The following is a 257073-nucleotide window of genomic DNA, read 5'->3' on the forward strand; positions in this document are numbered from 1 at the left end:
GAGGGGGTTCTGTGTGCCTGTGTCATTTCATGGGGTGGGCCTGCCTGGGGCGAATCCCCCATAGCAGGAGGAGGGGGGGTCTATGGCTTTGTTTTGCCCAGACGTCTTCTGCCCTGGGCTGATGGGCCGTTTGCTCCACGCCCCCCGTCTCTTCAGCTCAGCTTCACCCCACGCCTGCTCCTGGGACCCTCTCCTTCCCTGCCCCCCCCAAATAACTGGGGCACTGCCCCTCCCCCAGCCCACGCTGCTGCTGGGGTCGACCCTTGCCCCCTGCGTCTGTCAGCTCTCGGGCAGCGCCGCGATCGGCCCGATGACTGCGGATCAGAGGTGCTGGGGCCCTGACCGGCCTTGCCCAGGGAAGCTGGCGCGCCATCTCCAGCCGGCGTGACGCGCCCCAGGGCGCCCAGATAGCGGCATTAACGTCTGGCACACCTTGTGGTTCCCACGCCCCCCCCCACTCGCAGAGCCCGTGGTGGTGAGAGGCTCCCAGCCCCTGGAGAATGGGGGGAGGCTCAGCCGTCCCTCCCCGAGAGCTGGAGGAGGGGCACAGCACCTGGAGGGTGACGTGATGGCTGCTACCTTGGCCAGTGCCCAGGGCATTGAACCAGGGGCCTCGGGAACTAAAAGCAGCAGCTGCTGTAGAGCCAGGCCCTGCTGGGCCGCGTCACTCACCCAGACCGGCAGGGTGCAAGGGGGCACGCTCAGCCCAGCCTTGCTGTGCCGCGGCTGGAGAGGAGAAGGCTAGATGAGGGGCCTTGCCTCCCCAGGGGCTTTGCCCTGGCTCTCGCCGTTGCTGTCCAGCCCCCCAGTGGAGCTGCCCCAGTGCGACCCATTGGTGTTAACAGGGAGAGCAGCAGACAGCCCCGATTCGCCCCAGAGCCGCTTGGCACCCAAGGGCAGCTGCGCTCGGAGCCACTCTGGTGCTGCCCCCACGACCGGGGGGCCCGGCCAGGCCCAGGCATTTTCACGCCACCCCCCAGTCGGGAAGGGGCCTGGCGCTGGGGGTGGGTTGGTCCATAGGGCGTGGTGGCAGGCGGAACCACCAGGGGGCAGCGGGCCCAAGTCAGTCTGCCCCTCCCCAGAGCCAAGCAATAACCCCCTCCCCCCCCAAGGTTCAATGTGCAACCTCTGCCCCCACCTGCCCCAAGCGCCAGGCCAGCTGGGGGCAGGAGCTCAGTCCTAGCGGGAGGACGATGGGCGTGTCCCCAACAGGGGGACGTGGCGTGTCACAGATGGGGAGGGGGGGAATTAACGAGGTGCCACAGCCCCCTCCCATCACCCCACTGCTTCCAGGACACGTCCCCAGGCTCTGCTCCCCCCCCAGCCCAGGCAGGGCTGAGCAATGCCCCTTGCTCCCTGCCCCTCTGGAGGAAGGAGGAGGCGATGGCATGGAGAGGCCCCCAGCCTGCTCACGATGGCTGGCTGCAAAACGCCGCAGCTGGGGAGCAGAGGGCAGGCAGCTCCGCGGTGCCGGGGGCTCCCTGGTCAGTGGCAGCCCTGTGCCTGCCGATCTCTGCCTCATCTCGAGCCGCCATCCCCAGAACAGCCCCTGGCTTCCCCAGACATGCCAGGGTCTCTTTGTGGCCCCCCCAGCACCCCATGGCTCAGCCTAGAGGAGGGCGCAGCGTCCCCCAGGATTCAGCTGTCATGAATCCGCAGGGTTCTCGGGCTCTCAGCACTGCACGGGGTCTCTCCAAGTCCTGGCCTGGCCCCCACATTCCCAGAAGGGCCTGGGGACGGCATCACGGAGGGCCCCTTGCCACGGGCCATTTCCTGCCGTGTGGCTGTCGTCAGGCTCCGTGATTGGAGCTGGGCGGATGACAGCAAACCAAAAATCAGAGCAAATATTCGGTTCAGGTCTGAAGAGGTTCAGAATGCGTCAGCAAATGGGAAAAGTCTGTTTCGGGCCAGCAAAGCGCGTGTGTCCGCGCACTCCTGTAGCCGGGTGGATTTGAATCCACGGCTGCTCCCCCCGGGTGCACACCTTGTTCACCAGCTGCACTGAGTGGAACAGCTTCCACAGGGGAGTTTGGGCTCTGCTGGCGGGCGGGAGGTGCGGGGGGGGGGACGTGGGGGGCACTCTCAATTCAAGCCCTAGTGGGGATTCAGACGGGAATCTCCAGCATCCCAGGCAAGTGCCGTCCCCACGGGGCTAGAAGGACGAGCCCTGCCCAGTCTGTTGGCCTGGACAAACTGGTCCCCGACGGGAACGGATCGTGTCAAATTCGCCCCTTGTTTCAGGCTGGCTGAACTGGCCTCCTTCCGTCCCGAAACTATTCGTCCGGGAAATCTCGCCCAGCTCTCTCCGCAAGGCCTCGGCCGGGAATCTGGGATCCCCCCCCCCCTCCCTCAGCTGCCTCCCGCCGGCTGCAAAGGGTTAAAGGAATCCGGTTGCCACGGTGCCTTTAAAACAAGAGTTGGCATTTGCCCTTTTGAGCACAATAAACCGACTGGCTGGCGTCCCTGAGCAATCAGAAGAGTCGTTGGACGCGCCAGGCGCTGCTTATCGGGAGAGACGCTAGCCTTTGAGTTCAGGTTCGGCCGCACACTCCCTGGGCCGCCCCTGGGCCGGGAGAGCCCCCAGCGCCCGGGACGACAGGCAGCCGCCCAGCGAGCCAGGCATCATGTCTCGTCTCCGCGCCGTGCTGCTCTCACTGATCTTCATCGCCTCCTCGCAGGCCCAAGGTGGTAGGGACGGCACCCCCGCCCTGTGTGAGACCATGGTTGGGGGGTGGGAGAGCATGGGGTCTAAACAACGCCCGTCCCTGCCTCTGCGGGCCCCGTGCACGGGCTCCCTGGCCTCGTCTCTGAGCTCTGGGGGCAGCTTTGGGGAGCCGGGGGGCCTGAGGGTCCGGCCCTGCCCGTGCTGCCGGCGTGCTGGAGATGGCCCAGGTCCGAGGCCCCTGGGCGGAGCTGGAGGCTGAAGCAGCCCCTGGAGCCTCCTCGGGCGCCAGTTTCCCCAGCGCTGTGTGGGTGGAAGGGTCCCGGCGCCTTGCGGGATCAGGCCGTCTCCGGAACAAACCCTTTCCTTGGGCTTGGCAGGCGCCGTGCAGGGCACCACGTCGGGCTCCCAGATGTTGCAGCCCTGGCTGGTGGGGCTGACGGCCGTCGTGGTCTTCCTCTTCATCGTCTTCGTGCTGATGATCATCAACAGAGTGTGGTGCTACAAGAAGCGCAGGTGGGCTCTCGCTCTGCCCCCCAGCTGGGGCTGCCTGACGGGGCGTACCCTCCCCTCGGCCTAATCCTGCCCTCCGCTGACACTCCTCTCCCCGTGCACCTCTGGCCCCCTCCCTCACCTGCTCTCCGCCACCGACGGAGCTGGTCTGAGACCACAAAGTCTGTTGTGGGGGTGGGGCTGGGAGTCAGGACTCCTGGGTTCTCCCGCCAGCTCTGGGAGGGGAGTGGGATCTAGTGGTTGAAGCAGGGCGGCTTGGCAGTCAGGGTCCCTCGGTTCCATTCCCAGCTGTGCTAGTGACGTGCCTTGGGCAAATTACTTAACTTGCTGTGTGCCGTGGGCAAATGCCTTTCCCGCTCTGTGCCTCAGTTTCCTTCTCTGTGTGAAGGGCATAATAGAGCTTCTTGCCCCCCAGTGGCTGTTGGGGGGCTGGGTGAATGGGTGCTCTAGTCAATGTCCACGGAGCACCCGAAGGCATATGCGATCGCTAACCATATTTGTGACGCACTTTTGAGATCCTTGAACAAAAGGTGCTGTCAAAGGGCACAATACAGCAGCTCTGTGCAATCCTGGGGACAGAGCCCGTCACCTGGGGAAAGTCATCCTCTCCTCTGGTGTCTCCAGCGTTGATATGGAATCAGCAGTTTGTCGCTCGTTCTACTTATCGGGACACACCTGAGCTCTGCTTTCTGCTAGTCCTGCTTGCGTCAGGGTGCACGGGGCACATATAAAGTACCACACTCCTGCTGTGTCAGGCTGTCATAGGCGACATGGGCAGGGCCACCTGCCGCTAAGGTGGTCTAATCTTTTTCATTAGCAGCCCCTGTTTTCAGCGGCTCCTAACTTTGCCAACATTTAACCATTTGGGCTGACATTTTCCAGCTGGGTCTGAATACAGTCCAGCCTATCCCAGAACAAGGCTGGGGAAATGAGGTAGTTTTGCCAGGGTCCTTCCCAGCCGTTACTGTGAAGAGCTCTAGCGCCCCCCGCTGCCCTGGAGCAAAAATGTAAACATTTGGCAGGGGTACGAGACTCGGTTCAGGAGGCACCTTTTGCTGTGTCCATGAAAACTCATCTGGATTTGGCAGGGTTATAAACGTGTGAAAACTGCCATTTGCATATGCTTGGAAATGCTCGTGGGACGCTTGCTGCTAAAGTCTCTGATCATTCCAGCTGCACTGAATGGGCTCCAGGTTCACAGAGCCTGAGCTCTGGACAAGCAGCAGCAGCAGCGTTGGTCTATGGGGAAGGCGTGCTGGGCTGGGAGCCAGCAGGACACGGTGAATTCTGGTCCCGTTTGTCCCCCAGACTCACGTTAATAATTCTGTGCCCGTCACAGCTCTACTAGTCAGCCAGGCTACCCAGCCCATCCTCAGGATGCAGGCGAGTACCAGGCCCTGCCTCTGTTTTGTTGAGAGGTAACATGAGGCAGAGGTGGGAACAGGCCCATCTCTAAGAGAGTCAGCCCCACAGCGACCGGCCTTTCTGAGCGAACGTGTTAAATCAAAGTGCTTGGCTGTGGCGTCTGTACACGCCAGGCCAATGGTTCTCAGCTGTTTTGGATTAAGGACCCATTTGTAAATGTTTATGGCCTGTTGTGATCCAGTAAATAGTCTGGGGGAGGGGAAGGCCCTGGGGTGGTTTCGGCAGGGTCCTGCCCCCCAAGGGAGTTGGGTCCTGCCCGGCACTCACCCCACAGTGGAAGCGCTTGCAGCTCCTGTGCTGTGGGGCTGCCTGGGCTTGTGTCTTTGCTCTGGGTGTTGCAACCTCCGGGGTAGCAGTGCTATTCAGGTTTGCCCCGCCCTCCAGTTTTGGCCCCGCCCCCTGACTTTACTAGATGGGTGTGAGCGGAGTGGTGACCCAGCTCATCAGGCTGCAGGGCAGGACAGGAGCTGCCACGCTGTCCTTTGAAACCTTCTGGTGACTCAGTTTTGGGTCCCGACTGGTGGGCTGAGAAGCCCTGGTCTAGATGATGTTCCTTTGGAGAGCCAGGAGCAGCACCCTCAGTTCCAGCTGGCCAGCGTTCCTCGTCTGTCTCCCAAATAATTGTGTAAACCATGAGCAGAAGCCCTCAAGTGGTCCAGATGCAGAATAGCAACCTGCTATCTCCCCTGGCTTCCCCCCATCCCTTCAGTTTAAGTAGCAGAGGGCTGTGCTGTAGATCTAAAGGGCCTGGGTGCCAGCCCTGTGCGTGGCTCTCCGGCGGGCGGTTGAGATGATCACGCAGCATGATGCAGTTCCTGCTTTTGTTTTAATTCGTCCCTCTTGAGCGTTCACACCCGGAGTACGGCTGGGCATGGACAAGAATTTCAGCTGGCAAAAAACAGCAAGGTGCCGAAAGTTGTTTTCGTTCCACATCAAACAAGACTTTCCCAAAAATTTTCGCCCAAAAAACTGCACAAGCGAGCGGCCCCGCCCAGACGAATCCACTGCTCAGGGCACGTGCCTGGGATGCGAGAATCCCAGCTGTACAGCCCTGTTCTGCCTGATGTGGAGCAGGGACTTGACCCTGGTCTCGTCCATCACAGATCAGCCCCCCACCCGCTAGGTGCCAGCTGCTCTCTGACTAGACATTGCATGTGGGACCCAAGACACTTGCCCAATGAACGTTTTGTCCAAACTGACACATCTGGGTGAAAAGTTTTGGTTTTGACGACTCGGCCATTTCTAACCTCCCTTCCCCCATTTTGTTGAAAAATACCCAGCCAGCTCTAATGATAACACAGCCTTTCCCGACGTACTGTATGCCCTACAGGACTCCTGCCTCGTTCAGTGCCCAGGACAGACAGAGAAGGAGGCAGGGACGTGAAAGAGAATGGCTCTTTTTGTGTGTGTAAGGCACTGGACAGAGACCCGGCTCCTGGCCTTGACTCTCTGTGCCATTAGCAAAGGGGCTGAATTAAGGTGGCCGGGCCCGACCAGCCGGAGCGCTGCCATCTCCTCACTCCTGAGCAGGGCGTCCTGGGAAACGGAAATACCTTCCTGGGAAAAACGTTTGTATTTTTAGAAGAACAAAACGTGACCCAGCTCTGGAGCGGGAGAGGCGGAGAGCTCTGAGCGAAGGCCGAGCAGCTGGGGTCCTGGCCCCCTGGGGAAGCGTTTGTCCGTTTCGTGGGCAGAGAGTGAAACCGTCCAGCGGGCGGCCAGGCACCGGCACGGCCGCTTTCCCGACGGGAAACCAAAAACCTTCGGCAAAACGGAACTTTTCTCATGGAAAATCGATCCGGCAAAAAGGGTTTCACCAGCTGCACTTGGGCGCGCTGGACTTGGCATCCCTACGTGTGTTTCGTGTGGCCGGCAGCCCCAGAGCTGGCCACGGGCCCTGCAGCACTGGGACAGCGGCACCCGCCCAAGTGGGGGGGGGGGAAGGCTCCTGCAGACACGGGCTGGGGCTCCTCCGGTGCACGGCGCCCACTGACTCCCTGCCCCTCTTGCTCTTTTCACAGGGACGAGGAGGAGCCTCTGGGAGAACTTGCCACCTCCAGGTAGAGCTTCTGCCTCTCTGGCTGCGGCCCTCACGCCGCGATGTTTTGGGGCTTCTCTGGGTTCTGTGACCCTCCATCTCCGTTGGCTGCCGCGACCCCCCGGCGGCAGGGCAGGGCTTTGCCACCCCCCTCCCCGGGGGCTCATTTCAGCCAGTGAGGGGAGAAGGTAGCGAGGGCTGGTGGCCAAGCGAGCATCCTGCGTGGTCAGCATTTCCAGCTCTGCTCTGCGGCCTCGGGCAAGTCCCTGGCCCTCCCTGCACGGACGGATGGCGATCCTGCGCCTCCTTGGTGCCGTGCTTGGAGATGGAGGGGGCGGAGAGGCAGGGCCCATGGTCGTTGGACTTTGTATTAAGGTGACAGAGGTCCTAGTGCCTGGCTCACATGGGTACAGCCCTGCCATGCCAGCCATGCCCTGCCTGCTCCAGGGAAGGCCCCACCCTGCCATGGGTCCCCCCTCCCGCGTCGCAGCCCGGAGAGGTGCATCTGGGGTTGAGGGGAAGGCTGGTTTGGGGGAGCAGGTGCCGGCCTGGCAGTCAGGCGACCTGCCTTCGGGCGTTGTTAAGATTTTAATTCCCAGCTCTGTGCAGGCGCCCTCGGGCCAGACACTCAGGTCTTGGCCACACGAGCGCGCGTGCCGGCAAAACTTTTGTCGCTCAGCGGTGTGGAAACCCGAGGGACAGAAGTTGTGCCGGCACAAGCGCTTGTGTGGCCGGCGTTATGTCGGCGGGCGTGGTACCGCTGCGGCCTGAGGTGGTTTTATGATGTCAGCGGCAGAGCTCTCGCCCGACCCCCAACGCGGCCACACAAGCGCTTGGCTGGCTGGACCGACACAGCCGTGCTGCTGTCATTTTACATGTCGACGAGCTCTCGGGCTCGCTGGGCCTCAGTTCCCCTCTGGCCAGTGGGGAAAATGGCCCTGCCCTGCCCCACAGGGTGTCGGGAGGGTCAGTATGTTGGAGATTGTGGGGTGCCCAGGACCTATCGCAGCGTGGCCCATCCCCGATTCTCGGTGGGAACAGTGAAAAGCAGACGCCTTCTCCCGTGGGGTGGATCCCAGCACAGCCTGACTCGGCAGCTGGAGGGAATCGGGGCTGCTCAGCTGTGTGTCATATGCCCTATACAGCTAATAGCTAGTGAGGCGCCTCCTGCTGCTCAGGGGCTGAGCCTTATGGAGCAGGAGGTTCTGGGTTCCTGCTCCACGGCTGCCCTCAGAGCCCAGGTGGCTGTGGCCACAGTGCAGCCCCAGGTGGCCCCTGGCTCGCTAGGAGGGGAGCAGACAGGCAGCATCCTCAGCCAGGGCCGTGGGGCTGAATCCACCTGCTCCCGGTGCTGCGGTGCTGGCCCCACTCCCGTTTACACCTGCGCAGTTATTAACGGCTCCCCTTCCGGCTGCACCTCGCTGGCCCCACGGCACGCAGGGCCCCGTTCAGCAGGGCGCTGCGCAGCCAGACCCTGTCCGGCCCTGACCAACTCCCAGCCAAAGGCCGTGTGCACAAGGGTGATTTTAACTCACCCGTGTTAAAGTGCCAATGTAGACAAGGCACGCTGTGCTTTGAACCCACGCGAGCTGGGCCGGGGCGCCAGGGGAGCCAGCCAGCGCCTGTTACGCCTATAGAGCGACTATACTCAGCTTGGAGCCAGTTAATTAACACGTGTTCCCCGGTCGTCCGAGGGAGCCGCCCGCTAGCGCCACCCAGCGAGCCCAGCCCTGGACGCCGCATTTCCTCGCTGTCTCTCTCTCCTCCGCAGAAGTGTCGCAAACACCTACGACAACCTGACGCTGGACGAGGACAAGGAGGAGGCGAAGGAGAAGGCGGAGGTGATGAAGGAGACCCAGCCAAATAAAACCACCTCCCTGTGAGGCGCCGTTGAGCCTCGCGGGGTGGGGAGACCGTGGAACTGCTGCTGCCGCGGCCATCGGCCCCCGCTGGACTGCCCTGCACCCAAATCAATTCGCTTCTTCCCGGCGTCTCTGCCCAGCTCCACCGAGTTACTTCCAGGCCCCAGAAGTGCCCGGCTGCACCGTTCACTGGCAGGCCTGAGCCGCCCAGCAGCCTTCCCCGAGCCATGCAGGCCGCCCTCACACCGGATAGCAGCTTGATCCTGGAGCCCAGCCCGGCTCGCCCCAGCCAGCTCCAGACACTCCTGGGCTTCGGGGCCGCGTGGGCCTGGCGCTGATAGAAGCGCCTGGGGCTGCGGGGATGGAAGGGAGAGACCCTGATTGGTGCCACCTGCCAGCAAGACCGTGCCATCCCAGCCCGCAGGGGACGCGGCGAGTCAGTCCCGGCTGAAGAGGCGAGCGGGAGAAGCGCGGTTAGCAGGGCCCCCTGTGTGCTGAGGCGGCAGAATTCCCCCTCCCACCCCGACACTGGCCCAACGGGGCTCCAGGCCCGGCGCGTGTATTAACGAACCAATAACACTAATAAATGGGTTTGGCCCGTGTGGGTGTGAAGGGCAGGATGCGGCAAGTGTAACCAGCACACTGATGTCTGCCTGAGTCTGCAGAGAGCCTGACCCCGCCAGGCCACGGCTGGCCAGCTCGCACGTGTGAAAAATGCGGGCGCTTTTTGTCTTGTGCGGGGCGGGGGCTAGTTGTGGCTATAAGACAAAGCCCCTAACATCGGGACGTCTGTCACCCCAGCCGGTGCAGCTCCAGGGGGTTGAATGAAGAGCTGAGGCCCGGCTCTGTGCTGCCGAAAGGGGCTGGGAACAGGCCGAGCTTTGCCCACTGCTGGCAGCCACCTAGGGAACCCCGGGCAGAGGCTGCGCTGACCCTGCCCGTCCTAGCCATGCCCCCTCCCTGCCCCCACTCCGGGCTGGGCAAGCAGCTGGGTTGCCAACGCTGTGTTTGAAAAATACAGGACAGACCTTAGGTGTCCCCAGTCTGGACTTGGAGCTGGGGGGCAGGGGGCAAATCCCTCCCCTCCTGCCAGGCTTTCGCTCCCTCCAGTATTGGAGCACCCAGGGCCTCGAGTGCTGGCCCAGCAGGTCCTGCCACGCCTGGTCGGGCTCTGCCCAGGCGCTGGGAGCTGCGTGGGAGGCTGCAGCTGCTGGGCTTTGCCTGACGCAGCGCTGGGCACCCTCCTGGGGCCACTGGCAGAGACTCTGCGAGCCGGGAAACTGCACACCAGGAGCATTGACCCCCCCGCCAGACAGAGCCCCTTCCTGCCCCCAGCCCCTCCGGGCAGCACCCAGCCCCATCCACTGGCTCTGCCAGACAGAGCCTGTGCAGGGCACGCCGAGGGGCTGGAGTCAGCGAAGGGCCCTGTCCAATGTGGGGCCAGGATCCACAGGTACAGCGTTCCGCCCCGGCCCTTGAGCGCAGGCCTGTCTGCTCTTCCAGTGCAGCACTGACGCGGGGGCAGAGGGGAGATGCACCCGGGAGTGCTGGACCGCAGGCTGGGAGAACAGGTGCGGCACTGATTTAGGCTGCTGGTAAACCTGTGACTCACCTCACCCCCACCCCGCTGCCCCTGTTGGGCTCCCTGCCTTCCCCACCCCCAGAGGTTGATCCATGGGGGGCAGCGTGGGGTGGGGGGAGCCCTCTGGGCCCAGGCCAGGACGAGCTGTGATGAGAGAGGACGTGTACGGCTCTGCTGGAACCAGCGTCCCCGAGCCCCAGGACTGAAATCCAGCCCCGCAGCCAGGCCCGGGGTTCGAGGCGAGGTGGCAGGGGCTGGCCAGGGCTGGGGCGAGGGGGGGGGGGTTCCAGGCAGGCACAGCCTGGCACACACCAGATCTCACTAACAGCAATGCCAGGAGGAGATGCCAGTGATGGGTGGGGGGGAGGCCCCACATGCTGTCCCAGCACAGGCAGGACTCGGAGCCGCGGCCATGAGGTCCCAACGCCCCCCCCATGACCCTGCCAGGCTCTGCCCCACGGTGCGGCAAAGGGCCCAGGAAAGGGCATCGCTGGCGCTTAGGTTTTGTAGCAGCCGATTTTTTTTTAAAAACACCATTTTATGAGGGTCACACGGTGTCACCCACACGCTGAGTCTCGGGGGGGCGGGAGGGGGGGGGAGAGGGCCTGGACCGTCATTGCTTCACCAGGGAGGCCCCCCTGCCTGATACACATGCGATCCTGCCCTGCCCTCTTGTCCCTCTGGGGCCCTGTCTGCTCCCCCCCCCCCCAATTCCTGCTCTCCGTTCTCGCTCGCTCGCTCAGCCGCGGCACAGCCCCGCACGGCGAGATGCGCCGGCCCAGCTGGGGCCGCCCCAGTGACAAGGAGGGACCAGGCTAGCCCTGACGGCGGAGCTGGGCCGGGGCTGACCTGGCAGCCCAGCTTACCGGTGTCCGTGCCTGACCAGCCTCGCTGGAGCCTGAGAACGTGGAGAAAAGCCGCAGTCCCCGGCTCCGCCTCACCTTTCTTCTCGCCCTGCTGGCTGTTCTGCCGAAAGCAGCGCGTGACTCTGCGTCCCGAGTCAGACATTGCCCTTTCCCCACACCAGGCCCAAGCATACTTTTTCAGGCCCAGTACAAACATTTAACACAGGCCCCTTCTCCCCCCCCCCCAGCACAGGATCCAGGGGGGCTGTCACCGGCTGGATCGGAGCAGAGTCAGGCGCTCGCTGGCTGCAGGCATCAGCTGGGGTCAGGCCAGGACACAGCCCAGGGAGAGGCAGGGGGTCCAGTGACACCATCACCCCCAGCCCCATTGGCCTGGTCCCGGCAGTGCTTGCAGAGCCCCTGGGCCGGGCAGTGCCAGCCTGCTGCCAAAGTGGGCCACTGGGAGAGCACGTGTCTGGGTGGTGGGTTATCTCCTGCCAGCACCAGTAATCCCCGCTGAGCCACTCGTGCCGAACCTGGCCTGGCCAGGCAGAAGGAGCGAGGGGCTCGGTCCCCCCGGGCCGCAGCGCTGCAAATTGCGGTTAATAACTCGCTGCTGCATGCACACCTTGTCGGGCTGCCCCAGGCACCTGCCCGCCGGGGGCATGGGCACCCCAAATCCAGCCCTGGGGAGCAACCCACTGTGTCTGGGCCTGCCTGGATCACACGGTTCTGGCACAGTGAGAGTGGAAGGTAGGACGCCTGGGTTCCTAGATGTGCTGCTGACTCATGTCAGGTCACGTCCCCTGCGGCCCTGGAAAGCATCAAAGCACTGGCTTAAAGCCCCACTGGAGTCAATGGGACACCCACAGCCGTGCATTCCCAAAGCTGGACCTCCGTGCCTCAGTTTCTCCAACTGCAAACAGGCATGATTATTTGAGCAGAGGCAAAAACATACAGACCTGAGGATACTATAAGGCCAGGTCAGGAACGGGACCATCTCCCTGGGCCCACCCTACAGATGGGGAAACTGAGGCAGATTGCGGCTGTTGGTCACCTCTCGCTGCCAGGCCAGCCTGTGAAGTGCTGTTGCCCAGTGGGATTATGCACAGGACCCCTAGCTTCACTTCCCAGCTCCGCTGTGTGTCCCTGGCTAAAACCACCGACCCGTTCTGTGCCTCAGTTTCCCCAGCTGCTACCCAAGACTGATGACACCGATCCACATCGCTGGGCTGGCGGGCCCGGCGCCCCCGGCGGCCGGAATGAGACCCAGACGCGGCGGTAGAGTTGAAGAATAGCTTGTTTAATTTTTATACATTTTTTTTCTTCTTTTTTTTTTTTCTTTTCTTTTTTTTTTTTTTTTTTAAACTTTTTTTTTTCCGTTTTTGTTTTTGCATAGGGGGGGAAAAACCCATAGTCGCGTTCAGTAACGTGTACGTAGGCAGGAGCGTCTGCTAAACAATAACAGCTGCACACAACGTTATAATCCAATATTGGGAGGCACCAGAGAAGCGACCAAAGGAGCTATTCAGCCATGGGGGGGAAGGGGGCTGGGACGGGGGGGGGGCTCCACATGCAGGTGGGAGGGCCGGGAGGGCCGACGGAGGAGAGGGTGGTTTTGATCAGAGAGCTTTTGCCAACCAGGCACTGTCTAAGAAGCCGCCCATGCGATATATGCCCCGCGGCTCGGCCTTCCCTGGTGCCACGTGTGTGTGTGTTGTGTAATGTGGCGCAGCAAGCAAGAAGCGAGAAACAGAATAACTATGACTGTAATGGCTGTAAAATATAAATGAAAAGGAAGGAAACAAAATATCTTCCAAACGAAGTTAAAAAAAAACAAACAAACCCGAAAAGCAAGAACTTTCCGCTCGGTCCCAGCTAGCTCTGAGAAATCTCTTCTCCCCGGCGCCAGCCTCATCGTCCTCAGCACGGAGGAAGCACAACGGAGAAGGGCGCGCCGGAAAGGCGGCCGGGAAACGCTGCCCTGCGCGGGAAGGCTGGGGCCATGCTGTCAGGAGAGCGATGTCCCATCGCTTGCCCGCGGCAGGGGCAGGATCGGCTTAAAAGGCGGCATTTTTGAGCCTGGCGACCCGGGGCAGGAGTCAAACGCCCGCTCCCAGAAGGGGCAAGCCAGGCTTCGTGGGCCTGCACCAAGGCCCAGCTGTGCCAACGGAAAACTCGCCGCCGCCCACTGACTTTGGCAGACTCTGGTTCAGACTCCAGAATGCCAGGTCCACCTTTATGTAAAGGACCCTGGCCCCTGCCCTCCCCACCCCCAATTTTCCCCCATAAGGAAGCCCTAGATTTCTTTCTGGAGCCTTATCCAGAAAAGTTCTCGAGGCTTCCTGAAAAAAAGTCTCTGCCCCCCCTCTGCTAAAGCTGGGTGGGTGTGGCTAAAATATTGACCCCACCCTCTTTCTCCACCCTGACAGTATGGCTAAAGGAAGAAGCTGGGCATTCCCTTGGATAGAGGAAACATACGAGATGGTCTTGTAAGCAAAATCCGCACCCCAGCTGCCCGCCCGCACCCCAAAATCCTGGGCAGGGCGGGGCGAACCTGGGGGGGAAAAAAAAAGAAAGTCCAGCCAGCAGTAAAGTAAGAGGCACTACTTCGTCAGAATTTTTGGTATTGATGTATTTCAGATTCCTGCCGGCGGCTTCTTTTTTTTTTTGTTTGTTTGTTTGTTTTTTGTTGTTGTGTGTGTAAAAGGATCGGCGTCGTTAGCAATCGGAACGAGCAGGACGCTGGAGTGTGCAGAACCTCAGGGGATTTCCAAAAGGAATCGGGCCAACCCCAAGCGAACCCCAGCTGCGATGGCGTCAGGGGCTGACCCATGGGGGGAGGATCCTGTGATAACTTGGATATTCGCGACAGGAATTCCAGTCTGGCTAATATAGAAAGGTCTGGATTTGCCCAATGCAGGGGCCTTTAATGTAATAAGTTCTACTGCTACCCTGCCACCTTAGGGGGTATGAAGGCGGGGGGGAGAATAGGGGCTAGATGCCTCAGTAGGATAAATCAGCATAGCTCTATCATGGTCTTAATGGAGCGCCAGGGATTGAACACCGGCTCTTGCAAAGATTTAGGCACGTGCTTAACACAAAGCACGTGGGAGATCCCACTCACTTCAGTGAGACCCCCTCCAGCCCCCCGGCTCCGATCCAGCAGCCACCTTTATTCAGCGCAGTGTTTCCATCTCGCCGGCACACTGTGCAGAATACAGATGGGCTCCAGCACGTGCTGTAAAGTTTCATTGGACGGGGGTGCCCAAGTTCCTCTGCAATAGGATCGGGGCCTTAAATCAGCTGAGGATCTTGCCCAACCCCCTCCCCTTCAGCCTCCAGTATTTCAGCTAAATTTGGAAAGAAATGGCAGCCCAGCCCCAAACCCCAAGATCTAGGTGCAAGTTGAGGGGGCAAAAAGCAGCAGTTTCAACATGATATTACAACAACAACAACAAAAAAGAGACCCTATTTTGTGGCTTAAAGTACCTTGACTGCTTGGGGGGCCACGGGGCTGGGGCGAAGGATTGTCTGCTCCCAGGTTTGCATGCACAGGTCCTGTGCACTGCCCCCAGCCTCCTTCCCTAGGCGAAACAAATGCAGTTAAAACCAGAACAGCTGTGGTTTCATCTTCTCAAGAGAGGCTGAAGGTGGGTAGTGAGAGCGACATTTGCCATTGTGCCCAGGTCCCCAAGACTCTGAGATTCAGCCCCCATAGCACCATATATATAGGTTATATATAGATGTACAATTTTTTTCTATGTATAGGTCACGAGAACTTTTTCTGTCGGTTTTTTTTTTTTTTTTAAAGAAGTTGACAACAACAACAATGAAGAAAAAAATCCAGACCCCTCTAGAGAAAGTGTAGTGCATGAACGAACTCAGCCAGCGCCGTGCTGCGCCGGGCTGTGCGTGGAGGGCGACAGCGGGTGAGGAGGGCTGAGCGTACGGTTCAGAGGCTGGAGGGAAGACGGGTTCCCCCCTCTCCCCGTCTTAGGGTGCGTTATGGGATTGTCTCTCTGTGGAAGTCGGGGCTGGTCAGAACCCCTGGAGCTGGCCGGTCTGGGGTTCACGCCGCTACCCCGTCTGCCCTCCATGTAAGCAAAGGCGACACGGGCCGCTCCCCAACCTGATTGTCTAGAGATTCTTGAAGAGCTAAAAGTTCCAGGAGTTTGTCTCGAGGAACACGGTGTATTTCTCTACAGCCACCGCTCGCGGCCTCCCTCCCCTGCCGGCCTGGCCTACCCTGCCCGTGCCTGGCAGTATAACCTTCTCCCAACCCAGCAGTGGCGAATTCTTTCTCTCTCCCCCTTCCCTGCCCGCCAGAGCCTAGCCTTCCCAAGATATTTCATTGTGATCGTCTACCTGTCTATTTCAACAGCTGGCCTATGAGATTGTAGGAATACAGCTGAGAAAGGAAAAAACAAAACAACCAAACCCAAGGTCCCAGGTGAAGTATGGACTGCCGTCAGTGACCTCTGCTCCCCAGCTCTTTCCTGCTGCCTTGCTTTGAGTTAAAAAGTCACAGACAAAAAAAACAACAAACCCCAAATCAAACCAAACTACACCCCCCCCCCCCCTCCGAAGGACACAACAGACAATGGAGATGGAGATACTGATGGAATTTGCATATTCCCTTCAGGGGAGGGCTCAGACTAGGGAACTGGTTACCCAGCCGCTCGGGAAGGGAGGCCAGTGGACCGAATTCTGCCCTCGCAGGGTAAATCCACTGGGGTCAATGGCGTTATGCTGCTGTCGGAGCACTGCAGGGACAGCAGGAGGCCTTGTTGCTCTCTAGCCAGGAGCCACTGCAAACAGCCCTGAGACTCCGGAAGCCAACTCCCTCCCTGGCTCTTCCTTCGCTCCTGGGCCGAACCAAAATGCTGGCTCCAGCCAGCCCTGGCCGTCGGTAAATGGGGATCTGGGTCTGAACTCTTGTGCCCGGTCTCAGGCTGTCTGATCACACGTTTGAGACCTGAAAGACCTCTTAGGCTGTGCCTAGTCCATCCCCTTCTCCCCCGCGCAGGCCGGTGCCTTGTACCGGCTGGGGCCCTCCCACAGCCCCTGGGGCTGGGGTAACTAAGAAATGGCAAAGAAAAGCGTGGTAAGTGGAACAGTGCAAATTTTCCCAGGGGTTGAGGAGGGGGCGGTGTGTGCTTTCCTTTCATTGGTGGACATCATCTCAGCAATGGCCAATGAGAAAGAACCCAATCAACCAGCCAATCCTTGCTTAGCGCCCGTCTGGATTGGTCGGGGCGTTTGTTAAGGTGCATGTCTTCGTGGGGGATTTTTGTTGCCGTCTTTGAACCAAACCAACAAAAATTAAGTGCTTTCTCTAGACAATGATGGGGATTGGATGGGTAGCCAATGACGTGGCCCAGAGACCTCGCTGTCATGTGCAGAGATGCCTGAACCAGAAGGCTCTGAATGGAAAAGTGGAGTCCGGCAGACAGGTGGAGGATTTTGGGTGGGACGGAAAACGTCAGCGGAGCTTTGCCCCTCCCGCCACAGGTCTAGCCTAGGGTGTGCATGCGGGTTTCTCGGCGCGAATGTGTGCACGGCTCAGCCGTAGGCCAAACGCCAGCTCAGCTCCATGGGCCTTGCGCCTGCGTGAGTGATTGGGCGTGATTAGGGGTTAACGTCCAGTGCAGACGCTTGGGCTGAGATTCACCTCGTCAGGAGGCGCATTCTCATCATCTGTGCCCCATCCACCAAGAAAGCATCCAGTGCCCCCTGCCTCTACCCCTTCTTTCCCTTGGTAAGAACACAAAGCCAGTCGCTGTGTCAGGAGTTTGTGGTCGAGGTTACTTCCCAGCCCAGCCTGCCCCGGCGCCCACGGGGTCGGTCACAGCGGGTGTGTGACTTGCAAACGCTTTCATTTGTCGGTTAGGTTGTGGGAGACTTTTTTTGTGGGTTTTTTTTTGTTTGTTTGTTTCTTTTAAACTGAATTGTTTTTTAACACATTTTTATCTGCTTTTTTTTTTTTTTTTTGTGGATTTTTTTTTCTTTTAAAATAAACTACCCGCATTGCATTGTCCTTGCGGAAAACAATACTGCACATTGCATAAAAAGGATCCTTCAAGGACTTCCCATGCATGCGTCCCTTGCTTCAAATCCCTCCCTGTTCGTCCCACGGCACGGAGAACGTAACAACAACAAAAAAAGACGTGAGGGAGGAAACCAAACCCATGAAGAGTTTTCTACAATTCTAGCATTGCTCAGTCCCGCTCGCTCTCCCAGTCCTACCCACCGCAAAACCATCATCTATCACTTTTGACACAAAAACATTTCTTCATCCAACAAAGCACTGTTTGGCTTCCACATACGTTGGCTCTGGCTGATTGTTCATGGAGTGTGAGTGTGTGTGTGTGTGGAATTGCCAGTGTCGGTGAGCTGGCCAGTGCTGCGTGAGAATCTCTCCGTCTTTCCAAGGCGTCCCTGGCTTGGAAGGGGCGACTATTTTGCAGTGGCAAACGCATCGGGAACGAATGATGGAGGGTGCTAACTGCCTGCCGCAATGCTACATCCAGTGCCGCCGAGGGGTTGCTCTACTGGGATGAAATTAACCCCTCTGCAGAGGGCCAGCACGAGATGACTCAAGTCCCCCATTGCTTATGTCTCATTTAAGGGCTGATGTGGCATCTCAGTGGACCGTAGGCCTAGTGCAAGACCTTAGCCCAGGGTGTTTTCAAAGCAGCTAGTCCATTTGCCCCCTCCTGGTGTAGGGCACGGCCCATCCCTAAGCTCACGTGCACTGGTGTAAATCAGGCGTAACACAGCTGGAGCCACCTGAGTGGCCAGCGAGACCCCGGGGCTCTGTGTTAGCAGCAAAAATCTGCCCAGAGCTGACAAGTCCAGCGGGGACTTTAGGAGCCACTCCCAGCATTTCACAGCTTTGCCAGCACTGGCCAGCCTTGTTTTCTTTCAAACCCCCAGCTCCCGGAGGCGGAGGGTTAGGAGAGAATCTCAGCTTTTCTTTAAAATAAAAGGAAGGTTTTTGCCTTCCTGGCTGGGAGAGAAGCTATACATCCTCTTACGGATCAAGCACCAGGAGGCAAAGAAAAAGGACCCGCTTCATAATCATTAAATCTCATGATTTTTAAGCCAATCTTGCCAGCAAGTTAAAGAAGTATGGGTTGAATGAATGGACTATAAGGTGGATAGACAGCTGGCTGGAGCATTGGGCTCAACGAGTAGTGATCAATGGCTCCATGTCTAGCTGGCAGCCAGTCACAAGCAGATTGCCCCAGGGGTCGGTGCTGGGGCCGGTTTTGTTCAACATCTTCATTAATGATCTGGAGAATGGGGTAGATTGCACCCTCAGCAAGTTTGCAGATGACACCAAGCTAGGGGGAGTGGTAGATACCCTGCAAGGTAGGGATAGGATACAGAGTGATCTAGACAAATTGGAGGATTGGGCCAAAAGAAATCTGATGAGGTTCAACAAGGACAAGTGCAGAGTCCTGCACCTAGGACGGAAGAATCTCATGCACAGCTACAGACTGGGGACCAATGAGCTAGGCAGCAGTTCTGCAGAAAAGCACCTGGGGGTTACAGTGGATAAGAAGCTGGATATGAGTCAGCAGTGTGCCCTGGTTGCCAAGAAGGCTAATAGCATATTGGGCTGCATTAGTAGGAGCATTGCCAGCAGATCAAGGGAAGTGATTATTCCCCTCTATTCGGCATTGGTGAGGCCACATTTGGAGTATTGTGTCTAGTTTTGGGCCCCCCACTACAAAAAGGATGTGGACAAGTTGGAGAGAGTCCAGCGGAGGACAGCAAAAATGGTTGGGGGACTGGAGCACAAGACTTATGAGGAGAGGCTGAGGGAACTAGGCTTGTTTAGACTGCAGAAGAGAAGAGTGAGGGGAGATTTGATAGCAGCCTTTAACTACCTGAAAGGGGGTTCCAGAGAGGATGGAGCTAGGCTGTTCTCAGTGGTGGCAGATGACAGAACAAGGAGCAACGGTCTCAAGTTGCAGTGGGGGAGATCTAGGTTGGATATTAGGAAAAAGCTTTTTCCCTAGGAGGGTGGTGAAGCACTGGATTGGGTTACCTAGGGAGGTGGTGGAATCTCCCTCCTTAGAGGTTTTTAAAGCTCGGCTTGACAAAGTTGGGGTTGGCCCTGTTTTGAGCAGGGGTGGGACTAGATACTTCCCGAGGTCCCTTCCAACCCTCATCTTCTATGATTCTATGATTTCCAGGAGGCCTCCTGATTCTTGACCGGTTGGGGCTGGCAAAGCTGTGTATGTGGGGGATGAGGGCAGGGACTGACTAAGATGTTGGATCTGAGCCTCCCCCACATCAGGGGTGACTGACTTGGTCCCAGGGCGCTTGTGGAAAGCCAAGGAATAAGCAATCTCCTGGGGAAAGGAACCGGTAATGAAAGAAGAACAACCAGCAAATTAAACTGAGGTGGATGTCCTCACTGCGATCTGTGGCACCATTTTTGTAGGGTTTTTTTTCTATATAATTGTACAGAAAAAAAGTTACTTTAATTCTTCCTGCCCTGCAAACGGAGCTGAGGCACTGCAATGCCCACGCCTGCAGAGGGCACCTGGCTCACGGCTATCTGTGCTCACAGCAAGCGCAAGGGCCGAGGGGAGACCGGGCTGGAGGACGTGTGACGCTCAGATCTCTCAACCGCCCCTTTGTTGCCTCAGCCCCCACGTGGCTGGGCCCTGAGCAGGCCCTGGGGGATTCTCTGACAGAGGATTTATGGATCTACATTAAGACGCGGGGGATGTACGGGTGGCAGTACCCGGGGAGGGAATCTTGCCTGTCTGGGGTGGGTGTCTTTGATCTGGGCTCAGTGAGTTGAGAGAGGCAAGCAGATGGCTCTACAGAAGAAGCCATCACAGAGACACGTGGTGGGGGAGAGAGATGCTCCCAATGGCCTGCATGCAGGATGCCCGGTGGCCTGGCCAGCCACGGACACAGCCCCAGCAAAGTCTGGAGGAGCAACAGCCCTTGGGTTCATCTGTAGAGAGCTGGAGGGGAACAGCACACTCAGCGCTGACACATGCTTTGTCTCCCATCTGGATGCCCTCACCCCTTGCTTCCTCACTGCTGCCTGCTTCAACCGCGCCGTCAAGCCCCCTGGAAACACACCGCCCTCCTGCCAGCCCAGGTCATCACAGACCCGCCATCCCCTTCAGAACCCCCCTCCGCTCCCATCAGACTGTGACCTACGTGGGCCGGGGTCTCCTGAGAGCCAGGCCATGCCCTTCCCTAGGAAACAGCTCAAGGGACTGACTTGATCGCACCAGTGACCCAGCATCCCGTGAGCCAGGGAGCCCAGCTCGGCTGCCGATCTCTCTGGGCGCACAGAAGGAGGCTCAGCACAGCAGGAAGCCAATGGATTTCCCCTCCCCAAGAGGTAAATCAATTTGATTTAAAAATAAAATCACCAGAAAGATAGAGACGATCCCCAGCTGCCCTTGATTCTGAGGACAGGGGGCCAAACTGGAAAGTGTGTGGGCCTGGCCCTGGCTTCACAGGATAGGATTCCAGCCCCCTGCCCCTTCAGAAACTTCTGCCCTTCTCAAAGGAAACACGTTGCTAATAACTGTGACAAATCCTACCACCACAACAGAACGTACGTCTCCCCCCAGAAAACTTGCTATGGAGGGAGGGAGATCCTGCCGTGCCGCCTGACTACGGCTGGGCTCACTAACTTTGGTCAGTTCAAAAAAAGAAAAAGGAAAACCACACAAAATCCCTGCCCCACGCCAGAAAATCCAGACTAACCCTCCCACCCGTCCCCAAGCTGCCCCGCCGGTGTTTGATCGGTCACTGAGAATCTTAGCTAGAAGATCTATCAATACAGACAAAACAGGTATTGCATATTTTTTTCATACAGGATGCAGTTTGTATTAACAGCTGGAAGACGTAGATGAGGAAGGGGGAAGCTGTTAATAAATGGAGAGAAAAGGGACAGCCTGGCAACTCGGTGTCCAGTGCAAGAGAAAAGAAACCATGCGCATGGCTAACACGTGGAGAGCTACTTCCTAGTCTGGCCTGGACAAGCTGGGAGAGAGAAGGGCAAAATACAGATATACCCTGGGCTGGTTGCAAAGACAATCTTCCTGATGGGAGCAGGTGAGACAAGGAGCTTATTCTTCACCCCTCGGCTAGGCTTCCCTCTCGGATCTGTCTCAATCAGCCAAACAACTCCAGGCCCGGGGCACTGTTTGTTTCAAACTCCCCTTGTGAATTTCGGTTGCTTCCCTTTCTGAAACCCAGTAAGGTCCCCCCGTTATTTATTTCTGTATCCTTTCAGCCAGTATGGAGATGTCTGAATATAACGCCTGATGACGTACAGTCTGGAGGCAGATTGTCCTCTCAGTTATGCTGGTGTGAAACTGGAGTAACTCCCTGGAAAGCCAACGGCGTTACAAGGGCCAAAACTTAGGGCTAAGCAAGATCAGAAGGGGCGGGGGTGCCCTGGATTTCTGCCAGCGTAGCTCAGCCTAGAATCCAGCCCTCTGCAACGACACCCCAGCAGTGCTGAGCGGCGCAGAGCCTCCCTTACGACGGCGGAACCGAGACACACTGAAAAAAGAAAATCAACAAACCAACAGCCCCCAACTGAACTCGGAAGGGTTTGACGAATGGCGATAGGTCCCACCCCCCCCCCGTAATTTTACTACAAGAACCAGTGCATGCAGCTATTCCTGTGCAGTGATATCATTGACGTTAATACTTAGTCTTCGAAGGCAAGGCACATCATGTGGTATAAAATTTCGTGCAAATTAGGAAACATGGATTTTTTAACTTGTTTTTCCTTTTATACATAATGTTTTAAGGGGGGGGACGGTAGAGCCAGTTATACAGTCTGCCATGCACATAATCAGCCAGTAGCTGATTGGTTGAGCTAGGTCACATGAGTTCCTGTTAAAGCACCATGCAGTTTATTTCTATTTTTTTGTATTTTTATTTTTTTTCCCCCTCTCCATCAATTGCTTTTTTGTTTTTTGGACTTCCTGTGTCAGCCCCTTTTGCAAGAGGGCACCAGAAATGGGGTCTCTCCTCCCCCCGGCCATATAAGATCCCACCTTGGAGATGGACCTGGTATGCAAGGTTTGGCCCTCCCCATGGACCTGACTATGAAAACAGCCCCTTGGAACCAGCCCGTCTAGCCCCAAAACCCCAATGCTGAGAACGGAGTGCCTAATCCAGAGCTCTCCCCTGAAAAATGCAGGTGCTGGGATCCACTCAGGCCCTGATCCAGCTCTGCTTTGGCTTTGGTTGGTCCGTCGGGCCGTGGGGCAAGTCCTGGGAGCTTTGTGAATCACCCCAGGACTGTGGCAGGCTAATTCGCCACGAGCTCTGGGGAAGCAGGGCGTGTAACAGGGTCAGGAGCAAGGGCGCGTCCCTCTTCCTTTCTGTGTGTGACCTGCTATCCCATTGAAAGCCACTCACAAGGCCCTGGCCTCCTGCTGGAGAGGAGAAACAGGAATCTCTGTGCCGGCATGCCAGAAAAGAGGGAGAAAGGGAAGCGGGTGGAGGGCACAATGAGGGGGAAGAGACAGTGGGAGAGCACCCCCCAAAACTGTACAAAGCCATGGGGGGGGCGGGGCAAAGAGTTTGATTCAAAGGAAAGCGCCTCCAATTTTCACTGGAACCAATGCCAAGATGCTCCTGGGGACTGTAGATAGATAGAGGGAGGCGGGCACGAGGATTTAGAAATGATTGTCATGGGATCGGCACCTGCCACGGCCTGGAATCTTGTCTGGTCGGTCCCGGCGGGAGCAGCGGAGCAGGATCTGTCTGTGTACACCTGGGAAGGACCCAGGGAGCAGCCTCCTGGGCTGGATCCTTTGCCTCCCGTAATTAACTCGGGGCAGAGTGGGCACAGGAGGGGAGCCTGGCCTGGTGGTCCCAGCGGTCAGGACTCTAGGCCCCAGGTGGATTTTCCTGCCTCTCTGGAGTGGGCTCAGTCTTGTGCCTGAATGGTTTACAGGCGCCAGGTGTTTCCCTGCAGGAAAGAGCGCGCCAGTTCCCTTGCTCCTTGGTGCCCAGCGGCCCATTCACAGCCTTCCTCTGCAGTCACCGCTCCTCCATCATCCTCGTCCTCCTTTCTGGCTGGTTCTCGCTGCTGCCTCGCCGTCTGGAGTCCGAGAACGCAGGGCCACCAGCTCCGTCCAGCGCTGGGCCCCTCGCTGGAGGGAGCAGAGCCTGGGGCCAGGGCTGGCTAGCAGAAAGGCACAGGGGGGCAAACTGCCGCTCTCGCTGTGCCCAGGAGGAGGCCATCGGTGTGAGGACAGCTCTAGACAGGGTCCCAGGCTGGTGGCAGGGAGATCCCAGGTGTCCCGGGGGATGGCCAAAGGCATAGGGGCAGGTGAGGCCTGCTCTCTGGGAGTTGGGCACCTCACTCCCCTTGTCTGATGAAGTCCAGGACTCCCACCTGCCCTGCGGCTGGGGAAGAGTGGCGCTGGGCTCCAGGGGTGCCGCCGGGCGCTGGGCTAGGTCAACAGGTGCTGGCGGTTGGGTGGCTCTTCCTCTTGCTTGGATTCCCGCCACTTTGCTGTGTGGCCCTTGGGATCCTCCCTCACCCGACACAGCTGTCCTGCCGCTAACTCCCCTCCCTCCCCCCCGGCGTATCTATGGGCTGGATGGAAGCGGGGGGTTTCTCCCCCACAGCCAGCCAGCAGCCTGCATAAAGCGGAGGGGACAGCAGGCAGGGGCGCCAAAGGGCCCAGCCGTGCTGGAGTCAGGCAGGAGCCACGCGCTCTCGCCGCTGATCTAAGGCACTAACCGGCAGTGCTGACTGGGGAGGGACGCAGCTGGGTCTCCTCCTGCCAGGCCCCACCCCAGTTCCACATCTGGCTGCATCTCCGTCCCGCCTGCTCTGCTCCACGCTTAGACGGCCAGGGCAGGGGTCAGGGCCCGCCTCCCCTCCAACCCCGGCCCCAGGAGATTGCCAGGGCCAGCCTGTGAGTGCGGTCGCCCTGCTGGAGAGGGTGACGCCGGGTTTGTACCCATGCAATTGAGGAGGTTCTGGCCTCGGCCACGCCCCTGCCCTGGATCACCCCATCAGCGGATGCCGGGGTCCATCCTTGACATCTTCTCTAGGGGAGCAGGGCAGCTGCCTAGCCACCTTCCTCCACCCTGCAGCAGCAACGATCCCAGCCAGCAGCGGGCCCAGGAAGAGGGAGGGAAAGCTCCTGTCAACCCAGGCGTCTCCAGCCACCTGGTGTCTCTCGGTGGGACGGACAGGACCTGGTGAGGAAGCGTCTTCAGCTGTTTGACATTTCGACGGCTCTCCTAGGAGCCCGGGCCCAGCTCCGAGGGGCTGCCTGGGCGGGCATGAAATGGGCAGGGGACGGAGGGCAGTGCTGGTGGGGGGGATTCGCACGTCCCTCTGCCGGGAACTGAACGAACAGAGGTGGCGATAATGTGCCGCTGTCTTCGACCCTGGGCACCAGTGCCCCGGCAGGCAGGCAGGCAGGCTGTCCCAGGGAGCAGAATTCTCCCATCCCTTAGTCATGCTTTCAACCGCCAAACAGCACAGCCACCTGCCCCGGGTTGTCTGCTGTTGCGGAGTCTGTGGCACCCGTGAAAAAGGGTTCCTTTGTAAGAGGCAGCCCTCCAACAATTGCCTGGCAATGCCCAGGCTCGCTGATTGGCCTGTGGGAGTCTGTCCTGATGACGTATGGCTTGTGACTCAGTACCCGGGATCGGTGGGTGGAGTCCCATCACACCCAGTCCGTACTGGTTTCTCCCACTTCGAGCCCAGCCCAGCTTTCCGGCTCGTGTTGGTGAATTTAGCTTCCCAGTGAAGCGGTTGATTCCCGAAGTAACTCCAGAGCGGGTGTGGCGCTCTCCCGCCCAGACCAGGCAGGAACCCAGGCGAATGGCGATGCAGTTTGCCGTCTTGCTTCTCTGCACGCGGACCTGCCGAAGATCTCTCTGTGACTCGAAAGTTTGTCTCTCACCAACGCAAGCCGGTCCAGTAGAAGATATTCCCTCACCTCCCTTGTCTTGCTAATATCCTGGGACCCGCACGGCTCTGCCAGCCCTGCAGACGGCAACGGAAGGAGCTACGTTCGCAACGGAGGGGGAGACAGAGGAAAGCTGAAATGCAGCCGGGTCCTTGCCACGCTCAGAGCTTGCCGACACGCAGGGGGCTGCAGTATAAAATTCAGGCACTTGACCCAGTCAGGAGCTGCGCTCTACTTCCAAGCTGGGTTTGCTGATGGGGCCGTGTCCTCCAGATGGCTGGGGCTGAGGAGGGACCGACCAGGGAGAAGGAAAAGGGGGGAAGGGGTTCTGAGCTGGGTGGGGCCTGGTGGTGTCACTGCCCCCCCCCTTTTGAATTTAGGGCACCTTGCTTACCCAAGCCATGGATCCAAGGCCTATTTCATCCCCACAAACGGGGCATCCCTTCTGCAGTGCATCCGATCAGGAAGCAAATTGTCTCTCTTTAAAAGAAAACCCAAAACCACCCAGCAAGCCAGTGCCAGGGGCTCCCATCACCTCCTGCTGCTCTTTTTTCTTTTTTTTTTTTTTTATCATTCCCTCTTAAAAGTGCATTTCCTACAAAATGTGCAATACAATAGCAACCATCTCGCCACTAGTCTACATGGTACCTGTCCACAGGTGTGCATAGCTCTTTGTACACAGGGGCGCGGGGAAATCTCGCTCCGACCTTCCCTCCCCTTGGCCCGCCTGTCCCATCCTGACTTCCCAGAGCCACGCGAGAAGAAGACGCGGTCCTCACGGATCCCATTTCAAACCCAACAGCAGGCCCTGCCCTGGCAGCACGCCGTCCAGCCCCGCCTCGCCCCCCGCACCAGGAGAAACGCGGCGGTTTAAAACAGGAGCCGCAAAAGCAGACGCAACAACCCACCTTCGCCAGGAGCTACGAGGCACAGGCTCCAGCATGGAGAGGTTGTCGGCGCGGCATGCTACGTCAGCAAAGCCACGCGCCGGGATGACTCCGACGGGCAGGATGCCCCCATCAGGGCGGAACAGCGCCCCCCCACGGACATCAGCGGAGTCATGCCGCACCGAGCCGGGAGCAGGAAGCCGGCCTCGAGCTTCGTGTCTTTCACAGCCTTTGGAGCTCTGGCGGGCCGGGCTCGGCCGCAGGGAGGGCAGCTGGGTAACGGCAGAACAGAACCGCGCCCAGGAGAGAGATTTGGCGTTTTGGATTCAGGTGTTTCAGCCGATCTGTAATTAAGACATTTCCGCCCCCTCGATTGCCAAACAGAGCTCGAGGGCTCTTCCCCAGCGCCCTTTCGTGCCAGTCTGAACAGCAGCTGCCGTTCGTACATTCCCTGCCCACTGCAGCGGGAGCGGGCCTGTCGGTCAGTCTCATGCCATCCACGCCCGTCTCCTCCCTGCTGGGTTGGCTCATGCCAAGTCTCCACGCTGTGGAAAAGACACTGCTCCAAGCCGGCGCCCTGCTCCCCGGCTGGGCTGCTGATTCCCTCGGATGGAAACGGGGGGTCTGCATACAGAGATCGCACTGCCAGCTGCACGGCCTAGGGCTACGGCCAAGGGACACCAGTAGTCAAGTTACCCCCTTCCCCTTCTGCAGCCTGTAGTGAACAAAGGCAATCTGAGAAAGGGAAAGATTAAAGGGGCCACGACCCAGGTATCCCCGCCACTCCCACTTCCCCACAATGCCGCTCCTCTAATGCACCACGAAGCGGTGCCGGGAGGGCTCCGTTCCCCACCCTAAAGAAGAGCATTTAATGGCATAGAGTATTTAAGAAAAAACAAAGAAAAGGCGAACACGCCGTCCGAACTCCGGGACAGCAGGTGGCTGCGGTGGGACGGGGAGCAACAATACTAACGACAGCTCGCCCGCCCCACCCAGCGCCTCTGGGTTCAGAAACAACCCAACGCCTTGGCTTTTCGTCCCCTCACCCAGCCCCAACCCCCTCCTAGAAAGTAAAACGTTTGCTGAGGGAGGGTGGGCCGGGGTGGGGTGGGGGAGCCTGGGAAATTTGTTCTTTTCTACTCACAAGAGGCGAGAACGAAAGAGTAAATCAGAAAGACACAATTTTGCATATACAACCCTTTGGAGAGCTGCCGGCGAGACTCCGGCGGCGCTGCTGCTGCTGCTGCTGCTGGAAGAGACCTGTGTAACGAGCTGTGTCCGTTCTCTTCCCAAGAGGTCAGCCGACAGAGCAAATAGTGTTTCTGGCAAATGGGACTCTGCGTCGTCGCGTGCGTGGATTGCTGTTTTGTCTGTAGGGTTTTTGTTTGTTTGTTTTTACTTTTTAAAAAAGTTTGAACCTTTTCCTTCTTTCTTTCCTTCCTTCCTTGTAACGTCTTGTGTGTGGGGTTGTTTTGTTTTTTGTCGTCGTCGTCATCATCATCGTGAATTCGCTCTCTCCATCTTCACCAAAAGGCTGGGCCTGGTGCTGAATTACCTTTTTTTCCTCTCGGGATGCCCAAAGCAGAGGAGAAGGGAGGCGACGGGACGGGCAGTTGTGATTATCCCAGGTACCAGGACTGCGCAGGGAAGGAAGGGAAAGAAAAGACAAATGCCAACGTTACCGGTTTGCTTGCGAGCCCCTCCCCACACCCCCAGCAAAGGCCGGTGGGAGCTCGTGATCCTCAGCTTCCGTTTTATTAGAAGCAAAGGGGCCCGACGCCCATGCTGGCCGTCAGCGGTGTTGTGTCGCAGGTGTTAGCGGTGCTTGGTTACCCGTGCCTGCCACCTCGCAGCTCGCCAGCACGGCAGGGCTGCTGGTGCCCCTAGCCCGCCCTCTCCGAGCTGGTTCAGTGCGGAGGGCATTGGCTGGCACTGAGGCAACATGGAGCTGTTCCTATGCTCTCTATGCCTCGGTCTCCCCATCTGGAGATGTTCATTCAGGTCCCTCCTCAACCACCGACTCGATCTCTGGGTAGCGAAACCTGGCTCCATTGAAATGAAGAGGAGTTTTGCCCTTGATTCCAATGGGGCCAGGGCTTCCCCCGTCCCTGTGCGTCAGTGCCCCATCTGTGCATTGAGAGGACAGCACTGCCCTGCCTCCCAGGGCGCTAGGAGGCTAAGGACTGCCAGGTGCCCAGGTGCTGCAGTGGTGGGAGCCAGATAAGAACCTAAGACAGACTCCTCGGGGAGCAGCAGGAGGCTGGGGCTGTCTCGGAGATGAGAGATGGGAGCTTTCTCAGCCCACAAGGGGCTGGAGTGTTTAATCTTTTAACAAAGAGAGTTTTTCTCCCAAGGGTTTTTCGAGTGTTTGAGTCAAACGGGCACTGGACAAACCCAGCGCAGTTCAGCACACTCAGTACAAGCTCTCCCCTCTCCGTGGATCTGGAATTATTCCCGCCTACTCTCCAGGGAGAATCCCTGGAGCACAAGACCGGACTCTCCAAGGTGCATCCTCCCACCCACTTCCTGGGACAGGGAAAAGCAACCCTGCTGGGTCTGCTTCCCACACCGCAAAGGAGCAGCTCAGGGCCCTCGCCTCACCAGTGAGTTCTCGGGGCAGGGTCCCCTTTATGGACCATGCACTTTGGGGGGCCTCTGGCCTGGAAGCCCACAGCCCCTGCCACCGTTCTGCCGCGGCTCCACCGTGGTCTCCTGTGGTAGCCATGGAGGAGAGGAACTGAAGGGATGGAAAAGCCTCCATTAGCGCCACGGCTGCCTCCTCTGATCCTGAGAGCAGGGGCCTGTCATTTGCCAGCTTCCTCTATAATCACAGAGTTTGCCTCCTCGTTAGCTGGAACTGGGTGGGCACCAGTGGTGCAGGCTGCCCCTCTAATCCCCAGCCCCAGGGGAAGATGGTGTCTGCCTGCTGAAGAGAAGCCAGAGCTGTGGTGTGGTTTAGGCCAGGGAAGACCGTTTACAGGGCAGAGGGTGCTGCAGGGCAGAGGGCAGCAGAGCCAGGCCTTTCTTGCCAGCCCTGCGTGCGCAGCCGGGGTCCCTCCTCCCTTCCCAACAGCTCCGCTTCATTGCCATTTACGCTCCTCGCCGCTTTCCCCCCAGGCGTTCAGTTCTTCATCCCAGCCCCCGTGGCTAAGTGCAGCGAGGGAGCAGGGAGAGAGGAGCAGCGCCCCAAAAGCGAAGCACCTCCCGCCCCAGGCGCCGCATGGCAATGTTCCCATCGGGGTTACACACACACCTACCTTCGCCTCAGTGTCCCCAGCTAGCCCATAGCCACCCACGTGCCTGCTGGCTCCCAGGATTGGTTTTCTCCCACTCACCACGACTGTTATTTACACTGCGGTGGCATCCAGAGGACGCCCTCAGAGACCAGTGCGCTAGGGGCTGTACACACAGATAACAAACCGGCGGGGAAATAAGAGCGTGGACGTGACTGGCCCACGGTGAGTGACAGAGGCAGTGACAGAGCTGGGAACAGAAGCCAGGTCTCTTGCATGCCCATCCAGTGCTCTGCCCACTAGACAAGACTTCCTCCCCATGGAGAGCCCCTTGAACTGCCTTGTGGGGAACCAAAAGCCCGATGAGCTGGGTAAGCAGCAGCTGAAACACAACGTGCCGGGCGAGTCAGAACCCCCAGGCCAGGTGTGTTCCCTTGGTGTAAACTGAATTTCAAGAGAGGGCTGCCGATTTACACCAGCTGAGGATCTGGCCCTGAACAGGGGTTCAGGCTTCCAGCCTCCTTGGCATGCTTCCCCCTCGCTGTGTGTTGAAACGCAGGGGATTAGCTAGCGCGGCCCTGAGCCAATCCCCTCCTGGGCACCAGCCACCCACCCCGATGAGACAAGACAGGGACGGAGTCTCAGCTCTTGCACTGCCACCAGCGTGGGAAGGCACCCCCAAACCCTGCCCCCACCTCCAGTAGGGGGCAGCACTCCTGGGTCCAGGAACGGGGCAGAACCACGCACAGTCTGGGCCCCTGCAGGGACTTCTCCAGCGTACGAGGGCCAGGTCACGGCCTGGAACCCCCTCGTGCTGAGTGCCGCGGGCCAGCCCTGCACCGTTGAGCCACAGGTGTTAATGCTGGAAGGGGCAATGAGATCAGCCAGTCTGAAAGGCCAGTAAATCCCACCCAGTTACCCCTGCGCTGGGCCCAGGAACCCCAAGAGATGGAGGATCCGCCACAACCCGTGGGAGCCCGTCCCAGGGGCTAGTCACCCTCCCTGTTGAACATCCGTGCCTGGCTCCCCAGCAGAACGTCAGCCCTCTCTGCCGAGAATCCCTCCATCCCATCCCGCGGGTGTGCCCGGCATTCCTGGTTCCCTGATGCAGAGCTGGGCATTTGGCTCTGTTAAAACACGTTGTGTGAACGGGCCCAGCTTCCCAAGAGATCCAGATTGCTCTGTCCTCGGCGTTATTTACCCCGGAGCCAATCCTTGGGTCACCCCCACATGCTATCAGCCGTGATTTCACAGTCACTTCCAGTCCCGGGTAAAGGTACTGAACTGCACCAGGCTCAGACCTGATCTCAGCGGCGCCCCACTCGAAACCCCGCTGTTTGACGCTGACCCAGAATTACTTCCTGAGATCTGTCTGTCTCCCAGCTCTTAATCCAATTTCGGTGTGCTTGGCTGCTATTGCACAAGGGACTGGGGGGTGAGGGGGTGTGTGAGCTGATGCTGCTCCGGCATGGCTATCTTGGCCTGCATTTCTGGCCAGGGTTTGCACTGTGGGGTAGAACTGGCTCCCCTGGACACTCGAGCACTGCGCCTGGCTGGTGGACGCTAGGGCATGTCCTCAGACTCCTCCGCCTTCACTCCCTTTACAGGGCCCCAGACCAGGGACGTCCCCGCCAGCTCCCTGGGTCCCCCCATATCACTGGCTCCTTCCCTGTGCCTGCAGGGAAGTGCCGGAAGTCCGGGGCCAGGGCAGCTGGGGGGCTGATCTGCTGTTGTAGGGCTGGGGCTGAGGCAGGCTAGTGGGGCTGGGGCAGGCAATCCCAGAGGGCTCTGCCCCCACGGCAAATGGCCCAGCGCTGGCCTGAGGCGGCCCCGAGAGAATCGCTGCCGCCATCGACTGGCCTCCTCTATTGTTTTGCTCCCTAAGTCCCCTGAGTTCAAGTTCATTCCGCGATTACCTCATGTCTGGTTTCCGTTGGCAACCAGACGGCTCTGGGCGGGACCCTCCTGCTGCAGGCAGCCGGCTCTGGCTCTCCCGGCCTGGATTCCCTGTCCTGGTCCTTCCACCTCTCCCATGCCAGCCCTCGGGTTCCCTTTTAACCCTTCAGATGAACAACACTATGACTGCCTAGTGGTTAGAGCACGCAGGAATCAGCATTCCTAGGGGCCAGATCTGCAGCTGGCCCGTACTTGTCACTGCTGCTGACGTCTGCAGGAGCCGTTCCCTGCCGAATTGGGCCCCTGGGTTCTGTTCCTCACCGAGCCCCTGTGTGACCTTCAACACATCACTTCCCTGCTCTGAGCCTCAGTTTCCCTTCCCCAACCCATGTCACTTAGCCTTGCGAGTGCTTCAGGTCAGGGATGGCCCTTGCCCGGTGCAACGGGGCCCTGATCTGCACTGGTGCTGCTGTGATACAAATCAGTGCAAACAAAAGTAATGAACATCACTACCCCCACCCCGTGCCTCAGTTTCTGGATCTGTAAAACAGGAATCATAGTAATACCCATCTGTCTGTCGTGGAGTTGACTTCATTCATGTTATAATAGTATATTGAAATCCTTGGATGAAAGATCTATCTGTCTATCCATCCATCCATCCATCTATCTATCTAATCTATTTTGTGAGGGAGCATGAGAGGTAAATACACCCAATAAACGTTCTCTAAACTAAGGCCAATAACCCACCCACACACCCAAAACACCCAGAACAAAACCACACACACAAAGAACAAACAAACACAACCCCCCCCTTGCAAAAGTCAAAAGAATGCAAGCAGATGCCTAGCAGCAGAGTGGGGGCTAACCAGTTTATTGCACTGAATGCAGCACCTGGGCAGGTGGGGCAGGTGTGCATTCGGTGCAAGCAACTCGTGGCCCTCAGAGACGGAGTAGGGCACCTGGAGACCAGAGTAGCTGAACTGCAGGAGGCAAGGGAGACAGACAGGGACACAGACCAGACAGACAGGGACATAGCAAAGCCCCAGCCTGACAACCTCTGGGAAGGAGACCATCAAGCTGGAGAGGAGGGAAATAATCCCATCGTTGGGACCCTCCTTCCAGAGGATGTTGTGGTGTCCTCTCGTACTGAGGATACCCCTCCAGGGGAGGGGACTGCTATTAGGGAAGAGACAGGTAATAGTAATGGGGGATTTAATTATCAGCTATATAGATAGTTGGGTTGTGGTGACTGGGAGAACCACAAATGGGTGAATTGCCTGCTTGGTACAAAGGCTGCAGATCTCTTGAGATATCTAGATATACTTATGGGAGAAGCTGGTGGTCGTGGTACATGGCAGTACCAATGACATAGGAAGGAGAGGAGACAGGTCCTGGAGTCCAAATTCGGGCTGCTAGGTAAGAGATTACAGTCTAGGATCTCTATGGGAGCATTCTCTGAAACGCTTCCAGTTCCATGTGCAAGGCCAGTTAAGCAGGCAGAACTGCAGGGTCTCAATGCGTAGATGAGACAATGGCGTAGGGAGAAGGGATTTAGGTTTACTAGGAACTGGGGAACCTTTTGGGAACGGGGGAGCCTGGACAGGAAAGATGGGCTCCACCTGTAACCAGATTGCTGGCATGTAAAATTAAGAAATTCATGGAAGAGTTTTTAAACTCTGACAGGTGCAGAGGAGCACACGGTTCAGACAGAGACATCCCTTAGGGGAAGATTTTAAGTGTATACGCTACATCCTAGTAAAGAGGAGAGGATAGAGGTTGATAAAGTGCAGGCAGGAACTGGAAAGAAATAGTCAAATGAAAAAGAGTCCCATTCAGTTACATCCCATGAAGGCAGACAACTAAAATACCGACACATTTTATAAGTGCTTGTACACAGATGCAAGAAGTCTAAATACTAAAATGGGTGAACCTGAGTGCCTGGGATTAAATGAGGATATTGATATAACAAGTATCACAGAAATTTAGTGGAGCGATGATAATCAATGGGACAGAGTAATACCAGGGTACAGAACATGTAGACAGGACAGAGCAGGTCGCGCTAGTGGGGGAGCGGCACTGTATGTGCAAGAAAGCAGAGTCAAATATAGTGAAAATCTTAAATGAATCAAACTGTGCCATAGAATCTCTCTGGATAGAAATTCCATGCTTGAATAATAAGAGTGTAGCACTAGGAATATACTACCCACTGTCTGACCGCGATGGTGATGGTAATTGTAAAATGCTCTGGGAGATTAGAGAGACTACAAAAGCAGAAAACCCAATAATAATGGGGGATTTCAACTGTCCCCATATTGACTGGGCACATGTCACCTCAGGAAAGGAGGCAGAGACAAAATTTCTAGACACCATTAATGATGCATCTTGGAGCAGCTAGTCCTGGAACTCACAAGGGGAGAGACAATTCTTGATCTACTCCTAAGTGGAGCACAGGGTCTGGTCCAAGAGATGACAAGAGCCAAACTGCTCAGTAATACTGAGCATAACGTAATTACATTTAACACCCTTGGGGTAAGGGGAGGAAATATCAGAGAACCCCAGCGCAGAAGCATTTACCTTCAAAAAGGGGAGCTACACAAAAATGAGAAGACTAGTTAAGCAGGAATTAAAAGGAACAGTCACAAGAGTGAAATGCCTGCAAGCTGCAAGGAAACTATTTTAAACCACCACAATGAGGCTCAAATGAAATGTATACCCCAAAGTGAAAAAATAAAATAAAATAAGCAGACCAAAAAAATGCCACCATACTTAAACAACAGAGTAAAAGAGGTGGTTTGGGACAAAAAGTCATCTTTTGAAAACTGAATGTCAAATCCTACTGAGGAAAACAGAAAGGAACATAAACTCTGACAAGTCAAGTGCAAAAGTATAAGTAAGCAGGGCAAAAAAGAATTTGAAGAGCAACCAGCAAAAGACACAAAAACTAACAGCAAAATATATTTTAAGTACATCAGAGGCAGGAAGCCTGCCACACAGTCAGTGGGGCTGCTGGGCCATCGAGGTGATAAAGAAACACTCAAGAAAGACAAGACCATTGAAGAAGCTAAATGAATTCTTTGCATTAGTCTTCATTGCAGAGGATGTGAGGGAGATTCCCACACCTGAGCTGTTCTCTTGAGGTGACAAATCTGAAGAACTCTCTCAGATTAAGGTGTCGATAGAGGAGGTTTTAGGACAAATTGATAAATTAAACAGCAATAAGTCACCAGGACCCAATGGCATTCACTCAAGAGTTCTGAAAGAATTCAGATATGACATTGCAGAACTACTAACTGTGGTATGTAACTTATCACTTAAATCAGCCTCTGCACCAGATGACTGGAGGACAGCTGAGGTGATGCCGATTTTTTAAAAAAGCTCCAGAGGCGATCCTGGCAATTACAGGCTGGTAAACGGAACTTCAGTACCAGGGAAATTGACTGAAACTATACAGAACAGAATTATCAGACACACAGATGAGCACGATTTGTTGTGGAGGAGTCAACATGGCTTTTGTAAAGGGAGATCATGCCTCACCAATCTACTAGAATTCTTTGACAAACATGTGGACAAGGGGGATCCAGTGGATGTAGTGTATTGGGACTTTTAGGAAGCCTTTGACAAGATCCCTCACCAAAGGATCTTTAAGAAAGCAAGCAGTCATGGGATAAGAAGGAAGGTCCTCTCATAGATCATTAACTGGTTAAAAGACAGGAAATAAAGGGTCATTTTCACAGTGGAGAGGTAAATAGTGGTGTCCCCCAGTGGTCTGTACAGGGGCCAGGGCTGTTCAACACATTCCTAAATGATCCGGAAAAAGGGGTAAAGAGTGAGGTGGCAAAGTTTGAAGATGATACAAAATTACTCAAGATAGTTAAGTCTAAAGCTGACTGGGAAGAGTTACAAAGGGATCTCACAAACCTGAGTGACTGAGCAACAAAATGGCAGATGAAATTCAGTGTTGACAAGTGCAAAGTAATGCAGCTTGGAAAATATAATCCCAGCCATACAAAATGATGGGGTCTAAACTAGCTGTTACCACTCAAGAAAGATCTTGGACTCTTTGTGGCTAGTTCTCTGAAAACATCCCCTCAGCGTGCAGCAGCTATCAAAAAAGTTAACAGAACATTAAAACTCATTAGCAAAGGGATAGATAATGAGACAGAAAATATCCTAATGCCACTGTATAAATCCATGGTATGGCCACACCTTGAATATTGCCTGCAGTTCTGGTCGCCCCATCTCAACAAAGATATATTAGATATGGCAAAAGTATAGAGAAGGGCAACAAAAATGAGCAGGGGATGGAATAGCTTCGGCGAGAAGGAATTACAGACTGGGACTTTTCAGCTTGGAAAAGAGACAACTAAGGAGGGATGTGATAGAGGTCTGTAAAATCATGCCTGGTGTGGAGAAAGTGAATAAGGAAGCGTTATTTAACCCTACACATAACACAAGAACTAGGGGCCAGCCAATGAAATTACGAGGTAGCAGGTTTAAGACAAACAAAAGGAAGGACTTCTTCACACAACACACAGTCAACCTGTGTAGCTCCCTGCCCGGGGATGTTGTGAAGGCCATAATTATAACTGGGTTCAAAAAAGAATTAGGTAAATTCCTGGAGAATTGGTCCATCAATGGCTATTAGCCAAGATAGCCAGGGACACAGCCCCAGGCTTGGGATGTTCCTAAATCTCTGATGGTCAGAAACGGGGACTGACGACAGGGGCTGGATCACTCGATAATTGCCCTGTTCTGGTCCTTCCCTCTGAAGCACCTGGCATTGGCCACTGTCAGAAGACAGGATACTGGGCTAGATGGACCATTGGTCTGACCCAGCATGGCTTTATCTATCTATCACCATAAACGTCATTATCTGTGCCAGGGGATCAGTTTTGGCTGCTGCCAGAGTTGTGAGGTTTATGGAAATCCCTAAGACTAGGAGAACTTTTATTCACAGAAGTTTTGCAAAATTTACAACCTTGTGCCTGTGTCTTTAATAGCACAGCAGGGCCCCACCCCCCGCCTCCGATCCGATTCAGCTCCATTTGGTCAAGACTTCTCATTGGGCTCAGGAAAATACATCATACGATTCCTCTCTGCAATCCCCCAGCGCTCAGATACCTGCTGGAAACCCTAACCCTGGGCTGCGGAGTGGTACAAAAAGGAGGAGGCAGGGGAGGTAACAAGACCAGCAGCAGCCTGAATATGCAATGAACACGTCAACTTGCACCCATGGAGCTGGATTCTGCTCAAGATTATACACAGGAAGCCAACAGGACCCCAAGTAACCCTGCTCTAGCCACTAGACCCGCCTCCCTTCCCACAGATGGTATGGAACCCAGGAGTCCTGACTCCCAGCCCCCTGCTCTAGCCACTAGACCCTGCTCCCCTCTCATAGATGGTATAGAACCCAGGAGTTCTGACTCCCAGATTCACCTCAGATCTAAAGGCCCCGCTGCCTCTAGAACTGGGGCTGGAGGGAGTGAATTCCTGCAGTGGCTCTCCTGGTGCGAACAGCCATAGAGGAACCACTGGAAGGGGAGAACATGCTGCCACGGGAACAAAGCCACTCACCCGACTAACTCAGGCTGGAACTGTTAAAGGAGCTTGGGAAACGAGGCACCACAACCCCAGTGGCAAGTCGGACACCTAAGGGCTCGTCTACACTTGCCAGCTAATTCAGATTCCGGTAGGGTATGAACATGAAGCACAACAGCTATTCTGGAGCAGCTCCACGCGCAGACAAACCTTCCCCCCCATACCCTGCTGGGAGAATCCCGCCTGAGTGCAGAATTTGCCCCCGGATGATGGCTGAAAGTTGCTAGCAGCTCCCTAGGGAGGTGCAGGGGAGGGTGTTTTTTCTTTATGGAGAAGCCAGAGGGGAACCGCTAGGAAAAACCTGAGCCGTCTGGACAAGGAGGCTTCCCCTGCAATCACACCTCAACCCCCCCTGCACGGGGTGCGCGCATGACACGCAGCAGGACGATTGTGCTAGTCACACAGGGAAAAGCACAATTAGCGTCTGGGGCTCAAGAGAGGATTAGCTTCAGGCTGCTCTGATAATCCAGCGCATTATTAGCCGCCTGGATAATGGTCCCACAAATATCTATCCCCACCTGGACTGTAACCCTCCTACCCAGGGCTCTTTCTTGAGCTGCACCCAGGCAGAAGGAGGCTCACAGACGCCGGGAACAGACGGGTCTGGGGCTCAGTACTGCAGTCGCTACAACTGGGGCAGGACCTAAGAACGGCCAGACTGGGTCAGACCAATGGTCCATCTAGCCCAGTGTCCTGTCTGCCGACAGTGGCCAGGACTGGAGAGAGGTGAGGGCAATGGGGTGAAGGTGGCTGGAAGCCGTCTTTGGACTACGCCAGCCTGGTTCTCCACTGCCCTGCACCTCGTGTCTCTGGCACAAAGCCAATGCTGAGCGTTGCCATCCGCACTTGGGGGTATTTTACACCCACTCTGCACTGGTGGGAATGAGGACACAAGGCGCTGGGCATTGAAGAACCAGCCCTCCCCCCCCAGCCCCACGCTGCGGGGGCAGGAAGAAGGATGCACCAGCGGTTAGAGCGATGGTCTAGGACTTGGGAATCTGGATTCAATTCCTGTGTGACCTCGGGCATGTCACCTGGCCTCTCTGTGCCTCAGTTTCCCCATCTGTATAGCTCTGCTCTGCCCTGCTGCACAGGGAGATGCTCAGACACTGCAGCAGTGAGGCTCAGCAAGCCGTGGCTGTGGGTTGTCTGGGGTTGGCCTGGCCCTGGGGTAAGTTAGAGCAGCCTCAGGAGTTGGGGGCAGATTGCTGTACCTGCGCTGTGGCTGATCGTGGGCTTGTCTTCCTGGCCCTCCTGCAAGCACACAGCGATGCTCTCCTGCTCTCCGCTGGCCAGCGTGGCGCGTGTGCAGGCAGTTCAGAACGGGCACCAACTGATTTCCCCACGGTCTTCCCTTGCCTCCGTGCAGCCGGGGCTCTCGCTGCCTGCGGTTCGGGTTTCTACTCTAAGCAGGTCCCGTGGGAGCCTCCTGCGACTCTGCTATTCCCCCAGCGTGGATTTGCTCTCTGCTGGGCGCTGGCAGGGCATAGGCGGCTGGAGGAAAGGCAGACAGGCCAGTTCTCCACGTGGGCCCATGCAAAACTCATCAGCTTGCTCCAGGCAGCGGCAGCAGAAACCAGCCTGTGTGTCCTGCGCTGACGGACCACTCCAGGACTCCCGACCTGGAGCTGTCTGCGTCTTGGACTATATTCGCTTTGGCTTGGTTGAGTCCCCGGCACTTCTCCTTCCACAGAGGCTTTGAATCAAGATCCCATCTCCCTCCGGCGGGGCCTTAGCACCCCAGGATGGGGCAGCAGCATTTGGATCCCTGGGTTCTTCTGGTATCTCCATGGCTGAGCAGATGCCATTTCCCAAGGCCTGCAGCAGGGCTGGGTCTCAGACACTGGTGCAGGCCCCAGTGGCCGAGCAAGCATCTGGAATAGGCTTTGAATGTGAGCTCCCCCAGAGCCGGGGGGACAGTGCCAGGGCCAGCGTTTTGGCCTGGACCTCGTGGGAGGAAAGCCTGGGCGGTGCTTGGATGAGAGATCTTGACAGAAAATCCATAGTGTGGCAGGGAGCAGGGGAGATCCATAGGGGGCGCTCCCCCCTCGCAGCCAGTACTGATATTATCAGCTGCTGCGCCTCACCCCAGAGGTGGCTGCACTGTAACAGTGGGTCATGTGATCCATAGCCCTGTAGATGCAGATGGCCGGAGGATTCTCTTCTTTTGGCGTGTGGCAGAGCTCCGTCCTGGCCCCTGCTGTCCTGCTGGGGGGCATGGGCAGCCCGGGGCGAGTTCACAGCCTGGCACGGAAAGCCTGGCCTGTTGGCTTCGGTTGTTGGGGCAGTTAGGAGATTCCCAGCCTCTCACTGCAGAGGCCGCAGGCACCAGGTGCTGTCTGTGCTGAGGGGATGAGCGCCCGGCTCTCCTGTCCCTGCTTTGGGATCTTGGCCCCCCTGCTGCAGGGGATTAGGGCAGCCCTCTTCAGAGACTCCCCACTGGGCCCCCTTTGGGCTGCCCGTGACAATGGGGATCCTGGGGACCCAGTTTCCCTGTCGCCCCCTGTACCCGGCTCAGTCCTGCCCAATAGCGTCACAGGGGTCCCAGCTCCCCCAGGCCCTGCTCAGATGTTACAGAAGGTCCCTCTTTCCTCTTTCCAGCCTGAGACAGGCAGCACAAGCACAAGCCAGGCCCAGTTAGGCAGTGTTGTCTAGCGGGTAGAGCACTGGCCTAGGTCTCAGGAAATCTGGGTGCAATTTTTGACTGCCACTGAGCTTCTGGGTAACCTCAGGCAAGTCTCTTCCCCTCCCACCCTTTGTCTGCCTGGAGGGGCGGTATCTCAGTGAGTGTGTACAGCGCCTAGCACACCAGGGTCCTTGGTGGTGGCCAGCGCTACTCCCCTAATAACGCCGAGAGGGGAAATGATTTGCCCGAGTGCAGGGCAAGCCAATGGCAGAGCCTGGACGAGAACCCAGGAGTCCTGAGCCTCGCAGATGGGACTTGGGAACTGAACCCCTCTCTCATTCCCAGGCAGAGATGAGACCCCAGGAAAACAGGCCCGGCTTCTTGCCAGGAGTTCCGGCCGCGCTCGATGAGCCGGGCCACGCACAGCGCCCCCGCCTGCCTGGCTCAGCCTGCGGGGTCCTGCTGCACTTTCCCCTGCTGCTACGTGCACCAGAGGGGGATGGGCCGAGCTCCTCTTCAAAGTCCTGGCTGCCTGCTGGGGGCGAGGGGGGAGAGCCACCTCTCTGAGCCGCCTTCCTGCTGGAGAGCGCCACGAAGTATCTGCAGCTCCCTGGGGCTCCAGGCAGCCCAGCTCCGAGCCTGGACTGGCTTATTTATCCGAATCCGGCCGTGCGAGGCCAGAGAACGGAAAGTTACAGAGGAAACCACGTCCTGCTGTCTGGGCTGAGAGGTGGGGATCCTGGCAGCCCGGCTGGAACATGCCGTGAGCGTCTCCGCAGGGGGACGGCCCGTAGCGGATGCACTACAAGGAGTGGAGAGCTCGTGTGTCAGAGGCCATGGCTCAGCATGGGGGGAATCGATCCAGCCTGCCTGCTCCTTGACTGCTGAAGATAAGAGCAGGGTGATCCGCCTCCTGCCCTGCTTCTGTGGCCAGGAGACCAGCCCCAGGTCAGCCCCCTGGAGAACTGCAAAGGGCTTTGTTCACAAACTGGGGTGGTGTCTCTTTTGGGGGTAAAGAAGGATCTGCAAAAGATCCACTCCCGGCAGGGCACGGCAGACAGCCCCACCGACTGCCCGACGCGCCTGTTACAAGACCCTGTTTTCGGGATGAAACTTTCCACATCAGGTCTCCACGTTGGGCTGGATTTTTAGTAAGAAACCAGCCAAAACAGTTCAGCCGAACGAGGCTGGGGAAACACGGTATTTGGTCCATGTTAAAAAATTCTTATAACTGTTTAGCTGAGGAGCTCTGGCACCCCGGTGCTTTGGAGCAGGGACTTGAAGCTGGCAGGTTCGGGGCACCCTGGTGGCAGGAAGCTGCCTTCTGCCATTCCTGTGAAAATCTGCCCAAATTTTGAGCTTCCTGAAATCTCAGCTTGCACGTGCTCTGTGGAGACCTGTCGCAGTTGTCATAGTCTGGCAGCTAAATGCTCTGGAGGGTTCCCCCTGCTCTGAGCACGCTCCACCCCAGACTTCCTGAGCAATTGCTCCTCCTGGGTGCCAAAGCCAGAGAGGGGTCAGGCAGTGAAGCCAAGGGCAGGGAGGCTGTCTGTCCTGTGTGCTCAATGACCCCTGGCAGCACGGAGGAGAAGGAGGACACAGCTTAGTGGGAATGCAGCGAGGCGAGGAGCAGAGTAACTGGGGGCACTGTGAGATCTCATCTTCCCTGGTTTTCCTGTGGAGGGGGTTCCAGGTGTGGGTCAGGTGATCTCGTGCCCCTTAACCGAAGGGGGAGATGGTGAAAGTCTCAAAGATTTCCTGTCTCCCAAGAGATCATCAGGCACTGGAGTTAAATAACAAAAAGCCATGATGTTTGACAGCAGTCTGACTCCAGTTTTGTCCACACTAGAAAAGCGGCCCTGATTTCACAGAAGCCACTTAAACCCCATCTCTGTGAAGCAGCATTAACCCCTTTGTGTAGACGCATTCAAACTGGTGTAACCCTGACCTCAAGTTTAGCTTAAGCCTGTAATTTGCCAGCAAAGTGAACTGGTTTAGGCCAGTGTTAAATGTTTGAAATGTGTCTAGATGAAAGGTTTGGAACTGGATCGATTTACATCGGCGCAACTTCCCTAGTGTAGACAAGATCTAAAATTCCCTTCCGCCCCCTTCACTCGGGATTCAGGCTCTTGGGGCGTCACAGTCCCCCCAGCTCGCCAGCGGCCCACAGAGTCTTTCTGGGTAGACAGGGCCAGAATTCCCGGGTGGGGGGCAGGGCAATGAACAGGCCCAGCCACGCTTTCCAAACAATGTCCAGGCCAGAGAGAATTAGAAAACCCAGGACACAAACCCAGCCCTGCCTTGGCAGCCCGCCTGCAGCGGCCACGTGGCTGTGTCCCCACGGACGGTCACTGCTGCACGGCCTGGGGGGGAGATGCCTGTGCGCTGAGTGTCCCTAAGAGGTGAGCGCTGCAGTTCTGCATTTCCCCAGCAGGTGGCAGCACAAGCCCCCCCCACCTGCACCCTATGCGCCTTCTGTGAAATCCCAATGGCCGGTCCAAGCCCGTACCCCTCCGCCCACTCCCTCTGGGGGCCGACCGGCGAGACCTGCTCGCTAAGAGCTGAACTGAGGCCCCCTGATTCGCTGAGTTCCTGCCTCCACCCCTGATGCAGAGAAACTGAGGCAGAGAGAGTGGCTGGGGGAGCGGGCACCAAAAGCGGGGAGACAAGGCGCGTTTGTTCCCTGAGGCAGAGCAGAGACAGTGGCCACGGCACAGAGAGGCTGCTGCTGGCGGCTGGAGCTGTGGAAATGTGCCCACCTCTGGGATTTCCTGGGATCTGGCTGGCCCAGTGGGGAGAGGCCGGAAGAAGGGGAAAGCCGGGGAGCTCTGGGCGTTCGGGTGGCACTGGGAATGTTGCTATGGCCCGGCGGGGCTCCGGGATCGTCCATCGCTGCCTCGCTCTGGCGTGGGGGGAGGAGGGGGAAGCCAGGCTCAGAGGGGAGAGACACCCCAAGGATCGCTAGCACGGCTCCCTGCAGCACTCGGAGGGCAGAGCGCCCCCAGAAAGGCGCAGCACCGGGGCTCAGAGGGGAGAGCACCTCCTACCAAGTCACCCCCCTCCTTGCTCAACAGCAGCCCTGCTGCCACCCGCAGCACTAACCTGGAGGGCAAAGCAGCCCCACTGAGACACCCACCCAGCACCCCCCAGTGCCACCCCTGCAGCACCGCAGCTCACCACTGCTGCAGTGGTGACTCAGCTGGAAGAATCCGCCCCCCGCCAGTGAATTACAGACACCCTGGCTTGTTCCTGGCCTGCCACCACGTGCTAGCCCAGCGCGACCCTGAGGAGCCAGCCGGGCAGTGGATGTGAATGGCAGCCCGGATCCCATATGCACGGTACAGCAACCACCCTGGCAGGTAGGTCCCTGCGGCTCCCCAGCTGTCCCTCTGCTGCGCCGCACAGCCACGCAGGAGCCCGCAGGAAAAGGATTCTGTGAGCGCAGGCCCTACCACGGGCGCAAACCCTGCCACCAGCCCTACAGGAACGATGACACACGGTTGAGCACTCCTGAAGCCAGCCAGCAGGGGTCGCATGTACACACGCAGCCGCGCACGCCCGCGCTACCACACTGCGTCACTGCGGGCAGGGGAAAGCAACAGCGGGATCAGCAGAGCGTCACGGTGGGGACGGGGTTTGACTTTGGCTAAGGACGGGCCCTTGGGTCTAGCCGGCTCCGCGCTGGATCAGCAGCTGCGTCTGAGCTGCAGTTTACATTAGCCAGTGCTGTGCAGACCGCAGGGCGCAGGCCGCCAGCAGCGTGATGCACCTGGGCTCTCAGCAAATACCTTTGTTCCCTGGGGGTTCGAACACAATGAATGAGCTCAGTGTTCACCTGAACTCCGCCCCGCCTCCGACCATCAGAGATGCCAGACAAACAGCCCTGTGTTTCCAGCCCTCGCTCGCGTTCATTCTGCCAACACGTGGACAAACGGGGACGGGGAAAGCGGAGGGGGAGCGGGTTCCCAGCAGCTCACTGGGCTGCCAACTGTCCGTCACACAAACTGCGCCAGAACAATTGGCGCCGGAACAATTGGTTGGCAGCCTTTGCTGGCTGGGCCCGCCGGCCCCTGGCGGTGCCCTGGGCAGTGCAGGGGGTGCCCTCCCCGGTGCCCAGGCTGTGGCTGAACAGAGAGCAGCAGGGGCTGCCGAGCCTGCGCCCCTGGGAGAGCTGAGGCTGCCTGACTTGTGTCAGATGTGACTGTGCTGCGGGGTCAGAGGTGGGGCTTCCCGCGAGTGCCCGTCATTAGCGCTCCAGCTTAGCATACGTACGCTAAGCGGGGCTCACCCCCCGCTCCTCGCACACAGACCCGCCAAGGCCCGTGATGGAGGGGAGGGATACGCAGGGATCACTGCACCTGCTGCTGAAGTGCAGCCCTCTCTGGGGTGGAGCACGGCGTTTAACAGCAACCGCTCAGGGCGGGATGCGACGAAGACTCCTGTGCCCGGTGGAAATCTCGGGAGCAAGTCCCTGCATTGGACCCCAGCCAGGACCTTGTCCTCACACCCTTATGGGACCCCACCGGCTCTTTAGTAGCCCCCCAGTGCTGGCTGGCACGTGTCCCCTTGCCTCCCTGTCACCTTGGACTCTCCCTGTCGGCGCCATCCCCTGCCACACTCTGACTCTAAGCTCCAGGGCGGGGATGGCCTCTCTGTCCTGTGCGCGTACAGCACCTAGCACAGTGGGGTCTGTGACAGGGGCCGGCGGGGGACAACTTTGCGCAGACGACAAGCAGCGACAGCCGCCTGAAGCCCGCCGGGACCCCGAGGAGCAGCGTGGCCAGGGAGCAGGGACCTGGAGGGACGCGCGCCACCTAGTGGCACACAGCACTGTGGCCGGTGCAGGTGAGGTGGACCCGGGACCCCCGCAGCAGTTCGCACTCAGCGCCGTGCAAACGCCGGCTCGTGGATGACGGGTGTTAAATAATAAGCCATGCAAAGCTGCACCCACACGCCAGCTCTGGACAGCCTTGGGGGCCAGCGGGCGGGAGGAAGGAGCTGCGTGTGCGTCCTGGGCAGGGGCCTGGCTTCCAGCAGCCCCCAGCGGCAGGGTCGGTCCCCGAGCCAGGTGCTGGGCGCGAGGCAAAGTCTGATGGGGTCGGGAGGGTCATTTTCAGTCTCTGTCTCTTTAAGAGCCAAGAGTTGCCCCTTCCGGACGCAGCTCATGTGGGGGTTCCGGGGGGGGGGGGCAGGCGACAGCTCCTCGCTGCACCGCCAGCCCCGCCCCGCCCCGCCCCGCGCTTCTGCCAGGTGCCCACACCGCCCGGCGGAGGAGGAATCCCATTGGCTGACGGCCATCACGCTAGGGAGCCAGCCAATCAGATGCCAAGTGGCGGCTGTGCCAAGCGGGCATGAGGGGGGGCAGCGGGTGTGTGAGGGGGGCGGGCGCAGGCTCAACAGCCACGCGGCGCCCGCTGCCAACTTCTTCTTCTTTTTTTTTTTTTTACTGGCATGTTTGCATGGAGGCTGCGACCGGCGGGTCGGTGCCAAGGGGGAGCTGGGCTCCAGGCAGCTGCAGAGCCTGAGCGGGAGGCCGGAAAAGCGAGGGAGGCAGGAGCAGAGCCAAGACACGGAGAGCAGAGTCCAGGACAGGCTCCGGAGTGAATTCAGAACTGGCTGGGCCGGGCGACCCACCTCCCTCCCCCTTGATGCCTGATCCAAAGCCAGCCAGAGTCTTTCCCTCGGCGACACGTGGGGCCCGTCCCCCCCAGCACAGGGGTAACATGAACAGCAGCAGGGCAGCTCCCGCCCGCCTCCACCCAGCAGAGACCTTCTCTGTGTGGCGCACAGATCCCACGACCCCGAGACCCCGCAGCGGGGCTCCCCGCACCCATTGCACAGAAAATAAGGCAGGACCATCCCCCCCGGGCTGGGTTTGAACCAGTGACCTAGCGTCAAAGGCTGCTCGAGCCACCCAGCAGCCGGGGAGCCTGTCTGCACCCGCTTCCTCTGCCCCACAGGGTGCTGGGCTGGGTTTTTCTGTAAGGAGGCTTTTGTTGTTGGGGATTTGGCCCGGGGAGCCTGGTTCTCTCCCCGGGGCACCTGGCCGTGCTTTAGCGTTTATGTGGAACCAGGCAGGCAAGGCCCGTTCCCTGCACGTCCGTCCGTACAGCGCCTGGCATGCCAGGGCTCAGGTCCCACTGTCACACCCCAACAGCGGCACCCGGAGTCACGGGCTGGGCCTGCACACATGTGGCTGGGGCAGGGCTAGTTCCTGCCAGAGGCCCCGGTTCGGCAGCCGCTCCTTGCTCCCTGCTCTCTGCACTAGCAGTCCCACGTGATGCCACTCCGCGCGCACATCCTTGGGCGCTTCGCCCCGCTGAGGGCTACTGTCTGCTGCCAGCGCCGGGGCAGGCTTGCACCGTGGCTGGCCCAGGCCTCTGTATGGCCTCGGATATAGAAAGAGCCGAGGTGGCTTAAAGCCGCTCACATGGCCAGGGCCAGCCTGCTCCCAAGCCGCGGCCACAGGGACCTGAGTGCCAGGGAAAGCGAGGCACTGACGCAGAGGCTGAGGCACCAGGCTGGCTGCTTCCCTCCCCAAGCCCTGGTCGTGGCTAGCACCTCCCCAGCACGGCCTGCTAGTGCTTCTCTGCCGTGACAAACAGCGCCTGTGCGGGGCACTTCTGTGCTGCCCCGAAGGCGTGAGGCCAGCGCACCCTCGCCATGGCATACAGCTCTTACCTGTGCCTGATAAATACTCCCAGGGTCCCTTGGTCCTAATCCCACGAAGGAACGATTCGCAGGGGGCGTGCCTGGTGCAGAGTAGGCTGGAGACAGAAACAAGAGCTTGTTAGCCCAGCGAACAGCAAGCGCTTCCAACGCGCTGATCAGTCACCCTGTCCCCGCACCGGCCTCCACACACGACAGGCAAGGCAGAGAGAGGTGAAGGGACTTGGCCAAGGTCATCCCGGGAACACAGCTGGGATCAGAACCCAGGAGTCCCTGGTGCAGGCCTGTGCTCCATCCGCTAGGCCACGCAGCCTCGTCACAGGCATGCTACCCATGAGCCTGCTCTGTCTGTCTATCCCAACCGTTTTTGCTTCCTCTGTGTTGATAACCAGGGCGGGCTGTGGGCAGAGCCCGGGGACAGGTCTGCAGCCATTTCCCAGAGGGAGCTGCTCAAATACATTGGCTCTGAATGGTTAGTGATGGTGAAAAGTGCCAGAGTGACACCCCAAGAATATAGAATCCTGGTTACCCACAAGCTGGGCAGCAGCAGGGCGAAACCAGCAGTAGAGGGGCTAAGACACATGGTTCTAGTCCCATCCTCCAGAGAGCAGAATCACACACACACTAGCACTTCCCGTGCCTGGATCTCAGAGCTTCTCAAAGCCCTTTGCCCTGAGGCCCAGTGCTATCAGCCGGTGGAGAAACCAAGAGGTGATGCAACTTGCCCAAAGTCACACGGCAAATCAGTGGCAGACCTAGGACTCCCAGTGGCTCCCAGTTCCCCTGCTCTGGCCACTGGGTCACACAGCCTCCACTAACCCCGTCTCCCCCACTTTAATCATAAGCCTCAGATGAGGGGGCGGAGCTTGTTGCAGCACGGCATGCTGGGAGTTGTAGTTCTCAGAGCTTTGGGGATCCAGGAATGCCCCAAAGGCCATGTATCTCCTCGGAGCTGTGCGTGGAACTGCGCTGACGTGGCCCAGCCGCCAGCCCGGCCCAGCCCTGTGGGAAGGGTTAATACAAGGGAGAGATGGGGGGGATGAAAGGGAGCAGGAGTCAGAGGGGTTGAGGGCGGCTGCCCTGGCAAGCCACGGCTGTGGTCTAGCACTGGGGAGCCCCATGTGGTGACAATGGACAAGGCGGGCAGCAGCCAGAGACCCACCATGGGGCCTCCACACAGCCCCACTGGGCCTGTGCCCCACGCTGACACGGGACGGCTCCCTGGCCCCCTAGAGCGGATGGGCTGCGTAGAGAGATTTAGGAGCCGGATAATGCGCCGGCCTATTCGCTCTGTTAGAGCCAGAGGCCTGGGGCTCAATGGGGGGCGTGGGTACATCCCCCCATGGCCGGGCCCTGCCGTCTCTCCGTCCCGGGGGGCACCGCGGATGCACTGTGCAGCCTGCGGATGGATCTGTAGAGCCGCCTGCTCTCCCATCACTCTCCAACCCCGGGGATGCCGGGACCGTTCCCCTGGGCTTGGGAGGGGCCCGCGGCTCTGGCCGGTTATTTAGCAGACCAGAGGGAGTGTATGAAAAATTCCTAATTCGTAAATGCCGATGAAATATCCGAGGCAGCCCCTCCCGGTGCCAGCTGGTTCCAAACTCGCCTCCTCCGTTCCGGCTGGAAGGCGGCTCCCTCCTGCCTACGTGAAGTTGCCCCATCCATAATTGACGAGCTTTTACTCATTCCTTCCCATCAGCTAGCTCTGGGTTTTCATTTCTGCTAGTACGTTTTGCTGGCAGCTGAATTGTTTACTCCCAACCAGGCTCGGGGCAGTCGGGCTCCGCGCAGTGCCAGGTGCCGCTTCCTTCTCCCTGGGGTGCGGCTAGCAGCTGGGCTTCCAGGGGCCACGTGGCCTGTGGGGGTGTTCTGCAGAGCGTGCAAATGCTCAGCGTCAACGGCCCTATAGGGCCTGGTCCGAAGCCAGCGGCAATCGATGGACAGACTCAGCCCAGCTCCACCGTTTGGGACGGGGAGACGGCTCTGGCTGGGGAATCGGTTGAAGAGGGGCAGGCCGGACAGAGTGGGGTGGGAAGGGACGGACTAGATGTGACATCAGGCTGGGGGGAGGCAGGATCCCTTCGGTGATCCCAGCCTGTCCTGAACGCCATGGCAAAACACCGCTCCTCCGACCTGCCGCTACTGGGCGGTGCTGCTCCCAGGACAGCCTGCCCCAAGGATGCTCCAGCTCTGATGGTCGCAGGCTTTAGGGGTGAAGCCATCAAAGAGCCCCTGACTTCTATGGGGCTCTGGTTGGACACACAGACATGTTCACTGCATGACGTGGCTTAAATATCCTCATCGGCTGGAAGCTGATGGGGGAAACAGCCGCTGATGGCCGCTGCTAACGAGGGCATGGCCCCTTGCTCGTTAGACTGATCACGGATGCTCTTCCTTTAAAGTTTCCAGTGCGTTGCAGCTTTCCTCTGGTGCTGGTCCGTTTCGTGTACACAGCGACTGGGAGGGGTGGGGAGTGTGAAACCCTCTCTGGGGCAAGCTTCCGATAATTTAAAATAATCACAGTAACCTGGGAGAGAAATCCCCGGGAGCGTCTCCTTTGCAGACACAGAAGCCAGGCTGCCATCCCCAATCCACAGTGCATCCCAGAATGCTCCTGCAATTCGGGGAACCACGCATGCAGATGGATGCATGGATTTAATCCTCCAGCCATCAGTCGTATGTCGTCCTTCTCTAACACCTTCCATGTGAGGAGCAAATGGAACTCCTCGCTAGCCTATGGGACAGGCATTAGCTCCACCCCACAGCGATTGTCCACAGGGGGAAACTGAGGCACAGAGCGATGAAGCAACTTGCCCAAGGGCTGCCAGGAAGCGTGGGGCCGAGCCAGGACAGAGCCCAGGAATCCAGCTTCCTCGCCCATCCTGGGTTTGAAATCCCTGGCACTTTCAGTGTGAAACCGACCTGGAAACATGCCCCGTGGAAAGGCTAGTGAAGGAGGTGGGTTTGCCAGGCCGAGCGGAGAATCAGCACGGAGCGAAGGTTCCCGGCAGCGCCAGCTCTGCCCTGCCTCCCCAGCAACGTCCCCTGGCAAAGGTCAGAGCGACCAGCAGCAGAGATCCACGTCCTGCACAGCAGCGCGGGCGGCACAGAGCCAGCTCCCGGCTGGAGCACTTTGCCCTCCTCCCGGGCTGTGGAGCAGGTCTTAGGCTCAGTGTCTGTGACCCAGGCAGTGCCCTGAGAATGTCCCATGGGGCCAATCAGGGGATGTGACTTGAAGACCTGCCCACTAAGAAGCTGACTGAGACCCAGCAAACTCATTCCACGCAGGCTGTCAGATGCCACCCGATTTTGCTCACTGCTGGGCAGGGGGACCCTGGCTCCTGAACGACTGCACACGCCTGTCCCTTGAGCCCCTTGCCCCAGGGATGTGGCTGCAGACAACGCCCGGCGCTCCCCACCGCTGGCGTGGCAGCTGGGTGAGATGGGACGGATGCAGGGCCAGAGGGCGGGAGGTAGTGTTTCTCATGGGCAAGGCGGGGAGGGGGGGCCCGACTCAGAGGATGGCACCGGGGCCAGGCTGGCCCCTCGTGAGGCCAGGTGACGCCGCAGGCTGCTTACTGGGTGACGTTGGTGAGGTCGTCCCGCCCTCGGAAGTTGTCGTGGTGGATTTGGTGTCCGGAGAGAGAGCCAACCGGGGTATGCCGGGGGGAGGTGGCGGCGCCAGCATCTGGGTGGAAATGTAGTGGCTGGGCACTTTGACTTGACCACTTCCATTTAACTGGGGACACAACACAGACAAAAACAAACAGCAAAGCCATTAGGCAGCAACAGCAGCAGAGCCCGGGCCCCGCACCCCGCAGCCGGCCCTCCCGGGCGCGTCGCTGGTGGTGCCGCTGGGGCGCTGGGCGGGGAGCTGCGGCAGCCGCAGGACCGAGATGGGGAGATGCGACCCAGCCGGCCTGAGCACTGGGGCCTCTGGGTCCAGATGGAGGCCTCAGGGGACCCCGGGGCTGCTCGAGGGGGGCTTGCGAGGGGGGGGGGGGCTTTCAGCACCGGCTGGGGCAGCTGATGGAAAAGAGCAGACGCAAAGCCAGGGCCACGCTCGGAGGCAGCCGGGAGGGTCGGCTCTGGTACCAGCCCTGCACAGGCCCGCCCGGTGCCCGTCTCATCGCACAGGACGTGCCCTGGCACATGGGGGGGGGGCGGGGGCCAAGCACCCTCAAACTGGCTGACAGTGAACGAGTCCCACAGGATGCAGCGCAAGTAGCTGGCCAGCTACAGGAGTGCAGGGGGTCCCAGATGAGCCCCTAGGTCGCAAAACGGTCACGCGGCTGGGCTTGTGACGCGAGCTGCAGGAACAGGCGGTCAAGATGGAGAGGCAGTGGTACAGCTCCGTCAGCAACACGGGAATGGGGCAGCAGGGGCTGCGGGGCAGGATTGAGGGGCACCGGCAGAGCTGAGAGGTGGGGGGGGCCGAGCACTGGGACAGCAGGGGGCCGCGGGGCGGGATTGAGGGGCACCGGCCAAGCCCTGGGGAGTCACAGTTTCTGCTCCCTAACATTGACCAAATGCACCTGGGAATCCGGAGTGGGGCGACCCGACGAGAAGCGGAGGCGAGTGACTTCTGAGGTCAGGGCCCTGCTGGGCAGCACCCCGCCAGCCCCTGTGAGGAGGGGACGCCCAGAGCCAGCTGGGAAGCAATCACCACGGCTACATCAAAACCTGGGGCCTGGGGGCCTGTGCGTGCATGGAGGAGCCCAGCCGAAAGACTTCAAAGGCTGCGAAGCTGGCTTCTCCCGCCCCCGCCGCTCCTGCCCCCCCTGTGGCTTTCAAAGGCTCCTTCACAGTGTCCTCTACCTGCCCCGGCGGGGGGGGGGGGGGGGGGGGCTCTGCCTCACCCCGTGAGCTGCCTCCTCCAGCCGCCCTGACCCTGGGGGCCACTTCCTTGCACTTCAAAGGAGGCCGAGGCAGCCGCTGAGCCAGGCCCCAGCCAGCAGTGGGAGACAGCCGGCCGTGCGGGCCTCGAGGGCCAGGGGGGGGATGCTGGCTGTGCCCCTCGCTCTCGTCCTGGACTGTGATGGGGAGCAGACCCCATGCTGGAGCAGGAGGCTGCTGAATGGAGCCCCTCACGGCTGTGGCAGTGATCCGGTTGCTGGGTAGTGGCCGGTCCCAGGGATGATAACAGCCTACTACTGGTGCCTAGCTAGGGGAGCCGGAGCTATGGCTTGCAGCAGAGAAGGGCCCAGGATCTAATCCTGCTGCCGACTGGTGTCTGTATGTCACCAGCCACGGTCCGTCAGCCCCCCTCTGGATGCAACGTATGAGTGGGGGAGTGCAGCTGAGGGGGCTGGGCCAGGATGCTGGGGGGCTGCAGAGGACAGAGTCTGCTGGCAGAGCCCTTCCCCGATGAATGTGAAATTAACCTGCAGCCACCAGGGGACTGGGAAGGGGGGATCCTCCACCCAGGGATGTGCTGACTTGAGGAGAGCCTGAATTGAGCACAGCAGGAAAGAATGTCTCCCCCAGGCCAAAGGCCAGCTGGGGGGCAAGGAGGTGGGGCCACTGCTGGAGTGACAACCAAGAGCTAGAGCCGGGAGGGAGAACCCAAGGCAGGTCTGTAGAGAGGATCTGGAGGCCCAAGGCAGGGGTGTGCACGGGTGGGAGAGGATACGGGTCCTACTACTAGCGCCAGCGAGGTTAGCGCTCCCTCCGTGTGCGAGCGGCAGGACAGGGTTCTAGTCCTGGCTGGGGGGCTGGCCGTGGACTGGCCCCTGCGCCGGGAGAACTGTCCAGGGTACTGCAGTGGGGCAGGGAGGGCGGCCAGAGCAGAAGCTGCGGAGGAGGTTTCACAGCAGAAGGCGACACAGAGAGAACACAGAATCTCCCCCCTCTGCCCCTGCTCCCCCGTAACACCCGGCAGGACTGATAGGTCCTGGGGAAGGAGAAACAGCACATCAGCATGCCCCAGGCTCCTGGCATGGAATGAGTTGGGGGGTAACAAGTGCGCAGCAATCCTCATGCTGCAGGGGGCCAGGGAGGACCCTACATGCCCCTGTGAGCAGGGCCGCCTGGGTAAAGTGTGGGGGATTTGCCATCCTCAGAAGCTCTGGGGGACAGACACTGGCCTGGACAATCGGTGGGTCTGTGGGGCTCTCGCAATGGACCTGAGGCTTAGCTTTCGAAAATCTTTTTTTTACGCTCCAAAGGACACGCTCGAGACAAACTGTCCCTCCCTCCAGCCGTCCTTTCCCATGTGCTGTCGCTGATGCCTTCCAGCATCAAAGATTGAAACAGTTTGACATGATCTAATTTGCTTTCTGCCGTCAGTTTGTTTACCCAGTCCTCAGCCTGGCTGCAGTGGGCCAGTTTCAGTTTCTGTTTATTGTCAGTTTCACTTCCTGGTTCTCAGTCCTGGCTGGGTGCCATGGCCCAGGGGGCTTTCCCCCGCAGCAGGGGACTGTCTGAATCCAGCAACCCCCCTTCCCCGGCCTTCTCTTCAGTCCAATTAAAGAGGAAAATACCCTAATTGGTATTTAAAAAAATAATCAAACCCCCGTTCTCGGGGGTTTGATCTCCTGGGCTAGAAAATCAAACCCTCTGCTTGCCGAGAACGTCTCGGTGAAAGGAAAAGTGGAGCTGCTCCTACCTCCGGATTTGCTGCACCCAGGGTGGGATCTTCTCCCAGGGCAAAAGTGTCAGCGTCTCCGCGCTTTGGAGGAGCCAGCACAAGCCAGCGCGCCGGCGAAGTAGCACACTGGGTGTGAGCCGTGCACAGGTGTGTGCAGGGCGATTTCACCCCGAGGGAGCCCAGAGAAACCCCGTCTAGCTAACCTACGATCTACCTACAATGCCGCTTACTGCAGTATCCGAGCTCTGAATGCCCTGGGCTGCCGGCAGCAAAGAGAGCTGGGGCACGCAGGGGTAAGGGGCATCTATGGGGCAAGCTGCCCCCGGCTTACAGGGGAGGGGCGTGCCAGGCCGGTCTGGCAGGAGCCCGGTTGCATCGGCCCTGTCTGGAACTCTCCCCCACACAGGCCCCCAGGACGGGGGAGCGGTGGTGGTGGGGGGGAGGGAAAGGGACGAGGAGCCAGCTCCTTACCGGTCCGGGCTGCTGATTGGACGGGTCGCAGGCCAGTGAGACGAGATCTTTCAGTGGGTCCTGCGGGTTGAGATGAGGCGGGTACCGTATGGCCGTGTGGGGGAAGTAGGTGGAGGCCGCCTGGGGGAGGATGGAGGTGGTGGGGAAATGCAGAGTAGATGAAGGGTGTGGGCTTCGAGCGATACCTGGAGGGGGAGACAGACAAAGAGAGGACCGGGCGGCCTTCATTCGGAGCCCCAGGCCAGACAGCACCCCAGCACCCCCGTCTGCCCCACGGGCAGATGTGCCCCATTCTGTGTATCCCATAATGGATGTGCCCCATTAATGGCGGGTCGGATGGCAGCCCCCCATGGCCCAGCTGCCTTGCACCTACATCGTCGTATCACACTGCGCTCGGGGCGTCAAGGCGGGGCAGTGGGGTCTGGGAGCCAGGGATTCCCGAGCACTCGCCCTGCCTTTGACACCGAGTCCCCTCTCTGGCCTTGGGCAAGTCACTGAACCTCTCCCTGTGCCTCAATTTCCCCTTCTGTCGAGAGGGCCACGGATCCTTACCTGTCTCTCGGCCCGGGGGCGAAGTGCGTGGAGGAATCAGCTGGCACCGGAGAAGCGTTTGTGACTTGTAATCCAGCCCCGCTCTGGGAAACCACCCTGATTAAACTCCCTTCCCCAGCCCAAGGAATGGTCTATTAACCGCTGAGCCCGGAGTGGGCTGGCTTCTTTCTGCTCCTCGCCCCCCCACTGGTAGCGCATTCCTACCACCAGAACGTAGCTGGTGCAATGCAGAGCAGAGGCTCTTTCGGGCTGGCCCTTTGCCCTCCTACCTGTCTGCAGGGAGCTGGAGAAATGATACCAGCCACGCTTGCGTCGATGCAGCCCCCCCCCCCCCCCCCCCCCCCCCCCGACAACCCCTTCCCAGACAGTGAATTACAAAGGAACCGTCCCATCATGCTTTGGGAAGGTCTGGCACCCCCCCCCCCTCCCACCCCCAGCGGTGCCCCCCCCAGAGACAGCAAACTCACCACTGTGCACAGCGATGACCGGACGGTGGTGCTGGGTGAAACTGGTCAGCCTCGGGGAGGAGTCCTGTGGCGACGGGCTGTTGAAGGGTGATTTGTCGATCTCCGTCTTTTTCACGGGGGAGATTCCTAGTGACCAAGCAGAAAAGCAGAAGCAGCACCATTAGGGGGTTAGCTCCCACTCACTGGCCCACGCTCAGGTAATGACAGTGCCAAGAGTCGGCTTTTAAAGGGCCCACAAATAACATCCACAGCTGAGTCAATCAGAAGCCCAATTCAGGGTCAGGCTTCAAGGCAGAGCCTGATCACCACAGGGGTCAGGAAGGGCATTTCCCCCCTATGAGGCACATGGTTTTATTGACTCCCCCCGGAGTGCTACTGCCAGAGGAGATGGGCCAATGAACGGATTCGCTATGGTACCGACCCAAGGTGCCGACGGCTGAGTGAAATCACACCTCCCGCCAGAGAGGCCCAGGGAATTGGGGGAGTGAGTGGAGTGAACTGCCCGGTGACCGAGCCTAGCTGAGCTTCCCTCCCAGACCCTGGGGGAGCAGACACTGGGGAATGAGCTACCCTTAGTGCCCCGGTGGGGGCGGGCAGGCATGCAGTGCAGCACAGAGCTTAGAGGGCTCCGTGTGGGGCAGGGGCGGGCTCCGGCATGCCTGGAGTTCAACAGGGGGCAGATGCCATCCTGGCAGCGAGCAGCCACATGCCAGGCCCCAGTACAGAGGGGCTCACGTGCTGGCTGGAGGGAGCAGGGGGCCGGCCGTGCTGGGCGTCGCTGGCAGAGAGGTGGCTGGAAGACCGTGGCCAGGGCAGCTCCGCTCGGGAAGCAGTGCTAGGTTATTGCTGCGCAGAGCCCAGAGATTGCAGCCCTGCCCCTGCTAGCCCACTGGGCGCCCCAAGCAGGAACAGTTTGGGGGCTTCCCCCCTCCCCCCACGAAAACAGACAAGTTCTTATAATAAAAAGCAAAGAGGGGGAGGCCTTGAGCTGTTCGGGGCCCTGAGCAATAGCTTAGTCTGCTCAGACCTAGCACCGGCTCCAGGCCCTGTCACAGCCGCTCGTTTGCTTTTGTTAATTAGGTAGCGACAGAGGGACGGGCGGGAGCTTATGAAGTGGGTCACATTCCCTGGCTCGCCTCCGCGGCTGCCTGGCTTGCGGGGCGTCTAAATGACAAGCTGACTGCCCACATGTGCGTGCAGATGTGTGTGCGCGCATGTGCACGAGTGCATATTTGCACACATGGGTATGCAGTGGGGCGGGTGTGTGCGTGCGCATGGGCTTGCGTGTGTCTGTGGCTGGACCCATGGGTGTGCAGGGGTGTGCATGTGTGTGTTGCACATGTGTACGCAAAGGTGTGTGTATGTGCACACACATGGATGTGTGTGTGTGTACACACATGGGTACACATGGGTAGATGTTTGCACGTGTGTGTACGTGCGTGTGTGTGTACACATCGGTGGGGGGGGGATGTGCTGGCAGGCGTGTCTGTAACCATGTGCACAGGTGTCTGTCTCCCCCCCGCACTGCATGTAACTCCAGTTCTGTGTTTCAGACCCGCTTCCCCAGCTCAGGGCGAATGGCCCCGGAGGGCCTGACCTGGGTGAGCTGGGCAGGGAGAGGGGCGCACTGCAGGCGAGCTCTGCGCACGGCCACCCCCCAACCCAGACATTGTCCTGCTCCTGCCGGGCCCCAGCACCAAAACCCAGCACTGCCGCACCAGCCTCTTCTGCTGGGCTTTGCACGTCCTCCCCTCCATGCCCTGACTGGCCCTGCCCCACCCTGCCTGTCCCGTCCCTGCCCTGCCCACCCCGTCCCCGCCCGCCCCTGCCATGCCTGTCCTAACCCTGCCCTCCTGCCATGCAGGGCCCGGGCTGCCAGCGGGGAACCTCATGCTCTGCAGGGCTCACGCTGAGCACCGTGCCGAGGCTCTGCCCACAGGAACAGCTGAGGCCATAGTTCCACATCCAGGAACAGAGACATATGGGCCCAGCCTAGGCAGGGGCAGGGAAATACAGGCCAGGCAGGCAAGGAGAGGGTAACAAAAGCGGGATGTCTGGGATGATCCTGAGCCCATCGACTGGCGAGCAGGCAGGGTGCATTGTGCACCTTGACCGATGTCCTGGGACAGTGGTCTGGGAAAACCTGGAGAGGTGGCAAACCTAGGCAGGGACCCTGCACGCTAAATCCCGTCCCAGGGCAGGCCAGGGACAGGGTAAATCTAGGCCAGGGACAGGGTATATCCAGGCCCAGGGTAAATCTAGCCCCAGGGCAGGCTGGGTCAGGGAATCCAGGCCAGGGCAGGCTGGGGCAGGGGAAATCTAGGCCCAGGGCAGGGCCGTACAGGCCCGGGAGGGTAAATCGAGGTGGGGTTTTACGATGGTGACTGAGCTGAGAACGTGGCCCTAGAGCGCGGGGCAGTTTGGCACCCAGGAAATCCTGAGCCATGTAAAGGCCTTCCTGATTCTGCGTGCGACGCTGGCCCCATGCTCCCGGCCCAGCCAGCACCCTGCCCTGCCTTTGCTTTCCCCCGGGGCAGGCTGGCAGGGCAGCGGGGCGTGTGCCTGAGCAGGGTGGGAACCAGCCACGGAGACGCTCTTCATCCCTCTGCCAGCGAGTGTCACCCGAAGGACAGAACCCCTCTGGCTCCAGATCCTGAGTCACTGGCATCCCTGGGGACAGGAGACCCCCACCCCCAGCCCCAGCCCTGCCCCGTTATGGGCCCCAGCCGGGATAGTTGGCTGTTGATTTATGAGGAAAGATTAGGAGAGCTAAAAATACGTCTGGCTTTGCAGAGCGCTGAGCCGGGGGATTTGAGACCTGAGCAGAAGGAGCCAAAAGGCACAAACTCCACAGGGGGGAGGGGAGCTGAGCAGGGGAAACGTCCCGGCCATGAGATCATTTCCCCAAGGGCAGCATAGGGCTGGTGCAGGCAGGCCGGCCCCCTCGCCCCCAGACCTGGGGAGATCGGCGTATGGGGTGGGGGGCAGGAGGAGGAGCGGCTGGCGTGCTTCGTGCGCTCGCTGTTTTGGGCTGCAGTGGTCCACACACGGCGAGTGAGGCTGCGGTAAGGCAGAGCAGCCCCAGTGCTGATCTAACACGCCAGGGGCAATCCCAGCCCCGGCCAGCCCAGAATTCGGGAGGCTCAAAGGTGGGATAAAGCCCCCTGTGCCCGCTAGCTCCCAGGCTGCATCCCTGCGCGGCACTGCCCCGTCCGACCCTGCACTCCACGCGCAGGCACACAGCTGCTGTCGATCTGCAGCGGCACCGATCCTCCGGCCCCGTCTCTGCACAGCTTGCCGGGTCACGGCTCTACCACAGAAGGGCTGGAACTGACCGGGCAGCGCAGGGGCTCCTAACCCAACCTCCGATCCAAACCGACTCGCAAAGAGCTCTGCTCAGCTGTACCGCTGGCCTCTTGGCTGAAATCGCCCTGGGCCCAGCCCCCCTTGCCAGCACAGCGGCGGGGGTCAGGGTCTCTGTCCGGGACCTGGTCAAACACGGCGATCGTTACTGCTGTCCCAGCCTGAGCCTCTTTGGTCTGGGAATGCAGGGCAGGAATCGCCTCCCAGCAGAGCCCCTGGCTGGCCTCCAGCACGGCTGGCTGGCTGCAGTTGCTGGGAGAACGGTGCCCAGTGGTATTTTGCCATGCCGGTGACAAGGGGAAGCGCTGGGCCAAGTGCTTTGACCCACAGGAAAGGCTTTGGCTCAGCAGGAGTTGGGTCAGTTTTTAAAAGAGGCCCGGACGCCTGGGTTCTCCAGGGCTGGGCACAACAATCCCAACGCTGCACTTTTATCCTCCCACTGAGCGGAGGTGGCAGACGTGCTCCTCGAGGGGATAGCACCCAGGTCTCCTGGCTCCCAGGCCCATGATCCTTCATAGCTGCATTTCCCCCGGCAGCCCGCAGCACCCATTGGAATGGAACAGCTGCCCCGGGTTCAGCTCCTCCCACCAGGCCCCCCTAGTGTTCTCTAGCGTGCACTGCACCCGCTCCGCCTTGCTCTATTCCCGCCCTTGGTTCTCTGCTCTCCCCTGGACTGCATGGGGTGTGAGCAGGAGCACCTGGCTTCCTAAAAGCACATGACAAAGGCAGCCCCTGTCCAGGGCAGCGCCGACAGGAGACGTGGGGCGAATGAACTGCTGCTCCCTCTGACCCAGCCCCTCCACTCACCCACTGCAAGTCACCTCCGTGCCCCTTGGCCCCCCCCTTCCACTGCTCCCCCATTTCCCCTGCCGCGCCTACCCAATTCACCCCGTGCCCTCCGCTCTGCTGCCCCCTGCATTCAACCCCTCCACTGCTTCCCCCCCACGCCGCAGCTTCCCCTGCATCCCCCTCTCGCTCTGCGCCCCTTCGGCCCGTCTGCTTTGGGAGGACTCTGGGCATCCCCCTAGAGAGGGCATCTGGCCCATCTGCCCTTCCCCCCATCGTACACAGGGCCCCAGCGTGCAGGCTCCCCCCTGCCTGAAGCGGGAAGCCCCCAGAGGGAGTTAATCCTGCCATCACAATGACACCGAGGCTTTATCTCCAGCCATTTGGCCCAGCCGGCGTTAATGGGTTTAGCCCTTTCTCAGACGTTCATTTAGGAGGATTTCACGGAACATCCAGTACGGGATTGAAATAAACCCCCTCCGACGCGCCGGCTAAGCACATCCCTTCTCCGATGGCTTACTCCCCCCGCCGGGTCGCGGGGCACTGCCGGGCCGCCAGGCACAGAGGGAGGGACACACGCACACAGAGCTGAGGTTCTCCCTGAATCCCAACAGCTGACGGAGCTAGTGAGCCGAGGCCCCACCACAGGGAAGGAAAAGAAAGCTGCAGCCCTGGGGGGCCAAGTGGTTCGAGCAGGGAGCGTGGGACCCAGGACTCCTGGGTAAGCCAGGACAAGTCACTTCAAAGCACTGACCTCTGTCAGATGAGGATAAGCCTGGCCGCGCTATCCCCTCCCTCTGGAACATGCCCCCTCGGGCAGCAGCACACAGCACGCGCGGGAGGACGTGTGAACAGGGGCACGGGGGGGTGAAACGTGTCTAAACAAATATTTGTGCTTTTATCCCATGCCTGAGCGCAGCGCCGCCTTCCTTGCCCCATGCCGCCAACATCCTGACAGCGGGACCACACTGCCTTTCATACCGCCCTGTTATCCCTGACCTTACACGTGCGGTGTGCTTTGGGCTGGCTATTCTGGGCTGGAAGCGGCTGAGTAAGGAAGAGCAACCCCAGGGCTATTCTAACTTGCCAGAGGCAATCTGGGCCCCACGGCGGGTCAGAACCAGCCAGCGCACGCAGCACGGAGACAGAGAGCGCGTCTTTGTTCTGTGCACACCGGGGACCTGGGCCGTGAGTAAGTCGCTAGGGGCTACCACAGTGCAAAGAATGAATAAATAATATACAACGAAACCCACCCCAAGCAAACATCTAAGGGGCCAGCAAAAACTGGGAGGTCCTTAACTACACATTGAATAACGTGCCCTAGAGGCTGTGAAGGGGATCTTTATCGCAATTCTCACATTCATCATCATCAATAGAGCTAGCTGGGAAATGGCATTTCCCAGGAAAAACTTGGAAAACAAAAAAGTGTAGGCTTTTTTTACCTAGTAACCTGCCTCCTTTGTTTCTCATAAAAAAAAAAGACTCCCCAAAATTTCTAAAGAAACATTTTTTTTCATTGAAAATATTAAAAGGCCCCTTTTCATCAAAACCCAGCTTTGAACAAAAAATGGCAGCTGGCTCTGGTATTTTCCAATCCCCAGGGCAAAACCCACCATGAATCTCAAAGCGTTTTCTAGCTGCTAACTCAGGAAGCTGCCCGGCCACTTCCCCCCCGGGGGGTGGGGGTGAGGACCATTCTCCCCAACGCGGGGAAACTGAGGCACAGAGAACAGAAGGGACAGCCCAAGGTGCTGAGTCTGTGTCCCCAGCACGGATACCCTGTGCCTGGTTCTGATCTCAGGTGGGTGTAAATCAGGAGGAAACCCAGTGAGGTCAAAGGGCCAGACTCTGTGCTGAGCCTCTTGGGGTGCTCTGAGCCCAGAACTGCTGGAGATCAGAGCTTTCCGCCCTTCCTCGGCTCCTTCACTGGAGAAGAGGGTGCTGTGTACACTGGACCAAGGCACCCCCGGACCGGGGGATTTCATTCACCATCATCCCCCTCCATTCAGACTCTGGCTCAATGGTGCAAAACCCAGAGCAGGTGCCCAGCTTGTGATATGGTGCTTCCGGCTGCCGTCCGGACAGCCTCCCCGTCCCACAGCAGGGCAGAGCGAGGATCGTGCTGCGATTCTGTCCTAGCTCCATGCAGGCTCCAGTGACTGAAAGTGGATCAGGATCTGGGCTTGGAGTCAGAACCACCCCCCAGCCCACGCTTGCACACACCCGTATGCACGAATACGTGTGCACGCACACACAGTTTGGGGTGGTGGGACCGGGGGCCAGGCCTGAGGATCCATCCCAGCAGATCCCCCCCGGGTTCCTCCCCCCGCCCCCTTTCCTGGGTGCAGGCTGCAGTTTCAAGGGGAGGGGAGGGAAATGGCAAGATGACAAAGATAAATAAATACAAGATACGCTGCAGAGCAGCCCACCACCACCCTGTGCTGGCAGGGAGAAATCTAGCAGCGGGGGCCCTCGGGCCCCGGCCATCTGAAAAAGGGGCTGTGTCACTTTAATTAGCCCAGCCGACCCCACTCCCCCTTTTTGGCTAGCCAAAGCAAGCAAAGGAGGAAGAAATCCCTCCCCAGTGACATCGGGCATCTGGGGGGCTGGGGAGCCGGAGGCGGGGGCAGGGTTGGAGCCTGGCAGCAAATAAAGGGGTGGCCAAGGGGGTGACCCTGGCACGGGTTCCTCCCAAACTCAGTCCCAGTTGTTTGGCTCTTAGCCCCTGGGCCACAGCAGGCCCCGTGCTCCTGTGCGAAAGGCGAGGGATGCCCCCGTGTGGAAGGGCAGGGTACCACAGCGCAGGGGGCGGGCGGGGAGCCATGTGGGCCGGGCAGAGCAGCTGCTAGGGAATCCCAGCCCCACCCCAGAGATCCTGTGCTGGGGCTGAGCCAGTTTGCCCAAAGGAATTCCCTGCGCAGCCATCAGCCATCGAGGGAAACCCGCCTGCACTACTAGAAGGATCCCAGAGGCGGAGATACCAAAGCACCCAGCAGCGGGCTCCGACAGCCAGCTCGTCTGCCCGGCAGAGCGGCCCTAGGGATGTCCCACCACTGCTGGTCTCACCCTGGCAGGAGAGTTGGCCGCAGGCTCACTGCCCAGCCATGCCATCACATACAGCAGACTCAAAACCAGATCAGCAAGAACGCCCCCAGGGTGCAGATGGTGGGCCCCGTTCCCCGCTCTGCCTCTGAGCTCTGCTCACCCAGGGACATCCTCTGAGCCAGGAATTAGCTCGTAAGCCACAGTGACACAAACCCCGAAAGGAAAGGACACCGGGAAGGGGGTCCGCGGCGGGATACCTACCCCCTTCCATGTCTTCTGTCCAGTTGCGGCTGCTGCTCGTGGGCGAGCTAGGCGAGGTGTAGTATTCTCCCCCCGGACTCGTGTCTATGTCGTCCTCCATGGAGCCAGACTTGTGTCGTTTACTCCTGGGAAAGGGGGAGTGAGGATTTGTCAGCCCACGGAGCGCTGTCCCCTGCCCCAGAGCCGAGGGGCAGGAGTCAGGGCTGGGGGCTCAACCCCTAGCTCTGGTGTGGTGTGCAGTCTAGTGATGAGAGCCAAGGATTAGCGCCTGGACGCCTGGGTTCTGCTCCCAGCTCCGGGAGGGAAGTGTCGTCTAATGGTTAGAGCGAGGGTCCAGGACTCTGCCACTCAATGGCTAGTTGACCTCAGGCAAGTCCCCGGCCCAGCCTTATTGCCCTGTTCGCTGAAGTCAGTGACCCACCAACTCCCACGGGTCAGGGCTGCAGGGACGTGACATTTTCCACCTGACAGGGCAGCCGGGCAGATTCCACCCTGGAGCTGAGCATCCCCCGGTGTCCCCACTGACTTAATGTGCCTTGTGATTCTTGGACCACGCTGATGCGGCTGGGGCACAGCGAGGCTGTCGCCTGGTGGAGGAGCTGCACAGAAGGGGCGCCAGTGGTGCGTGGTTAGCAGGAAACCCCGGGGTCGGCGCCAAGAAGAAATGAAGCCATTGGGCCAAATTCTCTCGGTGACACCTACGCGACCCCAGCGGGCTCCGAGAGGAAGGGGTGGCCACTGGATCCCAGCCTGGGAAGCAATTCGGGAAACAGGCTCCAATTCAACCAATCGTCGCCCGTTAGCTCTCAGCAGGTGTCTAAGTGCTGGGAAAGGGGCTCTGAGGTCTTGTCTGCCCTGCCAAACCAGAGAGGCGAGGTTGGCAGGATCCCCCTGCCCGGGGCCGGCCTCACCTCGCCCAGCTCACCTGGCGGCAAATCTGAAGTTCTGACCTCGGGGCAACTGGCACGTTAGTGACCCCGAGGGAAGAAATGAACCTTTCCAGCAGCGAAGACAAGCCCTGTGGCAGGAGAGACGTGTTCTCACCCTGGGCTACACCAGAGGCCAGGCTCGATGCGGCCGTGTAGAAACTCTCAGCACTGTGCAATCCATCTCGGCCTTTTGGCGGAGACAGTGCAGCACCAGTTCATTCCCTGGCAGGGGAAAAGGGCTCTGTGGGCCAAATTCTGCTCTCTAGCAACCTGGCAGCACCCATGAGAGCCGAATTCTGCCCAGAGATCTAAGCAGTCAGCTTCCACCTCGGCTCCCGCCCTCCTGTGACCTTGGATTAGTTTATAGGCTGAAAGCACAGGCCACATGCCTGCAGCCAGCGAATAACATCATCCTCACCAGCTAGATCTGCACTGGCGTCACTTTGGCAGCTGCCTCTGGGGTGGAACACGGAGCAGTGTAACAGCCACACAACAGTCTTGGACAGGAAGTGGCACAGCCCATGCTCACCGGGAGGCACAAGTGGGGTTTGCAGGGAAGCAGAAGGGAGCCTGGACACGGCACACTGCTGCTAATACTTCTCATTCCCAAATTTCCACAGGCCTCCGTCCATTAGCCTGATCCAAATGCAACAGCCTCCAGGAGCACCGTTCTCCGAGCTGCAGGCTGGGGCATTTGGCCAGGCCCGTGTCAGAGGGGAAAAGCCCCCGGCACTGGGGAGCTCCCAACATTTTCTGCTGAGCCACAGGACTCCTCATGTTGCCTCCCACCAAACTACTGCACAGCCTTGGCACTGCTCCGCTAACAGGCCCGGCAGCCCCACGCCACCAGGGCGCTACCGCTGCCAAGCTCAGGGCTGCTTAAAGTTGGCCCTGGAAGCCACCAAGCCAAAAACGTAGCTTAACTGTGTCCCTGCTGGATCTGTTCCCTGCAGGGCCCTGCTCTGCACCCGCTCCCTGGAACGCCAGCAGCACGGCTGGGGTTAAATAACACGTCCGCCCCACTCCCCACCGGAGCAGGCTCGCAAGCGAGAGGCTGGTGAGCAGGGCTCCGGCCAGGGCGGGCGGGTGGGCGGAAGGCATTCACCTAGGACTCAGGCGTGGAGGCAGGGAGAGGACTAGGAATGAGGAGGAGAGAAGCCCAGTTAAGACTGTTCTGCTCACCTGCGCTGGACGCTGGCTACAGCCTCGCAAAGGGGAAAACCTGCCCTGGATTTTTAGTGATGGACCAAGTGAAGCCGGCCCTGGGGCCACGCAGGAGGAGTTTTACATTGCTCCCCGTGCGTGTGTCCACAGGCAACCCCCTGCGTGCTCACATCTCTGCACGGGTGGCTCTGCTGGGGTGTGTGACCGGGTCCCCAGGCATGTCTCGGGGGGCAGATCTGGCACGGCGCGTGCCACTGCGTCTCCAGGCCTGTCCCCGGGCGTGCGGACCTCGCTGCACACACGTGTATCTGGGAGTCTGCGTGTGCCCAGGCAGGCACTCGCATACGCATGACCGGGCGTGCCGCAGGCTGTGTCTGGAGGAAGCAGGACCGAACCTGCCTCGCCCTTCCCACGCTGGGATGCAGAGGAGTCCTAGGAAAGGCCCGGCCCAGGCCCTGCTGGCCCCCGAGCCCGTGCTAACGCTGGTACCTACCCACTGGAGGAGGTGCTGGGGAGTGTCCTTCTCATGCCAGCACTCGAGGGGTTCAGGTCGTAGGCCAGATGACCTTGTAATTCACCCAAAGAGAAATTTGGGCCTGTGCCTGTCACCACCGGCGCTGTGGAGCACAACACAGAGAGACGCGCGTCAGAGGGGCAAGGGGGTCATCAGAACGGCCAGCCTGGGGCGGGCACAGGGCTCCCCTGGGTCTGTTTCAGGGGGAAAGCATTTGCTACCCGCTCGGAGGGAAAATTCATCCCTGCCGTTATGTCTCCCAAGGGGCTCGGTAACACAGCCATTGGCACGAGGCTGCCAGGCTGTGTCCGGACCTGTTCCCCAGGCCCAGCGCCGAAATCCACCTCGTCTGCTTCCCCTGGAGGGGCTGCGGGGGCGGAAGGGAAAGTTTCTGGCTCGGCTGGGCTCTGCCCCGCCCTGGAATGGCAGGTGTGTCAGCGCTCGGGAGAGTTCTGCCGTGACCGCCGCGCACAGGCGCCCCCCCCGGCCGGCGGCGTGGTACTCACTTCGGGAGACCTGGATGAGTTCTGTGACGCTGAACACCCCCGACGTGACGAAGCTTTCCTGGAAGTCTGTCGTATCTGCCACGGGGAGAGAGAGATTGAGAAGAGCCGGGAGACACGGCACCCGCTGACGCCAAAGACACCCCCAGCCGCCATTCCCTCCCTGCAGCCTCTGCCCCTGCCTTTCGCCTGCAACTTATCCCCTTGGATTGCACTTGCTCATCTGCCTATCACACGTGGCGCCTTGTCCGGCCCCGGGGACTGGCGTCGCGCGGTGGCGCGTCACGCCGACCTGCCGTGCTGCCTGAGAAGCGCACGCATGGCGCCGTTCGCAGGGCAGGCATCTCGGCGGCCAGGTTTCTGTGCGGGAGGCTGGTTGGCTTGCTAGTCCCTGTCTAGCTCCTGGGAGCTGAGGCAGGGGCCTGCCGGCGCTCTGGGGCGCCCCTCGGGCTACGCGAGAGCCCATGCACTCAGGTCTGCTGAGCCCGCCCGTTCCGGGCCCAGAGCAGCACGTCGCTGAGCGAACTGGCCAGCGCTTAGCCGAGTTAAAAACCGCCAGAGCCCAGGAGAGCGTTTGGACTGGGACAGGGGAGCCTTGTGTTCCTCTCTCCCTGATTCCCAGGCCAGCCTAGGGGCCTGGGCACAGGAAGCCATTGCTCTGCGGGAACCTAGCGCTCTCTTGCGCCCAGCTGACCATATGGTAGAGAGGGCACCACAGCTACTGGCTGCATCACTGCTGCTAGTCCCAGCAGAGAGGCCGGGACAGGCAGGGCCACGGTGACAGCGCTCCCCCCTGCCTCTGGCCGCCGGGCCTGCGGTACCCAGAGGGCACCACTTCCCGGAGCTGTCCAGTGCACTGGCGCCATGGCAATGAAGAGAGGCTGTAGCTGCCCCGGAGATGTTCCCGGGCTGCCTCCATGGCCAGCTTGGGGCAGTGGCTGGAGCAGCCAGTCCGGCAACCCGGAGTCTCCCCCACTGCATCCCTTAAAGCCGCAATCTGTAGTTTCACACAGCAGCTGCAGCCCCGTGGGAAGATCCAGACCCCCTTAGCTAATGGGTACCAAAGCAGCGCTGGCATCACCCAACCTGGCTCTGCCCCACCCTTTTCACCCCTTGAATGCTGCCCGCCCCTGCCGTCTGGGCTCTGCGTGGGGCTCGGAGTGCGCGAGGGATCCCCAGCCCAGGGCCCCAGGCGCTGGGCTTGGCTGTGAAATCTGATTTCCTATCTGCGTGACTCACGCTGGCTCCCGCCTATTGCACCTGTGTGTCAGGAATCCAGCTACTGCCGTACATGTCAGGCTGACCTGCCCTCATCTCACACACACCCGGTTCAAACCCAGCCGCACAGGGGCTGGGTCACGAGCGCTCAGGGCGGCTGGAACTTGGCTTGAAATTCTTGTCTAGAACGTTGCTTTATCAGAGATACAACAGGGCCAGCACAGGACTTGCCGGATTAGATCAGGGCCCATCTAGCCTGGTATCCTGGCTCTACAGTACACAGCACCAGGTGCAAGAAGCCCACAGTGACGGGATAACCTGCCCCGGGCACAGGGCCCTCCGGACCCCTGTGGTTAGAGGTCAGCTCATGCCCTAAAGCAGGAGGGTTTATTTCTCTTCCAAGCTCTTTTCTTTAAAATATTTACGCTGGATATTCTTGTTATCCACAGAAATGACTGAATGGAGCGGGCACAGGACAGCAGGGAGTCCTGGCTGGGCCTTAATTTACTGTATGACTCAAGTCACTTAACTTCTTCCTAGATTATACAGCCAGAAGGGCCCATTGTGATCATCTTGTCTGACCTCCTGCATAGCATAGGCCAGAGGACGTCCCTGAATTAATTCCCATGGAACAAGAGCAGATCTTGTAGGACAACATCCAGTCCTGATTTAAAGTGATGGAGATCCCCCTGCAACCCTTGGCAAATTGTTCCAACCGTGAATCACCCTCACTTAAAACATTGCGCCTTATTTTTCATCTGAGTTTGTCTAGCTTCAACTTCCAGCCATTGGATTTGCTTAGCTCTTGCTCTGCTGGACTGAGGAGCCTCTATCATTAAATATCTGCACCCCAGGCAGGTACTTCTCAAGTCATCTCTCAGCCTTCTCCTTGCTAAACAGAGGGAGTTCCTTGAGTCCATCACTACAAGCAGGGTTTCCAATCCATCAGCCATTCCTGTAGCTCTTCTCTGGCCCCTCGCCAATTATCCACATCCTTCTCAAACTGCGGGCACCAGAACTGAACACACACTTCCAGCAGCGGTCGCACCAGGGCCAAATCCAGGGGTGATAGAACCTCCCAGCTACTCGAGATTCCCCTGTTTATACAGCCAAGGACGGCAGTAACCCATCGCGAGTTCACCTGATTCTCCACCGTGACCCCAAAGTCCTGTTCAGAGTCACTGCTCCCCAGGAGGCCCCCGTCCCAGAAGGGTGGCCTGCGTTCTGTGTTCCTAGATGTGTTTGAAATGCAGCTGGGCTGGTTGTGCCCCGCTCACCAGGCAGATTCACCCGGCCGGTATCAGTGATCTGTCAGCCTCATTATTTACCAATCTTTGTGTCTGTTGCAATGATTTTATGTTCTTTTCAGGGTTGTTGATAAAAATATTAAATGCCCTAGGGCCAAGAACTGATCCCTGAGGTCACGTTGATGAAAATTCCCCATTTACAGTTACATTTTGAGACCTAGCATTTCCCCAGTGTGGCCCATGGTACGTGTGCCATGTTGCTCTTGCATTGTTCTAGTTTTTTAATCAAACTATCATGCAGTACCAGGCCAAAATGCCTTATTTCAACACTATTACCTTTGCCAAACAAACTTGGAATCTCTTCAAAGAAAGCAATCAGGTTAGGGAGACAAGACTGAAGCCTCAGTTTCCCCATCTTTGAAATGGGGCTAGCGACGCCGGGCTGTGTTTGTATTTGGGGACTGACAAGTGTTGTATCACAGCCAGCGCCTGCCGTTCTGAATATGGGAGTCGTACATGCATCAGGGCAGGCTGCCTGACTTCCGGCAGCAGTCACTTTTTTTAACAGCAAACCAGCAAAAAGGAAGGACGGTCGTGTGGTAAGGCTGCCGGACGGGGTCTCAGAAGAACACAGGTCTGACCCCAGCCTTGCCGCAGTTCCCCTGTGTGACCTTCGGCTCTCTGGGCCTCAGCTTCCTGTCTCTAAAACGGAGATTAAAACTCCTTTTGTCCGTCTAGACTGTAAACTCTTCATGGCATGGACTGAGTCAATTGTGTTTGTGCAGCACCCGGCACAACCGTCTCAGGCTGGCACGGAGCCCAGCAGGGCTGGCCACCAGGTGCCACTGTTCAATAATAACCGGTGGCTCAACGGTCCTGGAGATTTCCATCCCCCAATTTGCAGCTAAGCTCCTGCCTGCATGCCCCAGGGCTGGCACGCTGGCAAAGCTGAGTGGAGGGGCCTCCGGCACGTGGCGGATGACTCAGAAAACCGAAGCCAGCCCCGGGAGTGACTCAGTGGAAAGCAGCCGTGGGTGGGACGGGAAAGCCTTGCGCTCACAGCAAAATCAGGGAATGGGGCAAACTGCAAACTCGCCAGCATGGGATTCAGCCCCCGTTCTGGGCGCCCGATCCTGTCGCCCGTCTCCAGTCACCCTGCACCTGGAACTCTGCGGAGGCGGCCGGCAAGGAGCTCGAGAACGGCTGTTGTGTTGGGGAACTGGGCTGAGGCCCTGCCAAACTCATTCCACGTCCCACAGACAACTCCTGGCCAGCCAGGGCTGCATCTTCCCAGCTTGTTGCCCAGCCTGGTCCCCTTAGAGGGAGACTATACAGCATCTGCCTAGAGCCGCGAGAGCCACGAGGCCTATCTGGCGTGCGTATGTCATCCCACGCTGCAGCCTGGGTTTGCAGAGTCAGCACTTCCTCTGCAAGGAAGGGGCGAGCGCACGGGGCTGGGCGGCAGCAGCAGACGGGGTCAGTTTGGGTCTCAGCGTCACCAGAGGCTGAGAGCTGCTGGCAGAAGCCAGGGGTGGATGAGAAACCCCTGGCTCAGCAGTTTCCTCCGTGGCATTTTCCCATCTAGCAAAATCCAATCGCTTCCTCGTTTCCGTTCCACCTCGGCACCTGACCTTTCACCTCAGCCCTTCCGAGCCGAGGCTCTGGGGATGCCCTGGGCCAGCGGCAGCCAGGAATTTGGCCAGCCCAGGCTGGCCGGGAGCCCTCTCTCGCCCTTCCCTTCATCTTGCTGCTCTGTCAGCTGGATGCAACCGACCAAAATGTGCTTTTGTAGGTAAGGTGGGGAGCTGCTGCCTCCAAAACCGTGCAGCCTCGGGGACGGGGTCCAGGGCTCAAGACACCTGGGTTCTCTTCCTGGATCTACCGCTGACCTACTGCCGAGCATCTGAGACCGCCTTGCCCCCTTGGAGTGCGAGGCTGCCTCTCTAGGGGTCTGGGCAGCCCAGCCCAGTGGGGCCCTGATCATCCTTGGGCCCCCAGGGTGCTACTGTCCCACAAATAACAAATACCAGTGAAACTGCAGGGGCCAAATACGTGTAAACTGTGAAACCAGGGGTCTTGCTGTAGCCACCCCGCCCCGTGTGCTACTAACGGACGAACCCCTCAGCGCTACCTCATCTGAAGACCCCAACCCCCCCGGAGAGGGGCTTCCCTGGAGCGAAGGGTTAAACACTCCTGACCGAGGAGGACGAGGTTCTGCTCTCCTCTATTTGGGCTAACCTGAACCTCTCTCCAGCATCGCCCAGCGCAGCTGATCCTCCGGGCCCAGCCCCACCTCCCCGCAGTAACCGCCTGCGTTTGCAAATCATCGTGCTGAGTGAGCTCGGAGCCCGCTCTATGCCAAGGGCCGTTTGTTCTGACTCTGTGCCCGGGAGCTGGGCCTGGCTCCAGTCTGGGCACCCTCAGCAACTTCCTCATTTACTGTTGGCGAGAGGGAACTGGGTGCTCTTGAAGGGCACCAGCAGCTCGCAGGGGGAACCAGAAACATGGCCCCTCGGGAGCAGCTGGGCTTAGCCCTGCCGTGGGCTATCTGATCTCTGGGACAGCAGGCGCAGCACGGACCCCCTGAAGGAGCAGGTGTCTCTGTGCCACTGGCCGCTTCCATGCAAAACTCGGCTAAAACCTTACAGCTCCCACAGGTCCATATTGGACTCGGGCTCTCCGGCGCCCCCTGCAGCCGGAGTGAGAACCCGCCTGTGGCGCTGTATCGGCCCAGTGCTCTCCGGCGCCCCCTGCGGCCGGAGTGAGAACCCGCCTGTGGCGCTGTATCAGCCCAGTGCTCTCCGGCGCCCCCTGCGGCCGGAGTGAGGTTGTTCAGCCATTCCCCTTGTGAGAAGCACTGTGGCGACCGCTCTCTGTGCCCCACAGGACCCCACACGCCCACTCTGCCTGCTGGTGACTTGACAAGAGAGTCAGGCACAGCATGCGGGGTGCTGTTCGACCTGCCCAGGCCCAGCTCTGCCACTGCCCCACATCCCTGCTTTGCAGCCCTTCCACAGTTCTGGTCCTGGGTCCCCATCCCTCCCCCACCCTGCCAGCTCTGCAATGCCCCTAAATTCCCATCGCCCCCTGCTACTCCAGTCCAGGGCTCCCCGCAACAGCTCTGCTGCTGCCCCTCAGTCCCACCCCACGGCCCCTCTGCTATCCCAGCCCTGGGCCCCTTCTGCCTCCCCCAAAGCGTTCCAAATGGGGCAGGCCCCCAAGGATCCTGGGATGTAATAAATAACGGGGAGGAGGGGGGTTTCCTTTGTCCTTTGCCGTCAAGCTGCAGACGCTTCTCGTCCTCCAGCTTTTCCCTGCAGTCACGAGGGTGAGAGACTTCCCGTTGTTATTGCTTAAACACAAGCTGGGATTCTCCCATAATCCCCTGACCCCAGGAGCTGGGGCTTTAAGAACCTCCCCATCCCCGTTCTCAGGCCTCGCTGTGCAGAGATTTTCCACCAGGAGGCGCCAGGCTGTGAGAGCCCCAAATTCACGGCTCTTGTGGCCAGCTAGAGGCTTGGCTCCTGGGTTTGCAGAGGATGACCTGGGGGGGATTAACCTTTCTGCTCCCAGCCCAGCACCTGCCTGGATTCCTTCTCTGAACTGTAGGGGTTCCTGAGAGGGAGTTTTAAATGGCGCCTGCGTGCGAGATCCTCCCCTCATGCAAGCTGGCATGGGAGAGGGGTATTGGATGGAAAAGGGGGATGAATTTTCAGATCACACGAACTCTACAGACCCGCCCCCCCTCCCAGCTCAGCCCTGACTTACCCAATGTGATCGGTTTGCTGTCCTCCTGATCCGAGCCGATCCCTGTCCTCGGACTGCTGCTTTGCTCTGAATCTGAAAGGAAAAGCCAGGCGTGAGACTCTCAGCACAGCACCATCTCGCCGGCCCCTTCTCCCCTCCAGCCCCGTCTTCCTGACCCCGCACCTGGTACCTACGCAGCACCCCCTGCTGGCAGCGATCAGCCCACCGCCCCCAGCCCGTCTGCCTTGGCCACAGGATGCTCGCGTCCCACGCAGGGCAGAAGAGCCGAGGCGGGGCTGCCCCATGCGGAAAGGGGATGCTGTGCCGAGGCTGCTGGATGCACAGACTCTGCGTTTCTGCCTGTCTCCCAGCCTGATGCTAGCGCACAGGGTCACCCCGAATCCTGGCCTGGGCAAAGCAGCCACAGGAGGAGCTGGGGGCTGTACTAGCTTGGGGAGAGTTGGCATTCGGTCGAGCCTGCCCTAGGGGGCTCAAGAGCCCCCCAGTTAATTGCATCAGCACTTGGCGCTTCCAGTGCACGGTGCGTCCCAAAGGGCATATCAAAGAGTGCTGGAAACTGGTGTTTACCCGCCCTGCCACCCAGCCCCGCTTCTTAAATGCTCCCAGGCTGATGGTGACATAGCTACCAGCACCTCTGATTCACCGGTGTGGAAAGGGAGGCAGGGCGTGGGAGATGGCTTACCCAAGTTAGGGGTAGGGGCTCGGAGCGGCTGGGCTCCAGACTCACTCACGCTCTCCACCTTTGTCAGTGGCTGGACCCTGCCTTAGTGACCCCCTCTCATCCTCCTGGAAACTGGAAACTGACGCTAGCATTTCCTCACAGCTCTGTTTCCCCTAGTCTAGCATCCCTTTGATAGTGAAAGGAAAACCTTCTCCTGCTAATAAAATAGATAGAGTCACTGCAGCCACCTCTGGGGTGGAACTCAGCAGCCATGCAAAGGGTTCACACGCCGGCAGAGCCACAAAATGCAGCCCCCATTGGGCCGGAACACAGCAAGCATTGAATACTGGACAACAACCTGCCCCTGGCTCGCTCAAACAGTGCTGAAATGCAGCCCCCTCTGGGGCGGAACATGGCAGCCATTTAACATTGCACAGGAACGCCGTGCAAGAAGTGAGGTCAGGAAGTGGAGAAGAATGCTGCCTCCAAATGAAATTGTGGGACGGGATGGAAAGACAGACGGACAGACAGACGGACAGACAGCCCCCCTCCCCTCAGATCGTTAAGCAGTGACTAGTGACCAGGGAGAGGCAAGGCCCCGGTTCCCCTGGCAACAGACAAACACTAATGGCTGCTTTATGTAATGTCATTTGCTGCCGTAATGGCTCCTGCGTGGTCTGCGCTCGCTAAGCAGAACTCACTTTGCTGCCCCTCTCCGACGGTTAATGAGCTGCTGCACCCCCGGAGCCTCCTGCCCTCCCCGCTGCCTGCCTGCCGCTGCCCGCCCGCCGCCAGTAATGGAGGAAGCTCCCGACCTCAGAACCGATGGCGCCACGGAACAGCCCCAGGTTCCTCTGCTGCGGCTGCAGCCCCGGCACTGGGCGCCCCCGAGCGCTGGCACAAAGCACGGCCCAGCTGCTTGCCACGCGGGCTTTGCCAGCCTGCCCCGGCGCGGTCCCACAGCTTCACATGCTGGGGCAGTGGGTGCCCTGAGGGGCTCAGAGCACCCCCCAACCTGCCCTCACCAGCAAGCTAGCCACTGCCATGGGAGGGCCAGCGGTGGCCACCAGCCTCAGGGGTTTTAGGGGAGCCGTCCCGGAGCTCCCAGACCTTGTTCAAGGCAATGGGAACCGCTTGCTACGGTGGCACAGGGGCTGTGACGCTGGGCATGGAGGGCCACCCGCCACGTGGGGCGAGCCTGGCGCCAGGGGGTTTGCTCCCAGAGCATCTGAGTCCTGGCTGAGGGACCTGAGATGGGGCTGGCCAGGCCTGAGCAGGGCGTGAAGCCCAGATATGCTGGTGGGCAGAAGCGGGAGCAGCGGGGAAGGGAAATGGAGACACCCCAGGCCTGCCCTCGGTGCTCCTCTCCCCTCCTGCTTTCCCGGCTCTCTGCCCTGCTGCCTGGCTGAGGAATGCTGCCTGGGCATGTGGCCCTGCGCAGCTCTCCGCCGGGCGAGAAGGGCAGTAGCCAGGGCGTTGTTCAGGGCTGTAATGCGCTGAGCACCCTGCGTGCGCCAGACGCCACCACCCGCCTCCAAGACGGGCTTTGTTAAACACTAGGAGCGTGATGATGAACTGAACTCCTCCTCTGGGGCCCAGGCCTTCCTAGGGGCCTGTGACCCCAGACCTTTCTCCAGGGCCCTGTGACCCCAGACCTCTCCCTACGGCCCTGTGACCCCAGACCTTTCCCTAGGGGCATGTGACCCCCAGACCTTTACCTACGCAGGACAGCAGGATTTGGCCCTGTGCGGTGACATCTGGATGGAGCAGGGGCCAGATCCTGGCTTCAGTGACACTGGTGTAAATCCAGAGTAACTCCACTGAATTCCAGGGGGACACGGTGGATCAGCACCACTCACGCCCCAGCCAGCCCCTCCCAAAGGAAAGGCAGTTAAAAAACTTAGTTATAATGAAAGGATCACAGCCGGGATTACATCAGGAAGTGCTTGCTGCAATCTCCCCTCCCCTCCCCGCCTCATCAGACACACAAGCGGGCTGGGCAGCCTGCATCCAGCACTCCCTGTCCCTGCTCCATCTTATCTAAAAATAATCAGACTCCTCCAGCAGGCTTGCAGACGCTGAGCTCAGCACTCTTGGTTTCTTGAGCATCGTGGATTCGATTCAGAGGCTGTTTCCCTCCTGCCCCCGCCAATCGGACAGGCAGGCTCGGTCGTCCCCCTGGCATGCTGCAGGGATGGCCACAAACAAAGCAGAAGGGCTGGATCCGGCATTGCTAGGTGCAGGGGAACGGTACGTGCCGTGCTGGCAGGGCCGGGGGTTGGATTCAGGGGTGCAGAGCCAACGCTATCCCAAGGGCTGCAGGAGCAGTGCAGCCAGGCTGAGCTCTGGACCTTCATGCAAAAGGGCCTGTGGGGACTCCACCGCCCAGCATGCACCATGGACCCGAGGGGAAGGCCTCTCTGATGGTACTGATGGGCGCTTTCATCAGCGCTCCAGAAGGGTCCAGGGGTTAGAGACGTAACTGGGGTCTGTGAGACTAGGGTTCGAGGCTTAGCTGCTAGAACTGGGGGCGCCGCTGCACTCCTTGGCTTGAAGCGGTTTGCATCACACACAGGGTTTACCGTTTGGCTCACTGGCTCTCAGCACCCCCCACACACACGTTGTCTCACCACCCATGGTTCAAGTCCCTGCTCTGCCGCTGATCTCCTGTGCACCCTGTGGCCAATCACTTTGTCCCTCAGTTCCCCACCTGTACACGGGGATAACAGCCCTGTCCTGCCCCATGGGGGGGCTCAAATATGATAACGGGATGGATAAATACCTACGGCAGGTAAATGTACCCAAGCAGGGGCACCTGCTGGTGGGCAGCCAGGGTGTAACACCTCCATCGCAGTCTCTGTCTTCACGCCAGTCTCTCTCTAAGCTGGGGATGGAGGCTCAGCCCTGCTTTGCCTGCCAAGTCTGGCAGGATACTGGCTTCAAAGCCCTTCGGGTTTTAACGTCCTGGTGCCGTGGGAGCAGTAGGGCCCTGATCTGAATTCTGCAGTCCGCCGGCGTGTGTAGAGCCGCTTGGCTTAGGAGGTTTGGCCGCGCCGGGGCAGCGAGGAAGGTGGCTAGGTTATAACGTGACCTGGGAGAAGGGGCAGACTCGCTGACTCTCCCGCATGAGCTGCAGAGAGCAAGAAGAGCCAGCCGCCCCCCGTCCCGCTGTGGCCCTTGCAATAACTACAGGCCTGGCCAGCACCGTGCATCCCCAGGGCAGAGTCTTTGCTGCTGGTGGGGACTCAGCCCTGCCAGGGGCTGCCTTTACTCCCCGGGGAGCGGGGCCAACATGCAAAGTTGGGATCTGGGGATTTGGACCCAAGGTTTCACTTCAGTGACAGGACAAAGAGGCAGCCGGGACACTGGAGTTTGGCTCAGGCCCCTGCTCCGTGCTCCGTCAGCAAACCAGCTCCAAGTGCTCTGCGCTGGGGTCTGGCACCGCCTGGCCCGGCTCTGTGCAGACAGTCACTGGCTCCCACGCCGGAACCCAGGGGAGTTCTGGCATCCGCCATGCTCACTTCTGCAGCTCCCCGCTTCCCCTCTTTGCAGCTGCGCAGAGGCAGCCCCGTCCCAGGGAAGCCCCTGGCGGCCGTTTCTCCACCCACGCGTGGTGGGGCCCGAGAGCGGGCTGCATTAATCCCAGTCACGGGCTGGTTATATGTACACACGTCCTCAGCTCGGCATTAAATCTACACCCACCGCTCCCGTCCAGGAGACCCCAGCATAGGGCTGCAGCCTGGGAATTGCTGCCTGCTGGGTCTGGATATCCGGCAGGCAGGGAAAGGAGCCTTTGCCAAAGCTGCAGAAGAACCACCGCGTATTGCATGCATCTGGGGCTGGGTGGGATCTCAGGATGCATCGCCTGCACTCCATTCACGGGAGAGGGGGCAGTCTAGTGTTGGAGCAGAAGACAGGGAGCCAGGACTCCTGGGTTCTGCTGTTGTTCCCACCGCCAGGGCATGGTCTAGTAGTTAGAGCAGGAGACCGGGAGCCGAGACTCCAGAGGGCAACTGGTTTAACCTGGCCCAGCTCCAGGGGGCTCTGCCCCCTGGTTTCCATTGCCAGCCCTGGGGCTGTTTGGCCTAGTGCCAGGCATGTGCAGGTCAGGGCTCCAGGGTTCCACATCTGGGTCTGTTGCTGTTTCCCGCTGCAGTTCTGCATGAGCCACGTCCTGTGTCAGTGCCTCAGTTTCCCGCAGTGCAATGGGGTGATAATGCGCCCCTGGTTCCCGGGTTGGGAGCCTGGCAATGGATGCCTTTGCCGTGCTTTGGAGATGCCTGATGAAACGCATGTTCAGCAAAGAGCCCAGGTGATGCGGCCAGCGCACAGTCCTTGCTTAAGTGAAGAGTTAAGGCTGCTGGAGCCACTAATATAACAACAACAACAAAGAACTGGGGGGCAGAGGGTGCGGCCCGGCCGAGCCTCTGATCCAGGCTTGCTCTGCCCCACGGCCAGGGCCCAAGCATCATTTTTTCAGGCCCAGTATAAACTTGTAACAAGGGCCCCCTCCCACACACACACCCATGGGGGTTGCAGCCTGGGCCGTGCCCCCCAGGGCCTCCTGGCGCCAGTAACGTGTACCCTTCCCCCCGCCATGTGGGGGCCCTGCCCACGGTGCCATCCACAGGGATTTTGGACTACATAACATCCTCCACCAGCTGCTGAGCTCTTCCCCTGGAGTCTGGACCGTGCTTTCCAGCAACCCCTGTCGCTTGGCTCTGGGAGCTGGTGAGATGCCAGGCTGGCTTCAAAGCGGCTCCAAAACTCTCCTCCTCCCCCCCCCCCCCCACCACCCCTTTTTCTTTCCTCTCTCTCGCTTTCTCCATCCTTCTCCTCCTCCCACCTGTTTGGCCTTCGGCGTTTTTCTCTCACAGCTTTGGCTGATGCCGGGAAAAGGCTGAGGCCGCGCAAGCAACGCAGTCAAAACACAGCAGCCCGGCCTCGCCAACCTGCCCGACGGCTTCTCGCTCCCTCGCTTTCCCTTTCAGGCGCTTTCCCGAGACCTTTTACGGAAGCGCGGCTCCTGGAGCCGGGCCTGCTCTTTTTGGCCTGGGGAGGCAAGGAAAGCGGCCTTGGAATTTGCTTTTCTGGCCCAAAAGCCCGGCAAAGGGCACGGCCGTTGCTGCAACCTGTGGCACAGATTTTCGGTGGGCAGGGATGAAAAAAGAGAAAGAGAAAGCGGGCCCCCGGGGAAGGCTTTAACCGCAGTGCATCCTGCCGCCGAGGGCAGCCATTTTGTTCCGCACCCCTCCCCACTTTTCCACGTTACTCCCCCATGCTGGCCCGGCAGCCATTTTGTGCTCCCATTAGAGCCACAGTGCCTGGAGCAGTGGGAAAGGCCCCCCACCAGGGGCATCGCTCCCCCAGGGGCCCGCTCGTGGCTCCTGCCCGCAGAGAGTTAAGCTGTGTCCTGCCACGCGGGGGCTCTTCCTCACTCCCTGATTTTATCGTCACTCCTCAAATCCCGGCCAACACAAACAGAAAGCGAGCGAGGTTCAGAAGAAGGGTCCCGGAATAAAGCGTGTAAATGGGAGGGGGGGGGGGGAATATGAATGAGAAAGAATCTGGGGAAAGAAAACTCCTGTTCTCGTGGGTCTAATGCTTGGCTTTGCTTCCTCCCCACACGGCGTCTGACCCCTCCAAGCCCGCCGCCTCCCTTTTAGCTGGCAGCCATTTCAGAAGCACGAGGGAAGAGAAACCCAACACACACACACACACTCGTTCACGCGCCCTTCACACACACACACACACACACACAAAGTTTCCTCTTGGCAGCCATTTTAGGGAGCGTGAATTCCTCCGGCAGTCCAGGAAAAGGAGCCATGGCAGCCGCGTAGAGGGAGGGAGGGTCGGTGCCAGGGCCACGGGAGGGGAGAGCGGCTGGGAGGTGGTGGGGGGGGGGGGAACTTTCTTCACTCTTTTCCCTTTCCTTTTTCTGTAGAAACACGTCACTCTCCCGGGCAGGGAGGGAGGTGACAACGGGCCAGACAGCAAGTCCTGCCAGCACAGAAAGAGGAAAGGAAAGAAAAGGCTCCCTGCTAGCATCGGCTGGAGTAGAGAGAGAGCGAGGGAGAGGATCGCAGTGTTAACCCTCACACACACACACACGTACACACGTGCGCACACACGCTCCCCTGGGCAGAACACAGCCTCCTCCTTCCTCCCCTGTTTCAAGCCAAACTCTTGCAGCGTCTCTGGAAGTCGTTAGCGAGGGAGGCCTGCCACAGCCGGACGCCCCGGGGCTGGCGTTGTCCAGTGGGCAGCGCTAACGGCAGTGCAGATCAGGGATCCTAGCCCCAGGTCTGCGAAGGGAGCTCGTGTGGGTGGCACAAGGCAGGCAGGCCTGAGGGCCGGGCGCTGGGGTCCTGTTCTCAGCTCTGCCATGGTGTAACCATGAGGAGTCACGGCCTACTCTGTGCCTCAGTTTCCCCCTCTCTAAAATGAGGATAATACCTACATCACCGAAAGTCACGCTGGGGAGACAGCAGGGGCGGCGGGGGGGAGTTGGTGAAAAGGGCTTTGAGATCCTCAGGCGGAAAGAGCTGGGGGAAAGCAAAGCCGTCAGGCTGCCCTCGCGCTGTCTGCCCCCGTTGCTGCCCTTGACGTCAGCGGGAGCCACGACCGAGCATCCGGGCCGAGAGCGAAGGACAACGGCTGCCCAGCAGTGCCCCTCTGCATTAGACCCTGATGATCAGACTCAAGGGGCTCATCCAGGCTGGGGACGTGCGGTTCAACTCCCGCTGACCTGCAGCTCCTCTGACAGCCCCACTGCAGCCTCCCCACCGGCCGTTTCCTAGCGCCACAGCCCCGGAGACTCGCCACCAGGGAGCTGGCGCTCAGGGGAGGGAGAACGGCGCACGTCCCACCCCCTCGCTGTCAGCCCATGCGGCTCCAGCGTCTGCGGTCGCAGGGGGCAACCCTGTGGCTAGCGGGTTAGGCGTTGGCTTGGGAGCCTGAGCCGGGCCGTTCCGCCTGGGGGTGGGAGCTGAGGTGAGTCACGGCCCCATTTCTAAACGGCGGGTGAGGAGAGCTCAGGCTGGGGTTTTCAAAGCAGCCTAAGGGATTTAGGTGGCTCCATCGGGCCCCCCCCCAGTCTGAGGCTAACTACTGGACCGTCCTTCCCCTCCACGAGCCCTCTGGCAGTCAGCCGGCTCCAGCAATGCAAACCAGCCACGCTCCCAGTTTACCCAGCTTCGTGCTGCGGGAAAGAGCTGGAGCATCTGTCCCAGCATTTGCACAGTGCTATAGACACACCCATTGTAACTAATGCCACGTGAACAGAACTGCCCCGCCCCCCTAGCCCCATATTTACTCCACCAGGCCCCACAGCATTTAGAAAAGCCTCCCTTCAGAAGCTGCTCCAAAATGTGCCCATCTTTTTGCCCCACAACATCTGAGTTGCCTCAAATTTCCCAGCTGATGAGCCATTCCGGGGTCAGGATTCTCCTGAAAACATCCCTGCATCTGACAACACTCACATGGCATCGCAGGAAGACTTTCTCCACGGCGCCGGGCGGCCCGGGATGTGTTTCCACGCCTCCCACGGACGGCAGCTCAGCCCTGAGGAGCACAGGAAGTGCTCCGGCGCTCAGAAGAGCCGGTTCGGAGCAAGGCTCAACTTGTCAGAGCGTGTGGGCTTTGCTGTCAATAGCAAAATGCAAGGAGAAAAGAGCCGGCCACAGACGCAGAGGGACAGTGGCAGGCATGACACGTGACCCAGAGTCACAGAGATCAGAAGAGCGGGTCCAGGGCTCAGAACCCACCCCCCAGCTTTTCCAAAGAGTTCAGCAGCCATTGAGGCACCTGCCTAAGGGCAGATACTCAGCTGCTGGGAACTGCAACGGCTTGTTTCATGAATGGCAAACCCGTTCCCGGCTCTCTCATTAACAGATATCAGGCCAAATTGTGTCCTGATGGCATGTGAGTGCCCCTAGCCAGAGCTGTAACAGTGAACGGTGACGCCCAGCTGGGACGGGATATTGAACCTCGCACTTCAGGGCTTAAGCCAGTCTCCAGCAATCAGGATAAGCTCTAATGCAACGGTTCCCAACCTAGGGGGGTGGGATCCCTGGGGGGGGGGCAAAGATTACAGGGGGTCTGTGAGGCTTCACTACTATTGAGGTCATTTAGCCCCCCAAGCGCCGTGCCAGCCAGAGCGGAGGAGCAGCCCCCCTAACCCCGCACTGGCCAGGCGCCTGGCTGGAGAGCAGCAGCCCCACACTGGTGGGGGCCTGGAGCCAGGGCCTGCTTCCATTACCCTCAGTCTATGGGACCACACAGGGCGTGCGGTGGCGGCTGCGCCAGGGAAGGGTGATGTATTACTATTATGTAATTTAGTGTTGTTATTATTATCAGTATGTGTGTTTATGGCGGGTGAGGGTGGGGTAAAGGGGACGTGTTTGATCTAGTGTTAACTAGTGGGGCTTTCACTCAGAAAGGTTGGGAACCACTGCAGATTATCCCATCTGATATTGTCCACGGTCAGAGTCAGGACATCTGGCAAGACCAGCGTCGGGGCTGAAACGCCTGTGTTCCTGTGCAAAGCATCGCAGAAAGAATCACTTTCTTCCGACACTGAACAAGGAACTTTATTAGAAGATATGAAGGACTATCCCTGCTCTGTTCCTCTTCCCCTGCCTAGAATCCACCCCAGCCTGGCTTCCAGCGCCAGGTTTAAAGACACACCACACAGATCCTTCTGAGATCACAGGCTGGTTTGCGCAAGTGGCAGCGTGGGTTGAATGTTGCCATCTCTTCCTTAGCGAGGGCAGCTTTCCTACAGAGCTGTCCCTTGGTGTTCTACGTGGCACTGAGCGCATACATGAATTTCAGCACGGTCATTTTCTTTGTAGCTACTGTGCAAGAGGGGACAGATTCTCACCTCAGTTACACCAGTCACACCAGTCCAAAATGACTCCACTGATTTCATGGGTTTGCTCCAGATTTGCACCAGAGTAACTGAAATCAGAGTGTGGCCCTAGATGTGTCTGTGCTAAACATCTCGATGGTGGTTTCCCATCATTTGAATGCACCGGCTAGTCCGCATTCGACTGATGGAGCTGATGGATCTGACATGACAGATGTTCCATGTACTCATTACGGCTCTTTCATCTTTAACTGTCTGCAGTTTTGTTGCAGGGATGCTGCTTTCCAAGCCCCCCGCCCCGTGTTCTGGGCCATATGGATTTTAAATCTCTCATTCTGCGTTTCTCTTTGTTTTAGGGCCAGGTTAACCCGGTTCCCAGAGAAGAGGGACCAGCCCAGAACCTCTGGCCCAGATGGGACCCAGGTTGGTTCTTCAGGCTCAAAAAGCGTGGGACAGACGATCCTATTTGAATACAAATGTGGGGTGATGATCACTGCTCCCTCTGCACCTGCCGGGTGACTGGGAGTGACCAAGATGGCACCTGCAGAGGCCGGTGGCTGATGGGTAACTGGAACCTTGCTGGAAGCATCATTAGCGATGGATCCACGGGTTGGGGGCCAAGATTTTGGTTTGTCTTTGCAGACTCCCTCCCCCACTCCAAGTCGGGGCGCATCTGCTCTGGGGCTTGGTCTGGGCTCTGCTCTTTGCTTGTGTTGCTGAGCATTGGTCGGTCTGACAACGCCTGCTCGGAGCCCTCGAGGGACCCCAGCCCCCTTACTCTGCGTCTGTCCCGCTGGTGTCCGCGGAGTAACTCCGACGTGCCCCAGCACGTGAGGGAGCTGCCCTGGGGGAGGCCTGAGCCCTCTGGAAATCTGCGCCTCAGGCTGCTGTCAGGGGGGCCGCCAGCCCGGCTCCTGCTCGTTTGTTTTTGCTGCAGCATTACCATCTGTACGGCTGCTGCTACCTAATGGTAGCTTCCTCCGTCTCCAAGGAGCACAGGAGCCAGAGCACTGCAGTGATCCCTCCCCGGGGGCAGCAGCAGGGTGTGGGGCACGGGCCAGAGAGAAAGACTCATCCTCTGGCATCGGGAACAGCCCCCGTCCCAGAGCCCACACCGTCTGGGCTGGGCTGTCCTGTGCTCCTGGGTAGCCGGTTCTTCTGTGTCCTGCAGCGGCACCGAGGAACCCGGCTGTGCCAGGGACCGCGTGGGAGAGTCCCAGGGAGCCCGCAGGCCAGGTGCCGGGGAGATGGATGACACAGACAGAAGGGCTGGGCAGGCGAGGTAACAAACCAGTGACCTGTTCACTGCAGGCCTCAGCAATGCCCGGCACGGCCTAACCCTCTGCCTCCCTTTGTGCCTGCAGGGCCCCATCGCCACAGAATCTGGGCCCCTCGCAGCCATCAGCAGATCTCAGCCCCGCAGGGCAGGGAAGCAACACTCCCACCTTTCACACGGGAACGGAGGCACAGGGAAGACATCGTGACTAGTCCACGCCCCAGGGGAGTCTGTGGCAGAGTCGACAACTGCCCCTCCCACCTCCTGAGTCCTAAGCGGGTACCCTAGCCACTAGGCTCTCCTCCCTGGCCTTTGGCTCCAGGCCCGACGGTCGCCGGGTCCACTAGCTGGAAGCAGACAGTCTGAACCCACCTGGAATCGGAGCGGTCGGCCCAGCTAGTTCTACCTGCGGGAGACCTGGGCCGCTGAGGCACTGCTCAGCAGGCAGCCCTGAGGAAACAGTCTGACAGCCTCAGGGGCCCGTCACTGGACTCAGGCTGGGAAAACGAGCAGAGGATTAACCAGCTTCCTTCCCGGTATCCTCCTCTCTGCCCAGCCCTCAGGTCCACACACATCACTGCCGCCAGAGCCCTGACCCGGCAGACGCTGCCCGGCCTGCTGCCACTGACAGGTGTTCCCACGTAGCTGGCAACATTTCGCTTCATCTCCCAACCTGGGCCATGCTACCTCAGAGCGAGCGGTGGCGTCTTCCCCATCCCAACACAGTCCACACCCTGACCTCCTTGCTAAGGCATGTGTCAGGCCCTGCCCCAGCACACAGCATCCTGAGACCGGCTTACATGAGAACTGGAAGTTCACATGACTCCAGGAGCTGGGGCTCCATACAAAACACCACTCAGCGACAGTGCAGGTCTCCCACTGGGAGAGGGTGGAGACAGCACTCCTGGCTCATGCTGAATCAGGGATCAGCCTCGACCCAGGAGAGCCCAGGCAGGTGACACAGGACATCGAAATGGGGGGGTGACAACCCTGACATGGGACCCACAAGAAATACAGCCAAGCAGGAGAGGGCTGGGGGAGCCAGGGGGTGTGAGATCAGGGGGCTGGGCTGGGGGAGCCGAGGGGGGAATTGTTTCTTATCCATATTTGACATTATTAACTATTAACTTGGTTAAGACAGGCCTGGAATGGGTGCGGAGAAGCCACGAGCCAGGGAACCCCGGGCTGGCTGGGGGGGGTCGGCCTGGAGCAGCAGCACTGGGCTGCCCCCTCCACCCGCCCTGCAGAACAGCCCGCTGGGAACGGCCGGGAGAGCCTTGGTCCCTGGCTAGCTGCCCGAGCAGTTACAGGAAGAAGGGCACGGAGGTTACCAGCAGCAGCCGCCCGCCACAGCACAGCCAGGGAGGAGGCTGGGGAAAGGATGGAGCCAAGGCGGTCTTGGGGCTCAATCTCTGCTCTCAAGGTGGGGCCGGCTGGCTAGGAACGTGGAACCAGACAGCAGATTCTGCGGCTTGAACATAAAGGACCGAACATCCCCCCCCCTCGGATTCACAGAGCGGCACAGGGGGGGTTGGGGACCTGGCGGTGGAGACTTCTCTGCTTCACACAGGCAGGCGAGGGGCCTTCACCCACATGGTGCCCCCGCCCCAGATATTGACAGCCACCTTGGCAAGGGCAGCCGCTCAGTCTGGGTGCCTGTTGGAAGGCCCCTGAGGGCTGATTCTCAGCAAGTGCCAAAAGCCCTCGTCTCCTGGGGCGTCAGCTGGGGGCACCCGTCCCGTCTGGGACCCAGGCTGGCAGTATCCCAGCCCCAGATCACTGGCCTTTGGGATCACGATCGTCGGCTTTGTCTGTGGGCGCAGAACATGGTCCAGCCCTGCACCACGAGACACCCCGTGCCTACTGCCAATCCCGGCTGCGTCCAGCCCGGCCCCGGGGGGTCAGGCTGCACGTGGTCTGGTGCTGCGGGTCCCTACGGCAGTGGGCAGCATGAAATAAAAGCCTATTTGATGCTCCGTGGCTGAGCTTTTGTGGGCTGCTGGCAGGCTCGGGGAGCAATGGGGACCGTCCCACTCCAGTCCCCCGGGGGCCTAGAACTGGGCGACACCGAGGCTTTGGGCTGATTAATCCCCACCTCATTCAATTGCTCCTGTTTTGACTTGTGTAAATAATAAACCCAGCCCTTTGAAATTCACACAGACCCACAACCGTCCGTCTCTGCTCTGCAAAGCCGCGTGGCATCCCGCAGGGTCCCCACTCCAGGGCGGCTGGCAGCATGGGCTGGGAGCCAGGACACCGGGGTTCTTTGGCTGACCTGCTGAGCGACCCTGGGCACGGCCCTTTCCCTCTGTTTGCTCGTCCCCTGCCCACCGCTGGTCGGTTTGGGTAGCAAGCTCCTTGGGGCAGGGACCGTCTCTCACTCTGCCTCTGTGCAGCCTCTAGCTGCCACTGCAAGACCCCAGGGCGGCAGGACGGCTCCGCTGAAATGAGCCGTGGGAACAGTCAGACAGATAGTTTCCCCATCATTAGGACCCAGAGTTAACAGCCTGTTGCGATGAACGTCAGGGCCCAAGGGGGACTAGCTCCCAGGTACAGAAGGAGCCAGGAGCCAGGCATATGGCTCAGCCCCGTCCACCTCGGCCCCCATCAGCCGCAGGAGCGGCCTGGCAGCAAAGGCCTCACGGGCTGCAGAGCTGACTGGCCGTCTAGGGGCAGGAGGCCGAGGTGGGTCAAATCCCCGTGGGGGGGTTACAGGCAGGGCTGGAGCACGGGCCTGATTTCCCAGGCACTGGCTGAACCCCTCGTCTCCCGTTGCTCTCCATTTCCCTCCTGGCCCCCATTCCTGGCTCTCTTCCGCTGCCGGGGCCCCCACTCGCTCGTGAGCATTTGAACGGCTCCCCCGGCCGTGCCCTCACACACACGGGGCCCGGGAGGCTGGAACAGCACAGCACGTGTAACCGCCTCGTGCATCACGCCCGGCGAAACGCCCTGTTCCTTTGTAAGCCCTGGCTGGCTGGCGGGACGACGGGTCTGCGCGGGGGTGCATGGGGGGGGTCGCTGGATAGGGCTGCTTAACCTGGAGCTGGGCGTGCTGAGCAGAACCTCCTAGACTTTAAGGCCAGAAGGGACCATCGTGATCATCTAGTCTGCCCCTCGGGTCAGCTGCTTCAGCAGCGCGGCCAAGGCCCAGGGATAAAGCCTGGTGCCAGGGGAGACTTCCTACGGGGTGCTGGGCCAGGGACCCTCTGCACCTTTGGGGATCAAACAGCAAGCGGCTGCACCCGTGTGGTCCCCGCCCCAGAGACCAGCTCCACAGCCGTCCTCGGGGAGAAGAGGACGGGCTGCACATCCCACTCCCTAGCTGGCAAGACGGGGCTCACGGAGGGGTCAGGCTGCACGTGGCCAGGGTGGGTGGCCGCAACGGGGGTGGGAGGGTCTGAAGGGAGCTGGGCAGAGTCCTCCATCAGTGGCCCTGCCTGACCCTGACCCTGAGCCCAGAGCAGAGCGCCCCAAGAAGCACATCTCTGTAATGGGTTGGGCCCCCCACACCCTCTGTGCAGCCGGCCCAGCCTGTCTGTGTGGTACACCAGCCTCTCCCAGCCCAGGGCACCAGGATCACCCTATAGGTTAGGGGCCCTAGCTGCGGACTTGGGAGATCTGGGTTCAATTCCTGCCTCTGCCACAGACTCACTTTCGGTGCCTCAGTTTCCCCATCTTGACACCGAGGGTAACAGCTCTGCCCTGCCCCCCAGGGGCCCTGCGGGGATAAACACATGAAAGGCTGTGAAGCAGTTTGGCGTCTATTGTTACTTGTGCCGGACCAACACCACTCCACATCTCAGGCACCATGGGGACGGGCAGAGAATAAGAACCTACAGGGCCAGACTGGAGTGACTCCAACCTGGCTTCTCTGCGGCTGCTCCCTCCTCACCTCCTGCACTAGTACCTCCTCCCACGCCTCCACACCACCCGTACAAAAGCTGCCTTCTCTGCATCTGCCTTGCTGGGCAGCTCTGCGCGAGTGACGCGCCCATCGATCGCCCAGCTCTTTGCACCGCTACCCTCTGTAATTTATGCCTCGTGCTGACGTGTGCTGTTTAGCTCTGGAAAGTGCTTTGGGCTGCGGCGTGGAGGGGGAAGCGCGCTGCATGTACAAAGCTGGGCGCGAGCGCTGATCCAGGGGAGAGCTCCCCCTCCCTGACCCCAGCTGTTCTCCAGCTGGGACTGCAGCAAAGCGGCTTCCATCGTCAGAGGTACCCACTGGCTGAGCAGCGGAGCCAACGCGCCAAGGATACGCCCCAGGCCCCCATGTCACAGCGCCCAGCCCCGCCTGTTTGATTTCGGTGGCAGGCACTCAATATGGCAAAGAAACAGACAGACAGCTGTGCCCAGGCCTGTCAGCTCATTTCATTAAGAGCTGTCCAAAGGATGGCCCGGAAATCCCTGGAGATCGACTGCTATTAACCAGCGCAGTGCCAGGCTCTCCCCTCCCCCCAGGGGGCTTTGGACGCTAGGCAGATGGAGTAACAGACGCAGCGACCCTCTGAAAATGCCTCATCACTGAAGCCGGTTCTCCATCTCCTATATGCAGACGCAAGCCTGCTGCTCTCCACCAGGCCCTGGGTAAATCCAGGGCCCCGCTGGGAGTTAGTTAGTTGTCTCCTACAGGAGACAGCTGGGTCCCAAATTCCGGCTGTGCAGAGAAAGGGGAGGCAGCGAGCTGGCTGCTGTTAGAGGATCATGGGCGAAATCATGAGTTTCCTGAGGAAAGGGACGAGCCAGCCAGTGCTGATCCACCAGGAGCCCCCTGACCCTCAGCCCCAGATCAAACCCCAAACCCCAAACCTTCCTGGGGTTCAAAGACACCCCCTCACGGGCACTGGGTTCACGCTTTGCAACAACCGGAGGTTTGGTCCCCACCTGCCCTGGCTGGGATCAGTGCAGAAACCATGAAATACCTGGAGTACAGAGACCATCCCAGACCTGAGTTCACACCTGCGGCGGGTCAGAGAAACACACACATTTCTGGATGCTAATCCAGCCTGAGCCTGAATAGGAAAATTACATGGACACAGCCCTGACCCCCCATCATCTATCCCCAAACACACCCCTCTCTCCTGACCTCGGGTCCCAGCTCTCCAGAAAGGTCTAAAGATTTCTAACCAAGGTGAAGCTTTTTCCAACTCGACCCTCCCCACCCCCACTTTCCAACTGGGCCCCAGCTCTGCCAAGTCGTGGCCCCTCTGACTCTGCCAACAGCCTGCTCCTCCCAGCCCCGCCAATGCCCACAAAACGCTGTGCACCCATTGCCGGCCCTGCTCATGGCCGCAGCCCCAGCTCTCATTGCTGCCAAGGGGCTTGGGGAGTTAGAATGGTCACTGCACTTTGAACTGGGCTGCCCTGCTCTCATCCCCCGTTGTCCCAGCTGGCACGGGGAGGGCACTGCTGGGGGGAAGCTCACAGCGGAGGAGTCCTGGCACCGCAGCTTTCGGTGCTGGCTCTGCTGGCTCACTCTGATCAGTGCTAGCGCTCACACACTGCACAGAAGCTGGAGCCCCAGTCAGCATTTGCACGGCACTGCTGAGAGGAAGATCACAACGTCAGTGCCTCAGTTGGCTCTGGCCCCACGGTGAGGGGCCCTGCAGGAGCCTGTTCCTTGGCATGGGGGCAGAATTCTCTGTCCCGACTGAGACTCAAGCTACAAGGCAGAGACCAACCCCAGCCCGAGGCTCCTGGGGGGAGTGAAGCCAGACCCGCGCCCCAATGCAACCTCCCTGATCTCGGCAGGGACAGGCCTGTGCTAACTGGGGGTTGCCCCACGCCTCGACGTGGGCAGAGTCACCCTGCCCTGGTGCCGGCCTAGCTGGGGTGTGGGTCAGGCCTGCCAGGAGCCTGGCGACGCGAGCGGACGGCGTGGCCAGCCGGCCACGTGGGGCTGCCAGCCGGGGGGACGAGGCCCTGTTGTGTGACGGGGAAGGCGGGTGGCTGCTGAGCTGGGAGCTGCTGGAGCTGTCCTCAGCCGACCCCCAGCCGGCACGGCAAGATGGCAGCAGCTTTGCAATAGGGGAACGCTCCCCACGGAGCCCTGCGTGCTGCGGGCGGGCGGCTGGCCGGCGTTCCTGCCCCAGGGCCGCACCCGGCTGCAGGCAACGCAGAGAGGGAGGAGTGGGGGAAATCTTCCCTGCCGGGCAGCCTCTGGCGGGTTCTGTGCTGGGGAGCCCTGGTGGCACAGACAGCAGCCCCTTCCCCGGGCGTGTGGAGCTGAGTGGGGCGCGCCAGCCCCCTGCGGGCCCAGGGACAGCAAGAGAGGCTGGGTTCCCCGGCCCAGGCGCCGCAGGAGGGAGCCTGGCCTCTCCCCAGGTGTCCAGCCCAAGGGGTTGGGGGTGGGGGGCTCATCTGAGCCTTCTTGGCGGGACTTCTGTGGGTCTGACTCAAGCCAAGCGCCCCAGACCCCTCAATCCCGGGGCTAGAGTTTGAGCTGCGGCCTGTGCCCCGTCCTGTGGCTGAGGAGGGCTGGGCGCGGGCACTGCCCACACCGCAGGCTGCGTATTTGCTCAAGGGCCCAGGTGCAGCCCTGCCTCCACCCTTGCAGCCGGGGAGGGACTCTCGCTTTAGGGGGTCACACCTGGCTGCCTTCTCGTCTTCCGCTGTCCCGGGATCCCCTCCCGCCCAGAGCATCTGCAGAGGTGGCCCCGTGATGGGAAGCCGCCGAGCGCCAGCAGGAGGGGTGATGCTGGCTAGCCACGGCCTGTCGTGGGATGCCTCAGCTCCGCACGTGGCTGACCCCCCGCCCCCCGTCCTCCAACAGGCCCCTCCAACAGGCCATCCTGGGCCAGAGATTGGTTCTTCCTGCCCGAGGACCATTGCGGCTCTGGGCAGCCGGGCCTCCTTTCATTACACACATAACGCCATGCCCGGTTCCTGGCAGATGTGCCCACGGGGGGGTTGGTCTCTGCCACGTTATCCTGTGACACGGGCACGTGGTTGGTTGGGAGGCGAGGCGGGATTTGGGGGGCAGCATTCGCACAAGGGTGCTGGGAGAGAGAAAGAACCAAAGGTGAACTGAAAGAGAAATTGAGAGCGAAGGAGTGTGAGCCATGGAAAGGGAGAAAGGGACAGAGAGTGAGGTGGGGGGAAAGACCAGGCAAGGCAGGGGAGGGAGGCAGTGATCCTGGCAGGGGATGTGCCCCAGACCCGCAGAGGGGAGCAGCAGAAAGCGGTAACGGGGAGGAACGGGCCAGCACCCTCGGCGCGTTTCCTAGGAATTTCCATGGGTCTCTCTCCCCGGCTGGAGCGTGTTACACGCCGGGCAGCGAGCGGTGCCGAGAGCTGGCGGCAGCGGAGGGGGCGTCATGTGCCAGGGTGGGGAGACATCTGCCAGCCTGTTAAAAGCCCCCGTCTGCATGGCTGAGAAAACCACTAGGCTCCCCCGTGGGGCCAGGATCTTGGGCGCCCGCCACCTGCTGCCATCTGCCTGGGACTGGCACTGCCAGCTGCTCCGTCCTGTCATCACGACGCCTTGAGCAGCAGACAGGCAGCTGCTGTCGGCCTGACCTGGGCGTGAGGCGGTGCCAAGGCTGGCGGGGAGCTGAGGGGGCTCCCAGGCTCCATGTGGCAGCTGCCCATTGGCGGTGGATGGCAGGGGAGTCCTGAGCTGCTGCTCCTTCCCTTAGGGAAGAACGCGGACTCGGGGTGAAGGGAGCAGGGTTTTTGCCTGCATGGAGGGCAGAAGAGGCAACAGCCCATGGCCCAGCAATGGTTAATCTGTGCTCCCCTTTGCCTCACAGGAACAGCCATAACAGATGCCCACAGCCCCTTCAGAGATCTCAAAGCACACACCCCTCCACCATACACACACAGATCAAGTCACCCGGTGCTGAAATGCAGCTGCCTCTGGGGTGGAACGCTGCAGCAGCTGAACAGCGCACAGCGATGCTACAGTTCAGGACAGGAAGTGAAGAACAACGGTATCCCACTGAAACTGCAGGGGCAACGCCGGCCTGGCACAATGCACGTGGCCAGGACAGTTCTGGGCTAAGTCTATTCTTAGGGAAAAGGCCGTGGGATATTTGATGGCCAAAGCCTCACCCAAGAAGCAGCAGCTTGGAGCTCCCTGTGCATGGGCTGAGAGTAGCCCCAGACGGGCACCAGCACCACCCTGCATTAACCTCCGTGGTCTCCCAAGAGCCAGCTGCACCTGACCCTGCCCAGGATACAATCCTTGCACCAGTACAGGCCTCAGTACAGACCAGTCCAGTCCAGTCCAGTTCCCGGCGCTGGCACCATGCAGGTGCATGGAAAGCCTGGAAGGCAGCAGGATGCTCAGGGCTGATGTGCCCTCGCTCTCCTCCCCAACAAGTCCTGCCCTGCAGCCTCCTGGCATATCGATCCCGGCTTTAACGTGGAGGAGGTGGTTGAAAAGATCCCCAGCCTGGGCCAGAAACCCACAACAATCCCCTTGCTCGTGTCTTGAGTCAGTGGGGCGAGCCGCTGGGGGGGTCCGGGAGCCGTACATTGCTCCCTTGTGCCTGGGGCTGCCCAGCCCCGGACCCCCCTGTGCTAAATGTAAGTTCCCAGCTCTGTGACTGAGCCCACTGGCTGCCACAGAATCCAGCAGCGTCCCCATCGGCCACCACCCGCCCTGCCAGGAGAACTGCCCCGGCCCAGGCTGGAGAAAGAGGGAACGAGGGAAGAAAACAACCCCGCCCTCCTTCTGTCCGCACCGATGCAAGCCCAGTGCATGGCAGATTGGCCGGGAGTCTGGGACCGCGTGCTCCTCATCGCAGCATTGCACCGGAGTCTTGTTTACCAGCTGTTCATCGCATCCAGATGCAAGAGGGTGGCTTAATCACTGCTAATTGCTTGGGAGAATCCCGTGCATCTCGCCCTGTGGAGACATGCACACAGCCTCCATCCTGCCCTCCCGGCTCTGCAGAGAGCCAGCTGGGCCGCGCCTTCCTCCTGGCATCCTCTCGGTGCCACCGGCTGGCACGGGAGCTCCCTGCTGCCCCTCGCAGATTACCCTCCCTCCGTGGGACGCCGCGGCTCATTAGACTAGCAGCGGGAACGCGGTGCAGGTGGCTGCGTCTCTGCTCCCGGCGGGGCAATAATTCAGCCGGGTCTGCCAGTTCTTGGGGGCAGGGACGGGCTCCCTGTTCGTGCTGCGCGTGGCAAGAACTCCCCCACCCCCACTGACGTGTGGTCCCCAAGCCCGGTTTGGTCCCTGGCCTCTCCTGAGTCGGCCCAGAGCAGAACCCACCACGGCGGCCACGTATCCAGGCAGGCAGCGATGTGCCAGCCGGGCCCGGGCAGCTTGGTTGCCACAGTAACTCGCCGTGTGGTGTGTGGGCACAAAGCAGGCGTAGAACCACCCATCCCAGGAACTGGCTGCGGCCCCAGATACCCATGGGCGGGTGCCGGCCTGGATTCCGGCAGGAGCTGGACTGTCTCAGCTGCTCTGCGAATCAGGCCAGCTGGGCAGACACACCTTCGTCTCCCACCCCACGCTCACCCTCCCGGCTCGCCCAGGTCTGCGCCTGAGTTCCCACTCCCGCGGGGCTCTCCCGCCTCACCCCGTCTGCACTGCCGCCCCCGATCCACCCCAATGCCGCCGCCCGGCGCAGCCGGCACCAGAGAGGCCGCGATTTCCACCCCATGGACTTCACCACGGGGCTTCCAAGTCAGCAAAGTACAAATTAGCAAACGGCAGCGGGACAGCAACACGGACAGACAGATACTGAATCCTTTCTGCCGCACGTATCACCCGCAAGAACAGTTTTGCAGCTGGAGTTGAACTGAAATTTCCTGGGCAATTTAGCTGCAATATCTGAGGCTGACCAGAGTCCGGCTGGCTGCTTCCCTCGCTGTATCGGCCCTGCAGGACGAAGGGGAGTGAACGGAGCCTGGTACTGTCCGAGGAGTGACTCCCAGGCACGCAGGGAGCGGCCCAGTGGGCTGTGACAAGGGCCGTGTTTGCCAGCTCTGACCAGACCGGCGTTTTGCTACCAATGACCCTTCCCGACGCCCAGTGATTTCCAACACTGCACCGGCCGTGACTCTTTCTGGGCCTGCGCACGGCCCGGCACGCCAAGCGGCACAACCGCCTTTCCCTAGCGTCGCTGCGTGCTTTGACAAGCATGAAACTCCTCAGCTCCCCGGCACTGTTAGGCCTTGGCCCCACCCCCACGTGGCAGTGAGGGAAACCGAGGCACAGAGCGTGGGCCTGACTTGCCCGAGACCATGCACGGAGCTAGCGGCAGAAGCAGGAAGAGAACACCTGAGTGCAAACCCCACGCCTCGACCACAAGACGCCTGCAGCTAGATCGCATCCTTTCCTTGGTGCCGAAGGAGAATCCGGAGGCAGCTGAGCTGTGCCAGCGGCAGCTGAGTTTTCCCTGCCTCTGGGCTGCGGCTGACGGCTAATGACTCTGGAGGAGCTGATGTATCGATTCACGGCTGGGGGGGCAAATGGGTGGCTGGTGATAGGAACGAAAGAGCAAGCCCTAGGGGCGAAGATTGGCCCCTGGGGGGGTGAGTCGGGGCCCAGCAGGTTGCTCCGGCGTCAGCAGGGATGGAGGTTTGCTCATAGCCGGCCTGCCACGCTTCGTTTCACACCTGACGGATGATTTCAAGAAGGCCCGTGACCTTGATTTCAGCCCCAGGCCAGAACTCAAGTGGTTCCTGGCTCGGAACCATCCCTACAAACCCCAAACCCGTTTGCCGTGATGGTGCTAGCCCAGCCCCTTTGCTCTCCTTCCCTGCAGACTTTGGGGGCTTCGGTACAGCCTCTGCTTTTGGCACAACCCACTTCCTTTGGCCCGGAGAAAAACAGAACAAAATCTAGAGACTCTAAGCCGGGCCACCCGGACCTGGGTGACAACTCAAATGTAATTTGGGTCGGAACCAGCCTGGCAAAATCCAGATCCAAAGGGATGAGGTTTTGTGAGGCTAGAACCAGAATGAGCTGCCTCGGTCTAACCCTGCCGGTCCTGCTACATGCCGGGGGTCTGACCCTCGGGATCTCTGGCGAGGGGGTCGCCTGGGAGCGCTTCAGCCCCTGGCTAGGAAACCTCGGCTCCCTGCAGCCCCGGAGACCACTGGGCTGTCAGAGGCTGCGCTGCCGTTTGCTCAGCTGGGAATGAACGTGCTGCGCCCGGGCAACTCCCGCGAGATGCGGACGAGCCGCTGGGAAGGCGTGTGCCCCTCTGCCGTGGCCAGTGCCCCAGTGCCGGCCTCTGGTATTTTAGCTCTAACGGACGCCTCCTGCGTCTGTCCCTGGCTGGGCGGGGGGGAGGGGGGGATGCCGAGGAAGGGGGAGGAGAGGAAAAGCATCCGCATCTGTGGGCCCAGCTGCCCCGCTCTCCCCGCGGGAGCACTGAGCAAGCGTGGGCTGCCTGCCAGCATGGCAACTGCAACGCCATTAGCGGGCACCGCGCCTGCCAAAGAGTGCGAAGCGGAGCGGCCGCGTGGGGGGAGGGGGCAGGTACAAGCCAGACAAATCCCCGCTCATCTCTAATTCATCAGCCCCCCCAACGCTGCCAGAAGAGACTTCTCCTCCCCCCCCCCGCCCGCCCCGCCCTGCGTGGGCATGCCTGGCATGTCCTGGATGCACCACAGCCGGGGTGTGAACATGGGGCCAGCTGGACTCACCATGGCCCTCACTCTGGGGGGGGTCTCCTGCACCAGTTCCTGCGTCCCCACAGCTTTCAGTGTGTGCACCCCTTCCCCGGGGGGGGGGCAGATCCCCTGTCTGCCTTCTGTGTCTCTGTGTGGGTCCCCCCTCCCCCCCAGCTCAGCACTGCAATCCTTGCACCCTATTCCCAGGCAAGTGCAGCCACTCCTGCCCTCCCTGTCCCGCACGGGCTGGGGGGTGGGATGCCCGTCTAGGGGGCAGATCAGGGTTTCCTTTGAATGAACTGTTCAGCCCCCTCATTGCCGAGGCCACATCGGCGCCTCCTAACGGCCAGGTGTCAGCCCTACGGCAGGAGCGAGATGGTCAGACAGCAGACCCCCCAGGAAGGAGAGAAAGAAGGGAGGGGGCAAGGGGATAAGGAGGGAACAGAAGAGGACAGGATCTGGAAGGGAAAGTGTGTGAGAGAAGGGAAAGGGGGAGTGAAAAAGTGAGGGGGACGAGTGAAGCAAGCGGACGGGGGAGGGCAGGAGGCAGCAGAGCAGAAGCCAGCAGCCAAACGCAGCCTTGGATCCTCCTGGCATATGCCAGCCTCTCGCCCCTCAGGGCCTGTCTGGAACCGAACCCCTCAAGGGCGGCGCGTTGTGTCCTCAACCCTGCCCCTGCTCCCCGCACCAGAGCCAGGGGCCTAACGCTGCTGGACACGCCAGCTGAGAACTGCGAGGGGTGGGGAGTGGTAGGCCACTTTTCCGGTAGGTCCTACACAAAAACAAAGTCATGCGCACGCTGAGAGGGGGGCTCAGGCACCTCCAGCATTTAGCATTTATATGCCCGGAAGCCTGGTGAAATGACTCTATACAGGTAGAGCACAGCCAGCCCCAGTGAATACACACACACGTGTGCACGTGCACACACACACAGCTCTGATGACACCCCAAAGCAGTCTGACCCACAGCAACGGCTATCCCAGCCCTCGGATCCCAGCTCCTCTGACAGCTGTCAATGACCGGCAGCTCCCCACGACACCACGCCTTGCCTCCCTCCCAGCGCTGCTGATGCCCCCGCACCGCAGGGAAGAGTGGCGAGCTGGATCTCATGGGAGACGCACACAAACACGCCGTTGCACGAGGGCTGGCGCCACGCGAGCAGCTCGCGCTGACCAGCTGGAGCCAAGCACGGAGCTTGCAAACGTCCACCCAGCAGCTTTGCCTCCACACCCCCATTGGCCCCTCTGGGCAGAGACAAGCAGGGGTCAAGCCGTTTTCCTCCCACGGCTCTGCCGGTTCCCCTCGGCACCTCTCACGGCCCTGGGCCCCTCTCCCGGGCAGAGCAGAGGAGCAATCCCCAAGCGGAGCCCGGCGCGCTTGTCCTGTGTGACAGCACGCCTGGCCGCGACTCAGGGAAGCCAGCTCCCCAGAGACCAACGGAGCAGCCCCGCACGCACACACTCCCTGACCTGGCCTGGCGTGCGGCCAGCCGGGGTGGCTCTGTGCTTTTCCCGGGCGGGAGGCTACCACTTGGCCTAGGACCCGGTGTGAGCGCGGAGCCAGCTGCTGGCGAACTTCTCCCGTCCCAGCCTCCTCCACGCCGCAGGCTCTCCCACACAGAGCCTCACACGCAGGGAAGCCCCGGCCCCGCCGAGGTCACTGGCAAAGGAAGCTTCCAATCCTCCCAACGGCGTCGCGCGCCCGGGCCGAGCAGAGGGAAGGAAAAGGGAAACCAGGAAGCGCTGGGGGCTTAGCGGGGACGCCGCACCCCTGGCAAAGGGCCAGGCCCAGGGCACCCCCTGGCCCCTCGGGACAAGGGCCGGAGAGGTCACTGTGGCAGGAGTGTTGCTGTGGAGCATCTGCTGGCTGAGATGTGGAGGGGACAGGCTCTGGGGCCCGCCTGGCGTGGACCCAAGGGGCAGGGTGGAGGCGAGTGTGGAATAGTGATGGGCATGCGCTAACAGCTCCCATCACACTGACGGTTCTACCAATGCACAGCGTGTGGGAGACGGCCCCGGGCGAGAGGAGCCTGCCGGCGAGGGGCAGCAATGTCCCAGGAGGCCACGCGGTTATTACAGAGCTGGGGCCATACCGCAACAGGGAGCCACCTGCCCCAGGGGGTAGGGGCAGCCTGGCTCAAGAACTTGGCCTGAAATCATCACTCAGGCCTTATCGCTAAATGGCTCTGTCCTAGACACCCCCTCTGGCTAGCTACGGGATCTCCGTAGTGCCCATCACTGAAGTATCTCACTGGTCAGAATGGGCCGAACCGAACTCTAGAGCCAAACATCTGCAAGCTTTGGAGAAGGTTGGGACCAGCCCAGTGCTGTGTGACGTGGCCCCAGCCCTACAGCAGGCCGGATCAGAACTCCAACCCCAGCCCCGTCTCCATCTTCGGCTCCCTGGGGATTCGCATTCAGCCCCAGAGGCCAGTTTGGCAGCATGGATTCCTGCCGGGTTGTTGAGGCGGGTGTGCGAGCCAACGCTCGGTGATGTCTGGGGCGGAGCAGCGGAGGGGAGCAGCCTGAAATGCCGGCAGGGCGCCGTGCGATCGCTGTCTGTTGTGGGGACACCGGGCAGCGCGTGGCGATGAGCAGACAATGAGCTCGGCCGTAACAAACGCTGGGTGTAACAAAGCGTGCCTGACACGCCGACTGCAAGCATGCCTCCATCCTAATTGGCCGCAGCACACGGGGGCTGGAAGGGGTGTTTGGACCTGGGGCCTTACACCGGTTTGGCCTGCTAGAAAGAAGGGGCCAGCTGCTAAAACCTGCCCCCGTTGTGGGGTACAGCTCCCTCTCTGATAGCCAGCGACAGCCGTGGCATGTGTGTGCAGGGCCAGCTCCATCACAGCAACACATGAGGCAGGGGGGTCAATTAGTGAGGCGAGCTGTGAGATCTCAGCACTGCAGCGCGTGAAGGGACTGCAGAGAGCTGGGGGACAGCGGGGCCCTGGCTCCCTTGTCCTGAAGGCTGCGGTGAACAGCTGCTCCGGGGGCGGGGGAGGAGACAATGTGGGGAGAGGGGGGCATCCTCCTCTGAGGACAGTACTACGTGCACGGGTCCGACCCGCTACGGCAATGCCTCTGCTCCTCTGGCGGGACGGGACAGCCGGGTCTCCCTGCACTCAGCCCTGGTGCGCGCTGAGACGGCGAGGCTTCAGGGCTAGGCAGATAGCCTAGGGCTTGTGTGACCGGGCTCCTCTGCCACTGACTTGCTGTGAGATCTTGGGCAAGTTGCTTCTTGCATGTGCTTCCCTCCCTGCCTGTTGTCTAGCGGCTCCTGACGCAGGGACAATGTGTTCCCGAGCATTACAGGCCAGGAGAGCATCTAGTCTGAGCCCCACCTATCACGGGAGACTGGTTCTCTGCATCGAGCCCAAAGACTTTAGGTAGACCAAAACAATCCAATCCCCTGGAAACTAAACCCTTGCGATCCACAGGCAGAGCCTGGGAGGGGCACCAGAGACATGCCCAGATGAGCCCAGCAGGCGATCCACACCCACGCTGCAGAGAGAGGCAACTCCCCAGCCCCAAGGGTCCTGCCAGTCTGATCCGGGGGGAAATTCCCTCCCAACCCCAATCTGGCCGTCAGCATGACCCTGAGCCTGCGTGAGCGAGCCGGGCACCCACCTAGAACGGACCCTGTGTGTGATGGAGCCGCTGCATGCTCTTGGCATGCCAACAACACCACGCCGCTCCATGCCAGACGCGCGCCACAGAGTTAGGACGTCCTCTTACGCTCTTCTGAACAGATGCTGGTGAGAGTGAATGAGATGCAGCACAGCTGGCAGCCGATGCGTCTCACCGCACGGCCCGTTGTTTTTCACGGGTGAAATCTTGGCCCCTTTGAGGTCAACAGCAAAACTGGGGCCAGAATTTCACTCCCGAGCCTTCCAGACAGACAAGGGTGTCTCCTGTTCCTTCCTTGCTTCTTTATATGCAACGGGCTTTTAATCACAGACTCCAAGGTCTGAAGGCACCATCATGATCATCTTGTCTGACCTCCTGCATGTCACAGGCCACAGAGCCACTCCTGTAACAGGCCCCGAACCTCCGGCTGAGTCACCAGAGTCCTCAAATCATGGTTTAAAGACTCCAAATGACAGAGGCTCCACCAGTGACATTAATTTAAACCTGCAAGTGACATGGGCTCCACGCTCATCTGATTTGCATTTCTGCCAACGATCCTCTGGCAAATACTCTTTTCCCATGCAGGAAAAGTAGTGTATTTTCCTTCTAAATGTCATCGAGAGATAGACGGGTCGGGGATCCGTATACGCCGCAGAGACGGGCCGGGTATCCGTACACGCTGCAGAGAGACGGGCCGGGGATCCGTACACGCCGCAGAGAGACGGGCCGGGGATCCGTATACGCCACAGAGAGACGGGCCGGGTATCTGTACACGCTGCAGAGAGACGGGCCGGGTATCTGTACACGCTGCAGAGAGACGGCCGGGTAGCCGTACACGCCGCAGAGAGACGGGCCGGGGATCCGTACACGCTGCAGAGAGACGGGCCGGGGATCCGTACACGCTGCAGACAGATGCACACATCGGTGGTCTGGTCGAATATTGTGTTGCAAATAACAATCGTACCGAACAAAGTCACCCCCAAGACATTTTCCCCCATTCAGCCAGCCCTGGAGCTTGGCAAGCTACTCATTATTTGCAAAGATTGTTTCCTAGTGGGGGGAATAATCTGGTTTTGACTAATTTATTTCCACTACGTGATCAGCTCTAAGAAAGGGGGAAAACCCTTAATTTAGCTTTAAAAACCAGATGCAACTAATCAGAGGCCACCAACCCTAAATGCCGTAACTGCATAAGGACTGCGCTGTATCGCTGCCGGGCAGCTTAAGTTCACAATGTCTCGGGTGCCTTCGCCAGGCAATTCCAGTCCTGAGTGCGTCGGGGTCGCTTTTCAGAGTAATCTTAGCTCTGCATTTCCTCCGCTGGTAATACTGGGTAAGGGATAATTACAACATGCTCCTGGCGGTTTTTTTACATTCATGTACTTTGAACCTGAACTCCATTTAACAGTTATTTGTCTGGGAATGTGTGTATGAATATGTGCGTGTGTGTGCGTGAATATCTGTGCGTGCCTGTGTGAATATTTGTGAGTGTGAATATGTGTGCGTGTGAATATCTGTGTGTGTGTGAATATGTGTGCGTGTGTGTGCGTGAATATCTGTGCGTGCCTGTGTGAATATTTGTGAGTGTGAATATGTGTGTGTGAATATCTGTATGTGCGTGTGTGTGTAAATATGTGTGTGTGTGTGTGAATATGTGTGCGTGAATATCTGTGCGCGCCTGTGTGAATATTTGTGAGTGTGAATATCTGTATGTGCGTGTGTGTGAATAAATACGTGGCTGAGCGTGTCCACCAGTGCGTATGGGGCTGTAGATGTGCATGGGCGCCTATCTCTGCAAAAGACATATTCCAAATATTATGAAGCTCGTCAGTTTCCTTGCGAGCGGGATGATAAATATTTGCGGGTGCCCCGGGTCTTGTTCTGTGTGCAGATGGGGAAATGTTTTTTTTCCATATGGGAGGCTGCACAGACATTTGGCACAGTGGCATACTCAGGACAAGAGGCTTGGCACATGGTACCCAGCAGATTGGTGCCATCTGTCTCGCTTTTCTCCCAGCGAACACTGGGGCTGGTGAGTGGAGAGAACCAGCTGCCACGCTTGGGGAGGAATTGAGATGTGTTGGCTTCGGAGATGCCAGGGGAGGATCTCTTTGTTCGGAGCCGGCGGGAGATGGGAAAGGGGGCGTCACACACAAAACACAACCTCTCACATAATAAGTGAGAAAACCTGCAGCACACGAGGGCAGCGCGTCCCAGTGGCTAGAGCATAGGAGCCACATGACCTTTGCCAAACCACTTCCCCTCTCTGCGTCCCTTAGGCTTTAAGCCCAGAACCTCAAATTCAACGGAAGTTAGGAGCTGAAATACCTTTGAGGATCTTGCCCCCCCACACTCCCCCCAGCTCTTAAGAGCAGCGACCGTCCTTCTCCCTCGGTGCGTATGCAGCACCTGGCGACAATGAGAAAAGGGCAATTTCTTCCCTCTTCGTTTTGCTCCCTCTCAGAGACCAGGCCTGGGAAACTCTCCCCGCAAGGGAGCACGGCAGAAAGGCGGCTTTCGAATAGGAATGTTTCGGTGCCTTTGACAGCCCCAGGGCTGCTGCCGGTGCCCCCTGCAATGGCCCCGCTGTCTCCCCGCCCGGCTGCACCCCCCGACGCCCCCGTTCAGCGGCTGCGTTGCTAGCCCGGGCTCTCCGCTGAGTTCAGGTTAAGTACGGGAGTTAAGCACATGCCAAAGTGCCTGGTTGAATCGGGGCCCACAGCAGAAAGAACCGAGAGGGTTCAGCTAACGGGAGCCGGCCTGCGGGTGTCCAGCTCTGGCATGGAAGAGTCCATTCCCCTGGGCTCACAAATCCAGCCGGCGTTTGCCTCCATGGGGTGGGGGAGGATTCATTTCACTGGCGAACTGAACGGCACTCGGGGTTTTCTCCTCCCCTCCCGGCAGTCCAAGAACTGTAGGAGCCATAGGCAGAGTCCACTCCAGTTGGGCAGCAGAATCCAGGTCCAGGCCGGCTCACCCTGGCACTCAGAACTGTGGGGACGCCCTCTCTGTGGGGAAGGGCCGGGGTTGCTCCCTTCCTCCTCCTCCACTTGGCTAGGGCTGGGGCCGGGCACACTCAGGGCAGCCCGACCCTGCAGAGCGAGTTGTCATGTGGGGGTGGCCGTTCGGCCTGCGTTGTTATTGTAGGGTAGCTCAGGCTGGCAGGAGGGTGCAGGCTGTGTTGTTATTGTAGGGTAGCTCAGGCTGGCGGGAGCGCGCAGGCTGCGTTGTTATTGTAGGGTAGCGCAGGCTGGCGGGAGGGTGCAGGCTGTGTTGTTATTGTAGGGTAGCGCAGGCTGGCGGGATCACACAGGCTGCGTTGTTATTGTAGGGTAGCGCAGGCTGGCGGGACGGTGCAGGCTAACGTGCTGTGCCGAGGCGTCTCGACCCGAGAGCTGGGCGTGGCTGGGACATCCAAACTCGTTAGCTTCCCCAGGCGGCGAGCGGACCGGGCTGGGCACAGAGCCGGCCGGAGAAGGGCCCCGACCGCGCCTCTTCCCTCACTCCCCAGCGCTGGGTCAGTCCAAACTCCTCGGGGTCCCGGCCGGTTCCAGTCACGTGCTGCAGCTCTCGCCCTGCCCAGCTCACAGCAGCCAGAGCGGCGGGGCCGGTTCCTGGGCTGCAGGAGACGTTGGCGAGGCTGGCAGGGCTGGGACCACACGGGGATGAGGGGGGTTCCTGGGGTCCCCAGTGTCCTCTGGGGTCACTGCAGGGCACCAGCTGCGCAGAGGTTGGTGCCATGCTCTGGTGCAGAGATGCCCCTGCAACCTTGCTCAGACGCCTCCCTTCCCCGCGTGCGACGGAGACGCCTGAAACCCCAACGGTCAGCCCCGGCCCGGTGGGCAGGTGGGAGTCGTGACCGATCACCTGTATACGGGCAGTGCCCACGGTGGGCGAGGTGCTGCCCATGCAATCACGCCTGGCCCTGACACGCTTGCGGTCCCGGGAGACTCGCAAGGACCCAGGGAAGAGGCAGGCTCAGGAGGGTGGGTCGGAGGACACGGGGTCTGGCCACCCCGGCTCCCTTGGACATGGAGATATTAGGCTTTGTAAGAACTCACCCCGTGCCGTGACGGCACAAGGGGAGCCTGGACACAGGCCGGCCGGTGCCAAGGACTGGGGCGGCGCAGGGACAGTGAAATCCAGTTAGCTCATGCGGCTGCGTGTCTGCCAGGACGCGGGGCAGGGCACTGCTGGCAGGAAGCTCACAGCAGTGGACTCCTTGCCCGTTTGCCGGGTCCGGCTGCAGGGCAGAGGCTGCCCCGAGCTGCACGCGGCTGGGCTGGGGGCTCTCTCAATGAGCAGGCCCCCTGGTTCCAGAGGGGTCAGGACCCCACCCCTGGTGCCCCGGCTCCGGTTCTCCCCACCCAGCCTGGCCAGCTCGTTGGGGGGCTGCCCCATTGTGCCCGCACCTGGCCCCGATCACGCCCCGCACACTGTGGCCCCACTGCAGCCTGGCTCCCTGCGCCGTGCTCTTCCCCCCACGCAATACGCGGCTCCGCCCGGATCTGCCGGGCTGCTCCGGAGGCTCCAGCACAATTAATCCGGGCGATCGATTCCCATTACGCTGCCAAGCTTTTGACTTTCATGCATGACCTCCCTGGAGCCCAGTCCCGCCCCCGGCGCCCAGGCCCCTCCTGGTGGCTTTGGGGTTCTTGTCGGGGGAGGGGGCACGTCTCGGGGGTGGCTCAGGCAGGGCTGACGCACGCTGGCCTGAGGGGGAGGACAGAGGAAAGCTGGAGAAAGGACCCAGTGGGGAGCTCAGAGCCGGAGCCAAGGGGCGCGCGGGGGACTGGGATTTGGTTCAACGAATGAGAGCTGCTGCAAGGGCCACGTGCAAACGCCGGGTCCGGGCGCAGGAGCCAACTCACCATCTCGGGGTTCAGCTGCAGGGGGGCCAAGACGGCTCCTCCCAGCCCCAGGGCTCAGCTACCGCCTCCGCATTACACAGCTAAGGAAACTGAGGCACCGATGGAGGAAGGGACTTGGCCAAGGCCACACAGCAGAGGCAGGGAACAGAACCCAGGAGTCCGGTCCCCCACCCCTCTGCTCTCCCCACTGGGCCGCACTGCCTCCACCTTCAGCCGCTTTTAACCAGGCCTGAAACGCTCATCTCTGAGACGGGGCCAGGCCTGGCTGGGCTGCCTCTGCCGGGGGGCCTGAGCCTCACCAGCCGTGGGGCTGAGCGGGGAGAGGGCAACACAGGCTGCAGGGGGTGGATGGGAGGCAGCTGCACTCAGAGAAGGCCGCAGGGACCCTGCCGTGCCCTTGGCGCTGGGAGAGGGGCAGAGGTCCAAGGATCAGCCCGAGCTCTCTGCCCCGGCTCAGAGCCAGCGTAACCCAGCCAGGCTGGGCAGCACCAGCAGCACGGGGCATCGGGGGTGCCCGTCTCAGGGGCACATCAGGACGAGCGAGGCCGAGGGATGGAGCCACTGCCAGCTCCTGTGCTCAGGAGAGGGGCACAGAAACAGAAAGAGCAGCGGGGAGCAAAGGGAGAAAGCAGGCGGCTCCCAGCCCTGACTGCCGACCCGCAGCCCCCTGCTAACCCAGCCCTGGGCTCCCAGCTCTGCCGGTGCCCCTCACTCCCGACCCGCAGCCCCCCGCTATCCCGGCCCTGGAACCCACACGGCCTTGCTGGTTGACAGGAGCGATGGCTCCTTGTACAAACTGTTCCCACGACTAATCCTGCAGGGCCCATGTGCGCTGGGTGGCCCAGAGCCCGAGCCTGGCCCGGGGGTTCGGCATCCCCAGGCAGGTGTCCCCAGCACCCCAAAGCTCCAGCTCCTTGGCAGGGAGCCCAGGAGGAGGCCTGGGGGTTGCTGGCCGAGCAGGGAGCCCGGGGGATGGGCTTGCTAGGCTCAGCGGCCCCAGATTTAACTCGGGCACAATCCCCCCTTTCCAGCACAGGGAGGCGGCGATGACGCCTGGACTCCTGGGTCCTCCTCCCTGGCCCCTCCTCTGCCCAGAGCCCCGGGACCCTGCCCCCAGCTGCGGGCCACCAGCCCAGCCAGCGCGCTCATCCCAGCGAGATTCCACCTCTGCAGGGCACCGGCTCCCCTCAATGGCCTTCAGCCCCTGCCCCGCGCCCCGAATCCTGGCGCCAGCAGCTGGTGCCCAGCGCTCACTGGTTCCAGCTGCCTTCGCAGGCATCGCTGCGGCTCATCCGGCCCCTCGGCGCCAGCCCTCAGCCACGAGGCCCCTCTCTCCAGGTCCTAGGCTGGGGAACGTGGGCGTGGCTGTGCCCTGGGAGATCCTCTGCCACCCCAGCCGGGGCCCCGGGGTAACTGCAGCCTCCCTGGGGTGCCAGGCCGGGATCCCCGGCTGCGGTGCGTTATGCAGGCAGGGAGCGTGCCGGGGAAGTTCCCACGCTGGGGGGCGTCTGGGGCAAATCTCTGGGGTCTCCCACGGCGCTGACACCTCATTGGGGAGAGATGGGAGGGGGAGGCCGTGGGCCATGCCTGGAACCTGGGGCCAGGGACGCTGAGCCCAGCCTGGCTGTCGTCCGGCCCACCCGGCCCCGCTCTCCGCCAGCCCTTTGAAGCACGGCCCAAGGCTCTTGCCTCTTTTCTTGGCCTCCGAGCAAACAGCTGCCAGCGTGTGCCCAGGAGCTGCTGGGTGGCCGCCCTGTACAATAAGAGCCTGTCTTCACCTGGCAGAAAACGCCTTCCCTCCCCCCAGAAAAGGGGACAGCAACAGACCCCCCTCTATCCCCACCGTGGCCGGCCTGGAACGCAAAGGGGGGGAGACGGCACCTCCCCCCCGTTCACACCCCTCATGCAGAGTGGGGACAGGGAGCCCGGACGCCTGGGGACTCCCACCGGCTCTGGGAGGGGAGTGGGGTCTAGGGGTCAAGGCAGGGAGCCGGGGGGCACAGAACCAAAGCCACTGACTCTCTGTAACCTCAGACAAGTTGCCTCATTCGCATGGTGAAGACTGTTTCCAAACTTTCCGGAGGCCCCAGGGGCACTTGGAGACGGGGCCTGGTTCGAGTCTATCTCTACGCTGCACCACTCTGTGCCTCAGTTTCCTCATCTGTAAAATGGGACCAATACCTGCCCTACAGGGGCCTTCCTCAAGGACGGGTCACTGCTTCCAGCTCCTCAGAGGCCAGGTGCTCGCAGCACCAAGCCTTATGGCCGCGGCAGGGGCAACAAGGTGGGATGAACACAGGAGGGTCCCCTGAGGGAGGGAGGAAAGGCCAGAGGGGCAGTGTGGGGAATACAGTGGGGAGGTAGGTCTGAGATGGGGCACTGGGACCTTCCCACATCCCTTGGGCCACGCTGGGCACCGCAGGGCATGGAGGGGGCAAGGGGCAGGGCTTGCCCAGTCTGATCAGGGTGAGAACTGGCCCCCAATTCAACCTCCTAAAAGGGAGGTAATTCTCCCCCCGCCCCAGTCCATCCCTCCCCGCAGCCTGTGGGAAAGGACGGATCCAGATCAGACCCCCCCCATCAGCCTGTCCCGGAACACAGAGCCCTTGCCCAGGGAGGGGACGGGTGGAAAGGGGTGGGGGAGAGATGGGGAAATGGGGGGGCTGGGATGCTGGGCACTGGGGGAGGTGGCAGGAGCTGGGTGGGCAGGGAGAGGATGAAGCATCCCAGGGAGGGGCGGAAGGGGCGGGAGAGGGCCCAGGTCTCTGCCCCCCTGCTCGGTCTTCCTGCCTGGGCCCAGAGCAGCTGGCAGCCCAGCGCTGGGCTCAGCCCGTTATCAGCACAGCCAGGAGGAGGTGGGGGGCAGCGCAGGCTGCTCCAGGCTGATAAAGGGGGGAGACAACAGAGAGGGGCCCTCGCCCCCAGTGGCAGTCCAACGCCCTGAGCAGGGGCAGCAAGACCTTAACCCGTTAGCTGCCGCAGGGGCTGCCGCAAAATGCCCAGCTCCCTGCTTCCCTCTCCCCCCACGGCCTAGCCCCGGGCCCAGTTCTCAGCCACGGCCCTGGCAGGAGACCCCTTGGGGCCTGGCCAGGCCTTGGTCCCTCCCTGGGGGTGCCCCGTGGCCCCAAGGCCACAGTTGGGGGGGTCTGTTGAGAGTGAGGGGCACCAGGAGAGCTGTGCTGGGGAAGGGGAGGCAGGGCTGGGACGGGCTGGGGGGGAGGATCAGGGAGCCGTGGCAGGGCCTGTGCTGGGATTTTGCCCACTGGCCAGCTCCCCGCAGCCTGGTTTCACCAAAGGGTTTTGCTCCAAGGACAGGGTGCTGGGCAGCAGAGCAACGCAAGGATGCCCGCGAGCTCCTCGCCCACAAGCCCCCTGGCTCCAGCCTTCGCTTCTTGCTTTTACGAGCCTAAAACTTTCAAGCAAGTTCATGTAAATGGACGAGCTGAGAGCTGCCAAGCGGGGCCTGGCTGGCTGGGAGGCGGGGGCTGGGACAGGCAAGGGGCCGTGATATCTGGGCCGTCCCCCACACAAAGATATGGGGACACCAAACGGACAAGCAGAGCAAGGAGTTCAGAACCACCGCAGCCTGGGATGAGCTGTGGGACTCCCTGCTGCAGGAGACAACAACTAGGCCAGGCATTTTGTGTTCCAGGTAATTCAATGAGCTCTAGAGATGCAAGCTAAGGTAATACACCCTGGCCCAGCCAATGCTCCCTGATCCCCGGCTAGTTCAACCTCGGGCTCCCCCCACAGCTGTACCGTATCTCGGGGTTCGCTCTCTCTCCCCTCCCCCATGCAAAGGACAGTACAGCCAGTCCACTGCAGCAGAGGTTGTGATGATTTTGAATCATCTCTTTCTGGGGCAGCTTGGCCTAGTGGCTAGTGGACTGGAACTCAGGAGACCTGGGTTCAGTCCTTGGCTCTGCCACTGGCCTGCTGGGTGATCTGGGGCAAGTCCTTTCCCCTCGCTGCGCCTCAGTTTCCCCATCTGTGCAATGGGGATAAAGACCGTGATCGGAGGTGCGGCTGCTGCTGGGAGGCAGGGTGCTAGGCTCAGGGTGCATCTCCAGGTCTGGAGGTGGCAGTCTGACTGGACAGAGCAATGGCCAGGGGAGCAGGAGTCTGGCTTAGCTGGGAGAGTGACACAAGGCGGGACACAAGACTCGCTGAATGAACGGATTATACAGTGACGAAACTTCCGTCAGCACTGCTGTCAGCGGGCGACCCCCAGCACCCTGCCCGAGCCCCATGGGTAACCCCCACATCCCATGCTGTCCGCAGCTCTGCAAGACAGGCTGGAGCCCTGGGAAGACACCGGGGGATGATTCTGCTCTGGGGTGGGGAGGGAACGGAGCACGGCAGAGAACCCTGGCAACTCTCAGAGCACGCAGCTGAGCCTTAAACAGAAAGCTGGTCTCAGCCTCCACCAGCATCCAGCCAGCACCAGTGTCATTCACCCCAGTGCCGCACACGCAAACAGGACAAAGGGTCGACCTGGACCATGGAGCCACCCGAGCCCAGCGTGTTCGACCGCATGGCTAATTAGCCCACTCCGTTCCCCCGGGCTCTGGAGCCCAGCCCCCGTTCCAGGCAATCCCACCGTGGGGTGAGGATCCTGCGTCAATGCCACGTGTCCCTCTGAGGTCTAGTGGATGGAGCAGGAGAGGGAGAGTCCGGACTCCTGGGTTCTCTGTCTGGCTCCATCACTTGACTCACTGGTGGCCTTGGACCAGGCTCTTAATGGCTCCAGCCTCAACTTCCCTTTCTGTCAAATGGGGCTAATGACACATCTGCACCTCTGAGTGGGCTCTCAGGCTCCACTCATTAATTCCTGTTTACAAAGCGCCCCGAGATCCATGGCCACAGGGGCCGGGGTTATTCGCTGGATCAGCTGCTGCACCAGTTGCTCCAATTGGCTCTGTCAGAGGTTGTAGCCCTGCCCTTGACGGATCTGACAAGTTGATATGTCATTGCCATACCCAACTCCCAGGATCCCCGTTATCTGGACGCTGTCGCTGCTGGCTCAGCTAAACCAGAGGAACCAGGCTCCCTAGGGAGACAACGGAGGATCGGCCCCAATCCTGCGAGCACTGACGCGCACACTTATCTTTGCACCAATGGGGAGTCATGGGGCTAGGCCTGCCAATCAGCGGCTGGGCTCCTGGCTCTGTCACCAACCTACTGCGTGTCCATTGGCAAGTCACTTCCTGTCTCGGTTTCCCCTCCCACCTGAACGCTAATCCGGATGAAGGGGACGTGTGAATTTACAGTGCCATGGCTAATCCGGGGTAAGAGACTCCACATGGGAGCCGTTCCACCAGAGCTAGGTCGGTTCATCCCCCTGCAGATAAACCCTGAGTATTCGCAGGATACTCAAAACCCTTAAATCCCAATTTCAGATCTCAGCTACACCGGTGTCAATCTGGAGTGACTCCAGTGTAAAACCGCAGCGTTGCTCTAGGTTCGCACCAGTGTCAGTGAGACCCAAATCTGGCCCCATGGGCTTTGATCACAACCATCAAACCCTCATTTCTCTTGCCAGGCAGAGACCCCGGCCCCCCGGCCGCCTCCGTTCCGCCTTAAATAGGGACGCGGCGGTGCCACCTTAAGAGCCGGCTCGGCCCCTGACAGCTCCTGAGCCTTATCAGCTGAGCGCTGCAGCCGGGCGGGTCACGTGACACCGGGCTGCCGGGACCCAGACGTCTGGGGTCAAGGTCGGAGGCAGCGTGGTGGGGGCGGGGCGGCGCTGCCATCCCAGCCAGCTCCAGCAGGGCGGCCCCGCCCCCAGCCTGCATCTCCTCCTCTGGTGGGCGCCTGGAGTCTCCCAGCACCCAGCATGGGGGAACCCCACCCCCTGCCCTGCCTGCATCCCCTCTGGGGGGGCAGGATCTCCCCAGCATGGGGGGACCCCACCCTGCCTGCATCCCCTCTGAGGGAGGCAGGATCTCCCCAGCACCCAGCCTGGGGCCCCCACCCCGGCTGGGCCTCTGTGCGCTCTGGCAGCACCCGTGGGAAAGCACCACCGCCCCCCGGGCTGCTCAGATCCTGCCCCGTGGCTGGCCACCATCCGGCTGCCAGCGCCCAGCCTCCCCTGGAGGCCCAGCCCCGAGCCAAGCCAGGCTGCAGGAGCCAGGAGGGTGCCTTGGCAGGTCCCCTCCCCTCACGCTCACTGCAGGTGGCTGGGGTGCTGGTAGGCCTGGCTCCAGCCTCACGGGGGCAACGCCTGATTGACACCAGGGTTCTGGCTGGCAGCTCCGAGCACCGTGAAGTCCCTGCTCTCTCCAGCATCCCCCGCCCCCCCCCCCCGCCTTCTCCCCTGCCCTCTCTTCTTTGAGGTGCCCTTGGCAAACACAGACCCACTCCCACCCCCCGGCTCTCGCTTTACTACACATTCTGGTCTGGCTCCTTCCCCCCCCATGCGCCCGGAGCAGTCCCCAAAGCTGGGCTGGCTTTTGCCAGCCACCTGCACCACCACAGCCTGCCAGGTCTCAGGGACAAGAGGGCAGGGCCTGCCCCAGTGCACCTGCCCCGGGACACTCCTCAGAGCTGAGCCTTCCCCCTGCCTTCCTGGCTGTTTCTCGCGGGGGGAGCGAGGGGCTCTGGGGGAGGTAGGAGAGTGCACTGGGTGTGGGGCTCCTGGGGCAATGAGAAGGCTGTGGGGTGCACGCCGCCCCAGAGCAGGGGTTTGCATGATGGAGGCAGAGGAGCATGGAGGGAGGAAGATTTGCACCCCACATTTTTTGTTCTGGGGTGGTGCAGAACAGTTCCCCGCAGCTGCATTCCCCGCTCGCCGCTTACGTGCCACATTGCCCCCGGCAAAGAGGCCGCAAGAAGCAGCAATGCTCGGCTTTATGGAGGCAGAAATACCAGTCACAACATCCCTGGTGGCGCCCTCCAGAGGCAGGGCATGAAATTCAATTCGCTGCACCAGCCCGGCCCAGTGCGTGAACCATACCAGACACTCAGGGCACGTCCTGCTCTGGGACGCTGCGGACCGGCGGGCGGACCCCTTCCACGGCCTGGCCTCGGAGAGACCCGGGGGGTGGGAGCCAGAGAGAACCACAGGCCTGTCTGTGTCCAGCCTCCCCAGAGATTAATCTCAGCCCCCTCGACTGCGGCATCCACCACTCCCGGGGAGCTCCCACCCAGGCGCTAACTGGTTGAGAAAAGCAGAGTCCAGCCTACACAGACACCTGGGTCTGAGCCATGCTCCAGATCCCGGCAGCCCCCAACATTCACGCACTCGACACCCAGCAGCAACAGGGTCTGCCGGCTCCCCCACCCCTCACCATGCCCGTACCCTTGCCCCCAGCTGGCCGGCTAAGCAGCAGGAACACCAGCCTGTCGGGGGAGGGGAAGTCACATAACAAATCAAACCTCCCCCGAGGCACAAACGTCTTCTCCGATTTCCCCGGCTGAAGGTTTGCTCCTCTTGTGATTTATGGCTTTGTCGGATCCCCTTTGATGGAAAGGCAGCCACTGAAATGCCCACTCTGGTCATTATCTCTCCTTGGGCCGGGGCCAGGAAGCTGGGAGCGGTGGAGGGCCCCTCCCGTCTGCCGCGGCGGCTGGGGAGGGGAGATTCAGGGCACTAAGGCTTGTCCCAGACGAGCAGAGACCTGGAGAGCTGCTTCCTCTCCTGCCTGGCTCGTTCCTGGTTAGCTCACTGGAGCACAGATACTGGGAGTTCTGGCCTGGCTGGCCCCTCTAGTCCTGGAGAAGCCCATGGCACCCACCTGTAATGAAAGCAGCCTGGGCTGGGAAGGGAAGGGCCGGGGTCTCGGCCTCAGGCGGAAACCAGCCTCTGCCAATACACTGCAAGGAGACGTCCCAGATCGAGTCATTGACTCGCCCCGAGTCCGGCCGGGTCCTGATTCCTGACTTCCGTCTGGGCCCTGTCTCGCTGATTCTGTGGGCCCCACTCCCCAGCTTCTGTTCAGGTCCCAATGCCCTGGCCCTATGCCCCACGCCGAGTGCCTCCCAGACCCCCCGTCTGTCAGGTCTCTCACTGGGCTCTGGTGGGATCCCAGACACATGGCGAAGATGATCCCGGGGCTAGATCTCCTGCATCATCTGTGGATGAAAGTCTTGGAATCCATCCATGGCCTTGACTGGAGCAAACCTCACCAAATCCCAGCCACGGAGCAGCCAGAGGGCGAACGAAGGCTACTTCCCTTCTGCTGATAAAGTCCCTTGCTCCATCCCCATCTGCACATGGACCTGGCAGAGCATGGCCGCCGGCCAGGATGCATTACGCTCGGTGCTCTGGGATCGGTACGTGCGCTGACGGAGGGGAGAGGGCTCTTGTGGGGAACCTGGAGACGCTGCTAATGCTGACGGGAGAACGCGCCAACATCAGGCACAACCTGGAGGGGGAATTACGCAGCGAGCCAGCCAGCAAGCCCATAGGAGACCTTTGGCTGGCCTAACAAATCACTAACAGCGCTTGAGCTTTCCCGTCCTCAGAGTGACGCATTACCAGCCGGGGACAGCAAATTGCCTGGAGACAATCAGAACCGACCTGAACTGCCTGACACACGCCAGCTGAATCTTCTCTGACACAAAGCACTAGTCTAGGACACCTGGCTCCGCGCTGACCTGCTGAGAGACCTTGGACAAGTCACCTCCCTGCTCTGTGCCTCAGTTTCCCCCTCCTGATTTTTTGGCTACTTAGACTGTGAAGTTTTCAGGGACGGGCCATCTCTTAGGTCCTGCTCCTCAAAGGTATTTCCATTGAAATCAGTGGAAATTAGGGGCCTGATTCCCTGTTGAAGACCAGGGTCTTAGTCTTACTGAGGCATGTTTTCTCATGTAGACAAGGCCTCCTTCGGTGTCTGTACAGCACCGAGCGCAATGGCGCACTCAGGTCAGTGGGGCCGGGAGGTGCTACCATCACAGAAACAACACCAGCATTCCAACACGCAGGGTCCTGGTCCTCCCCACCCCACACAACCATAGGCGACTGCTGCATGGCCAGGGACCCATGAGAAACCCAACACCACAATCCTAGGTGTTAAAGCGCAGAAAGCCCTAAGCAGCTGGCTCCAGCCTCACGCCTTCAGGCAACACTGCGTCCCTGGGGAGATGCTCCTCGGCCCTGCAGAGCTTCCCCAACTGGAACTGTTCCTGCCCATCACTCTGAAGCCAGACCCACTTTTACCCCCAAAATCCAGGATATTCCCCACAGCCCCCTGGCTGAGCTCTGGGGGGGTGGAAAATCCTGTCCTATGTTTTTAGGCCAATATTTTCAACAGCAGCTACCAGCACTCAGCACCTCTGCAAATCTGGGCAGCCGGAAACCCAGGAACCCAGAATCAGTGGCCACCACTGAAAAGATGTTGTGTGGGGCACCCGATCTCTGAGCTCCCCATAGCGTCTCTGGGGCAGAACTAACTCAGATATTCCTGCAGCGCTTCCCCTCCTGCCTCTTACTGACGCCTCTTTGCACAGAGCCGGCCTGGCTGCCACATCCCCTTGACAGCACATATCAAACTTGCTGGGTCCTCTTGCCCCCAGGTCTGTTTCAGCTCTCACCGTCCCGGGGTTCTCTACTCCTTTCTCCTGGCATTTCACCGGCTCTCCCACACCCCCAGCCATGCCCGTATTCCTGCCCAATTCCCAGCCACGCAGTCCCGCCGGCTGCCCCCACGTTAGCCACAGCTTCGCCACGCGCTGAGCTGGCTGGCTCAGCGCCTGCCATTCGGGGCACTCCTCGGCATTGAACCCAGCCCTGCCAAGGCCGGAACGTCACCATCGTCAGGTGGAGCCGCTGCCCCCCAGCACCCTGGGGGGTGACACGGGCCCCCCTCCCGGCTCCTGGCCTCCCAGAGATGTGCTGGGAAGAGACTGTCCCTGGGCTGCCCAGGCCCCTACCCACCCTTCGATGCACGCGTGAGAACAAGCCCCGCGCGGGGGACGCTGCTCTGGTGCTGCTCATCCACACAGCTCCGGGGTGCACATGGGGATGGCAGCAACGGTGGGTGGGTGCCTAGGTCCCTTAGAGATGCATGGACCACTTTCCTGTCCCAAAGGACCCCCGGACTGCACACAGCCGCCCCGTCCCACCACTGCCATGCAGCCACCTCGTGGGCAACTCACCATGACAACACCCCCCGGCCGACAACCAGGATCTATTCGGGATGGGAAGGAGATGGCGCACTCAGGCTGGCGTTTACGCAGAAGGGATCAGGGCCAGGACTAAGTTTTGGGAGACCCCACAAAAAGGAGCAGGGTTGGGGGCAGCTTTAACCTGTGCAGCATTTGGTGGGAGAGGGGGAGGATTCGGGGAGCTGGGCAGATGAGGGCAGCAGTCCCCGAGGCAGAGAATTTGGGAGAAGCTGGGTCCCAGGTTCATCTTTGCAAGCCAGAGTCCCTGAAATAGGGAAGAACCAGGACTGGATTCCTGCCCTTTGGGAACGGACTCCGGGCACAGCTCCAGAGAGGATAAGAATCCGAAGCGGATTTAGGTGCCCCACGGGAGGGGCGCTGGGTACAACCCTGGGGAGGGTTCGGAACCTGAGCTGGACTCCTGTGTCCCCGGAATGGACCTTGCATGCCCCCCTCCCGTGACATCAGGACACACACGGCGAGAGCCCCGGGCAGCACCTACCTCTCTCGCGGACGAAGTAGGCCAGGTAGAGGTCGAGCTCCTTGACGGAGACGCTGATGTGGTGGGGCTGGACGCACAGGATGGGGTTGGTGCACTGGGCTGCCTTGACCAGCCGCTCCCCGTCCGTGCTCTCCAGCGGGATGCCCTTGAAGAGGATCACCATGACCAGGTCCAAGCGCCACACCTTGTCGGCCTGGCGCAGGCAGTCGATGCGCCGCATCTTGCCCTTCTGGTCGGGGTTGGAGAGGACGCAGCACGACGGCTTCTTGCCCGTGATGGAGAGCACGAAATCCTCCCGGAACTCGGGCCGGATGTCCTTCCGCAGCTTGGCCAGCAGCCGGGACGCCCACTTCTGCTTGACCTCGGGCTTCTCGTTCAGCAGCTCGTCCTTCACCGCCCTCTCCTCATCCTTCGTCATCCTCTTCTCGTGCTTCTTGAAGTACTTGCGCTTGCGGGCCTGCAGGTTGAACCAGGTGTAGGCGAAGGCCCGGACGTGGGGGAGCAGCGCCTCGATGAACGGATGGAACTCATCCTGCAGGAGCAAGCAGACAGACACATGCCATCAGGACAGGCGCACGGACAGCGGGGTGGCCAGGCAGGACCAGGACCCTGCAAGACCCTGGGCACCGCAGACCCGGGGATGTCACAGGGCTCAGCGTCCAGTGGGACCATAGGATAGTGCTGGGCGGGGGAGGAGCTGGACAGCAGGACTCCTAGATTCTCTTCCCAGCTAAGTGGTTAGACCTCGGGGACCGGGTGTCAGGATGCTGGGCTCTCTGACACAACTGGGATTAGAACCCAGGAGTCCTGACGCCTATCCCCCTACTGCTCTAACCACTAGACCTCACTGGGGACCTGGGACTCAGCACTGCTCGATTCCCCTCTCAACTCTGCAAGGGCAGTGGTGTCTAGTGGTTAAAGCAGGGCAGGCTGGCAGCCAGGACTCCTGGGTTCTATTCCCACCGCCGGAGGGGAATGGGGTCTAGTGGTTGGGGGAGGTCTGGAAGTCCAGATTCCTGAGTTCTCTTCCCCGTCCAGGGAGCGTCTATGCCCTAGCAGGGGCAGGCTAACCCCTGGGGGGCTGAGGCTCAGGGGGGCTGGGAAAAAGGAGGAGGAGGGAAGTGGAACTGGCGCTTTGGCGATCCCCTAGGGGGAATTTTACTGCAGCGGTTTGACAGAGCGAATTATTACTCCTTCACTATGGACACAAACCCAGCCCGGCCTCAGCAACCCGGCCCGGCCTGGCAGCGACAGCCCTGTGGTGGGGCCAGGGCACATCCCCTCGGGCGGCTGGGTCGCCTGCTAGGAACTCAGTCCCTTTGCTGTCCTGCCGGGAGCCCTCCTCTGCCCGCCCCTTTGGGGCTGCTTCCGCCGTGGTGCTGGGGGGGCCCAGTGGTTTCTTTGGAGTCACTCCTGAGTTTACACTAGACTTAGACCTGGAGGATTTGGGATGTGGAGAGTCTGGGTTCCCACCTCCGCCCCGGCAGCGGCCAGCCCGGGCAGGGGCAGGTGCTGCACTGGCAGTAACTGATCCCTCTCCTCTTCTCTCCCGCCCCGACGGGCCCAGACATCCAGGCTCAGATTTCCCAGAGGCCGTGCCAAGCACAGAGCATCCTCTGCTGAAACCTGTGCCCGGTGCCAGGCAAGGGGAGGATCGGCGCGGGACCAGGGGGCAGAGGGCTCTCGTCAGGCTGGATGGGTTCTGCAACAGCCCCTCCTGGAGCAGATGGCAGACTGGATCCGTGAGCCCAAGCTGAACTGGACTCTGAGATTGGGTCTCTGTGCCCACCTGCAGTGCACGGGCGTGAGTGTGAGCCCATGTGCCTGTGTGCCAGGAAACATGTGCCAGCCCAAGCACAGGGCCCATGGGGTCCAGGCCCAGTTACCCCTTTCCCAGACCACTGCAGCAGGACGTTTCGCCTGGCACTGGCCAGCGGCCGTACGATCAACAGAACCATTGTGCCAGCCACAGCCCATCCAGGGAACGCCCAGTATGAGTCACGCTCTGACTGTCTTTTTCCACTTGGCCAGTGTTTCCAAGAGAATCTGTCCAAGAAAGAAACCAAGAAAAGCACGGCCCCTCCATATCCGATTTTCCCATTTCGGAAAATCCTGGCTTCCTGGCTTGGGGGAAAGCACCCGTGAAAATGCCTGAAGGTGATTACTAGGTGTGAGGACTCTTCTCCCGGTGTGGGGGATATGAGTACGTTAGCGAGACCGCTGGCCGTTAACGAACCAGCAAAGCCAGGTTCCCAGCCGCCTTTGCGTGTGTGCGAAGGAAGGAAAAATCCCCAACGGTTTAGAACCGAGATGCAACCCAAGAGCCGGCGGGTTCTTTGTGCCAGACCTCCCTGAAATTTCGGGCGCTCTCTTTGCTTTGAATATGGCTCAGATTAAGGATAATTGGGATTGCATCAGGGAAAAGCACCGCGCGCCAAGACCGTTCTGCTATGGCAGCAGTTCGGAAATGTTTTCCTTGAGTCGCTCTGCAGAGCAGAGCCTCCGCTCAGCACGATCCCATGGCAGGAGGCTGCTAACCGCAACCGGAGCTGCTCCTTCTCACTCACTCAGGAGCCAGATCCTTCCCTTGCCGGCCCAGTGCAAATCAGGGGGGCTGGAGTGCAATCAGCAGAGCTCTATCGGCGTAAAATAAGGCAAGGATCCATCCCCCGGACTTTTAAGAAAACACAAGAACTGTGAGAAGCAGCAGTTTTGCCCAAGAATTTGGAAAGCCGTTTAAAAATTATTTTTCTTTGGACTGTGGCTCTGCTCTGAAAACAAGTGTTTTAAAAAGCAGCCCTTTCCTGCGACCCCCTCTGCCGCCGGTGGGGCTGCCAGCCCGGCTGACTAACGCAGCTTTCCCTTGCTTCTAACTCCCGCAAAGACCCCCCAGCAAAGGGAGAAAGAGCCTGAGTCTGGCCCTCCTGGGGCCTCATCGCCGGGACTTGCTGGCCACGTGCTGACCGGTGACCCCAGCACCGTGGCCATGAGAAACGGGGGCATCCCAAGCACAGAATCTGAAGGCAACGGGGGGGTCACTCAGGGAAGGAAGTGGCCTGCAAGGCCTTTATTACTGGGGACAGAGCCCAGCTGGGCTTTCAGATCCCTCCAGGGCTGGCAAAATAAACAAACAAACACACACCAGACATGAAAGTCGGGGCAGCAGGACAAAACAGCGTCGTTTTAGCGGCCAGCCAAGTGCTGCAGCTGGAGGCCGCCGGGACGAGACAAGGAGCCATTCGGACAGTCGTGGCCGAGGGTCGCGTTCTGCACAGGGTGGGTCCTGGGTCAGAGAAGGGGCTGATTTGACCGGCCCGGGCAGCCTGCGCTCTGCTCAGCACTGAACGCACAGAGCCAGCGGCAGGAGTGGGGCAGGACCCAAGCGCTGACCGCACTATGCCCCACACCCCAGGACCCCCGGCTCGCACTGGAATTGACCCAACTGTGCCCACACCCAGGGACGCGCCCCCCACCCGCTCACCCTGGCACTGACCCCGCTGTGCCCCCATCCCCCACAGCCCTGCTGCAGATTCACAGTTTCACTTGAAACAACCCCCGCTAAGCCCCAGCGGCTCAGGGCATCCCAGGACAGCGGTGCCTAGTGGCAGTGGCGCCTAGTGGCAGCGGCCTGACACCCCTATCCTGCCCCATTGCCAGAGTGCCTGGCCAGACCAGCTGCCCGGCTCAGGATGCACAGCGGGGCCCAAGGTACCACCCCGCTGGCTCTCTGCCGTGCGGCCCATCCAATTCAGGGCGGGCGGCAGAAGGCGGCAGCAGGGTAGCGGCCCGAGGCCAAGGCCAGGGGTGCTAACGCCCGTATGTTCCTGGTGCCCCACGGGAGTGTAGCACCAAGAGAAGAGGGGTCGATAGCGGCCTGAATCCCTGCTGGCCCCCCGGCCGCAAAGACAAGAGCCGAACAAAGCAGCAGCCAGGCCCAAAACCAATCCTTGGCTGGGCCGGGCCTGGCTGGCGGGTCTCCCACGCGGCCGGTTGATCACGGGAGGCACACCCCACCGCCGTGCCCCCCAGCCCCCCACCGCCGTGTCCCCCCCCCCCACTGTCCCCCCGTGCCCCCCAACCTCCCACCGCCGTGCCCCCCAGCCCCGCTGGGCCAATTCTTTCTCCAGCCAGGGGGCCACATCCCAGTGCAGGCCCCGGGAGCGGGGATCCCAGCGCCAGACTGGCTGCCGGCCAGCTGAGTCGCTGCCATGGGAGCGCACTGCCCCACGGCGCGCCCCCTCCCCGTGATACACGTGTGCCAGTCTGCCCCTCGCCTGCCCGCTGGACCCTGGGCATGTCCTGCACCAGTGCTGCCAAGGGGAGCGCTGACTGGCACATCCAGCGCACCTCCCCTCACACACCCGGCGGGGGCACCTCCCCTCACACACCTGTCGGGGGCACCTCCCCTCACACACCCACCACGGGCACCTCCCCTCACACACCCGGTGGGGGCACCTCTCCTCACACACCCACCACGGGCACCTCCCCTCACACACCTGTCGGGGGCACCTCCCCTCACACACCCGCCACGGGCACCTCTCCTCACACACCTGTCGGGGGCACCTCCCCTCACACACCTGGGCACTGGGGGGCGCTGGGGTGAGAGGATGAGCTCACCGCATGCCTCCCGTGCTGCCGTTCTCTCTGTGACCGTGCCCCCCCAGCCAGGCTGTTACCCCCGCCCCTCCCTGGAAAGAAAACTCCCTGGGGCCTTGGAGCCAGTGACTTTAGCGCTGGCGAGAGGCAGCCCTGGAGCCCGGTGCCCAGGAGTCACTGGCGCAGGGCCAGCGTCCCTCGTGACCAGGGCTCGGCCAGCCGGGGGCTCGGGAGCTCAGGCTCCATGGCCCATTTGATCTCCTGAGTCAAGGGGCCAGTTAGGGAAGTGGTTTCTGTGGGATTCCTGCCTAGATGGGGGCTAGACTGAGGCCCAGCCAGCTCGTTTCGCATGCAGGCCACCACACCGTGCCTCATGGGGACAGCACCCGGGTACCACAACCCAGCCTGGATTCCACGCGCTGCCCCGGAGGCCCCACAGCCGGTTCCCAACCCCCCTGGGCAGCCAGCGCCCCTCTGAAGCACAAGGCCCGGGGTCTAACATAGGCACCGTGCTGCCCATCAGCTGACCCCGGACCGACCCAGGCGAGCAAGAGCGCAGCCCCATTACCCCCAGAGCATAGGCGTGCCTGGCCTCACCCCAGAGATTGCCAGGCCAAACTGCAGTGGCTGGGAGGAGATGGAGGCAATGGGGGAGCCCCTCAATCCACCCTGCTGTTCCAGTCCTGGGCTCCCTCTTCCCTCCCCCGGCTTGCCAATATATCTTGATCCTGCAGATCTGACGCAAGCCCTGGGTCTTCCCTGCCTGCTCCGAGCCACCCTGCAGCCAGCAGATAAAGATTTTCTTTTTCACTCAGAGAAAACCCCCTTCCAGGGATTCGGGCCGAGCCCCAGCAAAATCCTAAACAGGGCATCGGCTCTGCAGAGGTGACGGCTCCGTCGCTCGAGTGCTAGTCATAATACAGCAAAACTCAAGAGCCCGGTCGGGGTCAGGGCCCCGGGCACAAACACATGGGAACACTGGAAGAAACAGTCCCTGCCTGGAGGGGTTTCCAGTCAAACTCCACCAGCCAATTCTCCTTAGTCGTAGTTCTAGGCCCCAACAGACACCGGCCCTTGTTCTAACGGGGCAACTCATTGCTTGGTGGTTGGAAGGGCCCGGCTCCGGTTTCTGCTGAATTCTCCATTCACTCGGCTTCTACTGAAACCACCCAACCCGTCCCGCTTGCAACGGCCCATGCCCCAAAGGCCACCGCGCTGCTTTCTGCACCAGGATTAAGCAGGCATCCGCGATGAACTGAAAGCCAGGGCAGCTCCTGAAATCCGATCAGCCACTCCGACAACTTTCCCTCCCCTCCTGGATTATCTCCGCTGCACAAAGATGCCGCATCTAGTTAATCTGCTTTAGTGGGCCATGCCAGACAAGGGAACGATTCATGTTCCGGTGGGACCCGCAAACAACTGGGCAGGCGCTATGAGTCGGCCCCTCCCATGCACTGCACAGCCTGCTCCTGCAGGCTGGGCTGGGGAACGGCCCCAGGGGTGGTTACAAATCCAGGCTGTGCGGTGGTGTCTATTCTAGGGAGAGGAAAGGGGCAGTGACAGCTTTTGCCTTGCAGAGCCGATAGACAGGGAGATCATGTGTGGAGTTAAGATATTATTGTTATGATTTGTATTCCCCAGTCGTGGCCAGGCCCCCATGGTGCTAGGCGCTGTACAAACAGTGCACAAAAAAACAGTCCCTATCTCAAAGAGCTGAGAAGCTAAACACATAGAAAGATGGCCAGGCAGCCAGCCAGGAATGGTCTGGGTCGTACATTGCTAAGTTATACATATGGGGTGCACAAGAAAACAGAGAAATATGGGGAGACAGGAGCCCTGGTTCTATTCCTGGCTCTGCTACTGACCTGCCAGATGAGCCTGGGCATGTCCCTTCCCCCCTCTGTGCCTCAGTTTCCCCTCCTATACTTTGCCTGTCCTGACTAGCTAGACTGTGAGCTCTTTGGCACAGTGCCTCTGGGCGTGACGGTAACAGACAGCACAGCCATGTTGCTCTGAGCTAGCAAGCACCACACTCGCCCCAAGAGGAGTTCTTCCTTTGCCATTTCCAGTCTGGCCTGTCTGCAGAGCTGGCAGCTCTGAGCCCAGGCTGCCCCGTCACCTACTGCCTTGTCTCACCTTAGAGCTGAACAATCACATCACACACCGCAGGTGAGAAAACACCAACGCCTCGCCCCAGTAACCCATCGACCCCCGCCACACTTCACAGCCATTTGTTGAGCCGGCGCCGGTAGCATGCTGGAAATCCTCCTCCCTAGTTGGGCTAAAACCTCAGCGCCTCCTACTCCGAAAGCCCAGCCCACCCCAGTCATCCCACATGAGCTACAGGATGAGCTCAGGCACCAGACACCAATATAGGGCATATGACACACACTGCGCACCTCTGGTTCCGTCCAACAGAGGGGAGCGATGCCCAAACGCAGTGGCACTAGCACTGCCAAACAACTGGGGATGGGAGAACAGGCGTTGCTAAAGGATGGGCCACCCTGTGCCTCAAACGCAAAGCAGCCCGTTTCTGAGATTCAGCAAAAGTTTGGTTAACTTCTCTGTTGTTTTCCATTTATGCTGCCGAGTTTCTGCTGGGCTTGGAGAGAGACGTGCTGAAATACCACAGAAAGGCTGTTCTCGTGGCATTTCCGGCCAGGAATCTGGCAGGAGATCCTGTTCTTGGGCCGTTTCCAGCCTCGTTTTACAGAGCCCACGAGATCGGGGGAAATACGCCAGCTTTTGGGGTGCTGCTTTTGTAGAAACCGGGCCCAATCCTGCTCCCGCTGACCCAGCTGCCATTGGGACTTCAGTGAGAGCAGAATGAGCCTTTATTTTTTAACTCTTTCGTAGCCTTTCCCATGCAGGGAGTTCAGAGCACTGCATGGGCAGAGTGACGCCTCCACGTTCCTGCTGGGGGGGCGGGAAGCATCAGCCACGAGTTGCAGATGGGGAAGCCGAGGCAAAGTGACTCGCATGAGGACGTGCCGGGAGTCAGTTGTGAAGTCTGGATTAGAACGCAGGCGCGCCGGGTGCCTTGCCCTGGGCACGGCCCACGAGCCCCCGTTGCCTGAAGCCAAGTTCTCTCGGTTTGAGGTTCAACCGTCACTACGTGTTACCTCATTCCATCTGATTCCCCTCCCCGCCACTCGCCAGCGGAGTAACGGCCTGCTGGCCCGGCGCGGGAGCAAAGGAGGAGGGCCGCTAACCTGCGTCCTCTCCGGCCACCTGGGGGAGAGAAAGGACCTGGAGCTCTGGAGTGCAGGGTCTCAACTCTGTGGTGGGTGAGAGCCCAGAGGGGAAGGTGCCATTCAGGCAGGTGAGTGTTCTGGGCTGGCATTCTGGCAGCTATGGTGTTGCCAACCCTACGTCTTCCAAAATCACGGCTCAAAAAATCACGAGCTTGGCTTAGAAAATCACACCGTTCTGTTAAATGATCAACAGCAGGTCCCCTTTATTCCTAGCTTCCAAGGCCAGACAGAACCCCTGTGACTAGCCAGTCCATCCTTGATAACAGGCCAGAGAACTGTCCTGAAATCGCTCTGGTTTGAAGTAGAGCAGATCTGCTAGCAAAACATCCAGTTCTGCTTGTAACATTGCCAGGGATGGACAATCCACTTTTCACTGGCTTATTTTCAGAGCCCTTTTGGGGATGCATTTTCCAGCTTTTTTCCCCAGCCCCACAGGCTAGACATTTATTTCTTTCAGTCCAAAAAACCTGAGAGTCTTGCATAAATCCCATGACTCCTGGAGCTGGGGATGCATCCCTCTGCAGCGGGCCCGGGACCCCTGCCCTGCTTCTCTGACTTGTGCCCAGGAGAAGCAGGCAGAATAGCCTCCCACCACCGGGGCTGCCTTCCCCGGCCCCAGCTTGCCAGACTATAGAGTCCAGCCCCACTGGGCAGCGCCCAGGGCCCTGGCCCGCCCCTAGACCAGAGGGCCCAAGAGGGTGGAGAGGGTCTGGAATCCACTTGTGAATCCCATTCTCTTCCCGGGGCCGAGGAGAGGACAGCCCTGACGCTCTCGCCCCCTTCACCCCCCTAAAGGTCTGACGCAGAGTAGCACGCCGGGAGCTGCTGACTCTTTTCAAAACCAAGCCCTCAATAGGGTGCCGAGCCCCGGCCCAAATCCTGGGTGCAGAGCACTTGAAAACCTGGCCCCGAATGTCCACAACGCTCAGTCAGCTCCTGGAGAACAGATCCATCAATGGCTATCAGCCGAGACGGTCAGGAGCGCAGTCCCACGCTCCGGGGTCCCTGAACGTCTGACAGCCAGAAGCTGGGACTGGACCACTCAAGAATTGCCCTGTTCTGTTCCCTCCCTCTGAAGCATTGGGCTCCGGCCACCGTCAGAAGACAGGACCCTGGGCTAGAAGGACCATTGTTCTGAGCCAGCGTGGCCTTTCTTCAACCACAAGTGCTCTCCATCCCAGCCTCCTCGTGGCCCTGACCGCTGTCCTTAGCACCGGCTGTGTGAATCTCCTGGCACCATCGGGCCCAGGCTCCAGCCTCAGAGAGTCTGGAGCTAGAGATGGCAGGAGGGTCCCAGGAGGCCCAGCGCTGCAGAGAAACAGACAATAATCTGGCTTGTATTAAGTCACTGATTTAGCCGCCAAGGGCTCGCTCCAGAACAGCAACGTTCAACTGGGGATTTCCGGAGCTCAGATCCGGGCTTTGGTTCAGGCCTGTTCTGAAGCAGAGTGACAGTGGCAGGCTGTGTGGCCTGATGGTTAGAGCACAGGGCTAGGAGTCAGGAGCCAGGGGTACTTCTTAGCACGGTGTGAGGCTGTGGGTGAATCACTTCTCCACTCAGTCTCCCCCACCTGTAACATGCTGCTGTGTTGCCTCCCACCACCTGCTTTGAAAAGCGCGTGGAGATCTCCGGACATCATTGTTCACACAATCTGCTTCCCGCACTGGGTGCAGCCTTTGAACCCTCCCGAGTTCTCTTGGCTTTCTGGGCTTGGGTCTGCTGGGTCGGGGCCCGTTTCTGTTAGACAACAAACATCGCCAGCTGGAGTTCTGGTTTGCCATCTCCATAACACTTCGGATCCTGGGCGCATGGTCAAACCCTCTGGTACGCAGGGACCAGAAATGGCTTCCGGTAATGAGTGATCCGGGGAAAGGTTTGAAAACTGCTACAAGGACCGGCACAAACGATTGTAAAGCAGTTACTCAGAGGATGTTGCAAAGCACTTAGCCCTGAAATGCACGGGAGCTTTCCAGCCTCTGTCTCTGCAACGTATTAGAATCCATTTTACGATAATTGATTACGAGGGAGGCAATCTATTGCTGCTCATCATTTACTAATTAATAATACAAGGTTATTTATAATTCTTGCCACTTCTCCAGCCCCTTTCAGCCATAGATCTCAAGGCGCCTTGCAAATATTAATTAGGTTTTCTCAGCATCCTTATGAGGCAGCTGAGCTGTATTATAAACAGGGAAACCGAGGCATGGAGAAGGTAAGCAGGCGAGGCCAAAACTACCCAGCAAGTCAGTGGCAGAATCGGGACTAGAACCCAGGCATCCTGGTGTCTGAGTACTAGGCCACCCAGCAGAGCTAACGGGCACTGGGAGAAGAGCTTTGCAGATAAAAGATGAAGACAGAAAGAGCTGGGTTAGGAGGGCCTGGGGCTGATATGAAATGAACGATGCTGCTCTGCAGAACAGAAGAGCCATTGCCCCGTCCTCTGCCTGCCATGTCCCATTGGCTGGGCAAGACAGCCTGAGGGACCGTCCGTGACAGCGGCCCAGGGACAGCGCCAGACGCACGACTACTGAGAGCTGTGTGCCAACTGGCACCGACTGGCAACCAGCCTGGCCCGTGGCTCCCGCCTCACCAAGGGCCCGGGGGCTGCTCTGGGGAAGGAGGTGAGGAGGAAAGGGCGCGACAAGGCCCCCCATCGGGAGCAGAACAGTGGCTTTGGGATGAGGGCACCAGTCAGGATCAGGACCTGGCAGAGAGGCTCCGTTTCCCAGCCCTGCCCAAGCCTCCCAGGGGGACAGGGGGCGAGTCACGTGCTGACATGCAGCTCCGCCCACTGCAGGAGCCTGGCATAGGAGAGGAGAGGAAGGCTGGTCTAATGGGTGGGGTGCTGGGAGGCCTGGGTTCAAGTCCCTGGCCTGCCGTAGGGACCTCGGGCAAATCACTCGACTCCTCTGTGTCTCAGTCCCCACCCGTACCATGGGGATCATGGCCCCCCTGCGGGGGAGGATTCAGTGCAGATGCTGGGGGGTGGGTGAGATAAGTCCTGAGGACCTGGTGCCGCTGCCCCCATGGGAGGAGGGGGAGAGAGCTGCCCCATGGGTTCACGTCAGAGCATTGCAGGGCTTGGCCTGTGACATTGGCCCTGAGCACGGGGCCGCCAGGGGGCAGAAACTTCCCCTCGGGCGCAGCGGCTCCGCTGGGATCCCTGACACACAGCCGGGGGCAGGATGAGCCCTGCCCAGGAGAGCAGCGAGGGGAGGAGCAATTAGCCCTGTCTGAGCTTCCCCCCCGGACACAGAGAGGCAAAACAGCAGGTGCAGAGTCAGTCCCCGGCCCCAGCACAATCTGATGGTGCAGAGACTCCGGGGCTGGGCAGTCAGCCGGCCTCGGAAGCTGTGGACAGAGGCTCTGGTCCTGATAAGCTGCACCTGTGAAATGCTTGTTCTGGGCTGTAATCTCAGCTTGGTGCGCCTGCAGTGTGGGACAGCACCCGGGGACAGCAGCCGGGCATTAGTGCCTGTAATACAACTCTCCCCTGCCAGCTTGGAAAGCAGCCAGAGGGACAGGACGAAATGCGCCTCGCTGCCTTCCCACGGCGCGTTCTATTTGCAGGGATCACCCACCTGCAGCCGCCTCTGGGGTGGAACGTGCCGTACCAGCGCCCAGCACGCGGCTGCATAACCGCTCAGGGTCAGGGGGTGAAGTGTGCTGTATCCCTGCGCAGCGAGCCATCAGGTGAGCAGAGGGCAATCGCCCACGCCCACCTCTTGCAAAAGGTGCTGGCCCCAGCAGTGAGGGCCGGGCTCGGGGTTTCAGCCCCAGCAGTAAAGGGGACTCAGAATGACTGCAGACATGCAGGGGTCTGTGGGAGGCAGTGGGAAGTGAGCGTGGCAGCCACAGCTACTGGATCCCACTGCAGAATTAGCTACAGTTTAATGGCAGCTTTGCACCTGTCCCTGGGTCTGATCTACCCTCCAGTCCCTGCCCCAAAGGGCTTATAACCTAGAGGCCCCGACCCTAGAGGCCCCGACCCAGCCCTGGTCCCCTCTGCGCTAGGCGCTGCACAGACACAAAACAAAACACAGTCTCTGCCCCAAAGAGCTTATAACCTAGAGGCCCCAACCCAGCCCCAGTCCCCACTGCGCTAGGTGGTGTACATGCATGCAACAAAAAGCCAGTCCCTACTCCAAGCGTTTTAGTCTAATCTAAATATATGAAAGCCGGGTCCTTGGACTCCTCCCAAGTGCTAGCCTGTCACAGACGGCTCCTCACACCAAGCACCTGACAGCGCAGGGACCACGGGGGTGGGTTTCCTGCAGTCTGCCCCAGAGAGAAGGGAAGAAGCCTTTCAATGCTGCTCTGAGCCAAACAGCACCTCCTTGTTTCTGTCAGCCCCTCTCTGCATGTGATCCTCTGAGCCAGGTAGGCCCCACGCCAGGCTGGCCGGTGGGGCACAGGCAGCCGATCCGTCGCACTCTAGCTGCCACACCTGGTCCTGATCCAGGTGCGGCGCGTTCACAGCTGGAGTGGGCTGTGCTGGGAAGCCGGGTGGCTGTTTCAATGGGCCGCTCGAGGCCAAGGCTGGGAATCGGGCTTTGGGAAATGAAGGGAAAAAAGGGTTCTCCTGCTGCTGGGCTTCACGGGACGGGAGCTCCGGGGTGCGCTGAGCCAGCCGGGGCAGGATCGCTGCCCTAGGAACGTGCTCCGGAGCCAGGAGTGGGTCAGACTCAGCGCGATGATGACCATAGACAGGCCAAGCTGAGCGAGGAGCGACTTGGGGCTCGCTCTTGTTCTGACAGACCCTCTTCTGAGTCCGCTGCCCCCGTGGCTTCAGGCCAGAGGGCACAGGGGTGGCCTCAGTTCTGCTGCCGAGCAGATGCAGCTGCCGGAGTAGAGGGGCGGCTGGAAGAAGATGAGCAGCCAGAAGCCTGAGGGCTGGTCCCAGACGTGCCCCCGTGTGGGGCACCCCAAGGACGGAGGCCAAGAGAACGGAAGAAAGGGACTGTCTGAAAAGCTACCCGGCTTCGCTTGGGGTGGGTGAAGGGACCCCATGTCCTCGGCTGCGGAGTGCTCTGGGCCAGCGTCTCCCAGGGGCTGACACCTTCTTCTTCCAAGAGAACACGCAATTTTTGCCATATCAGGGTGCTGGTAATTTCTCTGGGGCGCAGGCGTGGCCGTGCCAAGGTGTCTCTGGCTCTAGGCACGCTCCCCCCGTTGGAGACGCAGCTGAGCGCTCCATTTATCAGCACCACCTGGACCTGTGACCGTGGGCAGGGCTCTGCCGGCTCCGTGTTCGGGGTCAGGGCTCTGGGAAGGCAGCGAGGAGACGGCCGAACGCCCCAGCCGGGAAGGGGAAAACGACCTTTCCTCACTTGGGTTCCTGGGCTGGAGCACGACAGTGAAACCCAATATCCCTGCCCTGCTGCCAGAGGTCCTGGGCTCCCTGGGAATCGCAGGAAACAGCTGGGGAGCGGCTCCAGCTGCTCCACGTGCTGCTGCGGTTGTCTGCCAAAGCCTCCCTTTGCCCCCAGCACCTCTCTCTGTCTTAGCGTCTTTCCGCTCCGCCGGCTAAGGGAAGCGTATTGAGCCTCCAGCCGGCGAGTAGGTAACGCGGCACATCTCCGCGGAGGGCAGGGGCACCCGGCAGAACTGAGCCCAAGAGGCAGCAGGCATGAAGGAGGGACAGGTGAGGAAAGACGGTCTAGTGGTTAGGGAGCTAGCCAGCGACCTGGCTGCAATTCCCTGCTCTTCGACCAACTCCCTACGTGACCCTGGGCAAGTCACTATGCCTCAGTTTCCCCAGACCTCAGAGGGCTGCTGTGGGAATACATAGATGAAAGATCTTGAGGTGCTCGGATAAGGGGGCGCCAGATAAATACCCAGAGATAGAGGCAGGAGAGGGCTGTTGGCTGAGTCCAGATCAGATAGAACTAAACACCAGGCTGTATCACGAGGCTTAGCTCATTTGATGGCAAAACCAAGAGAAAAGCTGCCGCCAGGACCTTCTTTGCACTGCATGTGCTGGGCTGCTGAATGTGGAGGGTTCACAGCTAAGATTTTTTCGTGTTCCCCACCTTTAAATTTCCAGGCGCTCTCCCTTGCATGCCACGCACAGCAGCCATCTTGTTCTCAGGGCTCCTGCAGCATGTTATGAAGGAGACGCACACTGTGCTCTCGCTCCTGCTCTGAGTCACACGGTATTGGGGAGGGGTGTTTCTTTTGTTCTTGCTCGTCGTTTCCCCTCCATCTGAGATTGAAGCCGCTCGGGGCGCGAGTGAAGGGCTGCTCTTAAGGTGTGGAAAACCAGAGCTGCCCAGCGCCTTCAGACAGGAATTCACAGGGCTTCCTCTGGGGCGTCACCCTCTTGGGGCTAAATCAGCATCACTCCATTGACCTCAGCACCCGTTGGCTGCACTGGAGCCGGGCCGATGCTCACCCCCTGGGGAGAGGCAGTGGATCTCCAGCTGTGGTTTCTGGACCTCTTCTTGATGGCCCAGATCCCTGTTCACGCTGCTCCTTGCATCGATATTCATCACCACGGCTCTCATTTGGTTGCTTCAGAGCCTTTTGTCTGGCATTTCTCCAGTGTCAGTCCAATCAATTCAGGCATCTGCAGGGGACACCAGAGTGGAAGGAGAGCACATAGCGGGTCGCGATGTTCAATCCTTATATGCTGCCTTCTACCCACAGTCCTCACAGCGCTGCTCCAAAGCCAGCACCGCTGCCTCCACTTTACAGATGGGGAAACTGAGGCACGGCGAAGCGGCAAAACTGGCCCCAGGCTACTCAAACAAGTCTGCAGGAGAGGCAGGACTAGAAGCCAGGTGTCCTGATTCCCCAGCCCGCCCACCGCCTCTCTCCACAGCACCGTGCTGTCTGCCTGGTGCCAGAGACCAGAGCCAAATTGCCTTGCCAAGAGCCCAGCCTGCAGAGGGGAGAGTAGGGGATGCAGTGCATGGAAATGCATTGACCCAACGAGACATGCCCCATGGATGGGAGCCAGCCCAGCAGCCCTCTGAGCCAGCCACCTTGGGGAAGCCACGGCACGGGAGGGGAGAACGTCTGAGGACCCCCGTGGCTTTTCAGCTGAGATCATCCTTGGTCCTTAGATCAAGAGCAAATGTTCTGTGAAACTGGATAAAGTTTTGCCAAAGGCCCAGCTGCCCCCAGATCGTCCTGTGCCGCCCCCTGCTTCACCTCTGCAGGCTGCTGGGGTTCTCGGCCCGCCCCGCTTTGCTCTGAGACCTGATTCCTGGCGTGGCTGACAGTATCTCCACAGGCCCGGGATGGGACGCCGCGGGAAGGCATGAGGGAGCCAGGCACGGACCCAGCCAGCTGCTCCCCCCAGAGCCTGCTGCCCCGCGGGGTTTCACTCCGGGGTTCAGCTGAACAAAGCAAAGCAAGTTCTCTTGGGGCTGCAGGACGGGCGGCAGGATTCAAAGCCGCTCCCTGCATGGAAATGGCAGAGAGGAGAGACATCGCCAGGCTTCCCTCTCCTCTTGCTGCACGTGTCTCTCTCTACCTGCCCCGTGCTGCCGGGAATACACGAGGGGGCGACAAGGTGAAGCCGTGGGCTCTAGTGGTTAGAGCAGCAGCCAACAGCAGGAGGACCCCTGGTTCCATTCACTGCTCTGCTAGGGGAGTGTTGTTGGAGGGTCAGGGTCCCAGGATGCCTGGGTTCTATCGTGATGCTTCTGCTAAGCCGGGGCCTGCAACTCTCACCCGCCCCTGCATTTCCCTGCAGGAAAGGATCCGGACCCACGTGGTGGCTGGGTTCCTTGGGAAGGGGCTGCCTGGCAGCAGGGAGCGGGAGGGAAGCCCCAGGTGCCATGGGGAGAGCCCCAGGCCGGGGGCAGGTCCGTGTGGGACTTAGGGGGAGCAGCAATGGCTGGACAGGGAGATGGGGCAGAGGGGCCCCAGTCAGAGACGCTGGCTGCGACCGGCCTGGAAACCTGCAAGCTCCTATTTTCTGGAAGAGAGAATGGGCCAGAGCGGGCTGCCCGGCCCTGCCTCTCGACTGCCCGGCCCCAAGGACCCCGACGGGAACCGCTGTCACTCACCGCAACTGACACGGTTTGAGCCTCTGTCCCCCGGGTATCTACAACCTTCCCCGTCCTGCCAGCCCTAGCGACACGCCCTGGGCCTTGCGTGGTCACTGGGACGCACCAGGGCTGGCGCCTGCAGGGCCTAGTTGCTGAAGCACCTACAGCGCTTGCCCCCGGGCTGCGGTACAGCTGGCGAGCGGCTGGCACCCTCAGGGCGTGGTACAATGGGCAGCTCCAGTAATTGCCTTGGTCCCTGCTCTGGGAGGAGACTGTGCCCTGTGGGTTAGCAGAGAGGAGTCACGGGCTCAGGACTCCTGGGTTCTCTTCCCATCTCACCACGGTGAGACCTTGGGCAGATCAAGGAGCCTCGGCTTCCTAGTCTGTGGAACAGGATGATAACAGGGCCCTGTCACAGAGGGCTGGTCCCTGGGCGGATGGCACACTCCAGGGCCCTGGGCACTGGGTCTCAGGGCAGGTAACTGGGACCCAACCAGATACCAGCGCTAAGGTCTGGGTGGTGGCAGGAGGAAGGTGTAAGAATGCCCCCAGCGTCGGACAATCTGACCCCGCCTGGCCTCTGGTAGCCAGAGACTGTTTCAAACCCTGACGCGGGAGGTTTTTCTCCTCTGACGGGTCCGTGCCATTCACGGCCATAACTCTGGCCATTCTCCTTAGCCATGGAAAGGTCCCGCCCCCGTTGGAATCATGCAAAAGTTCTTGGCCTCACAGACGTCATGTGGCAGTGAGTTCCAGAGGGTTTCTCAGGTCCCCACTTACCCATCTCCTCTCTAACGTTACAATCCCCAGCTCTGCAATATCTCTTCCCGGGAGAGATTTCCCAGGCCCTTGATCATTCTTGCCGCTCTTCTCTGACCTTCTAAATTCTGCCCTGGTGGTATACGTATGGGTGGATGGACCTAGAGCAGACAGTGTGTGGGAGGGAGGGGGTCTGTGTGGGGTGGGCAGATGAGCAGCTGGTCCCTGACTCCCCTCTGCGAAGCGAAGGGATCAGCCTGGCTGCAGTGAATGCACCAGTTGGGGGCGACTGGGCCTTGTTCCAGCTCGGGGGTCTCCTGGCGTTTGAGGCTGAGATGGGAACACCCCAGGAGGCGTGGGGGGGAGGGGATCAGGAGCCCAGCCACCACAGGGTGCCGGGAGCGGGGCCTGGCAAGGGGATTTATTTACCCATAGAGAGACAAGGCGGCCAGGCACCGCCTGTGATCTGGGGAGCTGTGCACACAGGAAGTGACAGCGCTACAGCCCAAGTATGGGGGAACCCCCCATCCCACCTTCGGGGGAAACCCAGCAGGGACAGCATCTGAGTCACGGGAGCGACCGGAGCCTGTGCCCTCAGCGTGACCCCCAAAGTACACGAGCCCCCCACTAACCGGCACCCCCCCCCCCGAGAAAGGACAACTCCCCCGGAACAAAACAGCCCCCCTGAAACACGCCGCCCAGGGAGGCTTTCAGCAGCCCCCTCATACCTTGATTAGCAACCCCCGCTCAGCCAACACAGCCCCCCCAAACACAGGCGCAGCCCCCGGCACACGAGCAGCATCTCCCCCGCCACCCCTGGCTCCGGGGCCACGCTGGCTCCCTCCGTCCCGGCGCTGGATGGAGCTATCCACCTCCCTAGGGTGGTTATAAAACACCTGTGCTCCCCCAACATCCCCCTCGCCCCGTTCCATGGTGCCTTTACTGCACTGGAAATCCCGGCCGGCCGGAACAGAACTAGTCACCGGTTAAAAATAACCGACGCCTTTCGCTGGGCACTGGTAACGTGGCAAGAGGATTGGCTGGCTGGCGGACAGCCTTCCTGTCCCTAGATCGGGGGTGAAAAGTTCACGGCCCCGGGTGGGAGGGAGGTGAGCGGCGGAGTCCCAGGGACAAAGAATCTCCGCCAAGGATCAGCAAGCGAAGCGCAACTCGCACTGGGGACGCAGCCACAGGCTGGCTGGGAGGAGAGTGGACACCTGTGCAGACAGCCTGAGCTGCGCTTTGCCCAGCTCCCAGTTTCGCAGGGGAAGCGCGGTCTAGGGGGAGGAAGCCAGGCCAGGATTAGGAGCCCTGTTCCCAGCTCCACTGGGTGACCTTGGGCTAATCGCCGTGCCTCGGTTTCCCCACCTGTAAAGCAGGGAGGTATGTGACAGCTGGCTAATCAGCGCGGCAGGGCATCCTCAGGTGAGAGGGCTGTAGCGATGGAAGGTGTGACCGTCACCTCCGGGAAGATTTCGGCCACACAGCCTAGCTCGATTCTTTGTCAAGATTCCTTCCACTTCACACACTGCCCTGCACACATCTCACACTTTCCACCCAGAGACCGCACATCCCTTTCCAAGGAAGTATCAGATGGGGAAAGTGAGGCACAGGAGGGGGCGTGACGTTACACGGCTCATAGTGCTCTTGTGCGGTCTCTCTAGGAGAGTTGACTTTTCTACTTTCTTGTTTTGTTCCCGTTCAAACTAAAAGCATGTGCTGGCTGCCTTATATATCCTGACGACGGGGGTGGGGGAGGGGTTGTCTAAGCCAAGAAAGAACCAAAGTAAAGTCTCTGTGAGCGAGAGAGCACAGTGTGCGTGCACGTGGCTGTTCTGTACCGTGCTGTACCCACTTGGCCTCACAAAATGGCAGCTATCCTCTGCAAACAACCAGTTCCTAGACAGTTACACAGAGTGCAAAACCACTACATAGCTACAAAACTCACACCCACATCTTCAGAGCACCAGTCCAGTGGCCCCACGTGGTACCACATTAAGTGGCACTTGCTAGCTACTTTCCAAGCCCTCCAGACTGGAGGAGCCGATGTACTTGCTGGAGGAGGAAAGCTGTTTACAGTGTTGCCCTCCGTCAGCAGCCCTGATAACGCTCGCCGTTGTACCGTGACTCTCACCATAGTCTGTGTACAATCGAGCAGGTATCAAATCAATATCCCTCTTTCACGGAGGGATTAAGTGAGTTGCCCGAGGACACAAAGCAAGTCAGTGGCAGAGCCAGGAGCAGACCCTTGTCCGCAGAGGCCTAAAGGGCAAACTTGGGCCCAGCATCATGCTGATCTTCTGAACTCATCCAGCCTGAAAGCTTAAAGAGCTAGGCCAGTGCGGGGCGGGGATCCTGCAAGGATCAAATACGCTTCCATGCAATCACATCTCTGCTAGGTTGGGAATCTCCGCCTTCTCCTGGACCAGACTGTAGGACACAGTTCATACCCCGCCAGGGTGCTACCAAAGCAATAAATTACTCATTGGCTAGAAATGGCTCAGAGGCAGAGATCTTAACTAAAAACGGGGCCAGACTGGAACCCTGGATCCAAGCCACCTCAAGCCAGGAGGAGTTTGGTCCAGATCCAGAGCCAGGCTGGGAGCTGGGCCCATCTCTACACCTGGCCAAACAAAACCTTGGACCTGAATGGTGAGGGAAGATCAGATTCAGAGCCCAGCTTCAAAGCTCAGTCCCCTGCTCTGCTGCCAAAGGCTCAGTCCCCCAGATCCATCATCAGCCTGCAGGGCCCGTTGCTGTGTATCGAAGCCCTGCTACATTACAAAACCTTCCGGCAGCCCATCACTCCCGTGGCCGTGCAATAAAACGGTGGAACCCTCGGGGACCAGAGGAAACTGACCGATGCACTCAGGTGTATGCTGAGTGGGACAGGCTCCATCCATGAGCCCTCCGGGTCGTGGGGCAGTACTAGCCACCCTCGCAGCCCCACTGATCTCAGCTGCAGCGCTTTGCTGGTTAATCTTCCCTCAGTCAGTGCTATGATGCCTGTTGGGGAAACTGAGGCACAGAGCAGGGCGGCGACACACCAGGCTCACGCAGTAAATCCGTTCCTGCCTCTCAGCGCCTTGCTTTAACCTCTGGCCATCGCCACCCAGCTGTCACTGAAATCGGTGTTACTGCTTAGATCGCTGCGGCCCTCCCCCGATCACTGTCCTGTGGGGCTGGGCACTGCCCACAACCCAGCGAGGGACAGGCCCTGCTCTGAACAGCTGACGGCATAAACAGGCGACGGACAAAGTGAGAGAAGGGAAGTGACCTGCCCAAGGTCACATGGCACATCGGTGGCAGAGTCAGGGACAGAACTCAGCTCTCGAGTCTCGGGGCAGGTGCTAGCCACTCAACCACACTGCCTCGCTAGAAAGCCCCACCAATTGGAAACATTCAGCAGGTTCCAACTGGCATCTTGACGTTGGCCCAGAACTTTGCATCTCTTGGTCCATTTCCCCTGGAGCGTCTCTTTCTCTAGCAGAAGCCAATAAGGGGAGAAGTGGGGGCAAAAATCCTAACTTGCTTCAAGACTGATCTGGATAACTTTCCAGAGGTGATGGGACAATGCAACTGCCTACAACGGCAGGTAGCGGATCTGCGACTGCTAGCAGCAAATACCTCCGGCGGCCGGTGAAGGGAACTAGGTGGGTTCTGTGTTACTACAGAGAATGCTTTCCCAGCTGTCTGGCTGCTGGGTCTTGCCCACATGCTCAGGGTCTAACTGATCGCCAGATCTGGAGTCAGGAAGGAATTTTCCCCTGGGTCAGATTGGCAGAGACCCTGCGGGTTTTTCACCTTCCTCTGCAGCCCGGGGCATAGGTCATTTGCGGGTTTAAACTAGAGTAAAAGGTGGATTCTCCGTCACTTGAAGTCTTTAAACCATGAACCGAGGACGTCAGTGACTCAGCCGGAGGTTCGGGGTCTTACAGGAGTGGGTGGAATTTCTATTAGGGGCCATTTGATTCGATCAGCCGCGTGGATTTCCCAGGGCGCTGGCCGCAGTGCGTGAGATTGAGGGGAAATGAACGCTACAGCTATCCGGAAAAACCTCTGGACTGTATTCAAACATCCCAGGCCCCCCATTATGCCTGTGCCCGACCGCGATCCCTGGCTGGCTTGTGAAAACAGGGGGTTGGGCCGAGCAGTTGAAATCCTGCCCGGCGGAGGTTCGCAGGTCACCAGCAGGAACCGGGAAGGCTTTACCAGGTTTATGAGCTGGGCCTTCCACTAGGGTGAAAAATTCTGTGGCGCTGCAAAGAGAGAGTTGATGAGAGACTCTCTGAAAGGTGCAGTCCATCAAACCCCGTAGAGCTGCAGGAGGCAGCGGCCCCGGCTGTCAGGGAAAGCAAAGGAGGAGGAGGAGAGGGTGGAAGAGCGTGAAAGGCACAGAGGGTACAGAGGGCCTGATCCTGTAAGCGAGGGCTGCAGCGCCAGAGCCTGGCTCCCAGGCATGCAGCCAGCCAGATACACTAGTTTATACACAGCCCACATTTCACTACTGCACAAGACAAAGCAGCCTCCCAGCACCGGACCAAACGGACGGGAACATTGCGGGCTGCGACCCTGGGGAATACCCAGCGTGGCACTGAATAGGCAGAGCAGAACCGGGCAGAACTCGCCTACTACGGGACGCAGCGGGTCCAAAGATCCATCGGTGACACCAGGGACCCTTCGGGCCAACCCAGGCCCAGCCTCAGGCCGCTCACTGCTCCGCATCCACACGCCAACTTGGAAGTTTTGACAGTTTCCCCGCAGAGTTTCTGGGTTATTCCCACTGTCTGTGACGGGAGCTGCTGGAACAGAGGGCGACAGCCGCTGCCAGCTGGATCAGACCCACAGTGCATCTAACCCCGTGCCCTGTCTTTGATAGGGATCAGAACCAGAAACTGCAGAGGGAGGGGTATGAACTCCGCAGTGAGTAGATAGAGGATAATTTGCTCCTTCACATCCTGATCTCTTGGGATCCCGCCCCGTTCCTAGAGACTATTGGAGCCATCTATAAAGCCACCCAGACACACTCCGGATCCAGCTCAGCTCCAGGATTCGTAAACCCAGGGCTCTCTTATGAAACAGACCGGAGCATGCTAGGGCCATGCCCTCATGTGCACTGCAGTAGCCCCATCCCCAGGGATCAGCAGCAGATAGTTATCAGCAGCGCTGAGTGCCCTTGGCCCAGGACGTACACTGGCCATGATGAAAGCAGGAATGCTGGTGGTGACAGCTTTGCTCAAGGAGGCAGTGCCGTCAGGACATAACCGGAGCGTTATTACCAGCCTCTCACTGGCCTGGGCTGGAAAATCATGAGATCGGGGCCCTGATACACCGGCTGCTGCATGGACGTACCATGAGCGATAAGCCCCTAGGAGCTTACACACCAGGCAGACACGGGGGGCGGGGACAGAGGGGCCCAGACGGGGACGTGACCTGCCCACGGTCCATGTATCCAGGCAAAAGCCTGAAGTCAAAATGGTCGGAAGCGGCTACCAGTTAGGGAAGCAGCCAGACCTCCAGCAGCTGAGGGGCCTGTCACTACAGGCCGCCTTTCAAAATGTTGCCTCGCACAGTCCAAGACTTCAGCTGGTAGGAGACGGGTCCCGTCTACACTAACTTTGATCTGTGCCATAACCAGCCCCGGCGTCAATGGACCCTTTGACACACCGATACCCCTGAGATCCCCAGGCTGCTAGCTGCACACCCTGTCCATGAGATATCCGTTGGGCTACTTCTGCCCCTGCCCAGAGGAACCCGTTTGCTGTGCCGAGGCGGAGGGAAGTGCGGCTGCGCCAGGGTGGGCGGCAGGGATCTGTGGGCTGCAGAAGAGTTCAGCTCGAGACAGAAGGCGACTGTAGAAAGTGTGGAGATAACAGGTCCATGACATGGAAAGTGTCACTCGTGTGTTATCAGCACGTCCCATGCTGCCTGGCCCTTATCACAGCCCTCTCTAGGTCACTGATAAGATAGGAACATGCACCTCCTGGAGCACATCCCCTCACAACATCAGCCCAGCCTGGCACCACGCAGGGAGGCGTGAGGATGGAAGGCCTGACACGGGTTAGCCATCAGCTCCGTGTGTGTGTGGGGGTGGGCAAGTCCTTTCCTTTCCCACCTCTTCCCCGCTTGTCTATTGGGAATGCAAGCGCCCTGGGGCAGAGACTGTGTGCCCAGCACTGCACTCTGGCAGGACAACAGCTGACACAGCAAGACCTGAGAAAGATACGCTGAATTCCGTCCCCCCCCCCCAGCCTCTCTGCTGCGCCCCAGTGCTGCTCTGTGGCTCCAATCCTGCTTCCCCAGAGAACACCCCCCCATGGTCCTGTTTCAGGCAAGAGCGTCCCCTTGGCCCTAACCCGGACCAGGGGCTGTGGTTATTTGGTTGCAACTGGCAGGAATGGGGGGTTGAGTGGTGCAGCGCCGCAGCAGCTGCCGTGTCCCTGGGCTGGCTCGGCGGGGTGGGAACAGACTACAGAGCCCCTCACCCCCAGGTCACCCGTCAGCAGCGCCGGGATGGGCTGTGCGCTGCCCTCCAGCAACCGCGCTGGCGCCCTTAGGCCGGCTCCTGCTTCGAACGCAGCCTGTAGCGGCAAGCTCAGCGGAGAGGCCCAGGAAAGACACACTCAACTCCCGTCCAGCCTCTGGCAGCTCTGGGCCACCCTTCCAGGTCAGAGCGGGGCTATACGGGCAGGGGCAGAGCGGCTGTCCTGCCAGGCTGCACCTGCTCTGCGCACGCCCCATTGCCATCCCCAGGGCTCAGGGGCCAGCACCTTTCCCCAGCACTGGCCCCAGGGCTGGCCGTGTGTTTATTACCATAAAAACCTAAGGAACATTCTCGGGCTGGGTCTGGGGTGAAGCGAAGGGGCCACGGAGCCAGCCCATTCCTCCCTGGGGAGGAATTCCCACAGCACAAGGAATATTTTGGGGCAGTGTAATAACCCTTGGCAGTCCCCATTGCAGCTCCCCCCGTGCAGAGGGCGTGTGGAAGGCACGGCCAAAGCTCTGCAGATCTCCTGTTATTCTCATCACTGAAACAGCCACCTAGAGGGCGGCTACAGCGGAGCGTAAATTAGCTCCAAGGCTGCTCCAACTTCCAGTGGGAGCAAGAATAAGGGGAAGAGGCATAAAGCCCTGGCGTCCCCACCAGCCCCGGCCTTGGGCAGATCCCAGGAGGAAACTGCAGTCTGGCTCCGGGAGGGCTGGAGAACGTGTCCTGTCCCTGTACCGTTCTACTGCTGCAATCAGAGGAGAAATCCAAACGCGTCCCTGCTTCCTCTGCCGGTACCTCAGGATGCAATGCAGTCACTGCTAATGCATCTGGGCTCATTTACAGGGATGAGAAAATGTTTCCAGGTTTCCCACAAAGTCCCATTAAGATCCCAGTATGACTCTATTTTTAGAAACCTCATCAACAAGGCCTCTTAAAAAACACATTGGCATTCTGTTACAGAGAGTCCTTAAAGGGACCACAGCCACTCAGGCAACGCTTTCAAAAGCACCTACAAGGACTGAGGAGCCACTGACTTTCTGTGAGACTCAGGGCCAGGTTTTCAAAGAGATTTAGGCACCTCAATGAGCAGATAGGCACTTTTATCAACTTCCCCCAGCACCTAAGTGAGTTAGGTGCCTAACTCCCACTGAAAGTCAACATCAGTCGGGCACCTAACCTGCTTAGGGGCTTTTATAAATCCAACTAGGCTCGTATCAGCATCTTCGGGCACCTAAATCCCTTTGGAAATCTGGCCTATATGTCCCTAAATCACTTTTGAAAATGGGAGTTCAGCGCCTACGTCACATAGGAGCTTTTGGAGACGTGACCCTGAGCGACTCCCAGCGCCCCGCAAGAGGCAGGTCACTAACACTCGTCCCCCAGGCATGACTCCCGCGCATTTGTATTTTCCTGGGCCGTTTACACGGGTAAGGACGAGGAGCCGGATACAGCACACGGCGCCAGGCGCAGGTTGTCGCTGCAGTGGGAGTAAGCCCTACAGCTGCCAGGAAGGGTTGTAGGAATGCCTCCCAAGAACCACATGTGGCAATCACCCCGTGCTAAGGTCCCAGGGTGGGATTTATATACCTTTTAAATCCCACACAGCCTAGGTCCCCCTTAGCCCCGCAGGCCTCCTGCTAGTCCCCTGCACCAGATCCTCCAGAATTCAGACCACCCCAGCTCCTTTTGACGAGCCCCAGCTCAATGGCCCACGTTTCCCCAGCAAACGCCGCAGCGGGAGCGCCAAAACTCAGAGAAACTGACTCACAACTAGCAAGAAACAAAAGTGAAACTGACACCATCTTTGGCTGGAAGGGACGGAACTGAACCAGAGCGGCCTGCCCTGAGCAATAACAACCAGGCTTTTCAGATTCCCTGCGCCGCAGTCACCCGTCGGCAGATACGTCTGTTACACATGGGAGTCCCTCACGCCCCAATTCCCTTGTCGGTCTCACTATCAGGCAAAAGCCAGGACGTTCCCTCCTCTGTTGGCACCAGCAACTGTCTCCCACGGCGGGGCACCGTGAACACCCCTTTGCTGGCTGGCATAACACACATATTAAAAGAAGGCCCATGATAGGGCCTGGCTAATTCTCCTCTGATTTAAACTGGGGTTTCTCCCGGAAAGCCAGTGGCTGGACTTGGAGAGCTGTCTGTGACAACCCCCATCTTGGCACAGAACCGGCGGGACAAGCTGCCGAACTAGACGCAGCATAAGCTACAGAGCCAGGCTCAGGAGCCAGGTCTGCCGAGGGCGCGTCTGCACAGTGAGCAGCAGCGAGTCCCAGCGCCTGGGCCGACAGATGCCCCCTCCCCAGTCTTCAGGGCCCGAGACGCAACCTCTCCAACCTGGTACCAAGAGCAGAGGCCGTCCCAGGAGGATGACCCTGGTTCCAAGGTGGTTGGGTCAGATCCAGGCCTTCTCCCTAGACACCCAGTGTTAGTCTCTCTGTCTCCAGCTCTAACAACATGCGTGGACCTCGCTGGATCTGTTCTTTGGACAGCTGGAGAGCTGTCTTAGCCGCTGTTCATTTCCAACGCTGGCGACTATCTCTAGCAACGACCCACCCCAGAGCGACCTTCCTTTATTCGGCATGGCAGGCATTAGAGCGCCAGGCCTGCAAACAGATTAAACCATCTCGCACCCGGGGCACTTCTTCCTTTTACAAGCTGGCGCCACAAACCGGCTTCTACTTGAAAGGGTTCCCAGCTGCCCACGGGCATCTTTGAAAAGCCAGTCAAAAGGGGGCTCCACAAAGAGAGGGGCAAAGCCAGCTGCGGCCAGACGGTTACGCTGTGGATGCAAAGCAGCCAGGCAGGGTTGCAGGCCGCCACAGACAGCACGGACTGTCGGCAGCACAGTAGGACACCCTAAGAAATCAGTGGATGCCCCATTGTCACCGCGCTGCATACGGCAGGCACAGAACTCCGCTCCGCCTGCTCCAAAATGTGCAGCACGCTCCTCACCCGACCCCAGGCAAAGAAGGCTCTCCTCTAGGCATTCGGCGCCTAGGGGCTATGACCCATAGTTAAGCAGTGCTGATTCTCTCCAGTAGGGGGCAATGCTGCACACCCTGCACCAGCCACTTCTTTATTCATGAGTGAACCGGAGGGGTGAAAGCCTCCCCCCCTTGCCAAAATGCAGGAGGAAAGACTGAGCTAAGATGGAAACGGGGGGCAGGAGGGACCACGGGCCAAGCCAAATAATTGCTCAAATATCTAAGCACAAAGTGACACGAAGCTCTTTGTCTCTTATGGTTTGCACAGTCAGCCCAGAGCACAAGGCGGTTCTGCAATAAGAAGCCGGAAAAAGAAGAGAGAAGGCAAGGAGGAGAAAACACACTCCCAGTCTGGGAAGTGACTGATCCCAGAAAGGCAGAGCGGAGAGCAGGGAAATTCCCCTTGCTTTCCCTACAAATTCTTCCCCGTGTGCAATTAGAGAGAGGTGTTTAATAAGCTCTCTGCAGAGGGGAGCGGGAAGGTGGGGTGGGTCTGAGCCAGCGGGTGTGCCGAGACATGCCTGGTTCGGTGGCGCCATCCTCTTTGAGCCACTCGCATGCCTCGTGTGCGTCACACAGGGCCAGGCGCAGCTCTCCCGAGCTACCGGGATGTGACCTGGAAGGTGGGGATTTGCCATCTGGGGCAATGATATCAGCAAAGCCTCTCATCCCCGGGACTGTCAGAACGCCCCAGCCCCAGCCCCCGCGCCCGGCGCTGCCCCAGTGCTGTATTGCGACCCCTGGAAGGACAAACCGACCCACAGGGAGGCTGCCAAGGTCACCAGCCGGGACTGGGCCTCGCTACTCCTCAGAAGCAGGAGCCAATCACAGCAGTTCTGGCCCGATCACCCCTGCCTAGACCAACGCACGCCGGGGCAGCAGCAGAGCCTGAGGGGCGGCTGTGAGAATTCGGAGCGGGCGGCCCACAGCTTCCCAGCCCCCTCCGTTCATCACCATGCTTTCTCGCACACTCACATGGGCCTTCCTGTGCACGTCCCTTGCACTAACTTGCACGCACACTCCTGGCTAGCGGCTTATGCACAGGCCTTCCCACTCCCCTCTGCCCTCCCCCCAGGACACACAGCCTCAGGCGCCCAAGCACGCCTTCTCGCACACACAGCCCAAGTCTCGCACGCACGCACCCCCCTCCCTGCGCACACTCCCGCTGTCTCGCACATACACTCTCTGCAACAGCCGCTCTCGCCATCTCGCATGCACGGCCACTGCCATCAAAAACCCTTTACTCGGCACTTTTCAGAAGCACCATCTCATTTGTATGCGCCCCGTGGCGCTCGCTCGCCCAGGCGGACAGGTTAGTGAAGGAGATTTTCCAGCCATGCTCAGAGAGGTTCACATTGCTGTCCTCTCCACCAGCGCCCTTTCCTCACTCCCAGGGCTGGGAGGATCGGGGGTGAGGACGGCATGCAGGTCCCTACTCCAGCCAAGCAACTGCTGGTGACAAGCCCCATGTGTCCCCTGATTTATCTCCCCCAGAAGCAGCGGAGAGCTGAAGGTGCTGGAGTTTCCACCCAGTGCTTTGCAGTAAACCCCATGATTGGAAGTGAGGAAAAGTTGGCAAGCCACCAAAGTCACCCTCCCAGACCACAGTGGCATGGCTGCCGTGAGGTGGGGGGGGTAGCGGCAGTGAGGAGCACCCCCCAAAATCAGCCACAGACGCCACACCATGATAGCTGCAGCCTCTCAGCGGCCAGACGTGCCTGGCTTGGCTACGTTAAAGGGAACCGGACAGAAGCAGGGAGGGTCCCCAGCTGAGCTGACCGGGAAATGCTTTTTGGATCTCTGAAAAATTTAGACAAACAGAACAAGTTTCCCCAGAAATTTTTCATCAAGAGCTTCTGTCAAAACCTGGTTGTTTTTCTCCTTTCAGCAACTAAAAAGGGGAGAAAACTGACTCCAAACCAAGCATTTTTCCATTTTTGGGTGCCAAATTGTTTTGGTTTTCAGTTGTGTAATAAAAACCTGGTTTTTGTTTGGTTTTGTTTTGCACCATCCCCCCTGTTCTCACATTCAGCCCTCTCCCCGGGACATTGCCACTTGGACAAAAAAGCCACTTTTCCTCCAAAACCCCCGTTTGGAATGAAACATTTTGAGCAACGCTAGCCCCGAGTCAGGCACTTCACTCCTGGATCCAAATAAATTCAGCAGCGTCCAGGACTGAGGTTGAAAAAGTTTTGTAAGTGGCCCTGCCGGACACAGGCTGAGCCCATGTTGCCCTCTGGGCTGCACACAGCACTACGAATGCACTACCAATCTCACTGCATGGGCTCCTGGAAAGTCAGGGAAGCGACTGCTAACCCCACCCAAAGCACGGACCAGATGTCTTGGCCTTAGATGAACACTGGCAGGAGAAGGGGCCTTGGGAACAAGCATCTTCATGCACTTTTAGAGAAACAGCTAATCCCTAAATCAGTCCCTGGCACAGTATTGTCCGTGTCACCGATATGGACCCAATCTAGGCTGCACCTGGGGGGCAGGAATCTCCTCGAAATTCCTTACCAGGACTTTGGAACAACTAAACAAGATGCCGGCTTCTGGAAGAGCCACTTTTTGTGCTGTGCCCTATTGCAGCTGCACAGGACACGGGGAGTTTATGTGGGGCTAGGAGGATGCTAGGGTGAGGCAGACGTGCTGGATGAGGGGGTCTGCCTGGGCTTTCATTTCCAGGGGTCATGCACAGCCCCATCTCTGCATGTCGGTTGCACGCAGGCTCCGGCACAGATTGGCAGCCGGCAGAATCCTAGCCCCACTTTGTGTGTTTCAGGGCGTCCGAACCCATCAGACAAAACACCATCAGAGTCTGCCCCGGGGCCCAGGAGAGAAAACAAAACCAGCGGGACCCTCCCTGTGCAACCCCTCTTGGCAGAGGCCTGAGAAGAGAGATAAGCCGGACAGGGGGACTGGAAGTCAGCACCACAAGGGCTGAGGGTCACTTTCTGCCCTTCGCTCCCAAGGCAATGGTGGCTATCGGGACGCGGCAGGGGGCCGACGCTGATCTCAGCGGCACTGGCTTCAATCTGGAGTCTCCCTACTGACTCCCTAGGTGATCTATGCCAATGCCCGGATCAGCCAGGATCCAGCCTGCTGCCCCCTGGATACACCGGCCAGTCTTACACGGCTGGTATCGATCAACGCCAGCACCTGGAAAGGCTCGGGTCACAGGTGCCACCATCAGCCTGGTCTGGAGAGCCACTGAGCACCTACGGCTCCATGCAAGCCCCGAGTAGCGGCTGCGTTTCTGAGCGGATCCCCGCTGGCTGTTGAGAGCGTCTGACCTGGTGGCCCCTTCGTGATGGGCTGGTCGCTTCCGGCCTTAAGCTCTGGGATTCCATGATCTAGGAACCCGCCCAAGCCTGAGAGCATCTCTGGCCGAGAGAGAGATTCAGATGCTTAGAATTCAAAGCCACAGAGCGGGCTCAGATTGTCTCAAAGCAATAACTCCACAACCCCCCCGCACGCATTCGCTCCCTCCGTGTAACTAGCGCCCAAGACCCGCTGGCTGGGATTCTGCACAGACAAGCTGCAGCTCCCTTTTCCATCCCGGCTGGGAGCGTTGGGGCAGGTAACAGGGCCACCGTCACTCTCTGCTCGAGCCGGAGCCTGGGAGCTGGCAGCCTCAGCTGCGGGAGTTGTGCTGACGGCAGGAGATCTGAAAGTCCGGCCCAGCCTGCGTGCAAACAAAGCGAGAGCAGGATCTGCAGAGGGTTTCCTTGCTCACCCTGACGCACACGTGCAGCTGTGCTCGTTGGTAATTAGCGGCACTCCAGCTCGGCTTAAAACCCATCGTCACCCAGGAAGAGACACAGCAGGAAAGACGGAGAGACTGGGGGATGGGGGGCACCACGCTGGCCTTGGAAGTATTTCTTTTCCCCTTTCCGCCACCCAACTGACCCCTGCTGCTTTCGGCTCCCATCCCCCTGACTGACTGCAGGGAGGTTCGGAGCCGCGCTCTCCGCAGCCCAGACTGTACTGGAGCAGGGAGACGCTGCATCCCAGAGGGGTGCGCAGGGGGAATCAATAGGTGGATGCTGGGTGAGAGTGAGGGAGAGGGGCCGTGGGTATGTGTGGGAGGCTCGCGGAAGACAAGAGGAAATGCCACCAGACAACAGCCAGGGCAAAGCCTTGGCCTTCCCCTGAGGCAGCAGAGCCCCTAGTCCCATGCCCTGGCCAGGATCTGGAAAGCCCAGCTCCTGGCCGGTCAGCTCACAGAGGGGTCTGGGATGCTCCCCACCCCCACTGCCCCTCTGGAAGGGCGACGCAGCAAAAGCCAGGGCCACTGCAGTCTCCAGCTGCTCAGATTTGGTGTGGGAAAGGGGGAGAATCTGGTCCCACAACGAGCCATCCCGAATCCTGAACACCATGCTGGGAGTCCACCCCACAGCACAAGCAGGAGCACGGCAAATCTGGGGAAGTGGGAGGGAAACAATTGGGCAAATGAATCCGTTGGCTGTGAGTGAGACGGAAAGATTCCCGGCCCACGTGACGCGGGAGAGAGCGGAAAGCACCAGAATAAACTGAAGTGATTTACTCTGGCGCTATACGGAGAATAAGCTACCCACAACTCCAAGGGAGTCGGCTGTATCCTTGGTGACAACATAAACCCAGAAAGGAAAGTCCCAGTGGTTTGTTTGCCTTGCCGGATCTGCCAGCTGAAAAATTACAGACTTATAATATGCATGGGGTGGGCGTGTGCTTTTAAAAAATGCAAGGATCAAAAATAGAGGGCCTGACTCTGATGATCTCCTTATAATTAGAGAGGGAATCTGAACCACAAAGTTCAACCCTGGGTCAAAACTCGCCCAAAGTTTGGAGAGGGAGTTTTGTTTCGGCCTCTTGTTCCTACGGGGTGAAATTCACTGCGATGCAGCGTTCTGGCATAAGAACCGTGAGCTGCTCGAGTCCCAACTGAGCTCTCAAACCAGGGCTTGAGCACCGCATAGCCCTGGGCCTGATCCTGCACATGGATGATTTTCACCCCGCCCTGATCTATGCAGAAACAGCGCTGACAAATGTCACGCCCCAACTCGCTCAGATCGGCAGGGCCACTGGAGACAAACGTCACCAACGTTTCCCTGGGTTTGAATAAAATCACGTTGACTCAAGTCATTGTGGTCTAGTGGTCAGGGCATCAGACTGAGGAGCCAGGAGAAAAGGGCGCAATGAGGGGTTCTGCCATCGACCTGTTTGATGAACTTAGGCAAGTCTCTGTGCCTCAGTTTCCCTTTGTGTGCCTTGTCTGTTTAGGTTGTGAGCACTTACGGCAGGAACTTTCTCACTATGTGCGTGTAAAGGGCATCGCACAGCAGGCCCCTGACTATGGTTCAGGTCTCGACAGAGATAGAATACAAATAATAGTGGCATGGTACGCGCATCTTCAATTCCATTTTATGGCACCAGATTGTAAACATTCTGGCGCTTATTTATTGAACACAAACTAATCCCCAGCTGCCATGGCTTACAATGAAAGAAATCCATTGGGTTGTTCTAGTGGCATCACCACAGATCAGAATGGAGTTCAAGTCGCCAGGAACAGGAGAGGAGATGGATACTCTCAGTGGAGGAGCGTTAGGCTGGGATGTTTAAATAGCACATGGACCCAGCTCTCCGGTTCAAGGGCTAGCTAAAGAAAGCCTGAAAAGAGTGGCCATCTAAAAGGTCCCGCCCACACACCCTGGAATGTCAGCTCTGATCTTCCCCGGCATTGCTGGAGGTAGGACGGACACTCGCCTGGTTTTACATCAAACGGTCCCTCTTTTCGGCGGGTTTGTCCCCTGTCTGGTACTGGGACACAATCAGACGTGGCTCTGTCCGGTATCAGACGGGGGATGCTATTCTGAAGAGCGCAGGCTCCGGTCCCACCGGCAGGAGCTCGCACACACCACGCATGGTCACACTGGTGGGGGCGGGTCAGGCCAGTAGGGACGAGCCTCGCCGGCTCTCGGAAGTGCCGAGACCTGGGAACGGGTGGGCAGCCAGCTTAGCTGGAGGCCTTGTCAGGGCTGGCAGAGGGTAAATTTTGCACCCTCTCCACCCCAAGCGCCAGGTCAGGGGCGCTCAATCTTCAGCAAAGGCTTTGTCCACCGTTGGAGTCCACCAGGTGTGAACAAAAACAAACCAACCCCAAAGGCCACGTCTCGCTGCAGAGCGCCCAGAGCGAGCGGCACCTGGCTCTGAGCCCACGGCTCAGCCTTGCCTGGCCAAGCGACTGTGCCCTCCCCGGCACTGCGCTCCCCCCGTGTCACTAGGACGTATCCCGCGGGCCCCTCCCAGGGCTTTGTGCTGCGGGGAGCTGAGCCGCTCCGTGATTCCTTCCCAGTCAACTGTGGGAGAAACCCTCTGTCCTACTGGGCAAAGGGGGGAATTGGGTAAGGCGCTGGAGGACTGTCAGCACAGACTCACAGTCACACTGCGAAATGGGCCGAACTCTGACTCCCCCTCCCACCCCAGCTGTTTGTGGGCAGGAGGCGGGTAGTGACAACACCCGGTTCAGAGCCTGGGTTAACTCGGCAGTGAAGACATGCAAGTGTTCCCGCATCTGATTTAGGCCTGCTCTGCACACGGCGTGTGTCCCGGTAGAACTATGTCGCTTCAGGGGGTGAGTTTTTTACCAAACCTGTGACATCTGTACAAACCCGGTCTGGTCTATGGTGTACAGGTGCCGTGGCCCAGTACACCTCACTGCCCTTCCTGTACGGGAATAGCACTATTGGTATAAAGACTTTTATACCGGGATAACTGCACCCACGCCAGGTCATTTAACTCACACCAGTACCGTTAAAGCAGGGCACCTTCTGCGTGTAAGCTAAGGCCTCTGCCTCGCTCAACAACCCGACGTTCATTAGTACTCCAGGCACCGCAGAGGACTCCAGCCGAGACAGGACTAGAATTGCTCCTTTTAAAAAACAAGGAGAAAATGCAACCACTTTTTATCCAGCACAAAAGAAACGGCGCAGAGGACCGACTTCTTTTCTCCTCTGTGCCACCTCTCAGTTTCCAGCCCTTTTAAACCCACAGCTCAAGTACCCAGCTATAACCTCACAATATCTGAGTTTGCTGCGTGGGACCAATACTAATTTTAGAACTGACTGAACTGCGACAGCCTCTGGAAAGAGTAAAAGCGATCATCATCCTCATCACCAGGAAGTGATTTCACAGGGGCCATTTGAACTACAGCTCCCAGAATGCTCCTGTAACCAGCAGGCCCTAAAATAAAGCCACAGACCATGTTTATCCGTTCCCAGCACACTTAAAGAGACACTGTCAGGTAATTCAGGCCCAACTTTGAGATTTTGTGTATTAAAATCTCATATTAATAGAAATACTCTCTCGATTTTTTTGCCCCCCAACGGCCACTGGAAGCAGTTTTTTATTTGAATTTAATCTCCCCACCCCCTCTGTGCAGTTTAACAACCCAAACATTGCAGTGTGGTGCCAGCACAGGAAAATCGGAGGCTGACTAGAAAGGAGTCTGCTCTGTTTTCATTGCCAGGCTGAGTGAAATGCTGCAAATAAACCAACCGCAGAAAGGAGGAAAAGCAAATTAGATGCCTAGCATGAATTATTTACGGGTATTTTGGTAATACAGATGAGGGTTAATAATTTAATGTAAGGAGCTCGAGTGGGCTTTTAGTTATACCGGGTAATCCCATCCAAACTGACACAGTTTGTAAATCAGAATCGGATCTGGCCACTGTTTTTCAACTAACAGTGTCCAAAAGGGCTTAGTAAACAATTTGCGATGTATACAGCATATGCACAGAGGACCCCATCCTGCCCCGACTCTCCTGAAGTCAATAGCATTTCCCTCGGGTAGCTGAGAGAGGAAACCAGCCCTGATGTACACACACATCCATACACTGCAACATGCAGACAAGACACTGCCATCTCCATGTTCCTGATCCGACCCGGCCCCGCACCACTCGTCTCCCCAGCTCCGGATCTGAGCTCCCTGCATGCTCTATTGCCTGTTGTTCTGCTCACATCCGGGTTCATAAATTGCACTGAAAAGGGGATCTATTTTTACCAACCCAGGTTTTAAAATTAGAGGAGGCAGAAGGAGCGAAATCCTCTGCTAAGCCACTGCAGAGCACGAGGGCACTGCTGGGAGACCTGGCCGAGCCCCAGCCGGCTGCATCCTGCACGGCGCAGGCTGGGCCCAGACAGTGGGAGCGGGTGACATGGGCAAGAGAGAGAATCGTGAAGGTTACATGTAAAGAAGGGCCTCATTGTTCTTCCCAAACAATGCGCAGCAGATGGGAGAATCGAAAGTATGTTGCAACCTTCTCCCCCGCCCCCCCCCACACAACCCACGAGTTCCTAGCTAGTTACCCCTCATGTTTTGGCACATGATCTGAGATCACTGCTGGAATTCACGGGCCGACCGACTGCCTCATCTCCTCCCACCTCCCCTTGCGAAGAAGTCCCAGGGTTCCCCTTTTCGAGCACCCGAGGCCCAGCTCGGAGGGCCGTGGAGCCAAGCCAGCCAGCGCTCTCGGGCCTGGGCTCGGAGCCACAGCTCTGCCAAGTCACTTTCCTGCACAAGTCAATCGAGGTTCATTTGAAGGGAGCTGTTTGAGGCCCTCCCTCTTAAGAAGGGCTATTTTCTTCACTGACACGCACACCCAGGGGACTCCGTTCTCCTCCGCCTGATGCCGGGGAAAATCAGGTGTCCCTGGGCTGAAGGCATGACTGGGCCCAAAGGGAGTAAATCAGCAGAGCCCCACCAACATCAGTGGAGCTGAGGATCCGGCCCCCTTCACAGAAGCCCCCATATGGGCTAAGGGATGAGGACAAAAGAGCACAACTGCCAAGCACGTCCCCCGTCCCTCCCCCATGCAGACAGACACATGGAAGGTGGGAGGAGGAATGCAAGGGCCAGGTGCTCTGGAGCTGAGAGTTTATGAAGTGAAACCACAAGCCCGGGTGGTTCTGTATCGGAGAGCTGTAGAAAGGACACCCTGGAAAGACCTATTTTGCCTTTTCGCATGTCCACACGCACCCGTGTCCAATGCCGCACTGCTCCCCACACCCGGACACTGCGTTTCCTTTTGACCATTTATTTCCTCCCATGGCTCCGACCCCGAGGGGGACGCTAAGCAGCGCCCCCCTTCTTTGGGAGTTTTAAATACCCGTATGGGGTTCTCCTAATCAGTTAACACTCCAGGTTAGTTCCTTGGAGCTTCCCCATAAGCAGGGATGGGTCCACCCAGCACCCCGAATCCAGGCACCTCCCGACTTGCCCCTGAATGCAGATTCTGGCCCTGAACGTCACACTACTCCCAGCTCAGCCCGTGTGTGGACCCATAGCTGTTTGCACTGCTCTTCTCTGAAACCCTGCCAGCAGCTCAGGGACTGAGGGTCCCACAACGAACATGGGACCAAGACCTGCGATGAGCAGCCGGGAGATGGGACCAAACCAAAATCAGCAGAGGAGAAAAGCGCAGCTGATCTGAGACTCCCTGATTCCAGGGCTAAGCCCAGCAGAAACAGCCTGTCCAGGGCCGAGAACTGCAATAACAATGAGGCTAACGCCAGAGGCCCGATTCTCCTGCACTGTGTGTGGCCATTTACTCCGGCGTGGCACGTGTTTCACGCTCACCATGCATGGTAACTGACTGCACAAGGGCCAGGGAGAGGTGGGAGCTCACGCTGACGTGGGCTCCAGGCAGGAACCACTGGGGGGTTCCTCTGGTCTCTGCTATGCAGGAGTCAGACCAGATGATCACAGGTGGCCCCTCTGGCCTTCAACTGTATGAACCTTCCCCGGGGGCATTTTTCTTTTTGTGGGAGGAAAGACTCAGATTTGGTGCATCTGACAGATTTCAAAGGGAAAATATTTGCTCTTCAGAAGTAGCTATAGGAACTCAAGATAAAAATTATCCCCTGGCTGGGGCAGGCCTGCAGTTTCTGGAAACCAGGGGGTGGATGGACTCAACCAGACAAAATAAGTCACATGCTTTCTTGCTTCTGTAGGCCAAACTTATTGCACACACCAGGGGCTCCTGGCATTAATAATACTGAATTACAATCATAATAAATTGCTCATCTAAGGCATCTTTGAGGATGTCAAAGCACTTTGCAGTTATTAATTCAGCCTCGCAGTTTTCCCTCCCACTCCCCCCCCATGGAGGTAGGTGATTATCAGTGTCCCCATTTCACAGCTGGAGAAACCAAGGCACAGACAGGGAGGAGTGCTTTGCCCATGACTGTACCCCAGGAGCCAGTGGTGGAGCAGAGAGCGCTGGGCGCTAACCGCTAGCTCACACTGTTTCCCCTTCTTTCCCTGCAAGGGGACAGCAATACATTTGGGTCTCGGTGGAGGGAAGTCCCGAGGCAGGGAGAGACAGCTAGAGAGTATGTGATGGCGTCATCACACGTCTGGATCGGAACGAAGCAAAGCATTGCAGAGCCCTGGCCAGGACTGCATTAGGTGGAGGTGCCTTGCCAAAGCTATTTCGGTGCCGCTAGGTTGATCTCAGAGGCTTTAAACAGCAACACCAGCTTTGGACGAGCTCTGGCAGGGAAGGGATGATCCCGGAGCTGTTACTCATCCCCCCCTAGGACTCTGCTCACGCACGAGGGAGGGCAAAGGGAGCTGTCTACAGAGAGCTCTGCAACCCCACACCCGGAGCGGGTCCACATCCCCGGAGCGGGGGGGCCAGGTGGGGGTTTGTCCCGTTCCATCAGCTCCCTGAGCCCACGCGAGGCGCCCGGCTGGGCACGCGTGGAGCTTTGCTCGCAGCACGTCTCAGTTTCACGCCACGGCAGGAGAGCGGGCGACACGCGCAGTGGGCCCCCATCGCCGGGCTAGATTCAGAGCGGTGATCGACAGCGGAAGGCCCACCACCAGCACCCCGAGACATCTGGTCCCCAGCAAGTGCTAACCGAGGAGGGGTCGATGGAAGGAAAGAGCTAGGTTAAAGCTGTGAAGGTGCCAAAGTCAAGCACTCAGAACTGAGGAAACACCACAATTAATGTCACTCATGCAGCCTTAATTCTGCACCGTCTCGCACGTGTGTTTAACTACGTGGTTACATACTGCCTTCCCCCCACATGGCTCTGTAGCAGCGTCTGACTCGAGGCCCTTCCCAGCCCAGCCACAGGCCCGTTCCACTTGCGCGGAGGGAGAAAGCAGGGTAGCAGTAGCACACTGTTACCTTCCCTGTGGACCAGCCTCTAGAGAGGAACAGGACACATACTTTGCCAGAGGGCTGCTCAATCAAAGGCTGTTGAGTGTCTGGCTTCCTAGGTTCCCTTCCTGGTGCTGGTGGCAGAGTGTGGTCTAGTGGTTAGAGCAATGATTGCAGCCAGCGGAGTCAAGCGCACAGATTTGGCACCTTCCCTCCGAAAGGCAGCATGGCTGAGTAGATGAGACGCAGGTTTGACACCTCAAACCCCTGGTTCTATTTCCAGCCCTGTCAGACATAGGCTTGTACAAACTCAGTTTCCTTATTTGCAAAATGGGGGGAGAATGACAGCTGCCTGGCTCCTGGGGCAGGAACCTGAGGCCTGTCTCAGTCCAAAGGGTGGAAACGGCCCAGAAATACTAATGCCAGTAAAAGAGGCGAGACCGAAACCAGGGGCTTTTCTCGCCCTTTCTCCATGAGACACGGGCAGATGTAACCAGGCTGCAAGATGCACGACACCTGGCAAGTCTGGCATGGGGGACGAAGACAGGGGCGGTTCTGACGCCGAAGCATTGCCTGCTGGGTGGTCAGCTGAGCCTTGTGGATCCTCCGTTCCCTTGAATTATCTCTCTCCCCCAGGTGCAGATCTGTGGGCTCCTACCCAGACCCAATAGAGGGGGCAGCATGTGACCCTGCAGGAAGGGGAAGCAAGAACCAAATTATGGCCAACTTTGGACACATAAGAAAGTCCAGCCGCAGAGGGACTGGCAGGCAGACGGAAGGAGAGGCGAGTGGGGTGTTTACGGTACAATTTCTCCTGCTATTCTCCTGCCACATGGACGTCGCACTCCTTCTGGGGAGCAGCTGGGGAACTGAGGGGCTGGGACCCCAGAGCAGACCTTGTCTTTGGACCCTGCCATTTCTCCTCCCTTCTCCTTTCCGAGTAGCTCCCGGGCCTGGAGCAGACCCTAACGATCACCGTTAGGGAGGAGAGATTCGTTTAGCTACAGAGCGAATGCAAGCTGGAGCAAGTGGGCCCAGCAGCAGGGAAAGAGTCACTCACACTCAAAGGGAAGGTTGGCTGCTCAATAATTAAACAAATATCAAGAATCAATATGGACAGAGCAAGCGATCCAAACTCCCCTCCCCAACATGCGGCGGCCCCTACCGAGATGGGGTGGGATATGTAAAGTGAACGTTATAGCCACGCAAGAAAGTACACGTCGCGCACGCTCACAGAGCACACAACAGCAACACACAACACAAGGCGGGAATATTCTTTCCTGCCAAATAACACACACACACACACACAACACCGACAGTGAACAGACCCTAAAAGAACACCCCCATAAGACATATTGCAGCCTGTGTTTTATAAACTCACACACACAGTGAGAACATGCTATGATCTAAAGTAATACCTGTTGTCAACATCTCATAACCCAAAGTAACACGAATACACACACACAATAGTTCCAGTGACTCCCTAAAACAATATACGCACAGGGAATATTTTAGAACCTAAAGTCACACAATGCACAACACGTAGTGATCCTCCCCTCCCCCTTAAAACAACATGCACATAAAATACAACACCCAGAGACTATTTTATAACCTAAAGTAACACAACCACACGCAATGAAGGGGTTATCATATCAAGTAACACACACATAATGAATATTTTATAACCTAAAGTAACACAAACACAATATACACAAAGAGAATGTTATCCCTCAAAATATCACACACACCCAATGAACATTTGTGACCTACACAACACACACTACCCACAGTACAGATTATCCCCTAAAATAACGCACACACACAGTTCCTCCTGGAGTCCACACACACACGCTGACAAAAGAGAGTCCATGTGAATCCAACTTCTTACAAAGTTACAGCATTTGGAAGAAAAACTGCCCCATCACAGCAGAAAGACACTTCCCCGCAGGCAGAGACCTGGGGACATGTGCCCTCCTTTGCAGAGAAAAGTTTCACGTGTATTACTGAGAAAGAAAAAAAAAAAAGACTGAAGGCAATTCGTTACCTCCCGATTCTGCCCCCTCTAAATGCCCATGAAGGAGGCAGGAGTCCCTGAGGCTCGCAGGCTGCGAGCTGCCAGTCGGGCTTTTTAATGACACTTTCTGGCCATCCAAATGCACCCCCAGTTCACTCTTTCCCAAATGCAGCCCCCCCCAACCTCGCAGTCTCCCTGCATCCATCTCCCTCCCTCTGCAACACAAAAACCACACTCTGTGAGCAACACAACCCCAGTGAAAGTGAAGGGAAAAAATTACTAGACAGGAAAAAAAAAACACACCACCCTAATAAAAACAAGTTACAAGAACCGATCTTCATCTCTTCTGCAGAGACCAGATCTTCACACACACACACACACACACACACCAGAAATCCCGCCCTTTTTTGTAACTGCTAAACTATTTTGCACTAATGGTGGCAAAGAAATTACTCCACCGAAAACCCCCCGAGCTCAACAGAGGAAGCAAATATCTCGCTGTCTTTCTCCCAGGTCCTAATCAAAGACAGCCAGCAATGGAGAAGGGTCTTTCAGGGGAGCAGCCAACGGGGATTTGGGGCAGGGGGGGGAGAGAAATGAGGGGCTGTTACCTGAGTTAAGCACAGAGGAGACGAATACATCCCGAGTCGATCTGGGAAACTGACTAATTGCAGAAGAGAGAGACCCAAGGCGCAAAAGTTACTGAGTCATTTCGGAGGCTGTAGCAGTTTTCTCCCCCCCTCTTTCTCCTGGGTCTCTCCCTTTCCTGGCGATAGATCGCAGGCAGGGTGGGAGGGGTTGTTGGGGGGAGACCCCCCCCAAAAAAAAAGAGAGAGCGCGAAAGATCCAACTTTAACAGAAAAAAAAAATCAAGCCCTACTAAGATAAAAAACCAACCATCCTCGCAGAGAGGAGAGGTGGGGGCTATAGATCTCCGCCCCCCCTCCAGGATCCCCCGAAATAAAAGTGGAGGGGGGAAGAGGGGCAGTTACAGGGCAGTCCGCTCCAGCGGAGACCCGGGCACCAGAGGCAGAGGAAAGAAAGAATGAGAAAATGAAAAAAAAAAGGGAGCGAGGAATGAAGTGACGTTATGAAAAAGCCCATCCCAAAATATTACATCCCATTTAAAGATGCAGGATCCCCCTTTCGGCCGAGAGAGCGGAGCCGCGGCGGGGCGGGGGTGGGTTTGGCACCAAGTTGGGGTGAGGGGGACAGAGGAGGGAGATGTGGGGGAATGCCTAGGTTCCCGGGGGGGGGGGGGCGGGGGGGACGCCACAAGGTGGCTGGGAGATGTCAGGCGCTGCAATAGCCGGAGATGGGGCAGAGCCGATGCGACCAAAACTGCGGATTCACATTCGTCTGCTGGGCAAAAGCCAAAGGAGAAGCGGAGCGTCCAAGCCCCAGTGGCCGGAGAACACCCTGTGCAGCTGGGGGGGGGGGGCAGGCTCTTTCACCCCCCCCCCCTTCCAAAGTTTCACTCTTTGCTGCTGACATCTGGTCAGTTTCATGTCTAGAAATGCCGAGAGGTCTCGCCCCGCCAGCTCTCTGTCACACTCACACACACGGGAAGCGGGATGTGGATTTGGGGGGAGGTGAAGCGCCCCTTTAAGAAGAGCTGACGGAAGGACATCGGCCGAGTTCTGGGTACGTTTCCCCTACGCCGATATTATGTCCGGGGGGGAGGGGGGGTCCTGTTAACAGCTGGGCTCAGGGCACAGACACGAAACCAGCGGCACCACCCCAGAAGCAGCAGCAGCAGCGGCGTGTCAGCTCCTTCCAGGGCAGACTCCCTGCCCCAGCCCGCCGCAGGCTGAGCGGGGCATAGAGGGGACCCGAAGCGACCCAACCCCACGTTTTCACCTCCAGACGAGCGCAGCCCGCTATTGCAAAGAAACTGGTTTGGGAGCGAATCCGGATCTACCGCGCCTGTCCTCAGCACAACGCGCCGAAGCAGCCCCCGGGGATGTTACTACCACACCAACCCCGAGCCGAGTCCCCAGCAACCCGCCCGTGTGCCGGGCCCCCAAACACTCGGCCAGGGGCAGTCACCAATCACCCCCCCCCCCCCCCCCCGTCCCCCTAGGCGGGCCACTCCAGCGTATTTAGTGCAGGCAGGCGAGGTGACTTTCCCTGTGGAGGTGCAGTTTTGGAAGAGGGAAGGGGGCGATTATAACATTCAGCTACCGGGGGAAATCGGGGGAGACATGGATCCGGTTCGGCGCTGCATTTAGTCCAGCCCTGGGTCTGCTCAGAGTCTGGACGCCTTGTGCGGGTGAATGATCGGTTCAAAATTAGTAACATCATTTCGCCTCCTTCCGCCAACCGAGCGGCACCAAACGAAAAGCAAACAAAACGCCGGGCCCCAGCCCGACAGAAATGCAGCAAACTCCAAACCACAAGTTCTCACTCCAGCAAGCGGCCAAAACAACAACAGCGACGACAATTTCTGCAGGCTTTTAATCGAACTCATTCGCGAGAGAGGCCACGACCAGCCCCAACCCCAAAGGGAATCCCTGCTTCCTAATTCTGAAAGTGAGACCTCAGCCCCGCTCCACGGCGGCAAGATGTCAGACTCTCGAGGTTTGCGATTTATTTAGTGACGAAGGTCCTCGACCTTTTTTCTGATCTTTCGATCTTCAAAACCAAACCGACACCACCACCCCACACAGAAGAATATGGGAAAGGTCCTCTCCGGCTAGGAAATGGGGCAGGATTTGTAGGGGAAAGTAAAACGCAGGGCTTTAGCGAAGTCACTAGCCTGGATTATAAATGCATGGGTTGTTCTCTGTGTGGTAGTCAATATCTGGTTTAAAGACCCCGCGATCCTTCTCTGTGGGAGGAAATATAGCCGCATCTACTCTGAATTACATGAACAAATAGATTCCACCTGGTTTTTGGTCCTAGCTACACACCGAATTAATCACAGCATCTATCTCGCCACGGGCAAACCCTTGGTTTTGCCCTGCAACTTTTGCTTTGCCAGAGGATAATCCCACCGTGTGTTCCTCGACATACAAATCCCAGGGGCATTCATTCTGCCCCCCGAGTGTTTTCTGCAGAAGCAACTGCTCCGTGCGCTTGATTTTCCGCCTGCACCGTGCAACGCGCTGCAGGAGGGGAAGGTTCATTAGCGATTCCCAAATTTACTCTCTGCTGCAAAAGTTTCTAGGGGAGGAGAGCGGAGGAGTTGCTCCGCGCTGGGGGCAGAGAAGCGGGGCGGGGGTTCCTGGCTTTCCCACTCCGGAGAGCAGGTTGCAGGGGCTGCGGCCGCCTAGAGCGGATGGGATCGATGGGCCTAGCTCGGCTCAGACGGTGTGTGTCAGACACCGAAACACTGCGGCAGGCAGCTGCTCTGCATCCGCCGGCCGGATTGTTCCCCCCCCTGGAAACTGACAAACCACCCTCTCCCTCGCTCCTAAGGTCAAGGAGGTTTGATGGTGGGGCCGTGTTTTGGAAGCCCGATTCCAGGCAAAGCCTGTGGACTGATCTGTCCCAGGCGCTTCCTTTTCCTCGCAGGGGGACGAGCAGCTGGGCGGGGAGATTTTCTCCCCCCTCACCAAAATTGGGCATTAAAAAAAGAAAACTTTGTTTCTCCCTTCGCCTCCTCCTGCCGCGGCTCTACGGGCCGGGCTTATTTCTCAGCAGGACACACGCACGAAAAGCCAAAGCAGCCGCTTTGCTTAGAGACCTGGCGGGGGAGGGGGGTTGTTTGTTTGTTTGTTGTTAAATAAAATACACGAAAAGACCATCGCTGCTCTGCTCTAAAAGGAGAAGAAGAAGACAACGCAGCAGGCTCGGCCGGACTCTATTTTGGGAAGGAGAACTGAAATCCGCGGCCAGGGAGCTCGGCGCTGCGGGGGGAAGGGATGCAAATGTCCCCGCTTTGGAGCAGCTCCTGGCTGAGGCTGAGCCCGGCTCGCCAGGGCCGCGGGCTGGGCAGGGCCCGGGGTAATTAAAGCCTCCCTTGCCGGCCCGGCTGGCCGTGGGGTTGGGGTGCGTCTGCGGGATCGAGCCCCGCTCCTCCCCCCCCCCCCCGGGCCCGCTCGGGCAGGAAAACACGCGGGGGGGCAGCCGGGGCTGGATCGCGCCTCTGCCGGGCGTCACGGCCAAGTTCAAGTCGGTGCGGCTCGCAGGCGGCCCCCCCCCTCCCCGCCCCTTTCGTAGCGGCCATTTTCCGCTACATCCAGCTCCTCGCCTGCTGAGCCGAGCCGAGCCGGCCCCCCCCCCCCCGACCTTCCTCCAGCGCATCCCCGGCCTCTCCCCCAGCAGCGCGGCCGGGGAGGGGACGGGGAGAACCAGCCCCCCCCCCACAGCCCCAGCCCCCCCCGGCATGAAACTCGGCCTGCGCCGCAGCCCCGACTCACTTCTGCATCCCTCCCCCCGGCTGCGGTCCCCGCCGCCCCTAGGCGTGCAGGCCCCGGCCCCATTCCCCGCCCCCCCCCCCGATCCATGCAGGACCTCCCCCCCCATCCCCCTCCCCCATCCCTCCTGGTTTGGGGGCCGACCCTCCCTCCCGCCACCCCCAAACTTTCCCGGTTCGGTCCCTGGCCCGGAGCGGGAGAGAAAACGAAAGTGCCACGGCCACGTACCATCGCCCGGTGCAATTAGCCAGCCTCCAGCGCGAGCCGCCGCGGACGGAAAGGGGGGACCCGCGCCGGGAGCGGGCGCTGCACCACCCCGCCGCGGGGGGGGGGGGGGGGGGGGAGGGAAAGCGGCCAAGTGTCCTCAGAGTTTGCTCATCGCTCCGGCTCCGGCTGGCTCGTCGGGAGCATGGCAGTGCCCGGGGGGGGCGGGGGGGTTGTTTGGGTTGGTTTGTTGGTGTGTTTGTTTGGGGGGGGGGCCGGGTTGCTTTGCGCACACGCCCGGGCTGCTGCAGGCGCCGAGCTCTCGGGGCAGCGCCGGGGGGGGGGGCGGTGAAAAAAAGGGACTAGGGGGCGGGGGGAGCCGCCGAGCCGCCGCTTTCCAGGCTCTCCCGGGGCTCCGCCGAGCGACCTTTGCAAATCCTCTCCTGCGCGGCGCGGCGGTGCAGAGCTCGGGCTACTGGGATCATCGCAGGGCCCCGGCCCCGCTGGAGCCGGGCGAAAGAACCGAGCCCCCTGGTCCCCTTCCCCCCCCGCCCCCCAGCACCCACTCCGGACAGGCACCGCTCCGGATTGCAGCCGCCGCCAGCGGGGTCCCCCCCCCTCGCTTCCCCGGCTCATCCCGCCCCTTCTCTCCTCCCCCTCGCCGCAGCCGCCTCCTCCCCTGCCTCCTCCCCCTCTCCGGGGAGCCGGGCAGAGCCGAGCTGCGAGGGGGGGATCCCTCGCCGGGCGGGGGAGGGGAATCGGGCTTCTTGTCCCATCCCCCCCCGCCGCCGCCGCCCCGGGGGCGAGAAGAGGCGTCAGCTGAGAAGCCCCGGGAGTGTCTGTGACGGTAGGGGGCCGCCGGGGGGCGGCGGAGCAGAGGCCGTGGCCGCATCCTAGCCGGAGCCTGCGTGTGTGTGTGTGTGTGTGTGTGACAGCACCTCGGCGTGCAATGCACCCCCCCTGCCAGGCGCGCACACACACACACCTGAGCGTGCTGCAGAGGGACACACACACACACACACACTAGCTGTGTGCAGTGCACAGTGGCACGAGCTGCAGGCGCGCGGGGCAGCCGCTGCGGAGCGGGTTGCAAATGCTAGTGCCAGGGGCGGGGGGGGCCGGGGTCCCCTGGCTGGAGCGGTGACACTCCCAGCCCTGCATGGCAGAGGGGACTCCCCCCCCCACACACACACACACACAATCACAGGACACCCCTCCCCGCCGCGAAAATCCAGTGTCCAACGTGCAGCCCCCCCCGCACTCCGGCAGAGCCCGGCGGGTGCAGCTGCGGAAAGCAGAAGCCGCAGCGGGCGAGGGACCGAACGCGGGACGGGCTGCGAACTTCTGCCGGGCGGCGGGGAGGGAGGGCCGAGGAGCGCCCCGAGCCAAGCACTGCCTGCGCCGGGCACCCCTCACCTGGCCTGGCACCGGCTGCCCCCGAGCTCGTGGGGGCTCAGCCCGCCCGCAAAGCAGGCCCCAGTCAAGCGGGAGGAGTGCGGGAATTCCTGAGTTCCACCTGCCCCTGCAGAACTGGGAGTGGAGCTGAGCGTAGAAAGCGAGGCAAAACCACCGCTCCCTTAGTTCAAATCATTTCGCAGCTCTTCTGCAGGCTGCGGTCCCACCTTTAGCTCTGGCTGCTTAATTATTATGGGTTTTTTTTTTTAAATTAATGATCATTTGAATGTTCCCACAAACTACTAATATTTAACTCAAAGCCAAGTTCCTTTTTGGGTGATGGATTCCCATGCGGGGCTAACTGCGTTCACAGGGCTCCCAGGTGATCAGTGACTTATCTTCACCCATCTGGTACAACTTTAACAGCAGATTTACTGGGACGGCCAAAGGACTGGAGCCTTGTGAAGTTACACACTGGATATGGTCTAAAAGTTACACCGCCTCTCAAGAAGTGAGGGTCTGGAGTTTACCTATCTATAGCCAGATGAATATTAGATGTAATTAAAAAACATATTTAAAACCCTATTTTGCACCATTAGTTATTTTTATATGGTAACATAAAAAGGTCTAGTGTTAGTGAAATATTTAAAATATATTATTTTGCCTAACTTTCTCAGGCATGGACCTATATTTTTAACCCGTTTTTCTATTACAAGAGAACAACCAACAAAAGCTTTTTATCTCTTTTGACTCACCCTATTTCTTTATTTAAAGGCAACTAACTGGGATTTTTTTTCAATATATGCAGAGGTTAAATGTACAGTGTATATATATATATATATATATATATATATATATATATATATATATATATATTTATATGATACATATAGAAAACTTAACAAATAGTAACATAATCTAGTATTATTTCCCTGGTCAAAGGATCCTAAAATGGTAAGAGAGGAGACTAAATAAATTGCTTTTATTTTTTATAAAATTACAGAAAGCTGCATAGGCACTATTTTTTTATTATTATTATTTTTTTAGAGTTTGCTTCCTTCTATTTTTTTTCCAGTGCAAGATAGCTCAGAGAGCACGGATCATTCTTTATAGGGATTCAATTGATTTTAACAAGGATTTTGTAGACTCTGGAGATTTATACATGCACACATCCCTCCAATACCCATGAAAACACATACTACACCTAATAAGATATTGTATATTACATAGAATAATTTGTACATTGATATCTTATATATTTCATTGTTGTTCAATTTGTTTGTGGTATATCTAAGTACAGAATTTGCCTTATGTAAATTAATATCTAATTTTGCTTTTACTTTCTATCCAAAAGCATTATATTTACAAGCTGTAAACCTTTAAAAAAAAAAATAAATCACCATCTGCTACCTAACAAAAGGTCACTTCCCTATTTTGAGTATAAACAGCCTCCTGGCTGAAATAAGTAATTAATGTGTGCTGTCCCGACTAAATAAGCTTTGTGGAATTTAAACCTGAAAATGACTGTTGCTTTGCTAAGGAGACTATAGTTTTTATTTTATGCACTTAGCACCAAGAGATACAAAGAAAAAAAAAATAAACAGAGAAAAGAAATTGCCAGTTTCTTAATGCTTCCAACTCAGTAGTTTAGGGGCAGTGTTGTGCACAGCTTTAGAAGTTTGAATATCTTCCCAAACGTTTGTATATTATTATACAAGACTGCGGCCTCACTCTTCTGGGCACTTTCATTTCTTTTTACGTTTTAGGGGGAAATTGGTATTCGCACCTATGCACCACACAGATCTGGTTTAATAAATAGTGGTTATTCTCAGAGCAAATCTGAGACATAAAGGGAAAGTACTCAGCAGTTCTGAAAATTCCCAAGGTGAGAGGCACTGTATCACTAGAGGTATGCCATGAAATACACACCGAGGGTGTTTTTAATAACAGTTGGCTTTTCAAAGCACATCAGCAAAAGGGATCATGAAAAAGAGGTGTTACTGATGATCGCTGGCAGACTGGGAACCCCAAGACTTTTAAATGTAGGGACCAACCTGCTTTAGTATGGACCCAAAGAGGCAGAAGGGAAATATTAAACATGATCTGCAAAGGGGGGCAAAATGAGTTTGTGCCTTTTTTTTGTTTTGTTTTTTTGCTTCTTTATGGTGCATGAAGATCTGCCCGATTTTTGTGCATGTATAATCAGGAATGTCAAAGCTTGTCTCTCTCCCCCCTCCCTTTTCCCCCCTATTGTTAAAGAATTTTCAGATGATTCAAAAGTGGGTGCTTTCTCACCCCTGAATTGGGAGGTTGGGAGTACTGGATCTTTAAAGGGACTTTATCTCACAAGTATGAGTGTTAAACACATATTAACAAACCCCAAAGGGTTTTAGACAGTCCAAATAGAAATTAGCCCCCCTCCCAAATAGTCAGATTTCATGTACCACCGTAATAAGTGCAGTGTTAGATCCTGAATAAAAGGGGAGGAAAAACTGAAGATGTGCCTGTGCAATTACCCCCCCCCCCGCTCCCATTTTTAATAACTCTAATATATACATATATCAATTATTATTACTGTAGTACCTAGAGGCCCCTACCAAGGTCAGGGAGCCATTGTGCTGGGTATATATTAATAAGGGACGGTCCCTGCCTGAAGGATCTTACAATCCAAGGCCCTGATCCTGCAAAAACTTATGTATATGCTTAATTGTATTTGCTGTCATCCCATGACATGTGAAATGAAGCATGAATAAATCTTTGCAGAACCAGAGCTAGAACCAGGTCTTTTAACTAAGCTACTAGTTCCCTTGTCAGCCATAGAACTTCGCAAGATAGCTGTGACCTTAATTACTAATGTATAATCCAAGCACGAGAAGAGAACAGATTTTCCAAAAACCCTTTTCCAGGCCTTCTCTAAACGTCACCATAAGGAAGCAGAAAAGGGCATCTGCCCAATTCAGTTTTTCTTTGCAGGTCACCTTAATGCTTAATATAAAATAAACAAACAAACAAACATTTTGGATTGGCATCTCCTCTCAGTTAGCATGTTTTTCACCTACTTCACTCCATTGGCTTCAACTGAACTGTTCCTGATGAACACCCAAGAATCAGGCCTTGGTTTAAGTGTGTGAGAGTTTGTGACAGCTGTCAAATCAGAATTGGCGTTCCATCTCCAGAGCACCACTGAGCCATCTCCGCAGACGGGACTGGGATCTACCTGGAAGTACTCCATGGGTGAAATTCGCCCTTGCAAAAGGCCTATGAACTAAGTGATACCTAGGACTTGTGCTGGCTCGGAGCACCAGGATGAATTTCACCCAACAGCATTTAGAGGGCAAATACACTAGCTCTGAAGACTCTCCAAAATGGTGGAAGCCCAGGAACTTGTCTAAGTTTCATGCCTGACAAAACCGAGCTCCCTGGAACTGAACATCCCCTGGATTTGGAGGCACTTCAGATCTGGGCTAAAACGTTGCGTCAGGGACACCATCCCTGTCAAAAGCTTTATTAAATATATATATATATATATATATATATACCTATATAAAAGACATCTCCCAATTTATTTATAGTGACAAGAACTCCTTAGTGTCAACTTTCAGAATGCTGGGCTCAGCAAAATGCATGCAGTTACCTTTTAAATAACACCCTGCTGTACGATACCCCTCATCATAGAGGGGAAATGTAACAATCACATTAGGTTTTCGCTAGCTGATTTCTCATGTCTCTCTCTCTCTCTTGTGTTGTCCTCTGCTAAGGTAAAATTCTACTCTTGGGTGCAGTGTACGGCTGCCACACGAGCCATAGACTTACCTCCAGAATTATAATCAGGGGGAAACTGGATCCCTGAAACTGGATTGTAGCAGATAAGTTTTGTAGATTTCACCTCCAGATTCACATGCATGATTTTAATGCAGCCTGATGAACTATAAGGAGCAATATTCTTCCTATGACTAGCATGTGGAAAATCCATTAACATGTATAGCTCTTTGGACCAGATCCTGAACCGATATAAATCATGAAGTCAACAGAGCTACAATAATTTACATTGCTTGAACATGCGGCCCTTTAAGTCTAAGCTACATAAGTATTTTCTTTTTTGTTTCATTTTCTTGTACCCAAATGTGTTTCTCTTTGATTTGAAAAATCTGAAAAGTTCCAAATTTAGATGAAAAAGAATGAAAAAACCCTGCAACATTTTTAAATGGATTTTTTCCCAGTATTTATTTATTATTTTTACTACCTTTATATCTATTCCAAAATTTCCCAGTATTTGGGAATTTTGATAAAAATCAGAAAAGAGATTCTTTTAATTCTTCTGTGAAAATTTTTGGGAATTTTTTTTTCTTTGCAGAAAATTTTAGCCGGCTCTCATATCTTACTGCTCTTTCTCATATCTACTACTCTTCTAGATTAACAGGAGAAATCAGTCCAGTAAAGATCAGAAAACAGTAATAAAAATTACTGCTGATGATTCCTTCAGAGTGAGTGATTTTGCTATGTTACCAGATTTGCTTTCCATGAACATTAGAGAGCTTGAATTTACTAATGCAAACTTGACAAAAAGGGAATTTTAAACTCAATTACTTTCATCAAGAGGGAGTTTTACAGTTTACATCCAACTGTAAAATGTGCAGTTGGCCTGTGTAGGCTCTAGTCCTACATGTGCTTTACTTTAAGTGCTCATTGGTTTAGAATTAAGCATATGTCTGAGTGTGTACAGGATCGGAATCACAGTTATTATATAGGGTATGATCAATGGATTTTGCGTCAGGTCCTTAGTTATACACACTTTTATTTATGTCATTCTATATTACATGTAATAATTGTACATTTGTATTAAAGGGGGTGGATATTTTTCAAATGTTGAAATTTCAGCAAAATTTAAAAAAAACCAAAAAACCGCACCTTTCAACCAAATATTTACAAAAAATGTCCCTTCTTTTTTGACTAACATTAGAGCTGGCCAACTTTTTTCAAAATGGGCAAACTTCTTCAAAATTTCCAAATTTTCCAATATTTTGAACTTTTTTTTTTTTACAGTATATTTTTGAAAATTTGTCCATGCAATTCTCCTCCATTTGTTGACCAGCTCTAATGTATCATCATCATCATCATTGTGCCTTGGAGCCCCAGACCTGGACCAGGACCTCACGGTGCTAGGCGCTGCACATATATGGAACAAGAATACTGCCTCTGCCCCAAATACCCCACGATCCAAGTAATATATAAATATTTATTTTATTTCATTGTGAGACCTTAAGATGGCTACTCTGTATGTGTCACTGTTGCTCCCCTTCTGGCTGGAATCAAAGCTGCTCAAGTGTCCTTCATAGACTCCCTACTGCTCAGAGGTAACAGTCATTCTCCTTTAGGCCAAGTGGCAGGAGAGGTATGTACTTTAGAAGCAAGAGGATCTCAGGTTAAACCCTGTTGCCACCAAAAAAATCCCAAGTAGCCACAATATGTAGCAAAGTAACACTGATGACGTTTTTATATGCCAATGATTAGTTACAACATTTAAAGGGGCTGTGGCAACTAGTTTAAGGCCCAAACATTGGATTTACAGAAACGGAGGGGAAAAGATCCTAGTATGAATAGAAATATTAATGTTTCAATTCAAACAGTTTTTGGTTTTGGGCCAGGAATTTCCCTGTTCCCCTGAAATTCGGGAAGCCAAGGTACGACTGCTTTGACCTAGCTCACACGGCCCAGAAAATGAAAGTAGCTGGGTGATGACACCGTCTCTTTTAAAAGTCAGTGTGAGGAACAAACATTTGCATGCAACAAGTCGCTGCAAATTGGAGTAATACTTGTAAAACTGCTCAGACACACAGATGATTAACCCTTAAATACCCATGTCACATTTGAACTACACTGCTGGCATTCTGTGACTGTTTTCTGGCAGCTGCTGGAGGACAAAATGAGACCATTGTTTCTCCTTACAGCTAAGAAAGGGGAAAAATAATCTTGGAATTTTAATCAATTGCTAAAACAAACAAAATGCTGTTAGGTAACCAGTTACCTGATCCTAGCTAAAAGCCTGATTCTAATCTCATTTATGTTGGAGTGAATCTGGAATGACTCTGGATTTGAAATGGTGTAAATGAGATCAGAATTTGCCCCTTGGAGTTTGAATGTTTTGGATAATTCATTACTCGGGGTTTTATTCTCCCCAGGATTCAATGGGTTTGGACAGGGTATAAATCTGGGTACCCAGTGAAACACTTGCTGGAGTCCATGAGACAGATTCAGCTGTCAGTTTTGCTGGTGTAAATCTGGAGACACTTCACTGACATGGAGCAGGTCAAGCTGCCCTGCAGTGGCTCAAGAGCGCTCGTCCCAACCTCAGGGCAGAGTGTTAGGAACCAGGGCACAAACCTTTCACTGATGGTGAGTTTTGTACTCAGATGTCACCAACCAATTATCAAGTGTGAACTCCTCTTGTATTAGAACAGCCTTACCATGGAGTCACAGACAGTCCCCTCAGATACTCTGATCTGTCTTGCCAGCCAGGCAAGCCTGCCTTTGTGACAACTGGTCCCTTACACCAAGGAGCACAGTAATATCCAGGTCACTCCCAGTCCCAAAGGACCAGTCACTTACCACAGGTCAGTTGCACTGTAGATCTCACACCAATCCTATAATAAACTATCTACAGATTTATAATATAGGAAAAGGAAGCAAGAGAGTTATGTATGACGTTAAAGCAGGTAAACATATATACAGACAAATGAGTTCCGATCCTAAGTTTCAAAAAGATACAGAAGCTTCTATAATAAGTAAGTTCTATATGTCCTTTAGGTCTAACCCAGGCTAAGCACTGGGGATCTTTTGCTTATGCCTAGTAATCCTGGCCCCCCAGAGTCCGAGCAACATAAAGGTACAGTTCCCCCTTGTTAGCAGTTTTTATTCCCTTTCCCCTCCTGCTCTGCTGTGAAAACTCAGCGGATGGGAGGAATTCATTTGCAAGGCTCACCTTCAGGAGGTGGGGGGAGGAGAGTAAACTACAAGGTCTTTTGTCCTCTTTAAAGTTAATAATTGCAACACACAGGTGAGCCAGACTGGCTCCAGCTCTGTATTTGTCAGCATTCGGTGGAGACACAGGCACATCGGCACAAGCTGGCACCGGGCCTGCCAGCGTCACACAGGGAGTTACTCCTGAATTACACCAACATAAGCAATAGAAGAAGCAGGCCAGATAGGAGCTATGCTTGGATAAGGAGGTGAGGCTTTGGTATGATGCAGAGCCCACTGAAATCAATAAAAAGACTCTAGTTGATTGTTCTGGGCTTTGGATCAGAGCCCAATGCCTACACAAGGTGCTGTGCCCAGGAGAAACAAACCCAGAATTCCCATTGATATGCTGCATGGCTAGAGAGTAGCATTTGGACACGATCCTGCAAACAGACGAGTGACTTTACGAGCATGTTGTAGTTCCGTTGAAGCCAAGGGAACAGTTCCCCTGCCTCCAACAAGCTTTGGATCAGACAACTGGCCGGTTAGGAAAGCGTTTCTCCAACTGTTCCTTCGCAAGAGAAACTCTGTGCTGGAATTTAAAATAAAATGTAACTGTAACAATTACATTAGTTTCCAAAAATTAGCCCCAAATTCCTCTGCTGTATGAAAACCAAACACCAGATGAAAAAGTAGCACTGGTAGAAATGTCCTTTCTGTGGGAAAACTTTAGCAACTTACATAATCAATTGCCAGCATATTTCTGTAGCTAAATCCAATTACAACAGACAAATTGGCATGAATATTTGCCTTGTAAACTTTTCAGGAAACACAAAGGGTTTTTCTTCTTCTGATATTAGAACTGAAAAAAGTGCAGAAAAGGGCAGCAAAAATGATTAGGGGTATGGAACAACTTCCATGTGAAGAGAGATTTAAAAACTAGGACTTCATCTTACAAAAGAGACAACTAAGGGGGGATACGATGGAGGTCTATAAAAACATCAGTGATGTGGAGAAAGAGAATATGGAAGTGTTATTTACTCCTTCGCATACAAAAAAAAAAAAAAGAACTATGGGTCACCCGATGAAATTAAGAGGCAGGAGGTTTAAAACTAACAAAAGGAAGTCAACCTGTGGAATCCGTTGCTAGGGGATGTTGTGAAGGTCAAAACTATAACTGGGTTAAAAAAAGAATTAGATACATTCATGGAGGATAGGTCCGTCAATGGCTGTTAGCCAAGATGGTCAGGAATGCGACCCCATGTTCTGGGTGTCTCTAAACTGCCAGAAGCTGGGACTGGATGACAGGGAATGGTTCATTTGACAATTGCCCTGTTCTATTCATGCCCACTGAAGCACCCGGCATTGGCCACTGTCGGAAGACAGGATACTGCGCTAGCTGGGGCCATTGGTCTGATTCAGTATGGCCGTTCTTATGTTCTTTCCCCTCTACAAATTTACGAGAGGAAACTTTCTCAGGTACTCACTGTAAGTAATAAAGACTTTGAAAATAGGACCATAATAAAAAATGTTACAATCACAAACGGGGCTTATTTCGTTTTGAGAATGCATTACACTTTTTCTTTGCCTCTGCGTTAAAAAGTTAAAAAAAATATTTTGGCTTTCCTTTTTCTGGTTCTGGTTTTTTTTTCCCTCCTCCAGAATCTGCTTTGAATTAATGAAATTCAAATCCAAAAAAAATCTGGGGACAAACATTATATAATTTTCCATGTTATTTTATTCATGTAGATACTTATTTTGACTGGGGGGACTGGGCTACTTTAGGGAAGCAGGGAAAACAATAGCTACGTGGGCATGGCTGGGGCACAGGCGTTAGGTGATCTGGGTTCATTCCACAGGCCTACTCTCAACGCCCCGTGTGATGTGGGGCAAGGAATGTGGGGCTAGACTTCCAGCCATGCCCAGCTCCTGTTAGGTAGCTAAATAAAGAGCCAGATGCTGAGTGCTGCGAACCGCTCGGTGGAGAGCACTGTTGAAAACCTGGCTGTCTTTCCGAAAGATGCTGCCTAGCTCAGCCGGAAGTGACTGGGCAGGAATTCCTGGGTGAGATTCTCTGTCTGGCCTTTTCACAGGGGACGAGGCTGGGTGATCATGAGCGTCCCTTTTGGCCTTGACAGCTACGAATCTCCTTATGGTTCAGTTTCTGGATGTGTAAAATAGGGATTAAAACCCCCGACTGCCCTACAGGGATGGGTCCTTTCATGTCTCTGAAGTGCCCAGCTTGTGCAATGGCCCTTCACAGTCTACCCCTGCCTTACCTATCCCCTCCCGGTCACTCTCCAGCGGTCAGTGCCCACATCCCATCAGCCCCTGACGCAGCCTCCACTGCCCACTTGTTACATTTTCAAACAAGCACCGTTGTGGTTTCCCCCCTGCTGCCCCGCACACTTGGGAGACCTCTCCATGAACCTCGGCAAAGCCACCTCCTTAACCACCTTCAGAACTCGCCTCTGAGCTCACCTGCACCGCGGTGCCTTCAGAAACGTGACAATGGCAAAGCCACTGGTGTGCGGAGACCACTGCCCGTCACCCACACTGCCTTGCAGTTTCTTTGTGCTCCCCTGTCTGACTGTGTCCACCTGTGGCCTCTTGTCTTATCCTTAGGATGCATCTACACTGCAATCAGAGGTGTGTAGACACACCTGGGCTAGCTTTGATCTAGCTAGTCAAAGGTATCTCGAGTAACAATAGCAGTGAAGCTGGGGCAGTACAGGCAGCTGTCCGGGCTAGCCCCCTCTGCCCAGGATAGGATACAAACTTGAGCAGCAAATCAAAGCTAGCTCAGGTATGTCTGCACGTGCTGCAGTCACGCCTTCTGACTGTAGTGTAGACAGACCCTTAGACTGTAAGCTGTTTGGGGCAGAGACCATTTTTTTGTTCTTTGTTTGCACAGCACCTAGCACAATGCAGTTCTGGGCCATGACTGGGGCTCCTCGGCGCTAGGGTAGTACAAATAATCAATAATAGTGATAATAACTGATAGATTCTGCACTCACTAAAGCAAAGGCAACACTCCCGTGGGAGTGGGGATAAGCTGTTGGGGCAAAATCCATGCTCGGGCACATGGCCAGCCAGCCGCATGCCACATCAACTCTGTGATCTGTGATTTACCCCCAGCTGCACCATCTCTCCACAGCACCCTCAGACACCTCTCGGAGCGGGCGTTGGGGCCAGGTTCCTGTCTCCCCCCTGGGCAAATCCACAGTAACTCCGCTGATGGGAACAGGCGCGCTCTGGACGTACACCCACGGGGCGGCGCAGAGTTAGCTTAAGCCACGTGTATTTGTGCCCCTCTCGGGAATGACATGCTCTTTGCTGCCAGCTGTGCTTCCTCCTGCCTTGCTGGTTTTTTCAATTCAGGACCATTTCTCAATTTTCCAGGACCATGCTGAGGGCCTGGTGCAGAGCTCATTGAAATCAGCTGGACTCTTTCCTCTGAAGTCAAAGGACTTCTGATCAGGGCCTCAGGGCCCAGCTGATGTAATTGGGAATTGGATCAGGCCCCAAGGGCCAGACTGGTCAAGGTATTTTTGGCATCAAAAGCTGCAGAGAGGTGCCTTGTGGGATTTTAAAAAGCACAGAGGCCCCTAACTCCCCTGGATGTCAGGGGGCACCTGTCTGCATCTTAGGTGCCTAAATACCTTGGCAAATCTGGCCTGAAGCAGCCAAGACCACACTAAATCTTCAAGGTGGAGCTTTCAGTTCCATCTCCTCAGGCACTGAGTTGCACAAGCCCCGTTACTATAGCATTCAGCACCTTGCTGTCCTTACAGGAATCAACCCCCTGAGGGAGGGCAGGGCAGGGCCCTGTTGTCCAGGTGGGCAGGTGAGGCACAGACAGAGTAAAGGACTTGCCCAAGGTCATACAGAAAGTCCATGGCAGAGCAGGGTGTTGACCCAGGCTTCTGGAGACCAAGCCTGGCACCCCAACTTCTGCACCCTGCATTTTCTCTCTTACACTAAGGAGCTGCTGCAGTTCACACACATGGTGTATGAGCCACTTGAGTATCTCCAAATCCAGGTACCTCTTAAGGCTTCAGAAGGATGGCCGGGCTTCTGATAGGTCTCGCATTTAGGGTTTAATAATAGGAATTACTGCTGCAATCTGACGGCTCATCAGTTGGGAGCGACAAAGGGGGAGAGAGACCTGGATGTGTGGGTCAATCACAGGATGGCGATGAGCCACCAGCATGATGCAGCTGTGAAAAAGGCAAATACGATCTTAGGATGTATTAGGCAAGGGATTTCCAGTAGAGATGGAGAAATATTTATGCCATGGTACAAGGCACTGGTAAGCCCTCATCTGGAATCCTGTGTGCAAATCTGGTCACCTCTGTCCAGGAAAGATTAATTTAAACTGGAACAGGTGCCGAGAAGAGCCCCTCGGATGATCAGGGGAATGGAGGGCCGATCCCATGAGGGGAGACAGGCAGTAGCTTGTCTGGTTTAGCAGTAGAAGGCTGAGAGGGTATCTGGTTGCTCTCTACAAATACATTCAGAGGTTAAATACCAAGGAGGGTGCAGAGCTATTTACGCTAAAGGACAATGCTGGCACAAGAACAAATGGATATAAACTGACCAGGAACAAATTCGGGCTGGAAATGAGAAGCAGCCTAGGGGGGAGGTTTTGGAACAGCCCACCCAATGGGCGTTGTGGGGGCAAATGACTTCATTCGTTTTTAGGCACTCAACAGCCCTGCTGGAGCTCACTTCCACTTTCTGCCCCATGTTCCTACAGCTCAAGCTTCAGGGTTTCAGCCAGTCCCCGGCAGGGGTCAGGAAGGGACTCTTCCCCATCCCCCCGCCCGCAAATGTTTTTAGGTGGTTTTTTAATCTCCTTCCTCAGAGACGGCCACGGCTGGGGACAGGTCACTGGGCAAGAAGGGCCAGGGCTGGGGGGCGGGAGGGGGGACTCTGGGCATTGTCTCACCCAGGTGCTTGGCAGGCTGGGTCTTGCTCCCGTGCTCAGGGTCTAGCTGATCGCCCAGCGTGGGGGCGAGAAGGAATTTTCCCCCAGGTCAGATTGACAGTGACCATGGGTTTTTTTTTTTTTTTTGCCTTCCTATGTAGTGTGGGGTGCGGGTCACCTGCCAGGATTATCTGGGGATCTCTCACTCATTTCCCTGCCCTTGCAGAGGCCTCAGGCACTGACGTGCTCAGCCCTTCCTACTCTCTGCCTGTGGCACAGAACAGCCTGGTCTCCCGGGGGCTGTAACACTTTGGTGTCATTTGGGTTGCCGGGTTTGTGTGCAGGCGCTCAGGGTGGGGGGTGTTAGAGAGGAGGTCAGACTGAGTTATGGGGTGGGCCCTTCTGGCCTGGAACACTACAGCTGAGTTTTGGGGTGCACAGAAGGCATTATTTAGTTGTGTTACAGCAGTACCCAGAAGCCTCTAGTAAGGCTCAGGGCCCCATCGTGCTTGCTGCTGTATAAACACAGTGCGAGATAGCACCTCTCCCAAAGACCCTGCCGGCTAAACAGAGCAAGGAAGTGTTCTTGTCCACATTTTACAGATGGGGAGCTGAGGCCCAGAGAGAAGTGACTAACCCACTCTCACAAAGGAAGTCTGTAGCAGAACCAGGAATTTAACCCAGATGTTCTGTGTCCCGGGCCTTCACCACAAGCCCATCCTTCCCCTTTGCCGTGCTCGGTGCTGTATACAAGAAAAAAAAACCCCACCAAGCTCTTCACCAGGAGATCTCAAAGTATTTTACAAGGGAGGTCAGTACTATCACCCCCATTTTACAGATGGGGAAACTGGCTCGCTTGAGATCATCCAACAAGGAGTAGAACCCATATCTCCTGAGTCCCAGGCCACTGCTCTGGCCACTAGGCATCACTGTCTCTCCCCCAAAGAAAGTTGTGACAGGTGGGTGTAGAACACAGCACGGCCAACCCCAAATGTTCAGAAATCACAAGTCAGCCCTCCTGCCCTCCCCCCGATCATGAGACGCGTAACAATCATGATTATTAGTTCTGTAATATATTTTTTGTTCTTTTAATTAACCTTCTGCTGTCTGAGACTCAGGTCATGCTTTCCAACTTTTCTAAGGGCTTGGACCGTCATTTATCCCTGTAGACACCAAGGGCTCAGCTTTGGGAAGCTACATTCAGAGGCTACTTTTGATCCCTCTGGCTAACTGGGGATTTAACGAGAGCTGACTGCATCCTGCCTTCAGTCACACCCTGTCTAACCCCAATGACATACATGGGGCTGTGCCCAGATTGTCCCGCTTAACTTCGAATCTCCTCCCAGGGGCGGGCAAAGCCAGACACTTCAAGTCTTTAACATTCTCCAGTCCCTGCTCCCCAGCGGACCAGCACCCACATCAGACAAACCACCCGCCACTGAAGTTGCTGCAAACGGGAGCGGCTGGGCCTCATCTGGAGGACTGAATTGGCTGCAGAGGCCGACCTCCTCCCTTGATCTTGAAAAGTGCCTGTGCTCCTAGCTCCTACTGCTTTCAGTGTCAGCCAGGTGTCCAGGTGCTCTTGAATGTCCCCCTTCTGGCACATAGGGATGGCAGAGGCGCATTAGCAGAGATCAGTGCAACGCGGTCTAGTGGGGAGAGCCCTGGCCTGGGGCTCACTCAGCAGACCTGCATTCTCTTCCTGGCTCTGCCACGAGCCAGCGGGATGGCCTTGGGCAAGTCACCTTGCTGCTCCGTGCCTCGGTTTCCCCACCTGTAAAATGGGGGTGATGATGCTCTTTAAGAACTACGTCTGAAAAGCAGCATGGGAGAGCCAGGGATTATTGTGACCGCTGCCCCGGCTTTATCACCAGGCAGAGGACTTCAGTCTCTTTCATCAAACTTTCCTCTTCTCAGTTATAAACCTTCTATGCAGAGCGGGGATGGGGATCCGAATCGGTATTGCCTTCTATCCCAACACCCCCGCTCACTTCCCCCACCTCTGACATGCGTTCAGCTCTGGGGTGAGGCAGCAGGAGCCAGCGGCGCTGGGTAGAAGAGCGCCCTACAGCTGAGGTGACGGATGGGACTGAAGTGTGATGCCCTGCTGCCCTGCGCAGTGTTGTTTGGGCGGAGGGGTGCCAGTGAGAAATGAAGACCAGAACAAATGACATTTAACCCCGCCTGGTGCCTCCCAGCCCTTATTAAATATATATTTATATAGACGTATTTAGGCAATTTCTCATAAGCTTTGATTATGTTCCCAAAAGAGCAATTCAATGAGGATGCATCTCCCAGAAAAGGGCGTTCTGTTTACCCAAATGGCACGCTGTTCATCACCACCGCCAGTTTGCTACGGTGTGTAAATACATGTTTGGGAGCCATGTGATTTCCACAGCAAACATCCTTCTGAGCCCTCTTTGAGCGTTCCCACCCAGAGCCAGCCTGCAGCCCCGGCCAGCCTGCAGTCCCCCTTCCCCTCCCTCCACAGAACTCACAGCAACCACACCACTCGCTTGGGAGGAGATTTTTCAAAAGCAACCCGTGATTCTGAGTGCTCACCTTGAGAGCCGATTCTCGGGAAGCACTGGGCCCCCCGCCCACTTTAAAATTCAGGCTTCTTCAAGGTGTCCTGAACTTAACACCCAGAATCTCTGGTCGTCTTTGAAATCTTGGCCGTGATCCATTTCATTTGGAGTCAGGATCTGGATGGTACCTGGTTCTGAAACTCGATCCTTGGGTCTGGACCCAGACTCTGCAGCTGTTTGTGAGCCACACGTTTAAAAACAAACAGGACAGACACTATCCCTGGGTTTTTACCTTCAACACACTGGGCGCTCACCTCTCATTGCACAATCTATAACTGTCTCCAGCACTTATGACCCAGTGATCCATCTGTCTGGGCTATCGTGTGGTCCTCGGTGTATCGGAGTGTCTCAGAACCCCACTGGGCCACAGGGAAGTATCACTCTCACTTCACAGCTGGAAGTGCGTGGGAGGGGAGGCTGCCCCTTCGAAATCAATAGGACTGATTCCAGAGGAAGCAGGTCAAGCCCCCAGTGGCCAGAGTTTCATGTTGGGTGCTGAGCCCCTTCGGAAATTTGGTCCTAGGTGTCACAATGGGGGTTACTGGATGCTGAGTCGCTGAAATCATGGCACTGTGTGGCTGCTTCCAGTTCACACAGGGAATCTGTAGCACAGGTGAAAATTGAATGTTACTTTCCTGAGATCCAGGCTAAGTCTACACTGACGGTGGCAAAGTCGCCGCTGTCAGATCGACTTATCTGGATGGACTGAGCGGTCAGTGAAGACCCACTCAGTCGATCCAGAAGTCGACATACTAAAAGCACCTCCTCTAGTGGCGCAGTGCTGTGAAGCACAGAAGTCGACGGGAGTTACGCAAGTTCTTTGAGTACTTTGTGTAACTCCGGTCAACTGCCAATAGAGGGGAATAATCGCTTCCCTCGATCTGCTGGCAATGCTCCTACTAATGCAGCCCGAAATGCTATTAGCCTTCTTGGCAACCAGGGCACACTGCTGCCTCATATCCAGCTTCTTATCCACTGTTACCCCCAGGTCCTTTTCTGCAGAACTGCTGCCTAGCCTGACGGTCCCAGTCTGTAGCTGTGCATGGGATTCTTCCGTCCTAGGTGCAGGACTCTGCACTTGTCCTTGTTGAACCTCATCAGATTTCTTTTGGCCCAATCCTCCAGTCTGTCTAGGAGGTCACTCTGTATCCTATCCCTCCCCTCCAGCGTATCTACCACTCCCCCATTAGTGTCATCTGCGAACTCGCTGAGGGTGCAATCCACCCCAGATACGCCCATGGTTCAGCGAGTAGCTGGGGTAATCGTCACACTTCTCTGTCCCTACAGCACTGAGTGCAACGGGGCCTTGACCTCAGGCAGAGATTCTAGGTGCTAGCAGGACACAAGTGTGGACACCACTAATAAAGACTGAAGACAGGTTAAGTTAGATCCAGCAGTTTGCGAGCTGCCAGCATGGCTGCCGAAGGCTTAGAGAGGAAACTAGAAGCGAGATGTGATTGTCTGAAGGTCTGAGCCGGTCTCACAGCCCGTTCCCTTCACCTGGGAGTCATGAATTTCAAGCCCAGCAGGGACCACCGGGGTGAGCATCTAGTGTGACCTCCTGCCACGGCCTGACGTGCTCTGAAAACAGTGTGTGAGGGGGTGTCTACCAGATACATCACATCCGCCTGCACCTGTCCCCCAACCCCACCAATTCTGCTCCTGCTGCATCTCCTGGGTCTCTTCACCCCCATCTCCCAGGTCTGGGGGCTGCAGCAGGGTCCCCTCCCCCTTCCCAGGTGGGGTGTTTGGGTGGCAAGGGGAGGAGCAGAGGAACTGTCCTGTCCCCATTGCTCATGGGGGAGGAGACAGAGCCACCCTGAGCTGCTGGGCTCTTTGCTCCCTCTTCCTGTCTCCCCTCCTCTGAGAAGGGTGTCAGCTCCCAAAGGGAGGGGGGCTGCTTCCTGCGGGGAAGGCAGCCAAGCAGAGGGGGTCTCCCCACACTCTCTGGCAGGGCTGACGTGCATCCCCAGCGACCAGGCTCCAGTTGTAGAAATTTCATTTGCTGGTTCTGTGATCCCTTCCGGCCAGGCCCCATTCAAGCTCTGCCTCCGGCCTAGCAGAGGCCAGAGGATTCCATCCAGGCATTACTGCAGCCAGCCCATATCTTGTGGTTGAGCTATGAGCGCGTCTTCGGAAACCGAGAAACTATTCCAGAGTAAAACCACTTCTATTTCGGAATAGAGTGTCTACATGGGGCACTATCCCGGCATAGCTAGCGCAGAATAATTAGCCTGTGTTAGCTGTGCCAGTCAATGTACCCACGTAGACAAGCCCTAAGTGCCAACTGGGATCTCCCAGTTCTCAGCCTTTCTTTCTTTCTTTCTTTCTTTCTTTCTAGCCCTGCTTTGCCCATGTAATTTGATCAGTCTATTCCTGGCATCCTGCCCACCTTATTAAAAGATCTTCTGAAGACACACACATACATTTAAAAATAAAGAAGACGACGATGGACAAAATGGGGTGAGAGGAGACAGAGAGAGCCCTTGTAAACAATTCATCCTAAAACAACCCGGGGTTGTTTTGCAAGCCGTCTAGGGCAATGGAAAATGAAAGGAATTCTTCGCCCCAAATGGATCTTGCTTTCCTTTCACTGCCAGCTGGCACGGGGCATTTTGCATCAGCTGGCAAGAGGAGATAAAAGGGGAGCAGCGAATCATCTTACCAAGCGCCACAAGTTTCTGCAGCTTCCAGGAGATTGACCCGAGGAGGGTGGGTTTTGTTCCCTTGTTGGATTTTGTTGGTCACCTCTCTGTTGTGATCATTAGCTACCGTTAGTAAGACCTAGTGTGCGGCCCTGTGGTGCTGGATGCTGTACAAACGCACAGGAAGAGACACCCTGTGCCGCAGAGTTTACCATTTCAATGGACAAAGAAGACATAATTATCCTAATTTTCCAGCTGGGGAAGTGATCCTGAGAGACTAAGGGACGTGCCTGGGCTCTAACAGGGAGTCCGTGGAGGAGCTGGGGATATACTGTAGATCGATGCACACCGCATACCTGACACAAACCCCACAAAGCAAGGAAATGAAGTTAAACCACCTAGCAGCACCCACCTTCTGTCTCACAACACACACCTTAGCACTACCACAACTAATTATATACCGGGAACTTTACACCGCACCCTTAACTCTGCTCCCAACCAAAGACAGCTTCCCATCAGCTCCCGGGACTTACCCTTCTGCACCCCGTTCTTTACTGAGCTCCCCGCTCCCAGCACAGCCAAGTAGGACACCAAACAGCCTCAACCTCTAGAGCCGGGGACAAGAACCTTGTAAAGGAGGTACCTGCGGATGGGTACAAACGAGGGGCAGAGATAAGGCTGCGTATATGTTAGCTGCGGTGGTGGTAGGTGTGTGCAGAAGTGGAGGGAATGTATTGTTAAGTGTCTTCACTATTTAGTGTGTGTGGTGTGTGTGGGGGGGGGGAGGCAACCCTACCTGCTTCACAACAAGATTTGTGTGTGTGTATTGATGAATAATAGTATTTAGTGCTGGGTGAGAAATGAGCAGAATTATTGGCCAGCATATCCGCAACTTCTTAATGGATTATCGCTGTCACTGCACCCACCCGCTCTTTTCATCCCCTGCTCCCAGAGGTTCATGTGAACAGTGCTTTGTCTGCCCTGTTGCTCCTTTTGACCCAAGCGGCTAACCACAGTTTGGGGCCCTGTGGGGTTCCAGCTGGGAGCAGAAATTGGTGGTCACCGGGTATTTCTTTGATCTTGTTTATTAACAAGGCATGGACAAAGTCCTGTGTCTCTGAACACAGCAGGACCAAGCTCTTTCGGCAACACCAGACCTCGAAACTCTCTCTCTAGCTTTTGTCAGGGTCACAGTGCCTTACAGGTTCCTGCGCTGCTTGGCTTCTCTTGCCTCTCTTTCTCCTCCCACAGACTTCTTGTCTGTTCCTTGCCTTCCTAGTTTCTTTCCATGTGTTCGCTCACACACCCACACCCAATGCCCAGGTGAACGCTCTGGCCCCATGGTGCTATTAGATCGACCCAGCTATTTGCTCAGGGGTGTGAAAAATCCACACCCCTGAGTGACATAGTTAAACCAACCTAAATCCTGGTGTAGACAGTGCTAGGTTGATGGAAGAATTCTTCTGTCACCCTAATTATCACCTCGTGGGAAGATGGATTAACTGCACCCGTGGAAGAATTTCTCCCGTTGGCACAGGTAGTGTCTACATTGAAGCCCTGCAGTGGCCACTGTAGCATTCCAAGTGTAGACAAGCCCTTACTTTTACAGCTATCAGGAATGAGGGACTCATTCACGCATCATCTTGGAGGAGGTTTTAACTCAACCCATAACAAGGTTTCACCCAGCTCATGGCAGCACAAACATCCGTGGGAAGCAGATCTGGGGCCCATAGCGGGGGCTGATTGAACCATGAATTAGCGAACAGAGTAGAACAATCTCCACAGGACAGACTGAGACACACGCACCCACCTAGGGCACCCTGGGGTCCAGAGGCTGGGATGCTCACCTGGGAGACAATCCCTACCCTGAATCAGGCAGCAGGGGGGATTTGAACATGGGTCTCCCCTCTCTAAGGCAAGTGCTCTCACCCCTCAGCAAGGGGGGAGACAGGCACTAGCACTGCCTCTCCTCCTGCAGTGTCTAGACGGGGCCTCAGAGCACGTCTGCCAGATCAGGCCCTACAGGCAAGATAAGCGGGGGGATGCCGAGTTCGAGGCTCTCACCTGGGCTTAGGTGCCACGCTGCTTGGTGGCCTCAGGATAGACTCAGTTCGGTGCTAAGCGCTTTGTACATCTAGTCTTGGTCGCTCTGCTGCAGGTCTGTAACACCTGGAACACGGGCTGTCGTGACTCTATGTACGGCAAAGACTGTGAGGTGCGCAGGTGCTGTGGGCGTGGGGATCTCAGAAGTACCCAAGCTGCACAGCACAGCGTGCACGTTGGCTCCAGGAAGGACTAGCCGCAGCAGATAGTTCCTGCCCAGTCCACTGGCTCAGGGGTGCGTGCGCGGACGAGGGACACAAGCCTGAACTGCAAACACAGTCGTGACACTGAAAACGTACCCCGCATTTATAGACAATTTGCAAGCAGCAATTCCTGGCAGGATAAGACGCTTGTTACAAATTGTTCACCTGGCTCTCTCGTGTCCTTCTACACGGCAGCCGACAGCGAGCCTCCAGCCCGGCTAGGGACACTCATGCTAGCAGGGCGTGAGCTAGCGTGCTGAAAATAGCAGCGTGGCTATTGCTGTACGGGTGGAGGCTGGGGCTCTGACTCAGGGGCCAGGTGGGTGCAAACTCAGGTGGCTACCCCAGCCTCTGCCTGGGCCACAATCTCTAGTGCTCTAGCTGGCGCCCAGCTCGTGCGAGTCTGTGCACCTGGGCTGGTCGGCTCGCTGCCAGCGGCAGTGTAGACAAGACGCGATACCTAGTGCAATAAATACACTGAGAACATGGTTTGCATGTTTTCCTTTTTGATATACATTCAACAGTCCCCCCCGGCTTCTTTTTTAATTTCAACCTGCTCTCCAGATGGAAAAAATGCACAAACATGTCACTGAATTTCTTTATGATTATTAAAAAAGTTCTCAGCATTTTAAAGTCCAAAACAATTTCCTCCAGCTGTAGCCATAGGTCAGCTCTGAGGCCTGGTTGTGTATCTCGGGACAACTGCCGGCGATGGACCAACGTGCTACAGACGAGAGGCCCAAAGGCCCAGATTCTACTTCAACTCCTGTGTTGGCATTTACACCATGGGGCATAAAGGCCTTCAAATCAGGATTCTCCACTCCCTCGCCCCGCGGGAGCCGTTTACACCTCCGCTGCACAGGCGCTGAGCAAGGGGGAATCAGGATTTATTATATAAATGGCATCTGTTTCTGAGACTGTTTTTCCTTGCTAAAGACACAAGCCCCTGGCACCTACGCTAAAGGAGACGGTCTCTAGGTAACAGCAGCAGTAGGTCTCTAGCCTTTCTGGGGACAGCCACTAGGGGACAGTATTGTATTCACACGAATCCAGTAGGTTGTAACGTAGTCTGATCATCAACTCCTAAGGGCTTGTCTAAACTTGACACACTACAGTGGTCAAGGGTCCTCCCCAGGTGGTGTAGTTAATTCACCTCCTCTACACTGTCTACACCGGCGGTTGGGTCGGCTTAACTACGTCGCTCAGGGCATCGATTTTTCACACCCCTGAGCAATGTAGCTGGGTCGAGCTAACTTCTGAGGCAGACCTGGCTTTACTCTCAAGTTGGAACTCAAAGGGAAGGTAACGTGGAGTCTTCTAGGGTCTTGAGTCTTGTCTACACTAAAAAGTTCACTTAACCCAGCCACGTCGCTCTGGGGTGGGAAAAATCCACACTCTGGGCGGCGTAGTTAAGCTAACCTAACCCTGCATCTCGGGGAGGTGGATTGCCTACCCCGAGGGGAGAAGCCCTCCTGTTGGCATAGGTAGTGTCTACTCTGAAGCGTTTCAGGTCAGACAAGCCTGTCTGATGCATTTCAACCTTCTGTCATTGTTCCAACACAACTCCTATGGAAAAAGGACAGCCACTGCCTGTCCCCATCGCTTATGTCGTCAGTAACTCCGTGTTATTGTAGCCCTGACATCTGGACTTGGGTCATGTGTCTCATCAACTCAGGGCATTAATTTTTAATCCCTTAAACAGTCATAAGACAAACACTCACCCAAACTCCGCAGAATTACATCCATTAATTCATAGATTCATAGATGTTCAGGCCGCAATGTACCACTATGATCATCTAGTCTGACCTCCTGTGTAACACAGGTCAAAGAATGTCACTCAGTTACTCCTGTACTGAGCCCGATAACTTGGATTTGGTGAAAGCAGATCTTCCAGAAAGGCATCAGTGTCTGAACCGAAGCTGCATTATAGCGTTTTAGAAAGGGGTGTGAAGAAAACATGAGACAGTCCAAAATATTTGCTCCCCAGGGTGCATTTTGCAATAATGATAATTAAAGTCAGATTTTTTTCCCTCTTCAAAATACCCTAGAAAAATCCGGTCACTTCACAGATCAAAATAAGCATTCCCAATTAATCCTCTAACTGTAAACCCACAGCTTTTCGAGAACTCGCTCGCACTATCTATTTATAAATAGTTTATTAAAAAATCTGTGAACGATCAGTAAATGTTATAAGCATGTTGCAGACATGAGTGGTGTGGGTGATAGATAATTATAAACACAGCAGCTGAAGTTGTTAGAGGTGGTTATATGCACTCCATAACAATTGATTAACCATTTATTAGGACATCTATTTCTCTTTCATAAACTATTTTTGAGTGGGGCCTTACCATGAAGCAGGCCTGACAAATTTTTCACCCTGTGCAAAACTGAAAAGTCTGGCTCCGCTTTCGTTACGTTATCGCTCCTGCTCACCGCAGGACAGAACTCTCCAGACGTGAGGAGCGCGTGGCGGGGGTGGGCAGAAAGCTGTCTTATGGCAGCACTCTGGCTTCTCTTCCCTACTCCTAGCTGCTAAACTCCATTAAAGGAAGCTAGCACTGCAGGGAACACCTTCTCGAGTAAGCACGTCCTGGAGCTGCCAGAGAGGGGTGTTGTGCGACGGTGAAAGGGAAGGGAGCTGTCCCCACGAGGAAATGTGGGGCCCATTCTAGTAAGATGTGGTCCCACCCCATGGAAATGTTGGTGAGCCCCAAATGTTATAAGAACTGGAGCGCTCAGATTGCCCTGGTGGGCATATTTGGCGGCACCTCCCCATTGAAAGCGCTGCCCACTCTTGTTCAGTGAATGCCCCCGGCACTTTCCTGTTAGTGTTCTCATGAAGATGAAAGAAACGATGCTGTTCCTCTCTCATTGAAGGAAGCCTGAGCAGGTTAGTGGTGCTGGGCCAGTCTCTCAGCTGGAACTCAGGGACGGGCACTCATTTCAGTGGATCTGAGTTATACCAGCTGAGAATCTGACCCATTCGTCACATCTCATGAGCCATCCCTTCCTCCCTTTGTTGGAGGGCAGCATCGCCTTTGTTTGACTGAAGAGGCACAGAGGAGTTAAGTGACTTGCCTAAGGCCTCAGGGGGAGTCAGTGGTGGAGATGGGCAAAGAACCCAGGTGTCCAGATACCCAGTCCCTTGCTCTTAGCATCGCTATCTCTCTACTGCATTCCTCACCCTGGTATCTGGGTATGTTTCATTCCTTCCTTTGTGCCCCACTCTCCACAAATGGGGCACTTTTTGATCTTAAAAGGCTGAGAACTGACGGTCTTGTTGCACCAAGCCATGCAAAGGCTCAGGGCATCAGTGAGGTCTGCAGGAAGCAGGGAGTAGCTGTGCCTTCAGGACAGAGGGATGGAGGCTCAGCAGAGAGAGTGGGAGAAAGAAAAAGACACAGGTACCTCAGCAGAGAGGTGAGGTGCTGGTGACAGACGGAGACAAGGTCTGGGTGGGGGGCAGTACTTTCCACTCTCTGTTCCTCCCTACAACTGCTGTGAGGATCTGGAGTTAATGCACCGAGCACCAGGACCACCACGGGACTCTAAACAACAGGTCAATTGCCGGCTCCCCAAGTCCCCCGCTAGGGGGATTGACGAAAGCCGCTCCCCCTTATCTCTCCAGCTGGGCCCCTCCTCAGCGCTGCTCCAGGGCCCTCTGCCCAGAGAGGAATCACTATGGCAGTGTCTGGCCTAGGGCTAAACCCAACGGCGGGGAACACGGTGAGCACACCTTGGAAAACGGAGACCAAAAAGGCCAGGACTGGCTTGTTCTTTGTATTATTGGAAATCGTTTGGTGCCCTAAAGATCCGCTCCCTGCTAACGAGCTCCCCACAATCCCCCTCCTGAATATCTCACCTAAAAATCTTCAGCTCCAGAAAATCCACCGTCTTCCACGTTTCCACCTCCCAAAGATTCCCCTCTGCTGGGGCTTAGGAAGGGACCCCATTCCCTGGCTTCCGAAGCCCCCCAAACCCTCGCTGAAATCAGAGCTGCTCCCTGCAGATAAAACCACTGATGATGGGAGAAGGAAACGCTGCATGACCCTGATTATCTTGCCCCGGCGCAGGCTGGCTGCACAGCCATCCGACACCCAAGGCCCACAGCCCCTGGGCGCAGGCAGACATGGGGTTTTGCCGTGTTGCCTCCGGAGGGGCAGAGCGGCACAAGGGCACCGGCAGCAGTGCCGGGAACCAAGGGCCGCACTCCTGAGCCCGGCTCAGAGCACCCGGGCAGGGTGGGCATGTGACCTGTCTCTTCACCAGCTCTCTCCCCATTTGGCTTTCTCTGTTGCCCCAGGCCCACTCCCCTCCACCCACCCCATGTGCGTGACTCAAGAGGCGGGAGACCTCGCCCAGCCGGAGGCAAAGCTGCAGCCTCAGTGGACCCCAGCACCCAGATTTACATGGGTGCCCAAGAGAGCCAGCCCTTGCCAAGAGACATTCAAGAAGGGACAGTGGCTAGTGTGCAGTGCTCCCTAGGCATAGGCTGTGTGTCCTAGCCCTGTCTCTGGGGTGGGGAGTTGCCTCCTCATTGCAATCTGTCCTCCTTCCGCCCATGGCCTTTCCAAGGCCCCACGTCCCAGAGCTGCTCTACGGGGATGCCGAGCCCGGAGCTATTTTTAGCTGGGGAGGGGGATTTGGGTGATACGCAGCAGGCGCGGCACAAGCTGATTTGCTTGCTAAGATGAAAAGCCAGGGGACCAGCGAGAGGAAAGGCTGCTGCCGCCTGAGCTGGAATGGCCAAAGCCGGCCCAGCCGTAGAGAGAATTACCAGGGGCTGGAAGGCAAGATGGGCAGAGCCGGGAGGGCTGGGATGGGGTGGCCTGAGGCTTGCACCATCAAGCTTTGGAATGTACTAAGGGGGAGGCGCGGTGGGTTTATCTCCCCATCCTCCCCTCTGCAAAGCATTTGGGGAGACACCATTCGTAAGAGGCGCAGCCTGCCTGTGTGGGGAGGGGAGCATTCAGGGGGTGCTCATACGTGCACGGGGTACCCGGGGTGCATGCAGGATGCATACAGGTGGTGTAGGGGGATGGTCAATGCCTGAGGTTCTGCTGGCAGAGCAGCCCCGACTTCCTCCCAGCTCTCCGGATGCCATGATGAGGCAGGAGGCAGGAGGTGGGGAAGTTCGGCAGAAGAGTCTGGAATGATTTCTGAGTCTTTAGGGCTGGGGAGGGAGAAGCTCTGAGGAAAAGCTCTTCCAAGCAGGAGTGAGATGTAGGTTGGGGTAAGAGCCGGCGTAAGCTCAACCGTTTCAGTTCCCAGGGGTTCCCATATTAAACCAATTTCATTTTTGTGGAGGGTTCTTAACCCTTGAGTTTCAACATCAGTCCGTCCCATGAACTCAGCTGCAGTGGAGAAGTTCTGCCTGGTTTTGGGTCAGAGATGGGTCCTACCTGCAACAGTCCAAATCCAGACCTGGATTTCCCCAGTGCGTGAGGCTGTTCAGAGCTGGAGTTCTGGTGCTGCCCCATTTAATGGCCAGCTGCAAAGCCTGGACCTAGACTCGAACACTCCTCCCGCTACCCTTCCCCTCCCGCCAACAAAAGCTGGGATCCCTGGCTTTGGTTCCTGGCCTTTCTTGGGTCAAACCCGTATGAAATCACAGCGAGGTTTACATCGTTTCCACTCCCAACCATAAATCAGCCCAAGAAAGATCACTCCGGCCCTCACCCCCGACTCTCTAGGAAGGTTTGGAAAAGTGGCCCAGATTTGGAGTTTGCAACCAAACTTGCGAGCCAAGGAGCCGCATCTGTTTAACCCCCCTCTGGTTATCGGCTCTGCTCCCTTCTCATGTGTTGCTCCCGCAGAGGAGAATCAGAGAGAAAGAGAGCGTGTCTTCCTCCCTGGCTCGCTTTGTCAAGATGGTGACTCTGCAAAGCCAGGGGCTGGTAGCATCGACAGTGTGCCACCCTCCAAAATCCAAAACGAATGCCCCAAACCTAATATTGGCTTGGAACTGAGTCAGCCTCACTAGGTAAATGGAAATAACTCCCTCTGGGGGCTCATTGGCAACTGAAATCTACACCTGATCAGTTTTGTCCTTATCCTGTCATTACAGGGAGGGGTGGCTGATTGGCACAAATCCCCAGCCCACTGAGAATTTTTCCAGGTCCCTGATTACACCTACCTGTGCAGGAGGCAGTGTTCTCTAGTGGACGGAGCAGTGGCCTGGGACTGAGGAAAGGTGGATGCTGTTCCTGGCTCTGCCACTGACCTCCTATGTGACCTTGGGCAAGTCCCTTGGTTTCCCCGCCCAGCCACTGCGGGGCAGGGATTGTTTTACCATGTCTCCATGCAGTGGCCAGCACCATGGAGCCTGGATCTCAGCTGGGTCCTGGAGGGTGCTACCAAACCACACAGAGTAACATCAGTGTAGAAGGTCACTGCGTGGTGAGCACGCATGATTTGTGGTGCTCTATGGGGGTCTATATTCCCCGCCCTGTCCTCCCTTCTCCCATGATCAGGATTGAGGCATCATTGCTTGATATTATGATTCCCTGTCTGCCTACAGCTCTCATTAATTAGAATGAGAAACGCCGGGCTCCATGCGGCTGAAATGGGCTGAAAGTGGGACGAGGGGGCTGGGAAATGTCCCCGCTGGAAGCTGAAGGGGCAAGTCTGCCCAGAAGCGCCGCTGGGCAGCAGGGAGCTCCTTTCCTGCACAGCCAGTGCGAAAACAAGCCAGGAACTGGCGGCTTGTTGACACCAGCACAGGCATATTCCTGATGCAACCTCTGAGCCATTCCGCTGCGTCAGCGCTGTGCTGCTTATGCCAAGTCACCTGACCGTACCCAGAGGGAGAGATCTCGGCTTTGTGAAGCCAGCGTTGGGTTAAGTGACAGGCTGCTGGCACCGACTAGAGAGAGGGGCAGGGGGCAGGTGCTCTGCAAGCTACTCTATTACAGCTCTGCTGATGCCCCTCCGCCCCCACCCACAGCCCCCCGCTATCTTAGCCCCAGGCTTTTCCACCCACAGCTCCGCTGATGCCCCTGAATCCTGACCTGCAGCCCCCCTGCTTTTCTAACTGTGCCCCCTTCCGCTCGGCCTCCATCGCACCCCACAGCCCCCCTGCTCTTCCATCGCGGGGCCTCCCTTGAGCAGAGGCTGCCAAATTTTGGCAAATTCAGCCCAACTGGTTTTGGGAAGGGACAATATGGGGGGGAAATTCATTGACCCTTGTGACCTTAGTCCAGTTTGATCCCAGCCTGTTGAAAAGCGGCTGGATTGAGACCATGAGCGTCTCGTCGTTCATTCCTTCCTGTCTCTCTTAATCCCATTTGGAATGAGATTATGGAATAATCTGAGGACATTAGCAAGACCCTGGACCTTCTACCTGAGAACAGAAGAGGTGATGGCCTTGGTCAGACACTACACCCTGTCCAAACCTCCCCCCCTTTCAGCCCCTCTCTTTTCCTGTCTGCCACCCGCAGCTCTCCACCTCATGTCAGAGCATGGGAACTCCCCGGGGCACTCAGCTACCCCCGAAATGCCAGTTGGCCTGGAACCATGTCTTCAGATTGCTTTTGGCGTCTTGCACCATGACTGAGCAAGGCCCAGCTCCATCCTTCCTGCACAGGCGTGCCATGCAGCCTTGTCGCAAACCCACACTCATTCGGCACAAATCTGACACCGGACTTCGCATTAGAAACCAGCGTTGGAGAGGACAGAGCATTAAAGAACTCGCCTGGCCCCTCTTCCTCCGGCAGCTTCTCAGAAGCTGATGCAGTCGCTGAGTCTGTTCCTTCAGTGAAATGATTTGCTGTTACACGAATGACTGATTTATCACCCTTAATAGCTCCTGTGGTCTTCTGAGCTGTGCAGGCACCCCCCACAGCTCCAAAGAGACAGGAACATGGAGCAAGAAACAAATGGGAACAATATCTATCTATCTATCTATCTAATCTATCTATCACATTCAAACACTCACCCTTTACAGAGTCTTTCATTCCAAGAATCTCAAATCACTTTACAAACAGGACTTCCTTAAACTTCATTACAGTCCCCATCCTCCCTGCCTGGAGAAGAGGAGGACGGTGAGAGTTTTGCCCCTGCTCCTGCACAGGTGGTATTGGCGATGGCTCCCCAGTGCCTCTTGGCTCCCAAGGATTGGGTTTCAAAGGGCGGCGCACGGCACATTCGCCTCGGGTACAAACCGAGCCAGAGAAAGAAGTTGGACAGATCAGCACCCACCAGGTGACACACACGTATCTTCAAAGACAAAGCACAGACGCTCTAGCAGGAATCAAGAGTTTTGTCCCTCCGGCAAAGACAGGCATCTTGGCAGCACAAATCCAGCTACCCAATTCCGGGTGCATCCAGCCAGTCTTTGGCACAAGTACCCATCTGCCTTGCTACCAGTCAGCCCCAGGCAGGCCGGCTTGGCATTGCAAGGAGGTGGCAAAACCAGCCAGCCTCATGGGCAGGAGACAGAGGAACCAGGGCATCTCGTGCCATGGCAGGACATCTGGGCCAGGCAGCGTTAGAGTGGGTCGGAGATCACAATGGGACAGGGTGCAATGTACAGGAACCAGATGTCCCAGAATTCACAGCTCCTTCACCTGACATCCCAGCACCCCAGCACTTGCCGCAGCCTTGTGCCAGCAGGCACAGAAAGGGGCAAGATCAGGTGATTACTAATGAAAGAGACAATTGGTTATTGAGAGGCACAGGCATGGCCAAACGTAGGCAGCAACAGGAAGGTAAGGCAGAGTGCTGGCTGCTAGAGATGGACCAGCGCAGGACACCTGGGTTCTCTTCCGTTGGCTCTTTGGGGGAATCGCTGCAATATCTGATTTTTGGCATCTCAGGAAAGGGCTGGAGCAGGAACATGTAGAAAACCGAAACACCTGTCTAAGGTACTCTGCCCACACTGCCATAGTCCCTGTGCACCTCACGATATTTATCCTACAAACCGATAGGGCTGTTATCCTCCTTCTGTGCATGGGGAACTGAGGAACAGAACCTCACATTTATTTAGGTACCTAACGCCCTTTGATCTTGAATACCTTGGCGGACCTGGGTTTACGGAACTTGTTCAAAGTCACAGAGGAGGGAATAGAGCTTCCAACTTCCAGCGCCCAGGCGAGCAGGGCAACACACTGGGCCAATCTTCCTCCATGCTTCCAGAGTCATAGCATCCAGTCCTAGAAGGGACCATCAGGGCCATCTAGTCTGGCCCCCTGTATAACACAGGCCAAAGATCTGCCCCCCAGCACTCCTAGGGCGGACCTTTTAGAGAAATGTCCACTCTTGATTTAAAAATTGCCAGTGACGGAGAATCCACCAAAGAAGTGTGTCTCAGGGACAACTCCACCACCTGTCGTGATCTCATGCCAGCGGGCAGAGAAAGAGGCACTCCCCCCATGCAAGTCTAATCTCCAGAGGGGGGAATGATTTAAATCGCTTTGCCCCATAGGATGTTTGTGGCGGAGCCCTGCCTGATCTCTGGTGGGATCTTGGGTAAGCCGCTAGAGCCCAGTGCTATAACCCTCCCCATTAAACTACATATGCACCATTACTCTCAAGAAAGAGCAAAAAAAAAATACTTTACCAAACATTCCTGCTGTCGGTTGCTAAACACATTAATATTTCCCACTGAACTGTGACCTTTCCAATGTACATACTGCGATACTGACAAGAAGGAAACAAAAGTGATTCCGAATCCACCTCCGCAACAATTCATGGGGCAGAGTTAAGGTTATTGTGCAGCAAAGACTATCCATCGCTAAAGACAACGCATTTGTTTGCTAAATGAGCCGCGTCAGATTTACAACAACTCTTAATCTCTTAATCTGGGGTTACAAATAAGTGTAGGCACTCAAGCTCCAGGTTAACAAACCCAGGGTCTGCTAGCTCAAGTTCTACTTCCTCCGGGCTTACACTGCAGTGTAGAAAGACTCTCCGGGACTTACCCAAGGTCACCGAGAGCGTTTGTGGCAAACCAAGGAATTGAACTGAGATCTCCTAAGTCCCAGAGCAGTGTTCTAACCACTAGGCAGCCATTCCTCTCTGGAGCAGGAATGAATGTGAAGGAATGGGGCGTGACAAAGTGGAGCTTTGCTCCACCGGCTTGCAGCTGGCACCTGGTCTGATAGGGAGCCAACGGGCGTAAATTAGAGCAGCCCCCGGACTACTCCAGTTTATGCTGGGGCCGGAGCTGCTGCAGCGTGTGAAGCCGGCAGCCACGACCATGTTGCTGCCAGCCTCATGTCTGTGTGGAGCACATCTGGGCAGGAGGAAAGAGTTGGCCCCATCACACGGACACTGCTTGATTCCCTGCCATGCCACCAACCTCCCCAGACGTCTTTGCTGCCCCGATGCGGTTACTGTCAAACGAACACCTCCAATGTGTTAAGAAGCCACATTCAAGCAGGAGGGAAAAGGCAGGAGTTTATAAACAAACGCTGAAGGTGAATGGCAACCACAGGAAGTCAGTTATTAATTCAGGCAAGACATTTGCCCCTTTGATTTCCTGTAATAGCGAGTTTATGTAATGGAGGGAAGGGTGGAGACGGCTTGCCTGAGCAAAGGGGGGAGCTAACTGGGGAGCTTGGGGGGGTCTGGGTAAGAGCTAGGGAGGGGCCGAGGTGAAATCTCTTTGAGCCCTGCATTAAATGTTTAAATTTGAGGCCCCGCAGGCTTTTCTGGAAGATGCTTTCGCCAAACAAGTTATTGAGCTCAGTCCAGAGGCAATGGGTGAAACTGACAGGCCTGGGCCGTGTGATCCCATGGACCTTTCTGGCTTTAACTCGATCAGTCTGTGAAAATGGGGGTTCCAGCCCCACCCAAATGCCAGTTGACTCCCAGCCTCAAACCTGAACCCAGCCTTGGCCTGGCTGCGTCTTGAGGCCTTCCACGACAAGCACTCGAGTCCCAGTTTCTCTCTCTCACTCCAAAGCCAGCCTCACCAACCAGCAGCGAGGGTGTTGCGCTGGGACTTGGGACACAGACTCCCTGAATGACCTTCAGCTAGTCTCTTAGTCGTTCTGTGCCTCAGTTTCCCTTCGGTGGAATAGGCATAACAGACTCAGGCCTTGCTGCAGGGAGTGCGAGGAGGGTCAATGCACCTCCGCCTCGCTCCACCTCTGCCCTGTCCCCCTCCCCTTTTCTTACACTTACCTGGCCCCTCCTAACTTAATCCAGCCCACATACACAGGGCACTATTGTGCTATTTGCTCCCTCCCCCCCGATCGCCCTGCTGGGGTGTCCCCTTCCCCCGGGTCGGGTCCATTTAGATTGTAAGCTCTCTGGGGCAGGGACTGTTGGTGCAGGGCCTACTGCCGGGGGCCCTGATCCTGGCTGGCCCCTAGGAACTGCTGCAACACACACGATTAATGATTGTGGGCTGCTCAGAGACTACAGTGATGGGGCCATGTAAGTACCTCGGCTAGGCAGACAGACCCCTAGCCTCACAGTGGGGCCTGGGACTGGCTCCCCAAGGATTCTGCTTGAAGGCCCAGGCATGCTTAGGTTGGGGGGCATGGCTAGGTGCCAGCCGGCAGGCCGGCCCATCCGTCACCCAAGCCTCCAAGAGGGCCATTCTTAGATCATTTGCTATTTCTTCCTCCCCACAAAAGCCTACCTTTGCGTGCTCACATTTGCCTGGTTCACATGGTCAGAGCAGGAATCAGCTAAACCTGGGGTGACACATGGCACTCCCACAGCCCTGGGCCTCAGTGGGGGATCCAAGCACCTTCTAAATATTCATCAGTAAACTCTCACCACAGCATTGCAAGACAGGCGGTCCTATTCCCCTGTTACAGCTGGGGAAACTAAGGCACAGGGAGACAAAGCCACTTGTCCAGGACCAGGCAGTGAGTCAGCAGGTCAGGATCAGAGCCCGGCTCTGTCCCCCAGTTCTGCACCTAAGCAAGCCTGCCTCTGTCCCGGAGATGCAGCCGTTCACCGCTCGTTTTGCTGCACACGTGGAACGAGGCGGATGGCCCCGTCACCCGTTCCTTTGCCTGACGGTGGCAGCGGAGGAGCCCGCGGCTACAACACCCTTGTGGAGAAGGGAGACAAAAATCCTTGTGCTCTATTCAGAGCAGAGCCTGGGAGAACAAGTGAGTGGGGGGGGGGTGTCCCTGCTCATGTGTACACACGTAAGTAACTTAGCATGTGTGCATCTGTGTGTGTATATGCATGTGCGTGTATGTATAAGCGCACACATGCATGTGTGTGTGCCTGTGCATGCATTGCAGGTGAGCAGGCACGTGTGAGTGCACGCACTGCACTACAGGGTGCAGGGATAGACACCAGAGGAAATCACATAGCACTCCGAGCACTGGAGGAATCCGTTGAGTTCCTATCACATCCAAGTTTCCTTTCTCCATTGTTGTTCTGGCTGTTCCTGACCCAGTGAACTTCAGCCCCCCACCCCCGTCTGTCTGATCAGAGTCACAGCCAGGCCTGGGCCAAGGCTGCATTCCGGACAGAGCCCAGCTCCCTGTGGTCATTCCTCCTAGGCCAGCCCTGATCCCTTCCCAGCCAGAGGAAATGTTGCAATCAAGAGACGCTCTGACCCTTCCACCACCAGGCCGGGGCCAGAGGGGGAATGATCTGGCCTGAACCTCACTCTCAAGGCTGTTTTGGAAGCGTTTCTTGGAAAAGCCCTGGAAGGGGGAGAGCTCCAGAGTGGAGAGGGGCTGAGTCCCACCTCCCAGCCACTCCCCTGGCTTCAATTGGCTGGACGGTAAATAAATAAAAGGGAATTAAATAAACAGAGGCAAGTTGGTTTATATAATCGCTGGTACAGTTTGTACTGGAACTCTGCACGGATTAGAGAGCTGGCACCGGTCGCGGGTCATTAAACAGACGGGCTCAGCCCTCCCCCTCCAGAGCTGCCGCAATGGAGTGAGGTCCCCAGGGCCACCTCTCCCATAGGCCCTGGCTGCTGTACCCATAAAAGTTAGACAACTATTTATCTAGCCGGGTACTTTTTAACAAGCAACCTTGGGAAGGTGGAGGGAGGCTGCAGACTTCGCCCCAGTTACGCTCGGGTCCTGGCATGGGTGCCCGGCTGGGAGGTCCGGCCAGCACCCAGCAGCGATGGGGCAGGGAAGAGCTAAGGGTGCGAGCGAGTGGCCAAGAGATAGGTCCAAACTCAGACATCGGGTGCAAACAGCTCTAACCCCTGGGAGCTGGATCCACCCTCCCCAGGCCACCCCCGGCAGGTCCCTTGCAGGTGAGAAGAGACAGGACTAGGCTGGCGCCCAGGGGAGCCTGCATTGAGACAGACCCGGAGATTCACTGGGGGCTCTTCAGCCCCCAGCCTAGGGGCACCGCAGGGTCTCCTATGTCCTAGGGTGGATTTTGCAGCCATGGAAGGGACCCGGGGTGACCCCCCCCAGCAGTCCCCATCTCAGGAATGAACAGAGCTGGACTCCTGGAGCACAGCAGTCCTGAAAGCCAAAGCAATTCTTTGGGGCAGGAAAATGTGGGGGAGCCTTCCACGGCTCAGGGCCTGAGGGGCATCTCCAGAGCTGGGGATGGGTCCAGAGGCGGGGATGGGTCCAGTGTGGGCTGAATCTCCAGCCTGGGGTCCCCTAGCAGAGCCGTGTTGACCCCAGGGGGGGGCACAGAGGAGGGTGCACGGACATGCCCAAGCAACGCTGCTGCCCCCCCAGGCAATGCTCTGGAGGCAGGCCCGGAGGGGACTGGCAGAGAGGCTGATGGGACGCTGACAGGACACGGGTGTGGCGTAGCGGTGGCTGAGCTAGCGGAGGGGGCACCTCTGATCTGTGGTGCTGTGCGGGCGGGAGGCACAGGGGGGGGCGTGTGAGTCAGAAAAATAGAGGCAAAAAATATCTTGCCGGGAGTCTTTTATTTTTAGCCACTGATCTGAGGAAAACCCACCTTGGAATTTCTTACTGGCTGCGGCTCCGGCGTTGCCGCTTGGAAACCAGAGCCTGAGCTGGGCGCTGTGGGACGCTGCCAGCCGCCTGGTTTGGGGGTGGGAGGGGGCAGGGGTGGAGAGCGGCCCCCTCTCGCCAGCTGGCTACCGGCTGAGACCCAGCCCAGGTAGAAATGGTGGGTGTCTGGCTGCCATGGGGGCAGTGAGCCCGAGTTCTCAGTGAGGAGGGGGGGCTGCCTCCCAGAAACCAGCCCCACAGGCTTAGCAGAGAGGCCGAGGGCTTGGACACCGAGCTCCCCTCCCAGCCCTAGTCAGCGCCACGGCACCATGAGGCGGAGGCCTGCCCTGCCACGAAGGAATGTGCCAAGTAGCTTTGGTGCCAGACGTGAACCAGGAGGGCATCTGGGCCCTGAAGCGTGGCACCTAGCTCTGGGGAGGAGGGCTCTGGGCACACGGAGCCTCGGATTTGTGCAGGCCACCTCTGAGCCCCGGATGCTGCCCGTGGGGAGTCTTGGGGCGCAGAGGTTTTTCCCAGGTGGCTGGCGAGAGAGAGAGACCAGCACCACAGGCTCATGCACGTCCTGGCTACTTCAAGAGCCAGCTAGGAGTTCCCCGAGAGGCGGCAGGAGGGCACTCAGGTGCCGGGCAGGCCCTGCGCTCCAGACCAAGGCAGCCTTTCGTAGGGCAGGCCTGTGAGCCGACGCATTTGTTCCTGTGCCTTTTACTCAGCGCCTGCTATGTGGGATAAAGGTCACTTCCTGTGGGCACAGCTTTCGGCCGCGATCACTATAAACATTTTTTTTTCAAATTCCGATTCCTCCAAGATCCGGCCTAGGCCCCGGAGAGCCTCCCCCAGCGGCAGCCTCTTGCTGCCCCCTGCAGGCCGCCCGAGCCCCAAAACTGGGACCCGAGCCCCCAAGCTGGGACTTCTGCATAGCAAGTGGACCCGAAGTGCTTTGGCAGGCTGTGCCTGGCCCCGGGCGCGGGGGGGGATGGACGCGTGGCTACGGCCTGCTGCTCAGAAGCAGCGAGCGTGCAGAGCTCCATCGGAGCTGCTGGCACTCGACCGTGCTGGAAAGCGGGCCAAGGGGGCTGGGAGACCTGAGAGGAGCATCCAGGTAGAGCACAGGGCCGCTGTGGGCGGCTGGAGAAAAAGGCTGAGTTCGAGTCAGAGCAGCACGGGAGGAAGCGGGCTCATGCCAAGCACCAGGGGCTCGAGGAGTTGGAAGTCAGGGGATGGGGGGGACCAGCAGGCAATTGAGCTGCCTGGTCATGAAAGACAGTGAACTGCAGGCTAGCTTTACGCAAGGCAGAATCTTCCAGGCCCTGCCTGGCCCGGAGAATGGCTGGCTGTCTGCTTATTCCAGCAGTTTGGTAACATCTTGGGTCAGCCCGCAATGAACAAACATGAAAGCTGGCCTGGTCCAAGGGTCCTTGGTCACCCTGGTCGGATAAGCAGCAGTGGGAAGATTTTATTCCCAGTAGGTGCAAATGTCCTGAGTAATGTGTGGCTATTGCAAAAGAATATTGGGTCACCAGCATTTCAGTTCAAAGTATTGGGTCCTTCCCTATCCCGGCTTTCCTCTGGACAGAGACTTCTCTTTGTCCGCAGCTGCCTGCGGGAAGCAGCAGCTAACGGCTGGCCTGCACTCACTGTGTTTGCTGCAATACACCAGCAGCAAAGCAGTAAACCTGGAGCCTTAGCAACACAAGGAAAGCATCCATCAATGGGAGAGTCTTGCACAACAGCTAAACGGTGCAAGGTGATATTCACTGCCAACAGGGGCTCCAGAAAAACACCCGCTCCTTGCACCGGCTCCACTCTCATGAGTCAAGCAGGGCCCACTCCTGTGGGTCTATATCTCTGGGGCTCTACACCTTCCAGGACTGATCTGCACAAAGACGGGGGCGGGGGTCCTCCGTGGGGAAGATATAACCGTGCACATACCTATGGCACAAGATCACTTGTTTCTGCAGAATTGGCGTGCCCGGTTTAACTGCACCACGCCTTCCATTTAACTAGCGCAGCGTCGCGCACCCGGGATGCCTCAGAAGCCTGGAATTTGAGGCCTGGTCGGAATTTTCCCACGCTCCTTCTTCTGCCCAGTCACCAGGCAGGAGCTGTGAAATGAATCCCATTCTCCAGCCAAACATCCACCAGCCCCATGCGGCACAAGCCCTGGCTCCTGACATGGAATTCACCTGCCTCAAGAAGATGGGCACCTTTCCACTGGGAAATCCCACCAGGCATCAGAAGCGTTGGGTGTCTGCCGTAGCTTAGCTGTAAGCTATAGGCTGCCTGCCGGGTCCTTGGGCAAGGTTCTAGATGATCAGATGGGTCCCTTCTGGCCTTGAAATCTGTGACTCCCAGGAGAGGGATGGGTAAGGGAAAGGGGCCCAGGAGGGGGTGGGAGAACGGCGGGTGCCATGTTTATCTAAAGCCACTTGACGTATGGGCAACTGGCGACCTGGCCACGAAGTGGGTCTTGGACTTGGGGAGAGACAAGGCAGAATCCCGAGGCCTATTACAGCTGGAGACCTCCGGCCCAGCTGCACAGTGAGGGCCTGACCGCCAGAGACCACCTGGGGGAGACACAGTCCTGTGACTTGCCAGGACGCCATCTTGGGTGTCCGCTGCCCCACCCGGCACACTGGCCCCGCAGCACATCCATCCAATGGCTTTGCGGCGTCCCTGCCTGGCAGGGGATGGTATTTCACTCCAATGCTTCATCGCTGACCTGCCCAGCTCCTAAAACCAGGCCCCCCCAAAACTCAGCCCCTGCCTGGGCCCTAACTTAGCCCGGCCACAATCTTGTGTGTTCCTGTGCTGCCACCTAGTGCCCGCCCAATGCAATGCAGCAGGCAGTGCCATCCCGCCCAAGAGCCCAGCCTGCAAACTCCCCTGCGGGTGGCGAAGGGGAATCTAGCATCCGTGGCGAGAATAAATAGACCAGAAAACCCCAACTAGCTGGGTTGCTGCAGGGATCACAGCTGGGGACAAGCGGGCTAGATGGCCACCGTAAGACAAAGATCCAGGGGAGCTTTTCCTGCATGCTTTTCATTTATGGTGGCACCAAAAAAAGCCAGCGTTTGCACGTTTTTCCTTGAGCTGTGCCCTTTGCCCAGTGCCAGTCCCGCCGTGCAGCGCTATCGACGCGTTCGCTGCATTTCTCAGGAACCCAGCAGAAATGCTTTTGGCTAAGTGCTCTTAATAGACCCTTGTCTGCCTGGTGGCAGTGCCTCCTTCCTGACTCCAGGAGAAAGTGCTTTTGTTTCAAACGAATGAAGAGGCTGCACGGCCTCTCGCCGCGCCTCCTGGGCACACACATGCCACCTGGCTTGCTGGGTTTGTTACCAGCTCTGTGGGAAAGCTTTGTGGGAGCCCCGTGTTACAATCCAGGCAGCATGTCCGTGAGCAAATGCCATGTTAACACACAGCTGTATCCCCAGCTGGTTTCCTTGGTCACCCTCAGCTAATCCGGGACTTCTGATTTCCATTCCCGGCTCTGCCCAGCTGGGCCCTCACATCCCCAGCTGTGAAATGGGGAGAATGATGCTGCTCACCCATCCCAAGGAGCGGCTGAGCAGGAAGCCCCTTGAAATCCTCAATTCAAGGGTGTTAGCTGAGGGGTGAAGGATTCTCACTGAGAACTCACCTTGTCAGGGCCCAGAGTTTACACTGGGGAATGGTAGAAGCCCTGGGCCTAATTTTCAGAGGTGCTGTTACAACACAAAAGTTAGTTGTGAGGGTGTCTCCCTCCCGCAGCAAAGAAGATCACTCCCTTAACTCAGGCAGGTCAGTCCTGGGCTTTTTGGTGCTGAAGGGTCCCAGGTTCAATCCCTGCTAATGACCCCCTTGCGGTCTCTGAATGCATGCAGCCAGGGTTTGAGAATCAGGGATCCCATCTCCAGCCCTAACTTCCCTCTGGACAAGGTCATGGATATTAGCATCTTCTTAGAAGTATTATAGGGGTGCCAAGCGCTCCCCGCGGAGCCAGCTGCCGTATGGTACGGACGCATACAGAGAGATAGGCCTTGCCGCAAAGAGTTTATGGTCTAAACTGGAAGGCGCACCCTCAGTTTACAGATGGGAAACTGAGGCACGGAGAAATTCAGCAACTCCCTCAAGATCACCCGGGCAGTCTCTAGCAGAGGAACAAATTGAAACCAGATTGCCTGAGTCCCAGCCCAGGATCCTAACTTCCTTCCTCCATTGCATACCTCGCTCCCTCTTCTCCCCCCACGGCTTGCCTCTCCATCTCTCTCCTGTGCCCAGCTATCCAAGCAGTAACATGCTGCATTCGCTGGTGCCTTTCCCACACAGCTGACCATGACCCGCCCACTCACCCTTTCTCCAAGGAGACAGCCTCTCAGTGCGCCCCCCCCCCCCTGCTGAGCACCAGCTGTTACCAATTCATCTGGGAGGGGGCTCATTAGCACAGCTAAGGGAACAAGCAGACAAGCACTAGTTTAATTTTCCACTGGGTCACATGGTTCATTATTTGTCTGCGATCTTTTCCTGCAGAAGCTGTCCACCTCCTGCAAAGAGGGTGGGAAGGGGTGTGTGGCAAGGAAGGGGAGATTCTAGGTTACTGACATTCACCGGCTGAAAGGAGAGGCTGGCAAAGTGCCCCAGTGTCAGATGGAGAGCAGGGGAGGACGGAAAGCAAGAGAAATTTTCAGGAAAGAATTTGGGGGACTGGGGGTGCCAGAATACATGGGTCAGGCCCAGAGCTCAGTGCTGCCCCCTCCTCCTTTTCCAAAGAGGAGGAAGGGAAGAGAGACGGAGGGCCGGTTGTCTGCACTAATCTGGATTAAGGTGGGGTGTGAATTGAAAGCCCAGTAGCTATTCCAGGATAAATCCATGTGTGGACAAACCGGGAGAGGGAGCTGCAGTGAGACAATAGCCATGCAGCACCTGCCCCAGATGGGCGTGGGAACTTGCCTCCGCTAGGCAAGGAGAGCAGCTGTGACCCATGGAGAGAACATCTGGCCTACACTAGAAGTGGGGCAGTGTGGGGCTGAGCTGGGTTACAGAGGAACCAAATGGAGCAAGCAAATAACTGCTCCAGCTAACAACAAACCAAACCGCACCAACACTCGGCCCTTCCAGAGCAGGTTCCATCTTTAGAGCCCAAAGTGCTTTACCTTTTACCAGGGGAAATTGAGGCATGGAGGGATGGGATGTGCATAGCAAGTCGGGGTAGAGGCAGGACTAGACCCAGAAGCCCTTCACCTCGACTTCTGCCTTTCTAACTCAGCTATGTGTGTTCTTCTCTCAGTAGGGCCTACTATGAACAGCAGGGCGACCACAGACCAATGCTAGTCCGGTGTCCTGCCCCTGTCATACGAGCACAGATCCATGATCTGTCTACTCCGGCACCCAGCCTCCTCTCACCGGCATAGACCAACGGTCCATCTAGGCTAGGCAGCTATCCCCTCTCCTCCTTCACCTGCCCCAGGGCTCAGAATCAGCTGGCATGCACCAGGGCTGGGTGCCAGCCCCTCTGGCCTGCCAGCAGCATATTCCCCAGAATCTAGCGCTTTCATCTGAAAGAAAAACTCAGTCTTTAGCGGAGACAGTCTCAAGCGTAGCTCATGCAGCAACTAGGACCAGTGGAACAGGTGTGAACCGGCCCACTCATCTCCCCGTGGGCTGGCTCCGATGTCAGCGAGACCCGTGCTGAAATGTAACTATTTCACTGCTTATCCGAGCGTGTCAGAAAGACAAGGGAGGGGCAGGTGACGAGGATCCACCCAACCTACTGTGTGGCACAGCTCCTTAAGGCACCCTGAACGGGGGGCTTCTGAGACCCCCACCCCCTGAAGTGTGGCTAACAGACGGATCAGAAAATGCCAGGAGGGCGTTGTGGAAAATTTCAACTTTTCACCCAGAACCAGAATATTTTCCAGTCGAACCCCCGAATTCGGGGTCGGGGGGAGGGAGATTGTTCTTTGATGAAAAGTCAGAATTCCCCCAGACAGCAGATGCCTTCTGCCCAAATTCAATCGAAAACCAAAATCATTGACCAGCCCTCGTTGCCAGGAGCCCTCCCGAGCCCTGAGGCGTCTGGCCCCAGGAAGGGCGAGAACAGGGGGATTGCGCCCACCTCTGGGGAGGGCAGAGCTGATTCCATGGGCAGAGCTCGAAAGACCAGCCCCACGGTTGTTTTCCAGTCTGGCCCCAGGCCTGCAGAGACCCAGACTCTGTTCGCTGGGCACCAGGCCTCTGACATATCCATGCAGGTGGTTTGTCCTCCAGCAATTCCAGTACCCAGCCGTTAGCTACACAGGGTGAAACCAATGGCCCAGCTACTCCCGCCGTCAGGAATCGGGGCCTGCAGCACAGTCGCTTGCCTGGGCACCTGATGAGCATGGCCGGCTTGCGGCTATGCAGCCCCACGGGCGGGGAGAGGCACAGACCAGCTTCGAAGCCCAGCAGCAGCCACAGTTTGGCAGCTGCTCGAAGCATTTACTGTCCGCTCACTCCTGGCCCTGCTCCTGGCTGGTCCCAGCCTTCCCTGACCCCAGGTAACCCGGCTCTGACCCTCGGCTCCCATTTCTGAATCCGGCTCCGACCCTGTGCTCTGGCCTCTGACCCTGGTTCTGAGCCTGGGATCCTATTCCAGCTCCTGCTCCAACCACTAGGCACGACTGCCCACATACCGTCTCTGGCACCCGTACCCTTTCTCTAACTGTGATCCACTGCATGTGCCTCTGGGAAAGGAAAAACCAGTTTATTGGGACTACATTTGGTATCCCCCCAGCTGTGAGTTACCATCAGTCTAACTATACAGGGCTCAGTAGAGCCCCGGAAACCACCAAAACGAGCCTCAATTAGCTTTTCTGTACCTAAAAATGTCAAAAATGGAAAGTTCTCAGTATCCAGACCCGCAGCGAAGGTTGCTACATGCAACATCCATGGCATGAAACGCCGAAAGCAATGAAATGCAAAGCTAAGCCACCTAGCGATATATAACCCCTCTAACCCCCCACGCAGGCCTTAGCTGTGTTGCCAGAGCTACCTTCCACCACAGACGAACGGTACCCTTAACGCAGCTCCCGCCCAGGGATTCCCGGACAGATATGCAAAGTTCGGCAAAGATTTCAGTTGAATAAAACAAAAAAATCCGATTCTCACAGGCAAATTTCAACAGCCTGCCCATTTCAAATCCTTCCTACTTAACCATTTATAGAAAGAAATCAAACAAAAGGGACAGAGAAAATTCAGCAGGCACAGAGCTCACCCGGAATGAAATTTCCCACGGCGAGACACGCGACGTGTAGTGGAAAAGAGGAATTTATGCTCCAATTTAAGTCTATTTCACAGCACAACCTGACTCCAGGCATAGGGTCGCATGCAGCGGGTGTGTCAAGATGAACTCCTGGATGTATTCAGCACATCTGAAGGCCAGAGGTCGTGGTTCCCGGTTACAAGGGGCAGGGCTGCACCCGGAAAGCAGTGGCTGTGAAAAGCATGTGTGGCAAGGGGCACTCACCACAGGTGCCTGTCCTCGTGGCTGGGCGTGGCGCAGCCACTCAGCCCTGATCCAGCGACCCCTGCCCGCAGCTGCACTGGCCCTGTGGTGGTCTCTCTTCTCACGACTCGGCCCTCCAGCCAGATCGTTTTAAAGTCTCTCCCCTTATGGGACATCAGCGTCCCCAGTGGACAGCGTCCCCTACAACACAGTCACTGATGTGATGGCTCCTGCCCCTCCAGGACACCTCTTTCCTTGCACTCCACCGCCAGAGCCGTGGCCCCAGGGCTTCTTCCCGGAGTCTGAACCTAACTCAACTGAAAGCAACTCTTCGGCCTTCCTCGGGCCTGAGCTTTTAATCGATCCGAGCTTCTCCCCCCGTCTCTGTTCCTCTGGAGAACACTGACTCTCCAGAGACTCCCGGCTGGAGCCCTGCGTCTCCTCTGCCGCCTCCACTCCTGTCCATCCCAAAGGCCTCCTCAAGGGGTCACCTTCACCGCTCCTGCCCCCCCACATCAGGGCCCGGCCCAGCGTGCAAACTCCCTCTTAAGCTCCTCATCCGTTGAGCATCTTCCCGGGTTTCATTCCTGGAGGTGCAGGGCACGCCGCCGAAGCGGGCTGCACCCCAGCCACTTCTCTGTGTCTCTCAGTGGCTCCCCCGCCCTCCTGCTCAGCATGGCTCTTTCCCTGCCTCCTCGCAGCCCCTTCTGCTCTGAGCGTCCTCCCTTTACAGGAGCCGCCCAGCCGGGATGCCTCTTTCACTGGGCCTGGCCCACATGCCCCTGCAGCCCGGTGGGCTCCAGGAGCTCTCCGACTCCGTGTAAACAGGCCGCCCTGTGCTCGCAGTCTCTGGCGGCCATGCTGCCTCGTGGTTGCTGTGGAGACCAGGTTCCGCGCCATGGCCCGGTGAGGCTTGTCCAGCGTCTTTCGCCCTGGTGTGGGGGGCAGCTGGCCCCTCGCTGACACTGGGGGGGGAGGAGTCGGTTAGCATCTCTCGGTCCCAAAGGACAGGGGAAGGGGCGATGAGGAAGCAGGACCCTGAGACGGACGGTGGGGAGAGGCCAATGCTCCAGGTCAGCCTGATTGACAGGGCGGACAGGCCAGTGAGGCCAGGGCCCCCACATGGGGGGGAGGGTACAGTTTACCGGGGCCCGGAGGCCCTGTGCGGCCCGGCCCAGACTGCAACCCCCATTATGTGTGTGGGAGGGGGCCTGTGTTACAAGTTTGTACTGGGCCCAAAAAATTATGCTTGGGCCCTGAATGAGGGAGCCAGGGTCGGTGGGGGGCTGTTCTCCACGTGAGCAGAGCCGCGCTGGGGCAGAGAGCAGCAGCCGCGCTGGGGTTGGGGCTGGAGCAGCTGATCCTTGGATGTATAAGAAGGGAAATATTGAGGAGGGGCAAGAAGGTGATATTATCTCTGTGTATGGCATTCATAAAACCATAGCTAGAATTCTGTGCCCAGTTCTGGTGTCCACACTTTAAAAAGATATAGAAAAATTGGAAGGGATTAGGAGCTCAAGAATGATTTGAATAGAAAACCTGCCTTGTAGTGAGAGACCAAAGAAGTTCAATCTATTTCACTTATCCAAAAGAAGATTAAGAGGTGACAGAATCCTGAGGGTGAGAAGTACCTATAGGAGAAAAAATTTCTCAGAGCAGAGGGCTCTTCAACCTAGCAGACAAAGGCAGAGCAAGATCAAATGTCTGGAAGCTGAAGCTAGATGAATTCAGACTGGAAATAGGATCCTAGCTTTTTTAAGTGTCTTGAATGAACTATTGGAACAACCTACCTGGGAATGTGGTGGATAGAGCTGGCTGGACATTTTTTGTTGAAATGATTTTTCAATGAAAAATGCTTTTGTCATCAAAATCAAAACATCTAGAAAAACATCAAATCAGGCAAAATTTCATTTCTGGGGGAAAAAATGAAACAAAGCATTTTGATAAGGTTGAAAAGTCCCGTTTTGACATTTTCGGAACAAACTGTTTTGATTTTTTTATTTTAAAAAAATGTATTTATTTCAATTTCAATTTATTTATTTATTTGATGTATTTTATTATAAATGTACTTATTTCAATATATATTTATTTTCACATTTATTTATTTCAATTTATTTAAAAATAAAAATTGAAATGCACTTCATTGTGTTTATATCATTTAAAAATATTTTAAAAGATTGATAGCAGAATAAAATGTTTCACTTTTATTGAAACAAAATGCTTCGAGTGGCCCAAATGGAAATTTGTTTTGCAATTTCATTTTGCAAGACAGTTTTATTTTGTTTACTTATTTTTGCTAGTTTTCATTCTCTTTCCGAATGGAATTTTTTTTTTAAACCATGGAATTTCTCAGAAAACAGAAAATCCAAATTCTTGATCACTTGAACTCTTTAAAACAAACCGAATGTCAAATCTGATTTAACTCAACCACAAGATATGGGCTTACTGAAGGAATAGCTGGGTGATAATTAGCTAACCTATGCTATGCAGGTGGTCAGCCTAGATGATCACAGTGGGCCCTTCTGGCTTTATAAATCTATGAATTAATGAACATTTAGTCTGGTTGAATAATTCATTACAAAAAATATTCGTTGCAGATTTTGGTACTTTTACCATGGAATGACCTTCTCAGCTCTGACAGCACTGTACATGTGAATGAACTCTATTCATCTTGGTGAGTCCTTGTCATTTCATTGTGGGTAAGTTTGGACATTACCTGGAGAGCAGATTCCACATCACTAAGGCAGAGATGGTTGAAAAACAAACACCTATTTTAGTAAAAAAAAAAAATTCAAAATCTCATCTTGAAATTTGAAAGTTTTGTTTGGAAAGGACCCGTTTTTAAATTTTCTTCTAATATCTTTTTTTCAAATGTTAACAAAATGCTTTATCAACATATTTAGCAAACATAGAATGTCTATAACCATTTCAGTAATGTTTTCACTATTTTTTATAAATAAAAAATAAATTTTTTGATGAACACAAAAAAAAATTTTAGCAGCACAGACAAGGTTTGCAAAAATTATTTTCAAAAAAGTCTGCTTTTTTAATTAAAAAACTGTTTTGAACAGTGTTGACTAGCTCCACATTGAGACAACGGGTCAAACTGTAGTGGCTTTATCTGCAGCACATTTCTGAGTCCAGGGGTTTGTCTATTTGCAGAGCTGTGCTCGTTTAACTTGCAGTGTGATCTTAAACTGATTTCGTCAAAGTGGTGCAAAAGGTTCAGTTTAGATTCATGCAGTTCGGAAGAGGTTTAAGATCAGATGACATAAGATGCTCTTTAATTAAACCAGTGCCAGGCAAGGCCTAAGAGAAGATGGCGTGATGTCTGACTGACCATGTTTTTAACATCCTCTAATGACCTCTTTCTGTGGGTCTGAGTTCCAAATATGAGTGCCTCTCTAGAGACACATATTCCGCAGATGGATGTTTGAGCTAGTCCCTGAGTGCACCAGAATGCCAGTTGGAGTGTGGGCACCTCATCCACCCTGGCACAGTAAGGATGGTGGCTAGATTAAAATCACAGTTGCCTTAGGGTTAATCAGAAGTAACCCAACCGCAATTGATGGCATGATTCCATTTCTACACCGGCATAACGGAGATCAGAATCCAACCCTGTGCACTTACACATAGCTGTGCCAGGCCTCCTGAGCGGAATATTTAGAGGTGCTGGGCTGGCATGTGATCTGTCAGAGAGTTCTGAATATCTAGCCCTCTCCTGCCCCCACTCACCCTTCCATCTAACAGGGAAACAAGGCCAACTTTTGCCCTTACAACCCCTCGCGATAAATAAATCATACAGCCCCATGCACCTCCGCTTCAAAGAATCACTAACCCTTTAGAGCAGAACATCAGTAGTGCCCCTGCTCTGTCTTTGGCTTTTCTCTAACTCGCCGCTGTTCCTTGCTCCAGCGAATCTCTCTGCTTACGACCGCCGGCGGCTGGAAGCACCTTCAGCTCTTTCTCCGCTGCCAGGATCTAAACCGTGGGGTGCTGCTGCGGCTGTAGGTTTGCGGTCCGTTTGGGAGCTGCTTTGTAATTGCATTGCGTTGCACAAACCAGGGGGAGAAAGATCAAAGGGAAACAACCCATCTCAGAAGAACTTCATGAGCAAGCAAAGGAGTTGCTAAGCAGCTGAGTCAGTGAGTGCTCCAGTTTTGTCTCTGTGTGGGGGTATCTGAGTACATATTTGACAAGTACCAGGATGTGCAGTTTCAAGCTGAATCAAGCTTGAAGCTGAATCAAGTCAGATGCTGCGGCTGGATTATTATTAGCACCACCCACGCCCACTTAGCCTGGCACCACTTGTAATGCTGCGCCCATGGAATAGACGCTAAGACCCCTGGTTCGCAATGCCTGTGCCACAGGGCCCTCTCAGTGGTTGAATGCTAATCAGCTGCTCTGTGTGTTCCAGCCCGCTCTAGAGGGGGACTGAAAGCCGGACCAAGTGGGTGTGGATACTATTAGTAGAGTTGGATGATTTAGCCATCAATAATTGGTGGATACAGTCCTGCAGCCTTAACATTTCACTGTTGGGGTTCTCTGCCCTCCAAGGTGATTGCTGTAGAACAATACTGAGATCCTGTAATAAAAGACAAACTCTCCCTCCCTGCAGGACAGGTGGCTCCAGGACTTTACAGATGCTACAATAAAGCCTATGAGATCTCATGCTTCTGGGCACGAGATGATCATTATGGGGTCAGGAAGGAACCCCACCTTGTCAGTTCAGGCTGCGTGCTGGGGAGAGGACTCCTGTCTTTGTTATTCTGGTTACTCAAGCTTACAAGCTCAGGGTGGGCCTGGCTCAATGAGCCTGCCCTTTGGGACGGGTGCAGCCATGGGGATAAAACAAGAACCTGTTTGAATCTTTATCGAAAGTTTGACCTTCAGATTCAGAGCCATGTGAGTAGAAGCCTGGCTTAGGGTGAGGACAACCTCCTGCGTGTCACCTGGGTTCTACTTCTACATCTACTGCTGATTTGCTCTGTGACCCGTAGCGAGTCACTTGCCCTGGTTCCCCATCTGCATAGTAAGGACTGATCAGACTGCCTCGCTGTGTGGCTTAATTCACTGCTTGTGAGCCTGGGGTGAATGGTGCTGCCCCTACAGCCAGCATCGCAGCTTGACCTCCCCGCAGCCAGCCAGCCAGGATCCCTCTCCATTAGCAGCATCGGAAGGGCAGGGTGAGAATCTGCCAGGGTCATGGCCCACCGCTGGGCTGAATGAAGTGGCTGAGAAAAGGTAGATGCATGCAGATCACAGCTCCCACTACCAGCCCAGCCCTATCTTCCCAGCACCACAGACAAGCCATGTTTATAATGGAAGTGATGATCAGTGACTAGTGCACAGGTCCAGGAAGGAGGCTCTCATTTTCTCTCCCCACAGGGGACAAATGACTCCCAGCAAAGTCAGAACCAAGGAAGAACTGGAGCAAGGGACTCCTGGGTTCTAATCCAGTCTTGTGTGCGGTGAGACCTTGAGCAAGTGCATTTAACCCCTGCCTCAGTTTCCCCCTGTGTAAAGTGGGGAAAATACTCACCCAGTCTGATGATACCGGAGCATGACGATTTAATCATTACTGCGCGTGACTCTGGAGTGAATAGTGCTAGGGGAGGGTGATCATGGTTATTTTAATTTGGGGGTGGAGGGGCTAATTCTCAAAGGTCACTCAGCATTTTAACTTCAACTAGCTAAACAACCTGCTAAAGAAAGACAGCCCCTGGCTTCTCCACAGAACAGTGTTTCCAGCCCACGATAACTCTGATGCCTTCTTGGCCAACATCAAGGCCGCCTGAAGCTGCGGGAATTCGTGGAGAGGACTCAGTTTCACCCACCAATGGGTATTTGCGTACAGTTAATCAAGGGCCCAAGTGACGCTCTCCACTCTCAGGCGAAGCTTTCATTTTGGTGTCTTCCCACGCTGTTTCACAGGCCTGGGTCTCCTCAGCGAAGCATGGGAAGTTTATGGCAGCTGAGCAGGCCAGATCCTGCGGCATCGCCTCTGTGTGAAGGGGTGCCATGCCCTGCGATGAGACGTTGTGCTCCTGCTCAATCTAAAGCTCTCCCTGCGGGGGGTTGTCATCTCACCATCCAGGCTTGGCACATTGCTGCTCTGCCCCAGGAGCAGGGGCTCAGTCACAATCTAGTCCCCGCTGCCCTCTCGGCAGCTCCCAGTGGCACTGACTGGCACGTTGGAGGGTGCAGCTGCACCTCCAGACTCTGGGTCGGCCCTGACTCAGGACACCACCTGTGAGTGGGGGGCTGCGAAGGGAGAGGCACATTAAAGGAACTTCTCGTTGATGGACTTAAGAACCTGAGGTAAAAGAAAACTGCCCCACGTACTCTGGGGTGGCTGCTTTTCCCATGGGTTTATGCAGGTGAATCCTGCTTGCGGCATTTTCCCAAGTTAATGCCAAGTTACTTGTCCCCTTTTTATTAAAAATCTCTTTTCTACCCTCAGTCTCTGTGCTTGCGAGAGGGGAAGTACTGTCTCTAGAGGCGCCCAAGGGATGGTGTGTGGTTGTCCCAGGTTTCCGGGTGGGGGCTTGAGCCAGTTTTGCGTTGTATTGGTGAAAGGAACGCCTAGATATTGAATTTGGCCATTTTACTGATTTTACATTTTCCTTCTGGCTGGCGGAAGGGTTACACTACAGTGGACATCTGGGATAATGCCATTGAAACGAATGGGAAGATGCCAGATTTAAACGGGAGTAACTGTGTGGAAAACGTGGCCCAGGGTATCAGGGTTCCATTCCCCATCCTGAGACGGGATTCCCGGGTGAGTTTGGCCAAGGAATTTAGGGCCAGATTTTCAAGAAAGAGGATTTGCCTTGACTCGGCTATAAAGGGTGGTGGGGTTAGAACCTGTTAGTGGGCGGGTTCGAATGAATAGGTTTGAAACCAGAGTGGGCAAGACCTAGGCTGGAGTGCGAGCAGCCGGCACAGGCTATTGCATACTGGAGTATTCAGAGATATTGTCTAGAACACGCTCACTGGCTCTTTCTTTACACCCCCACCTTTTAGCCACGACTATGCATTTCCTTAGGCTCCCATGGTTCTCAGTAGAGCTGGGGGAGGGGAGGATTTGCTACTGTTCTCAGTGCGGGAGGGGGAGGATTCCCCTTTGTTCTTAGTGGGAGCTGCTGGTAGCAGAGTTCTTTCAAAAATCTGACCATCTCTCCCTGCCTCAGTTTCCTCCAGGTAACATTGGGAAATTACTTCCTCCTCCCCCCAGTTTCTCTCTCCTGCATACTGAAGGGTGGATTTCCAAATGCTCTCAGCACTTGCCTGGCTCTGCTCCCAGTGAAGTTTGCACTGACGCTAATCAAACCCTGTAAGGAAGTGGCGTGGCCAAGGCCAACGCAGAGGGGCCGACCCACGCCGCCTGGTGGGCAGACTCGGGTACTGCACCACCCGCCCACCAGAAGCAGGGGGGCGGGACAGGAAGAGGACATATAAAAGCCAGGCCCCGGTGGCTCAATGACCTGTCAGAGGAGAGCCACCAGAGGAGAAGGACATCTCCTGCACATTGATGGAGTGGGAGCCCGGCGAGGATGCCGGCTGCACCAAGGACTCGCCTGACCCGCCGGAGCCACTCGAGAAACCCGAGCTACTGGGACTGCCGCGGGCAACGTAGCCCGAGGAATCAGGCGCCTTGTGAAGGGGGTGGAGGAAGTAGCCCAGGTGTAGCCGACCACAGTCCGGTCAGTGTGTTGTGGCGGGAGCTCTGCTGCCCCAGTGGCGGAGTGTCCTGCCATTAGTCGGGCCCTAGGCTGGGATACGGTGGAGTCGGGAGGGCCCGTGTCCCCTGCCCCCTTTGCCCCCTCACCCCAGCCTGTGATGCCTAACCGGTGCTTGCCTTTGCTTGGGTTATAGACTGATTGCCTGCCCTGCCCTGCCCTGCCCTGCCAGAGGACCTGGGCTTATAAACTTCTGAGGGGCTGCCTGGTTAACTGTCGGCTGTCCCATCCCGCCTGAAGGGCTGGGCATCTAGACTGATGTGATTCCACCCCCGGCCTCCACCCTTTGTCTCTGGGGACTCTCCTTACTGTGGACTATGAAGAGGCCGACGCCGAGGGTCAACCCCATTGTGTTACACTCCCTTAGGCCACGTCTACACTGCAAAATGAAGTCGACCTAACTTCCGTCGGCACACAGCCGCCGCAGTAGCTACCTTGCTTATGAGCGTCTACACTTGGCTCCTCGTGTCGGTGGTGCGTGTCCTCGCCAGGAGCGCTTGTATCCTCTGTGCTGTCAGTGCGGGGAATTGTGGGAAGGCTCCGGAAAGCCAGTAACAGTCGACGTAAGCGACGCAGTGTCTACTCTGGCACTGCGTCGACCTAACTACACGGACCGTGCCTCTCCTGGCGGAGGAGTAATTAGGTTGGCATAGACGGGCAGATGCGTCGGCAGGAGCGATGTTGAAGTATAGACACTTCCGTAGTTAGGTTGACGTAAGCTGCCATGCGTCGGCCTAACTGTAATGAAGGCTGGAGATCAGACTGTACACTCGTTGGTGCAGGCTCTGTCTCCTGCGATGTGTTTGTACAGCGCCCAGCACCCCGGGGCCCCGGTCGCGATAAGGAACGCTACTGCTGCTGTCATTCAAATAGTGAACAGGAGGGTCTGTGTGCATGAGTGGCAAATGGGCCTCTTGGAAGGGGCTAGATGAGGGAAGTGTCTACACTGGAGCACTCTTTCGCTGTCATAGGGGATTGATAAGCTTCCTAGAGCTCGGGCCTGAGTCTTCCTCCTTTTACTCCAGTTTCATGCTGATGCAACACCGCTGATTTCAGGGGATCAGGCCCCTTGTGATCAAGTCAGGAGAGGCCCGGGTATTGGGCATCTCAGGTCTTGCAACCACACTCCAGCCTTCCAACAGCTTGTAAAGCACCATGGGACTTCCTCCTGTCCTGGAGTGAACCATTGTCCTCCTCTCACTGCCCTGAAGGTCACTGCCACCCCCTAGCTCTGTCTGATGAATGAATTCCCTCCAGCAGAGGCCACCGGGAGAGGAAGCCCTGCTGGGAGAGACTGTGGGGGCTGCATGAAAGGGCCCAGTTTTCTCGCTGTGAAATCCCTGCACCGATCCCTTTGGGTCGGATGTGCCAAGCGTGGGTGTCGCCTGAAGAGTCAGCATGCATCGGGGATTAGCTAATGGGCACCTATTGTTCCCAGCAGAGGCTGAGTGAGGGCAGAACAAGCCTGGTCTTGAAGGGGCTAATGTTAGCATCCACGCACTTCTCACTATGGCGCATGCAGCTGCAAAGATAAAACAGAGTAGGGCCGAGGGAAGACGCCAGCTGCAGGGATCTGGAAGATCAGTGTGTCGAGCACTCCCGGCCTCGCAGCCAAGGCTCTGCAGCCTGAATTATTATTAATAATGATTTGTATTACCGAGGAGCCCAGCCGGGGCCAGGAGCCCACTGTACGATCGCGGCACACAGACGCTCCCTGCCCCAAAGAGATCACCATCTACGTTCCTCTCTGTGGAACAGGTACAGCCTGGGCGCCAGCAAACGCAGTCTTTGCTCTGCACTTCCCTGTGATCGCATGCCTCACGCCTGCATCCGGGCACCGGCACTCGCCCGTTCATTCCTTGGCTGTGACGGCACCTGTCCTGGGGGCCATGGATGATGCGGACATGGTCCACTGGACTGAGACCAGCAGAGGGGGCCACCGAACACACACTGAATGGGAATGGCTTTCAGCCAGGCTGGAGTTCATCTGACAACTGAGATTCAAGGCCTTCCGCTGATGTAAATCAACACAGCTGTGCTGACTCTAGGGGGGGATCTGGCCCTGGGACATTAAAAGACCCCTCTGCCATGACCAACCCGGGAACCTTTCTCCTTCTTCTTCTAGAAATGCTGTACCTTTTCATTCAAAGATGTTTAGGCCAGGAGAGTCCAATGGATCATCTAGTCTGGCCTCCTATATAGCACAGGCCAGAGACTTTGTTTTGGCCCAGTTACCCCCGTATTGAGCCCAGTGATTTCTGTTTGGCTAAAGCACCTGCCAGAAAGGCTGCTAGTCTGGATGTGAAGAGATGGAGAATCTACCACCTCCTTCAGGAGTTAGTTCCAATGGCCAATCACTTCCACTGTTCGAAACCTTGCCCTATTTCTAATCGGAATTTAACTTCTTTCTTTATGTAGACTGAGAACAAACAAGCCCAGCTCGGAAGGTTTAACATTCCGTTTGATTGTCGGGGTGTGTGTGTGCAGGTGTGTGCGTGTCCAATTTCCGATCCTCTGGGAGCTCTGGTGAGGTAGGAATGATCTCAGATCATGTTTTCCACCCAGTGTCCAGAGACGTTTCCTAGCTCCGGTGCATCTGCCTGTGAGAGATACAGTACCCATGCAAGTAGGGTTCACAGCCAGGTATGTGTCTGGGAATTCATGTGGCTTTCACTACCATCGTAAGGTGGCTGCTGTCAGCCCACTCAGAGTCCTTCGCTTGAGTCACAGTCCAGAGTGCAGCCCCAGATCTCATTTCCTTAAACTTGGGGAAGAGGGCAAACGTGGATCTGAATGAAACCCTGCTCTGTTCTACAGGGCAACAGCTTTAAGGGAGGGAGGATGGTTTTGAATGACAGGTGAGCCAAGAAGGGTTTCATTGACAGCATGAAGGAGCATATCTGTGGCTTTGTTTAAGGCCCTGGCTAAGACTGTGGAGAGCTGGGTTCAATCCCTGGCCTAGTCCCAGGCTTCTTGGATGAGTTTACCTTGTGCTTGTGTTCCCCATGTATCAGATGCCCCAGACCTCCTGGGGGAAGAGGAGCCAAGAGTAAAATCCATTAATTATTGCAATCTAATCAGCTAGTGTAATAGATCAATAACTTGGCAAGTGGTTGCTTAGATAGGTTGTGGGATTAGGGAGCTCTTCATCCCTTCTCTCCTCAAAAACAGACACTTACCAGCTTTGCATCTGTGTGGAGCTATGCACATGCAGTTTCAGAAAAAATAAGTTTATTTTAAAAAACCAAAAAACCCCAAAACAACTAGTTAAACTTCCAGTAGCTTTCACGGCACACGTGGCGACATGGAGACTTCTTAATCCAGTCCCTTGGGACAGGGATTTCTTAAATTGTTTGTCAACATGTTATGTTTCCTTAACCTCCCCTCCCCAACCGTGTGGAATCTCTGGTTCCCCTCCGCTTGGGCTGTCATTTACATCAGTGCAAAGTGGATGTAAAACGAGCAGAGAAATTCCAGGCTGGGTCAGTCCCGAAGTCCATCAAGCCCAACATCCTTGCTCGGACAGTGGCCAGCATTAAATGATCCAGAGGAAGGTGTAAGACTCCGACGTTGGGTAGATGTGGGATAATCTGTCCCAGGGAGTCTCTTCCTGGCACCAAGATCCTGACCTAGACACTAAGGCCTGCTCTGTCCCTACAATGTGGCTCAACCTATCTATGTTGCTCAGAGCTGTGAAAAATTTCACACCCCGTGCAACGTATTTAGGTCAAACTAAGGCCTACTGTAGATGCAGTGAGGTCAACGGAAGGATTCTTCTGTCGACCCAGCTATCGCCCCTTAAGGGGTCGGATTTGCTACAACAACAGAAAAACTCCTGTTGCAGTAGTATGTGTCTACACCACAGCACTGCATCTGTGCCACTGGAGCAATTGTAGTGTAGACATACATGACAAGGCTACGTGTTCACTGCAAAACAAGGTGCATGGAGAGTGCTAACTTGAAACAGTTCCTGATGCAAAATCCTAGTAGAGACAAGCCACTGTAATGTTTACTTTCATGTAGCTAGTTGAGGTCAGTCCCAGGTGGGAGGTATAAAGTTGACTTAGACTAGCTATGTCAAGGTAGAAATGACCTGTGCTTTGTCTCCACTAAGATTTTGGCTCAGGAGAGCTATCTCCAGTGGTGTAAAACACACACCACATACCGCAGTGCATCCAAAACCAGATTCGCACTGGTTTAACTAAGAGCTAGTCCACACAGTGACTGGAGCTGAAATAACTATGTTCACCCCCTTAGTTATTTTGGGTTAAGTCTGCAAGTGGACTTTCTTATTTCTGTGTAAGAGTTGCCTTATATCAATCTAGTTAAATGCGTAAGTCATCGACTTAAATGAGATTGAAATAAGATACACGTAGTGAAATAAGAGAAGTCAACACAGGCTTATAGTGAAATCATCAATGGGTGGTGAATGACAACCCACCGAGCTAATTCACTTATATCTACTGTTCAGACAAGCCCTTAACATATGATTTGGGTTAAACCAGTGCAGCTTTGTGTGTGGATGCTCTTACATCAGTTTCAACCTGGTTTATATCGGCGTTGGTAAATTTACAAGCACAAGTCAAATGGAGAGAACCAGATTTAAACCAACGTAAGATGTTTGCATTGATGGAAGGAAGCCTTCTCTATGCAGGTTGTGCACTGGTATCGTTATTTTGGTTAGGAGGGTGAGTTCTTACCCGGACGCTTAACGCAATACAAGACCCTTGTGGGACTGCCAGTATAAAGATGCTAATATCCAGTATCGCTAGTCCCATATGGGAAAGGGAATCAGAGGACTGACTAGAGGATCACATTGGTTCCTTTTAGCCTTAGCGTCTATGAATGAATCTATAAGGCACATTGATACCAGAGTAACTGCATCCACACAAGGGGTTGTACTGGTCCAACTACATCAGTAAGAAATGACGCCTTAACTAAATAGTGATACCAGTGGAGTCAGGGAAGGTTGATGGCTCGTAGCACAGCCCAGATAATACAGGAAAAGCCAAAGGTTCATGTTTAGCAGAGGGAAGCTTTTCTCCCCATTATAAGAATTATAGAAATCGCAAATGTCCATTCACCAAGGGCCTGATCCTTTTGCGGCACTAAATACAACTCCCATCCTGCCCGGTTCTGAGCTCCTATTGTTCCTGGGAGTTTGGGGTGCTCAGAGCCGTGCTACGCCACTTCTCAAGCATAAGCATACAAGGTTCTTCCAGGGATGGACAGTGTCTAATAGCTTAATAGTCAACCACACCGACAATGCAAACGCGGACACAAAGTCCCCCCACCCCACACAGAATCTCTTTACACACACATACACACGAGCGCCCATGCACACGTATGCCCAAGGGAGATAGGTACCTAGCTCCTGTTACATTTTAATGGGATGTGGGTACCTAACTCCCTTAGGGTCCTTGAAATCCCAGCTGGAGCCACTACACGCACATGCACCCACACACAAGGCAAGATCCAAGGAAAAAACTCTCTTGCTAGCAAAAGCTTAGCAAACGATGGCTGATGCAGAGGGCCACTAAAATGAAGTGGAAAAGCTGGTGGGGCTAGTCAGGAAGACACCATCCTACTCCAGCAATGAGTGCAGAGTAAACAACTAAAGAACTAAGAGGGGACTTTTTGATGAACCCCAACAAACCTCAATTGTTCTTCGCCTGGCCGCCTCTCTCTGGAATTGAGCAGTTTTCCCGGGGACATACCGGTACGTCCACACTGGAGTCCCACCCCGTAAACTTTTTTAGTTGTAAATGAATAAGCCCCAACCAAATCCCGGTCCCAACTCACCATCCACCAGGTCTTAGCCGTCATGTTGTAGCACAGTTGCCATGTCACCGAGCTCTCAGCCACTTTGCCAGTCATAGACGTGCCAGCGACCTCCATTGTGCACCAGGGGAGATGGGACCAGAAGTTGGCTACTTCAAAGAACAGCCGGAGCAGCACTGATTAGTCAGCTCCAATCAGCATCATCCAGTGCAAAAAACGTCCCCCCAAAAACAAAGCCCGAAGCCCATAACCAGAAAAGTTGAAATATCTGTCAAAAGCAAGGGGGTGGGAAGTCAGCTGTCGTAGTAAACCTGATTAATTAACGAACCATGTCACTAAAATAATCAGATCATTGAATTTTATCTCTACTTCCCCCAGTTCCATTCCCCCCCCCCCCCAAGGAGAGAAATGCAGGCAGATTGGCTGGATATGCTAATGGAATTCATTCTAGTCTGGTCTGGGTTTGGGCTGTATCCAAAGAGGCTGTCCTAACATTATTGTATGGTGTTTGTGTGTCTGAGTGGGTGTCCGGCAGGGTGGGACGGAATCCATTGCAACATGCTCTCCAAGACCGGATTGTTCTTGCTGCACTTCACGCCCACCGCCCCCCTCATTTCTGAATGAAGAAGGGAGAGAAGTGTATTTGTGATTGACTGATGGAACACATGAATGGAGGGATGCCTGGCCTCCACTGTAGTGGTTTGTGGTTTCAAGGCTTTGTGGCTTCCTTTTTCTTTATTTCTTTGGAAACTCTTTTTTCCTTTCAGTGCTGTGTGTGCCAGGCAGCTTTGGAATACACACACACACACACACACAGACACACGCATATGTGATATATGTACATCTAGAAACATACACACACACAGAAGCTTACATATACCTATACACACAGACACACAGAGGGTATATCTACACTGCATCTGGGAGCATGCTTCTCAATTTGGGTAGACAGACACACACTAGTTAGCTGAGGGTAGCATGGTGGTGGCTTGGGCTAGCTACCTGAGTATGAAACCAGGGGCCAGTAGGGTGACCAGATGTCCCAATTTTATTGGGACAGTCCTGTTATCCAGAGGTATTTCTTACATAGTCGCCTGTTACCTCCCCACCCCATGTCCCGATATTTCACACTTGCTATCTGGTCATCTTACTGGCACAAGGACACCATAATGAGAGCTGCCCTCTCGGTGGACAAGCACGTGGCAATAGCCATGTGGAAGCTGGCAACTCCAGACTGCTACTGGTCACTCACTAACCAGTTTGCAGTCGGGAAGTCCACCGTTGGCTCTGGGTTATTCCAAGTGTGCAGGGCCATGAATCGCTTTCTGCTATGAAGAACTGTTATTCTTGGAAATGTGTGTGAAATAGTGGATGGTTTCTCAGCAATGGGATTCCCTAACTATGGCAGGCGGTAGATGGCACACATATCCCAATTTTGGACCCAGACCATCTTGTGACAGAATACATCAATAGAAAGGGGTACTTCTCTATGGTACTGCAGGCGCTTGTGGATCACCATGGGCATTTCACTGACATCAACGTGGGTTGGTCAGGGAAGGTGCGTGATGCACACATCTTCAGGAATACTGGCCTGTACAGAAAGCTGCAAACAGGGACTTTCTTTCCAGACTGAAAGATTCCATGGGGCATGTTGAAAAGCTCATCATGATCCTGGGAGACCCAGCCTACCCCTTACTGCCATGACTCATGAAGCTTTATACAGGCAACCTGGATAGCAACAAGGAGCGCTTCATTAACAGGTTGAGCAGGTGCCGAATGACTGTTGAAATGTGCATTTGGCAGATTAAAAGCTCGCTGGTGATGCCTTTATAGTAGGTTAGACCTAAATGAGGAAGATATTCCTATGGTTATAGCCACCTGCTGTGTGCTCCATAATATTTGAGAAGCTAAAGGTGAAAAGTTTCCCTCTGTGGAGCGCAAAGGTGCATCTCCTTGCAACTGACTATGAACAACCAGATTTCAGGGCTATTTGAGGGGCACAATAAGGGCAGGGGGGCATTCGAATCAGGGAGGCCTTGAGAAGCCATTTTGACAATGAGCAATAATAAGGTGTCTTTGTAAACAGTGCTGTGCCATGCTATAACTGCTATTCAGCTTGCACTGTGTATCAATATGAGCTGCAGCCACTGTGTGCAAGAGACAAATAAAGATTGCTTATTCTTCACAGAGTGTACCTTTATTAAATAACAATTATTCACAACTCACACAAAAAGCTGGGCTGGCAGGAAGAAAGCAGTGAGGGCAGTGTGAGCTATGACAGCTGGGTGAAAGTCCAGCTATTGTTCTGGAAGCTGTCTTAAGGGATGGAGTGAACATGATACCAAGACAGGCCAGGAGTTTGGTAGGAATGTGTTGGTGGAGTTTGGGGAGGGCATGGAAAGCAGTTCTGTATTGGCTGCAGGTGTGAGGGGTGAGCATGCATGAATTCCGTCTGCAGCGTTATTAGTGACTTTAGCAGCTCTGTTTGCTCCTCCATGGCTTTTATCATGCACTCATGACCTGATATCACTCACTACTGGTTTTCCCTCCTCTCCTGCCTATTAATTTTCTGATTTTCAGACACTGTATCTCCATGCCCTTTTTTCTTTTTGTTTCCGCCTCAGAGAACAGGAAGAGTCCTTGGAATATCTCCTCTTTGCTTCTCCGTGGTTGTTTTCTTATCAGTTGCAGGCCTTCGACAGGTGTGTAGGGGTTTCCCCTCAAGGGCACATCTGAAGAAGCACAATAAACAATGAACAGAAGCATGATTGTGAGTGCAACAACAGCACTGATTCATTACTGTAAAATACACCTCTTTCTCACTGTCCTCTGGCAAGCACACAGCTCAACGATCACTGAGGGCATGGTGAGTTGTGCCTGGGGGGAGGGGGCACTCAAGCTGGGGAAAAGGTTCTGGGTGGTTGTTTGGGGCATTGATTCAGGTAGATAGGGACAACATTTCAAATTGTGCCACCATGTTCCACAGATGGGGGATATCTCACTCCTGAGAGTAAACAGGGACGCTAGGGTGCATTTCCTCCATGTGAGCAGCTTCAAATACGGTCTCTGTGCTGTTCGCCTGGGTGCCAGTTTGGTCCCTGCACAAGTGATTGCCGTTTGGCATGGGAAAGTTCCCTACAACGGAGGAAGAAACAAAGCAGCTCTGCCGAGGAATCTCCGGCAGAGGATTGGCAAGTAGCCCAATGAAAGTTTCTTAGAGATCTCTCTGGAGGATTCCCGTAAAATCTTGGTGTGCATTAACACACTTTTCCGTGGCACTACCTAGCTGCACAGGGGAATGGGAAGCACGTGCAAACACAGCTACTCTTGTGCATTTCTATCCCTTCAAGCAGCTGTATAATGCAACAGAGCAAAGGACAGCTGTACCTCATGTACCCAAGCAGCATCAGCTCAAAAAAATCTCTCGCCCAAGCTCCCCTCTCCTGTATCCTGCATGCCAGAGCTGGAGGGCTAGCAATGGCTCGAAGCCACTGGTGTTGCAAAGAGATCCTGGCTCCCCATGTCAGCAAACGACCCAATGCCTGCTCTGCATTGTCCTCCATCTCAACCTCCTCATCCACGACTTCTTCGTTGGGTCGAGTCCAGTGTTCACTTCCTCCAGGCCCACGGAGGTATCCAGGGGTCTCTTGGTGGTGGAGGTGGGGTTGCCACGGAGGATGGCTTCCAGCTCTTTATAGAAGCGGCAGGTCTTTGGCTCTGCACCAGAGCGACGGTTTGACTCCATAGCCTTTTGGTACCCCTGCCGCAGCTCTTTGATTTTCACACGACACTGCCGTGTGTCCCGTTCATAGCCCTTCTCCACCCTTAAACGAAAACTTTAACTGTACGTATCAAACTTCCTTCGCCAGGAACACGGCTGAGACTGCAAAGCCTCATCTCCCCAAATGCTGACCAGATCCAGAAGCGCCAGTTTGTTACGAGGGAGAGTGTTTGGTGCGTGGAGCTGCCATGGTCAGCTGGGAAGATGCGATGTGAGCTCTCCACACTGACCAAGCAGGAAGTGGAATTTCAAAAATTCCCGGGACTTTAGGTGGGGGGGAGGGACAGATGGCTGCAGGGCAGCAGAGTTCAAACTGATGGCCAGAGCGGTCAGGATGGGCATTGTGGGACACTTCCTGGAGGCCATTTACTGCGACAGAACCAAGCGCGGTGTCTACACTGACACTCTTGTCACTAGAAGTTTGGCGCGAGAAGCTCGCCTCTCGTCGAGGTGGTTTTATTTTGTTGCACAATCGGGAGTTGGGTCGGCGGAGGGGGGATTGCAGTGTGCGCACCACCACTGCTTTGGTGCAAAAAGCTGCCTTTGGTTGGCAAAAGTCTGTCCTGTAGACCAGACCTGAGGTCTAAGAAGCTTCCGTCAACTTAGCTACTGTCGCCTGGGGAGGTGGAGTTCCTACAGTGACAGGAAAACCCCTTCTGTCGCCCCACGGCGGGGTTATGCTGGGATAGCTACGGCCCCTGGAGTGTAGCTGGGGCAAAGGGGCTGGAGCTGCATGCCATGCTGGGGACCGGGCGCTGGAGATCTTGTGGGGAAGCAGCAGAAACCGGGCACAGGCCCTGCGGCCTGAGAGAGGCAGTGGGGACACACAGCCAGCAGCCAGCTCAACTCTGCAGGCTGCTGCAGGGACCCAGCCTGGGAAGAGAGGTTCAGACATTAAATGACAGACCAAGGCCCCCCAAGATAGTCTTGTTAACAAAAAACCTCATGATTTTGGGGGGAATGATGGATTATTTTGTATCTCTTGAGGTTGGCACCACTGGAATTGCTGCCGGCCACCACGTGCCATACAGGCATCGTTGCAGCAATGGGGAGGGGCCCCAGCAAGACACACCCGGGGGGATCCTGGCCAGGCAAGCTGCAGGTCCCCATATTCACTAACAGAGGAGTGACTTTCCTGCCAGCCCTAGGAATGGCCCCATGTGTCCGAGAGCTCCTTGGGTCCCACCAGTGCTCTCCTCCGGGGCCAGCTGTCCCTGGTGTTGCTAAGCCTCTGGAGAGCCGTGGTGCCCGCCATGTGGCAGCAGCCTCGCTCGTTACACTTGGATTCCGTGCTCTGGGCATTGAGGCTGGGGCAGGAAATGTGTGGGCGGGGGCCGGCTCTGCAGTGGGACCGCTGCGGCCCGGCCTCCAAGGGATCAATGACGCGGCTTGTCGTTCACAAAGAACGAGGCTGCCCGGCATCCCCCACCCGGCCCGACAAACTCACTAGGTATATGAGAAGGGGGCTTCCCCAGAAGTGTCGGGTAGTGGATTTGATGACACAACTGCCTGATCCCACAGGGCAGCTTGCACGTTAGCCCAGTGAAAGCCGGCACCTCGGAGTTAATGCTTCAGCTAAGGCTCAGGTCCGGGTGGGGGCTGTGGGATGGCAGGGCTGGAGTGGCCCTCGGAGATCGCCGGATTGCTTTTCTAACAGGCAGCAAGGGGCTAATGCACTCCAACCCCACTGCTACTATTTTCAGCGTGGCAGTGCCTGACGGCCCCACTTGAGATCAGGGCTGCGTAGTGCCAGGTGCTATACACAGCTGCACAGATAGTCTCTGCCCTCGGGAGTTTACCATTAGAGCTGGGAGAATTTTTTTGTTTTCACAAATTCTGACATTTCATAATTTGGGAGGTGGAGGGGAATAGAAGCCACTATCCTCCCTTGTACTCCCACCAACTCTACTGAAAGCCAAAAGGTATAGGAAGTATGATTTTCACCATCATGGATGGGGAAACTGAGGCACAAAGGAATTAAATGACAGGGCCAAAGTCTTGCAGGGAGTCTGTGGCAGAACTGGGAATTAATCCCAGGTCTCCTGAGTCCCTGGATAGTGTTTTAACCACAGGACTAATTTCCCTCCGTTGCTCTGCGCTGCCTTTGGATGCAGAGAGATTTCTCAGTTCTGAATAACTCTGACCTGTGTGTTTGTATAGACCCTTGTGGTGAAAAGCGCTTTACAGACAATGGGCTTTGCTGGTCCCTTCCGAGACAGGTTAATAAGAACAATCATAAAACTAAGCACTTAAACAGCACTTCTCAGCAGTAGATCTCAAAAGGCTTTATCCCCATTGCACAGGTGGGGAAATTGAGGCACAGAGCTGGGAAATGACTCACCCAAGGTCACTGCAGGTCATTGGCAAAGTGAGGAAGAGGAGGCTGGGCCTCTGACTCCCAGCTCTGTGCTAAGGCTGCTGGCCCATGCGTCTATTTTGTAGCGTGCTCCACTGACGGCAGTTCAGAGCTAACGCTGTCAGGAAACGCAGGTTCTCTGCAGCTCTGCAGGGCAGGACTGGGGCGTGGGGTACGTCTCTGCAGCACCTAGGCTCTGATCCTGGCCGGGGACCTCTGGGTGCTACCGAGCTATTGCTCTGAATAGCAACTAACGTGTCAGTCACGGAAAGCCCCGCCAAAGGACTGCAGAGATTGTCATTTTCCCTGTTAGCCAACAGAGGGAACTCCCGCCCCACAGAGCGGCCCAGCTCCTCTCCTGGAGGAGACCCAGCTAGGAATTAGCTGCACCTGCATTTCCAGCTAACAACATGGGATCAGTGCGGGGGTCTGTCTGTCCTGCCTTGGGCCCATAGGGCCCTGGCCTGGGTCTCGTCACCCACGGCGCCAGGGCTACGATGCCAGGCAGAAAACAACGCATCATTCATTTCATTCCCCTGCCACGGCTACCGCGACGCAACGGCCTGACTGCATGTCTGAGCCTGTGTCTGCGGCCGGGCGGGGAGCTCAGCACATCCAGGAGGTGCTGCCGGGGAGGCCCGGAGACAGGAATGAGATGGAGGGAGGAGATAGGAGCCTGGAGAGAGAGAGAGAAGGGTGAGGAGTGGAAGAGGAAGACGAGGAGATTTGTGGCGGGGGGGGGGGGGAAAGGTGGCGAGAGGGAGGGAGGCAGGTCAGAGAAGGAAGGGCGGGCTGGTGGGGAAAGCACTGGGCTGGCACTCAGGAGACCTGCATTCTGGTCCCCGCTGGGCCACTGAGCTGCAGTCTCTGCCCCGTCTGTCACACGGGGAGAAGAACCCTTCCTGTCCGTGCAGCCTGGGGCAGGGCAGAGGGGAGCTGGTCCTAGGCAGAACTCTAAACGGACCTAGAGGCAGCCCTGGGGGGCCTTCCTCTGCCCATGTTGGGGGAGGGCAGGCCAGGAAAGAGCAAGAGAGGAGAAGAGTGTGGGCACCAAGACCACGGCGTGTCCCTGTGGCCATAGCCACGTTCTCTGTGTACCCGGCACGGTGCATCCCCGTAGTGACGGCCACGTTCTCTGTGTACCCCCGCACGGCGCGTCCCCATGGTGACAGCCACGTTCTCTGTGTTCCCCGCATGGTGCATCCCCGTGGAGACAGCCACATTCTCTGTGTAACCCCACACGGTGCATCTCTGTGGCAACAGCCATGTTTTCTGTGTACCCCGTATGGCGCGTCCCCATGGTGACAGCCACGTTCTCTGTGTAACCCTGCACCGTGCATCTCCGTGGTGATAGCCACGTTCTCTGTGTACCCTGCACGGCACGTCCCCGTGGTGACAGCCACGTTCTCTGTGTAACCCCGCACGGTGCATCTCCGTAGTGATAGCCACGTTCTCTGTGTAACCCTGCACGGTGCATCTCCGTGGTGATAGCCACGTTCTCTGTGTACCCTGCACGGCGCGTCCCCGTGGTGACAGCCACGTTCTCTGTGTAACCCCGCACGGCGCATGCCTGTGGCGACAGCCACTTGGCCCTGAGCGGTTGTGGGCCGGCTGGCAGCGGTGCCAAGGGCACATCCCTTAGGGTTGCCTGGGGCCTGCGGCTTTCACCGCGGAGCTGCAGGGAGCCGGGCTGCCACGCTGCCGACCACGCAGAATCCAACCCCCTTTTTAAAAATAAAATGTTTACGCTAACTTGAAGCTCGTTAACGGGAGGAACCAGCCCCCTAATGAAGCCAGGCACAGTGGGGGGGAGGGTGCTCTGCCCATACACTGCAGTGCTGATCCACGGCACCCCCCTGATTTTCCATTCCTGCTCTTCTTCACCTGAACCTGCAGCCCCCTGCTAGCCCAGCCCTGGGCTCCCAGCTCTGCCGGTGCCCCTCACTCCTGACTCACAGCCCCCGCTAGCCCAACCCTGGGCTCCCAGCTCTGCCGGTGCCCCTCACTCCCGACTCACAGCCCCCGCTAGCCCAGCCCTGGGCTCCCAGCTCTGCCGGTGCCCCTCACTCCCGACTCACAGCCCCCGCTAGCCCAGCCCTGGGCTCCCAGCTCTGCCGGTGCCCCTCACTCCCGACTCACAGCCCCCTGCTAGCCCAGCCCTGGGCTCCCCCTGCCCATGTCAATGCCCCTCACTCCCAACCTGCAACCACATCTGTCCTGGGGCAGGAAGGTGTTCAGGGGATAACCTTACACTGACCAACCTAGCTGGTGTAAAGGGGTCCTTGGGCAATGTTGAACAGGGCCAGGGGGTGTAACTACTCTGCACCCCCCCCGTGCAGTCCTCCAACACACCCAGACTCTAGACGCCCCCTTGCTCAGCCGCAGCCGCCCAGACTGAGCCCTGCAAGGGAACGTTGTCAGGCAGCCCAGAGAGCTCGGTGACAAGTGCCAGCTGGTTTAAAATACAGCACTTGAAACGGGACTTGATGGACAGGTTTGGCCTAGGCAGAATGAAAGGCTCCATATGTCAGTGTCTTGAAAACCAGAGAGTGAGATTCTTCCCAGTGAGAGACCTGGGAAAGTCTCCAGGGCCTCACTTGGTGGAATTGCTGTCCTTTCGCTGAGAAAATCACCCCGCGTTCTGCAGCAGAACCGGTTCGGAGCAATGCCAAGGGCTGGGCCAGCCTCATGGGAGGGGAGGCCAGCTTAGCAGCCGGTGGTGGGTTAAAGCAACCGTCCGTAGCAGGACCCTCTGTCTACCCCCAGCCATCCAGAAACGAACCTGGCTCATGACCCCTGAGGCCCCTGGCTTGCGACTCCCAGGTCAGAGCAAGGCAAAGCAAAGCCTGGCAGCTTCAGTGGGCCGGGCCATCAAGATTCGACCAGCAGCACAATGGCTGAGACCATTCCTGCAGAGCTGGCAGGGACCTTGGATGGGATGGCGTAGAAGGGAGGGCATTGGGCTGAGCAGTTCAGAGCCCATAGCTCCTTGGCTCCAGTCTAGTGGAAGGCATGAGTGCCCCAGGTGGCTGCCCGGTGGGCCACGAGTGGGTGGGTGTGACGAAGTGGAGATATTCTTTGATTTCTCAGAATACTGTGCATGTGCCTCAGTTTCCCCATGGGTTAATCATGTATTTCGGTGATGGGCCCAGGGTGTGTGATCATTGCAGAGACCACGAGAGGGCAGGGGGGCCTTCCTCTACCTGCACATACACATACAAATGCCAGGACATAACCCCTCTTCCCTCCAGCCAACTGGCTGCAACAACAGGCAGGAACAAGGAGAGGTGCCCACCTTGCCTGGGAAAGAGACACAAGATGGGGGAGGAGCAAGGGGGCATGTCTGAGGCTGGCGGGTGGGAAGGGCCAGTCCCCAGTGGGGGATCCCCAGGAGCAGAGCCCAAGAATGGGGCTCTGGAACGTCCCCAGGTGGTCGTTGCTGTAACTTCGTGATTCATCTGCTCACAACGTCTGGGCTGCGCTGTGCTCCTGAGAGCTAATAACCCTTCTGATCGCCACGCTGGCTGTGAAGGCGGGTGCATGGTCTCTCTGGGGCATGTAAGGCTCCCCAAGTGTCCCAGCCAGAGGGACTCACTCACTGCAGGGAGCAGAGGGGCTGAATGCTCCGGGGCCAGATTCAGGAAGCGGCTGCCCTGGTGCGAGGGGCCCTGGGGGAGACCTGCTCCCCTAGAGTCCTGTCTGGCTTCGCCCCGAGAGGCTCCAGAGCCCTGATCCTGTGGGACTCCAGCACAGCGGGCTACAGTCCCGCTCTAGGAGACGTGTGCCCACCTCACCAGTGGAGAATGGGCGTGCTGCTCCCTGGGGCCTGTCCCTACCGAAGGGAATTAGGCTGTCCCCAGTGCTGCCGTCCCACCTTGTCTTGCCCGTGTTAAATGCCTTCAAGTAGGGACACAGTATGGCCATGGGATAAAGGCACAGGACTGGGATCCAGGTTCTCTTCCCAGCTCTGCCGGTGAGCTCAGGCAATCACTCCCCCTCTTGGGGCCTCGGTTTCCCCTCCCGCTCTTTGTCTGTCTGTCTAATTGGATGGTGGGGCAGGGTCTGCCTCTCACCCTGTGTCTGCAGCACCTGGCACGATTGGGCTGAGCTCACTTGGAGCCTCTGGCTGCTGCTGCAGCAGAAATGATCACGCCCATGGAAAGAGCTGAACAAATCAACCCCAGCCCAGGCTTGGCCTGACTCCTTGGCATTGATTTGGGTCTTTGCCCACTGCCAGAAGTCTCTGGAGTCATTCCTCATGGAGGCTGAGTCACTGGCTTCTTCTCCACCTGCTCCTCAGGCTTGTCTACGCGGCAGAGTTAATCTGAGTTAGGGTCATCACCTGGGCTGCAGCTCAGGTCCCGTCGACACACAAAGCCCCTCTTACTGGCGCTGACCGGCCCAGCAGCAGGTAAAGGCGGCACCTGGAGGGGACGTGACTTGTCAGCTGCTGATACGCCTGCTCTTTGGTCCGATTGCTCCCTGGGCGTTCCAGCTGAGTGAAGCTAACTGACGGGCTCTGCAAGTCCTTCCCCCAGCTACTGCGGGTACCAGAAAAGGCCAGGTTCCATTTCCTAGTGGGCCCTTCTGAAAACTTGACACCAGCTCCAGCCCCCACCCAGAAACCTGGGAAATTAGATCTAGTCCCGGGCACCCTGGATGGGTCAATACATCCACGCTGATGAATACTGAGTCCTGGGCTTGAAAACAAAGAGACCTCGTGGGGTGGGGGCCACCCGCAGAATGAACTTGGGAAAGGCGGCACTGAATAATTAATTCTAGTAAGTAGGACTCTCGCCCCCAGGCGTTCCAGCCTCGGTTCTCTCCCGGCTGGGAGTAGCTGATGGGTTCTAACCTCTCCCCCCGCCCCCCATGCACAGTTTGTTGTCCTGGGTTTGCAGAGCCCAGGGATTCAGGCAGGTCTGTCTCCAGCCTCTCCCCAGCTGCATCTGACTGCGGGTTGGTACGTGAGCCCTGTGGCCCCATTGCCCACCTTCCAGGCCCGACCAGAAAGCCACTGCTGCACTCCAAGAACACGCCCCAGGGAGCCAGCCAGGACTCCACTGGAGCTAGGACCCTGCCTGCCATCTCTCTGCTCACCCGCAGGGCTCCAAACGCTTTGCAAAGGGAGCTCAGCAATGTGAGTCCCTTTCACAGCCGAGGAAACTGAGGCACGGGCCAGAGATGTGACTCCCCCAAGCGCATCCAGCAGGTCTGTGTCAAAGCTCACAACTGAGCCCAGTCCTCTGGGTCCCTAGGCCAGGATGTTACCTTGCTTTCAGTCCCCCCCACTCCCATCCAAGCATGTTCCTGGAGCTAACGCGCCCTAACCCTGCGGCCGCTGTGCCAGGAAAGCCCCACGTGGTTTGAAGCCCTGGCCAGCCAGCTTCCTCCAACCCAGCTGCTTTAGCAGCGCCTGCCAGCTGGGAGTGATTCCTAGTGAGGCCAACTGCTGCAGCTCCCTCCCCCCCATTCCCAGCAGGAGTGGCAGAGCTGGGGGGGAACCAGCCAGACTGGCAGAGTCCTGCATCCGGCCCCTCTCTGCAGCAGGGGGCAGGAAGGTCGGTCCCTCATCGTGCAGAGGAAGCGAGGAGCGTAGCATGCCGCCTAGGTAGCACGGGGGACACGAGGGCATGCTGCCTTTACTCAGCGAGCTAGTCAATGGCCACAGCAGTAATAAATGCCCAGTTACTTGTGATTTGCAGGGTGCTGGAAGGCAGGTAGTGGGTGGCTGACACTGAAGGGAAGATCTCTACAAGCTCTTAGCAGTAGCTGGGCTTTTATCCACCTTGTAGATTTCAGCCAGCCATGAGGGAGGAACATACACAGTATTCCCTGTGGGTGGCCCAGGCATCAAAGAATACAACAATGCATCAGGCAGACACAAGAGATGGCATTATATACTGCCCCTCAGCTGGGCCAGGCTCCTCTCTGCACAGCTGGGGGCCATGGGGAGTCACTCCCAGGACCCTGACACTGATGTGAGAGGAAGCCAAAGCACCCCCCCACAAGCACCAGCCCAAAATGCATCAGGATTACAACCCATGTGCCTTGGGTTTAGACACATTAATTGCTAACTCCTGTGCTGAAGGAGATCTCTGCTAGTCAGTATTGCTGATCACACCCAGCTCCTCTCAGCAGGAGATCTCAAAGTACTTTATAAAGTGTGGGGCAGGGAGTATTATTATCCCCATTTTACAGATGGGGAAACTGAGGCATGGGAGGAGGGGGACATAACTTGCCCAAAGTCACCCAGCAGGCCAGTGGCAGGGCCAGGGATAGAGTCCGGGTCTGCGGAGTGCCCCATCCAGAAGGAATGGGTCCTGTACAGCTTGACTGAGGGGGCGCTGAGATTGGAGGGCAGCAGCCTCACGCGAGCGACCTGTGCAAAGGGAGCCGGTTCACGTTGCCTAACGAATCTCCTGGATGTTCACCGCTTTGGCCAATTGCCGGGCAACGGCTCATAGTGGCCCATTGCTGGTCTCTGCTGGGCGGATTCTCGGCCCGGCTCCGGGAGCACGTGACCATGTCTCCTTCCAATGGCTGGGAGTCCACAAGGATCGAAGTCCTGTCCCTGGGAATGGTGACTCCCCGTTGGCTCGGGTCAGGGCCTAGGGGCTGCCTGTGGACAGAGGTTGCAAGCAGCTGGTGGCAGCGTGGGCTAGTGGGGGGCCTGCTGCGTAGGAAAGGTGGGTTCTCGTCCTGGCTCTGCTGCTGACGTGCTACATGACCCCTCCCCTCTTTTATCCGTGGTCCGTCTGCCAGCTCTTCAGAGCAGGCACTGTCTGTCCCTCTGTGTCTATCTCGGCCCTGGTCTCCGTCATGCCTCTGGGCTACCGTAAGCCAGACAATAACATCCTGGAGGCTGACCGGCAGCCATGCTTGCAGCCCGGACTCCTGCACCGTGGAGACTAAATGCTGGGAATGATCAGCCGGAAGAGTACGTTTGGGAACAGCCCGATTTATAATGTTCCATTGATAAAACCTAATTACTTTCTCCTCTGTCGCGCCTTCTGCTTGCCAAGGATGCCTCACCTCTGAAGTCTCATCTGTCAGTGACTCAGGCCAGTGTCCCGAGCAGACGGGTCCAGGCTGCTGACACACCCGGCGTCCTTCACAGGCGCTGAGCCAGACGCACAAGCTCTGACCTGCTCTGTCCCCCCCAGGACGGGGGAATTCAGAGGCTGGCAAACATGGCCAGGCGGTTTCCATATCAGAGGGGTGTTTTCGAGGTAGTTTCATCAGGGCGCAGGTTGGGGGCGCTGGCTGCCGTCCAGATGGCCCCGAAACCAAGGGACCTTGTGTTTTCTCCTGTTGACACCAGGCAGTTACATTACACGCGCGTCCCTAGAGGGCTGGAGATTCAATTTGGTGCTTGTTAGCAGAGGCCAGATGAGAGAGAGGCGCTGGTTTTCATGCTTTGCCCTTCGCATTATGAGCTGCACTCCCCCAACCCCCCCGGCCCTTCCAGGCAAGGCAAGGGGGCCCTGCTTTCCTGGCTTGGCATTTGCCATTTGCAAAAAAAAACTTTCCGGGGGGGAGAGCTCTGTCTTCGCCAGAGACTATTTCTAACTCGGGGCTGGGTCCTGTGATCCTCGGCAGGTCGGGGGTGCTTGGCCCTTCTGAATGCCAGGCTGAACGGCACAAGCCAAGGGCCAATCTCTGCTCTGGACGCTGGAGGAGAAAGAGAGGCTGGATGCTTTGAACTGTGTGTCAGTGGGCAGCTAGAGCAGCCTGGGTCTGGGCAAGGGTACTCCCATTAATGAGACCTTGCGTCCCAGGCCCACCTGCCCGTATTCCTGGGGATGAAGCTTGGGGGAAGAGAAGCATCTTCCTGAATACGGGGCTCCCCATCTAGGCAGGTGGTGGACATTCCAAGCTTGGAGGGAGCCTCTGATCCTGCCCCAGGCCACCACTGCTCCGGGAAGGTTCAGATACAGCCAGCTGCATGATGCAGTGTTGTCTAGAACACCCACGATCCGTGGGGAAGAACAGTCCTGGCATTTCACAGTGCCCCCCATGTGTATGGGGCTGGGGCACCTGCAAAGCATGCCCTGTGACCTATGTGCAGGGAGCAGCAGATAGACCAGAGACTTCTAGCTGCACCTCCACAGATGGCATGAAACCAAATAACATTCTCAGTCATTCCCATGTGTACGTCGCTAAAATGTGCCACCCTAGGACGGAGCCTGGGAAGAGGACAATCCTAACAGCGTTTGCCCTGTGTTAAGCTTCACAAGCCCTCTCCGTGGGGTAAGGAGAGATGATCCCCATTTTACAGGGGGGGAAACTGAGGCAGAGGAGTTAACTCCACTGCTAAACAGCGAGTCAGAGCTGGGACTAGAACTCAGAAGCCCCATTCCCATGCCTTTGTGCTAGCCACTAGACCTGGGAGGAAGGCACCAAATTATGGGACCAGCTGATCAGTCCAGGAGCCTCCAGAATTTGCCAGTGCTCTGAAGCAGCAGTTGTTTGCCTGAGGGGCTTCTGCCCTGGGTTTGGGGGGGGGGGGGGGGGAGCGTGGGAGGAGGACTTAACGGGATGGGTAATTAACCACTGGACCAAATTAACAAGGGCTGTGGTGGATCTCCATCCCTGACAATTTGTACATGGAGAGTGGATGTTTCTCTAAAAGATCTGCTCCAGCTCAGCCTGGAATTCACTCAGGGACGCCCCAGGACCTGGGCTATGATCGCAATGCTCCCTCCTGGCCTTAAAATCCACGAGATATCTGGGTAATGGAGCCGAACCTCCCTGCTGAGGTAGGAAGTTGTTTACTGAGCCCAGGACGTGGTGCGTCAAGGCCTGAATGACAGGATTACAGGCAGCCAGAGAGCCTGATTAGCCCCTTCTGACACCTGGAGGGAATTAGACCCAGCTGGGGAGAGCCAGGCTGGATGGCTCCTATAAAGGGGGAACTGCAGGGCTGCTGGGGGAGAATGCAGGGAGGAAACCTGCAGCATGGAGTGTCTAATGGGGCTTCAGAGAGCTGCAAGAGGGATCCAACTTCCCGAGGGAGAGGCCTAGAGGCTGTGTTCCTGGGAAAGGTGCCCACGGTGAGCGGGAGGTAGGAGCAGTCTGGGGAAGCAGGGGTGGCTTGTAAGATGTAGGTTGTAGCTGCTTAAACACAGGGGTTCTGGGCTGGAAGCCAAAGCAGAGGGTGGCTGGGGGAGCCCAGGCTGGTGCTGCTGACCCACTGCTGCTTGTGGGGCTTTTGGCCTGTGGTGGTGGGGGGGGAGATTCTGAACGACCTGACCAGGGGGCTGGAGCTGTGGGGAAAGACTGACTGTCCCAGCAGCAGGCAGCTGCCTGCTGGGGGAATCTCCGGTGTTGTCACTGCAGTGTGGTGCCCAGCTGTGCGGGGCTGTGCTGGCTGGTGTGTTTGCTCCATTTTAGGATTCCATGCCCCAGTGCGGTGCTGTGGGTGCTGCTCCCCTGGGCACTGCCACCTCTTGTGACCAAGTGGGAATTTGCTGTAACACTTTTATGAATCCTCTCTGTGCCTCAGTTTCCCCTGTATTTTACATGGCTGCCTAGTTGGGGGGTGGAGACTGTTCTGAGGGCAGGCTAAGAGACCTGGGTCTGAATGTCTCTTGGCAGTCTGAGTCGAGGCCAACCCCGTACCAGTGGAGGATCTGAAGAAGGCCCGGTCCCTGTGACACTGACCCCCAGCAACTAACGCCCTAGGGGAGGAGGTTTCCCCGCCCCTCAGCAGGGAAGCTGAGCAGAGATACTAGCAGGAGACCGAAGGGGTGAGGTGGGGGATGAGAGCTGGCTGCTGGAAGGAGTCGGGGGCTCTCACCTGGGAACTGCTCCAGGAGGTCGGCTTGAGAGAGACACAAAACCTGAACAATGCGGTTCTGAACCGCGTGGCTGGGCTCTGGGCTGACTGGAAGGAGCCATATTTTAACCTTCCTTCTGCTGTGCTAACGTAAGCCTTCCGGTGCTGGGTGCCAGCTGACTAATAAACCCACTGCTTTGCCAGCGCTGCGTGAGTGTCCCTGCAAGCGCTTGGCGAGGCGCATTTATCCCTGCAGGGTGCAAGCGTCTCTGCCAGGAGTGTCTCAGTGGGACTCGCTGAACATCACTCGCAGGGTGAAACGGGAATCCGTGTAAGCCTGGCCATACTGGGTCAGACCTACCATCCAGCCAGCCAGCCCAGTGTCTTGTCTCTGACAGTGACCCGTGCCAGATGCTGCTGAGGGAATGAACAGAACTGGGCAGTTTATTGACTGATCCATCCCCTGTCGTCCAGTCCCAGCCTCCGGCTCTCTTAGAGGCGTGCTGGAACCCCAGAGCTTCTGTCTACGGAGGCGGTGAGGCCGTGTGGCCGGTCCTGTGCAGGATGAGTGGGACCCCCTCGGGTCTAGCACACTGCAGGGGCTCCTAGAGACCGTCCCAAAGCAGGGGGTGCAGCACTGATCTGGTGGAGCCGTGACACCTCTCAGTGGAGACTCAAAGCCGAGGCTGCCTTTGTTCAAAGATCACAAGGGCTCTGTCCTGGGCAAATTCCATCTCCACCCAGCTGCCTAACTCCAGGTACTTCCAGCTGAATGGGATGTTCAGCTTCCTTTTCCCTTGTGGAGCATCGGCTGAGCTACTGCACGGGCTGAGTAGTTCCTGTAACGCTGGAGTCTTTGTTTATTTGCATTCCGGTAGCCGCAGCTGAGACTGCCAGTGCTGGACCGCCAAGACAGCCCCTGCCCACAAAGAATAAAGCAGACAGACACTAGGCTAGGAAAAGAAGGATTTTGTTCTCCCCATTACACAGCTGGGGAATTCCGGCACAGAAAGGGACTTGACTGAGGTGCTGCAGGGAGTCAGTGGCAGAGGAAAGAATTGACCCTACGCTTCCTAAACATTCGCTTACTGCCTTAACCACAAGTGGAGCCTGCCTCTCCGCACAGGGTGGGTGGCTTTACCCCTCCGCAGCTCCCATCCACTAGTTTTTGCTTTCCCCGCCCCCTCTACCCATCCCACTTCATGGTCTCTTTGCCAAGGAATGATCTGAAGCAGAATAGCCAATAGCAATGAGCGGCTGTTTCAAGATGTTCCCTCTTCTCCATGGAGGCTCAGGTCTACTCTGCTCTAAAAGAACAATTGAGGGCTGCGGGGAGGGGCGGGGGGGGGGAACTGCTATTATCTCACTCAAAGGCCATCCACATTCATTAGCCACAAGACATTATAGTCAGCAGCCCCCCCAGCACTGCATCCAATCACAGATGAAATCTCCCCTGGGCATTCGCATGAGGTGTGCACTCCTATCTGTATAGCTTGGCTTATAAACTCACAGGAAGCCTTTAATGAGATTATAACAAGAAAACTCAGGCAGGGCTGGGCATTTAAAACAGATGTCGATTTGCTGAGCCTTTCCTACGGGCTCACATGTGCTGAAGGTGTAAGCCTGCTTTCTTAAAGGGCTAGAGGCAAAGAAGGGAGGCTTAGCATTTAGAACTTGGCTTGGAAAATAATCTTCCTGTTAACATGAGTTTATCATGATTTTCTTCAGATTTCAATGTCCTTTCTAAAATAAACCACTTGTATGATTCCGGCAGCACATGGAAGCTGCAGGTGAAAGTGGGAGGTCCCATTGTGCAGGGTGCTGTACATACCAAAAGGTGAGAGAAAGTCACTGCCCCAAAGACCCTGCAGTTTAAATAGCAGAGCTGGTCAAAAATGGGGGGGGGGGGTGAGATTGTGTTCCTGCAAACATTTTTGATTAAATAATGTTTTTGTCTAATTTTCTGCCAAAAATTTCAGTTTTTCAGCAGAGGCAAAATGGATGAGGTAACGTCGGTCACTGCACCAACTTCTGTTGGGGAAAGAGACAAGTTTTCAAGCTATGCAACGCTCTTCCCGAAGACCTGAAGAAGAACCTCTGGGTAGCTCCAAACTTGACTCTTTCACCAACAGCGGCTGGTCCCATAAAAGCTATTCCCTCACCCACCTTGTCCCTCTGAGATCCTGGGACTGACACAGTTGCAAACAGGTTTTTAGCAGCCTTTTAATGCCCCCAGATTTAGGCTGAGAACAAACAATGTCCTTTTCAGCTGAAATATTTTGTTTTTACATGGGGGGAAGGAAATCAGTGAGTTGAAACATAGTTTCAATGAAAAGTTTGTTTACCAACCCTATGAACTAGGCAAAACAAAGGACAGATTTTTATCCCCATTTTATAGATGGGAACTGAGGTTAAGAGCGAGCGAGTGACCTGTCTAAGGTCACAGATAGGATCTGAACACAGCAGCCTTGTCCCGCACCTCTGTCCTGGCTCTCCGAGTGCAAGTAACCGGGAATCCAGACCGATTTCTTTGGTTTAGCTACTTCCAAGATGTCTGGCTGACGCATGAGTTCAGCCTCAGGGCCTATTCTTAATTGCTTTGCACCTGGTCTCATCATTCATAGCTGCGCAAAGTGGATGTGAAAGCTGCCTTTCTGACCTGGTAGCATTTGACTGCCAATTTGCCGTCTGGGCAGTCATTTACAGCAGGGCAAAGTGGGCAAAATGACTGGCCAGAGTAGAGGCCGGTGGAGAATCCGGCCTTTTTATCTAAACTAAAAATCCCAGCAAAGTTACTGCCGCCATCGTTACGTGAACAAAGGCGATGCTTGCTGTCCCATCTTGCTGATTTCGAATAAATCTTTCCTCCTGCAAACGTTGAGGGTGAGCGCATGTCAGAAGGATACCACAGTGTTCTTGGCTTCGTCTTTCCTGGCACAAAGACTGATATGAAGTTGGGCAGATCAATACAACCCGTAATGAGTTATGGATTGTCTGGATTAACACTTGCAGACTGGTGCGGTGGTTTTAGGTTTTTTTTTTTTAAAAAAAAAAACAAAACCAAACAGCCCACCCTCCCGTTTGAATTTGCAAGTGGCTCAGATGTGAGCCAGGCATGATGCTACAGCTGTGAAGGGTGGGGTGCACAAAGACCAGGATGTGCTGGGCTGAGCCAGGGCGCCATGGATTCTCCATCATTTAGAGACTTTCAATCAAGAAAGTCTTTAAAAGCGACATTCCAGCTCAACCACCAGATGTGGGCTGGATGCAGGAGCTGCTCCACCGCATTCTCTGGCCTCTGCTGTGCAGGAGCTCAGACTACATGGTCAGAATGGTCCCTTCTGGCCTTAGTATCTGTGAACATGACCCTTCTATAGTAGCTACATTTTAGGGGCTAATTCTCCCGTGTCCACCGCCTTGCACGGTCATTTACACATTTCTGGTGATGCGAAGCTGTGTCTTTTCCTTTTCATTCCTCATCAATTCATTTCCAGCAGCTTCCTGTGAGCCAGCAGGAAGGGAGGAATTTTAAAGGGAATGATGCAGGGTTTTTTTGTTTTTGTTTTTTTAAATCTAGCTTGATTCCCACATCTCAGCCGATTTCCGAAGCACTGCCACCACGGTGAGCCAGATGCAATCCCAGTCTCTATCTATCAGACAGTCAGAATACATGGGGGAATGAAAACTGTCTGAGGCCCTAGGGTGCATCTAGACCGGGTTATTAACAATCAAAGCTGGTGCCAGCCATTGGGTGTCGTGTGTAACGAAGGGTCCAGTCTCAGCTGGCTAGTGGTCAGGGCCCATGTTTTTAGCAGGCACCAGTAATTCTGGCTGCCTCGGTTTCTAGGACTGTGATGCGAGATGGCCTAAAGGCGCGGGATTTCCATTTGGCAGGTGTGAAAATCAAGTCCTTTTAAAACTCCTCCTGTTGATCCCCCAAAATCCTGAATCACTTCTGGAAATGTTAGGTCGTCGTCGTCATCCCGTCCTTGTGTGTCTTCCCCCCCCCCCCCCCCCCCCACTTCCCAGCCATGCTGGGTCTGTTCTGTGGATTTAATTTACCAAGGGTTATAGTGGATTCTCCATCACTGGCAATCTTTAAATCCAGCGCTTCTAAAAGATCTGCTCTAGGAGTTATTCGGAGGATGCTCTTGGGTCCGTGTTATACAGGAGGTGAGGCCAGATGATCACCACGGTCCCTCTTGGCCTTGGAATCTAGGAACTCGAGACTTCAATCTTCAGGACTTTCCACCATCACGGAGCTGCCCATATGTTGGGGCCTGTCTTCAGCTCAGCAGACTCTTGGCCCTAATTTATCTGCCTAGGGTCCCAAAGAGACCCCAAGTCTTGTGGTTACGGCCCCAGTGGGCCTCTGGTCACGTCATCTCTCTTCTCCGCTTGGCAAATGAGGGGGAATGGTACTGACACCACCCCCCCGGCTCATGAGGGTAAATTAATTCCTAGGGGTGAGATTCAGACAGTGCAGCATTGTGGGCTACTTAATCATGGAGCTACATGATCAGGGGCAAGAAATTCAGGTCACCAGCTGAGTCAGCCAGCCAGCCGCTGGACCTTCAGGGAGCTGCGCTCCGGCTACTTAAGAGGCAACTGCGGTGCCGAGGTGGGTCAGTACAGCCTTTGAGGGCAAACCCTGACACCCCAGCCATGCGATAGACGAGAGGGGGGCTAGAATGCCAGGCCAGCAATGGGGGAGAGGGGTCCGAAGGGCTGCAAGAAAACAATGCTCCAAGGAACGCTGGGTTCCAGAGAGCCAGCTCGTCGCTGACAACGGCACCTTCTTGCTCAGCGGAGGTGCTGCCAGGCTGTGAAGTTGGTCCCTGTGCAGAGGGGCAGCATAAAGGCCGGGCACCCGCTAAACCCATTCCATGGAGCCAGGCTGGACTGGGTCTGTCCTGCATTTCAGAGCTGTAAGTGACCTGTCGCTCCCGGGGCCCAGCCTGGCCCAGCAGCAATGGGCAGTGCTTAAAGCGGTCTGAAGAAAGTGGGGGGGGGTTTGTCATAAACTGGGAGCAGCCGCTTTGATAAGAGAGCACATAAGGCATGCAGCCCCGGGGCCCTGTTTCCTTTTTCTTTCTCTTTGCTGGGGTTGTGCCCCCTGGTAACCTCCCCCTTCTCCCCCCCCCCCCCCCCGTAAACCCTGGCCATGGAATTGGGCCTGCAGAGCCTGTATGGTTGATCGAAAGGCACCAGGAGGAAAGAAGCAACTGTGGCTGGGGTGCAGCACAACCTGGCAGCCCGAGACAGGGACCAGGACCCATTGTGCCGAGTGCTGGACAAACCCCGAACAAGGAGCCGGTCCCTGTCCCACACGGCTTATTGGCGCTGCGCTGCTCCGCTCTCCCAGCCACGGGTGAGGGGTGTGAGGAGGACACAATAGCATCTCTGGGGGGCAGGGCGGGGGGGAGGAGGAAGGATGTTCTCGGGGTTAAGCCAGTGGACTGGGGTTTTGGAGACCTGAGATCAACTCCACGAGCGGCTACAAATGTGTGTGACCTTGGACTTATCCTGCTGCCTCAGTTTCCCTTCATTCAACGGGGGAATGATGCTAATACTTGCCCGTCCAGCAGGGGCAGGGGGAAGCTAATGTTTGTGAGGCACTTGCAGGGCACCACAGAGCCTGGGAGTCCCAGCCTCTCATCTGGTGGAAAACAGCAGCGCCTCACTGAAAAAAGCAGATCCAGGCTGACTTACACAAGCTGCCGATCTGGCCTTCACATCTCTGGGGCGGGGGGGAGGTGGGCAGGGTTCTTTCTACTCCAGAGCTGAGCCAATCTGATGTGGGATGAGCACTTCAGCCAGACACTCCGCCCTCTGATGCTCTTTGGACAGGGTCATCCTCAGAGCTGGCCCCTCCCCAGCCCCCCTCGATCCAGATACCAGACCCCCCTCCCCCACCCCACCCCCCCACAGACACCCGCAGCCATTGCACCGGGTCGTGAATCAGAGGGGGAAACGGGCACTGAAGAGGCAGGTTTCAGATGGACAGTGGGGTGGGGGGGCATCTGACCCCAAAGCCTCACCCCTAATGGTGTGGGGTGAGGTTGATGGCCCGTGGCCGGCAAGAGTTTTCGGCGCTTGCGAGCCCAGGGGATTCCATGTCTGCGCATTATTCACACACAGCCTTTCACTGAAAGCCGGGGACGAGCTCGGTGCCTTTAAGACCCCACCCCAGCTAATCAGGTGTCCCCGGTACCCCCGCCTCCTGCCTGGCATCAGCTTGACGTCAGGAGCTGTCCATAGGCCTCGGTGCTGAAACAAAATGGCTGGCTGCTAGCGACTGGAGAGAATTGCAGCCCAGACAGAGAGGCAGATGGAGCAGCATGCAATTTTCTAGTAAGCACACACCCTTTCCCGAGCAGGCACCCAGCTAACAGCCCACCCTGAAGTTGCCTGAAGCCGCTGTGGTAGCAGACAAGAGCACGTACCATGTCTTTGCTCTGCGTTGGAGGTAAGGAAAAGAGCAGAGCATGGGTGTATATTTATATTTCTGTGCACAGATAGTTGATGGATATGTGTATAACATGCTGCTAGGTTTCTTACAGCTGGGGCTGCAATTGTGTGTGTTGCAACCAAATGGCTTCATATATATGAACACACCTGATGTCTGCAGAAATCGAGCATTAAGAACAGCCGCTAGCCGAGAGAATTTGTCGGGGGGTGTGAGCAATGGTGCTATTTAATACCTGATCCACTCTGGCAGTTTAAAGACCATTTCCTTCTTTGCCACCTTCAGCACACGTCTAATTTGTGGCTGTGCATGTGCCTGACTTTCCGATGCCTTTGTGATAACGGAGGGAGTCTGTGGAAATCATTGCAAGGACCACAACTATTTTTTGCATTGAATGGCTCCTGTTTGCACTCCTGTAGTGACAGATCAGTGGGATGTGTTTGGAAGTGATTATTGCGAGTGGATTGGGTTGGTATTTATTAGCCATTAGTGTCTAACTAGGGATTTAAGGAGGGTGGTTGAATGTGGTTTAATTTTAGAGCTGCTTTCTCTGCAATGATGGTTAATCCTGTGCTGAGCATTTTCACTGCTAATTTATACCAGAATTGATTTTCACTTTTTTTTGGCAAGCTATTTTCAGAGCAAGGCGTGATTTGCACCTTTTCTTTAATGCACTGATTTCTCCCCTCGCTCCCTCCCCCTCGTCTCCTTTTGAACCAGTATTAATTCCAAACCTGTCTTTCTAATACCATTTTATTCATTTTGAATTCAACATGGTGAGAGGTGACATTTGTAAAGATTGGCTGTAAAATGCCAAGTGTAAACTAAGCAATCTGTTAAATGTGGCAGTGTTCTGGTTCTGATCCATTGCAAAAGAATTAGCGATGTTGTCATAAGGGCATCTGGAATAAGCCGCTGGCTAGGGCTGAACTTTTATGGATCTGGAGCGTGGAATTGAGGTGCTTTTTATGATTTTTGCAAAGATTCACAGTGGGCACAGGCTGGGGAGGGAGGTGGCTGGCTGGCTGTGGGCACTCCTGCCTTCCATATGCTAATTCTGGTTTAGGAGCTGTGGGTGGAACAACCTCCAGGATTTAGACAGGTTTTTATTTTGCAAAGCTAGATTGTTTTGGGGGAGCAGTGGTCCCCCAGGGTGCTTGCTTCCCTGGTGAATATCCCGCTGCGTGGAGCCCTTCTGAAATCTTGAGCACTCGGCAGTGTGTGAGCCTTCTCCACATCTTCATTCACAAAACCCAACCCAGTCTAGAACAGCCGTCTGGCATTCTAAGATGGTCTTTGCGTATTTGGCAGGTGCAGTGAAATAAATTGCACCGGGGGGAGGATGACACACGTGACGTCCTCTGACCAGTACTTGTCCCAGCAGACCTTTCAGGAGGCGCTCGGCTTTTAATTAAAAGCTGGGTGGATGTCTGCCTTTGGATGAACCCTGCAGAAGTGCTAAGGAGCAAAGCCCTCCCTTTGCTCACCTTGCCAGCTGGAAAAAGGCCCCCCCTGACTGTTACACCGCTCTATTTATGTGTTCCATTGATTCGTCCCCAGAGCCTTGGGCATACAACATACGCATGCAAATTAATAAAGAGCCTGATCTCAATTCATGGGGAAATAGCCTCCTGCCGCCCTGCGGCGCACTCTGGATTTCTGAGCGGGCGGGGTGTGCTGGGAGGGGGGGTTTATCCTATAAATCGTGGCCGCTGTGCAGTGTGCTCCAGCACCAGGCTGTTGTTGATAAGAGTTTATGAATGAATTCGCTCCGGCGGGATGGCTTTCTGTGGTTGGCTGGTGGTACAGCATTCGATTTCTGGCTGGCTGTGAGTGCCTTCCCTGTATGGCACAGACGTTCCACCTTGGGCCCCGAGCTGAAGGGGACGTTGGCTGGCGGCTCCTCCCTGGAGCCAGGAGCATGGGTGGGTATCTGGCGCGGTTCGTATGCTCCCCTCACACCTGCCTCCTCTACATAAAGTGCACCAAGCTGCAGCCCCTCTTCCGGCTCTGCCAGAACCTCCGAGCGAGCGAGGTTCTAGCTGCACTTTGCCCCGCACCCCCTGGATTAGTGCACAGCCTTCCTCCGTGGCCCCATAAAGTCCCGAGACTTCCTCCTCCGGGTGCCATCCAAGACAGACGTCCAGCACTCCAGGAAGAGGGCGCTGGGGGTTGCTCTGCATCCGGGGGGGGGGGCCGATTTTTCCAATCTGAGCTGGATTCCTCTGGGCAGCGTCTGCTGCCTCCTTACCCACCTTTGAGTAGTGGTGGGCGCTGTTCCGCGTTGGCTGGTCTACGACCCCTCCTGGCTGCCTGAATTTTAACCTTTGACCCTCACTCCCATTCCTGGTTTATTCATTTGCTGGCCAAAGAAGTCATTTGTGACTTGGGCTCAGTGATTTCTCCCCCTCCCTCGGTTGAGACGGGGACCTGCCCGTCCCCATCTCCGCAATAGGTATCCAGCATGAATGGTTGCCTATTGCATCTTGCTTTGGTTTTTGCCCTGGCATCTCCCTGCCATTCTCTTTTCCATGTGGTTTGCAAGTTCCCCCTGGCTGTGTGTGTGTAAAGCAGCACAAGTTTGGAAGCTCCAGAAATCAAGCCTAACCTCTGCTAAAATGCTCTTCTCTGCTACTGGCATTTTTAACTTCACTGCAAAACGACCAGGAAAAAATCAGGCAAGCTATCTGAAGGCACATATTTATTTGTTATGCATTGGGATGGAGGATTTAAACAACGATGGAAGAGCCACACCCCGTCTGCTTGTCTAATGAAGATTGACAACTCCAAACATCTTTAATAAGCACAGCTTCCAGGGTGCAGTCAAATCGGCTTAAAATATCATTTATTTCAGAGCCCTCCAAAGTCCCGGTAGCTCCAGGGTGGAACAATTTAGTTTGTTTGGATGCACTAGCTTAATTAACGATGAACTCAGAAGGGTTCACCTCACAGTTTTATCTGAGCAGGCTGCCGAGTAGAAAAGAATCAAGGCCAGATTCTCAGCTGGGGGTTCAATCGATCGAGTTTCAACGGTGCTGCCTCTCTGCCACCAGCTGAGCCTCTGGCCCCAAATCTTTAAGCAGCTTCCGATCCCCTTGCTGCAACTTTGGGAGGTAAAGTGGCTCCAAGCCTCCAGTTTTTTGTGTCTCTCTTTGCTGCCGTGTCTGACAGATTCAGTTCACTCTCGCCCGCACCTCACTGCTCCGAGTTAAATCTTCTCGAATGCTGCATCGGAGTCCTAAAAGATTCCCTTATTGCACAAGCTTTGTCTAGTTTCTAGGGCGGGGGGCAAACCCCAGCAGAGGACGATATTCTGCTCACTGTTGTGGGTTATACGATGAAATACAGCACAATATATCATAGAGCCATTTTAGAGACTGGCTCTAATAGCCACGGCTGCAAATTGCTTCATGGGTGTAGTGTGACTCCCCTATGAGTGCAGGAGACACACAATCCAGGCCAGTGCTGATCAGTGATCTAGTCTGGTATGGCCGTCCTTATGTTCTTCAGATCAGCCCAACAGGTCAGCCAGCCCAGGAGCCTATCCTCCGATGGTGGCCAGAGCCCAATGCTTCAGAGGGAATAGTTGCCCTGTGCTGTTCATCAAGTGATCCATCCCCTGTCATCCAGACCCAGCTTCTAGCAGTCAGACATTCAAGGCATGTCCAGGGCAAGTCCACAGCATGGGGTTGCATCCCTGACCAGCTTGGCTAATAGCCAGTGATAGAGAAGATCATGGAGGATGGATCCAAGTCTTTTCTGAACCCAATTATTGTTTTGGCCTTCACAACATCCCCTGGCAAGGAGTTCCACAGGTTGACTGTGCATTGTGTGAAGAAATACTTACTTTTAAATAATACTTCCCTAGTCACTTTCTCCACCCCATTCATGATTTTATCCCCTGTCCTCTCTTTTCTAAGATGAACAGTCCCAGTCTTTTTAATCTGTCCTCATATGGAAGCTGTTCCATACCCCTCATCACTTTTTGTTGCCCTCTTCTGTCTTTTTTCTAATTCTAATATCTATTTTGAGATGGGGGGGCAACCCGAACTCCAGGCAAGTGTGGGCGCATCATGGATTTCTAGAGGTATTATGATATTTTCTGTCTTCTTATCCATCCCTTTCCTGTGGTTTCTAACGTGGTTCACTTTTTTGACTGCCACTGCACATTTGAGTGGATGTTTTCAGAAAACTACCCAGGAGGACTCCAAGATCTTTCTTGAGTAGTAACAGCTAATTTAGACCCCATCATTGTGTATGTGTAGCTGGGATTGTTTTCCAATGTGCATTCCTTTGCATTTATCGACATTAAAATTTCATCTGCCACTTTCTTGCCCAGTCACCCAGTTGTGGGAGATATGCCCCCTCCTTTCTAATTCAAGGGCCAGAGCACCTCACCTGAGGTAAACTGGCAGAGCTGCATTGCCTTCAGTGAAGCTGTCAGTTCACACAGGTATCTGAAATAATTAGAACAGCACGAAATCCCTATTTCACACCCGTTGGCCAGATTCTGTTTCCTTTCCTCCCAGTGGGTGAAATCCACCCCTGCGAGGAAGGTGCTGTGTGGGCCCTCTGCACATGAATGAATTTCACCCCCCTGCCCCCTGAGCCCTCCTTTCCTGGGTGAGTCTATTAGAAAATGGATTCTCACATGCCCAGCTATACATTGCAATGTATACTTGCTCATTAAGGTCCTGATTCTGCAGCCTGACCTGCCCAGTAGTCAATGGGGTCCCCTCCTATGGGCCACGATGCGGGAGTGGGGGCCTGGGCTCTTGAGAAGAGCGAGCCTGACACCGTGACAGCCCCCGGTAATATATTTAGCAACAGCATGATGTTGGAGTCATTTCTTTGTGCATTCTAACTTCCAGCAATCCTATAAATAGGAAACTTGGGCGGTGGTATTTTTTTTTTGATGTTATTAAAGGCCTTCCTGAAGCGTCTGTAATGTTGGGATGCTGCACGATGTTTGTTCAAAGCCTTCATTTTGAGAGGTTTAAAACAACTTCAAGTGGGTCAATTAAACATTGAGATTGAACATCGCAGCAGGGGTGGGGTGGGGTGGGGTGGGGTGGAGGAAGCGGGAGGGGCTGTTCTCCCACAGGGGGATAAAAGGCTCTGGGCTCCCTGGGGCATCCTTTTGCAAAGCGAAATTAAAAACAAAACCTAGCAGAGCAGCTTGCTTTGGAATGACAGGCTGGGTAGACCCTGGGGGATGGCATGGCCATAGAGAGGGGAAGGACAGGAGGTGCTGAACCCAGCTGCCTCCCACGATCTCTGATGGTGTGGTGTGGTGCGGTGCAGGGCCCTGCTCGCGGTAGGATGTTAAGCCCAGCGTCAGTTACGCCTGTGCAAAACGTTCCCCATTGGGTTTGGCAGCAGGGGCTGCGTGGCAGGGGAGACCATAACACAAAGGGGGGGGGGCGCTAATTCCTCAGCTGATCGAAATTTGCATCAGTCACAGCCTTTGATGGGCTGTGCAGTGGCTTCTCTCTCACACACACACGCCCCCCGCCCTCCTCCACGGGCTACATCTATAACGACTTGCTCAGGCTGTCCTTCCATTGGACCTGACTCTGCTCCCCTAGTGGGTTTACACCCGTGTTACTCCACTGGCTTCCAGGGCATTACTCCCGATTTACGCCAGAGTGAGAGGAGAATTGGGCCCTGGCTTGCTCCTCAGCTCTACACGATTCCCCCTGACTCCAGTAAAACCTGATTCTGGATTTGACCCCATTAGGGTTACTGCGAGGCCCTGGAGCCCACGACTGGGGCAGCTGGGTGGCTTCACAAGGCTTAAAATGTTCTTGAGCTCAGTGAAAGACCAAAGTCCAGATCCTAAAAGGCATTTAGGCACCGAAGTCCCACTGAAATCACTAGCAATTAAGTGCCTAAATACCTTGGAGAATCTAGGACCAAGTTCCTTGCTGCTTGTTGCTTTTCCTGGCATCGAGGCAATCACAATCTGATCACTGGAGAGGGCCTGGGCATAGAGGCAGGTCCTGTGGCTCATATTCTCAGCCACCAGGTCCAGGCTCTGTTGCATTTCTGCAGGAAAGTGAATTCTAGGGGTGTGGGCCCGGCCCCCAAATTCACCCTGCGGCCACCAGCTCCCAGAGTTCTGGGGACAGGAGCTGATGGTGGATCAGAGCTTTGGTTGGTTTTCTTCCGTGATCTCTCTGGCCCCTGGGTGTTAAGTCGCCAGGAGCACAGAGTGCAGGGCGAATGGGGCTCTGGCCCTGGGAGGGCTGGAGCATGCATTAAAGGCCGTTGGGGTGAAAGCTGGGACTCAGCAAGGCCCTTGTTGGCCTAGACACTCGGGCAGAGGCATTATCTGCAGCCTGAGATCGCAGCGGCTCTGTCTAGTTGAGTGGAGAACACCATAATACTAACCCGTGTAATACGAAAGGAGCAAATACCGGCAGGGGTAGCGAGGTGCTTAGGATCGTGCTCCGTGCCAGGGCCATGCCATGACTCTTTCTGAGGCGTTCCTCAGTGCTGCCTGGGCTCTGGATGAGTTGGGTGAATGGGTAAAGAGGTATGGACCCTTCCATCTACTGGTCACCAGTTCCCAGCTCCACAGAGTCAGTGGGAGGCAGGATCCTGTCTCCCTTTGCAGATCACAGCCTGAGGGTGGGGTGAGAGGCTAAATGATGGGGGCTCCTTTGGGGGCTACCAATCAAACTTCAAGAGCAGAACCAATGCCTGCTGGACATCCGGTGATGCCCTTGCCTGGCGAAGCTGATCAGGACTACGGATCTCCTCTTCCCCGGTGGTGCTGCAGGGCCGCGAAGGAAGGAAGGCAGGACGGGGAGGTGCAGACAAGGGTTGGAGCAAATCAGCACAGAGCAGAGGAAATCCAGTCGATTGCATCGTCCTTGAGCATCCATCTCCACATGGACCCTCCTCTCAACACCCAGCCTCCCATGAGGCACCTTCACAGGCCTGGAGTTCTGGCTGGTGACGCTAGCACCAATGACCCCTCCGGTGTGTGTTGGGGGAGGGGGAATTGAAGCAGGGTGTGACCCCTTTTTCGGCTAGCTATTTATTAACACGGTTTGGTTTCGGCCCAACTTACTGCGCTGTTCGCTTCCGTTCTGCTTCAGCAGGGGCACGTGGCTGGTTCCTCTCGGATCACGGGGGCGGTGTTGGTTTCTCTCTAGGTCGCCTTCGCCCGCCATTGATTTTTCTTTTGGGGAAAAAATGATTTCCCCTCTTTCTAATAGCGTAATGAGCAGGGCCCTCCACTTCTGCGCTGCAGCTTGTCCCTCTGGGGTTCAGGGAATGCGGTGAGCAAAGCACAGAGAGCGGCAGACGCTCCTGGCTCATACCACTGCTAAGAGGAAGGAAGCTGGGCTGGCATGTGCAAAAGTCTCCGTTCCCAAGTGCTCTCAGGGTGCCTGGGGAAAGAGATCCCGAGCTTGGAGCTCCTGGAGAATCGGGAATGCACAGTGCTGGCCGGTACCTTTGCCTGGTGCCAGTTCCACCCCTAGGATTGGCTCACTGCGGCGTCTGTGGAGCTAGCCCCTTTCCCCCGCGGATCCCAGCATGAACGGGCCAGTCGGCTCAGGAACTGGTGCCATGGTCCAAAGGGGCAAGCCGGGGCTGAGAGTTGGTCAGCCGGCGAGTTCCAGAACGGGGTCGCTTCCTGCCTCTACCAGCCATGTTCTTACATTGCCAGCTCTTTGGGGCAGGAGCTGCCTGTCCGTACAGCCCCCAGCATGGGGGGAGAGGGACTCGGCACGCACCATTAATAACAACGCCACAGACTGGCTGCAGCCTCTTCTCACTTATGGTCAGGCCCTTTTCTGCCCCACTGGCAGTGTAAGGGAGTTGTAAAGCAGGCACGAATGGCCCTCTGCAAACGCCTCCCCATCCCCCCATCCCCCCAAGCAAGCCCTGCTCTCAGCCCTTTCTGGAGCAGAGCTGGGGCATGGCCACAGCCCCCTGCACCACGGCCATTCACTGTCCCCCAGGGCCAATTGGAGACCATAAGGTGGCAGAGCGTATATTAGAGCAGCCTTGAGGCTGTTCTAACTTATTCCAGTAGGATCAGGGTAACTGGGAGTCAGACTTGTTGTCTGCCTGCGGGCAAATCATGTCCCCGCTCTGTGCCTCAATTTCCCCATCTGTAAAATGGGGATACTCTTTCTCTCCCGAAGAGAGGATTAGCTAATGTCAGCAAAGCTCTGCGTGACTGCTAAATATCATTACGTGGCTGAGATGATTGCTAAATGCATGAGCTGTCAAAGGATGTTTTTGCCTCTCTCTGCCCCAGAGGTGGCTGTTTTTCAGCAGCAAGCGAAACGCCTGGGGACGCGATGTGCTCTTGGACTGAAATTGGCAGTTGGAGTATGCTAATTTTGCACTCCAGCTCTGCAGCGGGGAAGAGGCTCTGGCTCATTATCACATTGCTCCAGGCACCCTTCTCACAGAACAGTGTTCAGGCCCCTTTTTAAAGAACAGCATTGATCATTCAGGAGCATCTAGCGGCTCGAAGCCAGGTTGTGCTGGATGCTGCGCAGCTTGAGTGAGAGACAATCATTGCCCTAGAGAGCTTCCGGCCGAAAGACACAAAGGATGGCAGGGGAAATGGGCACGGAAAGGGGGCAGGGAGTTGCTCTGGGTCACCCAGCAGGGAAGTGGCAGAGCTAAGATCAGAACCCAGCTCTTTTGCATCCCTATTCAGTGCCCTACCCTCTAGACCACACGGAGCCTGAAGCTGATAGCAAACCTTGCGGCCTCTGTGTATCAGGCCTTTGGGCTCCAGCCGCAGAAATCCACTGACACAGATGCTTTGCACTGACCCCCAGCTCAGCACCCCGCTTTCCTGCTGATGGGCTGTAAATCCAACCCCGTGTGCATTTACAAAGGGTTGGGCCTGTCGAGGCTCGGAGCCAGCATAAAGAGCTGATAGAAAGGACTCTCTTACCCCTGTCGCTCGCTTTGATTTCTTTGCTCATGATCTCAGGGTAACTCCCTTTGCTTAGCATTCGGAGGAGCAGGTAGCTGAAGATTGCTGGCTTCGGAAAGCCACACAGCACGTGCTCTGCCACGTGCAGCTTGCCCAAGCGGCTCATTAAAGGAGGTTCTCTCTCCGATTATGGTTGTGGAGGGTGTTGACAGCCAGACTGCTCAGCTAGCTGATGGCTGGCTTAGTTTCTAGCTCGAACCACTGCCTGGTGTAGTCATACCGCTACACAGCTAGGGAGGGGGCGAACAGTTTGCACCACAGCTAACGGAACAGAGCTCTGTGACTGCTGGGCTGGGCTCTTTCTTTCACACCATCAAAGCCCTTGGCGTTGTGTTTCTAAGGGAATGGCTGCTGCCTGGCTACTGTATCGGGGCCAGAGAGATTCGGTGCATTTCTCTGCTTTTAATCTTCTGGAATCCAATTGTACTTGGAGAAACAGTTCTATAATAGGGCTGCAGGAGGGACGGGGAGAAATTTCATCACGTTTCAAGTGGATGGGTAAGAACGGCCCTACTGCGTCAGACCCGTGGTCATTCTAGCCCAGTATCCTGTCTTCCAACAGTGGCCAATGCCGGGTGCTTCAGAGGGAATGAACTGAACTGGTAATCATCCACCCCTGGTCGCCCAGTCCCAGCTTCTGGCAAACAGAAACTAGGGACACTTCAGAGCATGGAGTCAGCCTGGAAAACAATTGCACAGGCTAGGACAGGGCTCCCCCACATTGCACTCCAACTCCAGAGCTGCTTTCTTTTGTCCTTCTTAACGTACATTGCAGACCCCCATGAACATGGCATGAGGGAGGGAGGAATTTATACCCACTTTACAGCAGTATTGCATGATGCAAGGAGAAGCAAAATAACTCCCCTCACAGCTGGGCTGACAACCTGGCAGCCGGACTCTCTTTGCCCTGTTCTGACCACTCATCTCCCATGTGCTACAAATCCTGCGTCTTGGCAGGGAGTTAGAGTAGGCGACGCCTGCGGCCCCGTCCAACCCTATGATTCTATGCCCAGTGCTCTCCTCTAACCATTAGGTTACACTTCCTTGTCTCAAACCCTCTCACATGGGGCTCCAGTGTCCGGCACTGCACATGATTGTCTGGACCAGTGCAGAGCGGGTGTGAAATACCCGCCTTCAGATCTGGTCCTGTTCTGCGCTGTCAGACAACTGGCAGAAAATTATCGGGTAAGATCCTGTTGGAGCTGCTGGCACAGCCGCCTCTCCCAGGTCTACAACTGGCTCGAATGGTAGCACGGATAAAACCCACCCCACCACCCCCTGAGCAAAATGTCCAGTGTGGCCCGTTCTCTTCTCACCCGCCCCGGTGGAGAGCGGGAGGAAACCCTCTGATGGCCATGGAGTTACGCTGGCCTAAGGGACAGGAGAGTCGGTCCTGCTGGGCCTTGTTTAGGAGGCAGTGTTGTCTAGTGGAGAGGACGCTGCGCTGGGGCTCGAGAGACCTGGCTTCTATGCATGGCTCGCTCGCTGACCTGAGGCAAGTCACAGCCCCTCTCTATCCCCATTTTGCAGATGGGGAAACTGAGGCACAAAGTCCCTGATCTCCTTTTTGAAGCACTGCGAGACCCGCTGATCCGAGCTAGGTTTTATTATTGGTGTTTAACAGCCTGAACTTGCACAGTGAAAACTCAGCTGTTTGGGAGCCGGCCCTGCGTCAGATGATGGGTGCCCGGACTGGGGAGCCGGTGCCCCAAGGCTGCTGCATTCCTCTCTGTGCCTTTCAGAAAATACCAGTGTCAATAACGTCCATGGTGGTGTGGGGGGAGAGAATGCAGCACGCTAGGCTGTGCCCATCCCCACTCTACTGGTACAGCACGTGGCTTGCCAAGAGAGCCACGGACACGCCCCGACCCCCTGCTCACTAAACTCCTTGGTCTGGCACGTACGGTGTCCCCCAGCCTCACCCCTTCAGAGCCGCTTACAGCTGTACAAAGCACGCTTGACTGTCCCAAGCACTGGGCCTGCCGTGTGCTGTGCTGGAAACCCAGAGCCAGTGGCTGAGCCGTTTCAGGACCCCCTGCTTGAAATCCCAGAATGAATCCCAGCTGGCACCGGGCCTGGCTGTACGGAACCCCTAGCGGCTGCAGTAAGGGGAGCTTTTCTATAGCCCAAGGAGCACAGCACCTTCTGGGGGCCCACTGGCTTCTTCCTACCCCTGCATTGATGCTGGGGGTTAGACCCCCTCTGAACCTCGGTGCAAATGCTCCTTCTGCTGCGCCGTGCTCTCCTTGTGTTGCACTAAAAGCTGGGCCATCCATGGCCTTCACCAACTACCGGCAACTCCAGCCCTGGGGTGCGTGAGTGGACGTTAGGGGTCCACACCAGCCTTCCGTTGGGAGCAGGAGGCTTCAGGATCCATGGGAGGGGGGCTAGGGAGAGGATCCTGACCTTTGGTCCCTTCCAACCCTGTGGTTCTAGGATCCCGCTGGCCAGGTGTTTGTGCAGAGGGGGCATTTGTTCCGCAGCTGATGGCGGCTGGAGCAGGGGCCCCTCCTAAACAGCTGCACTGCACACAGCTAGAGACGGCCCTGGCTTGTCACATCCTGCACAGGAGCCAGGACCTGCTCCCCGCCCCCCAGCTGTGCAGGCTGCGCCCTTTGTTGCTGTCTTTGTTTAGCGTCATGCCTCCCGTCAGGAGATCACAGCGGGGGGGGGGGGGCCCAAGGAAGGTGGCGTCTGAAGCTGGCAGATTTCATTCTTCTCGCGCCGGATCCATGGCAGCACGTGGCAAACCGCACAGTGAGGGCACAGCAGGGGCAGGGAGGGGCCAGCACAGCGTAGGGGAACTAAATGATAGTGGGGGGGCCAGAGAGGGGCCCTTGTGTATGAAACTTCTAATGCAACCAGGGGGGAGCTGGGTTTCATTGTCCCCCAAGCCGGGCAGCACTTGGATGCCGGGGCAGGAGTCAGTGGAATGAACCTGCTAGGACTGAGCGGGGAATCGGGTCAGTCCGGGATTTCACAGCTCCTCTTTGCACCCTTCAGCCCCGCTCGCAGGAGGTGCTGCGCCCCAGGGGTCCCTGTGGGCGGGGCTCCTCTGGACTCAGCTCTGGGGGTTGCGGGGTCGATCCCTCCTGCCTGTGACGGTTGGTGCTCTTGCAAGGACATACGGTAACAGAGCTAAAGATATTTGGGGGACAGGGAGATTAGTTATATGTGCTTTAGGTCTAGGAGAGCTGACAAAGATCGCAGGCAAGGGATTCTGGGAGCTGAGGGCCAGGTGCACGCAGTCATGTAGGTGAGGGTAGCAATAGTAAAGGGCCTGATGCTGAGACCCACCCCCCCGGTCCCAATGGAAGCTGAGACTGTGCAAAACGTCTTGCAGGACTGGGCCGTGAACAAGCCGGGAATCGAGCCGCGATGTGGAAGGATGGGCTGGGATGCAAACGAGGCTCTGGCAATCAGTGGGAACTCGTGCCTGGGGGTGATCTGGAATCCCAGCGCTGCCCTGGAATTGCTGCTTAATGCCTGGCAAGTCACTTCCCCGCTCTGTGACTCAGTTTCTCCACCTGTAAATCCATAATAGGGACCCACCTTTGGAGATCTATGGCCCCCTGCTATGACCGTGTTGCATAGGGATGCGGGTGTATTTCTGACCTGCTGGAAGCACAGGTGGCCCTGTGCCAGGCTGAGAAGTGGTCTGTACCCCAAGGAGCTTACAGCCGACGCAGCCGGAGGGCAGGGCAGGGCTGCCCCAGGCAGTATTCCTGTGCTGGCTGGCAGGGCTGCTGCTGGGGGCTGCAGGAACAGAGCGAGTTTTGAGGAGTTGCAGTGAGCTGCCTGGGGACAGGCCACAGCGGACGGGGAGGGCGCCCCAGGCGGCTTGTAGGTGAGAGTGGGAGCAGGGTGACTGGCGTGGGTTTGACTGACTGACTGGAGCGTAGCTATGGCCATGTGGCCTTTGGCTAAGGATCCATCCGTGGGACTCAGGACTCCGCGGATTCCCCAGATCAATGTGGCTGGGTCACTCGATCTGCCCCATGCCACTGTTCCCTGTCTGTGAAATGGAGATAATGCCCCACAAGCTCTTGGCAGTGCCGGGGGGGGGGGGGCTAAAATCCACTGGCGACTGGGAGGTGCTCAGAGGCGGTGGCTATGAGAGCCTGATATGTACTAGTTCCCAGGTGTGGCCTTGATTTGTTTCATCGTGATGGTTATTTTAATGATGGCCCTGATCCTGCCGCCGCTGGAATCAATAGACGATTTTGTCCCTTCATTTACTGGAATAGGGGATCTGGCTCATTTCCTTTTTCCAAGACAAACCCTCCCCCCACTCCAGCAGAAGAGAAAAGGGGGGGGAGGTGCCGGCCTTGGCCCTGAAACTGCTCCTTCCCAATCATCTGCCCTCTCCAGCGCTGAATAACACGCCATCAGCAGTGACACCGCCTGCAGATCGTTCCATCCCAGCTGCTAATTGTAGGGCCTGGAATAACCCCACGGGGCGGTGAAGAGGAGTCGGGGGAGAGTAAATAGGCCCCTTTGGAAAGCCTGATGCATTTTAAAATAATCCACTATCCACCCCATGAAAGCAACATTTTGGGGAAGAAATGCAGTTCCACTTTGGCAGTGCTTCTCCTCCTCCTCTCAGCCCAAAGCAGCCTGGCTTATTTGGTTTAATTGCAAGCTATTTCCTGCCTTCTGTCATGCCAGAGCATAAGAGAGGCACCTGAAACAGGCGCTGGATCTGTGCAGGAGCCTTCAGACCTGGCCTGGCGTTAGGGCCCAGAGCTTTTAGACATTCAGGAGCTATTGATTGACTGTAGCGTAACCCCGCTGCTTTTTCCTCCTCATAAGCCATTTCACATCTACTTTAGCTGTCTCGCTAATTTCACAGAGGTTTATATAGAAAGAAAGCGCCCCATGGCTCATACACTTCCACTGACAACCTGATTTTGGCAGACGGCCCACGATGAGGGGTGCATTAACTGATTATCCATGTGGTTATTCTTTCCAGGGCTGCCACAGTTAAGGGTGGCTTGGTATTTCCTCCCCAAGCCCCTATTTTAAAGGTTTATTATGATTTGTTCCCAATTGGAAATGGGTCTAAAATGGTCTCACTGCAGGAGGAAATTTTGCCTTTGGTACTCTTAGCTTTGAAATCAGCCTGAGAATTTTTAAGTGGAATGGGTCACATTTCTGAGCAAAGGTAGGTTTATCTCAAAGGTATGTGGGATTTTATTATTATTTTAGACATCTGGTCAGATATCATGCACAAAGCACAGGTTGGGGTGTGTGTGTGTGCGTGCGTGTGTGTGTGTGTGTGAGAGAGAAACAAGACATACAAAGGTTCCATGGAATAAAAAATGTGGCTTTTATATGGCCCTGCTTAACACACTGTCACCAGGAAATGGTTTGATTTTAGGGTATTTTTTTTCTGTTTCCCCCACCCCTTTTTGTGCCTTATGGAAATGGAAGAACATCTGGTCCCCAAATACTCAGAAATGTTAAGGATCTGAGGGGCAAACAATCAGGACATTTATCAGACAAGCACAGAGCTAACATAATGGGGTCCTGATTTTTTAGGCCTAGATTTTTCAAGGTGTTTAGATGGATTTCAGTGGGGGTAGCTGTCTAAATACCTTTGCAAATCAGTCCCTTGGTGCCTAGCACGTTGGAACCCCGAAGTGCTACCGTAATAAAATAAATGAGAAGGGAGAACAGCCTCTCAGCGGGGATACTCATTTCTGACTAAAATTAAAATCTCTTCATGCTAGATTTGCATGAATCCTTGGTGGTCATCCAAGATCTTTGTTTAAAGACCCACTTTCCACCCTCCCCCTTCCTGTCTGATGCTGAGCGGAGGCATCACATGACCTGACTTTGTCTTACCACCTCCTTTTCCATGGCAACAGACTGTGATATCACAAATGAAGGATTACGACTTTTGGCAGAAGAGGAGCACAGGCAGCTCGCAGAGTGGGCCAAGCCTAGGGCTGGAGGTCAGCGTATCTGGCAGGAATCTACGCTCGGGAGGCATTGGCTGACTCTGAGCATGTCACCACCCTTCTTTCTCTGCCTCGGTTTCCCCAGCTATATCGTAATACCGCCGAGGGGCGTGAGAGAGTTAACGCACCCTCTGCGAAGTGCTTTGAGATCCCTGCCTGACAGGCCCCTGTAGGTGTAAATTCTGTTTTATAAATCCCAGTCCAGCTGTTTGGCTCCAGATGGAGCAGTGCATGCTGGGAGCTGTAGTCTCCACTGAGTGAACCTCTGCAGGGAAGATGGGAGCAGCTGAAGTCAGTCCTCGAGGAGCCACTAGGTGTGTGGCACTGGCTTATTTAGGTGCCTGGGGCTAACTGCCCCAAATCCTTTCAGGGATTTTCAAAGGAGCTTATGGGAGTTTGGTTTCCACGTTTCACGGAAAGCCAGTGGGATCTGGGGGCTGAACTCCTCCAGGCTGCCTTGAAAATAGCAGCCGAGGAGCCTTGCTTTAGCCTCGCTGGTTGTTGAACATCTTGGCTGTAGGTTCAAAGGGGGTGGGGGTGGCTCCATCTCTTTGCCATGGCATCAGGTTTAGTCCCACCAAAAGAAACAAGCAGAGCCAATGGTGGGGCCAACCTGAGAACACACCATTCATTCCCTCCTGGAACCCACCAGGTACCAGGAGATCCGGGCCGGTGTCAGTGTCCCAAGCAATTGGCAATACATTAGCTGTGGGAGCTAGGGCCAGGGGGGCCACAGCTCCCATGGTACAGAAGAGCAGCTACAGCCGGCTGCAAAAAGACGTCTCAGATCAACAGAGATGACAGGACAGAAGAGCCGTGTGTTCTCTGGGTAACTGTTGCCGTCTGCTTGGTTTCTTCTTGCTTTGCTTTGCTTGGTCTCGGGAGGAGTGTCTGGCTAGCTAGTGTCGGGTGCTGCCTCTGGAAGCAAAGAAAAGAGGTGGAGAACCGTAGTGGGGACGTTTTGAGGGAGGCAGGGAGTGTTGGCCAGAAGCTGCTCAGACAGGTCAGCCTACCCTAAACGCCGAAGGCGCTTGGCTGGTCCCCACTCCCCGCGGACGTGAGCACCTGAGGATCTCTAGCGCATCTACCCGCCCAAGCCGCGGGGAGGCAAGGCAGTACAGTTGGTCCCGTTGTACAGACAGCGGCTGAGGCAAAGAGAGATGGATTTTTAAAGGCCGGCATTGCGCTGCTCAACGCCTAAGGGACTTAGGAGCCTAAGAGTCATTTTCAAAAGTGACGTAAGCACTAAGGAGCCTTGAGAGTCACTGAGACGCAGGCGTGGGTAAGTCAGGTCGCAGCTGCAACCCGCAGCAAAGCAGCGTGGAAATACTGCTAAAAATCTGGGCCCACGGGACTTGTCCCAGGTCGCCCAGGAAGTGTGTGGGGCAGCAGGGAACCAAGCCCTGCCTGCCACGCGCGTGCTGTAACTGCGGCACAATCCTTCCTTTCCGCTCCCGGAATGACGCGTAGGCCTCGGGTGTTCCTGTCTTTGCAGCTGCGCGTGTGACTCAGAGGAAATTCTGGCCACTCCATTTACGTGCCTAAAATGGGAGCTGGGCTCCTCGGAAAATCAGGGTCCGATTTGGGGTGTGGAGCACTTGGAGAGCTGCCCTTGGAGGATGACCGGGGTGTGACGTGCCAGGCGCTGCACGTTGGGGAACCGTGGCTTGTCCTGATTTCTTCACACCGAGCTGGTGCTAGACGCTCCTGAATGCCACTGATGGAGATGGCAACCTGGCATTTTCCAAAGCAGCCTCTGATTTGGATGCCTGACGAGAGGTTCTTCTGGGGCATTCACAAGGAGCGGCCATTTCTGGGCCGGTGGGCAATAGCGCAGCGCAGCGCTTCCTGGCCGTTGTGTTTGAAGGAGGAGGGGCTGGTATCTTTTCCCCCATTGGCTCAGGCACTCAAATGAGCCGCACAGAAAACAGGCGGCGACGAGGTGGACGAGAGACCATTGATAAGCAGACTTTTCAGCTGTGTGAGCCCCTCTTTGTCAGACTCTAGCATCCTGCGTGCGCAGCGCTGACGCAGGGAGCAGTGCAGCTTGATTGCAATCTCTCTGACAATCCCTGGCAGAAGCTTGCCACCCAGGTGGGGAGCGCTTTGCTTTCATTCGCCTCTGTGTCACTGCCCCCTTCCTCCACGGAGAGGAAATGAATTTCCAACAGGCAGTGGCATACCTCCATAGAGGCTCACTTTGCTTATCTGTCTCTTAATAAGCAAAGGGAGGCTGTCAAGATAAAAACCCTCCTCCCTTAGAAAAAGGATCTCTACCTCTCTGGCTAACGGCCCCGATCCTTAATTAGATGAGCTAGCCCTTATGTCAGCAGAGTCACATTGCAGTCCATGGAGACATGCAGGCTTCCAGCTGCCCAGATCCAACTGCAGGATCAGGACCTAGATGATGAAACGGGAAGAATTTTTCAAACTGCAACTGGCTTCTCACTCTTTTTGCTATTTGTTTATTCCTTGCACTTCACTCCCTGTCCTGGGTGAAACTTGCCTGGTCTGTTTCACTTTTGCGATAGTCAGTTTCACTCTCTGGTTCCCTTGCATTGGCCCCAGGGGGTGAATTCGCATCACTGCAAGGGAACGTTGGCATTTTTAATAAAAGGTTCAACTGAAATAAAAAAACCCAAAACCCCTGAAAACATTTCTGTTCTGTTGAGGTAGAAATACGCAGTGTGGCCAACTGGCAATTTTATCATCAGTCTTGTGATATTTAGTGTTTTACTAAAAGGCCCCAGCCTTGGACTCAGGTGATTACACCAGACTCTCTGCTTTCATTTTTTAAAAATAGTATATTTCTAGCCCTTGTGGCTGTGGAGAAAACCTTGGAAACGTGACCCTCTGACAGCAAAAAACCAGCAAGCGAATGAAAAGAACCGCCCAGATTATCTTTTTAGAAACTGCCGCATTTTGGAATCCATCTCCTTTTCATTTTGGAGCCTGCTTTATGATTTCTAAGTTCATGGAACTGGCAGAATTGTAAGAAGAAAAAGCAAGAGACACAGACGGGGTGGAGGGTTGAATGGAGACAGGGAATCACCCTCCGCCACCTCCCAGGATATTTTTTCTTTAGTACAAAAAAAAGGAGGTTGGAGCATGAATTAAAACGAGGCCTACACATGTATGTACACCTGCATGTTACTTTGAATTTCCCAAACAGAAACCCCTTCTAGCAGGCAATGACCTTGTGCCAGGTGCTGTCTATACTGGACAGGGCACTGCATTGGGCTGGTGACATTAATGCAGACGTGCTGTGTGGGTGTAGCAGCGGGTTCGAGGTACATTTGCATAAGGGCCAGCCCTGCAGGCTGCTGGCGCAGCTCACCTGCATTGGGGCTATGCCCTGATGTAGCTACTTGTGGCCAACCACGTGTGGTTTCAACACCATCAATCTCCCCAGTCGACAAGCCCCTTGTTTAATGGCCATTGCACTGAAATCAGTCAGTATCAGTGTGTGCGGAGGGGGGTGGCTGCTTCTGCCCAGCCTGCGTTTCTGCACACCCCCAGCTAGTTCCAGGTTATTGATCTCGGAGCCAGGATTCTCTGCTCTCGGCATGCTTAGCTCTGCAATAGGTTTTTGTATTTTATTTTACCAGTGTGTGATCGGACTGTGAATTGCCTTCCCTCTCCCTTTCCATGTCCCCCTCCTCACCCTCGGCCACCGGGAATTTAGAGGCACACCGGGGTGGGGAGCTGGCATTCAAAGGTAACCCCCAAAAGAAACCAAATAAAAGCAGCTATTGTAGATGTTTGCCATATTCTGGGCGTGTGAGTGAAATGTGGTTTGCCTCAGCTCTCTGAAGATCCCCAAAGCCAACCTATTGGGAAAGGGGAGAGGATGGACGAGTCTTTACCTGCTTCTTCGATTACCGCTATACACTGTCCTTCCCCAGCGAAAAAAGAAGGTTGGATCCCAGGAATGTAGCCGTCAGCCTGGCACTGGGGGAGCACGTGCAGGTTGGGGAGATTCACCCCTCCCCCAGCCACACAGAGTTTGGGGAATTACTTGAAGAAGGTGAGACAGGGTGGTCTAGTGGTTAGAACCCAGGGCTGGCAGTGGGAGTCCTGATTTTGCTACCCCGCTGTGGCGGGGCAGGAGCACGAATGAGTGGCTCAAGGGCTCTGGGCCTCAGTTTCCCCATCAGTAAAATGGGTGAACGTAACAATAATGATCCATCCTTCCCTCCCACAGGGCGGAGTAGATGTTTTTGGAGTGCCTTGAGATCCTCCGAGGAAACTTTGTCTGGGAAGGGCCCATTTCTTAGTGCTACAGAGAGACGGCTGCCCGGTGTGCCATAGTCCTGACCCCCGGTGTCCCTGGTGTTAGGAAACCCTCACGCTTTGCAGTCCCTCTAACCGATGCAGATGAGGGCCTGCCTACGGAGGCTGACGAGCAGCCTCTTTCACTCTGTCCCTGACCCCTCTGCGGATAGTGAGAAGCAGCTCGCCACCTGCCCGGCTTTGACATAAAATTACCTTTGATATTGCAAAGGGCTATTTTAGGCCCCTTCTAGTCACCTTCGCTTTCTTTTGAAATGGAAAAGGGCCCCTCTCTGCAGCGCTTCATTATTTTGCCCTTTGCCGGCTGGAAAACCTCTCTGGGCACAGGTCCCTGAGCTGAAACACAGAGTTGCAAGCAGGCACCTGTTCTGGCCTAAGACGATGGCCGTGGAAATCAGGGCAAAGATGTTACCTGACGTGTGCGTTCCCGCCCCCCGTGGGTAAAAGGCCGCCCGTTTTGTGTGGCAAGAGAGGCCGTCCTCTTCTCCTGCCCTGCAGCAGAGGGGAAGGAGCCGGGAGCTCAAAGCCGGGAGCTCAAAGCCGGGAGCTCTAATCCCAGGTTTCTCCAATATTTCTGTGCACTCAGTAACCAAGGCCCTGCCCATCTGGTAGCTAACAGAGGTTGGACGAGGTCCCTTCGGGGATGGAAGCCAGGTCTCTGATAGGACAGACTCAAATCTCACCCGCTTTGCGTGCTGCCTTGCAGAAGAAATGACTCTAGGACGGGGGGTCTTTGTCTTTCTCCAGTGGCCAGCGTAAATGTAAGGGTTTGGGAGACGGCTGCCTCCGGGCTGGCAGAGGCCCATGCCTGTAGATCCAGTGACCCCAGATTCAAGGCCTGTAGAAGATGCAAACAGGGCCGGGGTTCCCCTTGTCTGGGCTGCTTCTCACACCTGGCTGTACGTGGTTCCCAGCGGAGAAAACGAGCACGTGATCATGTCGTTGAAGCCGGTCGCAGGATGCACCTGCAGCAGGGGGCCGGGCAAAGCCTGCATGGGCATCCTGGGTGCAGGTGTCTCCTGACTTCTGGGCGCTCGCTTTTGCAGCCTGAACCCGGGTCTTTTTGAGGGCGTTTTGGGGGTGCTCTGCACGTGCGCAGCTGGGGCCGCAATGTGTGCTCCTCTCCCTCCCCCGCCCCCCTAAAGTGCTGGGATGGCTCCAGAGGCTGGAGGAAGCTGCAATTCTGCCTCCCACCAGCAGGGCCGCTCTGTTTGCCCGTGGGGCAGGTGGGAAAAGCTGGAAGAGTTCTGGGTGGGGGAGGGAAAAAGAGATTGGGGGGAGAGAGAAATGGGGGACTGGGAGGGGAGAGGCTGGGGTTGGGGGGGCTGTGTGGGGCGAGGCTGGGGTCCAGAGAGGGGAGGAGCAGAGGTGGTCGCTGAGGGGCAGGAGGGAGCATCGCAGGGGCTCGTGGGCAATGGGCCGGCCGGGGCAGCAGGGGCTGTGGGATTTAGCAGGATTGGAAACGCCTCTCTCTGTCTGGAGGCAGCAGCGGCTGGGGCAGGAGCCGGCAGGGAGAGCTGGGCCTCGGGGTGGGGAGCAGGGAAGCCTATTGGGGGCTGGCCTGGTGAGGCTGCAGGGGGATGTCGCTGTCTCCCTCACTCGACACGTCTCCACTCCCCATCGTGTGCAGACACCCCGCCTGCTCTGGGCCAGCACGCATTACCAGGCGAGAGGAGGGCGGGGACCCTCCTCTGAATAGTCCAAAGTGCAGGTCTGGGAGATGGGGAGGAGGATCTTCCCGGGACACCACACCGCCCAGCGGGCAAGGGTCTGTCAGCTCCTGTGTCTGCATCCTGGGGGCAATCGAGGCAGAAAGGGGGCAAACCACACGCTGGCGATTTGACCCCTCCCCTCTTCCTCCTCCTCTGTCACGTTGACGTGTGCCTCTTGCCCATCCGAGTCGCCTGTAGAGCGCTTGGGACCGCGCGTTGAACTACTGCTTCCCAAGCAGGAGTCTCATGAAAATGCATCACTTTCCGGGAAATGAATGACTGCGCTTGCATCCCCGCAGAGAGAGACTTGCAGCGGCCGAAAAGGGCCGACTCTTCTGGTTAACGAGATCCTGGCAGGTCAGATTTGGCCCCAGCTTTCGCGTGTGTAAAAATAAGTTTTGGCAAAACCGCAGCCATCTAGAAATGGCTCTGCCCTTATTTTAAATTCCAATGGAAACCGAGTCGAGTTCTGAAGAAACTCCCCCCACAGTCAGGCTTCACCCTGTAATATCTGCAACCCCACCACCGCAGCCTTGTGCAGGGGCAGGCAAGACTAGCTCGAAATCCTGAGTGAGCTCAAAGCGCGAGACGTCTGAAATCCAGCCCTGGGCTTGTATTTTGCAGAGCTAAGACGCGATCGATAGCCAGCCCTGCTCCATGGGGTAATGCAGCTCGGAGTGGATTTTGCTGGCGAGAGGGCAGCGGCTTTTTAAAAACTTCCCGGTAACATTTTCGAAAGCAGCGAAAGAGCCAGGCTGCGTTGACGGTCGGCGTAACTCCTTGTGGGGTGGCTTTTGTGCTGATGAAAGGGGTTGGACTGAGAACCCTGGAGACTGACTCCCCGGAGCGGGTCCTGTCTGGCAAGTGGTGCCCTCGCCATCAGCCTGCCTTGGGAGGGACCCGCCTCTAGGGCCCTTCTGTCTCAGGACTCTTCTCAGCAGATGCTGCCAACAAAGGGACCAGTTGATGCCAGCAATGGTGGGTCCTGGAGGACAGATTGGGACTCCCCATCCCCTCTCACATATGACACAGCCACTAGGGGCTGCCTGTCTTTCTACACACACCCTGTATCTGACTGTCATCCTTTCTGGGCCCAATATACAGCGCAATCTTGTGCAGATGGTCAGTGCTTGTCTATACAGCCCTGCAGTTTGGCCCAGGGGTGTGCGAATGGTAGCATGCACCAGTGTGCTGTGCTGGAACTGCCCCATGCAGCCATGGCCGGTGCGGACTAAAAGGTACCTCGTTTGTGTTAACTAGTCCTTTGAAAGAGTCTCGGCTCCATGGGCTAATGCCAGTCAGGCCATTTTCGTTGAGTTTTCCATCCGGAAATGCCAGTGTTTTTTTTTTCACAAAATCATCTTGATTTTTTTATGACATTTCCATGAAAGGTTTGAGCAGCTCTGGCCAGGACAAGCCCTGGGTCTTGAAAGCTTTGTAAACAGGCAAGTAAAAATAATTAAACGGGGGCTGAAATTCACCTCCGTGGGCTCAGAGGATCAGGGTTTGGATGAGGTTCAGAAGAATATGCTTTGGGGGGTTGCTTAAGGCCTGTGCGTTAGAATGAAACAGAAGATTAATCAGTTTGGGACAGAGGGCTTGTGTGTGTGTGTGTGTGTGTGTGTGTGTGTGTGTGTGTGTGTGTGTGTGTGTGTGTGTGTGTGTGTGTGTGTGTGTGTGTGTGTGTGTGTGTGTACACCATTCAAGAACACTAGAACATCTTGAATCTGTGAAACAAAAGGCAACTTGGCAGTGGCTCAATCTGTAATAGGGTCTAATTGCTTTAGGAGCTTTGCAGAAGAATTACAAAGTAGCCTGGATCTTGAGCCATAAAATGTAGCCACTGGGCCTGGGGCTGAAACTCTCCTGGAATTTTCCTACAAACTTTTCCCAGCTTGCTGCGTTACAGCCAGGCTACCCCACACAGTGCTTCTGCAAGGCATACGGTCTACGCACCAGCTCCAAGGCAAAGGAACGAACTCTGGCGTGTTTACAAGAAAGGAAGGCTGGTCTTGTGGTGAACAGCAATCCGTCGTGCTTATCCGTAGATCTCAAAGCACTGTGCAAAGGAGGTCAGCG

The 257073-nt window shown here is 56.7% G+C and overlaps 2 protein-coding genes across 3 annotated transcripts; one reads left to right on the forward strand and one right to left on the reverse strand.

The window, feature by feature from the left end:
- Positions 1-2493: 2493 nt before the first annotated feature.
- Positions 2494-9074, forward strand: SMIM24 (small integral membrane protein 24). The gene is made up of 4 exons (XM_067554238.1): positions 2494-2685; positions 3043-3178; positions 6622-6660; positions 8410-9074. The coding sequence occupies exons 1-4, from the start codon at positions 2625-2627 to the stop codon at positions 8519-8521; spliced, it is 348 nt and encodes a 115-aa protein (XP_067410339.1). The 5' UTR covers positions 2494-2624; the 3' UTR covers positions 8522-9074.
- A 3135-nt stretch (positions 9075-12209) lies between these two features.
- On the reverse strand, positions 12210-152425 carry NFIC (nuclear factor I C). Of its 2 annotated transcripts, XM_067557435.1 has the most exons (11): positions 152029-152425; positions 112158-112689; positions 70663-70734; positions 64433-64507; positions 63906-64029; positions 61320-61444; positions 53865-53990; positions 52846-53030; positions 49365-49524; positions 45798-45883; positions 12210-27400 (listed from the first exon to the last, which is right to left on the reverse strand). In XM_067557435.1, the coding sequence occupies exons 1-11, from the start codon at positions 152056-152058 to the stop codon at positions 27383-27385; spliced, it is 1533 nt and encodes a 510-aa protein (XP_067413536.1). In that variant the 5' UTR covers positions 152059-152425; the 3' UTR covers positions 12210-27382. The 2 variants fall into 2 exon arrangements, with proteins under 2 accessions (XP_067413536.1, XP_067413540.1); XM_067557439.1 differs by lacking the exons at positions 12210-27400; positions 45798-45883; positions 49365-49524; ... (4 more) ...; positions 64433-64507; positions 70663-70734 and adding an exon at positions 91077-91303.
- Positions 152426-257073: the final 104648 nt, after the last annotated feature.

This window comes from Emydura macquarii, unplaced genomic scaffold (assembly GCF_026122565.2).
Source record: "Emydura macquarii macquarii isolate MOO-44397 ecotype Brisbane River unplaced genomic scaffold, CSIRO-AGI_Emac_v2 contig_306, whole genome shotgun sequence".
NCBI classification, from domain to species: domain Eukaryota; kingdom Metazoa; phylum Chordata; order Testudines; family Chelidae; genus Emydura; species Emydura macquarii.

Coding starts and splice junctions, on each gene's coding strand:
- SMIM24 (XM_067554238.1), top strand. CDS start 2,625: ATGTCTCGTCTCCGCGCCGTGCTGCTCTCACTGATCTTCATCGCCTCC. Junction 2,686..3,042: donor CGCCTCCTCGCAGGCCCAAG/GTGGTAGGGACG, acceptor TGGGCTTGGCAG/GCGCCGTGCAGGGCACCACG. Junction 3,179..6,621: donor TGGTGCTACAAGAAGCGCAG/GTGGGCTCTCGC, acceptor CTCTTTTCACAG/GGACGAGGAGGAGCCTCTGG.
- NFIC (XM_067557435.1), bottom strand. CDS start 152,058: ATGTATTCGTCTCCTCTGTGCTTAACTCAG. Junction 64,030..64,432: donor ACTCATCCAGGTCTCCCGAA/GTGAGTACCACG, acceptor TGTGCTCCACAG/CGCCGGTGGTGACAGGCACA. Junction 49,525..52,845: donor CCAATCAGCAGCCCGGACCG/GTAAGGAGCTGG, acceptor TTGTGTCCCCAG/TTAAATGGAAGTGGTCAAGT.